At 43.5% G+C, this 288,358-nt stretch overlaps 3 protein-coding genes across 9 annotated transcripts; 2 read left to right on the forward strand and 1 right to left on the reverse strand.

The window, feature by feature from the left end:
- The first annotated feature begins 27,692 nt into the window (after positions 1 to 27,692).
- Positions 27,693 to 179,259, forward strand: DIPK1C (divergent protein kinase domain 1C). 4 transcript variants are annotated; one of them, XR_011616757.1, is made up of 7 exons: positions 27,742 to 27,948; positions 37,744 to 38,421; positions 42,574 to 42,738; positions 48,075 to 48,435; positions 51,736 to 51,903; positions 106,158 to 106,279; positions 173,629 to 179,259. XR_011616757.1 is itself a non-coding variant. In XM_011754080.2 (4 exons), the coding sequence occupies exons 1-4, from the start codon at positions 27,742 to 27,744 to the stop codon at positions 48,291 to 48,293; spliced, it is 1,269 nt and encodes a 422-aa protein (XP_011752382.2). In that variant the 5' UTR covers positions 27,693 to 27,741; the 3' UTR covers positions 48,294 to 50,186. The 4 variants fall into 4 exon arrangements, 1 of the variants encoding a protein (XP_011752382.2); XR_011616758.1 differs by lacking the exons at positions 51,736 to 51,903; positions 106,158 to 106,279 and having other exon boundaries at positions 173,629 to 179,258; XR_011616759.1 differs by lacking the exons at positions 51,736 to 51,903; positions 106,158 to 106,279 and having other exon boundaries at positions 176,762 to 179,254.
- Positions 131,736 to 198,417, reverse strand: C19H18orf63 (chromosome 19 C18orf63 homolog). The gene is made up of 15 exons (XM_071085178.1): positions 197,293 to 198,417; positions 195,640 to 196,039; positions 171,608 to 171,772; positions 168,997 to 169,075; positions 167,140 to 167,196; positions 161,831 to 161,942; positions 160,856 to 160,897; positions 158,951 to 159,027; positions 150,438 to 150,547; positions 146,965 to 147,061; positions 146,767 to 146,852; positions 145,398 to 145,581; positions 134,472 to 135,446; positions 134,191 to 134,280; positions 131,736 to 132,235 (listed from the first exon to the last, which is right to left on the reverse strand). The coding sequence occupies exons 3-14, from the start codon at positions 171,739 to 171,741 to the stop codon at positions 134,224 to 134,226; spliced, it is 2,010 nt and encodes a 669-aa protein (XP_070941279.1). The 5' UTR covers positions 171,742 to 171,772; positions 195,640 to 196,039; positions 197,293 to 198,417; the 3' UTR covers positions 131,736 to 132,235; positions 134,191 to 134,223.
- A 243-nt stretch (positions 198,418 to 198,660) lies between these two features.
- LOC105489334 (cytochrome b5 type A) lies at positions 198,661 to 240,472 on the forward strand. 4 transcript variants are annotated; one of them, XR_003019749.2, is made up of 6 exons: positions 198,666 to 198,889; positions 227,757 to 227,885; positions 230,327 to 230,356; positions 234,430 to 234,453; positions 235,510 to 235,544; positions 237,659 to 237,760. XR_003019749.2 is itself a non-coding variant. In XM_024795235.2 (5 exons), the coding sequence occupies exons 1-5, from the start codon at positions 198,761 to 198,763 to the stop codon at positions 237,738 to 237,740; spliced, it is 405 nt and encodes a 134-aa protein (XP_024651003.1). In that variant the 5' UTR covers positions 198,665 to 198,760; the 3' UTR covers positions 237,741 to 238,027. The 4 variants fall into 4 exon arrangements, 3 of the variants coding, with proteins under 3 accessions (XP_024651002.1, XP_070941278.1, XP_024651003.1); XM_024795235.2 differs by lacking the exon at positions 234,430 to 234,453 and having other exon boundaries at positions 198,665 to 198,889; positions 237,659 to 238,027; XM_024795234.2 differs by lacking the exons at positions 234,430 to 234,453; positions 235,510 to 235,544; positions 237,659 to 237,760 and adding an exon at positions 239,680 to 240,472 and having other exon boundaries at positions 198,661 to 198,889.
- The last annotated feature ends 47,886 nt before the right edge of the window (positions 240,473 to 288,358 follow it).

Genomic DNA, 288,358 nt, shown 5'->3' on the forward strand with positions numbered 1-288,358 from the left:
CCCTCTCCCCCAGGTTGATGTGAAGCTCATGGCTGATGGCAGCGCTGCTGTCTGTGGACAGCTGGTGTCTTTTCAGTTTGCGTGTCCCCAGCCACAGGGGGTACGAGTTCTGGCCTAAGTGACAGCAACAGGATAGAGGAAGGACTGCAGGGACCAAGTGAGCCCTGGATTCCTGCTTCACTTCATCCTGCCACAGTCCCCGCCCGGTAAGTCGTGTGTCCCTGCAGACAGCATTTATGAGCACAGAAAGTGGGAATGTGGTCTCTGCCCAGAATCTGTTTCTCTAGAATAATGGCTTGTATATGTGGGACAGTGTAACACCCTGCAGGTAGTAACTTTTGTACCTAACAAATAACCGTGTGTTTTCCAATTCCCAGCCCAGGAAGATGCTTTGAGAATGAGATTGAAGGCAGGTTGGGGAGGGTAAGGCAGCTTCTTCTTGCTCTCTGTTGACCCTTAGTTTTGTCCCCCACGCCACCCACCCACCCACCCAGCCTTTACTGCAGGAGAGTCTCCTTTAGGGTTGGGACCAGGCCTAACATATTTCCTGAACCTCCCTGGGTTAGACTTTCAAGCAACCAGGAACACAGTAGCACACAGGTTGCTAAGCCTACCGGGGCTTACTAGGGAAGAGCTTCTTATGGTGAACTGGGAGAGCACGCTGCACGGGACGGTCAGCCGCCCTCTGATGACCTGCAGCTGCCGAGGCGCCCACACCACCCAGGCCTTTGTTCCCAGGTGTCTGTCATTCTGCTTCCAGTTTCTACTTGGACCCTTCGTTTTCTACATCTCAGGTTGAAATTTCTCAAAAGAGAGTGTGTGATTCATTTAGCAAGTTATCATTAGAACTAAACTTCCCCAGCTGGGCAGGATGTTTGCTCCAGGCTTTCTCCAGGCCACCAGGACCACTGGCCCAATCCCACATACTGATGGCTGCCTTTGGGTCTGGTGCCCACCTAGCAGAACCACACAGCACACAGTGTGGCCATCTGTGCTTGGGGACCCCCTAGAGCAGTGTGGGCATGGAGGACCCTCTGGGACTTCTCCCAGGACAGGGGCTGCACAGCTGGCACACCCCACAGGGCCTGTGGGACAGCCCAGCTCACTGGACATATAGCAGGAAAGGCCTTTTGGCCATTTTCACTGGCTCACTAGGGAAAGGGCTGGAAAGAAGCAAGCAGCAGGAGGCAGAAGGTTCCCGTGCCCTCTTTCTCCACAGTTTTGGGATCAGGTTGGGACTCTCTCCCTGCATTGTAAAAACAGAACTATTTTTATCCTCAAGTTAAAAGCTGCCACTGGACTCAGTGCATGCTTCTCGATTCCATGGTCCCCAGGCAGCATTTTTATCCAAGAATCTAGAGGGGCCAACCTGGGCAGAGAAGTTCAAGTAGGCAGTTAAGAAGATGCAAACAAGCATACAGAATTAAGCCCTTAAAGTCTGTAAATCACTACTTTGAAGGAACTCCAATTATTCCCATGACTACCCTCCACCCAAAACAGCAGCAGCAGCAGCAGCAGAATCTAGTCTAAACATTTTTTATGGGTACTTCTTGCTCTCTGGTTCAGAACAATTATATAATACCTTAACTCTAAGTATGTTAAAGAAAGTTAATTTAATGAATTCAAAAAATTGGCTGCAATCTCCTCCAATTCAGTGAAACCTTCCTGGACTACGCCACAGATTTTCACATTCAAAAAGCTCAAAAGAGCTTCAAAACATAAGGCATCGCTTTTTTCCACTAATATTTACAGGCTTTTTGCAAAGGTCAACAAAAACATCACGGAATGAGAGTAAATCTCATTGCGGCTGTGGTTAGCGGTTAGATCTGTCATTCCGGCTTTTTGTCTTGTGTTGTCATGTCTGTGCCTTCCGGACAGTATGTTCTCTGTTTTACTGCGGTTATTTTTAGCCATACATATATTTTTTTTACTAGAGATAGGGTTTGGCTGCCATGTGTCTGAATAGGAGTCTTGTGATCAGCTTAATGCTGCATTTTTCTTTTTTAACGTTTGTCTTTTAGAGATGCATTACTGTTGATGTGTTAGAGTGGCACATAGATGTTCACAATATGACATTTTTGGAAAGACTGTTCTGAAACATCACTGTGTGTCATGCCAGCACAAAGCGCCAACTAACACTGAACTTTGACCTCAAATACTGAAACTAGCCATGTGCCCAGCTCCATATGAATTTGAAGAGTAAGTGAACAAATGAATGGGTGGATGAAGCTATTCTTTCTTTGCTTCTTTCATTCTCTGCTTCAGATCTTCCTCTCAAGCAGGTTTATAGCTGCAGGAAAGTTACAATGCTTTCTATTCCCCCAACTCTTCCCGCACTGGAAAGCAGAATTATATATATATATACAGTGAGATTACATATATAAAATATGTATTGGCCGGGTGTGGTGGCTCACACCTGTAATCCCAGCACTTTGGGAGGTCGAGGCGGGCAGATCACCTGAGGTCGGGAGTTCAAGACCAGCCTGACCAACAGGGAGAACCCCATCTGTGGTAAAAATACAAAACTAGCTGAGTGTGGTGGTACATGCCTGTAATCCCAGCTACTCGGGAGGCTGAGGCAGGAGAATCACTTGAATCCGGAAGGTGGAGGTTGCAGTGAGCTGAGATCATGCCGTTGCACTCAAGCCTGAGCGACAAGAGTGAAACTCCATCTCAAAAAAATGTATATAGGTATTGTATATGTATGTATGTACATATATGTGTATTTATATATATTTATATAGGCTGAAAAGGCTTGAGACTCAAGATTATAGTTACTTATAATCTGAGACTGCACATCTGAATAAATGCATAAAACTACTTTTGCAGGTTATAAGTGCCTATAGGCAATCTAATTCTATCCAAGGCAAAAAATAAGTATAATCCCTGACCCCAACAAAATTGCAACACAGTCCAAAATTTCTGCCGTATGTACAGTCCTTGGACATAAGGAAAGAAAGCCCCTTCCTTGATTCATGTACAGGTTTTGAGATGCTGGACCAATTGCCAGCTGAGTGTGATCGCTGTTTAAATAGCCTTCACATGGTTCTACGTTTTCAGGTATACTTGAATCTTTAGATTGTATCTGAAACTAAATTGTGGTAATTTCCCTGGAGGTCTCTTGCAGTCATTAAATCTAAGAAAAATGCAGAAATGCCCTTTAAAAAGTGCCGTTCAGTCCAGGCGCGGTGGCTCATGCCTGTAATCCCAGCACTTTGGGAGGTCTAGGTGGGTGGATCACCTGAAGTCAGGAGTTTGAGGCCAGACTGACCAATATGGTGAAACCCCGCCTCTACTAAAAATATAAAAATTAGCCAGGGTGGTGGCACACACCTGTAGTCCCAGCTACTCAGGAGGCTGTGACAGGAGAATTGCTTGAATGCGGGAGGTGGAGGTTTCAGTGAGCCAACATCCTGCCACTTGGGGAACAGAGCGAGACTCCGTCCCCCCCCCGCCAAAAAAAGTACTGTTCAAAAATTGTAATGCTTAACAGTTAACAAAGTACGTTTCATTATTTATTTCATTCTTCGATCCTCAGAGCAAACCTGGAGGCTGTATTTTTTCCTCTGTAATCTGCTACCTTTCTAGTTACCGTCTTTTAACCTGCATGTGTGGCAAGCTGAGAGTGGTGGCTGAGAAGAGGGGCTGGCTTGTCTACAGTTGTGAAAATGTCCATGTTAGGCTTTCCAAAACCCTAAAAGGCAACTGGACTCATGCATTTTTGTCTTTTATTGAAAAAGAGAAAAAGTAAGACTCTCAACATAAAAAAGTTAACTTTGACAGAATTTCCAAACTATAGTTTAATTCTCAAAATGTGGTTTAAACACAGCTTCACAAAGTCCCCCATTCTTTGTATTTCAAAGAGAAAACCATGAGCTTCTTGTTGGGAGAAATGGTAGCACTCCATTTGTAGTTAGCGGGGGTATCTGAATACATGAAGAGAAAACTTAAGTCATGCTGTGGCCCATTACACGAAAGGAGATTTCAGGAAACACAGAGATCGGAAGCAGGCAGCTGCCCCAGGAGCAGCACAGGGGAGCTTTGAGAATCCCGGGCTGTCACACGGATTTGCACAGTGGTGGGAAGGTCTAAGATGGCCGGTGAAGGGGACCAGTGGCTGAGTTTACTTATTGTGCTCTGTTTTCATGTATGCATTGTATTATAACAATAGCTTGAATAAAATGATTTATTTTTATCGTAGTCATTTGCATCTATTCTACTCTACTAATGTATTTTTCATTGCCATGCTGTTGTGAGCTTCAAGCTAATTTTGAAACTTTGCAACTAATCATGCTGATTGAGATCTGTCACCTTCTACAAGGTGACAGACTGTCAAGGTTCATCTGTGAGCCCGGGGTGAGCCTTCTGGATTTATGTCACCCCTAGATACTGCAAGAATGTCATTATTCATTTCCCATTGATATTGTTAAAAATCCAAATATTTGAAGATTATATTTACTAATTAATCAGGAAAAAACCCTTGTTTTATGTTGAATCTTGCTTGTCCTCACTCCTCGTCTTGCATGGATTATGTGGAAGAGAACTAAATGCTGAATTTAATTATAAACATACAACACTTGTTGCAACTTACTTCACATTTAAAATAAAGGGACTAAAACATAACAAAAATATGTGTGCTCACCCAAAGTTATACTCATTAATCAATAACTTGTAGTAGATTTCTGCTAAAACATCTCTGTTGTACTTACTGTTTCATGGTTTTTTATATCATTACTATTTCTAAGCCAAGGTGGTTTATTATTCTGCAAGTAAAGGCAGTTAGGAGATGATGGTTTCAATTTTCCTTTTTTTATTTTTAATTAATTTTTTTTTTTTTAAACAGGGTCTTACTCTATCACCCAGGCTGGAGTGCAGTGGTGTGATCTCAGTTCATTGCAGCCTCTATCCCCGGGTTCAAGTGATTCTCCTGCCTCTGCCTTCTGATTGGCTAGGAGTACAGGCATGCGCCACCATGGCTAGCTTATTTTTTTATTTTTAGTAGAGAAGAGGTTTTGCCATGTTGGCCAGACTGGTCTCAAACTCCTGACCTCAAGTGATCTGCCTGCCTCGGCCTCCCAGAGTGCTGGGATTAGAGAGGCGTGAGCCACTGTGCCTGGCCTAATTTTCCCTTGTTGATGGACTGACTCTCCAGTTACCTTTCATTTTCTTATTTGAGAAGAAAAGGGTATATTTGGGGATTTAAAAACATTCATCATTTCTACACCTTTTATTGGCAGTTTGAAGCTATTTTCCCAACTTGTTTTTTATGTGAGAGGAGAAAAAAGCACTATCCTGTTTCAGAATATAAACAGCTTTAAAACCTTTGATAAGTGCCAGGCACGGTGGCTCACGCCTGTAATCCCAGCACTTTGGGAGGCTGAGGCGGGTGAATCACAAGGTCAGGAGATCAAGACCATCCTGGCTAACACAGTGAAACCCCATCTCTACTAAAAACACAAAAAATTAGCTGGGTGTGGTGGCAGGCACCTGTAGTCCCAGCTACTCAGGAGGCTGAGGCAGGACAATGGCGTGAACCTGGGAGTCGGAGCTTGCAGTGAGCCGAGATCGCGCCATTGCACTCCAGCCTGGGCAACAGGGTGAGACTCCGTCTCAGAAAAAAACAAAACAAAACAAAAAAACGCCTTGATAAGAAAAGGGAAATTGAAACCATTAAAAGTTCCTGCAAATATCCAAAGTTCTGTGTGCCTTAGGCGATAACAGTCTACCCAGAGCCGGAGGAATGGAAGAAAGCAGGAGGTAGGCCAAGCGCCAGCCCACGCCCTGTGCCTCATGTGTTACCACACAGAGTCTGCAGATTTTCATTCCTTCTTCGGACATAGCAAAATAACCAAATGCACAAAGAAATGTCCACTTACGTGACTGCATTTCTGTTTGCATTCAAATACTTGGCACCGTCAGTGCCCAAGTAAGGTTTTCAAAACAATGTTTGGCTCAGAAACATCACTTATCATGAAGTCTGAGTCAAATCAATGTATTACCTTTCCTGATTTTGCTTTAAGGTCTTACCTTTCGTTAGGAAATGAAAGCCACGCTGAAAAATCCAGGCATAAACAGGCAAGTTGCGGTGTTCTCTCTCAGTACCTTACAGTCAGCCACACACTTGAGACTTGGTTTACCAAAGTAATTTATTTCTATGTATTTTAGGTGCCTGGGGCTGTGGTAACAAATTGTCACAAACTGGGTGGCCCACAAAGCCCAGAAATGCATTGTCTCACAGCTCCAGAGACCAGAAGTCTGAGGTCAAGTCACTGGCAGGGACACGCCGTCTCTGTAGCCATGAGGGAGAACACTTCCTCCCCAGCAAGCCTCAGGGTTCCTGGGTCATGTCACTCCAACCTTGGCTCTGTGTTCACATGGCCTTCGTCCCTGTGTGTCTCTCTGTGCACCTCCTCTTCTTATAAGGACACCAGTCATTGGGTTTAGGGCCTGCCCTAATTCAGTACGACCTAATTTTAATGAATTGCATCGGTAAAGCCCTATTTCCAAATAAAGTCCCGTTCTGAAATCCAGGTGGACGTGAATTTTGGGGCATGCTATCCTGAGTCGCGTATTATTTACACAGGGTTACAAAGCACATTCTGTGTTCCTGGCCTCCTGAAAGCCACTCAATCCTCCAATGGCTCCTATTATGGTTTGGCTGTGTCCCCACGCAAATCTCATCTTGAATTCCCACGTGCTGTGGGAGGGACCCTAGAGGAGGTAATTGGATCATGGGGGCAGGTCTTACCCGTGTTGTTCTCGTGATAGTGAATAAGTCTCAGGAGATCTGATGGTTTTAAAACGGAGAGTTGCCCTGCACAAACCCTCTTCTCTTGTCTGCTGCCACGTGAGACGTGCCTTTCACCTTCCGCCATGATCGTGAGGCCTCCCAGCCATGTGGAACTCTAAGTCCATTAAACTTCTTTCTTTTGTAAATTGCCCAGTCACAGGTATGTCTTTATCAGCAGTGTGGAAACAGACTAATACAGCTTCTATGCCCAACCATGTCTCATGCTGCAGAGTCAGCCAAACAAACCCGCCAATGAGCAATGTCTAGGGCAGCTGAGGTTTACTGGTAGTTCTAAAGGGAAGAAGAGAAATAAAAAGAGGAAGAAAAATTGATGGGAAATGGGAAGAAAAGAATGCTTAGCAGAGACCAGAAATTGTAGCCAGGAGATGACAGTGCGAGCCCCTAGCCGAGGGGCTGACTCTCAGGGCGCAGCAGCCTCCCCTGGGCCAGCGTGAGAAATGAATAGCCACCCACGGTATCGCGGGTGAGTTGCTTTAAGCCACACATTTGAAGCACAAAAGTGTGAGTGAAATGATGCCTGAGACTGGGTCTTCCAGTAATTTCACTGCATGGAACTGTAGTATAGGAATGGCTAGTTTCGTGGGGCATGCGGCAGATAACTGCCATTCATCCACAGAGTGCTGGGAGCAGGGCTGGGGAGTCCTGGCACAGATAACACAGAATGCATGGCTTCTCTCAGCCCACTGTCTAGAGCCCTGTGGCCCTTGAACATAGGAGTCCCTCCTCAGAAGACCTAAGAACACAACCAGTTATCCACACACGAGGAAGCAAGGACAGCTTGACAGTGACACTTGATTGATGGTTGATTAGCACCAAAGAGAGCCCAGCCTGTGCTAGGATATTGAAGCCAAGTCAGAGAAGTTATCTACCATGAAATTAATAAAATTTAAGGTGCAGGGCTCCTCCCCCACAGGCTCCTTCTAAATAAGCAATCACTTTTGTGCCTCACTTTTCTATGCATGGTTTTGTGTTCCTTTTCTTAGGGCAATCCCTAAATTGCAAAACCTTCATGTTGCACAAGCCTAGTTCCAGCCTTGGGCTAATTAAGGAGGGCAGAGCTGCTCACAACCGTCAGGCAAAGACAGCTAAGGCACCCCAGCCCTGGGTCCCAACTGCTGCCACAGATCACTGCCCAGGATGTCACATGGGCCCCATTCTGGAGGCTTCTGCCATCTCCTGATTCAACCATGCTGTCTATTTTCAAAAAACCATTTAGCTCTTCATTGTACTTAATTTGACAAAACAAAATATAAGAAACCATCTGTGCTAGCAGCTCCACCACCACTTTTAGCTTAGGATATTGATGATCTTTGAGAATTATCTCAGTCCATGGACAATCTCTTGGGAAGCTTTAAAGAGTACAGCCATATCCCCAGCGCCCCAGAAAGTCTAGGTAACTGGTCTGTGGTGCAGCAGGAGCGTAAGACATTCCTGCCCCTGGGGTGTCTCTGAGCCCAGTAGGTTGAGGACCACTGACTGAAATCCAGGCCTGTTTTCTGGAGCATAGTGGGCCATAAGGACGGGGTGTCTGGGAAGAAGCTAGAGAACTTTCTGCGCACTCAGGGTGATGGGTCACGGGGTTCTGGGCCCATGAAGGAGTCAGGGAGGCAGCTGGGGCATGGGCGGTGGGGTTTCTTCTTCCCATCAGTCCTCCTTCGGGGTGTGTTTATGAGATGTGTAGGGAAGGTTTTTCTTCTTTTGGAACTGCGGGTCCAGTGAGGCCTTGGAGTTGGGAGTTGGGTTGTGGGGGGCAGGAGCAGGTGGGGGCAGAAGTGGGTGGGGGCAGGAGCAGGTGGGAGCAGGAGCAGGAAGGGCTGAGGCTGCTGGCAGGGCCTGGGGCCTGTGGCCAGGGGCGTGAGGACCAGGCCCAGGCAGAATTCGCTTGACCACAAGGGCACTGCTCTGGGATGCAGCGTGACCCCAGGCTGGGGAGGCAGCCAGTCTCCTGCTTGCATCCCAGGCCAGCTGATGCTGCAGGGCTGTCAGCGTAGGGAGCACCCAGCTCAGCCTAGAGGGGATGGTGGTGCCCTCAGGTGCTGGAGCTGACAGGAGGGCCAGGAGACCTGGGGTCAGTGTGAGGCCCTGAGCCACCCCATTGGAGACACTGAGAACTATGGAGGCCATATGAGATGAGCAAATGTATAACGTCAAGCTGACAGGAGTGCTGTGTGGCTAGAACATGGGCATAGAGAGGAGCTGTGTCCTTACTTCTTAATCACGGTTGGCTAAGACTGGAAACATAGGGGTGACTGCTAGAGTCTGAACGTATGTATCCTCCCAAAATTCATATGGTGAAGCCTAAATCCCCAATGTGATGGTATTTGGAGGTGGAATCTATGGGAGCTACTTAGGCTGTGAAGGTGGAACTCTTATGAAGGAAATTAGTGCCCCTATAAGGGGATGGAGAGATCAGAGCACTCTCTCTTCACCAGGTTAAGATATAACAAGAAGGCGGCCATCCATAAAACAGGAAAAGAGTGCCCACCAGAGCCAGGCCACGCTGGCACCCTGATCTCAAACTTTCAGTCCCCAGAACTTTGAGAAATTAATGTTTGTTGTTTAAGCCACCCAGTTGGTGGCATTCTTTTAGAGCAGCCTGAACTAAGACAGAAATATTAACATAAACTTACCTTTCAGTTGGGTGGCTTAAAAATTCCCTCAATACAACTGAAGACAAGTTCCCAGTTAAAGATTTTATTGAACAGATGGACTCAGTTGTTAAATGCTGCTGGGAACCCTGAATAAAGTTTATTTCTCTTTAAAACACATGTTTCCTATTGGATGAACATGGGCCAGATAAATTAAGTCATGAATTCAGGCCGGTAACCTGGTCATGGATTATTATTCAGGGTTTCAAGCTGTGAACAGTTGTTGTCACTCGCAATTCAGGTGTCACTCTTCATTGTGCTTCTAAAAAGAAAAACAAATGAATCAGAGCTTGACTTTATGGACATGAGGAACTCATCCTTAAAATTAGCCCACAATGCGATTCAGCTGAATGTTGGATGTGTTCCAGTTTCCCCCTTAAGGGTGCTGAAAATCCATAGGAGACAGTGGAAAACCCATTTGCATTTAGCACCTGCGTTTGTCTCATAACTGTATATTATTATGCTCTCTAGATGTTGAAAGTACCTGGAGAACTTTCCTTCCTTTGGGCAAATAAAAGGCAAATAAAAGCTGTGTGTACAGTATTAGCTTCCTGTAGCTACTGTAACAAACTAACATAAACTTAGTGACTGAAAACAGGAGGAATTCATTCTCTTACAGATCTTGACGTCAGAAGTCTAAAATCAAGGTGTGGGCAGGGCTGGTTCTTTCCTGAGGCTTCAGGGGGAGGATCCACTTCCTTGCTTCTTCCGGCTTCTGAAGTCCACTGAAATTCCTGGGCCTGTGGCCCCTCCTTCCATCTTCAAAGTGCATCACCCAACCTCTGGCTCCAACCTCACACCCAGTTTTTCTGACTTTGACCCTTTGGCCTCCCTCTATTCTAAGGGATCTTGTGATTTCAGTATTGGGTCCACCCAGATGATCCAGGATAGTCTCCTATCTCAAGATCCTTCACTTAATCACTTCTGCAAAGATTTCTTTGTGATACGAGGTAACATATTCACAGGTTCCAGAGATTAGGACATAAGCATCTTCAAGGAGGAGGGGGTCACTATTCAGACCCCCACACTGTGAGATATTAGTGGAGAAGTCTGGGAAATGCACAGTCAGTTCTCAGACCCATCCTGCAGTATCCCGAAGGACCACTGGGGTCTCTTGCTCCCACACAGCGGGTTTTTGCTTGGACGGGGGATTCGTGTTGACTTGGCTCACATGAACAGAAAACCTTCCTTCTCTCTTTCCCATTCCTCCCTCCTTCCTCTCTCTTGTTAGTAACCACCTTGTTTTATGTGTGTGACAAGATGTTACATGAGACTTCCTGTAGCCTTGGAGTTTCGACAGAAAGTTCTAAGACCAGAATAGAATAGGTCCAAGTACTCTGATATCTCAGCATGAGGGGCTAGACCAGTCAGCAAGACTTGCAAAGGAGATGCCTAAATTGGGTCCTACCAGGGTTAGCCCTTCACCTCTCCCCAGGCCCCTGGTTATCAGCAAAGCTAAGACTATTTAGAGAGGTTGTCTTAGTCCATTTGGGTTGCTATAACAAAAATACCACATTGCCATTGAATATAGCAATGTAGAGGTAATCGGAGACTTGGAGAGGAGGAGCATTGGTGGATCATCAGAATAGTAAGGACAAAACCATGACTGGAATGGGTTCAAAAGATAACGTTGACAGAGAATAGATGATTTTCTCAAGGGTTTTTGTTGTACATAGAAGGAGAGAGATTAGGGAGAAGATGGAGGCAAAGTGTTTTTGTTGCTTTTCTCTCTCTCTCTTTTTTTTTTTTAACAGTGTGAACAGCATGCTTGCATGAATGATGAGCTTTGTGCCATTTGAACTTGACCCATTCTCATATTCCCTTTCCCCAGCTCTTCAGTAGCCTAAAAAGCAGCTCAGTCTGGCAGCCACTGGAGAGAGCAAAACAGGTTTGAAGCTATGCAAAAAGTCCCAGCCCCAGAGAATTGCCACTATTTGACCTGTCTGGAAGCTTTCTGGAAAAGCTTCATTTTGTCTCTGACGCTATTTGTCTTAGTTTGACCTGACTCCGAGTTCACGCTGTAAACAGCCGTATCTCCGGAGCATTCCTCGAAAACAGTCAGTAGCAATTGTTTAACATTGTATCCTCCCGAGGTGGTGATAACAGGACCTGCAAGAGGCTGACAACAAAAACCTTAAAGAAGAAACTAATGAGTCAGATGACTACAGGGGACTTCGAAAAACTCCAACATATTTCTGGGAATTGAGAAAGCTACACACAAATGCAAGGCTGTGTGCATGCCCAAAGAAGCCCTCAGAAAGCTCTAATGTCTCATCTCTGGCTGATCTTGAGGTTCTGAACAAGCAGCAAGTAAAGACTAAGACAGCGTCGTGAGTTGCCTGAGAAGAGATGTGCTCCAACAGTGGTTGCACACAGTGAAGAGTACAGATTTCATATAATTAGTCCAAGAAACTCATTAAACAAACAAATGTTACCAGGGGTCCTTGCTGGCAGAGCTCCCAAAATGGTGGCCGGCTGCTTCCAAGATGGTGGCAAGCCTCGTGTTCTCTGACCTGGGGTTCTTGGCCTCATGTATTCCAAGGAATGGAATCTTGGGCCATGCGATGAGTGTTATAGCTCTATTAGAAGATGTGGGTCACGGAAGAGAACCATGGAACCCAGTGACTAGTGTTCAGCTTTATTAGGATGAACCCAGGCACTCAGCCATGCAGGAACAATGGCGAGCCTATAGCGCCATCAGGAGCAGCAATGGGCGCCTCCTTGGATCAGGAGCACAGTGGACACCCTGCTGGATCTGGAGGGATGGAAGTCAGCGTGGGTCTGCGACAGCAACGAACAGCAATGATGGATGGTGAGCGAAAGCTCAGCTCGAGCGGAAACAAACACAGACCAGAAGATAGTGCAGTTGCAAGATTTAATAGAGTGAAAACAGAGCTCCCATACAAAGGGAGGGGACCCAAAGAGGGTTGCCGTTGCTGGCTCGAATGCCTGGGTTTATATCCCGATCATTGTCCCTCCTGCTGTGCTCTCAGGCAATAGATGATTGGTTATTTCTTTACCTCCTGTTTTTGCCTAATTAGCATTTTAGTGAACTCTCTTTACTACCTGATTGGTCGGGTGTGAGCTAAGTTGCAAGCCCCGGGTTTAAAGGTGGAAACGGTCACCTTCCCAGCTAGGCTTAGGGATTCTTAGTCAACCTAGGAAATCCAGCCTGTCCTGTCTCTCACAAATAGCAACAACAACAACAACAACAGACAGACAGAACAACAACACTTGGGGATAAAAGAAGAATCTTAATTCCAGATCCAACACACTATATTATTTTAAAGGTACAGCTTTAAAAAAAAAATGCAAAACATGTAAAGAAGCATGAAAGTATAGCCCATACACAGAGCTGGGGGCCGGGGTGGGGGGGTGGGGAAAGCAATCAATAGAAATATCTGAGGATACCCAAATGTTGAACTTACTAGACAAAGACTTTAAACCAACTGCTATAAATATACTCCAAGAACTAAAGAAACCATGTCTAAAGTATTAAAGGAGAGTATGAGAATGATAGCTCTGTAAGCAGATAATACAAACAAAGTGATCAAAATTGTAAAAACGAAGAAAAGGAAAATTCCGGAGTTGAAAAGTTCAATAACTGAAATTAAAATTTTACTACAGAGGCTCAGCAATAGATTTGAAATGGCAGAAGAAGGAATCACTGAACTTGAATACAGGACACTGGGATCATCCAGTCTGAGGAACAGAAGAAAATATGCATTAAGGAAAATGAAAAGCTCTTCTGGGACATGTAGAACACACTTGAGCACAACAATATATGCATGATGAGAGTGCCAAAAGGAGAGGAGAAAGAGCAAGAGGCAGGGAGAATATTTGAAGAAATAATGGCTGAACACTTCTCAAATTTGTTGAAGATACTAATCTACACATCCAAGAAGCTGAGCAAATCCCAAATTGGATAAACTCGAAGAGACAACTAGACACATCCTAGTCAAATTGTTGAAAGACAAAGACAGGATCTTGAAAGCAGCAAGACAGAAGCAATGTGTCGTATGTAAGTCATCCTCAAAAAGATTAATAGTTTCTTTTCAGAAACCATGAAGGCCAGAAGGCAATGGAATGACAGATTTACAATTCTGAAAGGAAAACACTGTAAATCAATAGTTCTACATCTGGCAAAACTATCCTTCAAAAGTGAAGGGGGAAAACAAGACATACCCAGATAAACAATAAGAAAGTTTATAACAAGTAGACTTGCTCTACAAGAAATGCTAAAGGAAGTCCTCCAGGCTGAAATGAAAGGACATGAGACAGTAACTCAAAAGCATATGAAGAAAGAAAGAAGAATGGTAAAAGTAAGTACCATTTATACGTTTATTAATACATACTTATATATAAATATAAAAGCCAGTAGCACTGTATTTTTGATTTGTGACTCCTCTTTTTTCCTATATGATTTAAAAAACAAGTGTATAAATCAATAATTATAAAACCATGTTGATAAGTTTATAGTGTATAAACATGTAATTTATGTGATAATAGCACAAAGAAGAAGAGAGAGTGGAGCTATATTAAGGATTTTATATGTGATTGAAATTAAGTTGGTATTAATTCAAACTTTATTGTCTTAAGATGTTATTGTAATCTCTATGGAATCCACTAGGATAATAACTTCAAAACATGCATGCACACATACATGTTGAGGGGAAGCGGAGAGAGAAAGAAAGAGCAGGGAAATTCAAATATTATACTACAAAAATATCTAACACAAAAGAAGGCAGGAATAAATAGGGGAACAAAAAACTAATACATATGGAAAACAAGTGGTGAAATGACAGATGTAAAGCCTACCTTATCAGTAATTATATTAAATGTAAATAAACTAACCACTCCATTAAAAGGCAGAAGTTGGCAGAATAGGTAAATAAATATGATCCAACTCTATACAGTCTGTGAGAGATACACTTTAGATTCAAAGACACAAAAAGGTAAAAAGTAAAAGGACAGAAAAAATTATACCATGCAAACAGTATCCAAAAGAAAGATGGAGTTGCTATACAGATATGAGACAAAACAAGTTGTATGACTTTTTACTAGACACAAAGAATGACATGTTATCAGGCTAAGAGAGTAAATCATCAGAAAGACGTAACAACTGTAAACATACACCTGCCTACCAACAGAGCCCCAAAATACATGAAGCAAAAATGGACGGAACTGAAGTGAGATACAGAGAGTTCAAGAGTAAGACTTCTAACACACTTTCAATAATGGATAGACCAACTAGACAGAAGATCAACAAGAAAATAGAAGACCTGAACATCATAAAAACCAATGAGACCTAAAGACATGAATGAACACTTTCTCCAACAACAACAGAGTACACATTTTTTCTCAAGTATATTCTCCAAGCTACATCACATGTTATGTCATAAAACAAACCTTAGCGAGTTTAAAATGACTGAAATTATACAAAGTATGTTCTCTGACCACAGTGGCATAAAATTCGAAATCAATGAATGAAGGAAATTTGGAACATTTACAAGTATTTGGCAATTAAATAACATACTTCTTGATGATCAATAAACAAATATAAAGAATCACAAGGACATTTAGAAAATACTTTGAAGCAAATTAAATCAAATGTACAACATGCCAAAAATTATGGGATGCAGCTTAAGCAAGAGTTAGGGGTGAGGGGAAGGGTGACTATAAAACAGTAGCATGAGGGAGTTTTTTCGGGTGTCAGAACTATTTTATATCCTGATTGTGGTGGCGGTTACACAAATCTATACATGTGTTGTAATTCATAGAACGGTACACATTTTCACACAAAGGCTGATTCTGTTATGCTAATTAAAAATAAAACTGTAGAAGCCAATATCAGAATTTGTACAGATGATTATGTATCTTAAATGATAGCTATCTGCAAGACCTTCTTTAAAGAAGAACCCCTTAAAGCTCCTAGTACCAGCTTTCTTCAGTTATGCAAATAAAATATTTGATTTAATTACAGGAGAAAAAGTAGGAACAAGATAGGGATGCCTACCACTACTACTACTGCTACGATTTCTTCTTCTTCTTCTTCTTCTTCTTCTTCTTCTTCTTCTTCTTCTTCTTCTTCTTCTTCTTCTTCTTCTTCTTCTTCTTCTTCTTCTTCTTCTTCCTCTTCCTCTTCCTCTTCCTCTTCCTCTTCCTCTTCTTTCTTCTTCTTTCTTCTTTCTTCTTTTTTTTGTTTTGATATGGAGTCTCACTCTGTCACCCAGGCTGGAGTGCAGTGGCGCAATCTCGGCTCACTGCAAGCTCCGCCTTGCGGATTCATGCCATTCTCCTGCCTCAGTCTCCCAAGTAACTGGGACCACAGGTGCCCGCCATCACACCCGGCTAATTTTTTTGTATTTTTAGTAGAGACGGGGTTTCACTATGTTAGCCAGGATGGTATCGATCTTGTGACCTCGTGATCCTCCCGCCTCGACCTCCCAAAGTGCTGGGATTACAGGCGTGAGCCACCGCGCCCGGCCTGCTACGACTACTACTTCTAAACAACATTGCACTGGAGGTCCAAAAATAATTGAAGACATAAGGATTGGAAGAAGGAAATAAAAACATCATTATATATAAGTAGGGGAGAAGGGAGACCAAGAAATAGAGAGGACGCGGATCATACCCCTCCTTCTTCAGTGCAGATGTTCTGGTCTGAGGCTGACCTGAGCCAAGAGAGGAGAGAATTTGTAATGAATTCTGGAGTTCTAATGTTAAACAGGACTAGACGCTTTACTACCTAAAAAAGAGGCTATTGTTTAGCAGTGAAAGTGACTAATCTATGAGAGCTGCCAAAAACGTCAAGAGCCAAGAGCATTAAAAACACTAGATGCTGTGAACAAAAAGGTCTGCTTTCTGATTGCACCATAATAAGACAAGCTAATTAAGTATGCTGATGAGATGTTCACCCCCTGATAACAATAAAAGCAAGAAAGAGCCATGGAAGGGAGGCCTGGACCTGCTCTGCAACTTCCCTGCCCAGGTTCCCTCCATCTCCTCCACGCGGAGGAGCAGGAAACACAGGCAACTTCCCAACTCAAAGTAAACAAAACCAATACCTACCCTGCCTTCTTGGAATTTACGATCTAAGACAGCATCGATGTGAAGGGGCATGTAAGGCTTATGGACAACTAAACAAGACCTTCCTATTAAAACTGGAACCCATTAAAGAAAAAGGGTAAGTGCATTTGGCAGAAGGCATGAGTGAACAAGGGGAAAATGACATGGTAGAAGGAACGAAACTTGGTGGTAAGGCTGGAAAGGGAGACACAGGGTGTGCTGGAGGAAGGCCTGTAGGGAATTAGATGATCAAGGTATTGAGATAATTGATCTGTGCAGATGAAATTCAACGTTTTTTTGTTTTTTTTTTTTTGGCTAGAGTTATCTGATTACTTGCATTGAGTGGCATTTGTTGTATGAGATTTTCTTCCTGAGTAATACTGTACCTTGGCAAGCCTGTAAAATATAGTTTTTAAACTTAAAAAAAACATGGTTATCATATCTTAGTTGCAAGCAGAAAAGTCATAATCCGTGCTTTATGGAGAATCAGTTTGTTTTAATTTCACAGAGGCAATCATGCTTTATCAGAAGACTTTCTTTACTGCTTGATATTTTCATTTATTAAAAAACAAGTTTTTTTAATAGCAGGGAATCAAACAAACGTTTGTATACCAATGTTTATAGCAGCACCATTCACAGTAGCCAAAAGGTGGGTGCAACTAAAATCTCCACTGACCAAGGAATGACTAAGCAAAACATATATACAGACAATGGAAGATGATTCAGCCTTAGGAAGACAATTATAAATAACATAAGCATCACCTAAAGGACAAATACTACATAATTCCACTTATATGAGGTCCCTAGAATTGCCAAATTCATAGAGACAGAAAGTGGAATGGTGGGTGCCAGAAGCTGTGGGGAGGAGAGAAAGGGGAGTTAGTGTTTAACAGGTACAGATTTTCAGTCTGAGAAAATGAGAATGTTCTGGAGATGGATGGTGGTGATGCTCATACGATAATGTGAATGCACTTAATTAATGTCTGTACACTCAAAAACAATAAAATGGCAAATTTTATGTTATATATATTTTACCATAATAAATAATCATATTTTATAATGGGGAATTATGTATCTTGCAGTCACTTGTTTTATCATTAAAAATTAATATCAACAAAGAAAAATATATAATATCATTAATCTATTTATGAGCTGCTTTCATGGTTTATCCTTTACCGACTTTTCTCTCCTTTACTCCTTTAGTGCCAAAATTATCTAGAAAATTAACAAAGTGCATACTGACTCAGGAAATCATGACCGTGTTTCCTCCTTTTATGAAGTACTATTGAGTGAGGTAAAAGTTGCAATTAGTGGTAGGATATGAGCAGTAGGCTTAAGAGAAATGAAAAAGTGTCTTGGGTCTGGGTTATGTCTGTAGCAGAGGTGTCCATGGAAACACTATGGAACCAATGGAATTGTAAATTCATTTACCAACTTCTCCTGAAGCGACTTTTATTTCCCATTATCATCTTTTGGGTCGTTGTCTTTCACAGATTTGCTATCTGCAGGGAAAGCATTCTTTGGAAGGCCTTCCTGTTGATTCTGAATCTCAAAGTTGGTGAATGAGAAGAGCAGGTGGGACCCTCTTCACTGTCATCTGAGGACCAACCCTGTGCAGCGGGCAGGATGCTGAGTCCAGGAGGAATGAGAAGTCTCCCATTAGTGGGAGGACCAGGTCTGTAACACACACACAGATGTGCACACACACAGACACAGTTAAACACATGAGGAAGTATTAGAAGGTGCTGGGGGAGGGAGGAGTCAGGTGAGCCCACAGGAGGTGGTATTGGAGGTGGTCTTGAAGGATGAGCGGGGGCCCAGGAACGAGGGAGGATCAAGACTTCTGGTGACAAATATTGAGGAGTGGACTGAGACCATGGGGACTGGAGGGCTCGTGCAGGAAAGGGCGGGAACGGCACTGGCTGGGAGCAGTTCACGGGGCAATCAAAGGACCCCGGTCGGCTTCCTTTTCCAAGAAAATAGCTCATAGCTTGACAGAGGCAGGATTAGAAGAGGCCAGCCTAGAGTCCGCAGTCCAGGTCTACAGAGATGACACGGGAGTCGAGCAAATGGCAGCCTTTGCGGAGAGGAAGAGATGCTGTCATGTGGTCTAGACAGGACTTGCACACTGGGTACGAGGCCTGAGAGGCCAGTGAAGATCTTTCTTTTGTGTCCTAAAGTGCTGAATGATGGCAGTGATCCCGCAAAACTAAATCAACATAAAAATAATTCTCCACCACAAGTCAGCTGCAAGGGAGTATATCCAATTTAGCTTCCCATGATGATTATTTCATTGGCTTTCATGAATTATCCAAAATCAAATTATTTTTTAATTATTTAACATATGTATTTAATAATTAATAGTTAATATAATTATTCTATTTTAAAAAATTATTTTGATTTTTTTGTGCCATCCTTGTGCCTTCAACATTGTAAGTGTGTCTTACAATGCCCATTTAAAATTCATTTAACATCATGTGTCATCAGGGAACTGTAAATTGAAACAATGAGATACCACTACGCATCTATGAGAATGACCAAAATCTAGAACGCTGACACCATCAAATGCCGGTGAGGATATGGAGCAACAGGAACTTTCATTCATTGCTGGTGGGAATGCAAAATGGTCCAGCTACTTTGACAGACAGTTTGTCAGTTTCTTAGAAAACTAAACATACTCTTACCACATGATCTAGCAATCATGCTCCTGGGTATTTACCTAAACGAGCTGCAAACTTAAATCCACACAAAAAACCTGCTTCACATATATTTATAGCATTAATAACTGCTAAAATCTAAAAGCAATCAAGAAGTCCTTTAGTAGGTGAATGGATAAATAAGCTGTAGTAGAAGCAGAAAACCAAGTATTATTCGGTGATTAAATAAATGAGTTATCAAGCCATGAAAGACATAAATGAAGCTTAAATGATTATTGCTAAACGAAAGAAGCCAATCTGAAGAGGATACATGCTATATGATTCCCTATGAAAAAGATCAGTGGTTGCCAGGAGTTAGTGAGGAGGGTAAGATGAGTAAGGTGACATGTAGAGTAATTGTAGGGCCATGAAACTGCTTTGTATCTATATCTGTATCTGTATCAACTGTAACTGTCACTGTGTCTGTATCTGTAACTGTCACTGTATCTGTATGTGTATCTGCAACTGTAATGGTAACTGTATCTGTATTTAAAACTGTATCTGTATCTGAAACTGTATCTGTGACTATTACTGTATCTGTATCAGTAACTGTATCTGTAACTGTATGTGTACCTGTATTTGTATCTGTATCTGAAACTGTATCTGTATTTAAAACTGTATCTAGGTCAGGTGCAGTGGCTCACAGGTATAATCCCAGCACTTTGGGAGGCCAAGGCGGGTGGATCACCTGAGGTCAGGAGTTCTGGACCAGCCTGACCAACACAGAAACCCAGTCTCTACTAAAAATACAAAAATTCGCTGGGTGTGGTGGTGCACGCCTGTAAGCCCAGCTACTTGGGAGGCTGAGGCAGGAGAATTGCTTGAACCTGGCAGGAGGAAGTTGCAGTGAGGAGAGATCGTGCCATTGCACTCCAGCCTGGGCAACAAGAGTGAAAAAACAAAAAACAGAAAACTAACAAACAAACAAACCCGCCCCACACACACACAAGAAAAACTGTATCTGTAACTGTAACTGGATCTATGTTTGTATCTGCATCTGTGTCTGTAACTGTAACTGTGTCGATTTGTGTCTGTACTGGCAACTGTATCTGTATCAACTGTAACTATATCTGTAACTGTTTGTATAATTGTAACTGTATCTGTATCTGTAACTGTATGTGTATGTGTATCTGTAACTCTAATTATATCTGTGTCTGTATCAACTGTAACTGTATCTCTGAATGTATCTGTATCTGTAACTAATCTGTATCTGTAACTGTCACTGTATCTGTATCTGTAATTTCCTCTGTAACTGTTTCTATATGTTTACGTTTGCCTTGTATTTACAATGGTGGATCCATGTCATATGTTTATGCAAACCCATAGCATGCAGAGCACCAAGAGTGAACCCTAATGTAAACTATGAACTTCAGGTGATAATGACGTGACAGTGGAAGTTTATTGATGGTAGCAAATGTACCACTCTGGTGAGAGATGTCGATGATGGGGGAGGCTGTGCATGCCAGGGGGCAGGAGTATATAGAAAATCTCTGTAGCTTCTTCTTAATTTTGTTGTGAGTCTAAAACTGCTTTTAAAATACTCTATTTTTAAAAATCTGGTGTTGGGTGTGAGAGAGGGGTGGAACCAAGGATTTTCCTGGCTTTCTGTATGAGGAGGTTGCTAGGTAGATTGCGATGTCATTGGTGGATGTAAGGGCTCCCAGGAGTACTGGGTTTGAGCAAAAGCTGTCTCAGAGTAGAAAGGCTGTGAGGCCCTTTTTGGAGAGTGGGGTCAGCTGCCACCAACTCTCCTATGTAATAATGGAGTCTCCACTGATGAAGCCAGTGCCATCGTACACCAGCATCTGGAGAGCTGAGATTAAAGTGGGCGAGGGAGATGGTGCTGATGTGACACTGTGGCTTCTCATATGCTGACCTTTAGCAGCCACCTGATCCTTTGGTAAGGGGAATCTAATTTCAGAGCCATCCGAATCTTTAGGAGATTTATTCGGCAAAGCAGCCACGGCTTTTCTGATGTGAACATCCTGGACCCACCAAAGAGTAAAAAGCCTTCTCCTTCCATCTGCTGCTGAGAAGAACCCACCCAATCGGTCCTGATTTCGTGTCAGGTGCCAGGTCAGGCTACAGGCTCTTTCAGACGTGCTTAACATTGGAGTACTGGTCTCTGCAAGAGTTGCATGTTATTTGTTGAAAGGGAAATGACAAATCCTAGGATGTCACTTTTTCCTAAGGACCCTGGTGTGAGAGTTCCAAAGTCAAACAGCACGATATGTTTTCCCCTGTGTTGTGCTTTTGCATGAATAGAATGGGCTTGACAGGAATCTTCATGCGCTTGCGTGAAGACAGTGCCGTGTGTGTGGGGGTGAAGGCGGGAAGGAGTAGCATCAAGCATCAGTAGGACTCCTGTCTCTCCCTTTGCACTGGAGGGAAATCTCAACAAGCAGCTGTGTCTCCGTTGGAATGAAAATACAAGAAGCGCGGCCAAAAAATGGTGAGGAATTTCCTAAAGCTTAGTCCCAATGAATGCAGTGCAACTGTGGGTGGTTAGGAAATCCCAGAGGGTTGCAAACCAAGCTGAGTCCTATAAGGAACAAAGTGCTTCATTTTGTGCAAAGGTTTCTGGCCAACCTCAACAAACAACAAAAGCATCACAAAACAGAACAGCAAAGACTCCAGTGAGTGGTTCTAGAGGGATGACATTCAAAACAGCCTAGCAAATAATGTTCAGCATCTTCAGTTTTCCACTTCCCGGGCCTTCATCAACGTGGTAGTCATTCTAAGATCAAAGGAAAACACTGTGTTCATGTGTACTCCAGGAGCTGGAATCCCCATGGCACCCACAATGAAGATGGGGTGCCCCACGTTCTTGGGCTGCAGCTCCCCTGATAACTCCATGACAAACAGTTTTGCCTCACCTCTTGTGCAGGCTCTTGCCACCACATCAACCCAGGCGGTGCCACAAAGTGGAGAGAAAGTGGACTAAAATTCCTAAAATGTGATTCTATTCTAAAAGGACCCAGCTGCAGCACAATGAAAGAATGATTACTTAAATTGCAGGGTGCCTTCTAGCTATTGAAAATAAAAGCTATGACTCTTCATAGGGAAATGCAATGTAAATGCAGACGGAAATACCACCTTGCCCTCTCTAGGATGGCTATAAGGAATATAACGAGTGTTGGTGAGGATATGGAGAAACTGGAATCCTCAGGCGTGGCTGATAGGAATGTTAAATGGTGCAACCACTTTGGAAAACAGGTTGGCAGTTTTTTTTTTTGTTTGTTTGTTTGTTTGTTTTTAAGTGAAACATATATGTACTATGAGACTCAGTAATTCTACCCCTAGGAATTGAAGAGACATAAAAGCATACGTCCACATAAGACACATGCATATGTGTCACTGTGTACACAGTGTACAATAGCCAAATAGCAGCACTATGTACAATAGCCAAAAAGTGGAAACAATTCAAATGTCCCTCAACTGAAGAGTGGATAAACACTATCTGATGTATTCACACAATGCAATGGAATGCTATTTTTAACACAAAAGGAACAAAGTAGTGATACATGGTGCAAGACAGATGACCCTGAAAAGCATTAAGTGAAAGAAGCCAGGTGCAAAAGATGCCTGCTCTAGGATTCTGCTTATATGAGATGTCCAAAAAATCCCAGCTGTAGAGACTGATTAGCAGTTGTCTGGGGCTGGAAGTGGGAGCATGGAGGGAATGCAAGTGAGCAGGAGGGAGCTTCCTGGATGATAGAGACGCTCCACAGTCACACGGTGGTGGTGATGGCTGCAGAACTCTGCACATGTATTGAAAATCACTCAATTGAATGCCTAAAACACAGGAAATTTCACAGTATACAAATTATACCTCAATAAATCTGCTTAGAAATGATGATAGTAGTCAGGCACGGTGGTTCATGCCTATAATCCTAGCACTTTGGGAGGCCAGGGCAGGAGGATCCCTTGAGCCCAGCAGTTTGAGACCAGACTGGGCAAAATAGCAAGACCCCATCTCTAAAAAAGAAAAAATTTTTTTTCAATTAGCTGGGAGTGATGATGCACAACTGTGGTCCCAGCTACTCAGGAGGATGGGATGGGAAGATGGCTGGGCCTAGTAGGTGGAGGCTGCAGTAAGCTGTGGTGATGTCACTGCACTCCAGGCTGGGCAACAGAGTGAAACTCTGTCTCAAGATTAAATAAATAAATAAATAAGATGACGACTATAACCCGGTAGTCTGAAAACCTAACGTATGGAAGAGCTATGATCCCCCTCCCCTTATAAAGGAGGCATGGACCAGGCACAGTGGCTCACATCTGCAACCCCAGAACTGTGGGAGGCAGAGGCAAGAGGACTGCTTGAGCCCAGGAGTTTGAGACCAGCCTGGACAACACATTGAGCCCTATCTCTACAAAAAATAAAGTTTTAAAAAATTATCCTAACCAGGCAGGAGGATTGCTTAAACCCAGGAGTCAGAGGCTACAGTGAGCTATAATCACAACACTGTACTCCAGCGTGGGCAACAGAGTGAGACCCTGTCTCAAAAAAAAAAAAAAAAAAAAGAGAGGAGGCATGAGGCTCAAGAATGTGTATCCTCTCATCATACAGGCAGGAGTTGGAGGGGCAAGAGCTGTTGTCCTGAGTTCCTGGGCAGACGGTTGAGAGACTTACTCAGGCCTGCAAGATGATGAGATGAAAAGTCATCAGGAGAAAAAGAAAAATGATAGGATCCTGTGCCTTGGCCCACTACTGTTCCTCTGCTGTGGCTCTCACCCAAGTCCTTTTGGGGATCCTTATGGACATTTGGAGTGCAAGACCTCACCCGTGGCCCTGGGACTGGCCTTCGTGAGGGCAGCAGCAGCAGCAGCCCTGGCTCTGGCAGAGCCCTGTGGGGCAGGGGTAGTGGAAGGGACAGACAGTGATGGACACGCAGCATCTCCCTTTGCACAGAACCCGCTGGAGAGAGCTGCTTGATGGTCTCCCTCACCAAAGAGGGCTGAGCCCAGTTTCTCCCATCTTTATATCTTTGACGTCAAAATAGAGGTGCTCAGTAGTGCTTTGAATGAATGAATGAATGAACTCCTACCAGGTTCAGCTTTATTACAGAAAAATGAACATGACTGGGAGATCACAGCGGACGAAGCGATAAAGCCTTCGAAGTGGTTCAGTATGGCTGAGGCTGTATCTCTCCTACGTCCCGCTCACTGGAGCAACTGCACGGACCAGAGCCGCAGAGGCCAGGACTCCCATATCTGAGTCTCTTTGGGTAATTCTCCTCTTTAAATAACATGGTTTTACTATTACACAAAGAATGTGTGCTTATCTGAAATAAAATTAGAAAACTGACATAAGCAAGCAAAAAGAATAAAATAAAAATCACCTGCAATCCTTCTGCCTGGAGATAACACTATCAACATTTTCATGCCACTTTTCAGATTTTGTGTGAGTGTACATTGCATTAAGTATATGGTATGCCTTAAACAAACAAACAAACAAAAAACAAGTACGATGGAATCACACGGAACATAATGCTTTGGAACTTGCTTTTTCACTCATTGATATCATGAACATCTGTACTGGTCAAGGCTCTTTCCACTGTAAATGACAGAAACCCAACCCGAACTCGCTTAAGCCACAAAGAGAATGTATCATTTGGGTAATTGGAAAGTCGGGAACTCGAAGGACATCCTCAGAAGTCCCTCTCCATTCCTCCCCCTTCCTCTGGGCTGGCCTCCCCTTCGGCAGATTCTCCCCTTGTGGTGACTCTTGGCCACCACATCCTCAGAGCCTGGCCACCTCAGCCCAAACAAAGCTTCTCTTTCCCAACTGTTCAGAAAAAGCCTGAGAAGCCCGCGTGCTTGGCTGGGATTGGCGTGTTGGGGCCTGGGCTGCCTGACCCGCCCGTGTGACTGGGGAATGAGAAGCTGATCTCAGCCCAGGGATCAGGAGCCCACCCTGGGCTGGCGCTGCAGCTGGGGTCAGAGCTTGAGAGGGTGTGATTCCCCAAGGAAACTCTGTGCAAGGAGAAGGGGAAGAGGCGCAGGACAAGGAGAAACGACAAATTTCTCCTGTAATATCTTTCCTGTCCACATACACCTCACATCACAGTTTTTATGCCAGCATCGTTTTCCCACCAGCGGAGGACTAAGGCTTATTTCACCAGTCCTCATGGTGCACAGTAGGTTACTTCCAATGTTGCTATTACAAACTGTGTTCTAAAGAACATCTTGATGCTAAATCCCTGCCTATATCCTACAAAAATTCCTAATTACCTTAAATCAGTGCAAAACAGTTCATAAGCTTTACAAGCTACACAGTTTCAAAAGGCAAAACTGCAAAATAAAACTTTTGTTGGTATCAACCCAGGCTGTATTCTCCACCTTGTGCTAGAGAGCACTGTCACTCCTGTATTAAAACAGTGCTGACTATGAAAAGGATTTCTTTACTGCGGGATTATAATTTTATTTTCTTCCGAATACTTTATAAAATGCCAAAAGAATTGTGCTTAATACTGGATTTTTAAAACCCACAAAAGTAAAACACCATGTAGATCTGAATGTGGTTAATTTTGATTTCAAGTTCTGCTTCTCCCCCTGTAATTTCTGTTCCTGTGTTTTAAAGGATAAGTAGTCACACTTCTTCATCTCATTCTTCCCATTCCTATGCTCCCCTCCCCACACCCCATACAATTCTTGGGAAAGGAAAACAACTTCACATCAGGTTGAGATTTCTTTTCTTCCTTTTAGGTACAGGGTCTCGTTCTCTTGTCCAGACTGGAGTGCAGTGGTGGGATAACAGTCATTGCAGCTTCAAATTCCTGGGCTCAAGCAGGCCTCCTGCCTCTACCCCCAGAGCAGCTAGGACTACTAGCCCACACCACCATGCCCTCTATTTTATTTTATTTTTTGCCCAGGCTGGTTTCGAACTCCTGGCTTCAAGCAATCCCTCTGCCTTGGCCTCCCAAAACACTGGGATTGCAGGCATGAGCCAGCAGACTTGGCCTCAAATTGAGATTTTAATGCAGCATCCTAGGACGCTTTCTATGCTCCACACCTATTTTGAAATGAAACAACAGTTTCCATACAGCCAGCCCATTAAAATAAGGTACTTGTGGTTGGGCTCTGCTGGGATGGATGGAGGTGGGGGAACCTTCACACAGAGGGTGCCTCACCCGACCTTACTGCTATTCATTGAGTGATACCCAAACCCCAAGGGTCTGTTGCATTCGGGGCATATTTGTGGTGTCCCAAAGTGCTTCTTGGGGCTCAGGGTTTGTTAACCCGATGTTTGCTAATTCCTGGGGACTCCTACCGCCGAGCCAGCCATAAAACAAAGTTAAACCAGCGAGTTGCAGAAGAGACAAGGGCAAGAAGCCAGCTCCTGTGGGACAATCACGGCACGCCGTGATCAGGGCATGTTTCCATTATCTCTAAACTCGGGAATGGGTCATGTGAAATTCAGGCGCAGGGCAGGCGGGAGAGCGATCCGGGATGGGCTGGCACGCACTGGGCACTGAATAAGCTTTTGTTCAGTGAACGCAGGAGCCACCGGGCGTGCCGGCTTTCACGGTCCCTCAGCTGTGACAATTCCCCTGGGGCGGTGCCACCTCCCTGTGTCCTGGAGAAAGGCGTTCAGGGAGTGAGAAGCATCCCTGGGTGGGGTGGGGGATGCTGGTGAGAACCAGGGACGCCCTGTGGGCCCAGGGCCCGTCTGCTTTACAGAACGATTGGGATGCGAACACGATGCCTGCTCTCCCAGATGATACTGCGAATCTATAAATACAGATTTAGACACACGTGGTGGACGTGTTCTCCTCCCCGGGGAGACGTTTCCAGAGCAGCTCTTTGTAGCCCTGAAGAGGACGCCAGCGAGTTTTCCAGCCTAGGAGACGGCGGGGGTTTGATTCAGGGGTGCCCGTGGGAAGGAGAGCGCTGGGTAGTCCCAGAACCTCCTGACTGTCCTCGACCCCCGACTCTCCGCACGCTCCGGATCTCACTCCCGGGAGGGCCCGGAGGAAACCCAAGTTGGGGTGAGACTCAGAGGAGGGCGGTTCTAGAGGAGAGGTAAACGGGTGGGAACAGCGCTGCAGCCCCCCGGGGCGAGGGTGTGCTGTGAAAAGCGCGGGGGTCAGGGGAACCTGGCAGTCGGTCAGAGAAGAAGGGGGTGGGCGGGCAATGTGACAATTGAAGATATGTAGTCGGAGGAATCAGTACCCAAAGAGAGAGGGGATTGAATCTACCCGGATTTTGTTTAAGTGGGGAGCTGGTCTTCTCGGGGAAAAAAGTGCAAAAAAAAAAAAAAGAAGAAGAAAAAAGGGGAGGGTGGAGCAGGGGATGCGGCGAGTGGACCCCCCAGCCCGTGCTCGGGCTCGCGGGGTGTTGCTGCTGGACGCCCTCCCCGCACCTCCGCCCCAGGCGCGGGGCCTGCCCCAACCCTCACTCGGCCCCTCCCCTGTGCCCCCTCCCCGCCGCGCGGGCCTGAGCCGCGGAGCCGCGACGCGAGTGCAGAACTAGGGGCGCGGGTGGCAGCGGGGCCGGGGCGCGGGCCGGGCTGGCCATGGCGCGGGCGGCGGGCGCGCGGGGACGGGCTGGTTGGTGCGGGCGGCGCGGGCGCTGCGGGCGCTGCGGGCGGGGCGCGCTCCTCGCCTTCGCCGCGTGGACCGCGGGCTGGGTGCTGGCGGCCGCACTGCTGCTCCGCGCGCACCCGGGTGTCCTCTCCGAGCGCTGCACCAACGAGAAGAGCCGGCGCATCCTGGCCGCGCTGGTAAGTCCCGCCGCCGCTCTGCCCCGCGCCGCGCGTCCCGGGAGGGGGGATCGCACCCGTCCCCGACCCCCAGCCTTCCCCGGGGACTTGGGTGGCACCCGCCGGGGGCGTGGGGTCCCGACACCTGCGTGGAATGCCAGAGGCGCACGCCCTGGTCCCCCGAATGGGGAAGCAGCCGGGAATGCTCTGTGGGCTAGCTGGGGTGTCTCTCCCCTTTTCGCCAGCATTTGCCCTTTGTCCCCAGACAGCCTTTCCGTCCTACTCTCGCCACCCCTGAGCCCGAGCTCCGGAAGAAAGTTTGCGGGTCTCATACGAGTGTCTAGGTCTGGTCGAGCCTCCGGACAGCCCCTCGGTGCCGGCGTCCGGTGTCAGGCCGCCGGGCTCTGGGCACGAGCCAGTGCGGGGTTCGGGATCCGGGGTGCCACGCCTCTGTCTCTCGGGTCCGCAGCGCTCCAGCCCAGCCCGCGTTCTGTGATTCCGCCCTGAGCTGCCAGGTCTCCCCCTACCTCGCCAAGCCCATGCGGAGGGCTGGTCGGACCCCGGCCCTCCTGCGCTCCAGAGCCCGGGCTCTCCACGATCACGGTCTGTGGGAACCGATGCAGCGTGCGCTCTGGCGAGCAGAGCGCGCTGCGAAGGCGGCTCGGACCGGGCGGATCCCGGATCCTGGGTCCTCGGCAGGAGCCTCCTAACCCGGGAGGGCCCGAAAGCTCGCACCCAGCAGCTCCTCAACTGAACCGGAAAATTAGGGTGAGGAAGAAACATTTGGCATTTTGCAGACTGCTGCGTGCGCTGGGCTCACATCACGTGAATGAAATACCCACCTTTAGTTGACTGGAAACGTGGCTAGCCGTTCTTTCAGGCGCAAAGGAGACTTGAATAAACGTGGGAGTCCCCTAAATCCCAGAAAGGGGAAGATAGTAGCAACAACTCTTACATGACTTCTCAAGCGATTATTCACTTCCTAAAATAGTGACCGTCTAAGCATTTGGTTTGAAAAGTGATCTATTTTCTAAAAACTCTTCAAGAAACACATGGGAAGTTTTCAGTCCAGTTGCTTACATATGGGTGGGCCTTTTGAGATTGTAGATTTTCAAAATGTGGGACCACAAAGGTTTTTAAAGTAAATGATTTTTTAAGTGAGATTGAAATTGGTTTTTTAAAAAGTGAGCCAGGTATACCAGCTAAAACAAGTTATGCTCCCTAATTAACTCTGACGCGGGTCATAGTGTCATCGTGAATTGAACGTATGTAGGTGAGACACCCATAGATTCTATTGACCCCTTCTAGTGTTACACTTAAGTTTCATCAAGTTTCTTTTTTTCTTCTTTTTTTTTTTTTAATGGAGTTTTGCTCTTGTTGCCCAGGCTAAAGTGTAATGGCCTGATCTCGGCTCACCGCAACCTCTGCCACCACACCCGGCTAATTTTGTATTATTAGTAGAGACAGTGGTTTCTCCATGTTGGTCAGGCTGGTCTCGAACTCCCGACCTCAGGCGATCTTCCCACCTCGGTCTTCCAAAGTGCTAGGATTACAGGCGTGAACCACCACACTGGGCCAGTTTTATCAAGTGTTAAGTTGTAAGAGCTCATTGATTTTTCTTAGGAACCCATAAAAATCCTTTTCATTTATAAATTTTTTCCCCCCTGGTTTTCTTGTGAAGGGAGTGCTGATAGACTAATTATAATAAACAAACATTGATGGTTTGGCTAGAGTGGAACACCTATTTACAAATTTAATATAGTAATCCTTTAGATTAAGATAAAAAAGGAATGCCATTTTTCATTTCTTTACCTTTGGTTAAGTGAGGAAAGGCTTAATAATGGAAATTAAATCGTCCAGCATAATTTAAGTAATTGCTAATCATAACTTTCCCAGCATTCCAGGTCGTAAATTAAAACCAATTCTGTTTAGAGGCTTTACCAATATATCTTCAATGGCAGCCATATGGAATCATTTCTGGTCAGACATAAAGCTGGAGAGATTGGTTCTGCCCCTGAAGGCCCTCAATCTTTCCTACTGCCAAAAGAACGATGGCGGAGGCCACATCCATCTCCCTAGGTGTTGATGTGACGCTGTCTCCGTGAACTGGTTTGTTGGGGAGCAGCCTTTGCCGCAGGCCCTGTTTGAGTTCCTTACTCCTTACACATTCTCAGAACTCTTTCTCCCCCTGTCTGCCTGCCACTTCCTTTTCTACTGTTTTCATCCTGCATATGTTGATGTGAGACCCACACAGTTCCCTGGCTCAAGTTTTACCCAGGACACTCTCAGTTAGGACAGGGTTTAAATATGACCCCAGTCTTCACAATCCCAACTCTGCCGGGCTGAGTTGCCAAGTGGAGGTTGTCATTGTGTCTTCTGAGGACTTGAACTGAATTGAGCCTCTGTCTCCACTCCCCTGGCACTTTCCGATTCATTCTGCCTGGCTTTTATCTGTAATAATAAAACTGGTTGTTATTTTCCTGATGGGCCTCCAGACTCTCATTAGCTTTCACTCTGAATACCAAAGCACAGAAGAAACCACTTTGCCAGCTGAGCCGAAGGGAGACTTTCTGGCAGAGCCCAGGGAGTTGTGGTGGATTTCCCACCCCCGGTAGCAGGGGCTGCCAGTGTTCCCAGGCTCCCGCCTGGCAGGGGGCATTGCTGGCCTGCCAGGGGTGAACCCACCTGTAGGATAAAGGAATCAGAGGAAGAAGCTTAGGGGTGAGTCAGGGGATAGGGGTCAGAGGTCTCCATGTTCTCCCCAAGCCCACACTCCACCTCCCCAGGCAGGTTCCACTCTAGCCAACCACATCCCACTGACAAGTTTCTAGAAGAGCCAACCTGAATTGTTCCAAGGGAATTGAGCCCCGGGTCTTCCAGCTCAGATTTTCCTGGTCAGACTCTAGGGCTCTTCTTACCGGCAGCTTGAAGAGGAACAACACACTGTAATCAAGAAATAGGTGCACTCAGGTCTCTGGAGCCCCGCTTTTCCAGTGGGCTGTGTCAGCAGGCCTCGCCAGCTGGGGGGCTAGCTTGGTGCTGGATCATTGATACGCCTGGCTTCTCATTCATTCTGCAGGCTGAGCCCTTCACACAGAGGCAGAAGATGTGGGCTGCTGTCTGTTGACTCTTCCTCTGGGAAGGCACTGTGTGAATCATTTCATGGGGCTTATTTCACTGAATTCCCTCAACAACCTCTATGAAGTATTTGCTTTTAGTATCCCCATTTCACAGATGGCAAAACTGAGCCCCTGGGAGGTGAAGTGACTTGCCCTGCTTCACACAGTTAACATGGTGAGGAACCAGGACATGACTCTGTGTAGTCTGATGGTAGCAATGACGTGACGGTAAGCGGCTTCTCTAACAATGGAAACCCTACGTAACACCTCGTATACTTAACCCTTCCATAGCAAATCATTTTCAAAGCATGTCAAAGATATCCCCATAGACTGTTATCCTGAAGGCTTAACTGCCTTTTGGCTAGTTAGGTCTTGATGGAATTTCATGTAGTTGTCTACATTAGAGCTTCGTTTTTAATAGGGCAGGCTTATCTTTCTTTGCCTCTGTGATAGAAACTGTTGAGGTCCCAACGGGACTACAGCATCCAGGGCACATACCCAGAGAGATTTCTCAGCAGTGAATGACTCTGCCTGAATGCTCGGCCACATTCCTAAAGTAGAGAGGGGTTACACAGTGGACGAGCTAACCGCGCTGAGATTCTGCAAAGCACAGCATAGCTGCTTCGGAAAGAATACCACTGTCAAGTATGAGTGTTGCTAAACTGCATAGGAGCTTAATGCTCCTTAAAAACAAACACACAAAAGAAAACCCAGCCCTCAGACATGACCTCTGGGACCTTATCAACAGTTTTTCTACACTAGAGTGGACCGGTTTTGTTTTTGCCTGAGAACCATGACATAGAAAGATACTAAGCAATGATTGCAAAGAGTGCTTCTTACAAAAGCTAGGACTGATTTGATGGGAATGTGCATCTGTGTGGATATTTTCACATCCATGAGAAGCACAAATCCACTGCAAATGTAATTAATTTTAACAGCACGCCAGAGTTAGCTGCAATGAGACTAACTTGTTTTTTCAGTTTATTTCCAACTCCAATACCTGTGGATTATATATACACACACATTTGGGTACAAAAAATGTACCTGTCTTTAAGCTGGCCTTAGGAACTCCTCCTACGCAAAGAGGAGTCTGAGAAAGACTACCTTTTAAAATAGACCTGTATAAACTACTTCTATTGAGTTTAAAAACCAAAAAACCCAGCTACTTCAATAGGACATGCTGCTAATAAAATAATTCTACTATTATCTTTAAGATGATGAAAGTTTTTGGGGTTTTCCTTTGTTTTCTTGAGACAGGGTGGCTCACTGCAGCCTCTACCTTCCAGGCTCAAGTAATCCTCCTGTCTCAGTCTCCCAAGTCGCTGGGACTATAAGTGTGGCCCAGCTAATTTTTTTTTTTTTTTTTTTTTTTTTGCAGAGACAGGGCTCTTGCCATATTGCCCACCCAGGCTGGTCTTGAATTCCAGGGTCAAGTGATCCTTCTGCCTCAGCTTCCCAAACTGCTGGGATTACAGGCATGATCCACTGTGCCTGGCCTGATAAAAATTTTAAATTCAAACTTGCAATTTGTACATTAAGTTGACTGTTTTTTTTAAAAGGCTGGATGAAATCTTTTTCTGTGCTTAGCAGGCCCAGACATGCAGACCAATGCTGCAGACTTAGACGTTAACACTGGTAAGCCATGGGAGACGAATTTTGCATTCTACATAAGAAGAGTAGGAACTGAAACGCCGAAAATACTTCATTGTAAAGGATATCAAGGAACATCTGTGCCATAACCACACTTGTATACAGACGGTCCCTGACTTATGATGATTTCACTTACGATTTTTCAACTTTATGATGTGGTGAAAGTGAGATGCATTCAGTAGGAACTCACTTTGAGGATCCATACAACCATTCAGTTTTTCACTTTCAGGGCAGTATTCAATACATTACATGAGAAAGTCAACACTGTATTTTACATTGGCTTTGTTTGAGATGATTTTGACCTGCCATCGGCTGCTGTAAGTGTTCTGAGCATGTTGAAGGTAGGCTGGGCTAAGCGGTGATGCTCAGTGGGTTAGGGGTATGAAACCCATTTTCAACTTACTCTGGGGTTGTTGGGACATTACCCGTTGTAAGTTGAGGAAGAGCTGTGTGTGTTTTTGGGTATGTGTCGCTGTAATGTAAATGCTTTCTTAGGACAAGCGCGGTGACCGGGATACTGAAAAGTTAGGTTATAAACCCAAGACCTTACCTGTAGAAGCTGGCAGGTCTGGTTAAGGCTTTCGTCACCTCCTGCACTTTCTGCCCTTTCTGATACCCAGTGTCGCAGCAAGAAGCAGGCGTCAGGGAGGCAGGCTTGGAAGTCAATGTTCTGATCTTCAGAAAAACAGCCAAAATGAATGTTTCCTTCCAAAACCCATAGGCTGGATGCCAAATTCAACAGTTACACCATTGTTCTAAATGTCTCACAACTCCTGTTTGGAATTGCCCTCCAAATTCACAGGGGCAAATCTCGTATAGATTTGTATTTCATTGATGAAGCACAGTTTGTATTAAACACGGTGCTGTGGGGACCTGACCCAGTGACGCTCTCACATGGCCATGATTTACTGAGCGCTGGGGTAGGGGAGGAAGACAAGAATTCCACTTAGGGGTGGGGCTGGCTTCTGGGCAAATTTTGATTTGGCCAGGCTGGGTAGGAAGCATGTGAGTCCAATGGAGACACCCGAACGGTGTTTCACATACAGCAGCCCAGCCTGTCAGTAGGCGCTTGCTTCAACTGTGCCCTCTCCTCCCAGGGGCCGTTTCTGGGTCTCTGAACACACAGGGTTACTTTGAAACTTGGGGCCTTTGCACAAGTTCTTCTCCGTGACTCAGCTGGCCTCTCCCTTGCCTGCTAAGGCAGATTTCTAACTCCTCTTTCAAAATTGAGCTCAGAGGCATCTCCCCCAGGAAGAAGACGCCCTGACCCCCCACCCTTTCCTAACCAGGGCTGGAGAGGGGACTAGCCTTGAGCGAGCCACCTTAGGCCGGGCACTGTGGTAGGACTGTCTCCCTGTGACCTTGTTTGACTCCATGACACGGCACCATTGTCCTCATTTTCCAGACTCGGAAGCGAGTCACACAGCAAGCCAGGGGCAGAACCCAGAGGCAGACCCAATCTGTGCCAAGCTTAGCCTCACTGTGGCCCTGCCCTGTCACTCTAATGTTATTTAGGAATTTCAAAGGCTGTCCCCTCTGCTCCACGAACTCCGGAGTCTGGCGGCTGTGGCCAGATGGTGGCCCGTCCAGGCTCAGGCGCAGCTGGGAAAGCTGGCGCTGGTGATCTGGGGGTGGCCCAGTCCCAATCCCAGTGGAGCCAAGAGGAGGTGGCTTCTTGGCTGGCAGTTGTCTCTCAGGCCCTGGCAGTCACAGTGGGCACCCTCCTCACTCTGCTTATCACAGGCTAATAGAAAACAGGGCCCTGTGTCTCTCTGACACTTCTCTCCTGAGCCTCCTCTCTCAGTTGCAACCAGGACCACGTCTCCCCGCCCTCCCCTCCTCAGCACTGCAGGACTCTGAAGCTCCCAGCTCAGGGTCACGCCTCTGGCTACACTGGAGTCCTATTCTGTGCTTTTCTTTCTTTTTCAATGGTTCTCTACTTTATGGAAAAGTACTTTTCATTAAATATGTGAGAACATTGTAAAATTTTATGGGAGTGAACCAAACTATTTTGGGTATCATACTTACAGAAGCTTTTTTTTTTTTTTTAATTTAAAAGGAGAACAGGAAACAATGTTTTGTTTGTTTGTTTGTTTGTTTTTTGTTTTTGCTTTGCACTTTCTTATCAGATTTATAGAGACGTGAAACTCTGTAAATACCAGATCTAGTAGGGGACAAACCCCAACAAGTAAAATGAACAGCCCTTGCTGCTTATGCCATCTATATCTTCCTGCTCATGGTGGCCTCAGTTCCTTATCATTCGTCCTCACCTCACCTCTCAGGGCTCTCCTGAAAGGTCTCAGAGGAGCTTGACCAGCTGCCGCGTTCTTCCGAAGGGCGATGTGGAGGCGATGGCAAGCAAAGCATGCTGGGCACGAAGGGTCTGGATCCTCCCATGTGCCTTTCATGATCCGGTGCCTGGGAAAGAGTGACCAGGGTTAAAGCCAAAGAATGACATTTAACCAAGATTCTGTTCAGTTCAGTTCCAAGATGAACACAGGAGGCGCACAACTCCAAAGGTGTTTAAAGCAGCTGGTGAGTGTATGTTCATACAACTTCCTTACGGATGTGGGTTTCCAAAGACACAAAGTCAGCCCCAGGCAAATAGGGTGGTGTCCCTAGCTCCAGGGCCAGGTTCATGAGTTTCTGTCTATAGGTCTCTCTCGCTTGCATCATTGTGTTAGCCAAGCAAGACCCCCGTCGCCCCCACCCAATGCATTTTACAGAGATCTAAATTGCAGTGGCTGGCAGGATCCCCCCCATCTCAGCAGGAAGCCAGGGGGGCAGTCAGACAGCTTGGCTTTGGCCTTTCAGGCTGTTGTACTACCTGAAATAGTCCTGAAAAATATCTAGATACTTCTTTTAAGCACTGGGAGTCTGGGAGTGTTTCTTTTCAATAAGCACTTTGAACGATTAGCCTGCAGTGTTTATAAAGCCCCCAGTCCCTCTCTTATCTAATGGTTTGGGGCCAGGCGTGTCTCAAAATTCAAATCTTGTTGAATGTTAGAAAGATCATATACTACCTTATATTTTGCATGTGGGGCAGTGCCAGTAATGAAGTTAATAATTCTGCGGCAAAATGGATGTGAATTCACACCAAGTCAAACACATATAGATACAAATAGGCTCGTAACTTTTCAGCCGGGTTTTGACACCACATAAGGTCAAATGAGTCATGAAAAACTTGTAAGTTTTCAGGGGTTTTTTGATTTTGGATTTCTTTTTTTTTTTGAGACAGAGTCTTGCTCTATTGCCCAGGCTGGAGTGCAGTGGCACAATTTCAGCTCACTCCAACCTGTGCCTCATGGGTTCAAGTGATTCTCCTGCCTCAGCCTCCCTAGTAGCTGGGACTACAGGCATGTACCACCACGCCTGGCTAATTTTTGTATTTTTAGTAGAGAAGGGGTTTCGCCATGTTGGCCAGGCTGGTCTCGAACTCCTGGCCTCAAGTGATCTGCCTGCCTTGGCTTCCCAAAGTGCGGGGGTTACAGGGGTAAGCCACCATGCTCCTGATTTTGGAATTATTTATACGTCTAGACACTAGAGGTCCAGCTTTTGACCTCAAGGAGCTGCTTGTAACCTGCTTGGGATGGGTCAAGTTGATCTACCTGGCCACCTGCAAGGCTGGGCAGTATCCAATTATGAACCCAAGGCTGTTCTCAGGCCTCTCCTGATGCCTGGTCCTCGTGCATATGCTGTGGCATGCACGCATGCCACCCTCTTGGCCGGTACAGTCACCATGCAGGGAGGCAGGGGGTGCGACGCAGGAAAGGAGTTTGAGGCCCAGAGCAGGTGAGGATGTGGCAGCAAGGTTGGGCCATGGAATCCAAGCTCAGTGGCCCTTGGCCCCATCCTTTGTCCTGGCACCAAAGCTGCCCTTCCACCACTGAGACTTCAAGGTCCTTTCTCATACATGAAATGGGGTGAGAACAACAGCTTTGGGATTTGGCATTTCTCATGGCCTTAGAGGAACGAGGTGACTCTGTTGTTTCATGTGCTGTAGAAGTTTCCGGAAGGAAGACAGGCCTTCATTTGCTGACGTGGAGGAAGACTCATTTGTTGGGGAAATGGGTGGGATTAGGAAATATACTCAACCCCTAATTAAAGTGGTCCCGTGGTTTAGATTTTCTGAAAAAGAAAAGAGAGAAGAGGATGACAGTCCTCTCCTTCCTTCAATACTTCACTTCTTCCTTCCCTGCCTCTGGCAGGATTATCAGGCTGGACGGGCTTCTCAGGGAATTTGTGGTGTGGTGGGGAAGGTCGCCAGGTCCGCTAGTGGCTCCATCCTAAGGTCTCCTGAAGTTTAGGAGAAACACCCCATCCGGGGACTCGTGGACAGTCTTGCTTGCCGCCCAGATGAAAACACGCCCTACTCTTCCAGAATGTATCCTGCATGGGTCCTCCTTGGTCCCCCTTCTTCTCCAGGTCACCAGCCATGAGCCCTGTGCTCACTCATGTATCCTCCAGAGGCTTCTCCTGTAAACATCTGCAAACCTCCAGCCTGAAAGCTTTACAGGCCACTCCATTTCATGTGGAAAACAGCAAGCCCAAGGAATGTACCGCAGGAAGGGTCATTACTGTGGACCAGCCTGCGGGCAGCTAGGGCTCCTGGGTCCCCTCTGCTGAGACCTGACCTAGCTGCTTAGATGTGAGACTTAGAAGCTCCCCCAGTGACCCTGCAGTGTAGCCAGAGTCGAGAGCTACTGGCCTGGTCCAGCCCTTCACCTGTTGGTTTCCTGGCCTCTGGCTTCCCAGAGCCACCCAGCTGAATGATAGGAAGTCGCGCTTCCCGGTCGCAGGTGTCCTGATTCTGCAGACCTGTGCTAGGCCTAACTGAGTCGTGTAATGACTGTGAGCGGCTCCTTTAACCTTCCCCTGAATTACTGACTGAGTGGCCTCTGTGATCCACAGGACTGAGGTTTCTCTGCACAGTTGGCTTATCAGCATCCTGAGGGCAGAGGCCAGGCTGTCCCTTTCCCTAACCCCAGCCGAGAGACGGACGGCACCTGGCCCTCCCCATGGTGACTGACTGTTCCCTTCCTTGCAGTGCCAGGACTACCGGGGCGGCGCGCTGGCTGGGGACCTCTGCGAGGACCTGTGTGTGGCGGGAAAGCTGCTGTTCCAACGCTGCCTGCACTACGACAGGGGCAAGAAGGTGCTACAGGCCGACTGGCGCGGCCGGCCCGTGGTCCTCAAGTCCAAGGAGGAGGCCTTCTCCAGCTTCCCGCCCCTCAGCCTGTTGGAAGAGGAGGCAGGGGAGGGTGGCCAGGACATCCCCGAGGCAGAACTCCTCCTGATGGTGGCTGGGGAGGTCAAGAGCGCTCTGGGCCTGGAGTTGTCCAATAGCAGCCTGGGGCCATGGTGGCCGGGCAGGCGGGGCCCGCGCTGGCGGGGACAGCTGGCCAGCTTGTGGGCCCTGCTGCAGCAGGAGGAGTACGTGTACTTCAGCCTGTTGCAGGACCTGAGCCCACACGTGCTGCCTGTGCTGGGCTCCTGTGGCCACTTCTACGCGGTGGAGTTCCTCGCCGCGGGCAGCCCCCACCACAGGGCACTCTTCCCCCTGGACCGGGTCCCAGGTGCCCCTGGGGGTGGCCAGGCCAGGGCCATCAGTGACATCGCGCTCAGCTTCTTGGACATGGTGAACCATTTTGACAGTGACTTTTCCCACCGCCTCCACCTCTGCGACATCAAGCCGGAAAACTTTGCCATCCGGAGCGACTTCACAGTAAGTGGCGCAGGGCGGTGTGTTTCTGTGCAGAGAATGGAGCTCTCGGGTCTGGTGGGAAGGAAATGAGAAGGTTTCTGAGCTTGTGTCCTGAGTTAGCAAACTACTATCGCTTCTGTAGCCTCAGAGAACTCCCACCTACCAGAACACGTCCTTTCGGGTGTCAGCAAGGAACAGATGCATCTCGAGTGAGAATCTGAATGAACGGAGCCCCCAGTGGGAGGCAGAGAGCTGGGCCAGCTTTGTCCTTCCAGAAGGCTGTTCTGCTTCCTTCACCTGAGCTCTGTGGCTGCTTCGAGCTCACGTAACAGCAACCTCTCTTGCGGGTCTGTTTAACTTGTGCAGAAAACAGTCCACAGGAGGCGAGGAGCTGCCAAGGACGATGCGGGAGGATGGCCTCCGGTGTGGGGACGCTGTTCTCAAGCTGCCCATGCTCTGTGACATCAAGTAACTTTCCCCAGTGCTTTTTGTCTGGAGAGGTTCCAGTCAGTTTCTATTCCATATGTAAGACTTCTAGAGGAACAAATGGGGTTTTAGTGCCTTCCACAAGGGAAAGCCCTGCCCAGGTAGAAATACTTGCCACTGCACCACAGGGGACATGCATGCTCATCTCCACTCTGGGGCCAGGCGGCTGTGTGAGAACAGTGAGGTGTGGAAGAACAGCAGCAGGAGCCTCAGTGTCTCCGTGTAACACAAACCCCTCTCCCTTCACCCAGCTAGGCAAACACTGATGTGTCAGATTAATGCGGCTGCGATCATCCCGGTGCCCTCATGCTGTGCCAGGCACTGGGACCATCCAACAGGAAGTAGTAATAAGACTGGCAGGGATGTCGTGGCTGCAGGATGGGTTTGGGGAAGGTGGCATGCTCTGCTCCCCCGCCTGCTGTAACAAGTTCATTCTTACGCGGCCAGTACCGGCAGCAGAACGGCCAGACCAGCTTAGCTCCAGTCACCTGGGCGTGCTGGTCACTGTGGGGCCTGGTTCATGGTGGGACCACGCTCTTCAGCATGGTTGCAACATAAAGGGACAAAAAGCAGGCACTGTGACTGCCAGTCATGGCCTCCAAGTCAGGTAGCCTAGGAGTGGCATGGTCTTCTGAAGGCAGCTGGAAAACTAAATTTGCTGCCAGTGTAATGCCCTCATTCCTGTGAAGGGCATCACATATCTTGCCCTGAGTGCTTTGTCCTAATGCCTCACCTCCTGCTGCCCTGGAGGGGCTGACCAGTCAGCGATGTCAGGGAAATAGCTAGGAGGTTCTGGGAGGTTCCAGGAGGTCTGTGTGCTGGGCTGGGAGCTCGGGGGGAACTCAGCCCCGCCTACAATACCCTGAGCATCTCCCAGACACTGTCCCGATATGTGTGTCAGGGGGAATGACCCACAGCCACACCGAGGCCTTGAGGAGGAAGTCAGGGAGTATCCACGCACAACCCACCTCCCCCAGCTCCGGGCAGCTGCGGGCCAGTTCTCGCCACTCAGTCACTCCCTTATTCCTCCAGCAGGTATCAGTGGGCATCAATGAGTGGGACCCAGCAGGTGCTGTAATTGTTGCGGGAACTTCAAGGATATCCGCTTCTTGAAGGAGCAGAGGCTGATGGGGTCTGTGATGCCGAGTGGGCGACATCAGATGCTTTTACACACTTGTTGATTATCCAGTTACTGGTTTGTGGGAACCACCTAAGTTGTGCCTCCAGTATCTTGCACACCATCAGCAGAAAATATTTGTTCAAAGAAATCGTGACTGTGCATCCTCAACCTAGCACCAGACTGTATTTCGTTGGCTGGTGCTGCACCGCTCAGGGCTCTTACCTCCACTGCAGCCTTGGCCTGGGCAAGAATAGGGAGGGGAGGGCAGGAGGAGACCCCTTTACCAGTCCTGTTCTCCACCCTTCTTGCAGACCCTGAAGTTCAAGGAATTATTTTACCCAAGATTTTGCAACTTTTAAGTGAAAACCAGCAGTAGCTGCATGACCAGAGAGCTCATTTAGAAATGCAAATTCTCAGACACCACGTCAGACCTATTGAATCTGAAATGGTGGGGGTGGGAGCCAGCAATCCCGGTCTTCAAAACAAGGCTCCTAGTTGATTCTCATGTGTGCTCAAGTTTGAGGGCTAGTGATCTCAGAGTCCCGGCAGGTGGGCCCTGCCTTTGAGCCCAGGTTGCTGGGCTGCCCTGGCAGAAGGAAGGGGCGCCTCCCAGTGGAGGTGTAAGAATTGGTCATTCACAGTCGTTCTCTCGTCTGCACACTTGCAGATCTTGAGAATGTGTCCAGTGGCTGTAAATGAATAACTAGGAACCTTCATGATCCGAACTATTGCCAGTCAGTGATCTTTTCCAACAGATGGTATGGCTTCCTACTCCAGGGCCACAGTTTTTGGTGAAGAATGAAATAATTCTCATTCATCTTCCTGTTCTGATGCCAGGAGGAAGTTTGAAGAAGAAGAGGCAAGTTAGGTAATTTTATGCAGGAAGGACTTTATGATTCTCTTGATATTAAGAAACATGATGTAGGTTTTTTTTTTTTTTAAATACTGTTCTTATTTTAGGTGCATAGGGTTATGTTTATAAGAGTTGTAATCCATTCTAGACCCCATACACTAAAAATTAAAAAAATAAATCTGGCTCTCCCTGGGAGATGAGAAGGAAACTATCAGAAATGGGAAGGAGAAGTTGCAAGAAGCTAAAATTCTAAGTAGGGGCCCGGGGGAGGCTGGGGAGATCGCGAGAAACCATAGAAAGAATAGAAAAGTCGTGTAGCCCCAATAATGAATTATAAAGATGAGAGATTCATTAGCATAGTCCTTATTCACTTTTAGTGTATTAACCGGGGTAAATAATGAAATCGGCTATTTGTTTTGGCTAAATAATGGGATAGGAAAGATTAAAATGAGAAGTTGCTTACAGCGCCTGAATTAGTAATTAGGCAAAACCCCTTAAATAGAGAAAAGGTCTGTCTGTATTGTTTATCTTCATTATTCTCCACATATTTTGAACTAAATTATTCTCCCCTGCTCTGTTTTACTAAATAATCCCCAAGAAACTTCATTGCCTTCTAGCATCAATCCTGAATGAAAAACTAAAACCAAAACCAAAAGGTGCCTCCCAAAGTGCGTAGGATTGAAGAGGCAATGACCAGCAAATGAAACCCTTTTCGAAACTCCCAGAGGGAAAAAGAAAGGCTGATATTTCAATGCTGACCTGTGAAGGCTTGTGAAATGCCACTGACTCCATCAAGTTCATCAACTTTCCTAGTGGCTGTTTAATACCTCGAAGCTATAAACGGCTTGATTTGGGCAGATTCCAGGTTTTCTCAGGTTTGAGCTCATCTGTTTTTGTTGTTGGATCCAGGTGGCGGTGGAAGAGCTACATAATTTAGAAGTTATTCTCTCTCTGTTTTTGAAGTCTGTTTGGTTCGATGCCAGGAAGATAAATCTGAAGTTCCAGCGGTCATCAGGTTCTCACGATGACAGTGGAACTCAGGCGTCGCTCCTGTTCAGGGCCTCTGTGTATCAGTCCTAATTTGAGAACTTTGATATTTCCCCCACTTTGTCGTCTGACTGGTCAGTCTGAAACCAGCTGACTCAGGTAACAGACATGCCATGAAGAGAATGTAGGCACTGCCCACCTCAGTTTCTCCATCACACCTGGAGACCCGCCACTCAAACGAGGATTCCCTGGATTGCCTGTATTTACGGGAATAGATTCGCTGTATCTTACAGCTTTTAGAATCCTGACCCTTGAAGGTCAGAGACCCACGTGGTAAGGCAGCGGAGGGGAAATTCATGTATAAGGCCTCTCAGAGTTGCTACTTGCAAAGCTGAGAAAATGACTAAAGACGAGAAATGATACTTGTGGTGATAGTTCCAAATCCTGGGCTTTCACTGGTGGCTGCAGAGGTCCTTTTTGCAGTTAAAGCCTTCCACTGTAACTATGACAGTCGCCTGTGTAAAAGAAAATGCATGCAGACACTTTAGGGGATCAATCCACTCCCCAGGGCATGGCCAGGGCTTTCCTCTTGGCTCATGGGAGTTGTGGGATCACCTGTGACCTGGACAGTGGCACCCGCACGAGGTGAACCGAAGTTGTGAACAGGCTCTCTCTCCGCGGAGCCCACCAGTAGTCCTTTGATAGCCCCATGCTGTTTTGATTACAGGTGGTGGCTATTGATGTGGACATGGCCTTTTTTGAACCTAAAATGAGGGAAATCCTCGAGCAAAATTGCACAGACGATGAAGACTGCAATTTCTTTGACTGTTTTTCAAGATGTGATTTACGAGTCAACAAGTGCGGAGCGCAGCGCGTCAACAACAACCTGCAGGTAAGCAGAGGCTGCCGGAGCTGCGGGGAGAGAGGGCGCTGTCTGGCTGTTTCTGCCTGCTGGCACTTCAGATACCCTCAGTGGAGCTCAAGGTCAACCTTTTCAGGCCATCCATCCGGCTCGATGTGGTCAATAAAGGCAGGAGGGTGGGGATGGGACAATCATGTGCTCTTGGTTGCCTACCCCCAGGGTTGTTGGCCAGGCGACCAGGGGCATCTGATGAGGGAGCTCCTGCAGAGCTGGCTGCTGGGCTTCCTCTTGCCCAGGCTCCACCCCACGTATCTACCACCTCTCATAAGCATGGGCACATACACGATGAGAACCCTGAGACTAATCCATCAAAGATAATACTGAGAAGGGTGTGAAGCAGTCCCAAGACACTGGCCTAACTAGAGGTTGAACAGAAACTACCATCCAGACAGGCCAGAGGTCAGTACCAGGAGGTGGTTTAGAGAGAAAGAAAGGAGCCGAGTCCAGGAGATCAGTCACAAATGGAATACATACAGGGTTCAGGCAGTCAGAGCTGGCGGGTCTCAGGTCCCCCATCTGGGGTTGGAGCATCTCCCCTCTTTTGGCAGAAGCTGTCTCTTTCTGCCCTCACTTGAGGCTTTCAGGTGATGGCGGAGACATCTGGGCCCACAGGTGCTGATCATACCCGGAGGAGGCTCCCGCAGTGTCTAGGCAGACCTCCCCTATGGCCTGGTTGCATGCAATGGCCTGCGGAGGCTCTGGACCCACACTATCCAACCCACTCTCCTAGAGGGCCCTCCACTGTAGCTTGTCCTCCTCATTCCTTAAACCTGAAAGGCCAATGTGAGCCCACTGCAGACCCAAAATGCAGTTGAGGTGGGAGCAGGAGAGAGGAGCCCCATGTGGTGCTGCATCAGCTGTGATGGGGGATGATTTGGGAAGGTGGGGACAGGTCTGCTGTTAACCTAGTGGTCCCAACCAAGCCAAACGAACACCCCGACTCCACCACCCCAGAGTCTACACAGACCTTTTAGGCCAAAGAATCACTGAGCATTTCCCTTTCAGGAAGCCTAGGAATGTAGCGGCCTGCAGAGGCGTCTCCATCCCAGCCTCTTTAATGTGGACTCACACCCTTGGTGAGTCCGTCATGAAATCATTCTTCTTGAGCTGTGGGAAGAAGATAATTTTCACCTGAGCGTCCACCACCTCGTGATCCCAGCCCACAAAATAGGAACACAAATGCCTGCTCTTTGCGATGTAATAAGAGGCTGAGTTTACACCCTTTCTATAGAAAGGGCTCTTACCAATTCATCAAGGGGCAAGATGAACACAAAGAAAATTGGCAGAACAGGCACCAAACACACCAACGATGAAATCCAAATGGCCAAACAACTTGGACAAACTTTTTTTTTTTAAAAAGACAAAGTTTTGCTCTTGTTGCCCAGGCTAGAGTGCAGTGGTGCAATCTTGGCTCACTGCAACCTCTGCTTTCTGGTTGCAAGAGATTCTCCTGCCTCAGCCTCCCGAGTAGCTGGGATTACAGGCACCCACCACCACACCCAGCTAATTTTTTTGTATTTTTAGTAGAGACGGGGTTTCACCATGTTGGTCAGGCTGGTCTTGAACTGCTGACCTCGTGATCTGCCCGCCTCAGCCTCCCAAAAGTGCTGGGATTCCAGGCGTGAGCCACCGCGCCCGACGGAAGAACATTTTATCTTACCATTCAAAGACATTCAGATTAAAATCCAATGATTGTAAATTTCACTTACCAGTTGGGAGTAGTTATTTAAATGCTATTAATTAACAGTTGAGGCTTCAAGGAAATAGAAAAGTGTCTATATTGTTAACGTGATTGTGAATTACTTCTCTCTTGAGGGGTCGTGGCTGTTAGACATAGCCATGCTCTTTAGCTGAGCAATTTTATTTGTGCACATATCTGATTATTGACTTTGAATAAAGTCCTGAAAATGAAATTACATTTTCTTTAAGGATATGAGAAAATATGAAGCATTATTAGGTGAAAAAAATGCAGGTTACAAATTAATATTTACAATACCATTCCATTTCTGTTAAATAGTATATAATCCCTTATATACCAAAATGTCAAAAGCAAGTATTTCTGGAAGGTAGGATTACAATTTTCTTTATTTTATATTTTCTTGGTTTTTTACTTTTTATTTCTATTTTATTTTATTTTAGAGACAGGGTCTCGCTTCATCACCCAGGCTAGAGTGCAGTGGCGCAACCATAGCTCACTGCAGCCTCGAACTCCTGGGCTCAAGGGATCCTCTCACCTCAGCCTCCCAAATAAACAGGACTACAGGTGCATGCCACCACACCTAGCTAATTTTTAAATTTACTTTTTGCAGAGACATGGTTTCACTATGTTGCCCAGGCTGGTCTCAAACTTTTGGCCTCAAGTGATCCTCCCATCTTGGCCTCCCAAAATTCTAATTCCCAAAATTACAGGTTTGAGCTACCAAAATTCTGGGATTACAGGCTTGAGCTACCACACCCAGCCTTAATATTCTGCATTTTCAACCCAAATTACCCCCAAAATTCTTGCTCTATATAAATTTACAAATCAATGAAATGGAATAAAAACTATTTCAGAAATAGACTAATGAAATACAAATATTTAGCCTCTGATAAAGGGGGCCTTGTAGACCAGGGCAGGGTCAGCTGGGTCGCACAGTGAACGGTGCTGGTGAACTGGCTGCCGGGCACGACAAACACCAAGGTAGCTCCCTCCTCCTGACCTCAGACTAGATTCCAGATGGCTCAGATACTTACACATAAAAAGAAGAAATCCTTAAGGTACCAGAAAAAGCTGGGAGAGTTTCAAATACTAGTATAGAGAAGGCCTTTGTAAGTATGAAACAAAGCCAAAGAGGAACAGTTCACAAATTTAATTATCTTTCAGGAAAAAAAAAAAAAAACACACACACAACAAACAAACCCATGTTGGCATAAACAAAATTACAAAAAAAAAAAAAAAAAAAAGAGCAAATTTAAAAGTTAAATGAGAATATTTGTAAAACATTTGGAGTTCTTCTTATAGACCAGGAATGTAGAGGGTGGAAGGGGGCTTAGCCCCGGCTGCTGGAGCTCATTCCCCCCAGGACTAGCTTTGCCAAGGGGAGACCCACTTTCCAAGGGCAGCATCTAGTGATTGGTTAAAGAGGGTGGGCCTGACACCAAGGCCCCTGTGCCTCACTAAGGGACAACTCCACAGGGACCCCCCCAGCCCCACACATTTACTTCTTCCTCAGTTTCATGGAGTGTGCTTCCCAAGGACAGACCTCAAAGAATCCCTGTGTGCAAACCTCCGTCTTAGAGTCTACTTCCTGGGGAACCAACCTAAAGCAAGGGCGATGTCCTTAAGATATAAAGAGCATCTACAAATGAACACAACAAAGGCCAAAAATATAAACTTGACCATTCATTGAAAAGGAAGTACAAATAACGCTCAAACTAAGAAAGATGCAAATTGAACCATTTTCACCCATCTGTTGGCAAAATGAATCTGTGACATTTGTGTTGGAGTGGCTAAGGGAGGATGAGCAGTCTTGGATACATTGCTGGGGAGTGTAAATGAGAAGAAATCTTACGGAGTCAATTTAATGTGTCTATCAAAACAAAAAATGCACATGCCCTTTGACCCAGAAATCCTATTTCTAGAAACATAGTCACATGCACAAAATGCAATAGCATATATCTGCAAGACATTTATTGCAGCATTGTTCATAATAGCAAAAGTTATTATGCAACCTCAATTCCATCTATAGGGAACTGGTCAAATAACTTATGACACATGCACACATTTCAGAAGTAGCCATTAAGTCACATGGAATATCCTCATAAGAACTGATTTGGAGGGAATGGCTGGGCGTTGTGGCTCACACCTGCAGTCCCAGCACTTTGGGAGGCCAGGGTGGGTGAATCGCTTGAGCCCTGGAGTTCAAGAACAGCCTGGGCAACATGGCAAAACCCTGTCTCTACAAAAAATACGAAAACTAGCCAGGCATGGGGGTATGCCCTTGTAGTCCCAGCTACTCAGGAGGCTGAGGTAGGAGGATCGCTTGAACAACGGAAGTCAAAGTTGTAGTGAGCCAAGATGGCGCCACTGCACTCCAGCCTGGGTGACAGAGTGAGAGCCTGTCTCAAAAAGAAAAATCAATTTGGAGGGATCTCCCTCATATAAACGGGGGTGGAAGATTGAGAACAGTGTGTATAATATATTACCTATGTGTGAAATAAAAGAAAAAGGAAATGTGTATGTCAAAGAATGTCTCATTCTCTGAGTGGGAGCTGAGCGTCGGGGTGAGGTGGAGCCTGAGATCGTAGTCTAGCCTTAAGAACATTTTAAATTTCGCACATGAAAATGTATTCTCTATTTAAAAAAAAAAAAAAGCCATAATTAGGTTTTGAAAGGAATCCTTGCCTTTGCAGGGATTGTGAAATAGAAGTTGAAGGTTTTTGTCCTCTGTGAAGCAGCAGCTCTTTACAATGGAGGCATTTGTTAATTGAGTCTGATATAAAGTGTGATATAGAGTAAGAAAGCATGATGCACCATGCAGAGGCAGGTCATTTCTCCCAACGTGGGGGAAGCTGTCAGAGCTACAAAACAAACAAGATGTTTACAGGGAGAAATTTCCGGGATCCTCAGCATCACTGAATTTCATACCTGATAAGAATTAAAGAGAGTGTCTAATTTTTACCTCTGCTCCTAGAATAACACATTTCACAGAGCCTTCAAAGATCCTTATGCCTGCAGCCTTTTCTGTCAAATATACCTTTGTTTCATGAGCCTTAAAGTGCTACACAGGCAGTCACTCAAGTTCACACACTTCTCCCTCATGCACTGTTTGGCCCCCTGGACGACCCGGTCAGGTGGTCAATGTGGTCACTAGGACTGGCTTGTGGATAAGAAATCTCGTCTCCAGGTGGTGACAGCAAAGCTGACCTCCCTCAGGCCTGCAAAGGACCAACTCCTTCTGCAGCAGTGACTGTGACTTTTGCTTCCCTTCCTCCCTAGAAATGTGTCCAGTCCTTTTACAGTGTCACCCAGAGCTTTGTCCATCTGCTAGGGGGCTGGAAAGGGAAGTTTCTGCCTCACACAGACATTGGCCTCTCTCGGAGGCATCGCTTGCTCATGGTGCTGAAGGGTTTAAGGGGCAGAAGTGAATGCATGTTTCCAAATCGGATGGTCTCTGGAGTGTGCTCCCTGAAGGACGGGGGTGGGGGTGGGGGTGGGGTTGGGGGTGGGAGAGAAGCCGAGATCTGTTTCAGAACCAATCCTGGGCTTGGGAAGCTTTCAGGAGGATTTGCTGCCCTAAATTAACTGCCCACCTTCTTTCCCTCAGGTCATCTGTGACAAAATATTTCGCCATTGGTTTTCCGCACCTCTCAAGAGTTCTGCGCTCTCTTTCCAGCTTCAGCTGCAGTTACAGGAGGCGGTGCAGGAATGTGCAGACCCTGGGGTCCCCAGCGGGAACACCCGGAGAGACGCCCCCAGCGTGTTCTGGAAGCTTCGCCGACTCCTCCGAGCCACACTGAGGGAGTTGCAGGAGGCAGAGAAGTAGCCACTCTCTGGCCTTCAACATGCTCACACAGGAAAAGTGACCTTTGCTGGATTTCTTCTGCCATTGTTTGAAAGATGAGCCATTTCCCCTGTGCAAATGAGTGTTCTCTGGGGTGCTGTTCTGGCCTCCACAGTGTGGAGTGGTAAGTGCTGCTGCCAGAGACGATGCCTCCCTCGCTCTGGTCCCACCCTGGCCTCTGACCTGTCGCCTTGTGTAAAAGGAGGGAGGAGGTACAGACCTCCCTTCAGGAGGGCCCTCAGTCAGAAGACACAAACCTATGTGCCATTATTCTCTGCAGAGAGCACTCGTACCTGGTTATCCCAGCGAGTTCCAGCTGTTCTTTCCTGTAAATCGTTACATTAAAAAGTGTGTGCGTGCATGCAAATGAATGTGTATGCCTGTGTCTGGGTGCAAATGAGCATGTGAGCATGTATGAGTGTGCCCGTGTCTGCATGTGTATGAGTGTGCACAGGTAAGTGTGCTCATGAGGCGTATGAGTATGCCTGAGTGTGAATGTGTAGAAGAGTGTGAATGAGTGTGTGCACATGAGTGCACAGGTGTCAGCATGTGTATGTAAGTGTGGGTGTGTGTATGTGATTGTGTGAGTGTGGACAGGTGAGTGTGTTGGGAATGTGGTTTGGGGTGGGGAGTGGTGCTTTCTCTAGTGTGTCCTTTGGAACAGCTTGCCTACCTAGCAAAGAAGTGTGACCTTTCTTTTGGAATTAAATACAATGAAAAGAAAATAAATCGCATCCTTAGGGAATGTAATTTGCATTGGAGAGCGTGTGTAATGGCAGCTTATAGTACTTTTCATTTTGTGGAATCCACCAAGGTTATGGATGGGGTTTTAGGGAGCCTCGTATTGCAATACACCTTCCCCTGGACAGCGACTTGTAGGTTGGCTTGATGCAGCATTGTCTTCACCTCCCTCGAAAATTTACAGTAGAGCAAATGCTGAGGTCAGCATTGACTCCAGGCAGGACCAGAGACCAGCACCTTTCTTTTGATGGACTGAAGACCAAGTGATAGGCATCAAGTCATACTGTGGCATGATATGCTCATCAGTGGTGATCCCAAGGAGGCTTTTCCGGCAAAAGACAGACAGGGGGATGGACCACGTGGAGCCAGTGAGCTTTCACTTAAAGGGACCTGCCTTCTACCCATACCTGTGACCCATGAGTGCTCAACAAACCAACGGGTCACCCCTTTACAGAAATCCCATGAAAAGGGAAATCGAGAAAGATGAGAGAATCAGGAAGTCATGTTGGCAATTTACACATTAAAGAAGACAAATTAATCTGACATTGTGAAAGTCACAAATGGACACATTCCAAATGATCTCTTATCCTGGCCTGCAGCCCCTTTCTAAACCAGAGAAATGGGAGTGCCTGCTTCCAGACTTTGGGGTCACATTTACTGACTCTGCCCCTCAGGGCACGCTGAGAAATGTTGTGTGAAGGACTAGGATGATCAGAGGCCCCCAGCTCTAAATTCTGTCTTCCCCAAAGACCTATGGGAAGGCCCACTGTCAGCTGCCATTCTTACCCATCACCACTGGGGATCTTCCAAATGACACTGAGTTCCACAGAGGGCCTCCGCATCATGGACATGAAGACTCACTTTGCAATTGTATTCTAGCAAGAAGAAAAAAACCCATGTCAGTCACCCTGCGGCACAAGTAAATTAAAACCAAAGTTCGATGGCCAGGCCTAGGACTAGTGGATTCCAAAGGAGAGGGCAGGGTTTGGGCTATTGGGTGGAGGCTTCTATTTTCCCCAGAGCTGCGCTGGGAACGATGCCTTTCTGTGGTGGTCAGGGGCATATTTTGGGCCATGCTCACCTTCTAGGCAGGTTCTCTACAAGCAAAAAGGTTTACAGGAAGATGGGTGTGAGACAGAGGGAGGGAGGGAGGGAGGGAAGGAGGGAAGCCACCAGGGCTTTGCCCTCTGTGCCCTTTAAACAGTGGGGTTTTGCTCTGGGAGGTCAGAATGGGTCTTTCGTGGGTAGACCCTGGGATGCCACCCATTCATTAGTGGCCTGAGCTCACTGACCAGGCAGCAAAGCCAGCCTGGAAAAGAGAAATAGTTAGCTTTCATTTCAACCAAAATGGAAACAAATGTTTTTGTTTACGATGGGGACTATGCAATATATAATTATCCAAGACGATTGTGGTTTTATTGATGAAAGGGAGCTGTTTTATCTCTTCCCTTTATGTCTGGCTACCCAGTTACACACATACACACACACACACTCACACCCTTTTCCATCCCTGCCTGGGAATTCCCATTAGGGCAGTGGCTCTTAAACTGTAGTGAAGCTCAGTTTTGTTTTCAATTTTGAAACCTTGCAAAATAATGCTTTTATATAATGTAATAAATTAACACTATGTATATCAATATTTAGTATTTTGAATATGACCAATGACTTTTTTTCTGGCTGATCTAACTGAGCAACAACCCCACTCATAGAGGAAAATGTCTCCCTAAATGATTTCTATGTTTTGTTGTAATAACACATGATAGACAGAACACTCTCAGAGACACGTTGATGGGAGCTGAAAGAGAGTATGAAGTAAACTCATCAAGCTCAGGCTATTCCTCTTTAAGTTTTATCCAAATTAAAGCAAATGGTGCTTTATTCATCTCCAGTCCTTCATCCTTCCATTGCCACAGTTTACCTTGACAAATTGTAGTTAAAACTTCATTTGATGAAAAGAAAGAATTCCATAATTGCATACTCTATTGGCTTACAGCTGACAAAACCATGACACATTGTGGGTTGTGTAGAAATCGTAGGTGGCTCAGGCCACAAGTTTGTAGATACCTGGACTGTTCAACAAGTCAGTTGGCCGACGTCAACTGGCAAGGTCACATAACGTCACAAATGTTTACAAACGCTGCCAATACTGCTAAACCCTCCTCTCAATTCGCATCTCACTTGAGACAAATTAAAGCCAACAGTTCGGAGACATGCTGCCTCCTACAAGTGCACCCTGCTTAGCCTCCCATGCATCCTGCCCCGTACTAAGGCCCAGCCTACTCAGCCCTTCTAGAGTACCCAAGATGAACACCCAGGACATTACCTTAAATTATTGGAAGAATAACTGTTTTTAAATGTTGATTTGGAAGCTATTCTTTGAACAGCAGTAAGTGGAGGAGTTTGGCTGGAAATTTCTAAAAACAATGACCACATAAAGATACTCTTTCATTCACCACACTAGCCCCTGTAGTTGGTAAACAAATGCCACTCTGGCTCTAATATCTGTTCGTTCAGGGGAAAACATAGCTATGGAAAGAAATGCCCCCACCCGGCTCACATTCACGGGCTGCTCCTCCTTAAAACCATCCTTTTACTTCTGTACCTTTAAAAGAAAAGCAATCTGTATTACAGCTGAAGCTGATGGAGCTGATTATTGATTTTCATTTAAAACCTTGCCTCTCAGAGTCCGTTCCTTACCTTCTGAAATGGGGATAATCACCTCGCTCACAGCCTATTGTGAGGACTTAAGGAGATGATGAGCACCACGCCCATGGCACAGTGTCTGGTACAGAAACGAGCACAGGAATGTTCCTCGGTAGCAGTGGACAAATGCCAATGAGAAGGACTCCAGGTAGGGGACCAGCTTCTGAATCGCACTGCACCTGCACTCTATCTCAGGAAGACCCAGTGTCAGGCTTTAGCTTTGTATGACATTGCACCTGGAGCCGCTGTCTGTGGATGCTGGTCTTGGCTAAAAGTTTGGTCTGGGTTTTCCTTACTGACTTAAAGCAATGGTTCCCAACCTTTTTGGCATCAGGGACTGGTTTCATGGAAGACAATTTTTCCACAGATGGGGTAAGGGGGATGGTTTCAGGATGATTCAAGCGCATTACATTTATTGTGCACTTTATTTCTATTATTACTACATTGTAATATATAATGAAATAATAACACAACTCACCATCATGTAGAATTAGTGGGAGCCCTGAGTTTGTGTTCCTGCAACTAGATGGTCTCATCTGGGGGTGATGGGAGGCAGTGACTGATCATCAGGCATTAGATTCTCATAAGGAGCTTGCAGCCTAGATCCCTCCCATGAGCAGTTCACAATAGGGCTTGCACTCCTATGAGAATCTAATGCTGCTGCTGATCTGACAGGAGGCTGAGCTCAGGTGGTGACGTGAGCCATGGGGAGCGGCGGTAAATACAGATGAAGCTTGGCTCACTCATCCACTGCTCACCTCCTGTTGTGCAACCCAGATCCTGACAGGGCACAGATCAGTACCGGTCCATGGCCGGGTGCTGGGGACCCCTGAACGAAAGGTGACCAGAGAGTGCATCCAGGTGGATGCTGCTATCAGCAACATTAACATCCTCAGCCAGCTTCTGTTGCCGGGCCCCAGCACACACTTTGATAGGTGCTGACAAATTTTCCCTGAGGAAGACTACACCAATTTACCCCCCTACCCACACGCTTTTCTTTTATCCTCACAAAAACTAGATATTGGTTGATTCTGTTTCTGCCTAATAGGAGGGGGAAACACAGATCTTATCAATTTGCATTTCCACATCACTAATGAGGCTGTGCTCATGTATTAGCTACACGTGTACTTTTTTGGTGAATTGTGCAGACTTTGCTAATTTTTCACTAGGCCATCTTTAAGAAATGATTAATCCAGTATATATGCTGCAGATATTTTCTTGCAATGCATGGTCTAATTATTGACTGCCACCGTCAGTGAGGAAGCAGATGACTGAAGCTGGCTACTCTTTGCTAAGAAACATACTTCTTTTTCTTTCACTGTTGAGTACACTTTAGGGTAAAAGGCTGCCTGTCTGTTTTTCACCAAGTCGAAGGGCTTTCATGCTTGTTTTTTAAAATGCACCCGAGGGAGCTGTCTGCTCCTGGGCCATGCCTTCTGCTGGACTAGCCACTTTTGCTTTGTGAAATGAGAATGCCCAAGAACGATTTGGCCCCCCTCTTGTATCCTGAAACCTGCCCTGAGGGCTTCTCATTCCCAAGGTTGGCCTTCCTTCTGCTCCTCGTATTTTTCCAGTAGGGTGTAGTTCACTATTGCATGTTGCTGAGGCTCAGCCTTTCAAGAAATCCTACAGGACACTCTGAAGAGCGGAGAAAGGCATTTGCTGGGCTCCACTTTGAGTGTCTTGTTTGAGCAGTTGACGAGGCCTGTCGTGCTGGACCCATATTAACTGCAGTAGGGATGGCAGTGAAGCAGCTATGTTGTCTGGGGTCTATATTCCTGGGTTTCCTTGTTGTGCGCCAGGAAAACTTAGAACATGGACACATACGAGGAGTTTAGGAGCAGAGGTTTGATAGGCAGAAGAGAAAGAGGTCTCCAAGTGGAAGGGACCAGCTGGTGGCCAATGCGCCGGATTTTATAGTCTGGTTTAAGAAGGTGGTGTCTGATTTACACAGGCCTCACAGATTGGTTGGATCAGGTATGGCATTTACATAGTGCATGGGGGAAGGCTGGTCGCCCCACCCTAATCTTATTATGCAAATGGACTTTCCAGTGGATCGGGGCCATCTTGTCTGCTCTTCACTGTACACGTGCTGGCAGAGAAGGGAAGGTAGAACCGCTATCCTGAACATGTCTAGTCCCTTGCTCCCATCAGCATTCCCTCATGCAGACTCCCAGCTTGCTTGTCCCTGTTTGCAGCTCGACTTTACAGGCTGCTCGTTGTTAGAAAATGATTTGGGGTTGCTTTGTCATTAAAAAGAAAAGCCTTACCGAGGACTCCCATGCCTTCACTATCTGCCTAAGTAATTTCTTCTTCAGTCCTGTATCAGCAGGTTGGGAGGCTGAAGAAAAGACCCAGAGTCAGCACACAAGACGTAGAGTTCACTGAGGGGAACTTTTACACAAAACGATCCGGCTGTGCTGGGCTGGACGGGAGAACTGCAATCGCTTGCAAAAGGCATGCAGTTTATACACCACTTCGCTGCATCAACTACCTCCACCCAGCAACCTTCATTTAACCCAAAACAAACGGCCTTTATCCCTGGTATTGCTGCGTTCTGTGGTGTGGGCTGGGGGCTCAGATGTTCCTCATAGATAAGGAGTGAATCTCCAGGATGGCCACTCCCAGATTCCTTGGCTTGGAACGGAGCTAAGGAATCATGCATACATGGCCATTCTCAGGGTGTTCTTAAGTTATCGCTGTCAAGTGCACCTGCCATAGGTGGCCAGGAGTCCAGGAGCTCACAAGCAGGGCACTTTCTTCCTGTCTTTGGACGTCTCCGTGCTACAGAAACTCACTCACCCTTCTCTGCTTCTCCTGCCTCTTACTTGGGTTGCTCTGGGCTCAGACTTTACCTTTTCCTCCTCTAAAGTCACTGGCAGACCGGGCATGGTGGCTCATGGCTATAATCCCAGCACTTTGGGAGGTGGAGGCAGGTGGATCGCCTGAGGTCAGGAGTTCGAGACCAGCCTGGCCAACATGTCAAAACCCTGTCTCAACTAAAGATATAAAAATTAGCTGGGTGTGGTGGCAGACACCTGTAATCCCAGCTACTCAGGAGGCTGAGGCACAAGAATTACTTGAACCTGGGAGGTAGAGGTTGCAGTGAGCTGAAATTGTGCCACTGCACTCCAGCCTAGGTGACACAGTGAGGTTCTGTCTCAAAAAAAATTTAAAAAATAAATTAAATTAAAAATTAAAGTCACTGGCATCCATTGTATTTCCCATGTCTAGTGGCTGAAACATGACCTCTGAGATGAAAATCCGAAATTCTTTTCTCAGCAGCATCATCTGTCAGTTTATTGACACTGGCCAAGTTACTTAACCTCCCCGTGCCTTAGTTTCCCCATCTGTAAGCACATTAATAATTGTAATTGCCTTATCTCATGGGGCTATTGCGAGGGTTTAATGGGACAGTGGACATATTGAGGGGGTCAGTAACTGGTGAGTACTGGCTATCTTAAGCCACAAGGTTGGCTCTGGTGTAGGAAGTAATCTCTCCTGCTTCTCTTCCTAACTGCTTCTCACTGCGCCCTTCAACTCCTTTCTCGGCACAGACTCTGTTCAGTGATCTAACGCTGCAGCGACAGCCCCATCCCCAGCCCTCTGGAAGCCACATCACACAGGGGAATCCAAACAAGGGCTCCAGCTGACACAGGAGCCTCCTCAGCCAGCAGAGTTTGGGCCTCACCTCCTGTCTCAGGGAAGAGAGCCTCGGGGGCAGGGAGCCTGGTCCTTGTCTTTCTATCACATTCCACAGGTGATTCTGATGCATATCACCTGTCTGAGACCTGACCGAGCTTCCCTGCCTGAGAGTGGTGGGCTCTGCTGTGGCGCTGTGGACTGCAGAGAACCTTCTGGCTGTGCAGCTGAGAACTGAGTCAGTGCAAGAGCGCCTGGCTCCTGCTTGACTTTGAGCAGCTGAGGTTAGCAGATGGGCAAAGGCTGCGGTTCCTCTGGAGTGGAGGCAGCAGCTTGCTTGTTGTAGACGTCATTTGCCCTGTGGGCGAGAGCCAGTAGTCCCCAGGCAACCTGGGCAGCAGGGTGGAGGGCTTCCCTGCAGGAGGGGCCCTGCCAGCCTGCACTCTCTAAGTTCATTTCTCTCTCCCTCACCTCCTTGTTCGGCCACCTTGGCCGCTCATCCTTCTCCACAGGAGATGGGCAGGAGGTCAGTTTGTCCCACTGTGATAACAAAGCCTCATCACTCCAAGCAGCTTTAGAAAGATGTTCCCAGATAGGCTCAGGGAGGGAGGACTGTGGGCTGAGGCCTTAACACATGAGGTGGACCAGGGTACAGTTGTGGGAGGGGCCTTGGGGTACCTGATAGAGACCCTGCCCCTGATTTGAGGGGGCCACAGCTCCCAGGTTCTGTGTGGAGAGTCTGAAGCAGATGGGAGCAATGCCGCGTGCCGGAGAAGCCCTGTATAATTAGGGAAGATGCTGTCTTTGAAAGAAAAATCAATACCCTTGAACTCATTAGCCAGAAACGTCACAAACATTTAGAACAAAAGGTTTCAGCTAACACAGCTAGTGTAAAAAGGGCAAAAAGGCAAACCTATTTATGAAAACTTAAAATAGTTTACCAGAGTTGTAAGAGCTGTGAACTTTAATTCACTGTGGAGGCTCAGAAATCCCACAAAAGAAAAGCAACATCTCTACTAAAAACAATTTATAGCCTGGAAAAAAATCCTAATGTTCTGGTTTTCATAATAATGTAATGTATGCAGTTTCTTGGAAGGAAAATGGCCAAATTCTTAAATGCTTCTTTAATTGCATAACTTCAGAAGTGCTATAATCTGGATCATCTAGGGGTATTTATAATCCAGTTTGCTAAGGGAAAGAGTGTGCACACTGGCTTGGCTGGGTCCGTGGGCATCCAGGAGCAGGCTGACTCTCCCGGTCTCTGATCAAGGAGGTTTTCTTTTTCGTTCATGATCAGCAGTGGGACCACAAGGCCTGGGCTGGACTGGGGCATCATCATTTCCAAGAGCATCTCTGTTAAGGTGCACCAGCCTGCCAGCTTCTGTAGCAATTGCCTCTGGTTCCCCACTGTTTGCTCCCACTGGGGTTAGAGCCCCATGTGCTCACTCCAGCCTGCGGGGCATCATCTTCCTCTCTGCTGACACCAGGGGAAGCAGGCGGAGAATCTGTGGCCTGTGCTTGACTGCTTCTGGTTAAGAAGCCACCGCCAACCCCAAAACACACACACACTTACATGCACATTTGTACATACACACACGCACATACACTCGTGCAAGCCCACACATACACACACCGTCACACTCATGCACACATCCTCCTTCTCACATGCATGCTCATACATGCACACACACCGTCATACTCATGCATTCATCCTTGCTCTCACATGCATGCTCACACATGCACACACACCATCACACTATGCACACATCCTCCTTCTCACATGCATGCTCACACACACACACCATCACACTATGTACACATCCTCCTCACATGCGTGCTTACACACGCACACACACCATCACACTCATGCACGCATCCTCCTGACATGCATGCTCATACACACACATCATCATACTCATGCACACATCCTCCTCACATGCGTGCTCACACATGCACACACAGCGTCATACTCATGCATGCATCTTTACTCTCACACACATGCTCATACACGCACACGCACCATCACACTCATACACGCATCCTCCCTCCGTGTGTGCGCTCACACACACACCATCACACTCGTGCACACATCCTCCCTCCGTGTGTGCGCTCACACACACACACCACCACACTCATGCATGCATCCTCCCTCCGTGTGTGCGCTCACACACACACCATCACACTCATGCATGCATCCTCCCTCCGTGTGTGCGCTCACACACACACACACCACCATACTCATGCATGCATCCTCCCTCCGTGTGTGCGCTCACACACACACACCACCATACTCATGCATGCATCCTCCCTCCATGTGTGCGCTCACACACACACACCATCACACTCATGCATGCATCCTCCTTCCGTGTGTGCACTCTCTCACACACACACCATCACACTCATGCACACATCCTCCCTCCATGTGTGCGCTCACACACACACCATCACACTCATGCATGCATCCTCCCTCCATGTGTGCGCTCACACACACACACACCATCACACTCATGCACACATCCTCCCTCCATGTGTGCGCTCATGCACGCACACACCATCACACTCATGCACGCATCCTCCCTCCATGTGTGCGCTCGCACACGCACACACCATCACACTCATGCATGCATCCTCCCTCCATGTGTGCGCTCACACACACACCATCACACTCATGCACGCATCCTCCCTCCATGTGTGCGCTCACACACACACCATCACACTCATGCACGCATCCTCCCTCCATGTGTGCGCTCACACACACACACACCATCATACTCATGCACGCATCCTCCCTCCATGTGTGCGCTCACACACACACACACCATCACACTCATGCACGCATCCTCCCTCCATGTGTGCGCTCACACACACACACACCATCACACTCATGCACGCATCCTTCCTCCATGTGTGTGCTCACACACACACCATCACACTCATGCATGCATCCTCCCTCCATGTGTGCGCTCACACACACACCCCACCATACTCATGCACGCATCCTCCCTCCATGTGTGTGCTCACACACACACCACCACACTCATGTACGCATCCTCCCTCCATGTGTACGCTCACACGTGCACCACACACCAGGAATCTAGTCCCAGAACTGCCACTTGCCTCTATGACTCTAGCGCCATCAGGGATTCCATGAATCAATGGCCCCCACCTCATTCTGCCTCTCTCCTTCCCACATCATGAACGATGCAGATCTGTTTACCCCTCACAACAGGACTGGCACCCATTTCACTTAAGCGACACTCTGCCCAAGTCACTAAAGGTTTTCTGTCTGTGGGAAAACAAAGGAAACCTACTTTTGAAAATTGCAGCTGGTGGAGAGTCACCAAAAATAGGAAACTATGAGTTTTCCACAGCACCAAAGCAACAGCACAGTCACACGTTCCAGAATAATCAGCCCTTTACAGAATTTGGGTGGGAGACTGATAACATTAGCATCCAAGATCATTGTGTAGTTCAGGACGCTTGTTCTCGTCTGTTTCCCTTTGTCTGTGTGCACTCGTCAAGCTGACGGTGCGCAGACACTGCCCATCCCAGTGTTACCTACGGACCCCCCGGGTTCTCTCACCATCACTGCCCCCGAAGTCCTATTCCATGTTCAAGGTGAAGCCAAACACAATTTTATTTCCCAGTCCCCACCCCCAGTTCCACGAGAATCAATCTTCCTTCTTGTTTGGTTCTTAACAGACTTCATACACTCAATTCTCCAAAATGGAATGTGTCAGCTTCCCAGACCAGGGGCTCCTCAGGGCTTTCAGACCACTGTGCCCCATCCTGAAATGGGGGGCCATCAACACCATCCCTTCCCCCCGTCCCCAATTCCCCCACAAGCCCATCAGTGCTGTCCAGTTCACTCCATCCATTCATCTCCACTTGCCCTGGCCCAGCACCCCTCTCTCCTCTGGTACCCGGATCAATGTGGCAGCCTTGTCAGCAGCCTCCACAAACCCGCTCTTAGGTGGAGAAGTCCAAGCCTCTGTTCACAGCCTTCCCTCCTTCAAACCTCATTCATTCCTTCTACACATTTTTATTGAACACCTACAATGTGCCCGGCACTCTGGGAACAGATCAATGAACAAAACGGGCCAAAAAATCCATGTCCTCAAAGAGCTAATATTCCGAGGCAGGGGGATGGGTGTGCTGAAGGCAGATAATAAATAACAAATACAGCAAACAGCAAGTTACGTTTACCTTAAGCTAAAACGTGGTGAGCACTCTGGGTGGAAGCAGAGCAGGGTGGCTGTCTAGGGATATTGTCCAGGGAGGAGAGCCTCCGGGCAGGGGCACAGCTTGGTAAGGGCTGTGAGGCTGGACTGTGGAGGTGTGAGCAGTGTGGCAGAGGAGCTCTCTGGAGGCTGGAGGCCAGAGACGAGCAGAGGATGATGAAGAGGTCGCGGGAGATCATCCCACAGGCTGGACTCTGATTCTGAGGGTGGGAAGTGGAGGGGTTTTGGAGGCTGTGTCGAGAACAGGCCTGGGGGAGGCAAAACAGGAAGATGAGGGTGAAGGCTTTGGCGGGGGCTCAGAGCCTGGCTGGACACAGCAAGGCCCCGTGGGGGAGTGGGAGTCTCTGCATAGAATTGGCCGACAGACCAGGCATGGGCCAAGAGATCACCCCGGCAGCACCCCATGTTTTGTGGCCACTGGACCGAGAAGATGCAGTTGTTCATTGAGACTTGGTGTTGCTGGGGAGACAGGAGCCCACCGAGTCTTCAGCAAGCCTAGTGTGGGTGTCTGTCCCCCACTGAAGCAGAGATATTGAGTAAACCGAAGGGTATTCCTGGAGAGGAGGGCTGGAGGCATCAAAAGTGGTCCGCGGAGGACGGTGTGAGTCCTAGCAGTGACTTTCCCATTGCCCCAGGACTGGACCGAGACAAGCCCTCTCCATGTTATACTTTCTGCCCTACACCCCGCCCACCTTCTTCATCCCCTCCCTGGGCTCTTCCCCAGGGAAGTTATCCCATGCTGCAGGCTTAGCCCCTCTCTCCAGGGTGGCCTCGGCTCCTGACGCTGCCTCCATAGCACCGCACAGTTGGTCACTACTCGTGTAAGAAACCACGCCAGGGCTGGAGCCGTGTCTGCTTGCTTCTCTTTATATCCTCTCACCAGGCACAAGGCCTGGCCTGGAGGAGCTGTGCAATAAACACGGTGGCTATTGACTGAGATGAGGAACCTGCTGCAAATGTCTCCTCCTAAGATCCGTGAAACTCAGGAAGGCCCCTTGCTAGGCTCAAAACAGTCATCAAAATTTCCCTCCCTGACGGGAGACTGACTTGCAGACGGGTGATTTCTAGGCCTGCACACGGTGGAACGGGGCAGAGGGACACAATATGAGGGGTATCGTGACGATTTTTGTAAGTTCAAAATAGCTGCAGTTTTCACACTGCTCCTCTGCACACTGCTGCTTGCACCCCGTCCCGTCTGTGCTCTGCAGGCTTCTTTCCCATATGAAGCCCGAGTTTGTCCCATAGAAGGAGCTCCCCATGTGCCCGCGGGGCCCAGGAGGATGTGATTTGGGGTTTGCCCTGACCTTGCTCTACCCCCGATCACACAGGTCGGTGTCTCCTGCTGGTTCTCACTCTGATGTTTTAAACTTTGTTTCTTGGAGCCCAAGGAGTTTGAGCAGGCAAGGGCAGAAAAGAGGAAACTAAGGCCTGTCTCTGAGCCCCCTCATCCTATTTCAGACAGAACGTTTTTCCTGATGTTCTTAGACAGAGGTGGCCCAAGTCAGCTTTTATTTGAAAAGGGATCTGTCTGTTTTAAAATAAAAAGTTGGAAACCATTTTTTTCTGGAGCTTCGAGGCCCACTCCCAGTGACTGTGAATCTGAGGCTGGAAGCTGTCTCCTGAGGCCAGTCAGGCTCTCCTTGTCCGCAGTCATGCCACGCTCATCCTGTCTCTTACTGAGGGACCCAACACCATTCCAGAGGCACATTTGCCCAAGTCAGGAAAGCCACAAGCATGGCAGACTCCATGCTGGGAAGCTGCACGCACGGCAGACTCAGTGCTGGATCTCACAATTACTAAAAATTGACGGCAATCAACAGCCTACCCACCCCCTGTTAACTGTCCGTCAACAGGGAGTGGTAAGCAAGGGGTCACCGTCCCAGCCACACCATGGGTGGGAAACTGGGGCCTCCCAAGAGAAAGGGGACACGGGAATTGAAAGATGTCCAGGACAGATCATTACATGGAAAAAGCAAGACGCAGAACAGCTGGTAAATTCCAGTTCCATTTTCGTTAAAGAAAAAACAGCACATCTGTCGGTGTGTGTGTGTACCTATACAAATATCTATCCCTATAAATGTTAAACCCTGAAAGGGTACATACACAAAACTACTGATTCTGATTGTTTCTGAGAGGGAATAAAGGGTGAATATTTACTTCTTAAGTTGCAATCTTCCATATTGGAAATTTCTGACTTTTTTGGTAATTGGACATCGATAATAAACATTTTAAAAGTCGGTGTTTTCAAAGATATGAGTCAGTTTTTGAAGTTTCCCAGGGAAACTTATTTTGAACTGTTAAATTTAATAAGATTATGGGCCAAGGCCTTGGAAAAAAACACAAGTCTATAAAAATCAAGTTTATTTTTTGCTCATATCCTTCGTACAGAACTGTTCTATGAGTTGGGAAGTAAAGCAACTCCGCTCTCACATCCAAAATATGCTCTACCTATCTGTGAATAACATCGGAGGCACGTTCACATTTGTGTACATGCAAGAGGCTTGGTTTCATGTTGTCAGGAGCATAGAACTTGTATGTGTGACTATAACCCTGAATAAACCCAGTTTCTATGATATGCTATGCTCATAGTTGAAAAGAACATTCCATTATTTGAATCTCCTGCTCATTCTCAAAATGTTTTAAAATTCAAGGGACTGTTTACTCACATGTTGTCTGGATAGAATTTGACTTTACTTCTGATGTTGCTTTTTCTTTACGTTTTGCACTTTTATGGATGTAATTAATTTTCTATTTTATTTCATTTTTTTGAGAGGAAGAAAAGCAGGTAACAAGGATAAGTAGGCTGTGTACCCAAATATAAGTAGAGACAAATGATGTGTCTTTAAAATCTCTCTCTCTCTCTCTACAAAAATGGGGTAAGTCTGTGATTGCTGTTGCAGCATATGTTGCAGCATAATTGATGAAGGATATTAGATCCCTGCAGCCTTTTTTTGAGACTCTAAAGATACGGATAGGAAAAAAACTGAGATGCGTCAGGCAAAGAAAGTAGGTTTGTAAAATTTGTGACAGTAATTTGCTAAAATCTCTTTTGAGTCTTTGATATTTTATTTTGCTTTGGTTTGATTTTTTTATTTTTCTTCTTGAGGATAATTGAGAAAATATATTTACTCCTAAATCGTGAACAACGGCTGTAACATAGCGATCTGTCTTCAATCCTTTCTGGACCGAGAAGAGGGATGATTAAACACATCCTTTTAGGTCCAGCATGAGCCGTGTGGAGGAGGCTGTTGGAAATGTGCGTACACACATCTGCAGCTTGGCCATACCTTGTGTTCTTGGATCCATCCTTGTGACTCTGTTCTCCAAATCTTCCTGGGACTGTAACCTCCCCACGGGGGAACCGTATGGGAGGGGCTCACCGGAGAGCAGGAAGCACCATATGGCAACTTGGAAAGTTCATGGCAGGGTGGGCGAGGACATTTCTACTTGAGGTCAATGGTGCAATTGACTTTTGGGCCCATTGGCAAGGACCTCAGAAGACAGCTGTTCCTGCTGCTTCTTTCAAGGGTCCATATGGGCTCATAATAAATTCAAATGTGAACTTTCCTTGGAACATATATGCCTGAGATTCCTGATGAAGTTGTCAGTGCAGTCATCTCCTCCCCAGCTTGATTCAACAGCTGAGTCTGAAGAATAAAACAGGGGGCCCATTTTCAACTAATGAGTAGTCAGAAGGTTTAGGTACTTGCTCTAAGGAAATAGCTGGAATGTGTTAACTTTAGAGAGAGAAGCTATTATCTTAGCTCTCCACCTATCAGTCTATCCATCCATCCATCCATCATCCATCCGTATCTATCTGTCTATCGTCCAGCTATCTTATGGTAATATTTACTTAAAAAGAGATTCCGTAGACGCTCTCTTATTTTGAAAAGAAAAATTGAGTGAGATGGTACCATTTTTTAGAAGTAATATCTACAATGATGCTGAAAGTATAAATGACATAAATTAGTACAAAAATTGGAAAGCTTTCACAGTTGGGGTGCCAAGTCTTTGTAAGTGCACTGGTGGAGCCACTCTGCTGCAAAGCTTGCAGAACACTCAGTGTTCCTGGCAGGCGACAGGATGAGGGACTGGGGAACGCCACTGTGACCCCTCTCCCCTTCATGAAAGTTTCCTTTTAAAATGCACCCCCACTCCCCGCCACATATAAGTGAAAGGAAAAGCACGTTTCACCCTTAATTTCTCCCCTCCTTTCCCTTTTCTCCCAGGTGAAGAGGATGGCTTGTGTTTTCCAGGTTTTTGTAAGCAGTCTTTTTAAAGTTGTACCTGGGTCTTTGTGAGGCTAGAAAAGCAGGCAGATATCTCAGAAACAATCCCATTTTTTTTTAACCTCTAACAAACCTAAGGAAACATAATCTGAAAGGGTTTGGGGGCTATCTTAGTCACTTTCATGCTGCTATAACAGAATACCACCAGCTGGGTCATTTATGCTGAAAAGAAATGTATTTCTTATAGTTCTAGGAGCTGAGAAGTCCACTATCTAGATGCTGGTATCTGGCGAGGGCCTTCTTGCTGAGACATTCCATGATAGAAATGCAAAGAGTGTGTTTGAGAGAGAAGAGAAGGGGGCTGAACACGTCCCTTCACCAGGAACCCACTCCCGTGATAACAGCAGTAATGAGCTTTTCCTTCATGACGTAAGCACTGCTTAAAGGCCCTGCCTCTTCACACTGTTGCATTGGGTTTAAGTTTCTGACACATGAACTTTGGGAGACCCATTCAAATCATAGCAGAGAGAGTTGTGGTGACAAAAAATAAAGTCTGCCCAAGATGAGCAATGTACCAGCTCCTATGTCAGCATTCAAGATCTTGCAAATTGTGTTCTTAGGAGGATGTTTGTATTCTTCCTGTTGCTTCTCATGACATTGAATTTGGGAGTGTGTGTGTTTCACCAGTTGGCACCAGAGTGATGTTTGGAAGAAAGAGACACATGGGTGAGGAGATGTGGGTCCCTGCTGGTGAGAGCCCACACCAGCCCAGACTGTTCTTCTGGTACCAAGGGGCACATCCTAAATGGGAAATCCCACCAGGGGAAGGTACTGCTGGTGAGAACCGCATTGTCTCTGGGGCAACTTTTTGGGCAAGGGAAGGGGTTAAGCCTGCTCAGGTCTTGGCCTGTTTTAGTGTTGTTCTCTGTATTAGTCAGGGTCCTCCAGAGGGACAGAACTAATAGGATAGATGTATATATAAAAGAGAGTTTATTCAAGAGAATTGACTCACGTGATTACAAGGTGAAATTCCACAATAGGCCATCTGCAAGCTGAGTAGCAGGGAAGCCAGTCCAAGTCCTAAAACCTCAAAAGTAGGCAAGCTGACAGTGCAGCCTTCAGTCTATGGCTGAAGGCTCTAGAGCCCCTGGTGAATCACTGGTGTAAGTTTAAGAGTCCAAAAGCTGAAGAACTTGGAGTCTGATGTGCAAGGGCAGGAAGCATCCAGCACGGGAGAAAGAAGCCCAGAGGACTCAGCAGGTCTGCCTATTCCACCTTCTTCCACCTGCTTTATTCTAGCCATGCTGGCAGCTGATTAAATGGCATCCACCCAGACTGAGGGTGGGTCTGTCTCTCCTAGTCCACTGACTCAAATGTTCATCTCCTTTGGCAACACCCTCACAGACACAACCAGAAACAATACTTTGCATCCTTCAATCCAATCAAGTTGACATTTAATATTAACCGTCACATTCCCCTTGGACTATGGAGGCCATCCTACACTACACAGTTGAAAATCTTCCTGTTCAACCACTTGTTTCCCTTTAGTTGTTCTAAACCCTTCGAGAAAATCTTATTCAACTTCACGTGGTATAGAGAACGAAGGGCTAGGGCTGAGAAGGCGGGGCGCTCGGGCCACTGTCACCCTCTGCTCTGCTGGGGTACCCAAGCGAGGATGTGGATTCTGGAGAAGAGGAGGAGGAAGGGGCAGCCACAGGGGTGTGGGGGCAGCCCCTGGAGGGTGACTGGATTTCACGTTTGGAGTGGAACCCACCTAAGATGTCTCCAGTCGACTCATAAGGGACCCCAACAAGTCAATTAGTGGCTGTAAATAACTTACAATGCTGAGCAAGCTGTTGAAATGGGCAGAGGAGTCCCCAATCTGGAATCTTGGAGAGGGAGACGTGCTGATCGATGGTTGGCAGAACAAGTCACTGAAGCGCGTCTTAACAAATGGACCTCACTTCTGGCGATGTGGTAATGAGCTTAGTGGATAACAGGAGTGGAGTGAACTAGGGTACGTTTCTATCTCTTTTAAGCACTTAAGCCTTTCCATAAAAATCTGTCTCAGGGAAAACCAGCTCGCTTTATATCCACGTGTTGTGGTTCCATTGGTTCTGTTTTTCCTGGTGAAAGCATATACCAAGCAATTATTAATAGCTCAATGTCAAGTTAGGAGGAGGTATTGATCTGAAGAAAGCACTTTTCTCAATTGCTACCAGCTTTGGAGATTGAAATTGACATTAAGCCTTCTAATCCCTTGGAAGAAACAAATGGAAATCTATAAAAGAAGGTTTATTGGGGACTAAAAAAGGAAATTGGTTGGGAAAGAAAAACTAAAACTGTAAATGAAAAGTGTTGGAGACAGACATTTATGTGGGCAAGAGTATGCCATGGCGGAGGATGAGGAGCAACCACAGAGCCTTTGTGGACGCCTGATGCCACAGGATTGGCGTTTACCACTCATTCACAAGGGGACAGTGGAGTATTTCACAGCCACAAACGGGTGCTGTTATCATGGACTTCAGCTCTAACCTGAAGTCTTCCTGAAGGAGTTTTACCAGCTAACAGGTGGGGCTTGTCCATGTTAATAACACAGCACAGGTGGGCTGCATCCTCTGCTAGCCAAAAGGGGATACTTAGAGTCAGCATGGCAAAGTTGACTGATCAGGGAAGGTAGACTGGGGTTTTCCTGAGGTCTGGAAGGGAATTCTGCTAGTCCAGGAATGATTTGGGAGCAGTGAGGCAGGAGGGGACTGTCAGAGGCAGGAATAGGCCTCCTGAAACCAGGGGGTCTTTGAGTGAGGATTTTACAGGCGCTTAGGTCATTCCTGTGGCCGTTTGAATAATGAGGACTGAGATCACAAGGACATTCACGCTCCTCTGTTTCCTCCGTGCCTCTCCACATGTTGGAATATTCTCCCCACCTCCTCCACCAGACAGGTGCCCCTCCGTCCTTCAGGGTGTCTCCCATTTCTCCTTTTCCCCTTCTCTTCTGAGACGACCTCTGGTCCCCTTCTCTGCACTCCCCTTAGTCTTGGCACATAGCTCTGTCATTGTGGATACAATCAGTGCATGTCCTTCCCTGAGGCCATGAGGGGACCTCCATGTCCCCACCACCCAGCTTAGTGCCCAGTGGGTGTCAGTGAGTGACCTGTGATCAGCATGGGATTCTCACAGATCCCTGACCATCTAGGAATAAAGAGAACTTAGGGGTGAATGCAAAGAAGAGCCAGAGCCATGAGGCTAGTAAGTGGATTGGGTCAGGAATGGACTGGAGGATGACTCAGGAAGCCAAGCACGGGTGCCAGAAGGGGGTGATCAAGTTTAGATTGGAAGGGCAGGTATTTTTACCCATTTAGTTCACTTGTATATGCCCAGTGCCTGGCACATTACAGGTGCCCAAAGAATGTTTTGCATGGATGTGCCCAACTTACCCTGCAGTATAAGGAGTTTGAGTTGAGTGTGATGAAGGATTTCCTTGCCACAATTATACTGGGCTCTTGGAATTGATCATGAAATTCTGTCTCCGGAGGAAGTCAAGTCCCTGGAGCCAGGCTCTGCTTAATAAACATTTCCTGAGGGTTAGAAAGTAAATAGTTTCTTAAACTACTGGGGCACTGGGTTTCTTTACTGGGGAAACTCTGCTTCCCCAAGCTGGCAAACCATGAGAACTCCCATAGAAACGTTTTAAAATGCAAATATGCATGCTCCATCTCAAACCTCCTTAATCAGTATCTCTAGGGATGACTCCAGAGTCAGCATTCTTTTTTAAATCTTCCTCTGCCATATTCTGAGGATCAGTCAGGTTGGTTTGCCAAATTTTGGCAGGGAAAAATAATCAACTAGGACATTCTGCAAACTCGCTAGTGCTAATCCAACCAGCTAATACTAATATACTTTTGGTATAGTTCTTCATGGCCAGGGGGCCAGTGTTACACTAGTAACCTGTGGCAGGACCAGCTGGAAGTGAGTGAAAAATGCCCCTTTCGCAAATCTGCCCTTCACTCTGCCGAATACTCCACAAAGTGCATATTAATTTCCAATACCAAGGACTCCCCTCTACAAAAGCAAACGTTGCATTTCAGGGAGAGTCAATTGTTATATAATACACCTGGATTCATTCTCTATGGCTGTAACAAATGACCACAAATTTACCAGCTTAAAGAAACAACAATTTATTCCCTTGCAGTTCTGCAGGCCAGAGCCCAAACTCAGGTTCACGAGGTCGAGGTGTCAGAGGGCTGGTTCGTTCTGCAGGCTCCAGGGGGAATTTCTTTCCTGCCTCTTCCAGTGCCTGGTGGCTGCCCCTGTTCCTGGGCTTGTGGGCACCTCACTCCAAGCTCTGCCTTCATGGTCACACCTCCTCCCTCCTGCAAAGACACTTGTGATGACTTTTAGGGCCCACCTGGATCATCTCAGAATCCTTAATTGCGTCTGCGAAGTTCCTTTTGCTACAGAAGGCGCTGTTCACAGGTTCCAGGATGGAGATGTGGGCATCTCTGGGGGTTCATGATCAGCCGACCACTCACCTTTGTCTGGATGAATGGACCATGCAGACACTTGACAAGTTACTTGACCTCCTAAATGTAACAAAAATCAGCTTTGGGAGAGTGAAGGGTCATTTTTGTTTGAAGAGAGAGAACTGCAGAGCGAGGAGAGCGAAGGATGCGGTCCCTGTGTCTGCCAGAGGTGAGTGAACCCTGGGGTCCGAGAAGCAGAGCGAGGCTGCCTGTGTGTTGCAGGGAAAGGGCAGGAAGGGCCAGGCAAGCACCACCTGCTCCTGCGGGAGGCTTTTAGGGGAAAGGGTAAGGATTCCACACCTGCCCTGCCGCGTCCGTGTCTGAAGGTGAATGCTTTGGGAAAGAGACTTTTAGACACATGTTAGTGATTAACACCGTTGCTGTAACCTGTACACAAAGATTGTGCCCATACCAAGGCATCAAGTTCCCAAAAGGAAACCCTTAATTTCCCCTTTGTTTATTTTATCCTTTTAACCTAAAGCCACACTGTTCTGAGAAACTTTCTTCTCCTGCAAAGCAAGATTTCACTAACGTGAACCTGAGAGCATTTCTGAGCTTCACAGCTGCAAATATTAACATGGAGACCTAGCAGATTACAAATCACCCAGAGCTTTTGACAAGGTCTTTAAGGAAGGTCAAAAGGAAGGGGGTATTTTTTTAAACGTACCTCAAGATTCCAAATAGAAAGTTCCTGAACTTAAATAACAGTATTTTTTAAAAAGAGACATTATTTTCCTTAAAGTATGAGTAAATTACGATGCTTTTGTATTTGCCACCAAATGAAGTCATTTAAAATGAAACACTATTTTGAGCTGCTCATACTGGGAAAGGGCTTGGGAAGGAGTGGGTGTCCCCTCCTCTGGGTATGTGGGAACACGTTCTTTCTTTGCGAGCCTTCCAATGGGAGAATAAGCCCTGTGACCTGTGGCAGGTGGCCAAGAGGAGAGCCCTAGGGAGGGTGTCCCCGTGCAGGCCTTGGAGACCATAGCAGGATCTCAAGCCACCCTCTTCCATTGGGGTCGGAGAGGAAAACACCAGGACAATGACACATGCAGCCCATGTCCTGGGAGCCAGGCTCTCCTCCCTCAGCACATGCCTGGCCCTGCCAGCCTCTGCCCTTGAATGTAGGAGACTCACTGCTGGCGTGGGGTCTGTGCCATGGCACTTCAAATGGAGAGACCTGGGGAAGAGCCAGCCTCAGAGGCTGACAGCATACAAGACACATGGACTGCTGGTGGTCAGTGGTTCGCCTTGGCAGAAAGGCAGACTCCTGTGTTTCTGAGCTCTGTAGTTTGCAGAAACACAGACTCCTGCATTTCAGAGCTCCTTCTGAGCTCTGTATTTTGTTGGGTTTTACTTTATTAAGTAGGATCAAATGCCCTCAAACTTCAGAAGGGTCGGAGGCAACAATGCATAGTGCTGAAGGGCACAGGTGGTTCATGCCACATCGTCACCACCTAGTGCCTGCGTGCCTTGGTTTCCCTGGTTGTGGGTCAGATGTGATCAACTCTCAGAAGCACTGGGCACAGTGCACTCAGTGCCTGAGACTGGGCCTTATTTGTTCCTGAATCCTTAGCACCACACACAGTGCCTGGCATATAGTTGGTGCTTAAACAGGTGTTTATGGAGTGATTGTGTGATGGTGTTTGTCTAACTAGAGCGCCCTGTGATTGATAGAGGTTGATGCTTTGATGATTGCAGCTCAGAAAAATGCTGTGAACATTCGCAGGGCTCGACTTTCCTATTTAGGGATGACCGCTATAAACTTATTTCCATGGCTACGTGGACAGTTATTCTCTTTACATGACACGATTACATTAGAATTATTAATTCAACCCAAACTAAGTACTGCAGCCATTGTGGGAGAGCGAGGCAGGGAGGAAATGCACCCAGCCGAGATCTGGCTCTGACACGGGGGTGCTGGACGCCGGGGACCCGCCCGTGGCTGCCCCCTCTGCCTATCGCTCTGGCTCGGGTCTGCCCTGGGGAATCACTTGAAGGGAGCCCTCACATGAGAAGGGGTGCCATGGCTCCAAGGCTGAGATATTCTGGGAGATTCTTGCAGTGTGAACAGGACTTGGTGGGAAACCGTCTACCCTCTGGCTCAGCACAGGGGCTGTAGCATCTAGAAAGCAGCCCTGTGGCCAGACACCAAAGACAACAGCAGAGAGGGCCCTGGTGTGAGGCGTGACTCCCGCCCAAGACAAATGACTAGAATCAGGGGAAGAGAGCAGGCGAGGCTGTGAGGGTGACAGAAGAAAAATGGCAAGGGTCTCTAGGACCCTACAGAGAAGAATGATATTTGAGGACTTAAGTGTAACAATTTGCATCATTGGAAAGGAATTTTCACCCATAGCAGGGGTGTAGCCCAGTCTGCAGAGCTTCAGCGAGGCCCCGAGTATTACAAATGAGTGTGTCCCACGAAGACACAGGACTTTGCCTACGAGTGCTTTGTGGGGGTTTCTGAATGTTGTCTATACTTAAAAGAAAGAAAATTGTACCTTGGAGGGGAAAAGTCTGTGATGCATGGATGCTCTGCCCGACCAGGTCCCAGAATGATGGGCTTCCACCGCCCACCATGCTCTGGATGGCACAAGCAATACTTAAAACCAGCATTTACAGAGGCTGCTTCCCCCAAACACTCCTCAACAGCCTGCCAGGAGCTTCCATAAATTTAACTTCCATGAATTTCCATCTCCATCCTGCTCTGGCATCCATGAGGCTCTGTCTTTGAAACACTTTCAAAGGCTCCATCTCTGCACCCTCCCTCCCCGTTTCTCCTGTCTTCTCTTTCTGGCGTTTCTAAGGTGGACTTGCATCAAACAACACACAGAGTCCAAGAGGCTTGTGCTGCGGCCTCTCTGCCTCTCAGTGTCTGCGGTGCACTGAGGCCCCCACCGCACTGTGCTGAGGCCACCGCCTCTGTGAATACCCACTGAGTCCAGGTGCCTCCTAGCTCTGAGTGACAAAGGCAAGGAGACACTGTTCCTGAGCTCCTGCTATAACTGGGGTGACCTGGGCCATTCTTTAGGAAAATCTGTGACCCAGAAATAATTTCTTTCAAGACTATGACCTGCCCCAGATCAGGTGCACCCCCTTGGTTATAAAACAGAAGATGAAGATGCTTTGGCTCTTGTTTTCGCTTCCCCCCAAGCCAAACAGTGCTAACATCAGTTATGCTGTGCTGCTCCTGTCTTTCAAACCATGTGTGTTCACTTTGTTCTCGTTCCTTCTAGTCTGTGCCAGCACTTTGATCAGTGTGACACAGGAGAGCTGATTGGAATGCTGAGAGCTTAGGCTAAATGAGCTGAAGGAGGATGGCGCGGTGGCTCACACCTGTAATCCTAGCACTTTGGGAGGCCAAGGCGGGTGAATCACCTGAGGTCAGGAGTTTGAGACCAGCCTGGCCAATATGGTGAAACCCCATCTCCACAAAAAAATTCAAAAATTACCCAGGCGTGGTGGCGTGCACCAGCAATCCCAGCTACTCAGAAGGCTGAGGCAGGAGAATCTCTTGAAACTGGGAGGTGGAGGTGGCAGTGAGCAGAGATTGAGCCACTGCACTCCAGCCTGGGCAATATGGCAAGACTCTGTCTCAAAAAATATATTATTATAATAATAATAAATGGGCAGAAGGAGAGGGTTCAGGATGTAAATAGCTGTAGACAGCCTCAAGAGCATTCTCCAAAGCTGAAGATGTTCTCTGTCTGGGATGAAGCCACCCTATTGGGGCTTCATATCCTCTTCCCACTGTTAATCCTTGAATCCTTGTGCTCACTTCAGTGGGGGGGACCTTCCTAAGACAAAAGCCACAGGATGGCAGATCGCCTTCCCTTTGCATGCACGGCACCAGGGTTGTGTTTGAAAACCCATGCCTGTGCAGAGAGAGGATGGCCTGGAGCCACACTGCTTCCAGCTATCCCAGCTGGGAGCCGTGGACCAGGGCTGTCAGGGCAGGCATCCCCCAGGGCTACAGAGGAAAAACAGGTCCTTTCCAACTGTCCTCAGGGGCGATGGGACTAGAGTGAAAGCAGCCACCACAGCAGAGATTTGTTCATAATTCTAGTTCTGTTTTCTTTCAAGGCCTTTTGTAGATATCTGCAAAAGAGGACCTGAGGGAGTCAGCAGAGGCCTTTCTGGTGCTGGTAGCAGGGAGTTGTTGCTCTTTGTTCTTCATCCACTGCCCTCCTAGGCATCCAGGGTGAAGGTGAACAGCTTAGAGCCACTGAGATGAGGGTCCTGGGAAGGCCAGCAGGCATCTCAGTGTGAAGGCCCCTCAGGTGGAGCGGCCTGCCTTAGGGTGAGGACGAGACCTGGGCCCTGGAAAGGCCAGGAAGCCAAGGTGAGAGCAAGCCAGGACACATGGGGCGAGGAGGGGCACAGACCACCCGCTCCAACTGACCCACTGAGACCTGTCCCACAGGCTCAGGGATGGGCTCCCGTCTCACACAGAACCCGGTAACTCAGCTCTGAACGCGACTGAGAGAAACTGCCACTGCACCTGGCAACACAACTCCTCAGTAAGCAGGTGACACTTGGACACAGGGCCTGGCCCCATGCACCCTGAGTGCCAGCAGGTCTCACCTCATGGAACCCACTTCACTCTCCTTGGACAGGGATGAATTCTTCATCAGTACTGCAGCCACACAGGCACAGCGAGCTCCCTGCCACAGGGGCAGGGGAAGCCAATCCAAGTCCATTGTTGGAAAACATTTTCAATGGCTCTGTCTCTGCTCCCCCTCCCCCTCTCTGCTTTCTTTCTTCCTCTCCTGGGTTCTACTGCCCACTTCAGTGGCCTGACAGGCTTCTCCCTTCTCCCCCGGGTGAGCTTGTGAGACTGTCACGTGGCAACAGGCGGGGGCCCTGCAACCGAAGCTCTCATTAATCCTGACGAGGGGGTCCCACCGTACAGTGCCCACTGTGGAAGAGAAAAGGCATCCAGTGTGCTCAGCTCCTGTAACTGGACACCCTCCACAGCGGCTGGCCACCCGCAGAGAGCTACTTGAAGCTATTTGGGTCATCAATTAGATGAAATGGGGCATTATAGTCTAATGGATGGCAGACTCTGAATAGACAGAAAAACAGTTTCACTAGAGTCCCAGAATGGACAGCACCCAGAGCGAGCATCTAGGCCATCGCTCAGCTGTGGCAGGGTCCCCTCTGCCTTGTCCCTGCTGGCTCATCCTTTCAGGACCTCTATTCTTCGAATGTCTGGGAACTTGCCACCCTTCCCAGAGGCTCACCCATTCCTTACATTCCTTACGTTTAGTTTCCACCCGTTCATCTCATCTCACCACTGAGGTTGTGCAGTGTAATCCCCTTTCCTCCTCTGCACTCAATTGAAAGAACTCACAGTGTAGTAGCCACCAAAGCGGGGGCTGTGGACACAGACCTCAGGTGGGATGCCTGGCTTTGCCATCTTCTATCGAGTGACCACAAGCAAGTGACTTCATCTCACTGCGTCCCAGGCTCTGCACTTTAAAATGTGGACAAAGTACACACCTACTTCCAGTGAAGATCATAGACAGAAAGTGGAGTGTGGATGCCAGGGGCAGGGAGGGGGATGGGCACCCGGGGCCGAGTTTCAGTTTTGCAGGATGGAGAGAGTTCTGGAGATGGGCGGTGGTGAAGGTTGCACAATGGCACAAATGTATTCCATCCTGAAATGTACACTTAAAAATGGTTACGATGGTACATTTTATTTCAAATGTATTTTAGCACAAAATAGTAAATTTTTAAAAGGAACAAAAAACATATCTACTTCAAAAAGTTATGAGAATTAGAGACGACATCTGCAAAGCATGAGTGAGGGGCAGCTGTCTGCTTCATGGGCACCCAGGCGGGGCCAGGCACAAGGTTCGGTCCTAAAAATGGAAGGAGAGGCAGAGATGACTCCTTCCACAGTGCAGGGAAATGCAACAGTTCTCAGACTCGAAGCGCCCACTGTTAGCACCAGGACGTAACGTCCTTGGGTTTTTCTTTCGAGCTCAACTTGGTTATATTATGAACTGAGAATTCCAATTCTGCCCCCATAACCCCCGTGGTGGTGGAGCTGATAGGGAGATCAACCCGTCACAGAGTGGCCCTGCTGCAAACACATAAATATGCTCCATAAAATAACAAAACATTTGGAAATTCAGATCCTCGCTTGAAATTCCCTAGTGCCAGAATGAGGGCAACTCCAAGCCACAGCTGAGAACCAAGATGGGAACTCAGTGGACTGTAAAGTGCTCAGAGCTCTGCCTCCACCTGCCTGGAGGAAGAGGTTGAGCCCACAGCTGTCCCCTGTCCCCTGCCTCATGCCCCACACTCCACACAGAGCTGGGATTTGTCATTCATGAGGGAGCCAGGAGGATTGCCCCAACTGTGATCTGGGAGTTAGAAAAATCTGTCCATCTGACTGTGGACACAGCTCAGAGGCATCCCCTCTACTCTAGGCCAGGCGTGGAAAAAGCATTGGCAGAATTCTGGGCCAGTTGAAGGTGTGGGCTCTGAATTCACACTGCCTATGAGCTGGGAAAAAGAACATGGGAAACTGGCCCAGAGATGAGGAAACCTGGGAGCCCTGCCGATGTCCCACGCCCCAGGGCAGGTGCACGTCTACATATGGAACTAGCTCACACTGAAGCCAAGTATTACACATCACGTGGGGGAACAAACTGCCCCGTGCCAGTGGCTGGATGTAGCGATGAGAATAAAGCACACCCTGGAAGAATCTGGAAGAGATGTCAACAAAACTGTGCTTGAAGTCTTAGGAGAGGGGATGAAAAAAGCACAGGCAAAATTTAAAAAGGAACAAGTAGGAATTCTATTAAGAAGAAATGTAGTTGTGATAATGAAAACTCAACCAATGTACCACACAGTAAACCAGCCACGACTGAGAGCATGTGCAAGGGGGAAGGCAAGTCTGCAGAAGCCACCAGGACCATGGGACGGGACGCGGCAGAGGGAACCGCAGGAGGGACACAACAGCGTGGGACACGAAAGGAGAACTTCCAACACATGCCCAGAGGAAATGTAAACTGGCTTAGACATAATTGAACCCACAGAGCTTCCTTCAGAGGGAAGGCATGCAGAGAATGGAGAAGACAGTATTTGAAAAAATAAAAGCTAATATTTTTTAGATTTTTTTCTTTCATTTTTTGAGACAGAGTCTTGCTCCGTCGCCCAGGCTGGAGTGCAGTGTGGTGCAATCTCAGCTCACTGCAACCTCCGCCTCCCTAGTTCAAGCAATTCTCCTGCCTCAGCCTCACAAGTAGTTGGAATTTCAGGCCCTCACCACCACGCCCAGCTAATATTTTTTTTTTTTTTTTTTTTTAGCAGAGACGGGGTTTCGCCATGTTGGCCAGGCTGGTCTGGAACTCCTGGCCTTAGGTGATCCACCTGCCTCGGCCTCTCAAAGCGCTGGGATTATAGGCCTGAGACACCATGCCCGGCCATGTTTTAGAATTTAAGAAAGACTTAAGTCTTCATATTGAAAAGCATGCGATGTCTGAATCAGGAAAAACAGAAGCAGCCTCACACTTAGACTCATCATATCTATGAAATATCAAAGATAAACCTCAGAGAAAATTAGCACATCTCTTACCACGGAATGACAATTAGAGTAATACTAGATTTCTTATTGGCAATACAGGCTGAGCATCCCTTATCCACAATGCTTGGCACCAGAACAGTTTCAGATCTTGACTTTTTTTTTGGATTTGGAATATTTGCATTATGCTTATGCACTGAGCACCCCTGGTGGCGGCGCCTGTAGTCCCAGCTACTTGGGAGGCTGAGGCAGGAGAATGGTGTGAACCCGGAAGGCGGAGCTTGCAGTGAGCCGAGATCGCACCACTGCATTCCAGCCTGGGCGACAGAGTGAGACTCCGTCTCAAAAAAAAAAAAAAAAAAAAAAAAAGAAAAGAAAAGAAAAAAAAAAGAAAATCCGAAATCCTCCAGTGAGGGTGTCTTTGAGTGTCATGTCAGCACTCGTATGTTTCAGGTTTTGGAGCATTTCAGATCATTGGCTTAAAGATGCTCAACCTATATTAAACACCAGCAAATAACATTTTTTTTTTTAAATAAGAGAAAATAGCTCTCATCCTCGAATTGTATACTCAGCTAGCTTATCCTTCAAGAATGAGGGTGAAATCAAGACAGTTGCAGTCTAAGATGTTTGCCAGGTCACGCCCTCTGTGAAACAATGACCAACAGGTGTATCCAAGATGAGGATTGGTTTCTGGGAGCACGGTGAGTAAGACAGGCACACAAGAAAAAAAGAAATGCGTAGCATATGGTAGGAAACCTAGAGAAGTTTTAGCTCTTAAAGATGGCTAATTTAGGGAAACAAGAATGGAACTAAGATAATCAAAAAATGGTGTGGAAAGTAGGAGGGAATTCTGAGTGAAGACATTCTGAGGGGGTAGGTTTTTTTTTTTTTCCAGAAAATAATAGAAATTTTCACTAGCTTTAATTTTGAGTGAGAGGAAATGAATTCCAGAGTATTCAAGGGAGACCTATTCTCCAAAGGGAGGGACAAACTTTTAGCTTAGCTAGGAAAATCTAAAGGAGCTAAGTTAGGAAATCCAAGTAAACTAGACCACGTTGGGAGAGAAGCCAAACTGTCACTCATTATCAAAATTAAAATTCCATTCTTTTCATGGCTTGTATGTCTTCTGTTTCACCAAGAAATATCCAAATGGTTCTGACCACTTGGATGCCATTTTAGGGAAATGTGAGTTGTGTTTATTTAGTTTAGCTAAGGAGACTGGCAATAAGAGTGCTCATACTCCCCAGTATTGTAGTGGAAAATTGGGAGACGGGTTGTGGGCTGCTTGCCAGATGCCATTTGAAGCTGGGAATCTGGCGGCGACTCACCAGGGGCCAATACCTGCCACCCAGCTGTAGGTAGGTGTTGTGACCATTGAGTAGGAAAGAGAGAAACAGCTGTGACATACACCTTATCAATAATCCTGAGTGGAATCAGTGTTGAATAACAAATCACACACAAGAATTAATATATGCCAAATTGTCTTAAGCCTTTTTTTTTTTTAGCACGACAGCTTGGGAAGAAACCCCAGAAACCAGAACCCCTAAAGTGGAAAAGGCTGCTATTCCTGATATCTTTTCATTCAGAGCAGTTTGATCCAGAGCGATCTGGACAGAATATTCTGGAATGTTGAGCCTTCCCATAGGGGCAAGGAAGTAGGGGGTTCACATTTAGAGGTTTTAAAAGTAGGAACGTGTGTTAAAATAGAAAACAAAACTGTAACTTTCTAACAAGGAAAGAAAGAGGAAAACTAAAGAAACCTTGATAAATTCAATTTTTAAAACAGGAAATGATGGCGAAAGGAGCCAAATACAAAGCAAAGCAAATAGAAAACAAGATGTCACAGTGGGAAGAAATCCTCACCACCCTACGTGAAAGTCCTAGCCCATGCAGCAACGTAAGAAAAAGAAATCAAGGTTTAAGTACCAGAAGAAAGAAAGAAAACTGTCATTATTTTTTGGGTCATACGATTGTCTAAGTAGAAAACGAAAAGAATTTGTTTTTCAGAAAACTCACTGGATGAACCTGGAGGACGTTACACTAAGTGAAATAAACCAGACACAGAAAGACAAACCCTGCATGACCTCGCTTACATGTGGGATCTAAAGAAGCCACACTCTTGAGAAGCAGAGAATGAAGTGGTAGTTAGGAGGACTGGGGCATGGGGAGATATTGGTCAAAGGGTAAAGTTTCAATTAGGATGGATACATTTAAAACAAAACCCCAAATTAAAAAGAACCAAGTAATTGTATTAAATGTAGCAGTTTTGCTGGAAGCAACAAGTGGTTAGAAAATGTAATTGAAAGAGTTGCCATTTATAACAGTAACAACAAGAACAAAATAAAGTAGCAATAAATTTGACATAAAATGTGGATATCCTTTATGCAGAAAATTAAATAATTTTTAAAAAGGATAGAAAGGAGCTGGGTAGCTCACACCTGTAATCCCAGCATTTTGGGAGGCCGAGGCGGGCGGAGACCAGCCTGGCCAACATGGTGAAACCCCGTCTGTAATAAACATACAAAAAATTAGCCAGGCGTGGTGGCAGGCACTTGTAATCCAGCTGCTTAGGAGGCTGAGGTAGGAGAATCGCTTGAACCCAAGAGGCGGAGATTGCAGTGAGCCGAGATTGTGCCATTGCACCACAGCCTGGGCAACAAGACTGAAACTGTCTCAAAAGAAAAATTAAAAATAAAAAAAGGATAGAAAGGAGACTTAGGTCAGTGCAAAGACCTGCAACATCTGTGTATTTGAAGACATAATATTATACATGTGTCAGTTTGTCATAGTTGCTACTGCTTTGTAAAAAAATCACCCAAACTTAGTGACATAAAAGCAACCGACTTTTATTATGCTCACAGATTCTGGAGGTCAGAGTTTGGAAAGCCTGCAGTGGGGAAGCCTTCCTTCTATGTCTGAGTCTAGAACAGATGAGGCAGGAGGATCCACTTCCAAGATGGCTTCTTCCCTCCCAGGGCCGCTCCCTGGCCTGAGATGACTTAAAGTTTAGTTCACCTGGGAGCGTCACCTGAGCACCTGCATGTCGTCTCATCATCTGGTTTGGGCTTCACGTGGAAGGCACTGGGTTCTAAGAGAGAGTTGCCAGATGATATTTGATTCCAAATGAGAAAGTTCTTGGTCTGCATGGTGCAAGAACTGTCTCATTATTGATATTTCATCTCTGTGGTTCAAAGAAAAATCAAGCAGTCCTAGACAGCAAAAGAGAATGCCCTATTTATACCACTCCCAAGTAGGTGGTGATGAGGGAGGGATTGTTAAATTCGATTTAGGCACATGCCTGCAATCTTCGTGTTGTTGTTTTTCATTTTTTTGCCTCCTCTTCCAGCATGAATAGATGTCTTTGAGTTGTAAACCTAGGCAGTATATTCATTTTCTTGATTTGTTCAATTACATTTAAGCCATAATTGTGTATTTATTACCTGCCTTGAGAAATGGAGAATGTGCCTGGTGTGAGGCAGCAGGACAGAAAACAACACTGGCGTTTTTAGAATGAGAAGTGACCCACACCATGAATGCTGATTTTAGCTATGCAGGTCTTCTGATGGCTTATTCTTGGGGACTAAGGGTACCACACAGAAATAGGCTGCCAGACATGCAGGGGGAAGAAAACCTTGCCATTCCTTTCCTGGAAAAAGAGACAAAATGTTTAGTCAAGTAAAAAAAGTTCAGGGTTGTTGCAAACTTGTTTCTCAATGGAAGTCATTTTCTTACCTTTCCTCCATGGTGATGACAGATATGGATTTGATTTGATATGAGAAAAAGTTCTCAGAATGAGAGGAAAACTTCATATTTTTTAGAAAAAAGCAGAAAAAGAATGCAAGTAGTATAGATTAAATTCATATTCCTCTAGTTGACCTCTGAAAATGAAATAACAACTTTTTAAAATTGCTGATTACATAAGCCACCGAGGACCTACACCCAATCCTCATTGGCGCAGCCAGTGTTGGGCATATGAATGCCTAACAGCACACCAAAAGATGCTCGACATCATTAGTCATCAGGGAAATGCACATCAAAACCACGAGAGCCGGGTGCGGTGGCTCATGCCTGTCATCCCAGCACATTAGGAGGCTGAGGTGGGTGGATCATCTGAGTTCAGGAGTTCGAGACCAACCTGGGCAACATGGTGAGATTCCATATCTACTAAAAATACAAAAAAAAAAAAAAAAAAAAAAAAAAAAAGCTGGGTGTGGTGGCAAACACCTGTAATCCGAGCTACTTGGGAGACTGAGGCACGAGAATTGCTTGAACCTGGGAGGTGGAGGTTGCAGTGAGCTGAGATGGCACTACTGCACTCCAGCCTGGGTGACAGAGCAAGACTGTCTAAAATCAATCAATCAATCAATCATAATGAGATATCACATCACACCCACTAGGATAACCGTAATAATAATAAACAACCAGAAAATAACAAGTATTGGTGAGGATGTAGAGAAATTAGAATCCTCATATGCTGCTAGTAGAAATGTAAAATGGTGCCGCTGCTGTGGAAAATGGTTTGGCATTTCCTCAAAGTTAAAAGCAGAATTACCATACTGCCCAGCAATTCTACTTTTAGGTATATGCTGAAAAGAATTGAAAATAGATGTTCAAACAAACATTTGTAAGCCAATGTTCATAGTATCATCATTCACAATAGCCATGAGGTGGAAATAACACAAAGGCCCATCAGCAGCTGAATAAACAATGCCATCTCTCCACACAATGGCGTGTCATCGAGCCATAAAAATGAGTGCGGCACTGACACAGGCCACAATGCGGATGAACCTCGACCACATAATGCACAGTGGAAGAAGCTCAGGCATAAATGGACATGTGTCCTATGATCCCATTTATATGTAATAGCCACAGTTGGCAAATCCAGAGCAAGGGAAAGTGGATCCATGGTTGCCAGTGGGTGGAAGGAGACGGAAGTGGAGAGGGACTGGTTCATAGGTTCCTTTTGGGGTGATGAGAAAGTTCTGGAACTAGGTAGTGGTAATGATTGTACAACACTGCAAATGTACTTAATACCATGGAATTGTACACTTTAAAATGATTTAAAGGTAAATTTTATGTTACATGTATTTTACTACAATAAAAAAATGTGCTGATCACAGAAGAGAGATGCCAGTACTTCTCCATCACTCAGCTAAGGACAGACAAATGTTATTGCACAGGTTTCCTCTGAAGATGACTGGGTTTTGTTTTTGTAGGCAGATACCTGTATTGAGTACTAAAAGATATATTAAATAGGACATTAAGTATACTAATCATAAAGGAAATGTTTGATAAATTGAGCTATATTAAAATCAACCACTTATATGTTCAAAAATGACCAGTAAGAGTGATTTGGAAAGCCACAGAGTAGAAGAAAGTGTTTGCAATACATGAATATGATAATAGATTTGTTTTGTTTTGTTTTGGTTTTTTTGAGACAGAGTCTTGCTCTGTTGCCAGGCTGGAGTGCAATGGCACGACCTCGGCTCACTGCAATCTCCACCTCCTGAATTCAAGCGATTCTCCTGCCACAGCCTATGGAGCAGCTGGGACTACAGGTGCATGCCACCATGCCCAGCTAATTTTTGTATTTTTAGTAGAGACGGGGTTTCACCATGTTGGCCAGGATAGTCTCGATCTCTTGACTTCGTGATCCACCTGCCTCAGCCTCCCAAAGTGCTGGGATTACAGGCATGAGCCACCACACCTGGCTATGATAATAGATTCTATGCAGAATACATAAAAAATTGAAATCAGTTAACAGGAGAAAGAGCATGGAAGGAAAAATGGTGCAAAGTCTTGGCCAGACGCCTTAAGTAATATGTGCAAAGAGCTAAGAAATAGGAGGAGGTTTTTACTGATAGGCCTGTGTTCTTTCTTCTAGTTTCAGGAATGCAGTTCCTCATCATCTCTCTGAATTTATTTATTATTTTTAATTAATTTTTAAAATTTCTGGCCGGGTTCAGTGGCCCACACCTGTAATGCCAGCACTTTGGGAGACTGAGGTAGGCAGATTGCTTGAGCCCAGGAATTTGACACCAGCCTGAGCAACATATTAAAACCCTGTTTCTACAAAAAGAAAATACAAAACATTAGCCAGGCATGGTGATGCAGGCCTGTAGTCCCGGCTACTCCGGAGGTTGAGGTGGGAGGATCACTTGGGCCTGGAGGGTTGAGGCTGCAGTGAGCCATGATCGTGCCACTACACCACTATAGCCTGGGTGACACAGACCCTATCTCAAAATATATATATTTAAATTTCTGATTGACAAATCATAATTGTATACATTACATTATATTCATGTTTTGATACATGTATACAATGTAATGTTTTGATACATAGTTTTGATACACGTGTACAATATGATGTTTTGAAATATGTCTACAATGTGGCATGATTAAATCAAGCTAACCAGCATATCCATGGCCTCATTTACACACACACTTAGATTTTCTTGAACTAGAGTATTTCTTGAAAAGAACTTGGTCCTATGAAGTTCATGCACACATAGAGACTCATCTTTGGAAGTGAGAAGACTTTGGCAGTCCAGGTCTGCGGGTTCACAGAGCAGGCTGATTCAAATCCTCCATTCTGGCCATTTGGGGACAGGTTTCCAGATGTGGCTGGGGGGGGGCTGTTGTCAACACTGTGAGTTATTCCCTCTTTGGAAGGAGAGAGCAGCAACGGAGATGGGAGGAGAGCCAGAGGGTGGCGTGCAGGCTCAGTCCTGCAGAGGCTCTGCAGTGCGGGCGAGGCCTGGGGCTTGGTCTTGGGCTTTGGGGATAAGCAGGCTGTTAGTCACTTCCGAGAGCCACGTGCAGAGCCACTTGGGCTGCAGGCTTCCACTGCAGGACACCCAGTCAGGACAGAAATGGAATAAGAAGAGCCCAGGGTGTGAGAGTTTGGAAAGTGCCATTTAGTTTCGTTCTTTGGTTGTTTCTCCACTGGAATGCCATTCCCCTTTTACCTGGTGGACTCTCATACATGTCTCAAGGCTTAGTTTGAACACTGCGTACTTTCCTCTAGGAAGCCTCTCAGAGCCCATGCAATCCGAGTCAGCTCCAACTGCCTTTATGGTTTCATAGACATTTTGTATCTCGTCACAGCAGCTTTGTCACATTTGTAACTCACATGGGGATTTTTGGGCTGCCCCTCTTGCTTTTACTCCACTCCCATTTATAGGTTGGGCTAAGTGAAGCAGAGACTGTTCAGTTGCCTTCAGTGGTCATTCTCTTCTTCCTTAATATCAGAAGCCCAAGTTTATTGAGAGAGTTGGTATATCCTTTTTGCCCTTCCCCCTCTTCTTTCTTTTCTTTTCCTTTCTTTCCTTTCTTTCCTTTCTTTCCTTTCTTTCCTTTCTTTCCTTTCTTTCCTTTCTTTCCTTTCTTTCCTTTCTTTCCTTTCTTTCCTTTCTTTCCTTTCTTCTTTCCTTTCCTTCCTTCCTTCTTCTTTCTTTCTTTCTTTCTTTCTTTCTTTCTTTCTTTCTTTCTTTCTTTCTTTCTTTCTTTCTTTCTTTCTTTCTTTCTTTCTTTCTTTCTTTCTTTCTTTCTTTCTTTCTTTCTTTCTGTTTGTTTTGTTTTTGAGACAGAGTTTCACTCTTAATGCTTAGGCTGGAGTGCAATGGTGCGATCTCGGCTCACCGCTACCTCCGCCTGCCGGTTTCAAGTGATTCTCCTCACCCAGCCTCCCGAGTAGCTGGGATTACAGGCATGCACCACCACACCTGGCTAATTTTGTATTTTTAGTAGAGGCGGGGTTTCTCCATGTTGGTCAGGCTGGTCTCAAACTCCTGACCTCAGGTGATCTGCCCACCTCGGCCTCCCAAAGTGCTGGGATTACAGGTATGACCCACCACGCCCAGCCACCCTTCCCCCTTCTTTCTAGCTGCTTGGAAGGCAGATGTGATGACTGGAGCTCCAGCAGCTATGATAGATGAAGAGGTTTCCTTAAGTATGGAAGCCACTGCTTAGATGGTGAAGCAGAAAGCTTGAAGGAGCCTGGATCTTATCATGGACCTGCCATATCAGCTCTGGACTGCCTTTACGTGAGAGAGGAATACACATGTCATTTAAGCTACTATTATTTTGGATAGTTCTGTTCTACATAGCCTAAGCAGAATCTTAACTGATAGACCTAGCATGTCCTTGCAACTCAAAACTCCCTCCACAAACTCCAGAAGCATGGAAAACTAATGTCAATTTTATGAATATGTCTGAAAAGATGGAGAAGGATATTATATTGCAAACCACATGGATTTCTAAAATCCCTTTAAAATGTTTCTATTCTTTCTCCAAGATACTTTTCCCTAGGGCAGCTGTTTAATTCCTATGATTTCCCTCTCTGACCCTCCAAATCTCCTCTTAAGCAAAAGCAACCACTTTCTCCCCAGGATATCCTCAAAGCTTTGTTAACTTGCACACTCGAGCCAAGCAGTCTGCCGAGCAAGACAAGACCACCAGTTGCTCACCAAGTATGTCCCACAGGGTCTCGAGTTATTCTGCCACACTTTCTGTTATAGGTAATTACTTACACCTTTCTGGGCGCTTCGCTTCCTTCCCCTCTACTCCATATGGTGGGGTCCTGGAGGGCCCAGAACTGCTTCTTGGACCTTTGTATCTCATTAGCACCTGGTGCACTGGTGCTCAGAGCTTGTTGGATAAATGATGTGTAGAGTTCAACTCAACAATCCCCGGTCCTCTTTCCTGTGGCCACAGTCCCCATCACAAACCCCAAAGTAAATCAAGTCTTGTATCTCTTTGCCGAGTAAAGAATCTGGCTGAACGACGGTTATGCTCTGAGCCACTGGGAGTCTCTACTCCTCTGACCTTGGGGGACTAGATTTTACCTCCTTTTTGGTTTATTTCCAAGTGTCGGGTGCAGGACAGGGAGGGCCAACTTCAATTGGTCTGTTAGCTACAAAGTTGAAAGCAAATGTGCATCTGGTCTTCTCGTGTTTCCGTGGGCTTTGCTCCGTGCTTTCACTGGCTTTATCCCAAGCCTATTAGACAATTATTTTTGGCTCATTCAGTGAATAGCTTTCAGTCACTTTCTTCTGTTTTGAATGCTTAATGTAGGGCTCATCCTCATGTACTACAGTATTCAGAATATTATTGGAAAGTATCTCGTTAATGAATCTTTTTGTCCTTAGCCCAGTTTCCTGTTCATGGGTGCTGTGTGTGGCCTATCTGCTCACCTCGGTGAAGAAGTCTAAGTGGGTTCCCTACTGAGGAGCTGCTTCTCAGATCCCACATCTGAAAAATACTGTCCTAGAATTTACACAATATTTAATGTGTCCAGAGTCTTTAAAGATTGGTGGTAAGCAGCTGGGGTGAGGAGAACCCTGGCCGAGGCTGCCTGCGCTGCACTTGGAAACCAACGTCACAGGCCCCTGCTGGTAGCTGGGGACAGGTGGCCGCGGATAGGTTGCTGCACCTGGGCCTGGGGCAAGTGCACTCAGGCTCGTTCCACATCCTCTCTACATCCCTCTTCCTCTATATGGTTTCTTATGGCTGCTGTTGCAAACTACCACAAATGTAATGACTTAAAACAATGCAGGTTATGCCCTTATGGTTCTGGAGGAGTCTAAAGTGGGTCTTCTGGGCTGAAACCAAGGTGATGGCAGAATTGCATTCCTTCAACAGGCTGCAAGGGGGCATTTGTGTCCTTGCATTCTCCAGCTCCCGGGGGTTGCCTGCCCTCCGTCACCCACGGCCCCCTCCCCCACCGTCAGTGCCGGAAGCACACCGCCTCCACACCTCCCTGCCTCGGACCTCTGCTTCTGTTGTCTTGCCTCCTTCTCTGGCTTTCCCATCTCCCTCTTTCCTTAAAAGGACCCTTTGGAGGACATTGGACCCACCCAAATATTTCAAAATACTGTCCCCACATCAGGACTCTTTACTTACCTGTACCCGATGCTGTGTAAGGCAACATAGTCATGGTTTCCGGGAATCAGGATGTGCAGCCTCCCTGCGGGGATCATGACTCTGTCTATTACACCTCCTGGTGCTGCGAGACCCCCAAAGCAAGGCCTGTGCGGACCCCTCTAGAATGCCCCAGCCCCCATCCCACATCACACTCCATCTAATGGCTGGTCAATTTTTAATCGACTGAGTCTGATCAGAATAATAATTCTGATCAGAATAGTAATTCCAACAATATTCTGAATACTATAGTATGTGAGTATGAGCCCTACATTAAGCATTCAAAACAGAAGAAAGTGACCAAAAGCCATTCACTGAATGAGCCAAAAATAATTGTCCAATAGGCTTGAGATAAAGCCAGTGAAAGCACAGAACAAAGCCCACGGAAACACGGGAAGGCTGGATACACATTTGCTTTCAACTTTGTAGCTAATAGACCAATTGAAGATCTTTGACCTGACCATTGATTTCCCCACACAGAATGACAGTCGCGCTGTTTTGGAGAACCCATGCACCCCCTTCGCATTTTTTTTGTTTGTTTTTATTTTGACTTGTCTATTTTCCTCTTGCAAGTCATTTTTCATGCTCTTTGATTGCATAAGAATCCTTCCAGAACTTACCAGAGGAAAAGGAAGAGGAGAACCACTAAGCATGGGAAAATGTTTCTTCTGGCTCCATTCCCCAAATGCAGCTGTGGGTGGAGGGAAAGGAGGTCGTTAAGTGGCAAATGGCGCAGTTTGGAACCCGTTCATCTTAAGCACGGAAATGTGCTAGAACTTTAATCTCTGCGTCTGTTGGCTTTTTCTGCTTTTGGACTGGCTCTTTAATATTCCTCTGCTCTTTCCTTAAAACATAGCAACCTTTACGTATACTCTGTGGCTGGTAAAACAAGATAAGCTCAGAGGTTGTAGAAAATCTGAGTCTTAAGATTAGGAAGCAGAATGAAGTACACATTCTGGGTAGCTCAATATTCTCAACAGGAACGCATCAGCGCTATTCTGTTTCAAAGGTGAGACTTTCAAAGCTTAGGCATTTCCCTTTAAAAACAACACCAAAACGGTTGATTTTTTTTTTCCACATTAAAAATTGTTGTTTTTCCCATAAGTGATTTAGCTCAGTCACTTTAAACATGGTTATTATGGACTGAATGTTTGTGTCCACCCCAAAATTCACGTCAAAATCTCATCCCCATTGTGATAGTGTTAGGAAATGGGGCCTACGGGAGGTGGTTGAGAGGATGGAGCTCTCACGAATGGGATTAGCGGCCTCATACAGGAGGCCCCCAGGCCAGGTGCTGTGTAATCCCAGCACTTTGAGACGCTGAGACGGGCAATTGCTTGAGCCCAGGACTTTGAGACCAGCCTGAGCAACATTACAAAATCCCATCTCTACAAAAAATACCAAAAAAAAAAAAAAAAAAAATTGGCAAATGTGGTAGTGTGTGCCTGCAGTCCCAACTACTCAGGAGTCTGGGGCAGGAAGAGTGCTTGAGTCTAGGAGGCTGAGCTACAGTGAGCCATGGCCATACCACTGCCTCCAGCATGGATGACAGAGTGAGACTCTGTCTCAAAACAAACACTCAAAAGAGGCCGCCAGAGAGCCCTCTAAGCCTCCTCCAGCCATGTGAGGATGTGGCTGGAAGGCAGCAGTCTGTGCCCTGGAGAGGCATCCTCCCTAGAGCCTGGCCACATGGGCACCCCGATCTCAGACCTCCAGCCTCTAGACTGTGAAAAATAAATGCCTGTTGTCTAAGCCCCCCAGTCTATGGTATTCTTCTTTTTTTTTTTAATAAACGAAGCCTTCCTCTGTCACCAAGCCTGGAGTGAGTGCCATGATCTCGGCTCACTGCATCCTCCGCCTCCCAGGTTCAGGCGATTCTCCTGCCTCAGGCTCCTGCATAGCTGGGATTACAGGCACCTCCACCACACCCAGGTAATTTTTGTATTTTTAGTAGAGACGGGGTTTCGCCATGTTGGCCAGGCTGGTCTCAAACTCCTGACCTCAGGATCTGCCTGCCTCGGCCTCCCAAAGTGCTGGTGTGATCCACTGCGCCTGGATGTCAGTCTATGGTATTCTGTTACGGCAGACAGTAAACAGGTAATATGGGTGGTGCTGGGGGGAATCACAGCACACATCTTAGTTCAAATCCAGTGTCTGGCAGCACAGTGAGTCAGAGAAGCGTGGCCTGGATGATCCTTGTTAGGTACAGCCCAGCAGCTCTCAGAGTGCCCTGGTCCCTAGACCAGCCTCAGGAGCCACTCCCAGGAACTTGTAAGAAACGCGGGCCCCACCCCAACTTACAGGTGATTCTGGTGCACACTAGGCTTTGAGAACCATGGTCCCAGAGTACACCGAGGAGGCCATAGGTGCCTTGCCATCTCCCAGGCAGCTTCCACTGTCTGAGCTGAGAGACTGAGGATTCCTCTTCCCGCCCCTCCTTACTCCTGAAGATACCTGAGATTCCACAATGAGTAAAGTAATGCATTCTCTTCCTTCCTTCCTTCCTTCCTTCCTTCCTTCCTTCCTTCCTTCCTTCCTTCTTTCCCTCCCTCCCTCCCTCCCTCCTTCCCTTCTTTCTTTCCTTCCTTCCTTCCTTCTTTCCTTCCTTCTTTCTCTCTCTCTCTCTCTCTCTCTCTTTCTTTCTTTCTTTTTTCTTAGGAGTCAGAGTCTCACTCTGTTGCCCAGGCTGGAGTGCAGTGGTGTTGTCTCAGCTTGCAGAAACCTCTGCCTCCCAGGTTCAAGCAATCCTCCTGCCTCAGCCCCCTGAGTAGCTGGGGCTACAGGTGCATGCATGCTACCACGCCCAGCTAATTTTTGTATTCTTAGTAGAGATGGGGTTTCACCACATTGTCCAGGCTGGTCTTGAACTTCTGACCTTAGATGATCCACCAGCCTTGGCCTCCCAAAGTGCTGAGATTACAGGTGTGAGCCACTGCAACCCTGGCCAAGTAATGCATTATTTTATGTTAGGTGCCACCTCTTCTTTAAAAAACAGGGGAAACTGAGGAGCTATTTCACTGAAGTTGTGCCCTTTCTGGGGCCTGGCCCTGCACCCCTCAGACCATTAGCTTTTTAGATTGCACAACTAAAGACCAAAACTCATAGTTCCTGCACTTTACATTTTATTGCTTAAAAAAGATGGTCTCCTAAAGAGTATTGTGCTGATGCAATGGAATGACATGAAAAAGCTTGAGGAAGCTGGGATTTACCATGTCAGAGAAAAATCATCCAAGTGATTTGTGCATTCTATGTACTGAAGTTCGCTAGGGTGAACGTTTCCCCCTTTTTTGGGTGCTAATGGGGTGGAAGTTTGCAGAGGGCAACCACTTGATTCCAGGATTATAACCCAGCTCTGTGCTGAGGAAGCGCCCCCATAAGCTTTACAGGAGCAGACAAACTTGGGCTTGAGAACTGCGAGGATTCTGTCTCCCGCACATATGTGCTATAACTTTTTGGAACGGCCTAACCAGCTTTCTGGAATAGAGCCACCTTCTCACAGGAAAGGGATTGGGAAATGAATGGCTTAAAAGCATTTAAAAGTTCCTTTTGCAATTACAGGGTGCTATCAGCTATAAATGCTTGCTAATCACTATTTTCCCCAGGCTCCTAATTTCTACAGGTGCCAGAGAAATGCAAGATTAAGTGAAACATTAGCAAATACTTCGAGTGCTGTATTTTAAACATAGATACATTAACTGTGGTATTTCCAGTTGGGAAACATGAGACCGTAATAAAGAAATTGGAATCCTAAGTGCCCAAGAGTGCTCTCCCAGGGGGCTTTTAATCACTGGAAGTAGCAGGATTTCTTGAGAACATGCCCAGAGATCTGAAAATGGGCAAAGGTGTTCCAAGTTTGAGAAATAAGAAAATATTAGGTTAGCGATAGTCTGGAAGCATTTTTCTTTCCTACATTTTCTCATGGTGTTGGGATTTGTCCCTTTTTCTCTCACAGCATGAGTCTGACATGCTCCAGGTTCGTCCTGGAAGCCAGTGCCTGGGTGTATGCTGTGTGCCTGAAGTCAGTTCACGGAGTGAGACCCCAGGCACATGGGGAGACCTGCTTTCTGGCCCCTGCTCTACCAGTGTGTCCCTTATGAGTCTCAGGCAAGTCCCAGTTTGTGAGGTTGACCTCCAGGCCCCGGCCTGCCACTCTGCATGTGAGTAGCAGACTTGATGTTGAGAAGGCCCTGGGGCAAATCCATCTCCAGGGGAGGGAGGCTTTTGGTGGCTGGCTGCCATCTGAGTGGACAGCAGGCAGTCAGCACTAATCGCTCACCTAGTTTCCCTTTGTTCTAATCTTGCACTTTATATTCTGTCAAGAGGAGTGTGTGTGTGTGTGTGTGTGTGTGTGTGTGTGTGTTGTAATTATCAGACCTGTAAGTTTATTTGGTTAAGTTTTATTTGTCATACAAAAACCAAGTTTCAACAAACTGTGTTGATTTTTGTGCAATTTCCTTCCTTCTGTTTAAGCAAATTCGATTTTTTTAAAGCAAAACCATGAAAAACCCAGTGCTTAATCACCTTCCTCAAAAATCTATATATGCTAAGTGCAGTGTGGCATCGTGGATTGGATCCCAGAAAAAGAAAAAAAAAAAAAAACCTAAGTGGAAAACTAATCAAATTCAAATAAAGTCTAGAGTTTAATTAGTTCCAAAAAAAAAAAAAAAAAAAGCATAGCAAGGAAAAACAATCAATGTATAGCCAGATATATGGGCACCCTATGGGTCAGTCAAGTTGGCACATAAAATTATCACCAGGCCTCTAAAATTTTTCAAGAATAGTTGAAAGACCATGAGCATGAGAGTCAGACAGATCTGACTTTGAGTACCAAGTACCGGCTCTGCTACTGGCCAGCAATTCTCTTCAGCCTGTCCACCTGGAAAAGGAAGTGGTAAAAATGTCTCGTTTTCAGAGATGCTGTTCCTTGTTCCCAAAGACCCAGCCCATGGGCCATGAGCGATCCCAAAGGATATACACACATACACACAAAAACAGTCTACTCAATACGATTGTCTCATAGTTCCATCTGCCTTCCGACATATGACCACCCACGTCACATGACCGGGTGATATGGTTTGGCTGTGTCCCCACCCAAGTCTTACTTGGAATTGTAATAATTCCCACACGTCAAGGGTGGGGCCAGGTGGAGATAATTGAATCACGCAGTTTCCCCCACACTGTTGTCATGGTAGTGAATAAGTGTTATGAGATCTGATGGTTCATAAACGGGAGTTCCCCTGAACACGCTGTTTTTCCTGCTGCCATGTAAGACGTCCCTTTGCTCTTCCTTCACCTTTTGCCATGATATGAGACTTCTCCAGCCGTGTGGAGCTGTAAGTTCATTAAATCTCTTTTCTTCATAAATTTACCCGGGCTTACGCATGTCTTTATTAGCAGCATGACAACAGACTGATACACCGGGTGTGGAGGAAGAGTATTGAGAACACCAGGATAAATTTATTTTCCTAATCAAAATTTGCCTTTTTCCCTCAGAGTTCTCTGCCACCTTGAGCTTGTAAGGTCTGTCATCTCATCGGGGTTAACACCTGCCCACAGTGTTGATAAACCTGTGACTACAGACCTTGGTGCTTGAGCCCCACCCATGGTCAGCACTGATAAGTCATCAGGCTCAGAGGAGCATAGCTCTTACCAAGCAACTAGAGGAAAGGTGAAGAGCATTCTAGAATAGGGGACAGAAGAGTATCCACTTAGGTAATATCATGGGTAGTCTCACTGTACAGGAAATAGAAACATTGCCTTATCCTAGAGCAGGACACACCCCCAACTGGGACGCTCCTCAAGTTCTACAATTTCATCTGTGCCTCCAAAGTGGTAAGATTTTAATGAAACGGTGACATGCTGGAACTACTCAATGGTGCGGTGGTTTTATGACAGCAAGAAGTCACGAATATTTATTTAGACTTTTTTGAGATCATTTGGACATAGGCTGGGCTAAATCTTAAGATTTTCATTTTTTGTTTTGTGTTCTAGTTTTTATTGTCACCAAAGTTACGTATGCACATAGTTTAAACATTCAAAAAGCTCTGCAAAGATTGTTAGAAAAAAACCCAGTAGCTCCCAGCCCTCCTGTCCCTCGTTTTCCCCGCAAGGAAGTAGCCACTTCACTGGGAGCTGAGATTTGAGTATTTACCTCTGTCTTTAAAACCCATGCTCAATTGCCACTGCCACCCTTCACCTTGCAACATCAGGCATTATTTACTCACTTGTGATGGAGACGAGGGTTTGCTGAACTCTCCTCCTGCCCCTCCTCCACTTCCATCCCCACGACCTTCACACACCTCCCCAATGTTGTTCCACCATCATTTTGCTTATGTCAGTGTTCAAAGTTTATATCATTATGACTAAAGATTATTCACAGCTGAGCCATGCATTTGCTCTGCAAAGTTTTGTTTTCCCTGCACTTCCTAAGTGTCTTTTTTGTTTGCTTGGTTTTCATGTTTTTGTTATGAATTCAACCTCAAACTCCTTTCCATTTGTCTGAATCTCCTGTCAAGACATTCAGCCACCAGACCTGCTATCCTGAAGACGTCTTTCAGGTCCTCCTACCCTGCTCCATCTGAGGGTCACCCTCTAGGCCAAGTGAGCAGCTAGATTCCGAGATGGCCCTTCACTACTGTGACACACATTCTCCTCCTCTCACTTCCTTTCTGTATTCCATAGCTTCGCCTTCTTCGTTTGGTGGAGCACATTTCAGTGGCTGTCTGAGAAAGGGAGCCTGGGGGTTCATTTATTTTAGACCTTGACTCTCTGAAATGCCTTGAATCTGCTCTAATGCAATCTATTTGGCTGGACATAGATGTCTAAGCTGAAAATTTATTTTTCCTTTACAATAATGAAGAAATTAGGCACCATTGCCTCTGAATTCCTGCTATCACCTAGTGAAGCGATTTTGATTTCTGCTTGTTAGATGTTACTTATGCTTTTCTTTCTGGACATTTGTAGTGTTTTTTTGGGTACAATGTTCTGAACCTTCACCATGCTATAAAATTCCATTCATTATATTGGGTCCTTAGTGAGTCTTTCTATCAGGAAACTCATGCCTTTTACTTCTTGAGAAGTTTTCTTGAATTACTTTTTTGATTATTTCTTCTGTTTTAGATATTATTTTTATGTTTTTAAAATGGATATTAGGCTTTCTGGAAATATCTACTTTTGTCTTATCTTTTCTCTCCTCTTTTCTGTTCTCTTTTTGCTCTATGTTCTGGAGATTTCCAAATCTTTACCTTCTAATTCTTCTATTGAGTTTTCCATTTTGCCATTATCTTTTCATAGCCAGGAGCCCTTTTACTGTTATTCCCTGAGTGTTCCTGGATTTCCTTCTTCTTCACAGTTGGTAACTGGGACAAAGAAGCTGATTAAAGATGTGAGGATTTATATGGGTTTGGTGGGTGTAGGGTTCTCGTGGGGTGATCTGCTGAGCTGTGTAATGGGAGAACCACTAGCACCGCTAGCTATATTTAGGAAATTTCCTCTTGAGCTGGTCAGGTTCCCCAAAAAAGCATTTTTCAGTCTGTTGCCTGGAGGACTTGGGCTTGGTGTTAGAGTTCCGGGAGCAACGTGGAGGAAAGCTGAGGCCCTCTGAATGAGCCAGGGTTCTCCAGAGGAGCAGAGCCAGCAGGAGACTGGCTCAGACCACCACAGGAGCTGTTAGATATGAATTCAGCAGGGCAGGCCAGCACCTGGAGACTCAGACCGGAGGGAATGTTGCAGTCTTGAAGCAGAATATCCTCTTTTCTGGGAAATTTCAGTTTTTGCTATTAAGACTTTCAGTTGATTCAACCCATATTATCAAGGGTAATCTGTCTTATTGATTGTAGGTGTTCACCACATCTACAAAAGACCCCATGGCAACACTTAGGTCAGCATTTAATTCAGTAACTGCGTACCACGGCCTGGCCAAGTAGGCAAAGAGGAAAACTATCACAGCCTCCCTATCCAATTAAATACTTACTAATTCATCAATAATTAATTCAATACATGTTTATGGAGCACCTGCTCTGTGCTGGGCACTGCTGTCGGCCTTTCTCCCCTCTCCTCCGAGCGTTCTCCAGCTCTCAGCCGTGCAGTTCTCCCAGCCCAAGAGCCTGGATCATGTCTGTGGAGAAGAAACCCCAGCCTGTCTGTGGCAACAAAGTCACCTACATAGCAGAAGCAGGAAAATATGAGCTTGCTCCTTAGACAAACCTCCGGCAATGCCTTGCTTCGTCTCACTCCTTCCTAGCCATGCAAAGTCACCTGTCAGCTGGCCAAGATGTTGTCCAGATTTTAAAATCACCTTGCCACTGGATTATATTAACCACATTGTAAGTGCATTATCAGTGCCCATTGTGGTCAACTTAACATTGTCAGTGTTTCTCACAAATTAAATAGTATTTGCAAATCTTGAAGGAGTTTCACTTGGAAAAAGTCAAAAACAAACTTGCATTTCTGTGTAATTAGAAGTAATAAAATAAAATTTGCTTAATTAGATCCACTAACTGAACCTTACCTTCCCCCAGTTAATCTGATTTAATGAAGTTTTGCTATATTATAGGATTAAACACATGAAGGCTTTTATTGGATTGACTATCATTTGAAATGTCTTTTTCTCTCCTCAGTGCTAAGCCTAAGTGCTTAGTATCATGAAGATAAGAATCATGAAACTCAGATTTTCTTTAGCGGCATCAAATTGTTAATATTATTAACCAAGCTATATGGAGTAAGATGTTCATCACAGCATTATGTAAAAATGGCAAAAATTATAAGCAACACAAATGCCCAATGTTAAGGAAATATAAGTTCATGATGAAACATTGTCACCATGAAATCTGAAACATATTCAGTCATTAACACAATAATTATGTAGATTATATGGGCAACATGGGAAGCTGGTCGTGGTGTAAATTTAAGTTGAAGAAAATCAAACTGCAAGATCACCAGAACACAACGAGGAGAACTATTTACTTTTGTATGTAAAAAGTAAAAGAGAAACCATAAAACCATAACAGTTGGGTCATAATGGTGAGGTTATGAGGAGTTTTCTCCCTTTATTTTCTGAGCTTTCTATGGTATGTGATATATAATGTGTTATATGATTTATTTAGTATTTTACCCAAAACATATTCATTCAACCGATATTTATGAGAACTGTGCTGGATGCCTCACTTGTTCTAAAGCAGGAATTTTTTCTGTAGATAATTCTCTGGTGGTTTCATTTAGCAAATCAGAATACTCCAACCCCAAAGGCTAATGTAATTATGTAATCACATTATGTAATTTCTACATTATGTAATTTTTATGCCTAATTAAAATAAGAGTTGTGACATACAGGGATTGAGAAGGACAGGGAGCACTTTAGGGGAGGTGTGTTGGGGGACCGTCTCCCCAGCATGAATGAGCCAGTCCCATGGAACCTGGGTTTTGGCTGCAGCTCTCTGCTCTCTGTTGTGGTGCTCTTGAGGTGGGAGTTGGGACTCAACATGTAGGGCAGGGCTTATACACTGGACCAAGTTGAGGACTAGCTAAAACAGGGATGGGGTTGAAGCAGCTTTCCATAAGACATACCCACCAGTGTGCCATGCCAGTTTAACATTGCCATGGCAATACCCAGGAGTGACTGCCTTTTACCATGGCAATGACCTGACAACCCCAAAGTTACTGCCTTTTACCTAGAAATGTCTGCATAAACTGGCTCTTAGTCCACATGTAATTAAAAGTAGGTATAAATATGACTGCAGAACTGCCTTGAACGGCTACTCTCTGCCTCTGCAGGAACAGTCACGAAGCTGTCACACTGCTGCTTCCGTTAAGCTATTTCCTCTGGCTTGTCCTTGAATTCTTTCCTGGGCAAAGCCAAGAACCCTCACAGACTAAGCCCCACTTTGGGGCTCACCTACTCTGCATCCCCCTCACACCAGGCTGGCTGGAAGCTCATGGCCTGGGTTTGGAATCCAGGTGATTCTAGGCAGCAGGTCCTAGCACCTGACCCCCAATGCTCCTCCCCTGGTCTCGTGGCCGTGTTATCTCTGACTTTCTCAGAATGCAGGCAGGCCACACTAGGATTCATTCCATCTCCCACTGTCTAGGAAAACATTTGAAAGACAAAGATTAATGACCAGGGTTAGGGGTCCGGGAAGGAAAGTGAAAAACAAGAGCAAAGAATTTGTTCGTGGTTGTCAGATGATACACGGAGCCTGCAGGAACTGCGTCCTCTACAAGGAGCTGAGCAAACACTTCCTGAAGAGCCAGTTTCACCGTGAGGCAGGCTTTGATCCGATTACTCTGGAGAAGTTGTGAAGATCGCAGGTTCGTCATTTCCTCCCCAGGTTCAGACTCTGTCACAATGAAGAGAAGGAATGGAATGGTGAGTGTCATCTCTCTGGACAGTCACGGAATGCCCCAAGACCAGGGTTAAAGAGCCTGGGCCCTGCTGGCAGGGAGGCGAAGGCAGCTCTCTCTTTGTGATTTGAATAAAACCAAGGCTCTCCTCACCGAGCCTCGCTGTGTCACTTCCACTTCTTTCCTGGCAGAGAAATGGGCTGTGTTCCCCAAACTCCATGCAGAGAGCTCCAACCCCAACCTTGGCTTCCTCAGACTGAAACCAGATTCAGGAACTATATTCTGCTGGGGGTGCCCAAACTAAATCTGACAAAGGAAGGGCCAAGACTCCATGGATTTAGGAACCATGGTCATTGAAGATGCACCATGGTTTGGGGACCATCATCCGGGCTGGCACCATCTACCAGGAGCACCTCAAAGGCATTTTCAGGCCTATTCTGCCTGTGGACCCCCAGTAGGTCCTGCATAGATTGACTTTGGGGACCCATTGCAGGTGCTACTCAGCCCTCTCTGCCCTCAGGGAGTCAACACATGAGATGGAGCTGTGCAGTGTTGGGTACCTTCATGCCATAGACATGTCTCTGGGAAGTTGCGTGTACATCCAACCATTTGCCTACCTGCTGTTGAATTTTCCAGTTTCTGAATCTGCTGTTGCATCCACATTTCCAGGTTCCAAAACCCTACCCATTCTCTGAGGCACAACTGCAGCCTCACCCGTTGCTAACACTTTCCTGGCAGCCTCAGGCAGCACATCCCATCAGCTTTGCACTGGTCCCAGCAGGCCCAAGGGGCCGATGAAATTTCGTTGCACTCCAAGCCAGGAATTTTAAAGCCTTCCCCAACCTCTTTGTATCTGGCCATTGATTAACATTTTACTGGCAATGCCTTGTGTGTGCCTACATATTTATTTCTAACATCTTATTTATAATCTCAATTAATGAGAAAGATACTAATACAGGACCCAGACAATACAGAGAGGTGTGTGCAGGAAACAGGTGACTTTGGACCTGCAGATCCTTTTCATATTTGTTCCTTCTGTAAACAACTATTGTTCTGGCCACAAAACTAACAAAAGAAAAGTATCTAGTTAATTTCATGTAAGAAGCAACACTGCACTTCTTTTGGCTGAACTAGCACAAAAATAAATAACATATAAAAACATTTCAGGATCTCAGAAGCTCTTCTAGTATTTTCTCAGGTGCTGGGGCTGAAAAAAAAAAATGAAATAAGACCAGTATGGCCCTGAAGGAGTTGATGGTCTGGGAGGCAGGTGGTACACCCAAGTAAATGTGAGATGACAGCTGCGTGTAAGCTCCATGGACATGAGAAAAGGAGGAGCAGTGGAGGTGGGCTTTAGAGCTATGCCACCTTGAAATGCATTTCTAGCCAAGAGGAAAGATCACAAGGCCTGGGAGAAGGGTAAGCCATTCGCTGTAGGGGGAATGAAAGGGTCCTGGCAATCATGAAGTTAGAGAGGAGTGAGGCTTGCAGGTTGAGCCAAAACAAGTGAATCATCCTCTGAAAGTTTTGGAGGAGTCGTCGTGGTTATAAATCTGGGAGATGGAAATATTACATCTTGAAAGAGCACTCAGGCTGCATTCTAAGAATGGATCAGGTTTGCGGGAGCCTGTCCAGAGATGTGTAAACTAGCTAGGAAGTTTATTGCAGTAATTGAGGGAGAATATGGTAAGAGTCAGAACTCATGACTGATGAATGTTGGTGCTAACTAGGCACTGATGTAGAGACGACCAGCTTGAGCGAGCTCAGGCAAAGAGGTTTGCATTGGAAATATAGACTTTGAAATTGTTTGCATGTAAGTGATAATCAGAGCCACGGAGTGAACCAGGTCCCTGGAGAGTGTAGGAGTGAGGACAGAATCCTGGGAACACAAGATGTAAGGAGAGGGGGATGAATGGGAATATGTGGAGGAACAACTAAAGACAGAAGAAAGCCAAGGCAGCTGGTGTCCCATAGGCTGGGGACACACCTTAGGAGGAAGGGTGGGGGCCACCCACTTGATGTTACAGGAGGGTCAGTCCACATGGCTGTGGCTGGGAGGTGGGCATGTGATCTGGCCTTGGTGGCCTCTTTTGGGATATTTTCAGTGGAGAGATGGGGGTGGTGGTGTGGGTAGCAACTATCTGGGGCCAGTGGTGTGGGTGGTAAAAAGAATTTACCAAGACAGTTGTAGGTAAAGAAAGGCAGGCTTATTAGAAAAAGTAGGAAAATATGTTACAAGAAAGCAACATGAAGATTAGCAAGAGAGGAGCTGGCTGCTAGGAGATGCAGGCTTGCAGGGCGTTTTATAGGATGGTGCTTGTGCTGGAGAGGGCTACGTAGGTTGCAGTGAGCTAACTTGCATTTTTCTATCAGTCAAGGTGTTTTGAGGATGAGCCAGTTGCAGGAAGATTGTGAGTTATTTGTGCAGGAGGGCTATGTGTCCTGGACCACAAAGAAAGGCAGACTTAGAGCTTGTCTGCTTTTTCTTTCTGCTTTCCCCTGTTCCTACCAGCCTGACTCCCTTTCCCTTATTAGGACTCCACAGGTGGGAGAGTCAGAATGCCGTAGCTAAGAGGAAAAGGGTGCTGAGAACTTGCAGTGGGTGCAGATGCTGAGGCTGTCTCGGTTTCATACATGGACAGACACTTCCAGGCGTGTCTTACCTTTACTCTCCATACGCACTGAGGTGGAGTCAGACCGCCGCCTCCTGTCGGGCCTCCCTGCTCACATTTCCAGAATGGCTTTGAGGTTCTCAACCTTGGCTGCCCTCTGCAATCACCCAGGGTTTTAAAGGCAGCATTAAGACCTGGGTCCCATCCTCAGAGCTCTGGTGTAACTGCTGTAGGGCATGGCCTGAATATGGTACAGTTGGTTAGACAGGCATGAGCGGGGCAGAAGAGGGCTCTCCTCCCATCCACTAGGAATGCCAGGTGATGGTTCGATAACTATCACACTGCCTCTCTAAAAACGACAATGTAGCAGCTGGTGCCAGCGCACCAAGGAGAGCCGGTCTCCTGATGACCCACCGCTGTTGACATTAAAGTGTTCATTGAATGCAGAGCCAGCGAGAAAAGACGTCCTGGGCGTGCACGTTAACAGACAAAATGGCGAAGTCTGACCTTCCAGGGGCACTCCACGGGAAAGGGAAGAAAGCCTCAGATAGGCATGCATATGACTTCCTCAATGCACTGGGCGTGCTCACTTCCTCAGGGTAAAGAGGGCACTGCACATGTGAGAAGCCCATCCTGAGGGGATAATCATGGGAAAGAGGCGGGCCTATGAAGTCCTAGGATCACAGTTGAACGGGGCACTTGCTCTTTGACCCTCAGGTGCCCACTTGGGTCCCTTCCAAGTGAATCTTATTTCTTTCCTGTTCTGAAGGAGGTTGCAGTGAGCTGAGATCACGCCACTGCACTCCAGCCTGGGCCACAGCGGGAGACTCCATCTCAAAATCATAATAATAACAAAAACAATAATAATCTTCCACTCCTGCTCTGAAACTTTTCTCGGTCTCTTTTTCTGTTTTATGCCCCTCAGTCGAATTCTTTCTTCTGAGGCGGCAAGGGCTGAAGTTGCTGCAGACCTGTCCGAATATGCCACCAGTAACTCGTGGTAACTCAGATACCTGCCACTGGTAACAAATATGGGGATGTTTAAAGTCCCCCACCCATGGGTTCCAATATGTGACCAGGAGGGAGGGAAATCCTCTGGCTGGCAGGGTGTTGTGAGGTTTGAATAGAAGGTAGGTGTGTGTGTGCTTGGTCTGGTGTAAGATGCCGCACACATCTAAGGGTTACCATTAGCCAGAGTGTTAGTAACAATGATCCTTCATCAAAGTCAGGGAATTCCTGTCGAGCTGATACTCTCCTAGCGGAATCACATGCATTAAAAAGACCGGAAGCAAACTCTGCAGGCAGCATGTGCTGTGGACGAGGAAAGGGTGCCTGTAACAGCACACACAGTTTGAACCAACCATGTCTTCACTAGTACAGAGCTTGTGGTGGGTGAATGGCATTTTATGCACCTGAAGGACTAGGATGTAGCTGTTATCTGTAGGCTTTTATGACAAGCTCTCCAACATGTAGTTATAGGAAAGGTGAGATGCAGAGCTCTGGGCATGCAGGGTCCCTCTTGGGCCATTAAATAATAAATGGATAGATTAACGTGTGCTTAGAGAAGCACAGTGTGGAAGGGGTTTAAGGAATCATAAGGAACTTAACACTGGCTGCCTTTAGGGGTAAGATTGGGGCACCAAGAATTCCCCACTCTGTTTAGAAAACCACAGCCACTGAGATTGTCATCCCGTGGGGCTTGCTGAAAGACACCATTGCAGCAATTGATGGAGCCCTACCTAGCATCAGGGGAGGACTTGTAACCACCCAATGGGTTCTCCTTGCTTGGTGCCCAGACAGAGCCCATCTATCAAGGCAGGGGAACTGCACGAGAGAAAGAGCTTTACACATGTAGAGCCAGCTAAATGGAAGACTGGAGTTTTATTACTCAAATTAGCCTCTCCAAAAATTCGGAGGCTAGTGTTTTTCAAGGAGAGTTTGGGGGAAGAATGGTGGGGGTGGCTAGACAATGGGTGCCTGCTGCTGACTGGTTGGGGGTACAGTCACAGGGCTGTGGGAAATGGTCTTCATGCACCATGAGTCACTTCTGGGCGGGGCCACAGGAGCAGTTGGTGGGTCCAGGTGGAGCCTTCAGTCATCAAACATGCAAAAAAAAGCCTGAAAAGGTATCTCACAAGGCCGCTCTTGGGTTCTACAATAGTGATGGTATCCGCAGCAGTAACTGGGGAAGTTGCATATCCTGTGGCCTCTGGAATAGTGGTTTGTAATGTTTATATCCACACCTTCGTGGAATTCAGGCTCCTCTCATCCTCCTAGCCTGGTAGCTTTGCCTTAGCTTTACAAAGGTGACTGAGTTTAGGGAAAGGCTATTATCATCTAAACTATAAACTCCGTGTCTCCCAAAGTTAGTTTGACCCAAGTCCAGGAATAATCAAGGGTGATTTGAAGGCCAAAGGCAAGATGGGGGTTGGCTAGATCAGATCTCCGTCACTGCCGTATGAGGACTAAACTCTGATGTTTTTATCTTGCCCAAATTCCTATCTAAGGGGTCTGAGGAGTCATGCTCTACAAATCACAAATTCTCATCAGATGGGTTTTATTTAACCCTATATATTGTGATTTACTTTCCAAAATGACTCTGGCATAACATTATGAGACAAAGAAGAAAATAAAAGTATTTTACCCCAAAACATGTTTCTTTGCCATATTTTGAAAAGGCCCTGCAAAGCTGTTCTTTGTGGGGGAAAATTTGCATCTGTAAAGAATCTCTACACAGCTAGATCTGTTTCTTCTAGACCCTCCCAATCCTAAAGAGATTAAGATCTGAATAGGAAACATTCGTCACTTATTATCTCTAAGGGCTGCCACTATAAGACTTCAAAAGAACTTTGGTCTCCACAATCTTTATCTTAAACTGAACATTCCCTTTCTATCTATCCCAGGTCTTTAGACAAAGTCAACCAATCGCCAACCAGAAAATGTTAAAATTCACCTATAGCCTGGAAGTCCCCCACCCCCGCTTTGAGTCTTTGAGTTGTTCCGCCTTTCTGGACCAAACCAATGTCTGTCTGTCTTTCTTTCTTTCTTCCTTCCTTCCTTTCTTTCTTCCTTCCTTCCTTCCTTCCTTCCTTCCTTCCTTCCTTCCTTCCTTCCTTCCTTCCTTCCTTTCTTTCTTTCTTTCTTTCTTTCTTTCTTTCTTTCTTTCTTTCTTTCTTTCTTTCTTTCTTTCTTTCTTCCTTTCTTCCTTCCTTCCTTTCTTTCTTTCTTTCTTTCTTTCTTCCTTTCTTCCTTTCTTCCTTCCTTTCCTTTCTTTCCTTCCTTCCTTCCTTCCTTCCTTCCTTCCTTTCTTTTTCTCTTTCTTTTTTCCTTCTCTCTCTCCCTTCCTTCCTTCCTTCCTTCCTTCCTTCCTTCCTTCCTTCCTTCCTTCCTTCCTTCCTTCCTTCCTTCCTTCTTGACGGAGTCTGGCTCTGTCCCCAGGCTAGAGTGCAGTGGCGCAATCTCGGCTCACTGCAACCTCCATCTGCCGGGTTCAAGTGATTCTCCTGCCTCAGCCTCCTGAGTAGCTGGGACTACAGGCGCCCGCCACCACCACGCCCAGCTAAATTTTTGTGTTTTTAGTAGAGATGGGATTTCACCATGTTGGCCAGGATGGTCTTGATCTCTTGACCTCGTGATCCACCCACCTCGGTCTCCCAAAGTGCTGGGGTTAGCGGCGTGAACCACCGCACCCGGCCAAACCAATGTGTTTCTTAAATGTATTTAATTGATGGCTCCTGACTCTCTAAAATGTACAAAATCAAGCTGCGCCCCGACCACCTTGGGCTCATATTCTCGGGACTTCCTGAGGGCTGTGTCACGGGCCATGTTCATTCATTTTTGGTTTAGAGTAAATCTCTTCAAATATTTTACAGAGTTCAACTCTTGGTCGACACATAATTTTCTCATTGTTATGATTTTTGCCAAGGCCGGTTCAGGCAACGGGGAGGACAGCCGCCCTTCTGGAGTACGTGTGTTCTTGGAGAGGCTGCCCCACCCTGCACCTCCCCAGGGGATGGGAAAAGAGGAGCAGCGAGTCCCAAGGGAACCCCTCATTACGTCCCAGGCGTCTTCCAGGAAAGGGCACCTCATGTCCTTCCCAGCAAGGCGTCTGCTCAGTCATGGGGAAGCTGACCGGCCCACAGCGCCTGGAGCAGGCACGGTGTGCTGGGACAGCCAGGAGGAGGGGGCAGGGGCCGTCACCCAAGTTTGCAATCCCAAAGGCAGGGCCCGTGGAGCCAGAGAAAGCTCCCAGCCTCCCTGGGACCAGGGCGCAGGGCTCTGCTGGGTGGACGGGGCTGCTGGCCCGTAGCCTGCACAGTCGCCCTCAGACCCACGGCTGGAAGTGAAGCCAGGATCAGCCCAGAGGGAGAGGCTTTGCCAGGGCTGTTGGGTTGGAGATGAGCTGTCTGTCTCTCTTGGTCCTCCCTGGCCGCTATTACAGATTGAGCCAGGAGAGAGAAGGGGAAAGAGTAGCGCCTGCCCCCTGCCTTCCTCCCGCCCCTCCCCATAACGCACACAATTCACAATCTCCCGGGGCTGGTCTGGGTCTGCTCTGCCGGGAGAGAACGGCCATGGGTGCGATGTGAGATTTACATCTCAACATGAATATGGCTGAGTCTTACAGAACTCAAACACAGCCTGTTAAAAACTTGAAGTTATGGCGCGGGGCTCAGATGTTCATAAGGAGGACTGCTCACCCGTGGGGAAGAGGGAGTTGGACGGGGCATTGTTAGCAGTTTTGACACAAAAAACTGTTGGCAAGCTGCCCTTCCCCATACCGATGGGGGCCCTGGTTCACCGGCCACTAACAGCTGGCACCTGGTAAACAAGGAGGGTTTAGAAATGGTTTCCTGTTACTTTGTCCCCCGGAGCCAAAGCGATTGACTAGAAGGACACAGGGGAGCAGCATTTCTCTCTATTCTTCCCTGGTGCGGCTCCCACAGTAGGACGAGGGCACCGCTCAGCCGATGTTGAGCCTCTCAGAAGCTTTGTCTGACAAGGACGGCCTTTGTGACCTCAGGCAAGCAGCGGTCTTTGTCTAAAAGCAGTTTTGAGGGAGAAGAGTCACTCTTGCCATTTACAGCCAGGTGAGCTTGATTCTCCCGCAGAGGTGACCATGGGGAGGTGACCATGGGGTCTGTTTTATTTTTCACGTGTTGATGGGCCTCACAGTCCAACCATGATCCTTACCCCGCAATGGGGATGCAGGGCTGCTGCGGCAGGGTTAGTTTTTGGAATTCCTGGTATCCAGTGTCTTAACAAACACCAACGGTGCCACACGGTGCTGTTTCTACAGTTTGAAAAAGTGCAGTAAGACAATACCACCGCCACTGCCGGCCACAGTTTGAAAGCCATGCCCCTCCCCGCACTGGCCCAGGGCTTCTGGCTACAGGCCTGCCTGGTACAGGTAGGAAACAGACTCTCTTCTCTTCTTGTGGCCTTGGAGGCTCACTCACATCAGGGGTTTATTTGTACTTAAGTTCATTGAAGGCTCTTGGTTAAGGCCCCGGATTACATCTTAGGCTCCTTCTTACCCGAGATTTATGATTCCGTAATGAATCAATGTTCAAAGCATCTGTACACAGTTGGTAATAAATGTGTGTTGCTTGGATGAAAGCAGGATAGTGGGGATATAAGGCTCCCTGCTGTTGGCTCCCATGGTTGAAAAAACCTACATTCCTTTCTTCCCCCTCTGCTGCCATCTCTTACTGGCAGCATGAGGACGTCTGCTTGTCTCGGGTCTAGGGAGAAGGCAGCAGAGGCATGAAATAGAATTGTTAGCAGCTACATGACTGCGGGAGGAGAACTCAAAATGCATGTCTCCCTTCTCACCTTTATCATTTATTTTAGAAACTCACTGGATGCTTTCTAGTGATTATAATAAAATCACTGTCGGCTGGGAGCAGTGACTCACGCCTGTAATTCCAGCACTTTGTGAGACCAAGATGGGTGGATCACTTGAGGTCAGAAGTTCAAGACCAGCCTGGCCAACATGGTGAAACCCCAGCTCTACTACAAATATACAAATTAGCCAGGCGTGGTGGCAGGCACCTGTAATCCCAGCTACTCGGGAGGCTGAGGCAGGAGAATCACTTGAACCCGAGAGATGGAGGTTACAGTGAGCCAAGATTGCGCCACGGCACTGCAGTCTGGGTGACAGAGTGAGACTCCGTCTCAAAAAAAATCATTTTGAGTAAAATCCCAAGCCACCTGAAGGCCCCCAACACACCATTACAACCTAAATTCCTACCGCTTCTCTTCACAATCCCGCATTCTAGACAAGCTGGTCTACTCCCTGCCTTCCAACACATGTGTAAATTTCCAGCACCAGACATTTGCAAATGTCCCTCTTTTGCCTCTCCTATCCATCTCTCAGGGTTCTTCTCAAGTCTGCAATTCACAGAGGCATCTTCTCTACCTGTGCCAGATGGAAGCAGGTCCCAGGAGGACCCTCTTTTTCCACTGAACTCGGGGCACTTATTGTCTGGGCCATTTGTTAGTCTTTATTAGGTATGCTGTGTGTTCAAGTTATTTTTCTCCAACGTAAACATATCCTGTAGATCAGGAGTCCCCAACCCCTTGGCCATGGATCAGTAGCTGTCCATGGCCTGTTAGGAACTGGGCCACACAGCAGGAGGTGAAGTGGCAGGCAAGTGAGCCAAGCTTCACCTGTGTTTACAGTCACTCGCCATCGCTCACATCACTGCCTGAGCTCAGCCTCCTGTCAGATCAGGGGCAGCATTAGAATCTCATAGGAGTGCAAACCCTGCTGTGAACAGCACATGGGAGGGATCTAGGCTGCAGGCTCCTTATGAGAATCTAAGGCCTGATGATCGGTCACTGTCTCCCATCACCCCCAGATGAGACCATCTAATTGTAGGAACACAAGCTCAGGGCTCCCACTAATTCTACAGGATGGTGAGTTATGTAATTATTTCACTATATATTACAGTGCAATAGTAATAGAAATAAAGTGCACAATAAATGTAATGGGCTTGAAGCATCCTCAAACCATCCCCCAACCTTGGTCTGTGGAAAAATTGTCTTCTGTGAAACCAGTCCCTGGTCCCAAAAAGGTTGGGGACCGCTGGTGTTAGACTAGGTCCTATTTTTCTGGAACTTTGGGTTACAGAAAATGTAGTTTTTATAGCTCTGTAGTTCTGAGGAGAGGCGGGTCAGCAGGTGTACCTTCATGTTCTCTAGCTCAGGGTCTCTGAACCTCAGTGCTCTTCCCATTTTGGGTAGAGAAGTCTTTGTTGTTGGGGGGCGGGCTGAGGCAACAGACACAATAGCACGTCCTGTTGGATCCTAATCTCCTCTCCAATAATTTCCACATATTGTCTTCTGGATTTTCTTCCACAGAATCGTCTTAGAGGAAACCCTCCAGCTCCTGCCTCTTACCTTGTGCAGATAGAAAGGTCCTCAGTGGTCCATCGGGGGACAGATGAAGACTGCCTGGCAGGAAGCTGGTAGAAGCCTCTAAGGTAGAAATGCTGGCAGAAATTAAGAAGTTGAAACCTTGAACATGGTTGACAGTGGCATTTATAAGCAATCTTATTTTAGAAAACTTGGGTAGAAGTCTTGTGTGATTTTTGGCCGGGCCCTCTGGTAGCTGCTGGGTGACTGCAGGAGCTGGGCCAGCAGTCAGGGAGGACAGGTCTGCATGTGGAGAGAAGCTGGGCTGTGGGTGCCCAGGCTGGGCAGCTGCATGGCGTGTGGAGGTTTCCAGTGGTCATGAGCATGACTAGACAGTGTACAGCATCTCCCATGAGGCTGTGGTCAAATCAGGACTTGATTCCAAACTGGAGCCTGATGGAGGAATGAACTAAATTGCAAGGGTGGCTGCTGGCACAGAGCTACTCAAGATGTTGACAGAGGCACAAATGTGGTGTTCTCAGATGAGGGACAGATGTGGCTAAAACTCTCTAGTTAGGGAGTGTGGGTAGAGATCATGGTTTTAAGGACCCGGAGAATAAAACATTTCCTCAAGCTGTTTTGAGTTGAAGCTGTAGCAGGCTACCACTGGACACCATAGCTCACTTTATAGCCCTTTCTTCATCCCACTTGCTCTTTCAGAGTACACAATTCTGACTGGCAGAAAAAAAAAGCTCTGTTTTCTTCTCTAAATACCACCAGGTTCCCTAAAATTTGTAATTTTAAGGACTTACAGGAATTCAAACTACCAGCTCCAGAATTTCTTCACTGTATTTTTGTCAACTACTCCTTTGATTGTTAGCTTACAAGGCAGGAACTTTACCCGCATTTCCTGAGGACAGCTGTCACCCAATTAAATCGTATTCTAACTCTTCTGCAACAGGAGAAACGACCACAGTGTCTCCAAAGTTATTAGAATTCCAGTGTTGTAACAATGAAGTTGAACAACACTTTCTAGGGACCATTATAATTAGAAAAAGGAGCTGGCATTAGATATCAGTAGATGCCCATTGGGATTCAGAGGTTATTTTTATGCTGTAGCCACTTATAGAAAACAAAGCAAAATCCGCATTTTCTAGCCAGTGCACACAGCCTAATACAGGATTCTCTTCCTTATGAAACAATAGTAATAAAACACAGGTCGAGGCCAGATCCCAAGGTTTTATTTTATTTATTTATTTTTTCTGAGACAGAGCCTCACTCTGTCACCCAGGCTGGAGTGCAGTGGCACGATCTCGGCTCACTGCAAGCTCTGCCTCCCAGGTTCAAGCGATTCTTGTGACTCATCCTACCAAGTAGCTGGGACTACAGGCACACACCACCACACCCAGCTAATTTTTTAATTTTTTAAATGTATTTTTATTTATTTTATTTTATTTTTTATTTTTAGTAGAGACAGGGTTTCACCATGGTGGCCAGGCTGGTCTCGAACTCCTGACCTCAGGTGATCCGCTCCCCCTCAGCCTCCCAAAGTGCCACCACTCCTGTCCGGCTTTATTTATATATAAATGGTACATACATACATACATACACACACACACACACACACACACACACATCCTTAATGAAGAGAGAATATTTAAAAGCTGTAAATTTAAAGTTCCGCGATTTCCTGCCTCCTAAGGGACAGAAACTTGAATTTGTTTTTGAGGCCTTCTTTATTCTTGGAAATCACCCCAGTGGGGTATGAACCTCCTCCAGGAAGAAGCCAGAATGCGGCCCTCCCTCCAAGGAGCTAACCCATTTGGATAATAATGTAAAGGTTGTAATTATCGTGGGCCGAGTTACATTGCTGCAGATTGTGATTCTTTGGAAAAATTTTTAAGAATAATTTTCTTTCCCAAATACGGATATAGACCACAATGTGCAAATATTTTATTGCTTATTTTTGTGGAGTTGATGCAGGCTGTAGGAAACCCTGATAGCTTGGCCTTCTCTTCACTTCTCTGCGCTGGAGGAGAGATCATTGTAAAGGAAAAACAGACAAAGAGAGGAGGGAAAGTAAGTTAAGGTCAGATCAGGGGGGAAACAAAGGGAAGGAATGAACTGGGCTTGGGGCTGTGCAACTTGCAAAAAGGAAGGAGTGAACTGGGCTTGGGGTCTTGCTATGCAAAAAGGAAGGAATGAACTGAGCTTGCAGCTGTGCAACTTGCTCTAGGTTACTGGTGTTTCATCTGTTGTGTTGTTTAGGAAGGACAATCCAGCCTTTGGGAAGTGTACCAATGCTGGGCCATGCACCCTAATATTTTGGAAGACTGGGGGGCAGGATTATCCCAACTAAATTTCACAAATACACTTTTCTTCTAAAATAAGTGGGTATAATCACTGCTGATTACCCTGGGAAGGGGTCACTAGCGCATGGCAACTGCAGCCCAGGGTGGAATGAAGAGACAGGTGAAAGCGCCTGAGGGAGTTGTCCTGTAAGCTCCGCTGCTTTCTCGCTTCTTTAATGACTTGGAATTAACTCAGATCCAACACGTGCAACAGTAAACCCAAGGGGTTCTTTCGTGCCCTCCCCTACCCATGTTTATCACCCTGGATTTTGTCATCTCCATGAATGGGACCATCATCCACCTGCTTGCTCATAGCAGGAGCCTCTAAACTGTCCCTGACTCATTGCTTTCTCCATAGTCTCTGGATCTCATTAATGAGGGTACACATGCTTCTGGCCATGAGGGAGTAAGACGGCCTGTGATCTCCCTCCCTCTGTAAGCAACTATAAAAAAAGGATAGAATATAGAAAGCAACTATTTGGATATAGGGCAAAACAAGACTGTGATTCCTGAGAAAAAGGAAGAAAACAAGGTAAGCCCTACCATCAGCTGGCCTTTCTGCCGAGAGGTAACTCCTGGGCTACAGTCCAGGGAGGGAGAACTCCAAAATAGTGAGGCAGCTTCACAGAGCTGAAGAGACAGAGGTCAGAGACCGGGAAGGTCAAGCGGCTCCGTGAAGAACCTGTGGGGCAGAGTTCTCAAGGGAAGGGGCTACACAGATAAAAGCACTCCAGAAATCTGCACAGGAGTTCATGGAATCTTTTAAAAACACAAGTCTATAGAATTATAAGGCCAGATAAGAAAAGCTTCTGGTGAAAGAGTAATTATGAGGAGTTCTTTTTTTTTTTGTTTGTTTGAGATGGAGTCTCACTCGCTCTGTCGCCCAGGCTGGAGTGCAGTGCAGTGGCATGATCTCGGCTCATTGCAACCTCCACCTCCCATGTTCAAGGGATTCTTGTGCCTTATCCTTTTGAGTAGCTGGAATTACAGGCACCCACCACAACACCCCGCTAATTTTTGTATTTTCAGTAGAGATGAAGGCTCACCATGCTGGCCAGGCTGGTCTCAAACTCCTGGCCTCAAGTGATCTGCCAGCCTCGGTCTCCCAAAGCACTGGGATTAACAGGCATGAGCCACTGCACCCAGCAAGGAGTTCTAAAATGAACAATTCCCTAAAATTGCAAAGCCAAAAATCACTCAAGTTCCCTCTAGCCAGAGAGAGAGACCTCACTGAATATATGGGGCATTTAGAACAAGCCCCAGAAAGACCATGACTTGGAAGAGGAGTCAAATCAGTCCTGGAATAAAGGCTACTCTAGGCCCAAAAAAGCTTATAAGTAAACCTCAAGGGAATCAAACTAATTTCTGAATAATTTATAGAACAAGTAAATAAAAAATCAGTAAGAATATAAAGACTCAAACACAGTATTAATCAAATTGACCTCATTGACATTTATAGATGACTTTACTCAACAACAGCAGAATACGTATTTTCATAAGTGCTCATAAAACATTTGCTACACCAGATCATACATTGGGCTATAAAATAAGCTTACATAAATTTAAAATAGATAACCACAGTGGAATAAAACTAAACAGGAATAAGAGAAAGATATAATATATGGAAAAGCCACAAATATTTGGAAATTAATAAGCTTCTAAACAGAAATTGGAAAGTATTTTAAACTGAATAAAAATGAAAATATAATGTGTCAAAACCATGAGATATAGCTAAAGCAGTGATTTGAGAAATATTTATAGCATTTCATGCTTTTATTGGCAAAGAAAAGTCTAACGTCAGTCATCTAAGCTTTTACCATATTCAGTTAATAGTAAGTCCTGTCAATTGTACTTCCTAAACAACTCTTAATCAGTTTCCTTCCCTCTGTTCTGCTGTCACAGCCTCCAGATCCTCCTATCTTAAGTCATATCCAATCCCAAATCCCCAGTTCTTTCTGGTCAGCTGTGCCTCTCACCACTACTTTCTCCTTGCACTTCAGCCTTACTGATGTCTCTAGCTCCTTAAAGCTCTCATGGTCTTCTCTGGGCCATCTCACAGACATTGCCTTGCCTGACCACTCTTATTTCCAATTCACCCTGCTAATTCCCACCCATGGAATTTCTCTTCTTTCTGGAAGCCTGGGTCCTGCTATATGCTTCCGTTCTAGCTCATTGTACTTCCTTTGTGGTGGCATTTAACCTATGCTGGTGATTTCTTTAATTGTCTGTCTTCCCTAGCAGATGGGTTTCGTCTTGTGTATCAGATTGTTTATCTGTCCCCCTGCACAGTTTCTGGCACTTATTGAGTGCTTAATATCTATTTGACAAATGAGTGAAAGCCTATTTTACTGGAAACATGACCACTGAGTTTGTGGTTACAGGTTGAGAAGATCAGCTTTCCTGGATCACAGTTCGCAGTCAACATTGGGCATCTCCCAGCATCCATTTGTCTTTCTTTTTTAATAGCAGCCCTGAATTCTGTTGGGGGCTCATGAGGTTCCTGAGAAGCCACTTGTCCTGGCTCCAGTAGCTACTGAAGTATTCATCACTGAGAAAATGGATCTGCTTGGGGGCTTCAGTTCCTTAAAACTGTCATTTCTCAGTTAAACATGTTACTGGGATTCCCTGGAAGTGTACAGGGTCCTCCAATGTAGTCACCCCCTTTAATGAGCGCCACTGGGGTGAAGTTATCTGGCAGGTTCCTGTTAGGCTTTTCTGACTGGACTCTTTACTTTTTAGCTTCGCATGTTCAAAAGGATCTGGGAGGTTTCCTAGTGCACTAGAAACGGCACAAGCCATAATGTGACATCTCTGAGTGAAACAGGCCTAAAGCCACAAAGGAGATAAAACAGATAAGGTAAGAATAAGACAAGAAAATCGAAGTAGAATTAACCTAAATTTAACACTATCAGTCCTGTGGTATTTTTGCATATATCAAACAAAACGAAATAGGTATCCGGCCTGAAGACAAAATGCAGTGCCTCGTACCACCTTTTTAAAAAAAACAATAATATGAATGATCTTTTCCTTGATAATACAAATAATTCACATTCATTATGGATGGTTTGGACACTTTTTAAAAGTATTTAAAAATGGGTCACCCAAAATAATACATAAAATAATCACTGGTACTGTCTTTTTTTTTTTTGAGACAGAGTCTTGCTTTGTTGCCCAGGCTTCAGTGGAATGACATGATCTCGACTCCCTGCAACCTCCACCTTCCAGGTTCAAGCAATTCTCCTGCGTCAGTCTCCCAAGTAGCTGGGATTATAGGTGCTCGCCACCACACCTGGCTAATTTTTGTACTTTTAGGAGAGGTGGGGTTTCACCATGTTGGTCAAGCTGGCCTCAACTCCTGACCTCAAATGATCTGCCCGCCTTGGCCTCCCAAAGTGCTGGGATTACAGGCGTGAACCACCGCTCCCAGCCCATTGGTAATGTCTTGATGCATTTCTTTTCATACTTTTTGTACATGTACAGACAGATGTGTATTTTTCTTCTCAAAATTAGAATTTTTTGTAGATTACTTTTTTCACATACATCATAACCCAAAAAAGTGATTTTTGGTGAGGCGTAGTGGCTCATGCCTGTAATCCCAGCACTTTGGGAGGCCAAGGCAGGCGGATCATGAGGTCAGGAGTTCGAGACCAGCCTGGCTACCATGGTGAAACCCTGTCTCTACTAAAAATACAAAAATTATCTGGGCGTGGTGGCGGGCACCTATAATCCCAGCTACTTGGGAGGCTGAGGCCAGAGAATGGTTTGAACCCTGGAGGCAGAGGTTGCAGTGAGCCAAGATCATGCCATTGCAATCCAGCCTGGGCAATAGATCAAGACTCTGTCTCAAAAAAAAAGTAATTTTTGTAACTTTCTATTTTGTGGATATGCTATAACTTTTTAAACAACTATTTTTCTATTGTTGCACATTTAGGTTGCTCCTACTTTTTTTACTAATATAAATTACTCTGTGTGAGCATCTCAGCTTGAATCACAGGTCCCCTTCTCCTCTTGTGTTCTGGGCCATCTTTTGCTTTCTCAGGACCTCATCCTTGCAGTTAGCCATGTTCTCTCCTGCTCCAGCAACGTCTCCCTCTCCCATGAATTCTTCCCATCTGCACACACATTCTCTAATAGTCTCCATCACAAACGAACAAAAGCCCTCTTCTCACTCTGCATTCCCCTCCAGCTTTACCCTGATATCCCTGGCTCCCTTGAAAGCTACACTTATTATGGGAAGATCTGATCTTGGTTACAGTCCCCATTTCCTTACCCAGTGTTCACTCTCATGCATGCTGACCAGGTACGTCCCCTACCCCTGAATTAAAACTGCTTTCTCCAAGGTGACCACCCATTGCTGATCAGATCCACGCCTCTGTCCTCATCTTCTCTAGCCCATTGGCAGCATTCAGTAGCACAAACCCTCCTTCCAGACACTCTCAGCTCCTGGCTTCCCAGACACACTCTCAGCTCCTGGCTTCCCAGACACACTCTCAGCTCCTGGCTTCTGCCACCCCAACCCTTTTGCCTCTCCTCTCACCCCTGCATCCTCTGCTGGCTTTTCTCCCTCATCTGGTCTAAAAACTGTTGAGAGTACTTAAGGGTTTCCTTTTGGACCTCTTCTTTTCTAGACATTCCTGGGGTAATCTTATTTTCTCCCATGGCTTTGACTACCAGGGATCTGCTGATGATACCACGCTGACTTCTCCAACCCAGACCTTTCTCAGAGGCAGCGCTGTAACTGCCCGCCAGCTACTCTCTGGGTGTCTATTATGCATCTGAAACCTAATATCGCTAACACAAAAGTTTTATTTTCCTCATATCTCTAAAATACCTCTGCCTTTCCCCTAGCCTTCCGCATCTCCAGTACCCACCATTACAGTCACCTGGTTTCTCAAGGCAGGAATTCAGGACTCAAGCTCAATTGCTCTCTTTTTTTTTTCACCCTTCATGTCCAACCCAGCAACAAAGGCATCTCTCTCTTTCCAAAAGTTTTCAGTTCGTTCTCATCTCTCCACCTCTGGCTCCTCTTATCTAAGCCACCATTGCATGTTGCCTGGATTATTTCAACAGCCTCCTAATGGCCCTCCTGCCTTCTGTTTTGTACAAGTATAATCCATTCCCTACATGTTACCCAGAATAGCCCCTGTACTCCACTCACCGCATCCAGCCTTGACTGGTCTGTGTGATCTTGCGTTGGTCTGCCTTTTAGATCTCATCTCTACGGCTTTCCCCTGGGATCCCAATGCACTGGCTGCTAGGGCCTTCTTGTTCTTCCTCTAGCACCCCAAGCTTCTCACCGCAGCCTTGGCACGCTTCGCTCCTGTTTGGAGCACTCTGCTCTGTTCATGTGGCTGCCTCTTTCTTACCGCTGGGGACTCGGCTCAAATGCCACTTCAATTTAAAGGTAGCCCTCCCTTCATTTTCACCTCTAGTGTCCAGAGAAACTTACGCATGTGCAAATCACACACAAACAAAAACAAACAAATGACAATGACAACTGGGGATGATCCAAATTGCTTCAACGGTGGAGTAGATAAATTATGGTAGATTCATATGATGAGATTGTATATCTAAAGGAAAATGGATAAACTACAACTAAGGCATTGTCATGGTTGAACTTCAAAACATAATGTTGAAAAAAAGAAAAAAGTCACAGAAAAACACATACAGTATTGAGTCCATTTAGATGACATTCAGATGTACTGTATAGAGATGGATACATCAGTGGTGAAACCCTAAAGAAAAGCAAGGGCGACCCCTGGAAGAGCCCTTAGGAAGCTTCTGCAGTGCCTGCGGGGGTCTGTCTCAGCCTGGGAGAGAGTGCAAGGTCTCTGTTTCATTATTATTCACTATTATCCTTTCAATTGTACATATGACTGCATGAACTCTCTTGAATCCATGATATTATTCACAATAAAAACTTTTTAAAAGAAACAAGAGGAAGATGGAAATACACAAAGTGACATCGTGGTATTTGCTCATACTCATCGTGTGAGTGGGAACTGCATGGCGTCCTCATATTCCACCTCCCTCCCTGCCACGTGGAGGCTCTGGGCTCACAAGGAGGAAGATCCCTTTCTGTTCTGTGTCCTGTGACTCAGTCAACCGCAGGCAGGCTTGAGGAATCTTGAGGGGACACCTGGGGCATCTCCATACTTTCCTTGCAGAATTACTAGTTAAAACCAGTTCAGGCAAGACAGCGCCAATCTGATTTGGAAACCCCAGTCCTCCCTTTCCCCAGGAAGAAATTCCATAGCCTGGTTATATCATCAGCTTTAAGGGTCTGAAAATTCTTTCTCTTGACCTACGCAGATTTTCCACAATTTGGAGCGTCTCTCCAAACAACGTGACAACACATTCAAGGTTCGCAAAATTTTGGAGGACTAAATCTAAATGGAGCTGCCTGTCAAAATGTCACAGTTCCCATCAGACGATGGAAATCTATATTCTTTCCTAGACACGACAGGGCCGAGATGTTGCAGATGGGTGTGTGTGTGTGTACACACGTGTGTGAAGAGGTGATCAATGAGGAGTGCAGGTTAATGTTCTCCTTGGCTAAATGAAGTTGTGAAATTGATGGCACATGCCATGTTCGGTGATCTCTGAAAGTAGAACCTGCCTTCTGTGTGTTAGTATTCCTATACAGCAGGGAAACTCAAAACTACGTGTTTCAATATAAATATTTTCTGATAATTTAGAACAAGTATTCTGTTTTTCATAGCCCCAGAATTGAACCGCACTTGAAATCAGGTTAACTAGAGCTAAATTTAATCACTGTGTGACCCGATTGAGTATATGCAACATGGGGTATTGAATATCCTCCTTTATGTTGTTTTTATTCTCAATTTCATCTACTTATTTCCTTAGGGACCACAGAGCAATAGTAGGCAGCAGAGTAATGAAATGTGGTAAATCTCCTTAAAGAGAAACATAACTAAAAATACTTTCCTTTGTTTCATCTCAGCAGCCCTGTACATAGTGTGGTTTACTTTGGTTAACAAAATTCCAAAGTTCTTGGGAGGAAAACGGCTGAATTTATTGCTCTGGGAAATACCACACTTGCTCAATTTTACAAGATATAAAAGTTCTTTGTTTTATAGATATGCCATGAAAATCTCAGTTGTAACCATTAGCTGTCATTTACAACGGGAGCCGTAGCAAGTTTACCAAATTTCCTGGGGACCTTCTGAGGCAGTGGATCACATGGCCACGTGTGTTGGGGGCTCTGTCAGTCCCCCGGCTCCCCTGCCTGCAAAACAACTCTGGCTGGGGACTGGGGATTGGCAGGGAAATGTGTTACCATTCGATGGACTTTGGATGCTTGATCACAATCTCTGAGGGCCAAGCCTCTCTGCTGATAACTAAGGAGCATTTATGCTTGTTTCTCAAAAAGTTCTCAGTGCTGTAAACTAGGAAGATTTCAGAGCACTGGTGCAAACCAATTAAGAGTGATTGTCAAGGACAACAGAGGAGAAGCAGGGAAGGCGCTCCCTGACTTCAGGAGGCGTTTTTCAAATAGATTAGCTCCGGGCGCTGCCCTCAAAGCCTTGGCCACCCCTGAGTGAACCGAGCAGTGAGGTTACATGGGAACAGGGAAGGACAGAAAAGACGCAGAGTTACCAATCTGAAGAAAGGTTTTCAAAGGAGTTGTATGTACATGCAGCGGAGACTGCTGACACCCATGAAAATGACCATGTGAACATGCCTTCTAGATCGTTCCTTTAGATCACACGTTTATTTGTTTTGTTTTGTTTTTTGAGACAGAGTTTCCCCCTTGTCGCCCAGGCTGGAGTACAGCAGCACAATCTCGGCTCGCTGAAACCGCCACCTCCCAGCTTCAAGCAATTTTCTTGCATCAGCCTCCCACGTAGCAGGGATTACAGGCACACACCACCATGCCCAGCTAATTTTTGCATTAAAAAAAAAATTTTTTTAATGTTTTCAGTTTTTGAGATGGAGTCCCACTCTCTCACCCAGGCTGGAGTGCAGTGGTGCGATCTCTGCTCACCACAACCTCTGCCTCTTGTGTTCAAGCAATTCTCCTGCCTCAGCCTCCCAGGTAGCTGGGATTACAGGCGCCCGCCAGCATGCCTGGCTAATTTTTGTATTTTTAGTAGAGATGGGGTTTCACCATGGTGGCCAGGCTGGTCTCGAACTCCTGACCTCAGGTTATCTGCCCACCTTGGCCTCCCAAAGTGCTGGGATTACAGAGGTGAGCCACTGTGCCCGGCCTAGATCTCGTGTTTTTAAACACTGCTTGAAAGTAGCGACGAACTGTGTGGCTTAGCAGGGAGAATGCTGCGCTAAGCATTGAAAGATCCAATTCTTGCTCTGTGTGTCACCGACCTGCTGGACTAATGTCACGCAGAGGTCACCTTGCCTCTCACAGCCTTGGCTTTCTTTCCAGGCTGCCAGGCATGTCAATGCCACATGGCCCCTTCCTCCCAGGACTGGCTCAGGAGCCCAGCACAGCCCAGAGAGAAGTAAAAGAGCAATTACAAAACCAAGAAAGTCCCATGCAAGGGAAAAGACAGGGTGCTGGGAAGGGGGCACCTAACCCGACTCAGGTTGACCAGGCTCTCTGACAGAACTGGTATGTCAGCAACACCGGGGGGAGTTAACCAGGGAAAGAAACCCTGGCATTGCATCATGTCCCAATCTTGAGGTAACAGTTAGATCATGTTTCCCATGGAGTGGGTAGACTTGGTGAGAACACAGGTTTCCCCAGACTTTCTGAGGAATCTGTTTTGGGTAGTAAGGCTTCAGAGCTTTGTTCTCCTCCTACGCAAAGCGAGGTGAGAGTGACCCCCGTCTAATTTGCACAGACGTTTTCTCAGATTTTTCATATGACTGTTCTCAAGGGCTTACCTAGCCATTTGGCTTGCAACCCCTCATTCTTGACCTTATTCCCACACTGCACCACTGTGTTAGTTATCTATTGCCGTGTAACAAATTAACCCCAGCATCCAGTGGCTGAAAACAGCCGTGAATATTTACCCCTTGCAGTTTCTGTGGGTCAGGGATTTGATTGAGGCTTGGCTATGGGAAGAGATGACACAGGGCACATGCAGAGGAAGGTGGGACTCTGTGGGAGCCATCCTGGAGGCCCGCAGTAATCCTGCTGGGATTGATAAGATGCTGGGTGGACTCTGCCTCCCATCTGTCCACACTTCCCGTTTGCAATACTGACTATAGCTGTGAATCCTGTTCCCCTATCCATTCTTAAACAAGCAAACTTTTAGGTGACTATCTCCTGCTTTTCTGAGTCACTTAGTTTTTGGAGGGGGCGTTTCCCCCTCCTCCCCTTAAAATTTAAGATATGCTAGGTCCTGGCTATTTCTTCATAGTGCTTCCTATTGCACAGTATAACAACTTGCATTTGCTTTTCAAGTGAGGAGAAGAATCGTTTTCTGGTGTACTCTTGTTCTCTAGTTGATCCTGAAGAAGACACATCAAATAGTAATACCTTAGATTCGCATGGGTCACAAGTAGCTCCATCTTGGAGCTTCCTTCTCCCTCTTTGTCCTCAGGTCTATCTCTCAGCATCTTCATTATGTGGATATCTATTAAATTAAACTAAATTGGAAACAGAGAGTATGAGATATTGTTATTTTCTGGAACTCACATGAGTTGATTTTTTTAAAAAAGAGGCCCCGAAAGTAAAAGCCATGCAAGCCAACTGCAAACCTAAGACCACGGTTCAATTCACGTTCTTATCACTAACCATTTATAGTATAAACTTCTCCAGCAGCCTCATATGATTTACATTTCATGCCATAGCAGGTCATATGTGAGACTTCCGATCTAGTTCTACGAAGCTGTGGGCGTATTGGTTGGCAACCACATTTTCTGAAAATTCTGCTTATTTCTAGGACTTTTCAATTCACTCAGAAGTTAAAAATTGCAATACTATCTCCAGAAAGCATTTTATAGTCTTACCAGTTAAACGAAGTGATTTCCTTCTTCTAAAGAATTTCCTTCTTCTTAATAGACACATTTTCCTACATAAATAATGGATGTGGAAGACAAATCATTTTTTGTTCCACTTTCTAAACTTCCAAAAAACGAAATACATTTCCTTGCAATTGTGCTGGATCTCTCCCCTGCAAGCGGCTGTCCAAAAGACAACCAGAACTTATCAATAACAAAAACAGGATCCCCCCACTCCAGGGCGAAAAGAGCTCAGCTGGTTGGACAGCAGATTGGACACTGGAGGCCCCCCACCTGCCAGGCCACCTTTCCATTTTCACCCTTTATCTTTCTTACTTTAAATAGACCACTTGTTGGCTGGCCAGAACTTGTGCTTCTCAAGAGGAACGTGGTGGAGGTTAATGACACTCTGGATTAGGAGAACTCTTCTCTCTCACCCATTCTTACCAGAGGAGGAGAAAGAGCAGGAAGGAAGTTACAGGGTCCACGGGGTGACTGAAAGCTTCATCTTCAGAACTGCTCTCAGCTCCCCACATTCAAGGATGGATTCTTATTCTTTACTTGGCTCAGGAAAGGCTAACTTACTTTTTTGTGAATGTCGCTCTTTTAGAAGGTCAGGAGCCATAGCCACCTAAAAGTAAAAATCTAAGAGTCTGAACACCTGGGTTCCAACCTTAGCATTGCCATGTAGTTAGTTGTATGACTTTGAGCATATTTTATAAATTCTCTCCACATCAATTTTTTAATCTCAATGAAAATAATAACCTCAAGATATTATAAGGAACAACAATGGAAAATTGTAGTGAAAGTGCCTTTAATTATAAAATATAGTACAATCTAACATATTATTATATATATTTTTTCAGAATTTGGTATAAATAATAATACTGATCAAAAAGCTATTCTTTTGTGACCTTGAAAAGCAACTGTACAAATTTTAAATTTTTTCATAGAATAAAAATAGAAATAAAAACATTCAGGGTCAAGGTGAATACCTGCAAATTTATATAAACTCTGTTTCCTAACTACAAATCATCATTAAAAAAATTTCTAAAGGTGGCACATTTTACTTAGTTTGTATTTCTTTTTTTGTTAGTTTTTCAAAGTAGAAAGAATTCCAGTAAATTCTAGTTGCTGTAAACTCATTAATTTGCCAGTATGATGAAATGCTATTGGCTAAAGTAGTATCACTGTTTTTGTTTTGTTTTGTTTTAAATAAAGGATTCACCTAGTAAGGTTGTATAATTATTCCCAGTTTTTTCCCTAGCAATAGCAGAGATAAAAGAAGGGTCACGTAGACAGTCGACGCAGACCCTGTGCTTCTCCCTACACGGATGGTGTAGGTTTCATTCGAGTCAGAATGGCTGGTCCCTAACCCACGAGGTGCACTTTGACTATCGGGATTTTTATTTCTGTATCCTCGATGCTCATAATAGGAGAGAGTCCCAGGAGTCAAAAATGGTTTACTAAATTTCTGCTAATGGAGTAGTTTTCAAACTCAACAGCTACTTAAAAAGAGTAGGATGTCTTTTTTTTTATTTTTTTAATTTTTTTTTTATTATACTTTAAGTTCTAGGGTACATGTAGATAACGTGCAGGTTTGTTAAGGTTTGTAAAAAAAGAAAAAAGGGACAAGAGACAAAGCCTGGGCACTAATAGGGCAAGAGGTTTGGATCAGAAACTATATAAATCTAGCACTCTCTGAAAAGTGATACCTTCAATTAATAAACTTGGGAAAAACCAAAAAAAAAAAAAGAGAGTAGGATGTCATGTCTGTAATCCCAGCACTTCGGGAGGCCAACGTGGGCGGACTGCCTGAGCTCAGGAGTTTGAGACCAGCCTGGGCAACATAGTGAAACACCGTCTCTATTAAAATACAAAGAAATTAGCCAGGCATGGTGGTGTGCGCCTGCAGTCCCGGCTACTCGGGAGGCTGTGGGAGGAGAATTGCTTGAACTTGTGAGGTAGAGGTTGCAGTGAGCCAAGATCATGCCACTGCACTCCAGCCTGGGCGACAGAGTGAGACTCTGTCTCTACAAAAAAAAAAAAAAAAAAGTAGGATAATAATAAAACAATTATTATGTTTTGGCATATTCACATAATGAAAATTTATACATTTCTTAAAATAATTTTTGAAGCCTATTCAACAAATGAGGGTTATATAAAACAATGTTAAACAATGTTAACTGAAACAAATCAGGGTACAAAACAGGCAGTATGCCAGGAATTTTGTAAGAATAAATAATAGGTTTCTACACATACACATGAAAATCTAGAGGGAAGAATGCCAATGTGTTGACAATGACTATGTTGGGGCAGTGGGTTTGGGGTGATTTTTAATTTCCTTCTTCACATTTTTCTGTATAAACTCTTTATAATTAGGGTGTGCACTGGTGATGACTCCTTGAGTCACAAGAGTCAATAATACCCAACATAAACCAGCTCAAAAGCAAAGGGAAATTTTTTGTCCCCAAGACTGCAGAGCTGGCTTCAAGCACTGTTTCACTGGCACTCAGACATCACTGGGACCAGTTACCATCGTTTTTGTGTGGATCCCAGTCTCACACTGCCAAGACAGCAGCTGACGGTTTAGGTTCAGCAGGAAAAAGTGCCACCTGTTTGCTCATAAAGATCTCCTTGCTCACTCTCATCTCTGGAATGAGTTACATCCACATCTCCAAGACCAATCTATGAACGTACCAGAGTTCTCCATTTACTTTGATTTCCTTTAATGCCACTCAGTAAAGTTTCATTTTTCTCCCTAACGTTTTTGAGATTTCTCATGTTATTTTAAACTAAATTCTTGGTTTGAGGTTTCCTGGATCACGTTGGTGATATGAATATAGGCTGAAATCCACCAGGGATGGTGAGGGGGTTTTTTCAGGGATGCTTTTCCCCTACTTTATTCAGTACCAAGGCAATAGACCCCCACGGTGCCCTGTGGGTGGAGGGAGTGGAGCTGGTAACTCATGTAGGTTTACTCCGAGGGTGTATCCCTGCAGGGACCCAGCAAAATGTGTGTGCGGCTGGGATTGGTGGGCAGCTCTGGGGAGACTCCCAGCTTTGGTGGGACCTGGACTTCTTTGTTTCTGTTGCCCTCCTTCCTCTGCGTTGTCGAAACTGCAGCTTACCTTCAAATCTGGGTTATCAAATCTTTTCGGAGCAAAGTTCACTTTGGCTTCTGCTTACCTTTCTGGTTTTAGACAGGTAATTCCTTATATTATTTTGGTTCTTTGATGTTTCTATAAACTTTAAAAAATTAATCCAGCATAATGAGCTGTTGTCCATGAGAAGCAAATTTGAATAACCCAGGCTGCCATTGGCCCCAGCAGAAAGCGATTAGTTTTCAAATTCTGATTCAGATCAAAACAAGACTTTAGAACTAAAGAGGAAAAGAAGGTAGTGAGGCTCTCTTTGCTTAATATATTTATATATTGCTTAATATGCTGCTTTGTTTCAGTATGGCAATATTGGTAAACAGCAGAACTAGAAATGAATTTGAAAATTTATATAAAATTTTTATTCTCAGAAATAAAAACTTTATTGTTCTGTGAGTTAGCAGAATAAAATAATAAGACTTCGTAATGGTTTAAACAGTTTGTTTATAAAATTCCATTATGTTATTCATTTTAGCTAAATGATTATACTGATGTATGTTCCCTCTAAGCACTGACCCAGGACTTTATTTTAAGGCAGCTTAACTCATGTTCTTCACAGATGTGAAGATTTTATTTCAAAATTATTTTAGTGGTGAAGTAGATATAGAATAAACCATACAACAATAATGTTTTGCCAATTTTCTCCTTGAGGACAATTGCAGATTTGTACTTCTTATACAGGAATACAGGCTGTCAAGGAGAAATAATTCCTTTCGATGCTTTGGAAAGAAGCTAGTGGAACAAAATTTAAAATATTGTGTGTATACTCTATATAATTTCATAGTATCAAAGTGTATAATATATAATCTTTGAATGCAAATAGCAAAACATTTCTTGAATATTTTTAAATACAGGGATTTCATAGTACAATGAATATATATTAGTATATAGGATGATCTTTGTGGAATACAATAAAACATGAATGCATTTTATTTTTTATGGAAATTAGGAAAATTTTTACTGCAGAACACAGGAGTAAAAATACATGTAATATTTAAAAATTCAGTCATATTACTCTTCAATAAACTAAGATGACCATTTATGAGTTTTCTTCTGTTAATATTAAGTGGTAGCAGATTCTCCAGATTTAAAAAATCAGAGGGGAAAAGGTTAAAATGGAAAAATCCTACCTATTTTTATATTCTCACTAGGTATTTTTGAATTTCCTGGCTAAATTATACAAATTATAATTATAAATTATGTAATAAATATATATAATATGTAAATATATATAATGATAAATTAGGTAATAAATATAATATATAAATATATATAATGATAAATTAGGTAATAAATATAATATATAAATATATATAATGATAAATTAGGTAATAAATATAATATGCAACTGTATATCATGATAAATTAGGTAATAAATATAACATGTAACTATATATCATGATACACTGGGTAATAAATATAACATGCAACTATATATCATGATACATTAGGTAATAAATATAACATGCAACTATATATCATGATACATTAGGTAATAAATATAACATACAACTATATATCATGATACATTAGGTAATAAATATAATATGCAACTATATATCATGATATATTAGGTAATAAATATAACATGCAACTATATATAATTTTAATAAATATAATGTACAACTATATATAATTATACATTATGTAATACATGTAATGTACAACTATATATAATTATCCATTGTGTAATAAATATACAACTATATATAATTATACATTATGTAATAAATATAATACACAACTATATATAATTATACATTATGTAATAAATATATACAACTATATATAATTATACATTATGTAATAAATATAATATACAACTATATATAATTATAATAAATATAATATGCAACTATATATAATTATACATTATGTAATAAATATAATATACAACTATATATAATTATACATTATGTAATAAATATATACAACTATATATAATTATACATTAGGTAATAAATATAATATACAACTATATATAATGATACATTATGTAATAAATATATACAACTATATATAATGATACATTATGTAATAAATATATACAACTATATATAATTATACATTATGTAATAAATATATACAAGTATGTATAATTATACATTATGTAATAAATATATACAACTATGTATAATTATACATTATGTAATAAATATAATATGCAACTATATATAATTATACATTATGCAATAAATATGCAACTATATATAATTATACATTATGTAATGAATATAATATACAATTATATATATTTATACACTATGTAATAAATATAATATACAACTATATATAATTTTAATAAATATAATATACAACTATATATAATTATATATTATGTAATGAATATAATATACAAGTATATATAATTATACATTATGTAATAAATATAATATACAACTATATATAATTTTAATAAATATAATATACAACTATGTATAATTATACATTATGTAATAAATATAATATACAACTATGTATAAATATACATTATGTAATAAATATAATATACAAGTGTATATAATTATACATTATGTAATAAATATAATATACAAGTATATATAATTATACATTTTGTAACAAATATAATATACAAGTATATATAATTATACATTATGTAATAAATATAATATACAACTATATATAATTATACATTATGTAATAAATATAATATACAACTATATATAATTTTAATAAATATAATATACAACTATGTATAATTATACATTATGTAATAAATATAATATACAACTATGTATAAATATACATTATGTAATAAATATATACAAGTATATATAATTATACATTGTGTAATAAATATAATATACAAGTATATATAATTATACATTATGTAATAAATATAACATGCAGCTAGATATAATCATACATTATGCAGTAAATATAACATGCAGCTAGATATAATCATACATTATGCAGTAAATATAACATGCAGCTAGATATAATCATACATTATGCAGTAAATATAACATGCAGCTAGATATAATCATACATTATGCAGTAAATATAACATACAGCTAGATATAATCATACATTTTGCAGTAAATATAACATACAGCTAGATCTAATCATACATTATGCAGTAAATATAACATACAGCTAGATCTAATCATACATTATGCAGTAAATATAACATACAGCTAGATCTAATCATACATTATGCAGTAAATATAACACACAACTAGATCTAATCATACGTTATGCAGTAAATATAACACACAACTAGATCTAATCATACGTTATGCAGTAAATATAACACACAACTAGATCTAATCATACGTTATGCAGTAAATATAACACACAACTAGATATAATCATACGTTATGCAGTAAATATAACACACAACTAGATATAATCATACGTTATGCAGTAAATATAACACACAACTAGATATAACCATACGTTATGCAGTAAATATAACACACAACTCGATATAACCATACGTTATGCAGTAAATATAACACACAACTCGATATAACCATACGTTATGCAGTAAATATAACACACAACTCGATATAACCATACGTTATGCAGTAAATATAACACACAACTCGATATAACCATACGTTATGCAGTAAATATAACACACAACTCGATATAACCATACGTTATGCAGTAAATATAACACACAACTCGATATAACCATACGTTATGCAGTAAATATAACACACAACTCGATATAACCATACGTTATGCAGTAAATATAACACACATCTCGATATAACCATACGTTATGCAGTAAATATAACACACAACTCGATATAACCATACGTTATGCAGTAAATATAACACACAACTCGATATAACCATACGTTATGCAGTAAATATAACACAACTCGATATAACCATACGTTATGCAGTAAATATAACACACAACTCGATATAACCATACGTTATGCAGTAAATATAACACACAACTCGATATAACCATACGTTATGCAATAAATATAACACACAACTCGATATAACCATACGTTATGCAATAAATATAACACACAACTCGATATAACCATACGTTATGCAATAAATATAACATACAACTAGATATAATCATACGTTATGCAATAAATATAACATACAACTAGATATAATCATACATTATGCAATAAATATAATACACAACTATATATAATTTAATAAATATAATATACAACTATATATAATTTTACATTTTGTAATAAATATAAGATACGACTATATATAATTATACAATATGTAATAAATATAATATACAACTATATATAATTATACATTGTGTAATAAATATACAACTATATATTATTTTAATAAATAAAATATACAACTATATATAATTATACATTATGTAGTAAATATAATATACAACTATATATAATTATACATTATGTAATAAAAATAATATGCAACTATATATAATTATACATTATAAAATAAATATAATATACAACTATATATAATTATGATAAACATAATATGCAGCTATATATAATTATAATAAATATAATATACAACTATATATAATTTTACATTATGTAATAAATATAATATAAAACTATATATAATTTTACATTATGTAATAAATAGAATATACACCTATATATAATTTTACATTATGTGATAAATAGAATATACAGCTATATATAATTATACATTATGTGATAAATAGAATATACAACTATATATAATTATACATTATGTGATAAATAGAATATACAACTATATATAATTATATATAATTATACATTATGTAATAAATATCATATACAACTATATATGATTATACATTATGTAATAAATACAATATACAACTATATATAATTATACATTATGCAATAAATATAATATACAACTATATATAATTTTAATAAATATAATATACAGCTATACATAATTATACATTATGTAATAAATACAATATACAGCTATATATAATTGTATATTATGTAATAAATATAATATACAGCTATATATAATTATACATTATGTAATACATATAATATACAGCTATATATAATTATACATTATGTAATACATATAATATACAGCTATATATAATTATACATTATGTAATAAATATAATATACAACTATATATAATTATACATTATGTGTTAAATATAATATACAACTATATATAATTATACATTATGTAATAAATATAATATACAATTATATATAATTTTAATAAATATAATATACAACTATATATAATTTTAATAAATATAATATACAACTATATATAATTATACATTATGTAATAAATATAATATACAACTATATATAATTTTACATTATGTAATAAATATAATATACAACTATATATAATTATACATTATGTAATAAATATAATATACAACTATATATAATTATACATTATGTAATAAATATAATATACAACTATATATAATTATACATTGTGTAATAAATATATATAATATATAAATATATATAATTATAAATTATATAATAAAGTGTCTATCCATTTCTTCACACCACAAAGTTTCCTTTGCTCTTTCTTTGTGCTGCCTCACAGCCACACTTCTCGTAGAGGCCTCAGACACTCGTCTCCTCCATGCCCGGCCACCCCTCATGTCTTCAGGAACTGAGTTTGGACTGTGGCAGCCACCCAGACCCCCTCAGACACCAAGTCCCCTCGTCTCTTCCCAAGTCCTTTGCCTGGACTTTTCACTGCACTTGACACTGTGAGCTCCTGGCGCTTCCTTCTCCCCGGCCTCCCTGACCTAACCTCTGCTTTCTGTCTCCTCCCTCCCCGCTCTGCCAGCATCAGCAGCGCTTCTCTCCCTGCACTTGCACACACACCTCCAGCTGCCATGTCTACATGGATGACTCCCCAAATGCTGTCCCTTCCTGAGATTCAATCTCATTGTTGGGTTACCTTTACCGGGGTCTTCCGCTGATGCCACCAACCCAGTTTGTAACACATAAACCAGGCATCTATCTGCTAACATTGTTTCCTACCACGCCTTCATTTTCTGTTTTTAAGAAGCGACACTCTCCTTGCAGTGACTCAAGCTTGAAAATGCAGCTTCATCTCTGCCTCCACCCCTATAGCACACGGTGATCTCAGCTTTCCAGGAGCTGCCATTTCTGGGTCTATCTCTGGGGTCTGATTTTCTATCTCCGCCCTCTGGATTCCTTTTCTGAAAGTCTCGGGATGAATGTCCCTGGCCTGGGACAACCTTCTAGTTTCATCTGCAGTCATTCTAGTCCCAACATGAAGCTCATGCTGAACACACCAGAATCAGCATCCACTGCTCCCTAAACACACATGCGTCTTCATGCCTCTGCTCATTGTAGTCTTTCTCTTTGGAATGGCCTTCTTCCCATTTCTCCTGTGACCCAATGTGTTCTTCCTTCAAGGTCCCTGGGGTACTTAATGCCAGTCAGTAAAGGAGACTGAAAAAATGCATCCAGAGATGTGAGACCGTAACGGCCATGGGAGAACAGCATTTAAAGAAGGAAATAATCAAAAGCAATGATAGTTAGGGGAAAATGAAAATAAGGATTTAGAAGAGTCCCCTGATGACTCTTCCCTAAGGAGCTGTCTGTTCTTGCGATTTCCAATCCTGGTCTCCCTTCTCTCTTAGATCCACTCCAGTAGGGCTTCTACATCACTCCATGGAAACTGCTTCTCAGGGTAACAATGGTCCCCATGTGTAAAACCCCATGGTCAATTCCCAGTCCTCTTCTTACTCCAAAGCCCACTCCTTCTCATCGCGGTTGACGATAACCCCATGCTTCCAAGTGAGCCAATAATCTTGCTGCCATCTTATATACTTTTCTCTCAAATCCCCAAGGCAGTGGGCTCTACCCTTCAGAATCCCCACTTCTCATACCGTCTGCTGCTACTACAGTAGTGCAAGCCATCATTGCCATCTGTTTCTTGGATTTTTTTTTTTTTTTTTTTTTTTTTTTTGAGATGGAGTCTCGCTCTGTCACCAGGCTGGAGTGCAGTGGTGATCTTGGTTCACTGCAACCTCCAGTTCCCGGGTTCAAGCGATTCTCCTGCCCCAGCCTCTTGAGTAGCTGGGATTACAGGCATGTGCCACCACACCCCGGTAATTTTTATATTTTTAGTAGAGACAGGGTTTCATCATGTTGCCCAGGATGGTCTCAATCTCCTGACCTTGGGATCCGCCCGCCTCGGCCACCCAAAGTGCTGGGATTACAGGCATGACCCAACACGCCCAGCCACTTCTTGGATTCCTAACTGGTGTGCCTGTTTCTTCTCACACCCCCGCCACCCCAAGTCTATTCATAACACAGTAGCCAGAAGGGTCCTGTTGAAACCTAAGTCAGACCACTTTACTTCTTTGGCCTCAATCCCATTTCAGTCAGAGTAATGCGAATCCTCCTCTCTGCTCCTTTTACTCTAGCCTGGGCTCCCCCTGAAACATTCTGCAAGCACACAGGTCGTTCCTTATGCCTGGGAAGCACGTCCTTCAGAGGACGACTCCATGTGGCCAACCTGCTCTCCTCCTTCAAGTCTCTGCTCAAGGAGGCCTACCCTTACTATTTCTCTTACCTTGCTCTGTTTTATTTTTCCACTGTACTTGCCATTTTCTAATGCATTATATAATTTAATTACTTATGCTTATCATCTGTGTCTGCCTGCTAGAATGTAATTTCAGTGTTCACAGATATATTTTAAGTATCTACAATAATGGTTGCACATAGCAAATACTAAAATATCTGTCGAATGAAAGCATGAAGGCCTTTGGAGAAAAAAAGTTCTATGAAGCGCTAAGAACGTCAGGTAGTTTACATGGGTCCAGCAGCAAATGCATGTGAAGAAATGGAACCACAGAGGGAAAGAAACTTGTAATTTATCTAAGCCTTTCCATTCCTATACAGAGTCACTCTGACATGAAAACTACATCTATTAGAAATACCTTTATTATTTTCAATTTTGGATAAGACACTGTAGTGTACAACAATGTGAACATTTTAAACATCAAAACATAAAGACCATGACATTCTTAAATATTTATAAATACTGACTATTCTTAAGTATCAATAAATACTCAATATATTAGCAGTTTCAGCATAATACCCCATCATATACAATTTGAAAACAGAGCAAAAATTGGTCAACTGGTTAGTCAAATAAAAGCTGATCATTAACAAATCCATAATTTTTTTTACCTTTTTACTACAGTAAGCAACAAATGTAAATAAAAATATGTAATTATGATATATAATAAAAATAAAAACAAATATAATAAGCAACCAATACTGTAAAACATAATATATGAGTATGTGAGAAGCACTTTTGCATTCCTAGAAATATGATTCTTGGCATTAATTTTGACATTGCCATAGATTTTTTAAAGTAATCGCTGATTTCTTCAGCTCCTGGAAATAGGCAAACATAAAATTATTTGCTTATGGTTTTAAAATTAAAATGGTTCTAAAACTAATGTACAATTGGAATATAAGAATAATTTCTGGGGGGAGGGTGGTCCATATTGCATATAAATCACCAATAACTTACACAAAGAAGTAAAATGTAGCTTCCCCTAATTAGATTTGGAATTATCTTGGCTTTCAAAACTTGCAATGTTTAAAATAAACTAAAATCTTATTGATTTCTCTGGTGATGCTGAACACAGAAATTTGATCTAGAACCTCTTTTTGGAACATGAAATATGAAATCAGCTATCTATATACCTATTTATATTAAATCTTACATATATACATATATGCATATATTTTTATAACTTTCATTAGGATAAATATTTTAAGATAAAGATAAAACCTACTTTATACAAAAAAATACACTAATATTAACATGGCAGGTTTTGCCATGTAGGTTAACACTGATCTAACTCAAGTACTATACTATATATTCTAAATTTTAGACACGAATGGAGTATAGGAGGGGCTATCAAGATTATTTATATAAAGAACTGGAAGATGTTAATACCACTTCAGTAGTGGATGTATGGTTTTCATTATTTTGCTCAGTGTAATAATAAAGTAAGTCTCCACTACCTGAGGCATAGTGACTGGGCAGTAACAGGAAGGTGGCCTGGGAATCTGTGGAACAGTGGGGAAGGCTGGTTTTAGGAATGATTATATGCTGTGGATGACTGTGCTCATCAAATATGCATACTTACTAACGTTATTTTCACCACAGCCTCACAAACAAAATGACATACCACTCTTTATAAGAGTCTACTAGATATCTATAATACAAACTTTGGAATGAGAAAAGCACACTCAAAATGGGCTTCAGACAAAATGCTTATCCTTATGAAAATGGTAACATCATTGGGAAAGAGAGATAATTCTGGAAAACAGAAATGCTTACAGTAAAGGTATATAGCAAATTAACACAATTTCAGGAGCAGAAGTTACATTTAATGTTTGAAGGAGAGTTTGTGTTTACTTTTGCTTTTAATTGCAATGGTTTAGTGAGGTGGCGGAGACAATAAATCACATTTACAAAATCAGAGTTCAACTTATACTTGGATCTCTACTGGCTATTTTTATATAATTATTGTTTCAGTGGAATAGCCAATGAAGATTTTAGTTTCTTTTGAATATATTATAACAATTAAATAATATTTTGTACATCAAACATATAAAATGTTTGAAAGCCAGAATAATATTCATTGTCTGAGAAGCTCCACTTCTGTTTCTCTTTTTTTCAAATGTTAGATAATTTATTTGTAATATGGACCAGAAGGTCATTCTAGACATGTGCTTCAATACATATATATCCCTAAGTCTGTGCCGGGAATGCAGAATGAATGTGCTTGAGACTAGACCACCAGCCCTCAGGGGCTCAGGCCATGGCTGTCTCATCCATTTCTGCAGTGGACACAGTGTTTTCCCCACTGCCTGGAACACAGAAGATGCTAAAGAGTATTGATGAACACAGAAATCTCCACCCCAATAAAGGCTCCAGTTTTGTTGAGAAATAGATTTTACATTTATTCAGGGCTTCCTGTTAGTTTGCATATAAAAGCAAAAGTGAAATTTAGTGAGCCTGCAGAGATATAGTAGAGACCCCCAAAATGTAATATATATGCACATTCTTTTTTTCTTAAAAAGTATACTGTATCTTATATTAGAAATATATACACTTTAGTGTTTATGGGTAAAATTATATGATGTCTTGAATTTGCTTTAAAAGATTATAGCAAAAAAAAGCATGTCTGTGAGGAACAGATGAAACAGTGACAAAATATTAATAACTGATACATCTGGGCGATAGGTACTTAGAGGTTCTTCATACTCTTATCTGTGCTTTATGTGGTTTGAAAATTTCAATAGCAAAAATGATAAATTCAAATTTCAATAATAAAATAGTAAGGGCAAAATAAAGATATTTTCAACCATCACAACTACTGTATAAGATCATTGGATATTTTGCAAAGATCTGTAGGAGACTATTTACATGACGTTGTAACAGTAAAAAGTTGGGAAGAACTGAAGCATCTGTCAATAGGGGACTAGTTAAATACAGAAACCCACATACAACAAAATGCTATGCAAACATTCAAAAGAAACTGTCGAGTGAAAAAGGAGGTTCCACAGCAGTGTGTAGAGCTGATTTCATGGCCACAGGAGTGTGAGAGACATCCGGAGGAGTGTTCATTCTATATTCAGAATGGTCATCTCTGCAAAGAGAAATTGCAGATGGTTTTTTACTTTTTTCTTGAAACTGCTCTGTACTACTCAAGCTTTTCACAGGAGTATGTATTAATTTTATATTTAGGGGAAATTATTTTCTATAATGATTCCTTTAATTGGGGGCTAAATAATATATACACATGGACACAGAGTGCAGAATGATAGACAATGGAGACTCAGAAGATTAGGGGGTGGGAGGTGGGTGAATAAGAAATTACTTAATTGGGTACAATGTACATTATTCCAATGATGAATACACTAAAAGCCCTCACTTTACCACTACAATACATCCATGTAGCAAAGTTGCACTTGTACCCCACAAATTTATACAAATAAAATATTTTTAAAATTCTCATTATGTTCTTTCTACCTGATGAAATGATTTTTAAAATTTACTATTTATTGACTTTGAGACAGGCTCACTTTGTCATTCAGGCTGGAGTGCGGTGGCAAACACAGTTCGCCACAACCTCCACCTCCCAGGCTCAAGCAATCCTCCCACCTCAGCCCCCGGAGTAGCTGGGACTACAGGCATGCACAACGACGCCCAGCTAATATTTTTGGCAGGGGACAGAGTCTCACTCTGTCACCCAGGCTGGAGAGCAATGGCATGATCTTGGCTCACTGCAACCCCTGCTTCCCGGGTTCGAGTGATTCTTCTGCCTTAGCCTCCCAAGTAGCTGGGATTACAGGCACCTACCACCACGTCTGGCTAATTTTTTTTTTTTTCAGTAGAGAAGGGGCTTTGCCATGTTGCCCAGTATCGAACTCCTGATCTCAGGTGATCCACCTGCCTTGGCCTCCCAAATGCTGGAATTACAGGTGTGAGCCACCATCCGTGCCCAGCCCTAGTTTTTCATTTTTTTTTGTGGAGACGGGGTCTCACCCTTGTTGCCCAGGCTGGGCTGGAACTCCCGAGCTCAAGCAATCCACCTGCCTCAGCCTCCCAAAGTGTTGGAATTACAGGCGTAAGCCCCCACTCCTGGATGACTTTTTAATTTTAAAAATTGTATCAGGACTTTAGTAGTTGAAAGTGGAAAAGTGCTATATTTCTAAAACAATATGAAACCTGGAAGAGATTTCATTTATTTCTAAAAATGCAAGTAACATCTTAAAGGCACATGCATTTTTCCCTCAATCACCTACTGAGTACATTAAAATGTTAAGATGTCAAAAAGTACATAAAATACAACACATAGCATATATAGGAATAGACTTAAATACCTTTTGGTTAATTAAAATCAGGATGAAAATTCTGTTAGTTATAGGAAGAAATAGCAGTTGGAAAAGATAATGTTTTCTAGTTGGTTCTTAAAGAATCTGAACTGAAAGTATTCCAATAGTTCTATGTAAAAAATAACTTGTGGGTATTTTAGTAATATGTGTGTTCTTAGAATAGAACAGATGGCAGAACAAAATAAAACGTAATTTCCAGATGTATCATGTTGTAAATTCAGTGCCATGAACTCAGCATTATCAACTGAATATCACGTTTAAACATAGCCAGCACTGTAGCACTTTTCGAGTAAATTTTAACTAAATGATTAACCTTTGAAATATCATTTAAGGTTTATTATCTGGGGTAGGTATCCCAAAAAGTAGATATTGTAGTAGCTGTTCAAATCTTCTGTTTTTAGATAATCTGCTGCTGCTGTGCGAGCTCTTCCTAGTCTGCAAGGATCCTCAGAACAGAGTTGGGGGGAGCCCACAGAGGACCATTTGCACTCATCCCTCTTTGGAGTCATTACAAAACAGCTGCTGTGCACGGCCCTTATCCAAAGAGTGTACTGTTCCCACCATGTCCTATTTCTTTGCTGATTTTAGGATTTCAAAGAATTAATTTAAAAGTAGCTGCTTTTTACCAAGAGGTTGGGGACCCCTAAACTTGGCAATCCCAATTAAGATAATGTAAAAGCAAATCAAAAGCTATCACCTCAGTTACCTGGTAGACATTTCCTTCTTTCAGGTCCATGTTCTAAGCATTAGGAATGATGAGAGATTTCTTAGGTTTTGATTTATCTGAATCAAGTATCTGTATTAGATTGAAGAATCACATTTTGTTACAAATTAACTGCATATACTTACAGTTGCTCTAAGGTAGATATTCTGTTTATTAATTAGTATGGTTCTAAATGATCTCGGGGAAATCATTTAAATACTTATTTAGGGATTTTAAAGGTCTAGCATATGACAAGTAGTGCCAGGTTATTATTATTATTTTACCTGCTTCCTAGAAGAACTGGATTGGCCATAGTGCGCAGTATTGGAATGATGCTTCTTTGAAGTTTTGGAAGACTCTGGACATAATTTTCTTTTAGACTTGTGGGCTATTTTGCTTACTATCAACCTGTGGTCACTTGTACCAACTTCTTTAGCTTGATTTTCTGATTGCTGCTGTAGCAGTCGGGGATCTTCTGTTTCTCCATCTGATTCAAAAATGTGTGGCTGTCTTTTCAGTTTTAGTGACCCATGGCTTTTCCCTAAAATTTGTGTTATACATTTGCCTGTTAAATTTTCTTTTCCTTTCATTTGGACGTCAACAGCACTTTTTACTACCCCTAAATTGTTATTTGACCTCAGCAATACTGCACTGTTAGATAGTTGCTTATTTTTGTTTAAACTCACAGTCGATTTTCCATTAGAAGAGGGAAATTTTGTCATATTTTCAGAAGACTCTGTATTTTTTTCTTGCAGAGGTCTGGAATTCTCCTGATTTAAATTGTTAGCAGCCTGCATCTGAATGTTACTATTATATCTGTTTTTTATAGCTGGACCTAAATTCAGTTTGTCATGCTGGATCATACTAGTTTTGAGTGAAAACAATTTAGATTGTGTCACAACATGCTGTTTTCTTTTCGGGCTGCCAAGTACTAAGGTATTTTTGAAAACTGGTACAAACTTAGGGGTGATGTTGCTTTGGGAGCTAAGATTTGTGTGTTGAACTTGAGCATTTCCTCTGTTGGGCATTAATACTTCCGAACGTACTTGTGGAGCCCTGATAGACAGGGATTTCTTTCTACTCTGAGCTGAGAAAATGCCTGCTGTTGGCTGGCTGACTGAAAGCTCCACCTTGTGGTCCACTGCTACTGAACATGGTAGAAGACTTCGAGCACAGGCAGGTTTTATGGAAGTGGCTTGAGTCAGAGATGCCCTGAACATTTTTTTAGTGGTCAAATTGGGTGGCTTGACTTTGTGTTCCTGAAAGGATAGAGATTTAAAAAAAATTAAAAATGTTAATAATGTCCTTAATGAAAAAGAAATAAAATATAAAATACCATCCAATTAAGAATATAAAGCAACACTATGATTTACAGAACAGGTAAAGAAAAAACAAAATAAAAATAAGCCTTCTGGTGGAAATGTGTACATTTCTTAAGGTTTGTATCCTCCTTTAGATACTATCCAAGATACCATCTTAAGATAAAGGTATATACCACATTTCATATAAATCTACTATAAAAACCATTCGCACAGCTACTCATTGTCCTCCAAACATGCTCATGCTGCTGTCTTGCTCACTGAACAAGGTATGGCCTCCTTTAGATACTCAAAGTCCCACCTTCTCCCACCCATCAATCTACCATAGAGTGACTGTTTTTCTGTCAACTCTCCAAGCATCTGCTATAAATTAAATATTATTTGTCACACACAAAAAAAATAGTACAAGGTAAGCTATCTTATCTTTCAGTGCACATGTTCCATCTTCCTAAGTAGGTACTAGATTCTTGGAGGGTAAGAACCAGGACTTATTTACTCTTAAATCCTTCACAGTTACTAAAAATCCTTGTTGAAAGAAATTAATAAAGAGGTGGCTGCACCTACACTAGGCCTTTAGGAATAAGTGGGATTTTGACTACAGGGAAGATGCCATCTGTGTCTTAATCATGTTTGTTTTTTCACTGCCTACCACAGTGCCTGGTACCTGGTAGCAATTCAGCAAGTATTTGTCAAAGAAATTTGTCAGATGCATGAAAATGATTAAAGTGTTTACAGTCTTTTAAAGATGAACTGTGGATACACACACACATACACATAAATAATATAAAATTTACCATTTTAACCATTTTTAAGTGAACAATTCAGTGGCTTTAAGTACATTTACCACTGTACTGTGTTATATAACCATCAACACTATTTCCAAAAATTTTTTTTCATTCCAAACAGAAACTTTGTACTCTGTAAATAGTAATTTCCTGTTTCCTCTTCCTTCTAGCCCCTGGTAACCTCTATTTTACTTTCTCTTCTATGAATTTGCCCATTCTAGGTACCACGTGTAAGTGGAATCATAAAATATTTGTCTTTTTGTGTCTGGCTTATTTCACATAATGTTTTCAAGGTTCACCTATATTGCAACATGAGTCAGAACTTATTCCTTTTAATGACTGACTATTCCCCTGTACATATATAGCATATTTTATCCACTCATCTGTTGGTGGAAAGTATTCTTTTAAAGTACATGTCTATTGAGTCCTGTTGTCTGTAAAAGACTGATACGTGGCAATAATCTGAAACACTGAACACCAAGTTATTTTCTTACTTTCCCCATCAAAACACAGGTTCACAGCTTGAAATAAACATTTTAAAACTGCTAGGAATAATATGCAAACTTGAATGACTGGTTTTTCTCTCCACTACTGGAGGCTCCACTGTTGAATGAGGTTGAGAAGAGAATAGGAAAGATTTTGGAAATCAGAGTTGGAAATCACAAGTAAGAGACTGTGATTAGTAAGAGACTAATCCAATTATCTATTAGGCATAAACAAATCACACCAAAATGTAGTTGCTTATAACCAATAATAATTATGTTATCATCTCTCACTATTCTGGGGGTTGGCTTGGCTTAGTTTGGCATCTCTCATGCTGTGTGGTTAGATACTCTGCCGCTGGAGATCACTTCCTCTTTCACATGTGTTAGGTGATGCTGGCTATTGACTGGAATGCTGACAGGCAGTCTCTTCCTGTGCTGGGGATCTCTCACAGATTGGACTCCAAGAACAGAAGTCCCCAGAAAGACCAGGTGGAAGCTGTTTCTCTCCTAAAGACCTAACCTCAGAGTATGTTGCATCACTCTGTCATAGGGACATCCAGACTCAAGAGAACAAGACCCATACCTCAATGACAGGAGTATTGTTCCATGACCAAAATGATGTGGAGAAGGAAATTCCAGGAAACTTAGTTCCATAATACTTAACTTGACATAATAGAAAGTCATTACAGAGAACAATACTCCTCCTTCCATGTTGACTATTCTTGGGAAAAATGGAAAGTCTCCAAGAAAATGTTGAGTGAGATTTGGGGGTGATGCTGAAAATAGGTGACTGGGATTCATTGCTGGAGATTACTTCAGTTGGAGGCTTACCCATACCACCAGGGCAAGAAGACATCCTGTCTTAGTTTGTTTTGGCTGCTATAACAGAGCAGGTAGTTTATAAACAACAGTTTTGGAGGCTAGGACGTCCAAGATCAAGGCAGATCCCTCTTGGGCCTTTTAAATAAGAGCCCTAATCCTGTTTAGCACAGTTCTACCCCCATGACCTAATTACCTCCCAAAGATCCTACCTCCTAATATCATCACCTTGGGAGTTAGGGTTTCAACATTTAAATTTTGGAGAAATACATTCAGACCATAGCACATCCTTCTTAATTTGCCCATTATTTTCAAAGGATACAAAGAAAACCCAGCAAAGTTTCATGACCCTGAATGACGAAATACAGAAGTTAACCAAGGAAGAATTACTGGCTTACTGCCCCTTGACATTGCTCAGCTGAGTGAAAAAGCATGCATCAAGAAGGGGTTTGTATTAGTATGCTAGGGCAATGTGGCACAAAGTGCTACACACTGGATGGTCTACACAACAGAAACATTATCTCAGTTTTAGAGCCTTGAAGTCTGAAACCAAGGTGTTGGCAGGGCTGGTTCCTTCAGAGGGCCAGGAGGAAAGGATCTGTTCTGGGCCTGTTTTCTCGGCTTGTAGATGCCCATCTTCACATTCACACAGTGTTCTTCCTCTATGTGTGTCTGTATCCAAATTGCCCCTTTTCATAAGAACACTAGTCATATTGGATTAGGGGCCCACCCTACTATAGTATAACCTCATTTTAACTAACTATATCTGCAGTGACCCTATATCAAATAAGGTCACATCCTAAGGAGCTGGGGGTTAGGATTTCCATGTATGTATCTGGGGGTACACAATTCAACCCACAACAGGATTGGGTATATACTTCTGGAGAGAGTAGAGAGAGGAGGCAGATGTTTTTCTGAAGACTCCCTGTACAAGGGAGCTAGGGTAAAGCTAAAAAGTAACTGATAAAACCTCATATACTATCTCTGTCGAGATACCATATAAGAGACCACCACCATCAAATCAACCCAGGTCAAGAAGTGAAGGTGTGAAGGCCTCCTACCCCCACACTCCCCACAGCCAATCTCTCTGCTGTGACTGCCATGGATAGGACGGGCTGGTATTCAACCTCCATTCCACCCTCCTCCTAGTGCTCCTACATAGACTAAAGCCTGGAAATCTAAAATTTACATTTCATCTTTTGCAGCTAGGGTTTGGATGTGATTTAGAAACAGCCAATCAGATGCACTCATAAAATATTTGGAAGTAGAAGTAAGGTCAAGCCACACTTCTGCTGTTTTTGCAGAAATGCTTAATTATGAATGCCTTTGATTTTCAGTTGCAGAGTTAGCAGCTTAAGTGTAGGGGAGGAGAATGTAGGGTACCATTCTCTTGCTATAGAGTAGTAGTCCTCAACTTGACTTTTTGGCATCAGGGACTGGTTTTGTGGAAGACAATTTTTCCACGGACCAGGGTGGCAGGGGGGATGGATTTGAAATGAAACTGTTCCATCTCAGATCATCAGGCATTCAAATCTCATAAGGAGCATGCAACCTAGATCTCTCGCATACGCAGTTCACAATAGGGTTCGTGCTCCTATAAGAATCTAATGCCGCTGACAGGAGGCAGAGCTCAGGTGGTAATGCTCGCTCGTTCTCCTGCCACTCACCTCCTGCTGTGTGGCCTGGTTCCTAACAAGCCATGGACTGGTAGGTCCATGGCCTGGGGGTTGGGGACCCCCGCTATAGAGCATACTAAGCAAACATACCAATGTACTTCACCACATACCACTGCCCTTGTCCTATGCAAGGTCTCCCCGCACAGATGCTATTGTGAGAAGAAGGGTTCTTAAATTGGATTGAAGAACATTTCTACCTTAAAGAGATGTTTTGTCATAAGGGACTGAGTCACCTTGAAGTGTCCAGATTGAATTTTTTTCCATTTGATGAAAAAAGGGTTAAAGAATTAAGTTAAAAATGAATATAGAAAAGCAAAGAACACGCACTGTTTGGACCCTTGGGTTCTATAAACTGTAGTAATGTTTAAACAATATATCTACTACTTGAGATAAAAGAAAACTCATAGGCAGATTCATATAAGTTACTTGTTTTTGGACAGAAAACTGTACTAGAATATGTGTGTGGCGTATGAAATATGTTTATATTCACACACTGTTTCTTCTTCAGCTGTCTTTTGGAAATATACATATGGTGAACATAACTTCTAGAAGTTTCTTTTGCTCCCTAGCCTAGCCTGTCAATATATTATTTACTCATTCTTTCAATTTTTAAGATAAAGTAAATAGCTCAAAGGGGGAAACCTCTAGATTTATATCCAAAATTTATAAAAAGACTACAAAAGAGCCTATGTAAACAGCAGATGAGATCATAAATAATTCACAGAACTTAAATATACTTAATAGTCAACAAACTACAGCTTTGTGAAGTCATAAGCCAACAAAAAAAACATATGCTTTATTATATCATTATCATTATTCTGCCAAGTGTCATTGGCAAATGCAACCTGGTTGAATTTTAATTTCTAGAATTTATATATAACTTATGTAACTTTATACATTAACATAACATTATAGAAGAAGGCTAAAAGCTTGAACTTACATATGAATGAATATCTCACGGAAGCTTAATATTAAAGTAATAATTAAATGAAACTTGAGAAATGACGAAGATGACTAATCAAAAGTTTTATCGCTCAAAATTTGGTTCCGTGCATTGCATCACCTCAGTGTATTTCTTGCTTCAAGTTGAAGCAGAATTCAGTCAAGCTTAGATATAACCACAGGTTTATAGGACATATGGGTTTTTGAAGAATATTTTCTTTAAGTGACATGACACAACAAGAAAGCAGTCAAATTCAGAATATGGGACATTCTCTAGGGAAAATAATCTAGTTTTCCCACAAATAACTGGCCTAAATAAAAGGGGAGAGAGTTTGAGATGTTATAGAATAAAGAGATTTAAGAGACATACATAAAATTATGTGGAACATTTTTTGGATTCTGATTTAAACAAAACTCCTAAAAATAAATCTGTGTGAGATAAGTGGGGAACTGCAGTGTGAACTAGTACTTAACAGATATTAAGAAACTACTGTTAATTCTGTTAGGTGTAATAATAACATAGGGGTTATATAAAAATATTTTGAAATGAGATAGAATGTACACCATAGTCTTTACAGGTAAAACACTATATCTGGGATTGGTTCTAAAATCCCCCAGTTTACTCCCTACCCAAAAATATGTCAAGGGGAAACTAGATGAGAAGCACATGAGAGGTGATTATACTAATTTCCTTCATGTATCTTTGACATTTTCTGTATGTTAAAAAAAAAAAACAAGTTTGACTAAGCATTCCTAATTTTTTTAAGCTGACTGAGTTTTATCAAGTAGTCTGATCAATTTGTTTTCCATTTTTAAAATTTATGCTTTTTCCACTACATGAATCTTAAGAGTTAACATGTATGTGGTCTAGCAATAATAACTTACTGAGAGCTCACCAAGAAACTTTTCTATGTGTTATCTCATGTAGTCCTAAAAACCCCTATGAAGTAAGTACTGCAAAAGACATGACCCTCTTCAAAGGAAGGACTTACTGCCTCTGGTGGAGTGCTGTCAGCAGAAACCCCTTTAGGGATTGCTTTGGTTACAGAGGGCCAATGCCCAAGGATATGCCTGTCTCAGGGTGGCCCAAATCCAATGACAGATGCAGAAGGGGTTATAAAGGCCTGGCTATTTGGACCAGTGCAGAACAACTCTGATGGGCCATTTTAGTCTCAGAGCTCCTCAGAAGGGTGGCCAGGGCCATCTGGTGTCTGCTTTGTTTTTGACTTCTCCCTTTCTCCAATCTTGCTTCCTCCCTGCCTTCCACAGGTATTGTTTCCAAGGGCAGTCCCTAGCAAACATCATGTGCACTAGGCCACCTCAGAATCAGCTCCTAGAGAACCCAATCTGTGACAAGTTTTATCATTACCACTGCTAGCCTCTGCCTCATTTTACCCATGGAGCATTTTAAAATGGGGCACAAAGGTCGGGCGTGGTGGCTCACGCCTGTAATCCCAGCACTTTGGGAGGCCGAGGTGGGCGGATCACAAGGTCAGGAGATCGAGACCATGGTGAAACCCCGTCTCTACTAAAAATAGAAAAAATTAGCCGGGCGCAGGGGCGGGCGCCTGTAGTCCCAGCTACTCGGGAGGCTGAGGCAGGAGAATGGTGTGAACCCGGGAGGCGGAGCTTGCAGTGAGCCGAGATTGCGCCACTGCACTCCAGCCTGGGCGACAGAGCGAGACTCCGTCTCAAATAAATAAATAAATAAATAAATAAATAAATAAATAAATAAATAAAATGGGGCACATGGAGATCAAATAACTTGGCCCAAATTATACAATTAGTAAGAGGTTCAAATTCAGGCAGCCTGTTTCTAGAGCTTGAGCTCTTAGCTACAAATATAAACTTTTTCCAATTATAGGACTAAGAATCTTGGATTTCAATTCTAATTCTGCAATGCATTTAACTGTGTGGCTTTGGTTAAATAATTTTGGTGAAATTATTGGGATGTTCTGTCTCCTCTTCTGCAAAATTGAGTAAATCCTTTATCCAAAGATCAATTTTTTATTATTAAATGAAATAATACACACAAAAGCAGCTGGCATGCAGAAGGCACTCAGTAGAATTGAGTAGGATAAATTCTTATTGTAAAGAACAATATAAAACCATAATTTCCAATTAAGTGTTATTTTACATTCATGAAGCAAATTTTAACAAGCACATTGTTCTGATTAACTATTTCTAAAACAAACATGGGCTGGAAATCTTAAGTATTCCAGAAATATATTCAAAAAATATGTGTGATATAACAACATATCTTCTTCCAGATTCTTTAGGTTCAGACCTGGCCAGCGACTTTAAAAGATGTTATGTCTGAACAAAACTTTAATACTATTTTAAAGATGTCAATGGGCATTTGTCCACTCACTCTCCCTTCTGAGGAGATGACCTTGTCTGCAGGCCTTTGTGTCTAGGTTGTCAGGTTTTTGTACCATTTTTCTCTAACAGTAGGAGGAGTTGGCCTCTGACCAGGAAGATAAACAACTCTCAATTATAAATTTACATGTATCTAATATTGTGGTCTCAGAATACATAAAGCAAAATATGAAAGTAGGAAAAGTAGATAAATCCACATGATGTTGGGAGATTAGAACACACTTCTCAGCAACTGACTGACAGGTCATAATGTATTTAAGCCAGAAACATATAAGGAAAAGATAGCTAGAAAATTCCCATATCTTAGAAAGTTAATAAATGCATTTTAAAATAATTCATGTAATTAGTACATTTTGAAGTAATTTATTTATAGGAAGTACAAAAGACTGCCCTATACCTAAAGTTATAAACTATTATTGAGAGAAATTAAATAATATATGTTTAATATGTGGAGAAATATACAACATTCTTAAATTGTAAGACTCAATGAAATTCCCATCAAAATCCCAACATGCTCTCTATGTCTCTATGTGTGTGTGTGTGCTCGTGTGTGTCTGTGTCTATGTGTAAGTTGACAAGTTGAAACTAAATGTGTATGGAAATGCACAGTTCAATAGATAAGATGCTTTATCAGATTTCAAAAATCTTATATAATTTAAGATTAAAACACTATAATAAATATAAATTTTAAGATTACATAATCAAGATGATTTGAAAAGCATGGTATTGGGGCTAGGATCAACAAACTGACCAGAGAAAGAGATTAAAGAGGCCTGAAACAATACTATACACACAAAGACACTGGATTTATGACAAATGTAGTGCTGCAAAGTTTCGGGGGGAGAAAAAGTATTGAGAAAAAAGTACTGGGGTAAGAATGGTCTTTTTTATCTTTAGCTTGGACATATGGATATCCATATTAAAGAAATCTGACTCCCTACATCACATCACATTACAAAAATAAATTCCAACTGCATTGCAGATCTAAATGTGAATGCAAAACAACCTTTTATTGGATGATATTAGAGGAGAAGACCTTCATGACTTTGGGGTACAGAAATATTTTTTAAACAGGATACAAAAAGTAGCAACCATAAAGAAAAAGACTGATCACTCTGATTATAAATTAGGACCTGCTGCCAAAAGATACTATTAAGACACCAAGACAACTTTAAGAGAGAAAGCATGTTATAGAATGAAAGAAGATAATTGTATATAACTGATAAAAAACTCATATCTCACTTATGTTAAAAATACATATAAATCAATAAAAACACAAACACATAACACAGTAGAAAAATGAAAGAATGGCATTTCCAAAAAAAAAAATCCAAATGGCCAAAATACATATGAAAAGATGTTCAATCTCATTAATAATCAGGAAAATGCAAATTAAAAACACACAATAATAAATACACCTATCACAAGGGCTGAAATTAAAGACCAACAATACCAAAAATGGGCAAGGATATGAAGCAACATAAATTCTCCTATACTGCTTTGGGGCAGAGGGGAGTACAGATTGGTTAGGGAAATAGTTTGGTGTTGCCAGCAAAGTTGGAAATACCCATACTAATTCTACTCCTGGAAGTTTCACGTACATGAAACATATACGAGACATATACAAGAATGTTCATCATAGCATTACTAGTAGTAGCCCCTAAAAAGAAACAATTCAAATATTCATCAATAATATTCTGGATAAACTGCAGCATAATAACATAGTCAAATGCTACATATAAAGGAAAATAAACCAACTATAGCTAAGTGGAGCAACATGGATGAATGTCACAAACATGATGCTGAGCCTAAAAAGCCAGGCACAAAGGAATACGTACTCTGTGATTTATTTTACATGAAGTTCAAAAGCAGGCAAAATGAAATATGATGTTTAAGGACACATACTTAGTTGATAAAATAAGGAATCATTTCCATAGTAGTAGTCATCTTTTGGGAAAGGAAAGGAGTTACTACTAGGAAGGTATAAGTAGGAGGCTCCTAAGTCCTGGCAAGGTTCTATCTATGTTTTATCTGTGTGATAGTTACATGGACATTTGATATTCATTAAGCTGTACAATATTACTTTTCTATATGTGTGCCATATGTCACCATAAGAATAGATTTTAAAATGCAGAGGAGACAAACTCAGTAGAAAACACCCTCACTCCCCAATAGTTTCCAGCCTCAGTAAAAATAAAAACTATGAATCTGATTTCAAGTTAAGTCCTCAACCGCTTTGTTCTGACAAACTCTGAGATGTAGGCCAATCCCCATATGGCCATTTCATCTTTAATTTGTCCATTAGCAGATAGCTAATTATATTAATTTCTTAATGAAATCAGACAGAAGACAGACACTAGCCCTCTGCTTCCTTATACAGCAGGGATCATACTTTAATCTCTAAGTGGTTCCATAGAAGCTCCAACTTACTTGACTTGGTGAGGGGCAGACATCTTACCTTCCATTTAACTGAACTTGTACTGACAGCACAGTATCTCCAAATAAATACTCTTCATAAAACTCTGTCTCTTCAATCTCCAATAACCCAACTTATTTATATCCTTGATGTGGGTGAAACATTTCAGTAAACAATCACTACTATAGTACCATGTTAAATATAATAATAATAACAAATGACTAAGTATAGTAGCAGTAATAACAAACAGTTTTAGGGAAACATTGAACTGAGAGAAAAGAATTATTGCTGCACATTGGGTTGGGTATTCCACCCAGAAGGCAAGAGATTCAAGTAAAATAGATGGATAGAATGTCTTGGAGAACTAGATAGGACAAGAGATCTCTTACCTGTATGTTAGGGTTAGTTAGTTCTTGTGTGTGGTAGCACGGTTTACTTGTTATCTTTATGGGAAATCCACATATATGAGGCAGTTTAGATTTTAAATCTGAAAGAAAACTTTTCAACACAACTTCTGAATCTACCCTTGGAAAGAACTGTATGGGCTGACTTCTGATGCAACTGAGAGGATATCTGAACAATGTTAAAGAACAATGTCTAATTTTATTACATAAGAGGTGGCAATTTATATGGGATTTTAAAAAGTATTAAAGTAGCAATGTTACAAAGGCACACATAAATATATCCTAACTCTTTCATATACTGCTTATCTGATACCATCCACAGCTGAAAGCGTGTTTTCTCACAGGGATCTTCATTCCTTACATTCTAACACTCCAAATTGAGACAATTCATAGTACCTTACTACATGGCTTTCTAAATGGAAGGGCAACTACGATACTCCAAAAACAATGTATAAGAAAGATACTATAAGCCTTACGAATTACAAAATAAGTATTATAATAAACAATGAACAGGTTGCACCTCCAAAAACAGTAAAAAATTCAGGACAGAGAAACAACACATACAGATTGTATTTAAGCTGCGGAAGCAGTTCTTTGAGAAAGCAGTTACTTTTTCTGATGAAACATATTCTGAAGATTTTGAATAATATGTTGGCATCTAATGAAAGAAAATAACTGATATATGTTAACCTCAGTTTTACTATTAAAATAAGTTTGGCTTAGGAAACATAGAATGCGAAAAGACAACACTAAGACAACCATTTTTAAACTCCAGCAGGTCAGAATAGAGATAGAACTCGTGAAATCAGTACTAAGATTTAAGAGTTTTGCCTGAGCACTTATGCTCTTCTCATGTGTATATTTCAATTTTAAAAAATATTGTTGAAAAATATATTTTCTTAAGTCAATGGGGTGCAATTAAATATAAGTCAAATCATTTAAAATTTGCCTGTGAAATCAGATAATCTCTTCAAAAGAAAAATCTTGTTTTTGTTTCCAACCTAACCTTTTAATTCAACCCTTTCAATTGTATCTGAAATGCCACTGGAGGGAGCACTTGGCTAAGGAGAAGCATGATTGCTTTTTTAACTTTCTAAGAAAGTTCTAACTTTGGTTTTCTAAATTGTTGAAATGGTGTTTAAGGAAAATATCCTTATTAAGTTCATCCTCATATAAAAATAGGAAGATATTCTAAGCAAACCAAAAACACTTGTACAGATAAGAAGTAGGGGGAAATGTACCATAGTTTCAGTTAGACACAGAGAAGGTTGAGAAGTATGACATGAGAGTGGGAGCAAAACTAGATTATAATGTGGGCAGACAGTATTTGCTTCAGTTGCTGTGTAAAGGATATGTGAAGGTCCTTTCTCCGAGCATTTTGAAATAGATGTTGCAGTATATTTTAATTTTTCCACAATCTTCTGGAAGTTTATAGCCATACTAAAAATTAAGCACAAAATTTAAAATATCTTGGAGAAAGCTAAACTTAGGCTAAGTTACAATAAACAAAAATCAAATAACTTCTAATGTAACATATATTTCCATTCCTTACCAGGGCATCCCAGTGTCTCTGGAAATCTCCATATGAGCGAAAAGGACAGTCAGGGGGGATGGCATGAAGAATATTTATAATTTGTCCCATTTTCATACTATGAAAAATGAGAGGAAGTTATTATGAGCCAATGCTTAAATATAGTTTAATAAGTCAACTACATGATTTAGAAAGTGTTCAAAAAAGATTTAACAACCATCTCACTAGCTATATATAGTAAACTAAACATCTCAAATTTCAAACACATTGTACTAAATCTTTTTATTTTGCTTTAATTGACAAATAAAAATAGTATATATTTATCATGTATGACATATTTCAAAATATGTATACATTGTGGATTGCTAAGTCAAGCTAATTAACATGCATTTACTCATATACTTTGTGTGTGTGTGTGTGTGGTAGACCACTTAAAATGTACTCTTTGCTCTATTATTTATTTTTTGAGACAGTGTCTCACTCTGTCACCCAGGCTGGAGGGCAGTGGTGCAATCTCAGCTCACTGCAACCTCTGCTTCCCGGGTTCAAGCCATTGTTCAAGCGATTCTCCTGCCTTAGCCACTAGCTGGGATTACAGGCGTGCACCACTACGCTCAGCTAATTTTTGTATTTTTAGTAGAGACAGGGTTTTGCCATATTGACCAGGCTGGTCTCAATTCTGGCCTCAGATGATCTGCCTGCCTTGGCCTCCCAAAGTGCTGCAATTACAGGTGTGAGCCACCTCACCCCTTCTTAGTGATTTTTAATATGTATGTAAAAAAAGTAATTGCGATTTTTGCCATTACTTTCAATAGCAAAAACTGCAATTACTTTTGCACCAACCTAATACTTTTTTATTAACTATAGTCACCATGCTGTACAATAGATCTTTTGAAGTTATCCTTCCTATATAACTGAAATTTTGTATCCTTTCACCAACATCTCCCCAATCCATGCCTTCACTCCCACCTACCCAGCCCCTGGTAAGCACTATTCTACTCTCTGCTTCTGAGAGTTCAATTGTTTTAGAGTCCACAAGGAAGTGAGATCGTAAGGTATTTGTCTTTCTGTGCCTGGCTTATTTCATTTAACGTAATATCCCTTAGATTCATCCAAGTTGCAAATGACAGTATTTCCTTCTCTTTTAAGGGTGACTATTATTCTATTTGTGTATATACCACATATTTCTTTATCCATTCATCTGTTGCTGGGCACTTAGGTTGATTCCATATCTCGGCTGTTATGAATAATACTGAAATGAATGTGGCGGTGCAGATATCTCTTCAATATACTGATTTAACTTCCTTTGTGTCACCAGTAGTGGGATTGCTAGATCATAAGATATTTCTATTTCTAATATTTTGAGGAACCTCCATACTGTTTTCCATGATGGCTGAACTAATTTACATTCTCATCAACAGTGTGCAAGTGTTCCCTTTTCCCCACATCCTTGCCAGTATTTGTTGTATTTTGTCATTTTGATAATAACCATTCATCAGGTATGAGGTGATCTCTCATTGTGACTTTAATTTGCATTTCCCCTGATGATTAATGGTGTTGAGTATTTTTTTTTTTTTTTTTTTTTTTGAGACAGAGTCTTGCTCTGTCACCCAGTCTGGAGCACAGTGGAGTGATCTCAGCTCACTGCAAGCTCCGCCTCCCAGGTTCACGCCATTCTCCTACCTCAGCCTCCCAAGTAGCTGGGACTACAAGCACCTGCCACCACGCCAGGCTAAATTTTTTTTTTTTTTTTTTTTTTTTGAGACAGAGTCTTGCTCTGTCGCCCAGGCTGGAGTGCAGTGGCGCGATCTCCACTCACTGCAAGCTCCGCTTCCCAGGTTCACACCATTCTCCTGCCTCAGCCTCCCATGTAGCTGGGACTACAGGCGCCCGCCACCGTGCCTGGCTAATTTTTTTTTTTTATGTATTTTTAGTAGAGACGGGGTTTCACTGTGTTAGCCAGGATGGTCTCAATCTCCTGACCTCGTGATCCGCCTGCATCGGCCTCCCAAAGTGCTGGGATTACAGGTATGAGCCACCCCGCCCAGCCGGTGTTGAGCATTTTTTCATACACCTGTTGGTCATTTAAATATCTTCTTTTGAGAAATGTTATTTGAGGGCTTTGCCCATTTTAAAATCAGGTTATTTGCTTTCTTGCTATTGAGTTATTTGAGTTCCTTATGTAGTTTGGATAGTAGCTCTTTATCAGATGTACGGTTTACAGATATTTTCTCTCATTTTGTAAGTTGTCTCTTCACTCTGTTGACGTTTTCCTTTGCCAGATAGAAGCTTTTCAGTGATGTAAACACATTTGTCTATTTTTGCTTTTGTCATCTGTGCTTTTCAACAGATATGTAGTTTTCAGTGTACAGGTCTTTCACCTCCTTGGTTAAATTTATTGCTAGGTATGTTGTTGGTAGCTATTATGGACAAAATTATTTTCATTGATTTCTTTTACAGATAGTTTGTTGTTAGTATGTAGAAATGCTACTTTTTTGTGTGATTTTGTATCCTACAACTTTACTGAATTTGTTTATTAGTTCTAACAGTTTTTTGGTGGAGTCTTTAGGATTTTCTATATATAAGATCATGTCACCTGCAAACAGCAACAATTTAACTTCTCCCTGTAAAAGTTGGATGCCTTTTATTTCTTTCTCTTGTCTAACTGCTCTAGCTAGGACTTCTAGTACTATGTTGAACAGAAGTGGAGAGAGTGGGCATCCTTGTCTTGTTCCTGATTCTAGAGAAAAAAGCTTTTAATTTTCCACTGTTGAGTATGATGTTAGCTATGGGTTTGTCATATATGGCCTTTATTTGTATTGTATTTTAACAACTAGAATTACTAGAAAAAACTAAATTAGATTGTTGTAAACAATGTGCCAACTGTAAACACAAAATAATGACTAATAAATTTTTCAACCCAAAGATATTACTGGTAATTGTTAGACTTTAGGAAAAAGTCTGTTAGGTGGTAAATGAATTAGAGTTAAACCTATGTTTTCTACCTACCTCCTCCCAGCTTCAATGATTGAATTATTATGTGTATGCCACTAAAGTTCTTTTTCCTAAGCGATTTAAAATTTTATCCCAATAGTCCTGCTTATACTAGTAACAAAATATTTTTTCCTGAAAATAGTACAAACTTAAAACTCAGTTCATATCAAATTATAATGAATCGTTAATGATTAGATACAAGTTTATGAGGTTTTCTTAATATTATTTTGATAGTTTTCATTTTATAATGAGAAATTCAGAAATATTACCTTTTTTGAAACTAGATCTAATAAAATTTGAATATATAATAAAATTAGTAATTTGATAAAGAAAATTCATGGCTTTTGTAAATATGACAATACCTTTGTGAAGTCATAATTCAGTATTTTAAAATTCACCAAAATGGTTTATACTTTTGTACATGTCAATGTTAAGAAAGCAAAATAAGGGCAACCACCATATTTTGAACCCACTCTAGATACTACAAATTGAAATCTCACCTTGGCAAAACGTAGCACCAGTTGCTTAAAACGGAATGTCTCTCAATGACAGCATGCTTGTTAGTATGAAAATCCTTTATAAGACTCGGGGAAATCTCAAACTCTTTTAGCTTTGAATGGAAATAAGATTTGTAAGTCCTCGATTTGGCAAAAAAGGAAACATTTTAAAAGAAACGTATTTGTTACATGCACATAGTAGGTTATAAAGTGGTTTTAAAGACTTAAGTTACATTGAATCATGCATAATCACTTTACATAAGTAATCAAAGTTGCAGCTCACCCTGCTTCTCCTTTATACAATATAAAAAGCATTTCATGCTTTCCCTCTTACCATCCAAGCCCAAACTCTTATTTTGCAGTTATTTTAGCTGGTTTTCAGATTTTAAAAAAAATATGTTAATTTGCAGGGAGTTGAATCTCTTCCAAAGGAAGGTGTTCATATTTTAAAATAATAGCCTTTAACCTCAATTGTTTTTTTAAATGGAGGATGAGTAAGGGAATTATACTTCTATCCGGTCTTTTGGAGGAGAAAAGACAGAGCCAATGCTCCAATCTCCTTTTATACCCCTAACAGCCTCCTAGAACACTTTCTTCCCTGTTCCTCCAGTGTCCTCCCTATAGGGCATTTTGGCTTGTGTTTAACCTACAAGAGTTTGCCAATTACAGCTCTCTTACCCTGGAAAATCTCCCTGAGAGGCACTGTTCCAGTTAGCCAAAGATATAAAGAGACCTCAAGGAGGGTGAAAAAACAAAGTATTAATGGGTAAAAGGACACTGTATTAAGATTAGAGAGAATGATTCATAAACCCTTACCCCATTCCCCATTTTTTTCTTCTTTTTTTTTTTTTTTTTTTTTGAGACGGAGTCTCGCTTTGTCACCCAGGCTGGAGTGCAGTGGTGCCATCTCGGCTCACTGCAAGCTCCACCTCCCGGGTTCACGCCATTCTACTGCCTCAGCCTCCCCAGTAGCTGGGACTACAGGCGCCCACCACCACGCCCAGCTAATTTTTCTTTGTATTTTTAGTAGAGACGGGGTTTCACTGTGTTAGCCAGGATGGTCTCCATCTCCTGACCTTGTGATCCGCCCACCTTGGCCTCCCAAAGTGCTGGGATTACAGGCATGAGCCACCGCACCCAGCCAACCCTTACCCCATTTTTAACCAACCACCTAACATCTTTTGAGAAACAATGTTCTAACCTCCCCGCCTACTACTTTTCAAGGAAGTCCAACTAAACTAGACAACTTTTTATTGCCTGGACAACTCATTAGCATCTTAACAATACAGTTGCTTAAAGTATTGTCCCCACTCTGATTTCTCTGACTCCTACCAATAAGGTCCTGATGCCTGGATCTAGACCCATCTTCCCTATATCCAGTGACTGATCCTTCTCTGAGTTCCTGTGGCATTCAGTAAAACTAATGGAAATGGAGGAGCAGGGAAGAGCAGGAAAACATGAATGCAGGAAGAGGAAGATAGAATATGTTAATTACATTGTGAGGTAAAAGAGCAAGGCCACACAGAATGAATAAGGACACATATTTTCCTGTGCACAAGAGATAAATCTTGCACTGTGATGTACTATGCTTAAGAGATCAGTTGCCTGAAATGTGTGATAAAAACATGTTAGAACAGGCATAGTTATGAATGTTAGAAAAGACTGGTTATAGAGGGAGGAATAAACTGAGAGAAAACAGAACTTAAAATTGAATTCAAAGAAGGTAGGTATCAGGTTCAAATGTTTAAAGTTTATGGGTTCTCACACACACGTACTTATATAGCTTGAGTATATATCCTCTGGGTACTTTCTACAATATTCAGAGACTCAAGTCAATTGCCACAGGGACCTCAATAAGTACCAGTACTTATTGTTTACACTAGTCTTTCTCAACACAGATTAAAGACTGGCAAACCACCCAACTGTTCACCATATACTCCAAGAGACTGCGAATGCTAACCCTTTGTATTTCCTTATTTAGCAAATATTTATAAAGTGCTCTTACATGATCAAAACCATATTGAAAAGCAGGTATTCAATAAATATTATTTTCTCCTTATAATGCCAATCTAAAAAATTTAGACTTAAGTTTCTCTAGGTAAAGTTGAAATACTAAAGATATTTAGGCTGGGGACCTTTGTTTTAGAAAGTGAACTCTGTTCACATTTTAAGGAAAAATTAGATGATAAACTTGGAGGAGAAAGGCTGGAGACAAGGACTATATGGAGACTGGTTTAACAATTCAAGTAAAAAAGGGGAGTCTGAATTAGAGCAACAGAAATGGAGGCAGAGAAGAGTCCATTTCAGAGACCAGGGTAGGCTATTAAAGACTCACTGGCAAGAGAAAGTGAGAAAGAGGAAAAGCCAAGCATGACTCTGAACTCTTTAGGTAGGTAAATTATTGACTGCTGATGCCACTAATGAAAAGAATAATTACACAGGAGAAACAGATTTGGGATTGGGGAAGGTGACAAATAAATAAAATCAGTTTTAGAAATAATTGAGTCTGACTGCGATTTGTACATTCATTTGAAAGTATCCAAGAGAGGACAGAAAAGTTACAACTATACAAGAATATTTGAGAGGTATGGTGTATAGGCTGAAGCCACTGAAATGGGTGAGCCTGCTAAGGAAAAGAGGGCTGAAAATGGAACCCTAAGAAACAGCAACATTTAAAATGATAAATGAAGATAAATGAATTCCAGGAGATTCTAGAAAAATCAGTTTCAGAGAAATCAAGAGAGGAGATTATTTCAAGAAGGGTGAAAAATAGTACAAGTGTTTCAAAGATTTCATATATGATTCCCTCAGACATTTTCTTTTTCTCTTAATTCCTGAAGTAACACAGCTCCTATAACACTAATTTTGATACTCCATTACCAAACATTGTTTCTTAATTGTATTTTTATTTAACATATATTAGGTGTCTATTTCTGTAAGGCTCTATGGGACATACAAATTTGAACCAAAAAACCTAAGGATAGGTGAAGGAAGCATGGTATTATAGAAAGAACAGAGTTGAAGGACAAACTCCAATCCTTACTACCTTTATGACCCAGAGCAACTTATTTAACTGCTTTGTGTCTTAATTTACTTACTTATAAAATAATAACAATAGCTATCATTTTTAAACCTTTACTGCCAGGTACTATGCTAGGCCCTTAATGTACTTTACCCCATAACCTCTTACAACCCTAGAAGGGATATCATTATCTCCAATTTATAAGAAAAATGGAATTCTGCGAGATTAACTAACGTACCAAAGAGGCACTGCTAATAAGTGCAGATCTGAGAATTTTAATGTGATTCTAGGCCTACACTGAATTTTCTGGGTATGTGAATATTAACCAGTACTCAGTAAATGTTCCCTTCGTCTGGTAAGTTTTATGTGTGTGTGCTCTTCTTTCTTCTGACCTAGATAAAACATTCTAGGAGGAAAAGGTGTTTTCCATCAGCACTTGGCATATACACATAATAGTACCCAGTAAATATCCATCTATGAAATAAATAGAAATTTGTTTCGAGGCACTCATTTCCCAAATATTCCATATAATTAAATTTCAAGGCAAACAGTTTAATATTACATAATGCTTTTCTGAAATAGATCCCTCATGTAACTATGGATTCAATTATAATCTCAACACACCAAACAGTAAAATTCCAACTTCTGCATATAAATTCCTTTAGAAACATTCAATTACTTCCAGGAAGGTATTATTTTAAAGTTTAGCACAGTCCAAAATTTGAGAAATGAGTAAATTACTGTTTCAATTACCTCTTAAATTTTTTGATCTCTATTTAAATTGTAAAGATAAGGGCTGAAATCCCATTTTTCATAATGAATTATAATAAACTGCTTTAAAATTGGTCTAAATAGGGTCAAAGGTCAGGATTTAGAAAATGACTCCAATCTCTAGCCCAGAGGAATTAAAAAAGAATTTAGAAACAAAAGTCACCTAGTTCAATAAATAAATTAGTCTTTCACTCCAGTCAACGCTCAACGCTCCATTCATTCCGTAAATCTTTCTTCTTTTTTTTTTTTTTTTTGAGAAGGAGTCTCGCTCTGTCATCCAGGCTAGAGTGCAGTGGCCGGATCTCAGCTCACTGCAAGCTCCACCTCCCAGGTTTACGCCATTCTCCTGCCTCAACCTCCCGAGTAGCTGGGACTACAGGCACCTGCCACCTTGCCCGGCTAATTTATTTTTTTTTTGTATTTTTTTGGTAGAGACAGGGTTTCACCATGTTCGCCAGGTTGGTCTCAATCTCCTGACCTTGTGATTCACCCGTCTCAGCCTCCCAAAGTGCTCCATAAATCTTTCTAAAGTGAGTGACAGGCACTAGAGTAGGCTCCTATGATAGAAAGATTAATAAGACACAGACCCTTCCCTCTAGGACTTCTCAGTTTAATGAGACATTTGCATAGATAATACGTGATAAACAAGACAGGGAGCACCAAGAGAGATGACTTAGGAGATGGGGAATTCTTCAAAGTGCTGATGTCTGAGATAAGCCTTGAAAGATGAGCAGAAGGAAGGGAATTATAGGCTTAGACAACTGTGTGATCAAAGACATGGAAGGATGAAAGACCATACTATCTTTGAGAAACAATTCATAGTTTGGCTACTTGGAGAGCAGTAATGGGAGATGAGGCTATAAGTAGGGTTGGTTTGGATCAGTTTGCTGAAGACCTTGCATATCATAGTAAACGGCTGAGATTTCATCTTATAGTCAATGGAGGCCATGGCAGATTTTTGATGAGGGGAATGAAAGCAAACAAAATAAACTGGAGGGAAGAGAAACAAGAAATATCCTCCTTCTCACCTCTTCACCCTTATTTCTCCCCTCCCCCCAACCTGACCAAATAACTATGAAAGAAAAAACCAGAATCCCAGAACCCCAAACTCGCTATACCAAAGGGAACATTAAGCTTGGTAACTGAATCACACAAAAACAAAAAACAAACAAAAAACCCCTGCCTTCCCTTTGTTCCCAGACAGCTTAGTTTCAGATTATGACTGTAAATGTAGATTTACTGAGTGAGAGAAATGCACAATTGACTTTTCCTCTACCCCTTTTCATATGTTTAATGTAGATTCACTCAGCTGTAATCAAAGCCTCACAAGAATGTAACCATTTGCCTCATTGTCTGCCCTCCTCCTCTTTTTTCCCCTTCCTCTTTCCCCTTCTGCTTGTTCTTTTCCCTTTAAACACTGAAGTCCTCAAAACCCTCTTTGGAAAAAGCATGGGGCACGGATCCTATTGTAACTTGTATTTCTTTTCCCTGGGCATGTCATCAACCTTGGCAAAACAAACCTGAGTCAGTTGAGATCTGCCTCAGTCACGTTTTCGTTAACATAACCAATGCCAGATTTTAATAAAAGGAAAATTAAATGCAATTATCTTTTAGGCTCCATGAGGAATAAAAATGAGTAACACAGGACCTAGAAACTCAAAAACATTACAATTTAGTGGGAACATAGGTATATATGAAACTAATTTTTGTAGCAGTCAGAATGTGTAAGATGCCATATCAAAAACTTAAGTAAAAGTGAGATTCAGAGAAGCTGATGAATAATCATAATTTAGAGAATCGATTTAATTTAACAAGTACGTGTTGAGTGTATAATGTTGAATAGAGGAGAGGCATGTGTTTGCCCCATTTTTGGTGTTTCCTTCCCTGCCCAGAAAGCTCTACTAACACATATTCCTGGAATCATTCTGCTCTGTCATTCATTCCTCCCTAGGGCATATGGATGGTGATATCTTAAACCATAGTTTCCATAATCCCCACATGTTGTGGGAGGGACCCAATGGGAGGTAATTTACTCATGGGGGCAGTTACCCTCATGCAGTTCTAGTGATAGTGAGTTCTCGCGAGATCTGATAGTTTTATAGAGGGCTTTTCCCCCTTTGCTCTGCACTTTTCTCTCCTGCCACCTTGTGAAGGAGGACATGCTTGCTTCCCCTTCCAACATGACTGTAAGTTTCCTGAGGCCTTCCCAGCCATGAGGAACTGTGAGTCAATTAAACCTCTTTCCTTTATAAATTATCTAGTCTCAGGTATTTCTTCAGAACAGCGTGAGAATGGACTAATACAGATGGTAAAATTGGGAAGAATAACCAGGCATGCTGGCTCGCCTCTTCCCCTTCCTCTTGGGAGCTGGCCTGCTGGCAGAGAGTCGTGTTCTGCATTCTCTTTGTCATATCAGAACCAGTGCCTGGTCTCCCAAGGGAGGCCTGTCGTTTTTCCACTACTGCAATTAGTGGATGGATATTACGTCTGCCTAATTCTAAGGTTCAGATAAGCCATGTCCTCCAAGAGCTGTTTTCCCTTTCCAGTAATGAACAGCATGACTATATATCCCAGTTCGTGCATGTTGGGCTAGTATCTCATCAGGTTAGTGCCCCTTTCACTCTCAGAAGCATCCTATTTTGAGGATAAATTATAATCTCACCCTAGTAATAAAAGTGACATTCTGATCTCTATTTATGTCTTACTCCTCTGTCAATCTCTAAATTGGTTCAAACTGAGGTGGAGAATACAAAAGTATCATCTGTAGAAAATTCAAAGGTGAGTAAGCCACAATATTAGTCTTCATGATGCTTCTTATAAGAAAATCAGAGGTATAAAAATAGAAATAAGTATGTGAGTATAAACTACAATTTGGCTCTGTGTCCCTTCCAAAACTCATTTTGGAATTTAATCCCCAATGTGGCAGTATTGAGACATGGAGCCTTTTTTTTTTTTTTCCTCTGAGATGGAGTCTTGCTCTTCTCTAGCCCAGGCTGGAGTGCAATGGTGCAAGCTCAGCTCACTGCTACCTCTGCCTCCTGGGTCCCGGTTCAAGCAACTCTCCTGCCCCAGCCTCCCGAGTAGCTGGGATTACAGGAATGCACCACCATGCCCAGCTAATTTTTGTATTTTTAGTAGAGACAGGGTTACACCATGTTGGCCAGGCTAGTCTTATACTCCTAACCTCATGATCCGCTCACCTCGGCCTCCAAAAGTGCTGGGATTACAGGCATGAGCCACTGTGCCCCGCCAATGTGGAGTCTTTAACAGGTGATTGGGTGATGAGGGCTTTGCCCTCATTAATGGATTAATCCATTCATGGATTAGTGGATTAGAAGGTTAATGAACTAATGGTTTATCACGGGAGTAGGACTCACGACTTTATAAAAGGAAGAGAGACCTCAGCTTTCATACCCAGCCCTCTTGCTATGTGATGCCTTGCGACACCTCAGGACTCAGCAGAGAGTCCCCAACAGCAAGAAGGTCCTCACCGGACATGGCCTCTATAACTTTAATAAATAAATTCATTCTCTTTACAAATTACACAATTTCAGGTATTCTAAGTGACAGAAAACAAAGTATGGTACAGGAAAGTATGAGGGTTTAAATGAGGGTGGGAGATCACACAGGGTTTGGAACCTTGGGAAGGTTCCTCATCAGTCCAAGATACACATGCCATGTTACCCATTCCAGTTATTTATAGCAGGTCATCTTCCCTACTAGCTTACATGATTCTCCAGGGCAGAAAAGTGGATCCTATTCATCTTGGACTTATCCATTGTCCTTTGTTACTTATCCACATAAGAGGTAATCAAATAATTAAATGGAAATAAATGAATGGAGGAGTAGCATTTGAGTTGGCCCTTAAATGATGAGAAGGACATGTATAGCCAATCAGAGGGCCATTCTAAGCAAAGGAAGCATCATTTGTCCTATGCCTGGGGTTTCTCAACCTCCACACTATTGACACTTTGGGCTGGATAATTCTGTGTGTGGGGATAAGATGACTGTCCTGTGCAGGGGAGGATATTCATTAGCATCCCTTCTCTGGCCTCTACCCACTAGACATCAGTAGCAACACCATCCTGCCTCCATTGTGATAACCAAAATTGTCTCTAGACATTGCCAAATGTCTCATAAGAAGCCAGTCATTCATTTCCCTGCCCTCAACCACTTCCATTAAGAACTACTGGCCTAGAGAAAACACAACATTGAGTGACAGTAGTGTATAAGATGATTCTATACTAGGTGCTGTGGGAATCCACAAAATAAAAGACATATCCTTCTACTAAGAAGACAGAATGTGTTATGTGTAAAAAATAGATGCAAAAAAATGCTACCAGAATATCAAGGGCAGGGGAATTAATATTAATACGAGCTAAAATTGTGCTTTTTACATTTGGAAGCGAAGGAAGAGGCAAGAAGTGGGTGCTAAGACAGGATAGCTTGTGGAGAGTCTCGGATAGCATCTTAACAAAGTTTCTGAACAAAGGAATAATGTGAAGACCTGTGTTAAATGGACAGAATAATATTTTCTTTGGGGAAGCAGATTTAGAACAATATAAATATATCAAGCATTTAATAATACAAATTTTGATGATAATAAACCTTTCTACCACCCTTAATGTTAAAAATTAAAACCTAACTACATGTTAGTAACAATAATAAACATAAAAAGTACATAGTAAATATAATAAAGTATAGAAATCACAATATGTGGTACCTCAGGTGGTGGCAGTCTGATTGTGCAAGCTTCTATACTTAGACAAACTTGAGTTTCTGTTACATTGATGTTTAATACTGAAAATAAAATATTTAACTGTGAACTATTTGGAATTATTACTCTACTATTAAATGAAGTATTTTAGTAACAAAGGAAACTAACTTATTCAAGTCAAAAACAAGAACAGATTTTTTCCCGCACATGGTAACATTCAAATAATAACCACTTAATATTTGACAGTTTACAGATGAGACATCTAAAAGAGGACAAAGGTATGAAACAGCATGAATATGTGTGTGGGGTGCAGGTCACAGGCAAGGTTACAATAAGAAAAATGAAACACCCCACAGTTAAGAGAAAAATCCAACAAATACCTTACACAAATCTGATCTATATTATATATACATGGAGATTGTCCTGTTCTGTAATCTAAAGAGGTATCACACCATGTTTCTGACTTGAGTAGTCTTTTACTAACAAATATCCTCAAATATACTGGCAGATATATTCCAGATCTCCTAGAGCCTTGAAGTCCTAGAGTCTTGAAGTCTTTACCTTTCTTTTTCATAAAGAAAACTACTTCTGAAATGTAAGGATAGTGGGGACTTTGGGAAGGGTTAGTACATGAAAAAAGCATGAGGGGGATTCTGAGGTGCTCTTAATGTTGTTTCTTCATCTGAGAACTGGTTACAAGAATGTTTAGTTTGTTAAAATTCAATGAGATAGACACTTAAAATTTGTCATAGTGTATTACATTTCAATAAAAGAAAAAAAATCCTAACACAGGAGTGAGGAATTTTCCTCTCCTAAACTGTTATTTTTAATCCCTACAGCTGTAGTGTCATGACAGTGTTTGGAGATGAAACTAGATGTAGGTAATGAACCTATTAACCCAGAGGTCAGGCACACTGACTGACACTACACAAATTAAACATAAAACTAGTTCAAGGAGAGCAAACAGGCTTTAGCTGGAAAGTCAAACCAGATCTAATAGCTGTAGATTACAGGTCAGGATTTTAAGGCTATGCCCAAATGATGTGAAAAGCTACCATGATTGATTAACAATGTCTACAGTGGTGACTCAAGATTCTCATCTATCTGCTATCTCTGGACTACTGTTTAGGAAAGTGTCTATTTGAAACACAACCATGCAAATCAATGAAAGAACTGGATTAGGCCATCTAGTAAACTGTATACTTTAGATCATCTGTGTCTCTTTTTACAATTTTATAAGGAGAAAAAGAATCCTATTCTTATAAGAAATAAAGCATTGACTTACATCAGTACTAAAGAATTTTTGATGATATGATTCTGGAAACTACACATTATAAATGCGTACAGAATTAAACTCCTTCACAGTCATGATTTTCTTTAAGTAGAGAAATTAAAAATATAGCTTTTTCCAATTAGGATGAATTTTTCTCATACAGTCTAGAATGTACATTTCGAACAAGAAGTGATTTCACAGGTGAAATTCTGATTACAATAATATCTAATTAAGGTCTTATACAACCTTATTAATCAATAATTATACAACCCAATGATCTATGTTATTTTTTTTTTTTTTTTTTTGGAAATAGGGTCTTGCTCTGTCACCCAGGCTGCAGTGCAGTGGTACAATCATGGCTCACTGCAGACTCAACCTCCTGTGCTCAACTGGCCCTCCACTTCAGCCTCCCAAGTAGCTGGGGCTACAGGCATGGTGCCTGGCTAATAATTTTGTAGAGTTAGGGTCTCACCATGTTGCCCAGGCTGGTCTTGAACTTGTGGGCTCAAACAATCTACCTACCTTGGCCTCCCAAAGTGTTGGAATTACAGGCATGATCCACCATGCCCAGCATATGATACTGTTTTCTTTAGCAACTATGAATTATATTATCTATTGACTTATGCATTTATACTTACCAACAGCACTTTGTTTTCCCATCTGAGAAAGAAAATCTCTTCCTTAAAAAATTCACAGAATATGCCATATTATTACAACTCATAATCATGCTTGATATTTATAATTATGCTTGATGTGAAATTAACAAAGCTAAAGAAAACACTTTAAAATTCAGTTGTTATATAAAGTAATATCTGATGACAGTTGAAAAAATATAATCATTCAAAAGGTATCTCTTCAATTAAAAGGATGGAAATACCAATTCTTCCCCCAAATATCTATTTCCTACTATGAAATATTTAGAAAACAGTCAGACTTCAAGAAAAATTTGGGATAGCATCCCAGTTTTAACAGTATTGTGTTCATTTTATCATACTGCTTTGTAACTTACATTTATTCCTAAGTATCAAGTATTATATAGTAATTTTTTTAAAGAAACATCAGGCCTCTGTATATAATCCCAAAGTAAAGAAATGACATTTATGTTGTTGTGGGCTTGCTTGAGATTGCCTAGTTGGGTCAGTTTTAAGAATTATTTGCTAAAAATTATATATCTTAAAATTAAGAACAGATACACATTGATATGGTTTGGCTGCATCCCCACCTGAATCTCGAATTGTAGTTTCCATAATTCCCACATGTTGTGGGAAGGATATGGTGGGAGATGATTGAATCATGGGGGTGGGGCTTTCCTGTGCTGTTTTCGTGATAGCGAATAAGTCTTATGAGAGCTGATGGTTTTATAAAGGGGATTTCCCATGAGCACGCTCTCTTGCTTGCTGCCAAGTAATACATCCCTTTGCTTTTCCTTTGTCTTCCACCATGATTGTGTGAGGCCTCTCCAGCCATGTGGAACTGTGAATCCACTAAACCTTTCCCTTATAAATTATCCAGTCACCAGTATGGCTTTATTAGCAGCATGAGAACAGACTAATACACACATAACAGAAATAATCTAGTTCAGAAAGCCCTAAAGACTAAAAAGATAAAGTTACCTTGTATCAAGAGATGGCCAGTTCTATTCCAGGCTGGAGCAAGTCTAGCCGTGAATGAATATGAAAGGCAGTTCTGAAGAATTACAGGAATTACTCTTTGTGGAGCCTCCATCTAAATATATTAAATGGCAAAATATGGACAAATTTAGAGCAATTGCTGTGTATGTATATACTAATAGGAAACGACTGCCCATTTAGATCACCACCCAACAAACTGGGGTATTCTAGGTAAAAATTATAGCCATTGCTAGAGCTAATCTTGTCTGGTTCTAAAGTTAAAGAAGTATTCAAATATATTCACTTCAAAACCGCTACTATTGTCATGCTATCATGGCCAAATACTACCTGCTTACCCTGGCCAATTAGTCTAAATCTTGAGAATTCTATGCTAAAAACCTTGATCTTTACTTTGTATTCTGCTCCACAAAGAGAAATCCAAATGAGGACAAACTTGTAATAGTTCTCATTATTGTTCACTCTGTTCCTGGACCAAACTGAGGGTCGAGCTGCTATTTCCTGTGGCCCAATAACGAGATGCAAATGAACTGGGGAGGAAGAGAGTTTTTATTTTCTGCAACTGGTTACAGGGAGAAGGCCTGGAAATTATTGCCAGACCACCTCAAAATTACAAAGTTTTCCAGAGCTTATATACCTTCTAAGCTGTATGTCTATGTATAAGTGTGCATTTATCTAAAGACATAAGTGATTAACTTCTTTTAATCTATAACTAAGGTCTGAGTCCTGAAGACCTTCCTCTGGAACCTCAGTAAGTTTACTTAATCTAAATGGGTCTAGGTACTGGGGTGATTACCCTTACCTTGTCTCCTGCTAAATAAAGGTTTGGGGAGTTCCTTTAGACCCCAATAAACTTGTTTGTGGAGGCCTAAGGAGTTTCTTTGGCCTCACAATAAAACTTGTTTAATCCTAACAGGGTCCTGTTAAGAATTCCTTCATTATCTTGTCATGCTTCAAGGCCCAGGAAAAGCCTAGGCAAAACTCTTGGTGGGTGCTTTGTTACATTTCAGCCTTTGTATAAGGGCATAGGCTCAATTAGCTTTTAATGTTTAACCTTGCTACTCAGTCAGTGCTGGAACAGTTGTAATGGAGGCCTGAGTTAGTGAGACCTTGCCTGCCACAACTGTAGAAAACAATACATACTTGCATGGGCACACATGCAACCAAGAGAATATCTCTACTTGTATAATACAACATTAATTTTAAAAATTAAGATTTTTCACTTATGATTAAGACCAATAGGTAATAGGAACCAGATTTATCCTCCCACTTGAAGTGGCTAAAACACCAGGCAAGCTATATGAAATAACAGTTCACAAGATATCAGACATCAGGCAACAAAGAACAGTGATCTCCAAAAGATGGGAAATGAACAAGACAAGCCCTAGGATTTCCCCAGCTTCTTGATGATAGAGGGTTTCTAGGCTGCAGTACAGAGCAGGGGAACCTAGGAAGAGGCCAGTAGTCTCGCTGAATTAAGGAGACAGAGCTGAAAGTCTAGGAAGCTAGAGGTTTCAGTGCAAAGTATGGGAGAGGAAAGAGCTGCACAGAAATCAAACTCTGGAGGTCAACAGAGAGTCAGCTGAGTATGGATTAGCACAGACATGTGAGGAAGCTACCCAAGGCTGGAGAAAGAGCCAAGGCTGTTTGATATATAAACATCCTTGAAAATACAGTCCAGAAAAAATTGCTGGCTTTGCCCCTGTGAAAAAGGACATGCAGAAGCATGAGAAAGTCGAGGAAAATTGTCTCCCGATATTATCCATCTCTAAGTTTTGTACCATTTTGACTTCTGATGAATGTTTCCAGGACATAACTGAATAATCTGTTGGCAGAGGATGGAACCAAATTTCTTCAGTCTGTCTCATACAGAATTTAATTAAGGCTACTATAATTAGGACTCCATAATGCTGACCTCAAACATGGCCCCAGGGGCCCAGACCCAAACAGTTGAATAAACCCCATAAACCACCAGGGTCTTCCTTAGAGAGCTAGGTGGATTTCTCTCTTAATTTCTGTATTGACTTTCTCTATGGCCCAAGGAATTAATCCAGATACAGCAAAATCTATCAGCACAGACTCAGCCTTGGCACGCAAGGAGGAAGTATGGGGCAATTCTGTCATTCATAACCATCCTGGTTGGTGACCTGGATGCCTTGCAGTGCAAAGATGGTGTGAGTCATCACTTCAGCTAAAGTCAGGGACAAATTCTCTACCACCTTTTCTATGTGAGTGACTCCCATCGCAAGGAAAACTTCTTTCAGGATGTGCATGAACAATGGATTGTTCTCTCTCTAAGAAACTCCTCCAAAATAACCAAGGGCAGCCTCATTTTGGAGAGTTTGCAGCAATTGTCTAAGGGCTACAAACAGAACTTCAAGGAGAAACAGATGAATTCATAATTACAGGTAAAGACTTCAATACTACTCTCTTAATAACTGATACAAGTGAACAGAACATAAGTGAGAATATAGCAGACTTAAAAACACTATCAACCAATGTGACCCAATAAACATTTATAGAATACTTGATAACACATTTATAGGATACTCATTCTTCTCAAATGGACAAGGAACATTTACTAAGATAGACTATATTCTGGGGCATAAAATAACCTCAATTAATTTAAAAAGATTCAAGTTATAAAGAACGTATTCTCTAACAACAACTACACTGGAAATCAATAGCAAAAAGATCCCTGGAAAATCCTCAAATATTTGGAAACTATATAACACACTTCAAAATAACCCATAGATCAAAAAAGAAATCAAACAGGAATTATAACGTATTTTTTAACTGAAGAAAATCAAAATAAAACGTGTTTAGGAAGAAATGTATAGCACGAACGTGTTTAGAAGAAATGTCTCTATATTACAAAACAAAGAAATTCTCAAATCAATGACCTTAGCTTCCACATTAAGAAATTAGAAAAATAAGACCTATAAGATTACCAAGGGCAGAGACTTTATCTGGTTCACAGCTTTATCCCCAGTATCAAGTACAGTGCTTGACATGTTACAGATGTTCAATAAATATCTGCTGATTATGATTATGTGAAAAGTATTCATATAAAGAAAAACTGAGCATAACCATAACAGCTCAATGAGGGTAGAAAAACAAGTGATACTGGAAGAAAGCTTGTGAATAATAAAGAATTCAGGGTTGGAAAGTCTAGTGAAGGTAACAAAAATTTAGTTTATAGGAATGAAAACTGAGATAAATGGAAAAAGGACAAGAGTGTAAACAGAAAAATGTTAAACATTTTGGAGATGTGACACCTTGTACTGATAAAGTCATAGGTGTGAATTAACAAGGTGGAAGAAAAATAAAGTACAAAGCATTTTTATTATTGTATAAGGACTATGGGTGATATTTTCTTAATTTTTCATTCTTTCTTATAAAGTACACAAAAAATGATGATGCTTAGTATAAATAATGCTTTATTAAATCAATACAGTAAGTCCTCATTTAATGTCATTGATAAGTTCTTACAAACCATGACTTTAAGCTAAACGACATATAACAAAACCAATTTTGTTATATTGGTTTTGGCTATTGCTAAAACTATAGGCTAACTGATACAATTAAAAGTTCCTATGGCATAGTTCTGGTCACAAAAAATCACTAAGCTTTTAAATAAAGACCAAAAACACTTATAATATTAACATTGAAATAAATGTAAGCTATACATACATTTAAGAAAGATTAATAAAAACAAGTAAGAATTATTCACCCAATTTTTGGTGAATCAGTGAATGACAGTGGTAGTAGTGGTGGTGGGTAAAATCAAAGAATAAATGTTTGCAAAGTGAAAATTTTAAGGAGCACCTCCTACTACCACACAGTTCAAAACAATCACAAATATGACAGGCTCCCTGAGTGCTTTCGTACCGCATCATTTACGTGCATCTGTATGATTATTGTATACTTTATGAACATTTATTTTATAATAATTTGTATTCATGTATCAATTTATTCATTCATTTTCCAACTAGCTTATTCTGGTTCAGGGTGGTGGGTGGCCAGAGCCTATCCTGGTAGCTCCAGGTGCAAGGTGGGCACCAGCCCTGGACAGGACTCCATTCCATTGCAGGGCAAACACACACATACCCACCCTTACTCAGCCTGGGACACTTTATACATGCCAATTCCCTTAATGTGTGCATATCTGGGATGTGGGAGGAACCCGGAGTATAAAGAGAAAACCCACTCAGACAAGGGAAGAAGGTGCAAACCACACAGACAGTGGCCTTGACTGGGAACTGAATTATTTTCCTTTCTTATTAATGTTATATTGAAACAATGTTGAACAAAATTATTTTATTCAAGGATCTGCTATACGAAAATGTTACCTATTCTTAGGCCTTAATAAATAATAGAATTTGGTAGAGATTGCTTAAAGACCCAAGTCCTAGTTCTAGGTGAATGACATACTGTAAATTTGGTTCTCATAGCTAGTTTGTAAATGGCCTTTCAAGATAACCAGAATCCTTAGATGACCAAAGACTTGTCTCAGGAAAGAGATGTAAACATATTCTTTCCTCATTGCTTTTGAATAATACTGTTTTCCCACAGATTGTAACTGATGGCCAGAACCAACTTTCAGGTCATTCAAAGATTTCTCAGGGAACTGGAAAGTGTTACTGAAATTTTACTTGCCTAGGACCTAAAGGCAACATCTCATTTTAAAGATGACTAGAAACCTCATTATCCCAAACTCTACTAGACTTAGGAACAGAGGCCAGCAGTAACAGCTGGATGGGCTTCTGGGATAACCAATGACAGTGTCTCAGAGTTACATGCAGAGGCATGAAGAGAGCTCTAGTCAAGGCTCCATGACTCAATTTACTGAGACACAGAGGGGTCTCAGTAAATGAATACTAACCACTGTATCATCTTTCTCTTTGTGAAGATCCAGAAGCTCATCACCATGTAGAATACAATCTATAATGTTTTATTTCTCTACATATTAGCTATATAATATGGGCAATAATCTCATCTCTCTGGGTTTATCTGTGAAAATGACGAGATTCACTTATTTGAAGATGTATATGGCAAAAAAGATTATGCCACATTAAATGCCTGAAATAAAGCATCCAACAAAAAAGCCTCTTCTCCTCTTTCTACACTAAATGTGCACATAATAACTGTCAGGAAAAATGTATTGGGTTCTTTCATATGTATAACAATAATCTGTGAGAAAGATACTCCAGTTTTTGTTTGTTGACAAAAGGAGTGAAACATATAATCACTATAAACAACATATGGTATTAATATCATTTTTTAACACTTACCTTAGCTCCATATTTTTCAACATAGGCATTAAGTTTTCTTGCTTTATAAAATGGTATCTGTAACAAAAATCCACATTTATAAAAAGGACTTAACATAAATATATAATTAAATAATGCAATAAAGATTTTAAGCATTATTCTGTAGAGGGCAAAGAATCAGGCCATCATCCAATTAGCATTTGTGCCTTGGAGAAGAAGTGATGATCATTCTCTCCCTGAATTGGAATCTGTGGGCACATTTTCAAAGTGAGGAAAGCCTTTCTAGGAGTGACATGACCCCAGTATCCATATAAAGGAAAAGGCCAATAAATTTTGTATAATAAATATTTAACACGTTTCTTAATATATAATTCTCAGGCATGAATAAGGAAAATAGTCATAAATGGAAGATCATGTTCAAAGGCCTAAGTGCTCCAACTCATTAATAAAAGGAATATAAATTAAAGGAAAATATTATTTGTAACCCAACAGACTGACAACTATTTAAAGGCGTGAATATCTACAGTGTTCGTGAGGGTATGGAAAAACAGGTTTTCTTCCAGACTATTTGTTAACATACAATCCAGCAAAAAGCTTTTCAGACAGCAATTTAGCAGTATCTATATTATAGTTTAAAGTGCATTACAATCTATCTCTAAAAATGTAACCGACAAACTATCAGACAAAAGTGATACAATTTCAATGATGCTTTCTGAAACACTGTAACAGCACAGACTCAGATGTGCACTGGAAAGTATTAAGTAAATTACTATACATCCATACAATGAAGTATTTCACAGCCTTAAAAATGAGGAAGATATGCGTACTGACATGGAAAGATATCCAGGAAAGGCTGTTAAAGGGGAAATGAATGGCAAGTTTCAAAATAGTATGTATGCAATCCCATTTTCTACTTTTAAACATCAACTTTTTTTTTTTTTTTTTTTTTTTTGTTCACGGAATACCTTTGTAAGAAAGCAATACGTTTTTTAAAAAACAGATAGCTACTTTCCTCTTATCACCCTTGCTTAAATTCACATACTTGAATTTACTAGTACTGTAAAATAATGTCCTTGTTCCATAAAGATGTTTAGGTAGAAAAAGATACGAATAAGATATTAATTTACTTGTTCACCAACAGCTTGCCTTTTAAAAAAACTTTATTAAGAATAAAAAAATATGGCTGGGCACGGTGGCTCAAGCCTGTAATCTAAGCACTTTGAGAGGTCGAGGTAGGAGGATTGCTTAAGCTCAGGAGTTCGAGACCAGCCTGGGAAACACGGGGAAACCCTCTCTCTACACAAAAGACAAAAAATTAGCTGTGCATGTTGGCGTGCACCTGTAGTCCCAGCTACTCAAAAGGCTGATGGAGGAGGATTGCTTGAGTCTGGGAGGTGGAAGTAGCAGTGAGTTGAGATGGAGCCACTGCACTCCAGCCTGGTCAAGAGAGCCATACCCTGTCTCAAAAAACGGAAGGAAAGAAGGGAGGGAGGAAGGGAGGAAGGGAGGGAAAATACGAGATGGACATATAACCAAGACCTAGGAGAAAAATAAAAGTACTAAACTTTGAATAAAATATGATAAATTGTATCAAGCCCGTGCTATCTTAAAAATTATACTGTAGCATGTTTTATTCATTAATAGTCTTTATCTTAGCATTTATAATGAGAAAAATAAATGTTAAATTAGAACCACAAAAATGGATTTTACACATCAGGCATTTCAATATTAGTTTGTTAATCCAATTAACCTATAACACATTGTGATTAATCAATTAATCCTCATAAACATCTTAACTTTAGCTAGAATACATAAATTATTATTTATCAATATTGTTCTCAACTAGTAATAACATTTCAAAAATATTAAAATACTAACCGCCATCACCACCCAAATTTGGTTTAATATTCCAGACACAGGCGATGCAAGAATATCTTGATGCAAAAACAGCAATTGCCTGTGGAGATGAAATATATTACAAAGTGGACTTGCTCACTGATATGATTTGGTTCTGTGTCCCCACCCAAATCTCACGTTGAATTATAATCCCCAGTGTTGGCAGAGGGACCTAGTGGGAAGTGATTGGATCGTGGGGGTGGATTTCCCCACTGCTGTTCTTGTGATAGTTCTCATTAGATCTTGTTTAAAAGTGTGTAGCACTTCCTCCCCGCACCACTCTCTCTTGCTGCCATTAGAAGAAGGTGCTTGCTTCCCCTTCACCATTCTGACATGATTGTAAGTTTCCTGAGGCCTACAATCATGCTTCCTGTTAAGCTTGCGGAACTGTGAGTCAATTAAACCTCTTTTCTTCATAAATTATCCAGTCTTAGGTAATTCTTTACAGCAGTGTGAAAACAGAGTAATACACTCACTGTCTGTTCTTACTTTATTGGAACATTTTAAACATTTGCTTAGCTAAAATGTTAAGTTTCTCCTAGCCAACAATTGTGTTAGAGACTTTCTCTCCTCACACTTAGCATAGCACCTTGAACAGTGTAGGTGTAGGTACTCAGGCAATATTTGAATTAAGAGAATTAGGAAGTTTTAGATACTAATACTAACATGAGAACTTGTCCCTGCATCTGAATTTCCTAACCTCTTTCATCTGTGAACCTAAATTCATCTTTTAGAACTCAAGTTTTGTCCTAAATACTTGAAGAAATCTACACACAGTGAAGAATCTGTCTCTTTTAACTCCTATTTCTTCCATTTTTCCTTTAAAAAAAAAAAGGTGGTGGGCAGGGGGCACCAGAGGCAAGAGTCTAAGGATTCACCTGTCAGTGAAGTTACCAACCACTTAAACATTTAGAGCTACTGACTAAATCCTTTTCCTTCAGAAAGGAAATTCTTCCCAAGCCAGAAAGAACTAGGTAGTGGTTTCAACAGCCAAATGAACTTAAAACAAACATCATCAGAATCAAATTACTATTAATAATTTCATTTCAAGGTTCAAGATAGGAAAAATACAAAAAGAATACAACTGGAAATCTGAAAACCTTCAACATTAGTAATCATCAAAGAAACAAATTAAAATAACCATTAGGATATATATAGGGTTACCTTGAAAACCAACATAGGCAACATAGAAAACCAACAATCTGTTTCTGGTGGCTTCATATTTGTTGGAACCCAGGTGTAGCAGGTACTTGCCTTGGCAAGGTCTGCCATTATCTGACACAGCCAAATGCTAATAGAGAGAGCTCTGCAATCTCTATTCAAGACTCTCTGTTAAACCAGGGTGAGTTAAGATAACCCCACTCTGTGGGCATGGCTACCTTCAATTTGAGGGCAAACAGAAGAAAAACCTCACTTTAGGTTTTCTACCTATTTTAGTATTTCCAAAAGGAGTCGCAGATTAAGTCCTTAACAGGTATCAAATTATACTTTAGCAGGAAGGGTACAGGCTCCCTAATGCCTTTGGGTGGGAAAATATGCAAAAGAGAGAAGAAAAACTTTGTAAATAAGAGGAAAATGAAGGACACCCCAAAAGTGGCTTCCTTATTTCTTGCCTCTGGGTATCTTCTAGTTGTTTGTTCTTCTCTAAGCAATTCATTTAAATATAGAATCTTCTCATGTATTCTATGACTCTTCCTTTGAGTGCCTCAAACAATTTAAAGGAGAGTCCTCAGTAATCATGGAATTATACTTTAGGTTTCCTCTAAGCTGTTTTTCTTTTCTTTTCTTCTACTTTTTTTTTTTTTTTTTTGAGATGGTGTCTCGCTCTGTTGCTCAGGCTAAAGTGCAGCGGCACGGTCTTGGCTCACGGCAACCTCTGCTTCCTGGGTTCAAGCGATTCAACTGCCTCAGCCTCCTAAGTAGCTGGGATTACAGGTGCCTGCCACCACGCCCAGCTAATTTTTTTTTATTTTTAGTAGAGATGTGGTTTCACCATGTTGGCCAGGCTAGTCTCGAACTCCTGACCTCGTGATCTGCCCACCTCAGCCTCCCAAAATGCTGGGATTATAGGCGTGAGCCACTATGCCTGGCCCTCTTAAGCTGTTTTTCAATGACTATGTGGGATCAGATATTTTGAGACAGATCCTAGAGAAATATTTCTCAGTGTCTCATACTGACTTGAGAATTGAGAAACTACTAATCTAAGATGTTTATAGGATCTCTAAGGGCCCTGCCTACTAGAAATACCTACTGGAAAACAGTAGGTATTCCATAAATATTGATTAATTAGGACCTCTACATTTCTGGGAGCCTGAATTTAATTCATGAATGTCTGTGGAGATTTTAAACTTTTAAAAAGCACATAAGACGTCGCAAATATAAAAACTCAACAGTGACATAATTATATTGCAAGTATTTTAAGTCCCTGCTTAAATGTAATCCAATATACCTGGTCAGAACAAAAGACTTCCTTTATTTTAAAATTATAAACACAAATTGAGTGAATGAGTATTTTGCTTTATAGAAAATTCCTCTAAAACAGCTTTTATAGGTCTTAAAGTTTAAAAGTCTTAGTTTTAAGATGTATTTTTACCTGCACATCTTCATTTGTATAGTCCTTATCTCAGTATCTGCCACCTTATTACTCAGTATTATTCTGACAGCACAGAGTTTGTTTAAATCTGGAAGTGTGATGAAGAACAGAGACTGCTGCCTAGAATCATTCATACTTTCTGACTGAGCGTCTCAGCAATCAGGCCTTTAAAAATAAATAGCAAAAAAAGGTAGTAAATTATCTTACCAATAGAGTTCGAATACCAAGTCAGCACACAATATTTTATATTGTTTTAGAATAGGATCATACAAACAAGTTAGTTTGCAAACTTTCAGCAGTTAAGTATCACTGCCATTTACCTTTAAGGTCTTCTAATGATTTTCTATGATTTTTGGTACAAGTTTTACTAAGATATAGTTCACATAACATAAAATTCACCCATTTAATGCGTACAATTCAGTTTTTTACTGTATTCAGAGTTGTACAATCATCAGTGCAATAAATTTTAGAATATTTTAATCACTCCCTTTTCTATAACGATAATTATTTTTTAAAAGTCAAAATGTATAGCAAAGTATTTTGTTGTTTCAGATTTTTCTGTAAAGCACTTCAAGGTTGAGGAATATGTTATTTGTCATTGTACACGAAAGAAAATGTTTACTGAAGTCTCTAAATTATTACCTAGTTTTTGTTTCCACTAATTATCCAGCTTTCAAATTCTATTGGAGGCACAGTTTACAGTTGATAATTCACAAGGTATACCTTTGAAGTCTACATTACGTTTTACTACAGAAACAAAAACTAGAATATAAAAGTAAAGCAACCTAGTGAAGCATCAGTACTCTAACATGCACAAATACACTGGGGAAAAGTAAGCTGGACTCTAGTACTTTCAGCTATTCAACATCAACATGTTTTTTCTTTTTAAGAAAGAATAACATACTGGCTCGGGAATGTGCAGTGTGACCAGCCTTCTGATCACAATACTGAAATGAGTTTGTGGTGTCATCTGAGGAATGCTGGCAATGCCCTTTGGCTCCAACACATCTGCCTCACTCTAGCATCACAGTGTTTGAAATTCTCATCACTAGAGAACCACTTGGTTCTTTTAAAAATAGAAGTAGTCTTACAAAGGTTAACACAAATTCACAGGAGGTGTTGATAAATTAAGATGATTCCTGGTATCATTAACAATAAAAATATTCCCTTTCTGATTTGACCCTTTGAAAAGTTAAAAAGAAAAAAAGTACAAAGTTCCAAGGTAAACACTGCTGACTTCACAATTTTAATTCTCTTCACCCGAGGTTTTTAAGTAGAGTGCATCAATAATGATCAGGTAAAATATATGGCAAAAGGCTGATTACAGCTTAGGCCCAGGACAAATACATGTTTTTAAAAAAATAGGTCAAAGACATGGGGGAAAGTTTGTGATCTGTTACTTTCATTTCTAATGCACATTTCCCACTAAAATTACTTTCTTTTTTTTTTTTCTTTTTGAGACCGAGTTTCGCTTGGTCGCCTAGGCTGGAGTGCAGTGGCACGATCTAGGCTCATTGCAACCTCCGCCTCCCAGGTTCAAGCGATTCTTGTGCTTCAGCCTCCCAAGTAGCTGGGATTACAGATGTGTGCCACCATGCCCAGCTAATTTTTGTATTTTAGTAGAAATGGGATTTCGCCATGTTGGCCAGGCTGGTCTCAAACTCCTGGGCTCAAGTGATCCACCCACCTCCGCCTCCCAAAGGGCTGGGATTACAGGCATGAGCCACTGCGCCCGGCCTAAAATTACTTTCTCTCTCATTTTTCCTCTAAATTACAGTAGGGTGTAAATCCCAGGTCACCAAAAATTTCCTGGGTGCAAGTCCTCCCGTTCTGCCAATCTTCAAATACTCATGGATTGCAACACTGTATGTAAACAAGAGTGATCTGTTCAAGGATAAGCATGAATTTATTAGATAAGAATTTATTAGATAAGCATGAATTTATTTACTATTTTTTAATTTTGGGAGTTTCTAGTTGGCAAAACTTGCAGATTCAAAAGGAATGTTGTTTTCTTTGACTAGGCTGTAGAAGAACTATATCGTGAAGCTCAAAACGTACGCCAAGCCTTATGATGATCTACAGATGTGCTATTAACATCCCGTCCAGGGAGTCGCTCCACTACGTTTCTGTCCCAGGATTTCATCTTTGTCCCCAATCCCCAGCAGGGCAAGGAACCAGCGCCAGGAGCACGCGACAGGAACCTGCACAACTCTACACACGTGAGGACTCGGAGAACCCCAAAGGACCAAAACTCTGGGGCCGCCCAGCTCGTGCAGTGCCGTGCGCGAAGCCTGGGGACCGCGGTCCCATCGGGAGCTCCACTGGCCTCTGGCTACGAGGGGCCCTTCCTAAAAATCAGTCTGGGGCGCGGGGTTCAGGGCGGCCCCAGACCCGGCTTCCCGCTGCCCCAGGCGAGCGCCCACCCCTCATCCGGCCTGGCTTCTGTGTCCGCAGTAATGGCCGTGAGTGGAAACCAATCTAAGGTCTTTGTTCGGCTGAATCCATTTCAAAAGGTTTTTCTATAAATTTCCAATATAATAAAATGCCCGAAAAACTGGGACTCATGGGTCTTTGCAGATGAACACAATTTTTTTTTTTCTGATCCAAACCAGCGTCCTCAGGGCGCCGGCACCCGGATCCTGCCCTCAGAGCGGCCCCGACCCGCTCCTCGGCAACCGTGGGGAAGAGAATCGGGAAAAGGGTCTTACAAACTGGAAAAGCAACGCTTCCAACGCCCGCGGCCTCCTGCACTGCAGATATGCCGGCTTTCTCCTCAGCGGGAGGAAAGGGCGGGCGGGCGGCAGGGCCTCCAGCGGCCTCCCTCGCTTCCGCTCTGCCTCCTTCAAGCAGCTGCCCCCCAGGCCAGGCCTCCTGGTTTCTGCGAGGCGTCGACTGAGAGCCCGCGCGCCTCAGCTCCCTCCTCGCCACCCTCAGGAGACGCTCCTGGCTCCTGGCTTTCCTTGCGGCCCTCAGGAGCCAATCCCAGCATCCCCCGCGCTTTCCCAGCGTGCCCTGCGCTCTCCCAGCATGCCCTGCAAGCCTTGCTCTCCTGGCAGACAATGCAGGTCAACTTTTCCCGCCAACGCAGGAACCGACCACAGCCGGTCATGGATGACTCAGTGAATCCCTGGGAGCGTCTCTCAGCCCAAGCAGGTGTGGGTGAGGCCGGGACATAAGGTTCTGGCCACCCTCCAAGACGGGGAAGCTGGATCAGTGCAACACGTCCAACGGGGAGCTCCAGCACTGAAGCCCCGGCTAACTGCGTGCTGCACAGGGCTGCCCAGCCTCTCGCCTCCGCACGTTTCCCCTCAGATTCTCATGCTCGACTTTACAGCTTCTGCAGTTCCTTTAGTGGTGGCAATCTCCATGACTGGAACATCTTCATGCCTGGTGTGGAGGGGAAGCGTGGTGGTGCAAGCTCGTGGGAGCAAATGCCCGAAGCGCCTACCATAGTGCAGATGCATTTCTAGGGGGCTGCTGCTAGAGCGCTAGGCAAACAGCATTCCCAGTCTTCCTGGGACGCACATTTTACGTGGGGGTTGGGGGAAAACAGATAAGCAAGATAAATGTGCAAAATCTTAGTATGGCAGATGGCGATAGGTGCATTAGAAAAAAATTAAGTAGGGTAGGGAGGCGGGGAGTGCCAAGGAGAAGTCGTTAGGTTTAATAGCATGGTCAGGAAGGCCTCGTGGAGAAGGGGATGTTTGAGAAAGACATGAAGGCGAGAGTGGGCAGCCTCGTGCATGTCTCAGGGGAGAATGTTTGTTATGAGAGAGGGAATCCTACAAAAGACCAGGGCAGGAGGGGCACCATCTGGCTGCAGTAGAGCAGGAAAGAAGTGGCTCCCTGAGACCGGAGGAGATACAGAGAGCCAGACAGGGTTAGGCCCGATAAGCCACGAAAGTATTAAAGGTGCATCCAGCCTACTGTGCTGGAATGGACTGAAGGGGACAGGGAAAGTATGAAAAGCAGTTAGGAGGCAATGACAGTAAGGAGAGAGGTGGCTTGGATCAGAACAGTGAGAGTAGAGAGGATGGGATGGGATGGGATTGGATTCTGGATATACTTTGAAATTAGATTTAATAGGATTTGGATATGGATTGATGTGGGGTCTGAGAGAGAGGGAGAGGAATCAAGCATCACTCCAGGGTTTTTATACTAAGAATTCAGAAGGATTGGGTTGCCATTAATTACAAAGGGGAAGACTAAGAGGAGCAAGTTTGGAGTTGTTGACGTTGAGAAATGAAGAGGAACAATAAGAGTTCTGGGGAAAGATCTGCATCTAATAGATGTTATTTAAAACCCTAGACCAGATTGGATCTCCAAGAGAGTGCATGTAGGAAGAAAAGGAACCCTCACACTGGATCCCGGACACCCCAGTATGAGGTCGGGGAGATGACAAGGAACCTCATGAGTGGAATTTCAGGAAATTTTCATTAAGTCAGAGATTTGCTACTTTTCAATCCCACATCTTCCCAGCTCCCAGATGTGGTATTGTGAAAGAATGAGATTTTATATGTGTTTAATGTCTAATCAGTTAGAGTCATTTACCTATTTTATTTGCAAAATAATTTTTGGCAAAGAAGAATGTTTTTAGATATCCTCCTATCAATAAGAATGTGTTTGATATTTATAATTGTTTGGTTACTTATGTGAGATCATAGTAAATGATTATCACAAGGTTGTTTAGACAAATCAGCCTCCTAAGACAAATACACTTTACATTAATTGAACAAAACACAATCTTCTGAATAGTCTAACAAATGTAATATCTCAAATTTAACACTTACAGTCTGAAGGTTTTATGTCACAGTCCTTGGAATTATTAAAACAAACCTTTTAATCAAACAAGCCAGAAAATCTCTTTGTCTTACTTGGTATATACACATGGGGAAAGAAACCCCTCTGTTCTATGAAGACAGGTAAAAAGTATAGATTCAATTTAAATTTTGTGATAACTGTGGATATTCACTAGCCTTTCCTATGTATCTAAACAAAGGGAAGCCGAGTGTTCTTTATTCCCAAAAGCACATGTATCAACACTTTCTGTTCTTAATATCTGTGCTATTGAACTTATGGCCCCTGGTTTTAACAATAATTTTAACCAAGGCAGAATTAAAGACATTTGAAGTTTGTTTGTTTGTTTGTTTTGAGATGGAGTCTCGCCCTGTCTCCCAGGCTGGAGTGCCATGGCACGATCTCGGCTCACTGCAACCTCCACCTCCCAGGTTCCTGCATTTCTCCTGCCTCCGCCTCCCGAGTAGCTGGGACTACAGGTGCGCGCCACCATGCCTGGCTAATTTTTGTACTTTTTAGTAGAGACGGGGTTTCACCATATTGACCAGGCTGGTCTTGAACTCCTGACCTCGTGATCTGCCCGCCTCGGCCTCCCAAAGTGCTGGGATTACAGACGTGAGTCACAGTGCCTGGTCTGAAGTTTTAAATTATGTTCACATTACCAAATACTAAATAGGCCATTTCTAATCACATAAAAGGTGCTTAACAAATATTTATTGAATGGATTCACAGGCAGATGTCTCCCAAGCTTTTATATTATGCCTGTGAGAAACTGGTACGATTTTATGTCATGAATTCTGAATCTTGCTACCATCTTCGATTTAGCTGATAAGCTCAAAACCAAATTTGAGATCCACTTTGAGCAATTGTGCAGGACTTGAGGAAATGCATCTTTATATTTGCAGGAGAGGAGCTGTTGTTTAGTGGTTAAGAGCATGGTCTTTGGGGCCAGGCTGCCTGGATTTGAATCCTGGTTCTGCCAATTACTAGCTATGTGATGTTAAGGTAGGAAACTTAGCCTCTCTGTACTGCAGTTTCATTACCTTAAAAACAGAGATTATAATAGTATTTTTTAGGGTGATAATATACCCCTTAACATAATAAAGGAGTTAATGCACATTAAATACATAGCATACTTACATCAGTGCTTGATATAAGGACAATTTAAGTGTCAGTTATAGTTGATACTAAAACCATGGGAAGAAGTATAAAACAGGCTATGGAGGCTCTGGTTTTAATACTAGTCACGTTTACTATGTGTCCTTCGGCCTGATAGTTTGCTTCTTTAAGATGCTATTTGACCATATGGCACATGGAAATGATAGTCACTAGCTCAGAGTCTTCTTGTTAGGATTAAATGAGATAATGTGTATCTGTATATAAAATGTTTGGAAATACTTCCACATAATTAACACTTACTGAATGTTAGTTCATCTTCTTACTAACTTTACTCTTGTTTTATCTTACTTTACCACCTTGGTTTTCCTTTGCTTTGGTTTTTATCTGCTATAGATTGAGCCATGTGTCTCCCCCAGTTCATATGTTGAAGCCTAACCCCCCTACATGTGACTATATTTGGAGGCAGGGCCTAGAAGGAGGTAATTAAGATTAATGAGATCATAAGGATGGGGCTGAGCATATGTCAGGAGGACAAGCTAGAGGAGCTACCCACTCCAGGGCCTCCTTTCTGTGGAGAGCTGCAGAGACATCAGGAGGACCTGTCTGCAGAGAGGAGCTACACACTCCAAGGCCTCCTCTGAGCTATTGTGTCACTCAATAAACCTTTTCTTTGCCTTGCTCACCCTTCTCGTATCCACATACCTCATTCTTCCTGGATGCAGGAGAAGAACTCAGGACCTACTGAATGGCAGGGCTGAAAAAGCTGTAAGACAAACAGGGCTGAAACACACCCCTTGCTCACCATGTTGCAGGTGAAAAGGAAAGAACTGTAGCCCTTCAAGGACCCCAGACCTGGGAGCTCCCTAAGCCCAGGTTGTGACTCCCTCTTTGGGGCCCTGCGGTTCCTGGAGTCTCCAGGCTTCTGGGCAACACCACATTCCCTGGTGGCAGCTGTGGAAGCTGCTTGCAGGGTGCCTGGTCCAGCTGTAGCCTTGCAGAGAGGCGGCACCTGTGCCAGTACCTGGAGCTGCCCACCCTGCTGCAGCAGCCTGACTGTGTGCAATGGCTGAACCCCATGCTTGCTCGCTCACACACCCCTTGTCCTTCCACACCTGGCTCACCATTGGCAGGCATGGGATCCAGGCTAGTAGTGTGAGCCAAGTGCCGCCTGCCAGGCCGAGTGGGTGGAATAAGCCTAGGGGACCTGAGCAAATCTCAGGCAAAGGTGTTACAAGCCACAGAGGTTTCCTGCCAGAAAAGTGACACCACAAATATCCTGTAACAGAATCATTGTACTTTATGCATAATTCCTTTTTTGCTATCCTTTAGCAAAGTTCGCTTGAATATTCTGACAGTGCTATAAGAAAGCAAAGTAAAGGCTATGCATCCCCACTTGTGCCACAGTAATGAAAAGAGAAGAGTAGTGGTGGGTGGCAAGGAGTGATATTGGTAATCACTGAGGGAATTGAGGGAAAGAAGGATCCAAGGGATGCAGTTGCATACTTGGACACTAATGTCCAGGGTTTAGTTTCTTCTAGAATCAACCTTAGAGTTCCTAGACTATTTTTATCAAGGTAGATAGCTGTGTATCTGACATGTGACTCCCAGCAGCATAGGGTATGAAAATGCCATTGCCGTCTCCATTGTTCTAGTTGTGTTACTTATCAAGCATCTCAGACTTGGACTTAATCAAGTCCAAGTTGATGACAGCACACATTTTCGTTGTAAACTATTTTCACACTGCTGCTGATGTTAGCCTCCCTTTCCCTGTTTTCTCTACTGGAAAAGAAATAAAACAGTATTTCAGCTTTAGTAGAGGTCATGGAAAAAAAATTTTAAACTTTGCTGGTACTCTTGCTGGTGATATATAAGTAAGTAAATCCACATTTCTCAGTGTGGTTACAATGTAATTATGATTTTCCATGTACTTAAAATCTATCTTCTGGATCACATTTACGCCCTTATTCATTCAAAAACATTTATTGAACATCTGCTGAGTGCTAGGCACTGTGCTAGGTGCTGGAGATAGCAATGTGATTAACCATCATTGTCCCAAAGAACTCATGGCTCAATGAGAGAGACAGCCATGTAGATGGACGATGTAGTTGGTGTGTGTGATATGACCAAAGAATCAAGGAAGCACTGAGAGGGCACCTAATGGGAGGGAAGGGTGTGGTCAGCACATGCCTCCTCCAGGAAGTGACTCCTAAGCTGAGTCATAAAGAGTCCTCAGCCCTTGGCCAATACAGAGAAAGTGGGAAAAAGGAGGTAAAGAGAGTACTCTGGCAAGGGAGAGGACTTGAGCAATGGTATAGAAGTGAGGAAAGTGTGCTGTGTGGAGAACTAAAAATAGTGAATTCTTGCTGGGTTCTAAGGTGTGAGGCAGAAATGACAAAGGATAAAGCTAGAGAGATAGGCAGGTACCAGATTTTGAGTGATCTTGTATGTTGTGGTAAGCAATTTGGATTTTGGTTATCAAGAGACATGGGAAAGTCTTAGGCAAGTTGTGATATGATCAGATTTTAATTTTGAGTCCAGTCCTGTATGGAGGATGGATCTGAAGAGGTCAGGACTACAGGTGAGAATAATCGAAGTTATTGAATGCAGGGTATGCAGGTAATCCTGGAAGGAAGATCTGGAGCAAAGATTGTAAGAATAAAGAGAAGAGCACTGATTGGAGAGATGTTTAACAGATAAAATCTATAGGACTTGGTGATGAATTCAATTTTGATGATGATGTGGATTATTCCCAAGCTTCTGACTTGGATCACTGATAAGGTTAGCCTTTGTGTCCCCACCCAAATCTCATCTTGAATTGTAATCCCCAGGTGTTGAGGGAGAGACCTGGTGGTGATTGGATCATGGGGGCAGTTCCCTCATGCTGTTCTCATGATAGCGAGTGAGTTCTCACAACATCTGATGTATTTACAAGTGTTTGATAGTTCCTCTCTTGCTTGCTTGCTTCTCTCTCCTGCCACCCTGTGAAGAGGTGCCTTCTGTCATGATTGTAAGTTTCCCATGGCTTCCCCAGCCATGCAGAACTGAGTAATTAAACCTTTTTTTTCTTTATAAATTATCCAGTCTCAGGTAGTATCTTCAGAGCAGTGTGAGAACGAATTAATACAGTGACCTTATGACAATGGCAGCATCAACTATTTCATGGAACTGTGTAGAACCCTGGACACCTTATTTTTTTTTTTTTTTTTTGAGACGGAGTCTCGCTCTGTCGCCCAGGCTGGAGTGCAGTGCCGCGATCTCGGCTCACTGCAAGCTCCGCCTCCTGGGTTCACGCCATTCTCCTGCCTCAGCCTCCCAAGTAGCTGGGACTACAGGCGCCCGCCACCGCGCCCGGCTAATTTTTTGTATTTTTAGTAGAGACGGGGTTTCACCATGTTAGCCAGGATGGTCTCGATCTCCTGACCTTGTGATCCGCCCGCCTCGGCCTCCCAAAGTGCTGGGATTACAGGCGTGAGCCACCGCACCTGGCCCACTTTACAAAGTTAAATATGATATGTGGAATTTCCTTTTTACCATTTTACCCTTGTTCAATTTATGCTGGAGACAAAAAGATTTAAAAAATAAATTTTATATTTCAACCATGTCCTACAATTAAACATTTACTGTCCTTATTGGCCTTCTCCTACTTAAAGATGGACCTACAAGAAAAATGTGTCTAAGGACATATTTACGGTAAGATGCCCTACATAATTAACTTGTCATTGAAGTTACTGAGGAAAATTCCACTATGTCAGCAATGAACTTCAGACATTTGTTTTGGGTTTATGGTGAGATATTATCCGTTGCTTTCTGCTCCTTGTTCTGCCTTAGCAATCCAAGTGATCAGAGGCTCTCAGCAGACATGCTGGTGGGTTATTAATGTACATGAGGGAAAAACAACTTCGAGTCATAAATGCTTCATTTTAAAATGAATAAAAACTTTAAAAATTTAGTAAAGTTTGGGAATTACTGCTAATAGATAGGGAATTGTTTAGAAATCAACTAAATATGGTGTATCTACTAGAAATAGAAATATTTTTGGAAGGAAAAAATTAACCTGTGCTAACATGATATTTAAAAGACATGGATATACTATAGATGATCTGTGTAGATATTTAAAGATTTCATTTGCATAGAAGTGCTCATTTGCTGAAGGAACCAGCTCTCTATTGTTGATATAACTATTTGCCTATGGGCAGGAAAGATCTGCTCAAGTAGGTCTTGTGGATGAGTGACAGAAGGAATTAGAAAAAATAATTTAAAAAGTAACAATGCTACTTTTTGCTATTATAGTAGAGGAGAATAATGAGTGCTTTTTACTTTATATTTTTACCTGAGGAACTTTAGGAGTAGTATTGATTTTCTAAATATGTATAAAACTGTCTTTACTGCAGGAAAAGTCAGGAGGAGTTTATAAATATTTATGTTCCTTTCTCTGTTATGTTTGTCTCTAAATTTGCCCCTAGATTAACTTCACATCGGACTAACTGCCAAATAGGATGCTTCTTCATCTTTGTTTGAGAATAAGGAAATCTTTTGAGTAATAATAATAATAGCACAAGCTAAAATTTATTTTTTTAATGTTTCATTTTTAATTTTGGGGGGTACATAGAAGATGTATATATGTATGGGTTCCATGAGATATTTTGATACAGGCTTGCAATGTGTAATAATCACGTCAGGGTGAATGGGTGTCTGTCCCCTCAAGTATTTACATTTCGTGTTACAAACAATTCAATTACACTCTTTTAGTTATTTTAAAATGTACAATTAAATTATTTTTTACTATAGTCACCCTGTTATGCTAACACATACTAGGTCTTATTCATTCTTTCTATTGTTTTTGTACCCATTAACCATCCCCACTTTCCCCTACTCCCTGTTATTACCCTTTCCAGCCTCTGGTAACCATCATTATCCTATCTGTCTCCATGAATTCAGTTGTTCTAAATTTTTAGCTCCCACAATTAACTAAGAACATGTGAAGTTTGTCTTTCTGTGACTGGCTTATTTCACTTAAGGACCTCCATTTTCATCCATGTTGTTGCAAATGACAGGATCTCATTCTTTTTGTGGCTGAATAGTACTCCATTGTGTATATGCACCACATTTTCTTTATTCATCTGTTGATGGACACTTAGGTTTTGTTAGACCCTTATTAGTGGTTCTGCTTTTTGCCCTTTGAAGCATGTGATCTTTGTACCTACTCGCTGTTCTTACACCCCTTCCCCTTTTGAAATCCTTAATAAAAACTTGCTGGTCTGAGACTCAGGTGGGCAGCATGGTCCTACTGATATGTGATGTCACTACTGGCGGCCCAGCTGTAAAATTCCTCTCTTTGTACTGTCTCTCTTTATTTCTCAGCCGGCCGACACTTATGGAAAATAGAAAGAACATATGTTGAAATACTGGGGGCGGGTTCCCCCAATATCTGGCACGCCAACGTAGTTTTCTTTTTCCTAAGTGCTTGTAGGAGCCCGATTCCTTTTGGTAGGTGCGTAGAAACGTTCATCGGTTGGGTCCACAGAAATGCTTGTTCAGCTCCCTAACAATTGGTGAGTTGTCTGTGTATTGTCTGGGGTAACTATGGGTCACATGAAATCTAAACATTATGCCATCTCCGCTATATTAAACTCCTGTTAAAACAGGGAGGAGCTCGGGTGCCCATGGAAAATATGGTCACCCTATTCAGGGCAGTGGAAGAACACTGTCCTTGGTTTCCTGAAAAGGGAACGTTAGATGTGGAACTATGGGATCATGTTGAAGAATCTCAAATCAATAATCTAAACTCCTACTTCAAGAAACTAGAGAAAAAGAGAAAAGTAAACCCAAAGCAAGCAGAAGGAAGGAAGTAATAAAGAAAAAAGCAGAAAGTTAATGAAATTGAAGAAAGAAAAACAATAGAAAAAATCAGTGAAACGAAAAACTGTCCCTTTTAAAAGATCAGTAAATCTCCGGAAATGTTGACAAAGAAATAAAAAGACAAAAGTCACAAATTACAAATATCAGGAATTAAACTGAAGATACCATTACAGACCCTGCAGACATGAAGAGGATAATAAAGGACTACTACAAACAACTCCACACACATAGACTTGAGAACTTCAATGAAGCAGACCAATTCTCTGAAAGAGTATCAACTGTTACAACACACCCCATATGAAATGGGTAATTTGAATAGTCCTGTAACTATTAAAGAAACTTAATTGATAGCTTAAAATCTCAAAAAGGAATCTCTAGACCCATATGGTCTCACTGGAGAATTCTACCAAACCTTTAAAGAAGTCTAACATTAATTTCACAAATTCTTTTTCAGAAAAACAGAAAAAATAGAAAAGAAGGTCCCAATTTATTCTCTGAAGTCACTATTAATCTAACATCAAAACCAGACCATTACAGTACATAAAAAGAAAACTATACACCAATATCTCTCATAAGTATAGACACAAAAATTCTTAACAAAACATTAAAAATGGAATTCGGCAATATATGAGAAGAATTATACACCATAAACAAGTGGGCTTTATTCCAGAGAGACAAGGCCATTTGAATATTTGAAAATCAATAAATGTATTCCATCATATGAAAGTCTAGAAGAAACAACATTGAGTGATACAGAAAAATAATTAGATAAAATTCACACCCATTTATGACAAAAACTCTCAGAAAACTGAGTACAGTGGAGAGCTTCCTCAGTTTCATAAACAGCACCTAGAAAGACATACAACATTATACTTACTGGTGAGAGACTGAATACTTTCTGTTTAAGAACAAGAATAAGACAAGGGTGTACATTCACCAGTGCTCTTTAACTTAGTATTGGATGGTCTAGCCTGTGTGAAAAGACAAGAAAAGTAAACTAAAGGCACACATCATTTATAGGTGACGTAACGATCTATGTAGAAAATGCCAAGAAATTTACAAAAAAACTGAGTTCAGCAAGGTTGCAGGGTATAAGACAAACATAAAAATCAATTATATTTTTATATATTATCAGTGAACTCATAGAAACAAAAACTACAATACCATTTACAGTTACTCAAAAAAAGAAATGTTTAGCTGTAAGCCTAACAAAACATGTACCGGATTTATATGCTGAAATTACAGAATGCTAATAAAAATATTAAGAGAGATTTCTAAATAAGTAGAGAGAGATTCTGTATGCATGGATTGGAAAAGTCAATGTAGTAATGACAGCAGTTCTTCCCAAACTGGCATACAAGTTTAAAGCAATTCCTATCAAAATCTCCAATGCATCATTAGATACAGACAAGATTATTCTAAAATGTATATGGAAAGACAAACTAGAATAGCTAAAACAATTCTGGACAAAAAGTGGAAAGAATCATTCTACCTTATTTCAGGACTTATTGCCTAGCTACGCTAATGAAGACTAGATGATATTGGTGGAAGGATAGATATATAGATCAATGGAGCAGAATAGAGAACTCAGAAATAGCTTCATACAAGTACAATGAACTAATTTTTGACAGAGGTGCAAAAGCAATTCAATGAAGGAAAGATAGTCTTTTTAAACAAATGGTGCTTGAGCAACTAGATACAAGAAAAATGAACCCCAATGTAAGTGACTCAAAATAAATTATAGAATTAATGTAATACTATAACATTTTTAGAAGATAGCATAGGAGAAAATATAGGGCTTGGTAAAGTTCTTAGACACGACGCCAAAAACACGATGCATACAAGAAAAAAAGTGATAAATTGGACCTCTTTAAAATTAAAAACTTTTGCTTTGAGGAAGAATAAGAGGATGAAAATACAAGCTACAAACTGGGATAAAATGTTCCCAAACCACATATCTAACAATGGATCCATGTCTAGTATAAAAAAGAGCTCTCAAAACTCAACATTTTAAAAATTTTAAGTGGGCAAATTTTAAAATGGGCAAAAGACATGGAAAGACCTTTCACCAAAGAGGATATCCAGGTAACAAGTAAGTACAGGTATATGAAAAGATGTCCCAAGTTAAAACCACAATAAGATCACTGCATACCTATTAGAAAATCGAAAATAAAAAATAGTGACAATACCGATGTTGGTGAGGATATGGAAAAATTGCATCTCTCATACACTGCTGGTAGGAATATAAAATGATATAACCACTCTGGAAGACTGTTTAGCAGTTTCCAAAAAAACTAAACATACGCTTACCATATGTCCCAACAGTCACACTTCTGGGCATTTATCCTAGAGAAAATAAAAACTTATGTTCACACAAAAACCTATACACTAATTGTTCATAGCAGCTTTGCTGTAATAGCCAAACACTGGAAACAACCAAAATGTCCCTCAATAGGGGAATGGCCAAATAAACTGTGATACTCTTGTGCATCCATACCATGCAATAATACTCAGTAATGAAAAGGCACTGACTATCGATACATTTAAAAACTTGGATGGATGTCAGAGGCATTATGTTAAGTGAAAAAAGCCAATCTAAAAGGTCATATTTTATATGGTTCCATTCATATAACATTTTTAAAATGACAAAATTACATAGATGGGAAACATTGCTGGTTATGAGGGGCTAGGGGTGGTATGGGAAAGGCGGTGGGTATAATTATAAGGGGGTAGCAACAGGGAGATCTTTGTGGTGATAGAACAGTCTGTATCTTGTTTGTGGTGGTTGCCACAAATCTACAGAAGTCCTAAGACAGGATGGAACTAACATAGTCCTCCTTATCCACAGTTTCATTTTCCGTGATTTCATTTACCAACTGTCAATCACAGTCCAAAAATATTAAGTAAAAATTTCTAGAAATAAATAATTCTTAGGTTTAAAATTGTGCAACATTCTGAGTAACATGATTAAATCTAGCACGTTCCTGCTTTGTCCTCACATCCCAGCATATGAATCATCCCCTCATCCAGAATGCCCACACTGTAGGCATTCCACGCCCATTACTTAGCCCCTTGGTGGCCTTCTTGGCTATCAGATTGACTGTTGCGGTGTTACACTGTGTGTTCCAGTGAACTTTGTTTTACTTAATAATGGCCCCAAAGTGCAAGAGTAGTGATGCTGGCAATTCAGATATGCCAATGAGAAGCTGTGAAGTGCTTCCTTTAAGTGAAAAAAATGAAAGTTCTCAACTTAATAAGGAAAGAAAAAAATAGGTTGAGACTTCTAAGATCTAAAGTAAGAAAGATCTTCAACCTGTGCAATTGTGAAGAAAGAAAAATTCATGTTGGTTTTGCCGTTGCACCTAAAACTGCAAAAGTTATGGCCACAGTGTGTGATAAGTGCTTAGTTAAGATGCAAAAGGCATTATGTTTCTCAGTGGAAAACATGAACAGAAATGTGTTTTTATTGATAATGTTGAAGTCAAAATATAGAGATGAATCTCTAAATTTAAAACACTTTATTTGGGAAGCAAGAATTGCAATTCTGGCCACACACAAAACATTTTATTTTAGTCTTCAGTCTTTAGGATGTCTGAAGAACAAAGAAGGTTGGAGGTTTTATAAAAAGGAGAACTGTTACGTGTTATTCTGAAAGTTCATTGGCAATAGAAAGTTTGGTAAGTGACAGTGGGGTAAAACTCGTCTTAGAGTTGCAGCAGTTTGTTTCAGTAGTTAGTAGATAAAACTGATTTCAGATTACAACAGGCAATGTCTGAAGCCAGCCTGGCAGATAATTACATTCTTAGTGCAATGTCATTATATTATGTGCTCTGAGTGCTTTTTCCCCCGGACTCTCAACTTTGTTTTTGTTGAATATAAGAAATGACCCAATTTGTATGATCACCTTTCACAGTTCCCTTTTCTGATCAAGATTTTTCTTTGAGAACATCAGGGACCAGCCATTATGCAGTAAGGCTTAACTGCTCCTCAGTGACAGGATGAACCTATCTAATATGTCTAACTTATTAGATTTCTGTGAATTTATGTAATTTTTGAAACGTGATTATCAACGACATACCCATAAATGTAACTAAAAGATCTCGTATCACTTATTTGACAATGTTTCCTATACAGTTTACTAAATAAGCCTAACTAATATCTCTACAAGATGACATATAGATTTTGAGGCTTTCCATGGGCTCAACTGAAAAATTCTAAAGTTAATTCTAGGTCAAAAAGACTCAATTTAGGATTTGATTTTAGGGAAGTTTTTCAAAGATGTTAAAAAGCTCAAAACACTAGATCAAAACAGAATAACAGGTCACTGTAAAATAATAGTTATTAATTTAAAAAGAATGATAGTCAAAAGACTCTACAAGCAGTCCAGAAAGTTACATAGATATAAAATCCTTAACCCTTTTACAGTTTAGTTTTCCTAAGTCATAAAAAATCTAATAAAGGCAACATAGAAAGTTATCTTGACAAAATGTGAAATCTTTCTTTCTTGGACCCACTACCAAAAAGGTAGAGAAAAACCTTCTGCAGGGTGAGTGTTTCTCCTTATGGAAGCTCATTTAGATAACCTGGAAGTCAAACCTGATGCAGACATATGAAGACTATGTCCAAAGTTATGAATATAACAATTCATATACATCAAGAAAAGCTAAGAGTACAGAATCAAGTTATACTGAAGGAAAATATTGCTTTTCTAGGCCTTTAAGATAAATATTTTGGTGTCAGGCCAAAAAAGCAGAGTTAGAACCGGACAAAAAAAAGTTATAGAAGCTAATAACAAAGTTGGAGAAGAGCATTGTTAACCCAGGCCTTCACAAGGGGAGGAAAAAGGTGAAGGCACGGATGTCAGACCTACAAGTCATGTGTAGCGAGATATAGCAAAAGCTGAATCTCTGAGATGTGAATCTGAGAAATGTAAAAAGGAAAACTACCTCAGGAAATGAAATTACCATTTTCAATGAAAAGGACAGCATTTTAAACCTGAAACTAGAGAAATTAAATAGATCTTAGGAAGAAATGGCAGAAACAAAAATTGTGCAGTTCAGAACATGGCTGTTAAACAGATTTTAGAATTAAAAATCAAAACCTCTTGCAGTTTTATTAAGGACAGATCAGTACTTCAGGAAGTATTTGTTATTTTAAATACAGAGGACTACACTCTGGTCTGGTATCAGCAACTCCTGACACCAGTGTTTAATTTTTAGAAAAACACATAAACAATTTCTTTCTAATCGCAGCCAATCCGATCGCAAATAAAACTTCCTTCACAAAGCCCACCTTCTATAAATCCTCTTCAACTTGTTTAGAACTTACATTATTTTCCCAAGCCCCCATTCTTAGTCTTGTAGTTTTTCTTTTTTGTAAATTTTGGAATGACTAATTATTGTATCTCAGGACAAAAATGTATCACTTGAGATTTTTTCTCATACAAAATTATTTTTCCCTAAATTCATATTGTGATTAATAGACCTAAATATATTTAGTATTTTTTATAAAATTTAAGAAGCCAAGAAAGAACTTTCATGTATTTGCCAGTTTGGCTCAGTTTTGGATATAACTTGGTCATTTAATATTTATTACTTAATACAACTTTAAAATTTTAAATTGCATGGAAGCTTCATTTATAAATGTTAATTTCATTTCCGATTACCTAATTTATTTTTAAGTAATTATACCTAGATTACTTATGAAAATTAAAATATTAGAGCTAGTCATTATTTTATTTTTTATATACCAATTTCATAGCCTGTTAATATCAAGTGTTTACTTAAGGTAGAACCTTAAAGTTTAATACATGGGTATCCCGTTGATAACTCAGAAAATACAGCTGTTTTTATTAAATCAACAATATTAAACCTTATCAATCAAAGAACTGCATACACAAACATTATTTTGTTTTAGGCTGGGTTTATAGCTTTATAACCTTAAGAACTCTAGCAGAGGCAGATATATGACCAGTAAACCCAGCCAAAAATGTTGACAATTTTGAAGACTTTTCTAATTTTTTTTATCAACAATTTAAAAACCAATTAATTTATCAAGGATTTGTTTAAGTAAGGCAAGGTAAAAATATTTGGAGTTGTTACATATTTCATATGAGTACATATTTTATCTAAATAGAATTCCTTAAGGGATTTCTGGCCAACTACACCAGGTTTTATCATGTAGATGCAACACATCACACAATACATGTATATATGCATAAACACATCTAAACACATACACATACATGTAAATAAAGATCTTGCAGATTTTATTTTAGAATTTTAGTCATAAGATAGTGAAACATACATACTGGTTTCTTAAAAAGCAGTTGAATTGAAATTATTTTCTGACAAAATGAGAGAAGGCTAAGCTTTTAACTTTTTGTTTGTAGTCCTATAAAGGCTGTGAAACCAATTTTTAGTAAAGCAGTTTGAGGCAGTTACCAATATAGTGGACTGGACAAAGAATAACTGTGGAAATGTGTCTGAATTACGTGAGGGGGGTAGGAGATAAGAGTTACTCTAATGAGGTCTGTACAGTGTTTTCTTGTTCTCAAATATTTGTCCTTGAAGATAAGAATGCTGCCACTCCTTATAGTATAGTGTTTTACATGAGAATTTAATCTTTAGCTTTTAAGAAACAGCACGAAGGTCAAAACAATTTGATTTTATATCTGCTGGTTTCAAGTGTTTTTACTTAAATAATTAGTATGCCAGAATAACTTAAGTATTTTAGAAAAAGAGAGTTTAAGTTACAAAAGGGTGAAGAGGAGGAATTGTAAGAAGGGGAGGGGAAGCTCCAGAGAGGAAAACCTCCCAGCTAGCTTTGAGACAGTATTTTGTAGTTAGACAATCTTTGAGTGCTGATTTTTTTTTTTTTTTTTTTTTGCCTCAAGGTATCAATTGAAATCTAAGTCTTATTTGTGGTGTATGATTTTATAGCTGTGGTCTTTTAGTTTAGACTGTTTGAATGATCTCTGTGATGTTTAAACATGTTACCAGGTGGAATTAAAAAAAAAAAATCTTGCCATGACGTTGAACTTTGAGAGCCCATTTGTAACTAAATTTATCTAGGTGATTTAGCACTCGCTAACTAGATGCAAGTGCTAATAAACAAAGGCCAAGTAAATGCAAGAACTGATAGAAAACAAAGTACATATTTACCAAGAAAGATGACTGCCTTCTCTCAATGAAGAGCAAAATTCCCTCATCCAAACCTTGAAGCTAAGATGAGTTAGCTTTGGAATCCCACTTCTGATACCAAGTATGTCCAAGTCAAATACAATCCAGAGGTGAATCTAAAACATTTTATTTGGGAAGCAAGAATTGCAAGTCCAAGCATACACGAGTGGTCTTTGCTATGTCCAAGGAACAAAGAGAAAGTTTGAGGTTTTATAAAAAGGAGTCACATGTATTTTTCTGAAAGTTCACTAGCACTAGTAAAGTTTTGGGTAGCTGGCAAGTTCTGATTGGTGAGTGTTGATGGTGGGTAGAAAGTCTTATAGTAGAAGCAGGTTGTTTCAATAGCTATTAGATAAAACTGGTTTTAAGTTAACAGTAGCCAGTTTCTGTGGGTAGGGTTGCAGAGAACGACATTCTTAGGATAATATATGATGTTTCCTGAGTGCTTTTCCCCCCGGCCTCTTGACTTTATTTTAATTGGGCATGATAAGAATGACCCAATTTATATGATCAAATTTCACAGTGGCAATCGGGTTTGGTACTATTGGTGGGTTCCAACATCAACTGGAGTCTTAGAACTATTCCCTGAGGATAAGAGGGGCCTACTGTGGGCTCATACATTGTACCAATGCCAATTTCCTGGTTTTGATATTGTACTGAAGTTACAAAAAGATGTAACCATTGGGGGAAACTGGGTGAAGGGTACACAGCACCTCTACTATATTTGCAACTTCCTGTGAACCTACAATTATTTCACAATTAAAGACTGGAAATCATTTCAACATATTTTTGTTGGTTAACGTGAAATAAAATATTTCTATATTGTATATGAACCATGACTGATTAGTATAATACAAATAATTTACCTTCTTAACACTACTTAGTCCTTAAAACTATCTCTGAATAACAAAACGTTACACTTGGAAATGTTTGCTTGATATAAAAAAAAAATGTGATCATTTTGGAATACTTAAAAAATGTGTGTGTATGTTGTCACATGCGTCTGTGTGAAGAGACCACCAACAGGCTTTGTGTGAGCAATAAAGCTTTTTAATCATATGGGTGCAGGTGGGCTGAGTCCAAAAAGAGAGTCAGCAAAGGGAGTTAGGGCAGGGGCAGTTTTATAGGATTTGGGTAGGTAGTGGAAAATTACAGTCAAAGGGGGTTGTTCTCTTGCGGGCAGGGGCGGGGGTCACAAGGTGCTCAGTCGGGGAGCTTCTGAGCCAGGAGGAGGAATTTCACAAAGTAATGTCATCAGTTAAGGCAGGAATCAGCCATTTTCATTTCTTTAGTGATTCTTCAGTTGCTGCAGGCCATCTGGATGTATATGTGCAGGCTTGGGCTCAGAGGCCTGACATTCCTGTCTTCTTATATTAATAAGAAAAACAAAACAAGATAGTGTGAAGTGTTGGCGAGGGGAAAATTTTGGGGGGGTGGTATGGAGAGATAATGGGCGATGTTTCTCAGGGCTGCTTCGAGCAGGATTAGGGATGGCATGGGAACCTAGAGTGGGAGAGATTAAGGAGAAGGAAGATTTTATGGTAAGGGGTGATATTCTGGGGTTGTCAGAAGGAGCATTTGTCATATAGGATGATTGGTAATGGCCTGGATATGGTTTTGTATGAACTGAGAAACTAAATGGAAGACACAAGGTCTGAATAAGAGGAGAAAAACAAGTATTAAAGGACTAAGAATTGGGAGAACCCAGGACTTCAAATTGGAGAGTGCCTAACAGGGTTCAGCATGATTATTTGCTTGGTTGGCCAGTTTTGGGGCTCTATCCTTGAGTTTTTTTGTTGTCATATACCAGGCCAGATTGATTTAGGTAAAAACAACAATCTTCATTTAAAAATATACAGAGTCTTCCTTTTTCAGCAGTAAGTCAAGGCCTAATCCTGTCTTCTTATATTAATAATAAGAAAAACAAAATAAAATACTAGTGAAGTGTTGGTGTCATGAGGGGAACAGGAAGCTGTTCAGTCTTATTTGCAAATTGATTTTTGGGGGTAAGGAAAACTAGTGTACATGTGCCTGTCTAATTAACAGGCAGACACATGTAGGTGGAGGAGCCACAAAGGAAGACGAGACCCTGTGTAAGGCAAAACTGGAAATGTAAAGTGGGTGAAAGAATTGGAGTGTGCTTTTCCAGCAGAGGTAATGTATCCATTCCAAGAGGGAGTTAAGAGTGGTGGTTAGGGGATAAGACCAGGACCAGCTATGATGGTTTGGAGAAAAAGTATAAGCCGGCAGTGTAGACAAGGGCAGGGTATTTATGGATAGGTGAAAACGAAGAATAGGAGTATGACTAGACAGAAGATAGCAGGGATGAAAAGTTTTTGGGATGTAGTCTAAGTAGTGGGGGTGACTGCGTAAAGCCCTGTTGCAGTAAGGAAGAATAGACCTAACAAAATGAAAGGATTTATTAGGCTCATAAGGGTTACTATGTTCTTCAGAAATGTGGGTGAGTTTAAGGGAAGTAGGGGTGAGTACTTGTGACTTCTAAGAGGAAGAGGAGAGATCAGGCTGGCTGTCCAATGGACACGGCTTTATTCTGGAACGGTGAACCCAACGGGGTGGGTCCTGCAGGAGGACGGCAGTTGGGGTATTACAGATGACTAAGTAGAGTCCAGTCCATCGAGGTTGTAGAGTTTGACGGATTAGATTCTTAACAAGAACTGATCATCCAGCTAGAGTGTCTTTATAAGGCTGGGAATCTGGAGGAGGCAAGAGATGATTAGCAGCCTGGTGAATTTCCTGTCTGGCCTGCTGGAGGACTGGAAGATAGTCACCTAGAGGGCTGGTGTCTGGGATGAGGTTGGGGCCAAGCAAGAAAGTGCATCCATATAAAAGTTCAAATGGACTGTACCCTGTACCATCTCGAGGACAGGCTTTAATTCTGAGAAGGGCAAGAGGTAAAAGTACTGTCCAGTCCTTTTTAAGTTGGAGGCTGAGCTTAGTGAGGTGTGTCTTTAAAAGACCATTAGTCCGTTCTACCTTTCCTGAAGATTGAGGATGATAAAGGGTATGAAGGTTCCACTGAATACCAAGAGCCTGAGAAACTGCTGGGGTGATTTGACCAATAAAGGCTGGTCCGCTATCAGACTGTATAGGGGTGGGAAGGCCAAACTGAGGAATTACATCTGACAGAAGAGAAGAAATGACCATGGTGGCCTTCTCAGACCCCGTGGGAAAGGCCTCTACCTATCCAGTGAAAGTGTCTTCCCAGACCAAGAGGTATTTTAGTTTCCTGACTCGGGGCATGTGAGTAAAGTCAATTTGCCAGTCCTGGGCAGAGGCAAATCCCCGAGCTTGATGTGTAGGGAAGGGAGGGGGTGTGAACAATCCCTGAGGAGTAGAATAGCAGATGGAGCACTGAGATGCGATTTCCTTGAGGATAGATTTCCACGATGGAAAGGAAATGAGAGGTTCTAAGAGACAGGCTAGCAGCTTGTAACCTACATGGAAGAGGTTATGAAGTGATGACAGAATAGAATGGGCCTGTAGAGCTGGAAGGAGATATTTTCCTTGGTCCAAAAACCATTTACCTTGAGTGGGGATGGATTGATAGGTGGAAACTTCAGTGGGAGAGTAAGTAGCAGTGACTGATGAGGAGAAAAACTGGTCATAAGGGACAGAAGTAGGAATGCTAGCTGCTTCTTTAGCTACTTATCAGCATAAGCATTGCCCTGAGCAATGGGATCGGATGCCTTTTGATAGCCCTTGCAGTGAATGACTCCAGCTTCCTTTGGAAGTAAAGCGGCCTTGAGAAGAGTTTTTATTAAAGAGGCATTAATGATGGAGGACCCTTGCGTAGTGAGGAAACCTCTTTCAGCCCATATAACAGCATGGTGGGTGGGATATGGAAGGTATATTTAGAGTCAGTGTAAATATTGACATGTAGTCCCTTTGTAAGAGTGAGGGCCCGGGTTAAGGCAATGAGTTTGGCTTGCTGAGAGGTAGTGGAGTGGGGCAGAGCGGTAGCTTCAGTGATAGATGTGGAAGACACTATAGCATAGCCTGCCTTTGCCAGTGATTGGTGATTGGGCCTGGAAGAACTATCATCAATAAACCAAGTGTGGTCTGGGTGGGGAATAGGAAAGAGGTAAATATGGGGAAATGGGGAGAATGAATGGTTTAGTTAGGATGGCAAAACTAGGTATCTAAAGGTGAAAGTGCCTAACCATGCCTAGGAGGGAAAGGAGTTGTTGTTTTGTAGAAGGGGTTGGGGTTTGGGAGATTAGCCGGACACGATAGGCAGGGAGAGCACATGTGTTTTTATGAAGAATTATGCTGAGATAGGTAACAGATAAGGAAGAAATTTGGGCTTGACTGAAGTAATGGGGGCTGTCCCTGAAGCCTTGTAGCAGTACAGCCCAGGTAAGTTGCTGAGGCTGATGGGTGTCAGGGTCAGTCTAAGTGAAAGCGAAGAGAGGCTGGGATGAAGGGTGCAAAGGAATAGTAAAGAAAGCATCTTTGAGATCCAGAACAGATTAATGGGTTGTGGAGGGGCAAAATGGGGGAATTGTAAGGAGAGTTTATAGGCTTTATAAGGCCATGCTGTAACAGCTGAGTGAAAACAGGCTTTAATTCTTTTAAAGCATGCTGTGGGATGGGATATTGGCATTGAGTGGGGTAAGGGTGATTAGGTTTTAATGGGATGGTAAGGGGTGCGTGATCACTTGCCAAGGAGGGAGTAGAGGTGTCTCATACTTCTGGATTAAGGTGGGGAGATACAAGGGGAGGATGTGAAGGAGGCTTTGAACTGGGGAAAAGGGTGACAATGAGGTATGGCTGTTGCCTAGGAATAGTCGGGGAAGCAGATAATTTAGTTAAAATGCCTCGACCTAATAAGGGAACTAGGCAGGCAGGGATAACTATAAAGGAGTGCATAAAAGAATATTGTCCCAGTTGGTACCAGAATTGGGAAGTTTTAAGAGGTTTAGAAGCCCGGCCGTCAATAACCACAATTGTTACGGAGGCAAGGGAAAGAGGCCCTTGAAAAGAAGGTAATGTGGAGTGGGTAGCCTCTGTATTGATTAAGAAGGGGACAGACTTACCCTCCACTGTGAGAGTTACCTAAAGCATCTGTGATGGTCCAGGAGGCTTCCAAGGCGATCAGGCAGTGTCAGTCTTCAGCCACTAAGCCAAAAAGATCTGGGAAGGAGTCAGTCAGCGAGCCTTGGGCCAGAGTTCCAGGGACTCTGGGAATGGCTGCCAGGCGAGTTGGACAGTCCAGTTTCCAGTGGGGTCCCGCACAGATGGGGCATTACTTAGGAGGAATCCCAGGCTGCAGGCATTCCTTGGCCCAGTGGCCAGATTTTCAGCATTTGAAGCAAGATCCTGAGGGAGGAGGTCTTGGAGGAACGCCTGGCCACTGCAGTTTAGGAGTTTTGAAGTTCTTGTGTGCTGGAGATGTGGCTGAGGTTTCTTTCACAGTGGAGGCAAGTAATTGCCACTCTTCTCTATTATTATACACCTTGAAGGCAAGGTTAATTAATCCTGTTGTGGGGTTTGAGGGCTGGAATCTATTTTTTGGAGCTTTTTCTAATGTCGGGAGCGGGTTAGGTAATAAAATGCATATTGAGAATAAGACGGCCTTCTGGACCCTCTGGGTCTAGGGTGGTAAAGCCTTTAAGTGTTGTTGCCAAATGGGCCATGAACTGGGCAGGGGTTTCATATTTGATGAAAAAGAGCCTAACCGTTTTGGGAGAGGTCAGATAAAGAAAAAAGGAGCATTAACCTTGACTATGCCTTTAGCTCCAGCCACCTCTTTTTGAGGAAATTGTTGGGCAGGTGGGGAAGGGCTCATCACGGAATGAAACTGTAAGCCAGACTGGGTGTGAGGAGGAGAGGTGATAGAAGGATTATAGGGTGGGGGAGCAGAGGCTGAGGAAGAATTGGGACCTGGCTCAGCCTGGGGAGGAGGGGAGAAGTCGGATGGGTCCATAGAAAAGGAACATTCAAAGTACTCAGAGTTTGGGGTGGAGACCGAAGGAACAGACAGGAGAGAAAGAAGAAAGATTTGGGATGAGTCGCATTGGGAGCAGAGACTAGGGAGGGACTGATGTGTAAAAGAAGGCCTGGATATCAGGCACCTCAGATCATTTGCCCATTTTACGACAAGAATTATCTAGATCTTGTAGGGTGGAGAAATTGAAAGTGCCATTTTCTGGCAATTTGGAACCTCTGTAAAGTTTGTATTGGGGTCAGGTGGTATTGCAGAAAAAAATAAGGTGTTTACGTTTTAGGTCAGGTGAGAGTTGAAGAGGTTTTAACTTCTTGAGAACACAGGCTAAGGGAGAAGAAGGAGGACTGGAGGGTGGAAGATTGCCCATAGTGAAGGAGGCAAGCCCAGAGAAAAGAGAGAGTAGAGACACGGAGGGTTGGGGAGGCACTTGCCACCCAAGGGAGGTGGTGCTTGCCACCAAGGTGAAGGATCAAGGCAGGTGTCCCTGTGGTGATCAGACACCTCTGAAATATGGGTGAATAATCAGGCAGGCATCCCTGCAGTGATTAAACACCAAGGGAACACTATCTTCTCGAGTCTGTGACCAGTGCCGGAGTTTTGGGTTCATGGATAAAACGCATCTCCTCTGTCTCTAGCAGAAAAGGAAAGGAACTGAAATTAAGGGAAGGAATAGATTGAAGGGTGGTGCCAAAATTGAAAGGAGAAAGAGGTTGAGGGACAGTGAGAGACGTTGGAGAAGAGAGTAAAAAGAAGCTACTTACCCAATTTAAAATTGGTGAGATGTTCCTTGGGCTGGTTGGTCTGAGGACCAAGGTCGTAGGCGGATCTTTTTCATGGAGCAATGAGCAGGAGGACAGGGGATTGTCTTATCAGTTAAGGCAGGAACCGGTCATTTTCACTTCTTTTGTGATTCTTCAGTTGCTTCAGCATTTTCACTTCTTTTGTGATTCTTCAGTTGCTTCAGGCCATCTGGATGTATATGTGCAGGCTTGGGCTCACAGGCCTGACATGTGTGTGTTTTGTGTTTTTCTGGATAGGCATTCTTTCCTATGGAAGAGGTAAGCAGGGGGAAGGGAGCTTACATTCATCAGACACCTACTATGTGTAGGAACCTGGTGTGTCCCTGGAAGGGTGGATGACCTCACATGTGAAACCTCTAGTGTGGTTCTTTTTGGAATTAACTACCATTGCTCAAAAGGGCCTGAATAAAATACCAAATTTTAACATGCTGGAATTTTTCTTTTTTTTTCCTCCTTCAAACGTTTGTAGCTCTTTATATGTGGTATTTTCCCTGCGTCAGAAGGGAAAGAGGGTGCCCTTCGGGGAGGTTCTCTTCCAGACTCCTAGAAGATAATCTGATTTAGCTTAAATGCACAAACAAGGCCTTGCCACGTCACTGGCCAACCGCAGCCAAACTACTTCAGTCACAGAAATAATTTGGACACTTCTGCTTTTTAAGGGAAAGATGATTTCCCTGGATTTTTTTTTCCTGTGAGAACGAGGGATTCCAAAACCCCAGCGAGGTCAAGCACAGTTCGCCAACTTTATTTTTTGGGGCGCAGCGCATTTGCTTCCCGAAGCCAGTTGCGAAACCGTTTTCTAGCGCGCACGGGGCTTTCATCTCTTGCGGGCATGCGAAGGGCTACCCGAGACGCCCCCTTTATGGACTTGGCCATGGCTACTTTTGTTACAAATTAACGTCTGGCACTCGGGCTCCTGCGAATAGGAAACTCCCGTGATTCGCTGCCCAGGTCGCCGCCCTCCCAAGAATGGACTCTGCACCTGCCATCCATGCCCGCTGGTACACCTCGCTCACTCCTCACTCGCACGCTTAACCCGCTGGGACGCCCCCGACCTCCCACCTCCACCCTAGCCACAGTTCGTCCCGCCCTTCCGCGCAGACTCCGTGGAGCCCTGTCCCGCCGCCTGCGCGCTGCGGCGGCCGGGAGATTGTGAAGGGCACCTCCGGCAGCCAATTAACACCCGCACACTGGGCGGGACCACGCTTGGGCAGGCGGAGGGGGTCGACCTAAGGCGGGGACTTTTGAATGACAAGGATGACGGCCAACCGTCGGGGGTCCTTCTACTGCGCCCCGCCCCTGAGCCGGCCGCCCAGCCCCCGGAGCTGTGCCCGGCGCGGGGAATGTCCCGGGTGGAGCTGGCGGAGTCGCGCGCTCTGCTCCACCCGACGCGGCTGTGTGTGTTGGGCCTGGCTCGCGGCGAACCGAGATGGCAGAGCAGTCGGACGAGGCCGTGAAGTACTACACCCTAGAGGAGATTCAGAAGCACAACCACAGCAAGAGCACCTGGCTGATCCTGCACCACAAGGTGTACGATTTGACCAAATTTCTGGAAGAGGTGAGTTGGGGATGAGCAGCTTGGGGCGCAGGGAGCGTGGGCCGGGTTTGGGGGTTCACTGGCATGACCTGTCTTTCGCGGGCCCGAGTCCGCATACGTACGCCTGGGCGCGCCCCCCGCCCCCTGAGTTCGCTCACCTGCGCGTGTACGCCTGGGCGCGCTTCCGAGTCCGCACACCTGCACGTGCACACCTGGGTGCCCCCCACCACCCCGAGTCCGCACACCTGGGAGCGCTCCCCGAGTCCGCACATCTGCTCGTGTACACGTGGGAAGTCTCCTCGAGTCCATACACCTGCGCGTGTACACCTGGGAGCGCTCCCCGAATCCGCACACCTGCGCGTGTACACCTGGGAGCGCTCCCCGAATCCGCACACCTGCGCGTGCACACCTGGGAGCGCCCGGGCACGGTGGCATCATCGCTACGTGGTCCGGGGGCGCACTAGGCAGGAGCTGGTGCACTAGGCAGGAGCTGGCGCTCGGGCCCTGTGGCGGTGCTGGAGCAGCCTTCCGGGGAGAGCGCGCAGCTATGCGGGGGATTTAAATGATCCCTTTCTTCCTTGAGTTTGAATAGAAGGGTGTCCTTCCACGACCGGCGGCATCCCCGGAGTGGCCGGCTGGAGACCACCCACCCCGAGAGCCACGGATCCCGCCGGAGGGGACCCCGAGTGCGGAGGTCGGGTGTGGTCCGTGCCCGCCCTTCCCTTGGCAGCCACTGGCCGACCTTGGGGCCCACATCCACTCGCATTCGCGTTCACCTGGAAGAGGCCCGGTGTTAATTAACCTTTTCCTGGCTTTGGCAGCCAGGTGCCGTGCTTGACTCCTGAGACCGCGATGTGTGGCTGGAGCAAGAACACAGGAAGAGGCCAGGCAGAGCAGCGTGCGTTCTGCTGTCGGACTGGCCCCTAACAGTTTTGGAAGGTGTAATAGGGAACGTTTGTTAACTTAAAGGAAGACATTCCTTTGATAAGATAATTTGCAGTCGATTATAATTTTTGCCGCACACGCTAAGGGGCGTTTTTGGTGGTTGTCTTAGATCCTCTGGAAGTGTTTTACCACTTTTGGGGAGTCTGAATCATGAATCTTAACGCATGCTCACGCCCCTCTTCCAATAATGAGAAGGTTTAGTGATGGGAATTTTTTACATAGTCCGGGAGCAGGGAGACAAAAACAGATGCCTGGTCTGAGCTGGATCACAGTTTACATCAGAGGACTTTGGTTTTGCAGAAAATGTTAAAATCAAAAGGCCTGTTTTAAAAAATGAGGCTGGGCCCAGCACGGTGGCTCACACCTGTAATCCCAGCACTTTGGGAGGCTGAGGCGGGTGGATCACTTGAATCTAGGCGTTCCAGACCAGTTTAACCAACATGGCGAAACGCCATCTCTAACCCCCAAAATACCAAAATTAGCCAGACCTAGCGGCGCACGCCTGTAGTCCCAGCTACTTGGGAGACTGAGACAGGAGAATCCCTTGAACCTGGGAGAGGTTGCAGTTAGCAGAAATCGCACAACTTTACTCCAGCCTGGGGGACAGAGTGAGACCCTGTCTCTAAATAAATAAATAGAATTAAATAAAAAATAAGGCTGGAGTTGATGTTTATTGGTAAGGTATTTCACTCTGGAGCAGTGCCCAAAGATAAAGTCGTGTTACCATTTAGTAAGGAGGGGTTTATGTTAGGGAATCAGAGCTGACCTGCCCTCTCCCTCCTGCCCGGCTGCAGATCCTGACATATAACAAACATCAGTTCTCATTAACTCTAAATGTGGAATTTTAAGACACAGTGTGTGCTTTGTCTGTTTGTGTTTATAAAAAAAGTAACATAAGAGAATATTAGGATATTTTATATTATGAAGCATTTTCTTCGTTTCTTTTGTTTTCTTTTTTCCTAAAACGAGTTTTTTCAACCCTGGCACTGTTGACATTTTGGGCCAGCTGATGTTTGTTGTGGCGTCTGTCCTGGGCATTGTAGGATGTTGAGCCACCTCCCTGAGTTCTACCCACTAGATGACCGGTACCACCATCTCCCGTATTTTTTTTTGTTTTGAGACGGAGTTTTGCTCCAGGCTGCACTCCAGGCTGGAGTGCAATGGCTTGATGTCGACTCACTGCAACCTCTGTTTCCTGTGTTCAACCAATTCTCCTGCCTCAGCCTCTCAAGTAGCTGGGAGTACAGGCGTGCACCACCACGCCCAGCTATTTTTTGTATTTTTAGTAAAGACGGTTTCACCATGTTGGCCAAGCTGGTCTCGAACTCCTGACCTCAGGTGATCCACCCACCTTGGCCTCCCAAAGTGCTGGGATTACAGACATGAGCCCCCGCTCCCGGCGCTACCTCCCCTATTTACAGCAACGAAAAATGTCTCCAGATATTGCCAGAGGTCCCCTAGGGCACATAATCTCTCCAATTTAAAAATTACTAAGGTTACTGTGCATGACTTTAGGGGTAGATTTTCAGAGAAGATAACAAGGAAGTGAAGATTATTGTTAAAATGTACTCAAAACCATTTACTTTCACATTTCATTCCTGTGAGTCGGGAAAGGAAGGATTGTGCAAAAATTTTCCGAGAAAAACTGAGAGATGAGAGCAAGCTCTTGAGTGCGTAAATTAGCTGAAAACAAATTCCTTTATTTTTTCTTACTCAAAGTTTTTGTGGAGAATGCATCTCAAATAAAATGAACAGGAGGGTGGCTGAGCCCGGGAACGGCTAGGAGGATGGTGTGAGTGAGGAGGCTGGGGTGTGGGAGAAACACGAGGAGTTTGGTTTTCGTCCTGTCAGCTTTAAGGGGTTGGAGAGATCTTCAGGCGTTGGGAGAACTGCAGGCGCTTCTGCCTCTGCTGTCTGCCAGCATGTGGTTCTGGGAAACAGCAAGGCCACTTAACCTTTCGCTGGATTGTGGCTGCCCTCTCAGCACCTCCCGATTCGACCTTTTATGGACGTATTTTTCCATTTGCCATCTTTATATTATTTGCTTTGACTTTCTGTGACCATCTCTTGCTTATTGCATATCCTGGTCATTGGCTTCCCAGCCTCTGGCAGGGCCTCAGGTTCTACCTGAGATTCTAACCAGGATTCCTTGCAGGTGACTGCCTGTGCCCCTGGGATTACATCTCAAATAAGCGCGCATCTTCTCGCTCAGAGCTCTTCAGCACACTGCCCTGCCAGGTAGTTCTTTTAGGAGGCCAGTCTGTTTGTCTCAAACCTACTTTTAAAACAAATGAGTGCAGAATGTCTCTGTCTTTCTTCCCCGCTTGCCCGGTCCTCCTTCCTGTCTTCTGTTGTTGAAAGGCTCCAGAATTTCTTGCAGCCTTTGTGTGTTAACTAAAAAATATTTTATCTCACCTAATTTACCTAAATAGGAAAGATTTTTCTTCCCCTCCTAACTCTCAAATGAGCTTTCAGTCATTATGGGCTAGACCTTTGTCTACTGTGAGATCCCCCATCCGTATGGACAAGATTTCTCATGACTGAGTATTTCACATTCTTTCAGAATGTCCTAGATTTATGTGCATGTCCGCGTTCATGTTGAGAAGGTGTGTGGTGAGATGGTGGAGGGATCCTGCTCTGCTGGCAGGTACAAGCCAAAACACAGGTTGAAGCTCAGCTGTGCAGTGTGCGCTCTGACCTCCTGAAATAATGACCTCTAAAGCTGTTTTTGCTGTTCAGGAAGAGGGGTAGAAACCTAAGAGGGAAGACTGGTTTATTACTAATGGCAGTCTACATAGCAGCAGGTGCTTAGTTACTGTCTGATAGTTAAAAGATTTTGAGCTTTATTACCTACATATTTTGAACTAGATTTTTTTTCAATCCTGAGTTATAGTTTTTGAGTTTATATTTGTGAAACTGAGTCTGCTTGATCATAGAACTTCAAGGGATAGTTCTTTGAAATGAAAACTTAGGCATTGAGGGCCGGGGGAGAAATGTTTGCATTTCCCTTTCTGCGATTTGGGCAGCAGCATCTATTCAGGTTTTAAAAGAGCTGTGGAAGGGAGAGAGAAAGGTATCCTGTAACTAACAACAGTTACATGGAAGGGATAGAGAACAGTATCCTGTAATTAACAACAGTTGCGTTAGATGTTGCTTTTGGTTCAAGTCAGTGGGTGTTTGATTTGTGAAATAGATGTTGTCCTGGAAAACTTTATAAAGCAGAATGTAATGTCTTTTTGTCAAGTTGTCTCCTCTCCCTTTACATCATAAAAATGGAAACTTGTTTCTGTAGAACATTTTCTAGGGATCCTGGGATTCTGGTAGTCTTGGACCTGAGCCTTAAATGTTCTTTACAGCATTCTGCCTCGTAGAAGCTATTGGCTCCTGACTCACTTTGATTTTTGGAGTCTGAAGAGTGTTCTTTCTAGCAGGTGTTGTTGTAGGGACTTGCTGTTTGATATTTTCCATTGAATATGGCTGCCTACGTTGCATAGACCGGTACTTCTAAAGCTTGGGGATCGCGGAAGAGAGTATGGGTGTTGAAATTCGTTGCCCTTAATTCTGAAAAACATAGAACACATATCTTTACCTTTGTTAAAGCTACCATATTTAGGGCTAAAATGCTAAATGCCTTTGCTTTTTGCAAGAAAATTTGATAGTATTCTGAATCTCATGTTACTAAAAGGCTACATTTGGCAAATATGCCTTTGATGCATGTAAAATGGGAACATTGTTATTATTTAGTATATACCGTTAGGTAAATAAAACTTAGAAATTATGGAGTCTGTAGGAGGGAAATATAAAGGTATTGTTGGTAGTGTTGGTGGCTTAGGCATCTTGGGTAAAGTGATAGCAAAACAACATCTTAGAAGGCCACCTGGGGAACGTGAACCCGTAAGTCTTTTATATATTTCTACGTATATCTCTATATTTTTTGGTAACCTGCTGCTACTTTTGAAAAGAGGTTCCAGGAGGCAACTTTGTTTTGAAACAGTAAAAAAAAAACAATAAAGAAACACCAAATTAACTTTTGCTTTTTGATGATCTTAAAGGTAGTTGAAAATTGTAAATAAGGAAGGGAAAACACATGCAAGCCAGCTTTGGTAAATCAAGGAATAAGTAATACGCACAATTCTACTGAACGTGAATCTCTGGTATTCTGACAAGTCCTCCCGGTGAAGATGGCTGATAAGTGCCTTTGCAGTTGAGTGGAGTCTGAACAACCCTGTCCCACTGGGCATTCACGGGAAAGCATTGGGCTGGGGTTAGGAAAACTAGACCTGGTCCTAGACCAATCATGGAGGTGACCTTGGGCAAGTCAGGTAGTTCTTTCAGTCACTTTCCTTGTTCTGAAGTGGGGACTCTTCTGTCACTGGCATCTGCATTGGGAGAAATGATATGTGTGAAAACACTGGAAAAAGTATGTAAAGAGAAGGCATTTAAGTGACTATATTTTGATTGAATAAAAATTTTAAAATAAATTGTTTCTATGTAGAAGGTCCATTATTTAGTAGGAACATATCTCAGAAATTACGGTGTTTACTAGTAAACAAAATGACTCAAAATACAAATATTCACTTGAAACAATTTTTCAGGAATGTGTGCTTTGCATGATTGGAAATCATCCCATTTCGGGAGCTTTTAAACATACAACTTTGTTGTGTAAGGCAAAATAATACATGATCATGTTAAGGAAGTGGACAGTGTGGAAAACTGCAAAGCAGGAAATCAAAGCTGCCTGCAGCTCTGCTCCCCGAAGGTGGCCAGCACGAGCAGTTTGCACACTCGCTGCTACAATGTCCTGCTCATGGATGTGCTTTGCGTCCGTGGAAATGTGCTCTGCATGCTCTGTAATCTCCCTTTTTCTCCACTAGACTAGGTGTTGAGGGACCAGTCCTGAATTTAAGTAACTCCTGTTCCCAGGCTGCCTCCTTATTGTATAGAGGGATCCTAACGTACAGAATCCTCTCTCCTTCCACGTTTTTAGTTTCCCACCTGCAATTACCTCCTTATGGTAGATCTTTGTACGTGGGATTCTTGGATGAAAGGATGTACACTTCTACCTTTTTTTTTTTTTTTTTTTTTGAGATGGAGTCTTGCTCTGTTACCCAGGCTGGAGGGCAGTGGTGCGATCTCAGCTCACTGCAGCCTCGACCTCCTGGGCTCAGGTGATCCTCCCTCTGGAATAGCTAGGACCACAGGCATGAGCCACCATGCCCAGCTAATTTTTGTATTTTTTGTAGAGATGGAGTCTGTTGTTGCCCAGGCTGGTCTCGAACTCCTAGGCTCAAGTACTCTGCCCCCTTTGGCCTCCCAAAGTGCTGGGATTACAGGCATGAGCCACTCTAAATTTGGATGGATGTTACCAGAGTGCCCTGGGGTGGCACACCAGTGTGTACGTTTCTCGGTTCTTAGGAGTGGAGGAACTTGGTTGCGCCTCATTCAGCCCCCTTCCTGAATTATTTGGCTGTGTACTTCTGTTGAAAAGGGAAATGTATGGAATACTTTTTTAGCCCCTTTAGCTTATAAATGCTCTTAAAAGTGCAGCTGTGCAAGTAATACCTTGTCTATTCTATGAAAGAATTTCATTGTCTGAAGGCTCAAAGCATCAGAAAAGTGACCGGAGGCAGCAGCTGACTACGTGGGAAGCTGAGTAGCAGGCTCAGAGCCATTTTTGGAGTCTCAAGAGAGTCCTTTCTAGCAGGTGTTGTTGTAGGGACTTGCTCTTTGTTATTTTCCATTGAACATGGCTGTCTACATTGCATAGACCAGTGCTTCCAAGGCTCAGGGATCGGGGAAGAGAGTATGGGTGTTGAAATTCATTGCCCTTAATTCTGAAAAACAGAACATTTTAATCAAGTGTGCTTTCTTCCCTATTACCCTTGGACCTAGTTTTCTTGGGAACATGGTCTTGAGTGTATATGGTAACTGGGCATCTGTGCCTTTTATTGAGTTCCAACATGGGGACCGGGAGGGTAAGCTGAAGATCGGGTGGGGACAACTCAGTTCTTGCTGTTGATAGAATCTGGCCTGTGCTGCCTGTTGGCTTAGAGCTGACATCTCTGTGGATGATGGCAAGAAGTTACTTTCTTAGATCCATAGAATTCTGTCTCTAGCAGGCCCATGCCAAAATGATGGCATCTGAGTCAGCACTGATGCTGGGGAGGTTGTGGAGGGGTGGAGGGATAAGGGATGTGGACTTAGGGGAAGGGGTGGGGTGATTCATAACCTCTAGGCTCAGTTAAGGGCCCCCTCTGCCTGGCTGGTGGGCACGGGAGCCTGTTTGAAATGGAATCACTTGAACTCTTTTGTAGTTGAGGGCCTCGGGAGTGTCAGTTTCTAGCTTGTTTCTTTCACTGCCTGCTATTGTTTATTCTTGGCAGACCTAGTCATCAAGCTTTGTGCAGCTGTGTCCAGAATTAGCCAGGCCACAGAATATATCCAGCCTTCTTTCCCTGGTCTTCCTCAGAAAGTGTTAAGTAAATGCCATTCATTAACTCTCCCCAAGTAAATGCTATTCTTGAATCCTCCCCTCCCCAACAATCCCTAGTGAGCTAATAAGAAAAGTTATAGCAGTGGACATTGGCTGAATGTTTATGGACATTCAGTATGTGCTAGGGAGTATGCCAAGTGCTTTTTGCACATAAAACCTTCTTTGCGTTTGTGCTTTTAATCTTTCTTTCTTTCTTTTTTTTTTTTTTTTTTTGAGATGGAGTTTTGCTCTTGTTGCCCAGGCTGGAATTCTATCTTGGCTCACTGCAACCTTCCACCTCGCAGGTTCCAGCGATTCTCTTGCCTCAGCTTCCCAAGTAGCTGGGATTTACAGGCATGCGCCACCGTGCTGACTCATTTTGTATTTTCAGTAGAGATAGGGTTTCACCATGTTGGTCAGGTTGGTCTCGAACTCCTGACCTCAGGTGAGCCACTCGCCTTGGCCTCCCAGAGTGCTAAGATTACTTTGGGAGGTAATCTCCCAAAGTGGTGTGAGCCACTGTGCCCAGGCTATGCTTTTAATCTTCAAAGCAACCCTATGGGGTCCGTGGTGATGGTGTCCTCCCTTTTAAAGGTAAGATGCTATGTCTTAGGGAGATTTTGCAACTTTCTCAGCAAGTCCCACAGACAATAAGGAGCAAAGCCAGGGCTGCAGTCCAGGCTGCAGGCACTGCGGCCCAGTGTCTTCAGTGCTGAGTCTGCTGCTGAGGCTTGAGACCCAAGGAGTATTGAAGAGAACCTAGGGTAGCTTTAAAAGCAGAAGTCCATCCCACTGAAACAGAGTTGCTATCATTTGCTGGAGACCTCCATCACTGGAGAGTTCTCTGTAGGAACCAGGCAGAAAGCAAAGGGGATTTGTGATGCAAAGATCTGAACAAAGCCAAAACCCTTGGAAGGTCAATGGGCAAAAATATGCCTTTCTTTCCATCTGTTGTCAGTTTACTCTGTTGCCTTCTAGGAGGTGAAGGAAACAGCCATTCTTGTTTCTTGTAGAGGAGTTTTCAAATAGAGGGAGTGGGGTGGAGTCTTTACGACCGCAGTTTGTTCGTGACCCAGATGCTGCTCTCACCTGGCAGGGGCTGAATCATCGGTGTGGTTTTGGTTCAGAGAGAGATGGTTTACACATGTGGTGGGTATGTGTGAGGAGGCATGTGTTGTTTGGGAAAAGGCCTCTTAAATAACTGCCCCGGGAAGGATTGTTTAAATGGAAATCCGAGGAGGTTCCTGCTCTGATAAATCCCTCAGTGGGTCCAATTCATCTCTCGCCCGCCCCTTCCGGGTCCGTATTCCCTCTGCATCTGCCACGCGGCTGGTTGCAGGGTGGTTAGAACATCTTCCTCTTCTAAGCTGAGAGCAGATGCCCCGGCGTGGCGTCTCTTGTATCTTGGCCACCTCTCATGGTGGCCACTGGGAAGTCAATTCTCAGGATTTCATTGGTTCCCTCAAATGAGTGGTGAGTTTATTAGTTTCCAGCTTGAGTAATAAATGCGATTTACTTCTTTAAAAAGTATGATTTTCTAGAAGAAGCACATACAAACTTCATCTTTTGGAAACAGATTGTCGTTTCTCTGTTTGTTTCCTTTCAACGGCTTCCTGTTGCATTTAGAATAAAATCGTATCTCTTTGCCCTGGTTTGGAAAGCTCTGAGTGATCAGCCCTTATCTACCTCCCCCACCTCAGCAGATAACACCGTGTCCTCCCTGCTAATGCCCACACCTGATCACATTGACCCTTTCTCTCTGTTTCTCAAACAAGGCAACCTTGTTTTTGCCTTAAAACCTTTGCTCTGTTTTCCCCTGTGTCAGACTCGAGCCTGTTCAGGTCTCAGCGTGGTGTCCCATACGTTTTGTGCCTCTGCTAGCAGTTAGACCCCCCCGGCCGTGATGTGCTGCCTGTCTGCTGCTTTCTGCACACGATAAGGGCTCCTGCCTGTCTGGCTGCTGTGCACCTGGCCCATGTCCAGTGCCAGGAAGTCACTCTTCCCGAGATGGAAGAGGAGAGGAACAGACACGAGCCCCCTGCCCTGTGGCTATCTCTTTTTTCCTCCTTTTTCATACATAACACATACTAGTGTGATCCCTTCTTACTCTGCGGCCCATGTCCAGTGCCAGGAAGTCACTCTTCCGGAGATGGAAGAGGAGAGGAACAGACACGAGCCCCCTGCCCTGTGGCTGTCTTTTTTTTCCCTCCTTTTTCATACATAACACATACTAGTGTGATCCCTTCTTAACTCTGCGGCCCATGTCCAGTGCCAGGAAGTCACTCTTCCGGAGATGGAAGAGGAGAGGAACAGACACGAGCCCCCTGCCCTGTGGCTATCTTTTTTTCCCCTCCTTTTTCATACATAACACATACTAGTGTGATCCCTTCTTACTCTGCGGCCCTTGTCCGGTGCCAGGAAGTAACTTCCCAGGACGGAAGAGGAGAGCCTGGTGGAAGAGCAGACACAAGCCCCTGCTCTGTGACTGTCTTATTTTTTCCCCCTTTTTCCACGCAGGGCACGTACTAGTGTGATCTCTTCTTACTCTGTAGGCCTTGGCCTGGGATTTTGTCCCTGAGGATTGCGCACTTAGAAACTAGTGGGACTCTATTGTGAAAGTCTGGATTGTGACATAGTCATGGGGCATGGAACACAAGAATGACATCGAGGGAGGCTCCCACGCAGTCAGTAGAAAGGATGAGGAGAATTAAAGGTGAGGGGAGCACTTTGGTCTGCATTTTCCAGTCTCTTCCTGCCCAGAACCCGGGCCTCCACCTGTGCCTGAAATCCTAGTCCCTTTTGCACTCACAGACGCTCCCTAAACCACCCGACGTTCCCCGGTGTAAACCAGGCCCCTCTGGGCCGCACCCCACTGGGTTATTCTCCTCAGTGTTCCTGCTGTTTTTTCTCCTTTCCTGCAAAACACACGCACCCTCCTCTCCTGCAGAAACACACACACTCCCTTCTCCCCTGGAACACACACACACACAGACACACACACAAACACACACACAAACACACAGACACACAAACACACACACACAAACACACACACAGACACACACACACAAACACACACACACAAACACAAACACACACACACAAACACACACACAGACACACACACACAAACACACACACACAAAAACACACAAACACACAGAGCCTCCTTTGACTCTCCTGCCCCCTCCAGGATTTACTCATTTTTCTGCTCCCCTGAATAGTAGAACGCTCTGAAAGGGTTGTTAAGCCTGGTCTCCAATCCACCTCCTCCATTCCCTTTTAAACCACACCTGTTCACCACAACTTCTCTTGCCAAGATCTCCCAGGGTGCCTCGTGTCAGCTCTCAGTTCTCCAACACAGTGGCTCAGCAGACTCTGACACAGATGCTCACCCCCCTGGGTTGCCATCTTCTCCTGGGTCCCTCCTCCCTCCACCTCCGGTCTCCTTTTCCCACTTCTCTTCTGTCTGACCTCCTTACTGGAGGACCCCCTGGGGCCTGGGCTTTTCCGCTTTGGCAGGCTCACACAGTAGCATGGCTTTAATGTGCTAATGAATCCTGGATTGTCACATCCTGGCCAGAAAGACCTCTGTCCTGAACTGGCTCTTGTATCCCTGAGGCTACATCACAGTTAGGTGTCCAGTAGGCTTCTCACCCTAACGTGGGGAACACTGAAGTGGTTTCCTGTCCCACACCTGCTCCCTCCGCGTGTCCCCATCTTAGCAGATGGCACTTCCATTCTCCCAGCTGCTCAGGCCAAAAGCCTGGGGGTCGTACTCCTCTCTTCCCTTCTCTCATACCCACATCCTGTCCACCAGGACGTTCTGTGGGCTTAACTTTCATAATGTCAGAATCTCACCCATTTTTTACCATCTCTACTGCTGTTCCCCTGGTTGGAGCCTCCATCTTCTCTTGCCTGGTCTCCTCTTGCCCCCAACGGTGTATTCTCACCATAACAGAGTGACATTTTAAAGTCAAATCGGGTCAGTGTACTCTGTTTAAACCCTTCAAGGACTAATTACACTGCCCGTTTTTAAGACTTAGGATATGGCTGCAGTCATCAGGAAAGTGTAGTTCTGGCAAAGGGACACATACATGTCCACGTAGCAGAATAGAGAGGCCAGAGATAGACTCACACAGAGATTTCCACCTCGTTGACAGAGATGGAGAAGCAATTCCATAGAGGAAGGATAGCCTTTGCAGCACGTAATTCTGGAACAATCGGACATCAATAATAAAAAATATAAACCTTGACTTAAACCTCACATCTTATGCCAAAATTAACTCAGAATGGAGCATAGATCTAAATATAAAATGTAAAACGTTTTTTTTTTTTTTTTTTTTTTTTTTTGAGATAGGGTCTTACTCTGTCACTCAGGCTGGAGTCCAATGGCATGATCACGGTTCACTGCAGCCTCCACCACCTGGACTCAACTCAGGTGATTCTCCAGCCTCCCAAGTAGCGAGGACTGCAGGCATGCACCACCACGCCTGGCTAATTTTCCTTTTTTTTTTTTTTTTTTTTGTAGACAGGTTTTGCCATGTTGCCCAGCTGCCAGCTGGTCTCAAACTCCTGAGGCTCAAGTGGTCTACCTGCCTTGACCTCCCAAAGTGCTGGGATTACAGGCATGAGCCACTGCACCTGGCCAACATGTAAAACTTTTTAAAGTGACTTAGGATTAGGCAAAGAATTCTTAGACATAGTAGAAGTGTGATCCATTTTCAGTTCTTTGCACTGGAAGGTTATTACCCCCAAATAACATATGGCTCCCTGCCTCACCTCCTTTGAGTCCTCACTCACAGTCACCTCAACGAGGCGTATCCTGACCACCGTATTTAAGCCTGGATATGACCGCAGCCCCCTGCACTCCTGAGCCCAGCTATGCTGCTGAGTTTTCCCGCTGTAGCATGTATTACCTTGTAACATACAGTATAATTTACTCATTTATTAGTTTTTGCTTCTCTGTGCCCTTCCACTAGAAATGTATGCTCTGTGAATGCAGGACTTTTTCTCTTTTATTCATTGATAAATCCAGTTCTTAGAACAATGCTGGCACATAGAAAGGGCTAAATATTTATTGATTGAATGAAGAATTAAAAGTTTATAAGTATAAAATACTAGAAAGCTGATGTGGAATGACTGTTGGGTGACACTGAATAATTTTCTGATACCTTATTTTATTTCTCCTTTGTCTCACCTGCATATTTCAGCCCAGTTTATTATGATTAAACATGAAAGAGAGGCCGAGTTATTTGGTATTGACAGGAAAAACAACAAAAGAGAGGGATGGGCACATGCCACTGTCAGTCCTGCTTTCTTCCACCTCTGGGCTCAGCGTAGGCTATTCTGTTATCTCTTCTTTTGTTTTTATTTATTTTTATTTTATTATTTATTTAAGTCTTACTCTGTCGCCCAGGCTGGAGTGCAGTGGCACAATCTCGACTCACTGCAACCTCCGCCTCCCGGGTCCAAGCAGTTCTCCCTGCCTCAGCCTCCTGAGTAGCTGGGATTACAGGTGACTGACACCATGCCCGGCTAATTTTTGTATTTTTTAGTAGAGACGGGGTTTTGTGTTGTTGGCCAGGCTGATCTCAAACTCCTGACCTCAGGTGATCCGCCTGCCTTGGCTTCCCAAAGTGCTGGGGTTATAGGTGTGAGCCACCGCCCCCGGCCTTGTCTCATCTGTTGGCCATTCCAGCTTAAGATAGATTGTGGTTAGAGTAACAGCCTCTCTTAGGTCATCACTCATCAACCGGGCCCCCAGTTTTGGTGGCTTGTGTATTCTTCTGAGGACATCGGGTTGCATTGGGTTACAAAGCAGGAGGTAAGCTGTGGCAGCTCTGGGCCTGGCTCTGGGCCTGGCAGGACTGGCGCCACCGTGCCCTCCTGCTCTTGTCCCTCAGAAGCAGGCCTGTCCCTGGTCCTTCCCTGTACCCCAAGGTCATCATGTCAGAATTGGTGGCTTATGTACCCTTCAGAGATTAGAGGAAGAGTTAGCACACCTGCTTTATTTTATCCAATGAGACAAGTGTAGTAATGGTAGCAGTTGAAATATTGGTCAGGGCATAGTGACCAAAATTTGGTTCCCAGTACGTTTTAGACCAAACATTTACTAATTCAGTTCTAAAAGTAATTAAGAAGAATTTTGCTTATCTTTTTCAAGAAGAGGAAATTCTAACAGCGTTCTGCAGGATGGTTGCCAGCTCACAGTCTGTCTATGAGACCTGTCCGCCTTTGGCCTAACTAACCTTTAAGAACCATCTCATGTAGAAATGTCTATTGTTCTTACCATGTTTCTATGAATGTGTGCCGTTTGGTTCTGTGGTTCAGTAGAATCCAGCCAGTTGATTAAATCCAGAGAAAACTTTTGAGGTTGAAGGAGAGGTGGTGAGAAGGGGGTCCCTTGGGTTTGGTGCTGGAATTGGCCTTCAGCAACTTACAAAGGCCAGGAACTGTGCCACGGACTATACACAGTCTCTGTGGCAATATAAAATGGGGATGGGGAAGAAAGGAAAGTGAATTGATCTTTCTCAAACATCACTACTTGGCCAAAGAGTCTACTAATTAATTCACTTAATCCTGCAGATGGGTAGCTGCTAGATAGACTGTGCCCGAGGGACTCAGGAATCATCTGGACTTAGACCTCTGTTAGCAGATCTCAGGGAAGTGGCTCTCCTCTCAGTACACACAGTGGTTAGGAGACCTGGTGTGGAGTCATGCAGCCTACGTTCATTTCCCAGGGCCTCCCCTAACTGACTCCGTCACCTCTGTCTGTAAAGTGGGGATAATAGTAATGGTAATGCCTGCCTCTTGGGCTTGTGAACTTTGGAAGGGTCCACACAAGTGCTCAGAACACTTCCCTATACACAGTGAGCATTTGTTAAATGTTACCCACTGATATTTGCCATTATTTGTCCTTAGACTTTTTCCCTGGCTGCTAGAGTGGAAAGGACAGAAGTTGAAGGCATTTTTTCAGGCTGTGAAATGCAGAGCTCTTCGGCAGAAACTCCAGGTGCTCTTTTCCAGTCTGGGCTAATTTCTCACTGGAGACCCAAGCCCTCACCTGAGCCATATAAAGTTACCCCTGTATCCTCCATGACACCATTGCGTTCTGCCTCAGGGCCTCCCTGTGTCTGTGTCCCAGCCTTGGGATGCCTCCCCTTGCTCACCTGGTAAACTCCTGCTGAAATGTTCACACAGAGTCCAAGCGTTGCCTCCTGAGTGACCCCTCCTGGGCCCTTTATCTGCCTCACACTCCTGGGAGAGTTAATCCCTCCATCTTTTGTGCCATGACTCCCACACCTGATGCTCACCACATTTAGCTGTTTGTCTACATAGCTGTTTCCTTACTAGACTCTAACTTCTTGAGGGTGGGGCCATGACTTTGCCATTTTGGTAGCAACAGAGCATGGCTTGGCATTCGTCAGATGTTTGAATGTGGGTCCCGTAGGCAAGCTGGGTGACGGCCAGAGCAGCCTCTTTAGTTTCATGCCGTGACCTTCAAGGTGAAATGGAAAGTAATTCCAACAATGCTTGTGGGGATTCAGTGAGAGGCGGATATGAAGCCCCAAGTTGGTGCCCCATGCAGACACTGGCCCCTCCACAGAGTCCAGAATAGAGCAGGACAGAAGTCTGATGAGCTCAAACCAACTTGGAGGCCATCACCTTTTCCCGTCTTAGAAAAACAGCATCCGGAAGTGATAGGAAATGTTTGATCAGGGCATCTTGTTATCTTACTCTAAATCTTGCATCAATTGTTCATTCTCCAAACTCTTTCGAGTTGTTTTCATTTTTGGCTTAACTATTGCAGATAAGCTCTTTAAATAAGTTTATTTTTGCCTAGTCATTGTTTATGGACAGTCTCTTTACCCCACCTTTTTTGGTAGTGTCAAGCATTTGGAATGAAAGATCCTGTTTAAAACTCCAGAGTGGATGGACTTTAGTCACTTAGCATTGCATTTAGGTGAAAAGGGTTTTTTGTTATGGTTGTCCTTTTCGAATATCTCTTACTTGCCAAGGAGTCTACTAATTAATTATACGACTTAATCCTGCAGATGGGTAGCTGCCAGAGAGACTGTGCCTGAGGGATGCAGGAATCATCTGGACTTAGACCCCTGTTAGCAGATCTCAGGAAAGTGGCTCTCCTCTCAGTACACACAGTGGTTAGGAGACCTGGTGTGGAGTCAGGCGGCCTGCGTTCATTCCCCAGGGTTTGTTTTTCTTGGTTATGCAAACCTTCCGAAGGCATGACTTTGACCTGCTGCAGACTGTCATATTGTAGTGTCGTTTTGCATACGCTTTTGACTGTTTAATAGGGACAACCTTGTAGTCAAGTGGAACCCTGACAGTAGGGTGTGTGTGTGGGTGTCTGTGGGTGTGTGTGCACGCACCTGTGTGTGTGTGTGTTTTGAATCTTCTGTACCATCTTCTGGGCCATTCTGTAAGGCCCAGAAAGGCAGGGCAGATGACAACATTTCTTGAGGTTTAGAAGTATGTGAAATTTTCTCCCAAATTCTCAAAAGGGAAATTTATGAAGAAACTTTATTTTTAAGACATCTTTTTATATGTAAAGACACTTTGTTCAGAAATGTAAAAATGGTCATTTTATTTGCATGTTCAAAAAAAAAAAGGTGGGAGGAACTGAACTCTCAAAGTCAGAAAGCAGGGTTCCCGTTCCACCTCCCTCGTGAATTTTCAGGGTGGCACTGGGCTTCATTCCTCTGCGTCCCATTTTCTCTGTCTGAAAATTTAGGATGTTGAGCCTCTGAAGGTCCTTTGCACCTCTAAGCCTCTGGGATTTTTCACCGTCAGCCCACTGTTTTGAGTCCAGATCTCCAGCTCAGTTACCTGGTTTTGATGCCGGGCTCACAGAGGAGGCGGAGGATAGTGAGCTGTGCAGGAAGCTGAGAGCAGTTAAGTATTAAGGCTGGAGCTTGTGATGGGTCGAGGGGGAGAGATGGGGTTGGAGAAGCCTCCGAGCTGGGTCAGATCCCGGTGCTGCGCTGGTGTTGGGGTGTGTGATCTACGCACCGCCAGGTCCTCCCCGGCCACCCTACTCTGTGGCGATGGCTCCTCCAGCATGTTCTTCAAGCCTCTCCTTTTCAGCTTCTTCCTCTTTATTTATCTGCTCTGTTGATCCACATCCTAACTATTGTAAAGGGGCTGAGGTATTTTTTAATAGCTCCCACTTTTCCAGACTCTACTGTGTTCAGGCAACAATTCAGATGTCCCTTCATGTTCCTCTTGCTGCTTGGTGCATGTCAGTCCCTGATTGGTAGGAAGCTTCTCGAGGCTCCGGACTGTGTATTCATGAGTTTAGATGCTTCTGCATGTTCACACAGGTCGCGTTTCTTGACTAAATGATTGATGTTGTAATAAGGATTAGGCTCAGGAGAACCCCTGATACTGGCTTAAGCAGGACAGGAGTTTATTTGCCCTAAAGAAGTGAGCTTTGCCACCAGAGCTGTGTGATAGCTGCGTCCCACTCCCTTCTGGCCAGTCCTGGGGACAGCCTCATCCTGGTGCTCAGAGGCGGTATCTTCACCCCAGGCAGCAGGATGAAGGAAGACAGGGCACAGGGGATCCACCACTCCAGAAGGAAGACTTCTGGAAGGTTCTTCCATTTCATGAGCCAGAGTTTAACCACATGAGATACGCAGCTGCAAGGAGGCTGGGAAGTATTTCTAACATCTTTCTTTGTTGGCCATTCCCAGCTCAGAGTTTTAAATATTAGGGAGGAAAGGAGAAACAGACATTGGAGCAATGAACAATTCCGCCCCCCTCCCCCTCACCTGATTTGTTCAACTAAGGGCAGCTCCTGTGCTGCGTAGGCGTTGATGCTCTCTTTGAGAAGTTCCAGAGGCGTTTGATTTAGCTGCAGAAATTCACCACCGTAGGTTTTTGAGGAGGGTACAAGAAATGGTGAAAACAATATTTGAGGTTGAGATCCCAGCAGCAATATACGCAAGGGACAAAAGTGGGATAAGGACTGGACTGAGGAAGAGCAGCTGGCAGCTGCAGCCGGAGGCCCTCCCTAGTTTCCCTTATCTGCTGTCAAGTGAGCCAGACTGTTAACCTTTGAGTTTGAGATTTTATAACTTGTTTCTCCAAGGCCACTAAAATGTAGCAATTTTAGGAGTTAAGGGCAACATTAAACAAAAATATTATTCTGTATCAAGCTTAAGACAATCTCATTTGACCTAGTTACTTGAGGAATATAGCTGGCAAAGATAATTCCAAAAATATAGTTTATACCCATTTTTACTTTCTGGGTAGAGTAAGGAACTATAAAATGGCCCTAGAAACAACAGGAATGAAGAATAGGCATGGTAATCGTTTTCACCCAGTGACCAGTTTCTGAATAAGTAACAGTTACAGACTGCACATTCAAACCTAGAGTGACTGATTTTTACCCACAGCATTTTCTTTCTCCTTAAGGTTATTGCCTTCACACTAAGAATTTATTATTTATTGAAATCATCTGTATCAAGTCGCATCAAATTTATTTTATCTTGCCAGTTTTTATAGATCCACTTTTAGTGTACACTCTTAAGTAGAAAATATAATTTTCTTGCAGTTTTAAAAATCCTTTATACTGTGGAATCTCTAATAAGACATTTATTTAGCATTTCTCTTTGGACTCATTCTAAAAAGAAGTGGAAACATCACTCGTGTATATTTTCTCATTCTTGGCCTCTTAACATACGAAGTTATCTCAAGATCATGTCTTTATTGATTGTGCTTACTTTACAGCTGACTTGTGACACATTTGCACTATTGTGCTATTATAAATCACCTTCTGCTATTTTACTCTGATACTCATTTTTTCTTGTATGGGAAATTGGACTCCTTATTTTCATTTGGAAGCAGCCATGTGTGCGCTCTCTCACTGTTACTTATTACTGAAGTAGGGAGCATTTGAGAACTGGAGAATGGCATGCCAATGAAGAAGGCCTTCTAGGGACTGGCTGTGCCATGTGAACAGTCCTGGGTGTGCCATCCATGGGGCCTGCCAATATTGCCCGGAAGGTTTGGGTCAGCTTCTTTTTTGTGTGATCTTGGTGGAAACCACTGAGCAACATGGCATTAAGCAGGCCACGTGTCTTCCCAGCGAGGTTCTTACAACGTAGGTATGAAGGAAGGAAGCCCTGTGATCCCCGGGGGAACTGTGAGTGTAGAGCTGGTCCTGATAGCCTTGGCATCTCTCCTGCAGGAAGAATCCCAGGAGCAGGTGAATCCCACCTGCACTGAGCATCTTTCAGTTTAGAGCAAATCCTTACTGCTTAGAGTATATTTAGAAAGAGGCAGGGCAAGGGCCATGGCTAGGCTGGCTTCGTAGCTGATGAGCTGTATGTTGCCCAGCAGCCTTAAGTGTGTTGCTTTTTCACAGCAGGTCACTCAGCAGTGTCTATGTGAAAATACTGGCTTGGTGCTATGAATTAAGGATGAAATGAAAAGCTTGTTTCTGTGTGTTAGCATTGTCCAAAGGACTGTAAATAGTGCTTAATTCATTATGGATATTTGGTGCCCAGTGAAGAATAATTTACCAAGTTTGTAAAAACAGGATTTTCTTCCTTTTTAAACTCTTTTATTTCTTAGGAAACCAAGGCTGTACCTCTTAGATCCTTGAATAGCGCAGAGGTGCAGGAAGTGCCGTTCGTTGGGATGACTGGTGTTGGGCAGAGGGGTGACCGTACCCTCCAGTCGGTCACTCAGCACACAAGAGCTTCTTCCCTTGACTGTCCTCGTAGCTGAGATGACCTAGTCTTTCCTTGAAGTTATTGATGCCATTCAGCTAGCACTTCATTTTCTGCCACATTTGCATTCCTTTCATTTTTGTGCATACGTATTTGGTGGACCCTTGACCTTGATAAATCCTCAGCTTTACAAGTACAATTACAACTGTGTTTCTCACATTACATGAAGTATAACTGAAAAGGTTAAGACAACAGATTTTTAGTGATAGTAAAAACAAGGACTAAAGCCATAAAACTTTTTTTTTGTTTGTTTGTTTGTTGTTTTTGAGATGGAGTCTCGCTTTTGTCGCTCAGGCTGGAGTGCAGTGGCATGATCTCAGCTCACTGCAACCTCTGCCTCCTGGGTTCAAGCAACTCTCTTGCCTCAGCCTCCCAGGTAGCTGAGATTACAAGCACCCACCACTTCACCTGTCTAATGTTTTTGTATTTTTAGTAGAGACAGGGTTTCACCATGTTGGCCAGGCTGGTCTTGAACTCCTGACCTCAGGTGATCCACCCACCTCAGCCTCCCAAAGTACTGGGATTACAGGCATGAGGCACTGTGCCTGGCCACCATAAAACTCTTAATTTATATTAAATTAATGTAAATAAAAGAAACGCTGCTGTGAAAGCCTTCTTTGCCTTGTCATTATCCAGACAGAACTTCTTCACTTCACCTCTTGTTAGAAATACCAAAATTGTTAGAAATAGATAATTGGTATTGCAAGGAAATGTCAGCATGGAGACCAAAGATCTCTCAGCAAAGCAGTCTTTACTTTCTGCAGAAACGGTGCTCAGTGGCGGATGGAACAATGGCGAGAGCACACCTGGACAAAGGAAAAGCAGACATATTTATCCCTTACACATTTGGTTCGTCCTTACTGCTATGTCCTGCATCCATTGGCTGGAGCAGGACCTCACACTCTTAAACTGATACCCAGTTTGCTAATAGCCTAAAACTTTCCTAAATAGATAAGTGCAAAGAAGAACAAAGAAGTTACTTAGGAAAGGTTTAAGAAAGCAATAACAATTCCAAATGAGAAAGGAACATAGGCTGTGAGCTGGAATGTGTCTGTGAGCGTGTCCAACAATTACATAGGATAGGGCTTAACAAAGAGTTATTAGCACAAAGCAAGGAGGCTTGAAGAAAGTTAGTCTTTAAAAGAATCTATGATTTCTAACACTTAGGATTTATTCTTTAACAAGAAGGGGAGCTTTGAAGAGGAAACTTTTTACTTTCTATACCTCTTTATGCCTTCGGGTTGGCAAGATGGTGAAACAGGTCCGGCTTGATCCTGAAACCTGCCACCGAGTCATAGGAGACTCATTTGGTCCTTGGCCATCTTCAACTTTTATATTGGCCTCTCCTTGCATGAGTCAGTTGATAGCAGCGTATTCTGCCAGAGTAGTTTGGTTTGTGGCAAACTCTTGTTCTAGAGATAGTTTGCACACAAGGTAACTACAGTTAATGTATTGGTGTAGTTGAACATTGCTGGGAAAATACATCTTAAGTGATCTCACCACACATGTGTGCACGCACACACACACACACACACACGGTAAGTACATGAGGTGGTGGATATGGTGATTAGCTTGATTGAATCATTTCACAATGTATATGTGTATCAAAGCCTTACACTGTATACTTTACATATATACAATTTTAATTTTTATTTCTTAAATATGCCTTGATAAATCTGGGGAACATTTTTAAACATTAAAAAAGAAGGTGAGAATCATCCAACTGCACTGTGGGATGAGGGCTGGAGAGTCAGAGAGGTACCTGTGGTAGCTATGGGGCTCGTTCATTCCTGCCTTCAGGGAAAGTCACCCAAATCCACACTTCAGTGATATTTCAGCTACTGCGAGTTTAGGACCCATTGGGTCATCTGTAGACAGTCAGAACTATGAGGCTGTCTCAGGGAAGGCCAGAATTCTCTTCTGTGCTATTTGTTTATCCCCAGATGAACTGCGTGCTTCTTCAAGCTCGGATCACGTTGATGTTTCATGCACTTGTTTCTGTCCCACACAATGCCTTGCACATAGTAGACAGTAAAATGTTTTGATGAACTGAATCAGACAGCAGTTAAGTATGAAATCATATGATTTGAATGGGAAGAACTGTTAGAGCTCAGAAAAAGTAGAGTGCTATGAAAGGAGGAGTTGGAATGAGAGGGAAAGTTCCCATCAGCCACTGAACTGGTTATATATAATAATTACAAAACCAGTGTGTAGGAATGATCCGTGCTTATCTCATTTATTTATCCAATGAATACTTATGGGTATTGAACTAAGAGTTAGAGAAACAGTGATGAACAAGACAGATCCATGAATCTTAGAAACAAATTGATATGAAATGTCGCAGTCACTAGGTATGCTCCAGGGAGGAGCTCTGGGACCTCCCTCGATACCAAATCCCGAGGGTGCTCAAGTTCCTGATATAGAATGATGTCGTATTTGCATATAACCTATAGGCATCCTCCTGAATATTTTAAATCTAGATTACTTATAATACCTAATGTAATGGAAATGTTAGCTAAACAGTTATTAGACTGTATGGTTTAGAAAGCATTGACAAGAAAAGAAGCCTGTTCATGTTCAGTACAGAAGCAGTTTTTTTTCCTGGATATTTTCCATCCATGGTTGGTTGAATCTACGGGTAAGGAACCCATGGATATGAGGGCTGACAATAATTGTAGGTAGTGATAAATACTGAGAGGGAAATACAGCAGTAAAGGATAAAGGCAATAGTGTGGGGACACAGGCAGGCTGCTTTAATTAATTATTTAACTTAGTGAATGATGGGGTCTTGCTCTGTTGCCTAGGCTGGGGTGCAATGATGCAGTCATAGCTCATTGCGACGTTGAACTTCTTGCCTCAAGCAATCCTCCCACATTGGTCTCCCAAAGTGTTGAGATTACCAGCGTGAGCCACCGCACCCAGGCAGGCTGCTTTAGATGGGGAAATCAGGGGAGGGCTCTGAGGTGTTGACATTTGAGCAGAGCATAAGTGAGGTGATGGATGAAATCTTGTAAAGGTCTGGGAGACCAGCATCCCAAGCAGAAGGCAGATGTTGGGTTCTGAGATGGGGACCGAGTGTGGCCAGCTGGAGGGCCTGCCAGAGGCTGTGTGGCCATGCTCATGAGCAAGGGCCTTGTAGGACATGGCAAATACTGGATGTTTGTTAACAGCAGTGGGAACCTGTTACCGTTAGAATATCACTGAAGGCATCTGTTTCATCTCTGAAACTCCCCTACTTTACCTTCTCTCTCTGCACCACCATTACTGCCACCCCTCTAGACTACGGCAGCATGATCCTTTCCCAAGCTACCATAATCAGCTTCTAAGTCTTCATGGCATGGCAATCTCAGGGGAACTGATGCTAGGGAGGATGGGAGACCAGCTCGGTGACAATTGCTGTTGTTCTGGGTGGTGGCAGGGGAAGTGGTGAGAGGTGGTTAGATTCTCAGTCTGTTTGGAAGATTGCCAACTGGATTGGCTGATGGAGTAGATGAAGAAAGAATGAGGAATAAAGCTTGACTCCTAGGCTTTTGGCTGCAGCATCTGGGTGTGTGGTAGCAGCATTTCCTGTGAATGAAAGACTAGAAGGAGTGTGTTTTGGGGGAGAAAGTGAGACATGCCGTTTGGTCCTGTTATGCTGGGGTGTGCGTTAGCTGTGGAGTGGAAGTGCTGAGTAGCTTCTGCGCGTGGGAGGGACCTGGGGCTCTTCCACTGCTTTCCTTGGCTGACAGATGATACTCTAAGTGGGGAGACTTGATAAGATCATCAGGAAAGCCAACGCAGATGGAGGAGGGGTGAGGGCCAGGGACTGAGCCCAGGGTGCTCTTGTGTTTAGACACGTAGACATCAGGAGACTGCGGTGGCTGAGAAGGTTGGAAGAACACAAGCAGAGCCTGTTCCCCTGGAAGGCAAATAAAGAAGGCAACTCAAGGACAAGAGAACCGCTGTGCAAAATTCTGCTGCGAACTTTTATATGTGAGCTGTCTAAAGCCACGGAGCAACAGGAGCTGGGAGCCGACATTGCTGCTTACAATGCAGGGGTGTACTGTGTCTTCCTGAGAGTCCTTTAGTATTGCATTGGGTAGGGGTGTGGCAGTTAATGTCTTCTGAATTTAGGCTGTGTCAACCTTCAATCTTTGAAAGCATATTTCCTGTTTATTTTCCCATAGCTAACCTTTAAATTGTAGATGCAAAAAGCAAAAGCCATTTCCAGTTATTGGTGTTCCCTGGGTTGTATCTGGGGATTCTCGTATGCTGTCGAGAACAAGGTATATTTGGGTAACTTACAAAGTGGAGATTTCACAAAAGCATGTGGGAGACATTCGGAGCCACAAGATATGTGGGCGTGATGAGTGAGTTCCGGTAACTGGTTTAGCCCTAAACGTGGTCTCTCTCCCTGACACCTGTTCTCAGCATTTGGCCCCATCTTCCATTCAGTTGTGCAAACCAAACATTGGCTCCAGTGGTGCTTCCTGTCTCCCCCGCCATCCTTACTGTCTGGAAGCCCTCTCGTCCACTCTGCCTCACACCGTGCACACCCTGGCACCTGCAGCTGCCCCACCCTACCCTCAGGAATGGCTGCAGAGAACAGCCTTCCCTCACCCTCTCTTGCCCTTTTGTCTGCTGTCCACTCTGAAGCCTGGGTTATATTTTAAAATTAAATCTGATTGTGTTACCTCCTCAACTTAGATCCTTACCATGGCATCTCATTGCTCACAGGACAAAGATCAGAATCCTTTGAGAGGCCCAAAAGCAGCACACAGCCTGGCCCTTTCTCCTACCCTGGGACCCTATGAGTCCTTCCCTTCCAGACCCTGAACTCGCCGTTCCCCGCCCCTGCAACACCTTCCCTGGACACCCCTTGGCCCTTGTCAACTGTCACTCCTGCCTTGTGGTGCAGCTCAGCAGGGCCCGTCCTGACCCCTTCGTGTGGGTGACATTCCTCTATCATATTCTAACTCGTTCATCTCGGGACATTTCCTCTCACTTGCAGTGGCATCGTGGTAGTTACTCCTGTAGTTACTTCTGTTTCATCCCTCCGGCTGTGAACTCCCTGAGGCGGGAGCCATTGCTATCTTGGCTCCCACTGTGGCTGCCACATGGAGACCTTCATGCGTGTTTGTTGGGTGAATTAACTCAAGTGCATAATAACAAAAACAAATGGAAATCTTCCTCTAGAAAGACGGAAGACTGTTGAGGGCAGCTCACGTGGAAACGGCTTGGCATCTCCATGCCCATCCCCACTTCTGGGTCCTCCTCACTGTCCCGTGACATCCTCTCCCCAGGTTCTGCAGCTGGTCACTTCCCACGCATGGTCGCATGAGTAGATGCTTAGCAAGGAGTGCGTTATGGAGGACAGATTTCTGCCACCCACTTCACCGAAGTGGAAGCACAGCTTCCATTAGGCTCAGGTTCTTTGGGAGAATTTCACCTCTTTTGTTACCTCTAATCTTACCTATGTGTAACCACACATTTTGGTCTTCTTAAATCTTTTAGATAATCATCAGATAATTTTACTTACCTGTTATTCTACCACTTTCTACCTTGCCTTTTCTTCAGGCCACCTCCAAGGGCTATAACCCGCCTAAAGGTTAGGACATATACCGCTGCCACACATTGATCTCTGGGCGTAACCAAGATGGCATAACCACCAGCATTCCCAATTTCTCTTTGTCTCTTCAGAATGCTGACAGACAAAGAAGAGCATTTTCTTTAGTCTCCAAATGTGTGGCTCACACCTGAAATGCCAACACTTTGTGAGGCTAAGGCAGGTGGATCACCTGAGGTCAGGAGTTCAAGACCAGCCTGACCAATGTGGTGAAATCCCGTCTCTACTAAAGATACAAAAATTAGCCGGGCGTGGTGGTGGGCGCCTGTAGTCCCAGCTACTCCAGAGACTGAGACAGAAAAATCGCTTGAACCTGGGAGGCGGAGGTTGCAGTGAGCTGAAATCGCACCACTGCACTCCAGCCTGGGTGACAGAGAGAGATTCCGCCCCCCCCCCCAAAAGTGATGTGTGCATATTAAAATTGCTGCATATATTTTCTAACAAGAGTGAGAAGATTGACACGATTGACAAGTTTCAAAACATGATTTAGATTCAGTTTACTTGGCAAAGTGTCTCTCCATAATACATATATTTCAAGGAAAATATTAGATATTACAAAAAGCCACCCTCATCTTTTACTGTCTTATCAGGATGAGTTATTTTTTCCAAAATATCAATTTTTAGGATTTGATTTTCCTACTAATTATTAAGATAGACCTTTAGGATAGAGTGAAAATATTTTAGTATCAGTTCGTTTATTCTAAGCTATGCTTTTCTCTTAGTTTTTTAAATCTTTAAAATTTTACATGTGTTATCAGAGAAACGAATATAATCCAAGATGTTTCTCTTTCTCTTTTTTTTTTTTTGTTGTTGTTGTTAGAAAATTGCCCCACAAATGGTTTACGGAAGGTGAAAACCAGAGGTTGATAGGTAGATTCCTACATACTTATCCCTTGTTCCTGTTCTTGGTCAAAAATTAAGGTGAGGAGTTGCCCTGTTGTACTTCTGTTTCAGATTAAGACTGTCGAATTACCCCATGAAATCGAATGTTTATTTTCTCTATTTTAGCACTTTAAAGATCAGAATTCTGTATCTAAAAACTTGTCTAAGTCTGCGATTCTTTACAAACAGACAAGTCCATGCTTTTAACCTCACTTGAAGTCGTCCTTTGAACATCGGCTGTCCCTGGCAAACAATGATTGACTCTGGGAGATTTGTCTCCACTGATGTATCCTTAACAGGAATCAAAAGTTACGCAGTTCCTGGGTTAAGCAGTCCCCATGCGAGTAACGGCAGTCTGTGAGTTTACATAGTTGTGGGTGCCGGCTGAGTCGTTTTGTATCTCACCATGTGGCTTCTCTCTACTCAGTAGGTGAGTGGAAGTGCCCAACCTTAGGCAGACTTTTCCGGAATTAACAAAACCATGTTTTTATTGCTGCAGGCTGGGAGAGGAATCCGGAAGCTTGAGGTTGGCTTTGAGGTAGCCTTTCTGTTGTCTGCACGTCTGGCGTGCATTCCCATGCCGGTTTAAGGTGGACTTTTAATCATCTAAATGGCCCCAGCAGAAGACATTTTAATAAATTGGGGGAATGCCTATACAATGTAACAGCATGTAGCCATGTCAAAGTCCCATTGAGGAAGAATACTTAGTGACTGACATGGTTTGCACATGTTCCCTCCAAACCTCTGTTGAAATGTGGCCTCCAGGATTGGAGGTGGCTGAGCAGGAATGTTTGGGTCATGGGGACAGATCCCTTATGAATGGCTTTGTGCTGTCCTCGCAGTAGTGAGTGACTTCTCACTTTGTTAGTTCAGGCAGAGTTGGTTGTTTGAAAGAGCCTGGGACCACCTCCTCTCTTGCCATGGAATGCGTGAGCTCCCCCGTGCCTTCCACTGTGCGTAAAAGCTTCCCGAGGCCTCACCAGAGGCTGAGCAGATGATGGTGCCATGCTTACACAGGCTGCAGAACTGAGGGCCAAAGTAACCTCTTTTTTCTTTGTCAATGATCCAGTCTCCGGTACTACGTTAGTACAAAACAGACTAACATAGTGACACTGGAAAGTGTTTAATAAAAATGCTGGGTAATAGTTATTAAGCATAAATGATGTGCCAGATACATACATTAATACATTTCATCCTCAAAAACTATATACGGATTTTCCCAAGTTCACAGAGTGAGTGGTAACCAGGAGGCACCCCTGCCTCTGTATCACGTATTACCTCCTTTTTATTTTCTAAAACAATGCACGGGATAATGATCACAGTTTCTATCAAACATTATATACACATACGTGTGAGTGTATGTCCAGCTCTCTGGAGGCAAGATGATGGGTGATTTTAATGTTTTTCTTTGTACTTCCCAATTTTTCGGCAGCATAGATGGATAAACATTATAAAAAGAAAAAAGAGTGGATTTCCTTAGCACTAGGTATGTTTAGACAAAGTAGGAAGAGAAACAGTTTCAAAACAGAACAATGATCCACCTTCCTACAATGTTATGTGCCCTGATGTCTTCATTACTGGGAGAAATTAAGGACTGACCACAGTCAACTCTGCAAGGGAGACTGGTTTTTGTCCAGTTGTTGGACACTTGCAGGTGACTTGCCCAAGGTCAGGATGAATCTAAGATAACATTCAAGCTCAGTTAAAGAAGGTGTTTCTTTTTCTTTCTACAAAAGCACATATTTAGGATGCCTTGCCCAAGCTCCACTTCCTTTTTTATTACTCTGAGAGCTGCTTCCCTTGCCCGAGAATCTTTAGACCTCCTTACCTCTGTCCTGTGACTAAGCCCCACTTGTCAATCATCTTGGAGAAAAAATTTCCCTCCCTGCATCATGACCATCTTGGTTCACTAATTAAAGCAGCTGAAAGCACTAAAACTCCTTTTTTCCACAAGACGCTCTTCCCGCCTCTCCCCAGTGCGGAGTTGAGCCCCTGCCTCCGTGCCTCCATTGTGTCCTGGCAGCACTGTGGCCTGGTGGCAGCGTCTTCAGCAAGTTACTTGTTTTTTTTTTTTTTTCTTTTTTCCTACCAGAAAGTGAGTTCTGCAAAAGCAGGGACTTATCTGTCTGACAGGCTGTGCTGTCTGTGCATTGCCGGCACGGGCACGCAGGGTGCTTTCCAGAGGGAAGTGACACACACGTGCCTCTTGTGAATCGCCATCTCAGGAGGCATGCCAGCTCTTGAGGCCACACTTAGACTAAGAAGTCAGAGTAGTCAGTCTCAGGTGCAGGAGTCAAGAAAAAATAGATTGGGTGGAGAATAAGAGCAATTTTGAGAGCCTTATGGAAAAACAAAACAGACATTACCAAAGGATGAAGGACATGAGCCTCATGCTTTTTCTAAGCTGTATGAATGACATGGGGAAGCAACATATGGTATTAGTGAAAGGTTCTTTCTTTCCTTCTTTCTCTCTTTTTTTTTTTTTTTTTTTTGAGACAGTCTCGCTTTGTCGCCTAGGCTGGAATGCAGTGGCGCAATCTCGGCTCACTGCAACCTCCGCCTCCTGGATTCAAGGGATTCTTAAGATTCAGCCTCCTGAATAGCTGGGACTACAGGTGCCTGCCACCACGGCTGGCTAATTTTTGTATTTTTTGGTAGACAGGGTTTTGCCATGTTGGCCAAGTTGGTCTCAAACTCCTGAACTCAAGTGATCTGCCTGGGATTACAGGCGTGAGCTTCTGTGCCCGGCCGGAAAAGGTTGTTTTTAAATTTTTTTTTTTTTACTTCTTTTTGAGAGTCTCCCTTTGTTACCCAGGCTGGAGTACAGAGGTGCAGTCACTGTTCACTGAAGCCTCAGCCCCTTGAGCTTATGCCATCTTCCCACCTCAGCCTCTCATGCAGCTGGGACTGCAGGGGTGTGCCACCATGCCCGGCTAATTATTTTAAATTATATTTTATAGTTATAGGGTTTCACAGTGTTGCCCAGGTTGGCCTTGAACTTGGGCCCAAGCAATTCTGCTGCCTAGGCCTATTGTACTTGCATGATGGAAATTGAATATAAAGGCCTGTGTTGTTTTAATCCATGTTTATGTATAAGTTACAGTCTCCTGTTGTCATCTGTGTCTTCTGAAGGAGTCACCTGTTTGGTTAAATAAATTCTGGCCATTTTCTCTTAATTCATTTACCTGAAAAAAAGATGTGTTCTCCCTCTCCTTTGAACAGCATCCTGGTGGGGAAGAAGTCTTAAGGGAACAAGCTGGAGGTGACGCGACTGAGAACTTTGAGGATGTCGGGCACTCTACAGATGCCAGGGAAATGTCCAAAACATACATCATTGGGGAGCTCCATCCAGTAAGTACATTTTGAGGGCCTTTTCTTATTTGTATTTAAGGCTATCAGATGACCTTACCCAAGTCTGTAAGCTTGCATGGATACACATTTAAAAAGGAGTAAAGCAAAAACAACTCCTGATTTTAGGACACCATTTTTGTCATAAATAAATTGACCAAAAATGTCTTTGCATTTCACTGTTGCTTTTTTTTTTTTTTTTTTTTTTTGAGACAGGTCTTACTCTGTCAGCCAGGCTGGAGTGCAGTGGCATGATCGTGGCTCAGTGCAGCCTCAACCTCCTGGGCTCAAGCCGTCCTCCTGCCTCAGCCTCTTGGTAGCTGGGACTACAGGCACACACCACCACACCTGATAAATTTCATATTTTTTGTAGAGATGGACTTTTACCGTGTTGCCCAGGCTGTTCTCAAACTCCTGGGCTCAAGCCATCTACCCACCTCAGCCTCTCAAAGTGCTGAGATTACAGGCATGAGCCCCTGTGCCCAGCCTGGTTGCATTTTTTACTGGCACTTCGTTTTAGTCAGCATGCCCCACCCCACAGCCACGCACGGGGAGTGGAGTGCTGCTCAGTCCTAGAAGTTCCGTGGGGCAGCACCTTTTACAGGGTGGGACAATCAACCCAGCATTGCTTTCTTTCCTTTTCCGACCGAAATATTTTTATTAAGAATCCCACTTCTACTTTCATCAGACCAAGGATATTTTAGTTCTAAAAAATGATTTAAAAAGTATAAAAATGCAGCTCTGTGAAATGAATAACTCTGCCTTCTGTAGAACTAGCGCATTGTCTGTATTCCGCTCACTGTACCCCAGACCTTCGAGGATGTCAGCTCTGGACCAGTCCGTTGACCAACTTTTGGAAAACACTGGCCTAATTTGGCTTTCTTTCTTTCTTTACTTTTTTTTTTTTTTTTTTTTTTTTTGAGACTGAGTCTTGCTCTGTCGCCCAAGCTGGAGTGCAGTGGCGCGATCCTGGCTCACTGCAAGCTCCGCCTCCTGGGTTCACGCCATTCTCCTGCCCCAGCCTCCCGAGTAGCTGGGATTACAGGCTCCCACTACTGCGCCTGGCCAATTTTTTTGTATTTTTAGTAGAGATGGGGTTTTGCCATATTGGCCAAGTTGGTCTTGAACTCCTGACCTCAGGTAATCCACCCACCTCGGCCTCCCAAAGTGCTGGGATTACAGGTGTGAGTCACCGCGCCTGGCCCTGATTTGGCTTTTCTATGAACAAGGATGGGATCAGGCATGTTGGGCTGTGTTATGATTTTAGACCCTTCTGTGGCAGTTGTAAATGACCATGTTAAATGTCACTAGTCTGTCAACCTAAGTTGTCAGGAAAATCGCTGAAAACTTGGAAAGAAGTCTCCAAGCGCCCTGAGCATCTGGAGTGGATCCCAGGGCCGCACACGCAGCTGCCCTGTCTACCTCTGGGAGTGCCTGGCTCCCTCCTGCCTTCCCACTTGTGCATGGTGAGCAGCTCACCAGAAGGGGACGGAGGCCTGCTAGGAGCGAGCTCTGCTCTCTTAAGAAAAAAATGGAAAGGCAAATAGCCTCATTCCAAGTGAGCGAACTGAGAAACTCTTAAAATTATAGGAAAAGCCTTATCATATACCACGATGCTTCCTGTAATGACTGTGAATGAAGGAAAGGTTACATTAGGTTCTTTGTAGAAGGCTCGAAAGTAGGAAATCCATTTGAGAACAGCTTCATTGACTGGGGAGGTTCGTTTGATTTTGTTTTTGGTGGTGGGAGATACGTACTTTGAGGGAGGAAGGTCATTTATCTGACAAGTTTATCTGCCCCTATATTTTCATCCCATACTTCACAAAGGCTAAGTTGTTTTGGGGTCATCAGGGAGGCCTGCCCTTACACATGCCTGATCGCATCCTTGTTTCTAGCTGTGGGTTAGGTTTCAGGCTCTGACTATGGCATTTCTGCTTCATCTGCCCCCTGGGCTTCCCCCTGGCCAGCCTTTAAACACACTGTCTTTTTGACAGCTGCAGCCTGAAGTTGAAATAGTTTATGACTCTAAACCTGGGAGATTGCAGGGCTTAACTGAAGAGGTCACACACGTAAGAGACACGTGCACAATCTCAAATGGAATTTGAGAGGACAGAAGGGAAGCATTAGTCTTCAGCTGCTCCCTGAATTACATATCACAATCTGAGTCTAATAAAGGTGTGTGCACATCAACATGTCCAGAGGACTGTCGTGGGCGCCGTTCTAAACTTTGGAACTCTAGATAGAAAATACCTCTTGGCACTTAATCTGCTACTGATTTTTGCTGTTAAATCAGATGGATCAAACTTTGCGTTTAATAGCTAAATATTGAATCTGAAACGGTAATTACTGAATTGTAATTTAAAAAAATCTCAAAGTCAACATTTTGGAAGTGGTACCTTTGTAGATTTTTTAATTCCATAATATGCCTTATTTTTTCCTTGCAGGACGACAGACCAAAGTTAAGCAAGCCTCCGGTGAGTGTGACCATCTCAAATGTCTCTGGATGTTTTCATTGTCTCTAATACTTGTCAAACTGAAGGCAGAGGTGTTTTATTTACCTGACTGAGGCCAGCACCGGTCTTTCTAGATAAATGAATATGTAACCTACTGGCTCAGCAAACATTTTTTGTGTATGGAAAACTGTCAGTGTGATTTGTTAGGATGGCTTGTGTGTAATTTTTTTAAGGCTGTCAATACTTAAACTACATTTTTCGTCATAATTATCGATATATACCCTTTGAAGAGCTACGTTTTGTAGTAGCACTGTGCTTGTGATCTAAAAGGTTTGACACAAGCCTTATTTTCAGAGAACTTAAAATCTGAATGGACAGTGGTTTTATTACTTAAATCTTTAAGGGTACGTCTCATGTCTTCTTCATCTTTAAGTCTCTTGGGCCTAGTAGGTGTTCATAAATATTTGTCAGGTGAATTTAATGAAATTAAATGATACCCTTTTGACGTACTTTTCCTTGGGAAAGGAAAATAACTCTGGCAATACTAGTTTTATATTATGATTCACTAGCCTTTCTCTCTGAACTGCCCATCTCACTGATATTTGAAGATAAATGTAGGGTGACAATGGAAGAGCACAGCCTAAGTTCCTGAAAAGTACAAGTAGGCAAAGTAGTTTCTAATGTCTAATTAAAGGGCTATGGGGGAAAGTTTTGCTTAAAACACACAACAAAAAAGAAAGTATAATTTTTTGTTTTGATGTAAATTCTTGGTTTTATTAGAGTAAGTGCAACAAGACCCCACTGAGCTTGTGTTGAGAACTGGTGAGCTGATTTTTTGAGTTGTTGCTGCCAAGACATCGTCTTTAGTCTACAAAAGGATCAAAGCAGTTAATCCAATGATATAAGCTTAAAGGCCACATTTACCTCAACATCCCTGATAGTACAATACAAGTCTTGTGTAATACTGTTTAGTACAAAGCAATTTTATTTGTATGTTCTCTCCTTATTCAAGAAAGACTTAAGTTCAATGTTAATGATATGAGTACTTCCAGAAGATAAAAAATTGGCTTCAGAATTTGAATGGCCTCTGTGACAATTGCTCAGAACCCTTGCTGTGAGTTCATTTGACGTTAGCACCTTTTTTGAGGCTACTTTTTGAACAGCTGAAATTCTGTGATGCATGAAGTTTTTCCTTTTTCTGTGAAGTCTTTTAAGGGAAGAATATATATTTATTTTTTTATCATGTGTTCGGCATGGTCATCATTTTGGTATAAGTCATTTAGCTATAGCAAAACAAAAGTTTAAGATTCATTAGATGAACTTAGATGACCGCAGGGCCAGCCGCTTCCCTAACCATAAAGATGACAAGCAGAAAACACTTGTAGGTCTAAGATTGTACCCATGTCTCCTGCCATAGCTGCTTTCAGTGTGAAGGACAAAGCCTTTCCTTCTTTGTTTGCTTTTAGAACATATGTATTACAACCTATACTGTTGGATTAATTGCCCGTTACTGTTTATTGTTCTTATTTTCTATTTTAAAGTGGCAATTACTTTGATACTGAGGATATTTTGGGAGCAGAGCAAGTTTATGGGGTAAATTCCGGGACTTTAGCTTTTAGCATCAAAGAAGGCTCTCCTGACAACACTGAGTGACAGCCCTTTGTGTGTTAAGACATGGTTTACTTCATTCCAGCATTAGCAGTTGATATTTGATCAGCTTGTTAGGTGTGGAAGGTCTCACTGAAGTTTGAGAATCACACTAACTTTTTAAAGTAGATTTTTGTTTGTTTGTTTGCTTGCTTGTTTTTGAGACGGAGTTTTGCTCTTGTCACCCAGGCTGGAGTGCAATGGCGTGATCTCAGCTCACTGCAACCTCCACCTGCTGGGTTCAAGCGATTCTCCTGCCTCAGCCTCCCAAGTAGCTGGAATTACAGACGCCTGCCACCGTGTCTAGCTAATTTTTTGTATTTTTATTAGAGATGGGGTTTCACCATGTTGGCCAGGCTGGTCTTGAACTCCTGACCTCAGGCATTCACCTGCTTCAGCCTCCCAAAGTGCTGGGATTACAGGCGTGAGCCATGACACCCAGCCTAAAGTAGATGTTTTAATCTCTTCAGAGATTTTTACAGATTAACTAACTTCTGAGTATTTTTTTTTAAACAACTCTTCTTTATTGTGACTTTGCTTCAGTGAGAGCAGAACCGGAAGAATGTGGGACGAGAGCTTGCTGGCCTTTTTGAGAGGCCATAAGCAGATGAAACGAAAGGAAATACATGAGCACTTTTCTGGATTTATCTTTCTTGTGCTTTTGGTTTAGCAGAAGTAAAGAGTGTCCTTAGGTACTTCTTTTGTCATGTGTCTGTATAACCCATCCACCTATCTCCGAGAGGTTGAAGAATGTACACTGTGATCTGAATTTTTGAAATGTTGTCTGCTTAAAATATCTAGTTGAATAGTGAAATAAAATGCAGTAAAGATTATTAGCTTGAACTTGCCCTAAGGAAAGCATTGTGTTGAGTTACCAAATTAAGATGTTTGTAGACTTAGACATCATGCATTTTAATCGAACATAAATGTTTCTATCACATTTGCTTACGTAGAGAATATTAGTCGTAGCAATACCCCTTCTTGGTTACAGTTTTTAAAGCATTCTTATAGAAATTATTTGGTCCTCACAGTATCTCCATGTTAGACCTGCCAAGGGAGGTGAGTACATTGCTGCTGAGAAGTGTTAAGCACCTGAATCACAGACATGCTCCAGAACCGTCCAGCAGCCATCTCAGGCTGGTCAGTTGCAGTCCCTCAAGCTTCTTCTCTAGGTTCTGGGCTTGCCGTGTTAGACATCACTCTGTCAGTATTTGAAGAGAGATAGGCTTCCAACTAAAGAGTGGGTTATGTTAGATGAACTTCTAAATGAGATGACTCTGATGCACAAAAGCTTGTTGGGCTTTGCATGCTTTTCATAATTTATGGAGCTTATAATTTACATGGATTCACATGACTTTCATAAGTCATTATCCATGACATACTTGTTTTATTTTTTTGAGACGGGATCTCACTCTGTTGCCCAGGCTGGAGTGCAGTGGCATGGATCTCGACTCACTGCAACATCCACCTCCCGGGGTCAAGCAATCCTCCCACCTCAGCCTCCCGAGTAGCTGGACCATAGACACACAGCACTGTGCCCAGCTAATTTTTGTATTTGGGTTTCGCCATGTTGCCCAGACTGGTGTTGAACTGCTGGACTCAAGCAACCCGCCAGTCTTGGCCTCCCAAAGTGCTGGGATTACAGGCATGAGCCACCATGCTCAGACTTTGACACACTGATTTGATTGTTAACCTCTTTTTACTGAAGTTGAACCCTCAAAGTCATGGAGTGAACAGGTGGCAGAGCCAATCATAAAAACCATCGTCTTTCTCCTTGTTCATTGCTGACATACTTTGATAGTCACGTCCCTAAACCCAAGTGAGGCCCTCAGAACATTGACCACTAAAGACCAATTACTTTTTCATCAAAGTGCAAAGTGGTAATTCAAACTTCCTCTAACTGTCAAGCATCCTGGGCTACAGAGCCAAGAAGATAATCAACAATCAAAAGATGATAGGATTATTTCAGGTTCCCCTCTTTAGAATTCATGGCTGTTGCTGGTATTGCTGGTGCGAGAGTAGTGTTTTAACCTTAGCACTCACCTATGGTAACCACGAAGGCAGCAGGACGGCAGGTGGGAGGTTCCAGAGTTGTCAGCAGTTGGTGAAATGCCTGTGCTCATTTTAACGATGCCATGGATGTTTGTGTTTGCCTTCTGTTGGTTGTTTCAAGCTTAACTTTCTAGTTTGACAATCATATTTTACCTTCAGTGATTCTTTTGTTTCAGAACTGATTGTGTCCTGTAATAGCTAACTAATATTTTTGTATATTTTGATTATTTCTAGTAATCTTTGTTAATTTTATTCATATATACAAAATTTGGAAAATCCTCTTGCCGTAGTTATGAATATTTTTATAGATGCTAAGATTTTAAAATTGCTGGAATAGATAATACATTTGCAATTTTTTTTTAAATGACTTACCTTTTTTTCCCCTACTGTGTCAGGAACCTTAAAGGCAATGTTTCAAGGTTGGTGGGTCTCATAACTGCTTTGCTTGCTTTTCCCTGAAAGGTGTCTGTCTTTTCATGGGAGTTTCTCTAACGTGCTTTGCAGAGTGATGCTTTGTCTTACTGCAGGCCGCTGATTGTTTTGCTAATGCTTTTTTATCTGTGCTTTGGGAAACTGCAGATCTGAAGCTGCTTATTTATGGCAACTTCTGTTTGAGGCACTAATGCTTATATTGGTGTGGAACATCAAAAGAATGCTTCTTAACCCATTTTCAAGCCCCAAAAGTTTATAGTTCACTAGACCTTAGCTTTTCAGCTGTTTGGAGAAGTATGCGTTTTTCCAGAATCATTGTCCATTCACTTTAGTGCTACTCAAAAGAGCTGCTCCCAGAAAGCCCTGGAGGATAAAAACAAGGCTTTCTTATTTGGGGATTTGCTGTTAGGCTGACAGTGACCAGCTGGTGACAAGTGTGACACCAGCAGAGCAGTCCCGTGAGGCTGGTCTGGTGTCTTGCTGGTACCGTCTGGTGAGAATTAAAGCAGCCCCCCGAAAAAGTTGGCCTAGAGTGTAGAATTTAAAATGGCCGTTCTTTTTGGTTCACGTGTATTTAATGTAATATAGGTACACTTTTTTACATCTGTCAGATTTGAATAAAATAACTGATTTTTTTATTGAACATTGTGTTGTTCATGCTTTTGAAGAATGAAACTGCTTTTTCTAAAGGTGACATGGGATTATGTGTATGTGAACATGAATGTCTCTTTTCAGTTTCTGCATTAAAGTATTCAGATGTCTAGCGTGTGCAAGATATTTTATGTAGCATACTAATTTTGAATGTTTTTAAATTATTGAGGTTATGTCCTTAAGTAAATATAGATGATGACTAAAATGTTTTATTCTGGAAAAAAACAAAGTTAGGCATTTTAGTGAAAAGAAGTTTATAATTTTCCTTTTTGACATCTTCTGAAGAATGCATTGCGTAAAATACTGTGTTCTTATTTTCAGAAGGATTTGAGTCAATGGAATAAGTTCACCATTCCCTTGAACTTACTTTACTTTTTCCTCTCGTGTTTCAGGAAACTCTTATCACTACTGTTGATTCTAGTTCCAGGTATGTGGGAGCTTTCTTTTAAAGCAGTGGTGGGGCCGGGCGCGGTGGCTCAAGCCTGTAATCCCAGCACTTTGGGAGGCCGAGACGGGCGGATCACGAGGTCAGGAGATCGAGACCATCCTGGCTAACACAATGAAACCCCGTCTCCACTAAAAATACAAAAAAATTAGCCGGGCGTGGTGGCGGCGCCTGTAGTCCCATCTACTCGGGAGGCTGAGGCAGGAGAATGGCGGGAACCCGGGAGGCGGAGCTTGCAGTGAGCCGAGATCGCGCCCCTGCACTCCAGCCTGGGCGACAGAGCGAGACTCCGCCTCAAAAAAAAAAAAAAAAAAAAGCAGTGGTGGATGGGAAGGCTCATGGGTCCAGGCTGGACAAGGTGCGTCCCCCACCTGCTGAGTTCCTGGACCTGACACTGTGCTGTCTCAGCAACTTTCCACTGAAGACTAGACTGTTCAGAGCGCTCAGCCCCAAGCTTTCAGGCAGGGGACAGTGAACACCGTCCACAGCCACGTGATCTCGCCGCGTGATCTCACCGGCTGGCTGCATCCACCCCAAGGAACAAACAGAACAACTGCATTTCCTTTTCCCCCAGGGCAGCATCTTAGGCGGCCAGTCCCACAGCGCCTCCCTGGCTCATCCAGGCAGACTTTCCATTTGCTTCCTTTCAGTCCATGTCTGTTTCTTGAACTCTAGTGATTACATTTCCCTAAGCACGGGTCAGTTTCCCTTTGTCATTTTTGTTAGCTTTAAAGTTGAAGCTGGTAATCTGCGTGTAGCATGACTCAATTGTTCTAGGCACCAGATTTGTTTATGATAGTCCAAGTGCACATTCACATTTTTGGCAGCTCTACCATATTGACTTCCATAATAGCCACTTTTTTGGACCCAAGCTTAAAACCACACATTTGTATTTCATCCTGTCAAATTTAACTGCCTCAGTCTGTTGGTGTTTTGGAATATTCCCTGCCCACAGGCAGTATTTCACCCTACTCTTCATTAACAAGCCAGTTTCTTTCTAAAGTGAAGTTGAAAAACCCCACCAAACCCCACTAAGACAAAAGTTATGCTTGTAATTCTTATGAAACTTACACTTGTAATCCTTATGAAACGATTGCACTTACAATCCCTATGAAACACATATGTAGACCTAGTCTATTTCTGAAGTCTTACACATTAATTTTCATTTTCTAAGAAATTAAGTCAAAGATCGAAATCTAAAGATTCAAAACTAATTTAAAGATTCAAATAGAAATTATAGCTCATCCCTCCTTTGTCTCTGATTTGATTCATAATCTGTAAAATTTACAGATCGAACTTCTATGCATCAGGACTGTAAATTAGGCATTTTTTTGGTGGGGGTGTGAATTTAGACCTGTGGACCACACACGAAGTAGTTTGGCCATTCTGTTTCTTAACCTTTTAAATCCACTTCAGCACAGGTTGTAAAGATTAGATTTTCCAAACCTAAGCTTAAAGCTGTGGTGTTAATGGCAGCCTTAATAATCACAGGGCCCATACTCTTCAACTTTACAGCTGGTGGGGCGTTTGTTTTTTGGTTTGTTTATTTTTGTTGGTTTATTTTTGTTTGTTTTTGAGACAGAGTCTCGCTCTATAGCCCAGGCTGGAATGCAGTGGGGCCATCTCAGCTCACTGCAACCTCTGCCTCCCAGGTTCAAGCGATTCTCCTGCCTCAGCCTCCTCCCCAGTAGCTGAGATTACAATTAGCTACTGCCACCACGCCCAGCTAATTTTTGTATTTTTTGGTAGAGGTTTTACCATGTTGGCCAGGCTGGTCTCGAACTCCTGACCTCAAGTGATCCGTCCTCCTTGGCCTCCCAAAGTGCTGGGATTACAGGCATGAGCCACCGCTCCTGGCCAAGTGGGGCGTGAGTTTTCTCATAAAGCCAGTAGGGCAGAGTGATTCCTGCCCTACATATAGCGGGGCATGCATTACACTCATGTCACTTTTAGCAAATCCAGGTCGCCTTTTCAGCAAAATTGGTTACAGAGTTAAGAAAAACATGCCCTGGTAATTTTCTGTTAGAAAGGGCAAAGACTTTGAGTTCACCACAGTGCACATGATGTCAGCATGATTGCTTTTTGTGTCTTTCTAGTTGGTGGACCAACTGGGTGATCCCTGCCATCTCTGCAGTGGCCGTCGCCTTCATGTATCGCCTATACATGGCAGAAGACTGATTACCTCCTCAGAAGCCAGCACAGGGAAACCTGCTTTGGTCACAGGAGAAAAGAAGCCATTGCTAACTACTTCAACTGACAGAAACCTTCCCTTGAAGACAATGATTTTAATATATCTCTTTCTCTTTCTTCTGACATTAGAAACAAAACAAAAAGAACCGTCCTTTCTGCGCTCACATTTTTCGAGTGTGCCTTTTTATTCATCTACTTTATTTTGATGTTTCCTTAATATGTAATTTACTTATTGTAAGCATGATCTTTTAAAAATATATCTGGCTTTTAAAGTATGCACCGTGTTTGCCTGTTTGGTATATAATTGTCTTTAATGTTTAGAATCTGATTATTTAGAGGAATCCTTCAATGTGTTACTCATTCAGATCCAGGGAGGCCATAGGACTGGAGAGGGGGAATTAAGTTTGAGCGTCTCCTTTCACATCGTCACATCTCATTTAGTAACCATGTATTGTATGCTTCTGATGTAGTTTCTGTTTTCAAGGAAATTAAGAAAGGCCAGAAATTATAATTTAAGGATTTCTAATAATTGTTCTACTTGAAATAGATCTTAAAAAGAAAGTAGTGGCCGGGCATCGTGGCTCACACCTGTTATCCCAGCACTTTGGGAGGCCAAGATGGGTAGATCACTTGAGGTCAGGAGTTCAAGACCAGCCTGACCAACATGGTGAAACCCTGTCTCTACTAAAAATACAAAATTAGCAGGGCACGGTGGTGCATGCCTGTAATCCCAGCTACTTGGGAGGCTGAGGCAGGAGAATTGCTTGAACCCAGGAGGCTGAGGTTATAGTGAGCCGACATCACACCAGTGCACTCCAGCTGGGCAACAAGAGCAAAACTCCGTCTCAAAAGAAAAAAAAGAAAAGAGAAAGTAGCCTACAGGGCCTATGAAAGAGACTTCTTATCCTCACTGATTGAAAACCATCAGCAACTTAAAAATGCATGAACCAGGAGCGGGCATCGCAAGTGTCCGTTCTCTGAGCTTCCAGGTATCATTGCAAAGACATTCTCAGCGTCGTAGGTTCTGAAGTCTTAAGAATTCTTCATTCAGAGGGGAGAGTTGTTTATAAACTCTTCTAAGGAAAGGCTGGTTTTCTAATTTGTAAGGAGATTATGGGACATTGGAATCTGATCTTTGAAGAAATTTAGTGGCTAGTATTGAGCTCTGAAGAGTTCTAATGTGGCTCTGTCTCCTCCTTGGGGCTCTAAGGGGCTGATTCAGTCATCTTACTTCCCATTTATTATTCTCTTCCTTATGTGTTATTCTTTTAAATGTGGAAACTTGAAAGCTGAACTTGTTAGACCCCAGTACTTGTGTCGTTGGCTGTGACTGCGTTTGCACTGGCGTGAGCTGACAAACCGCAAGCTTCTTCAGAAGTGACTACACGCAGTGGAGAAGAATTGTGGTGTTCTTAGAGAGTACAACCTTTATAATCAAATAGCATGCACCGCCTTTGCCTTCTTCAGTCACTCAAGGTTGACAAGCAGTTTCCATTTCAAAATAAATTACAACACTTGCTAAGGGACCCGTGTAAATATTTCAATATTTTTGGTTGTGATTTTTAGCTATAAAGCTTCACATCTTAGTACTTTTTAAAACATTGCTCTTAAATCAACTAGGAGGTGAGTCAAAGTGGGTCTGTCATACCTTAGATGGCATTAAAGAGTTAACTTGTAAATCATTTTTAAGATGTTGACTAATAGTATCTGTTTATCGTTAAGAAGCATAACAGTTGAATTTGACATTTTTATCAGTGACTCAGCAATTTGCTGACGTGGCTGGCAATTTTTCTTCATGTGTTTTGGGAACAACATGTAGAGTAAAGGAGAGGAGTTTACTTCCTATTTTTAACATTTACAGTTTGTGCAGCCCAGAATCTCAAGGAAAGATATTTGACATTTTTTTTCTCTGTTGCTTTCCCTTCAGAGAGGTGAGGACTTCAGAGGCTGCCCTTCTCTTCATCTGCTGGTTGTGAAAGGAAAACATCTTGGGCCTCCAAAATCACTAAGGAAAACTCAAGCTGGAAACTGCTTAGTTTCCATTCTGCCTCCCGTTCTACTCAGTCACCCCTCTGCTCACTGAGATAGAGGCATATCTGATTGCTTCCTTTGGAAAGGCTAATCAGAAACTCAGAAGAATGCCACCCTTTGTGTCTCACCTGTCTGTCACCTGGAAGCGCCCTCCCACTTTGAGTCTTCCTGCCTTTGCTTCAAGATGTCCCGCCTTTCCAAACAGAGCCAGTGTACTTCTTACATACATCGATTGATGTCTCATGGCTCCGTAAAATGCGTAAAACCAAGCTGTGCCCTGACCACCTTGGACATGTGTCGTTAGGACCTCCTGATGCTTTGTCACGGGCACGTCCTCAACCTTGGCAAAGTAAACTTTTATTTATCTATTTATTTTTTGAGACAGACTCTTGCTCTGTTGCCAGGCTGGAGTGCAGTGGCGCGATCTTGGCTCACTGCAACCTCCGACTCCCGGGTTCAAGTGATTCTCCTGCCCCAGCCTCCCGAGTAGCTGAGGCTACAGGCGTGTGCCACCACGCCTGGCTAATATTTTTGTATTTTTAGTAGAGATGGGGTTTCACCATGTTAGCCAGGCTGGTTTCGAGCTCCTGACCTCAGGCAATCCACTCACCTCGGCTGGAATTATAGGCATGAGCCACTGCGTCCGGCCTATTCCTTGACTTTCTTAATAAAGTTGTTTTTACTTTGCACTGCGGACTCGCCCTGAATTCTTTCATGTGCGAGATCCAAGAACCGTCTCCTGGGGTCTGGATTGGAACCGCCTTCCCGGAACACGTGACTGTGTTGGGTGCACATGTGTCGGTTGCTCACCTCCTGGGTTTGAGTCGATTAGGGCTCTGGTTGGAACAGGCATCTCCCTTTCTAGGGTGTCTAGACGAAGGCAAGTGGAAGTTCTGGAAGCAGATTTTCCTTTGCAGTGTAGCCTTTCTAGGGGGTGTGCAGACACAGATGGCCTCAGGGAACCAGTTTCCAGATCCTCAGCTTCTACCTAGATTGTGTGAGTTTCCTTAGTCTGCTGTAACCAAGTATACCACAGCTGCGTGGCTTAGAACAACAGAAATTTGTTCCCATAATTTAGAGGCCAGACATTGTAAATGAAGGTTTCAGCCGGGCCACTCGCCTTCCGACACTCTGGGTGGAGGCCTTCCTCACCTCTTCCAGCTGCCACTGGTGGCCGGCAGTCCTCACCTGGCGGTCCCCACCTCACAGTCCTCACCTGGCGGTCCCCACCTCACAGTCCTCACCTGGTGGTCCTCAATGTGGTCCTCACCTGGCGGTCCTCACCTCACAGTCCTTGGCTTGCAGCTGCATTGCCCAGGGCTCTGCCTCTATCCCTGACGTTTTTTTCCCCTTGTGTCTCTGTCATAAGGACACATTGGATTACCTACCCCAGCATGACCTCATCTTAACTAATTACATTTTCATGATCCTGTTTCCAAATAGTCACGCTCTGAGGTGCTGGGGTTAGGACTTCAACATAGGTTTTTGGGGGACACAGGTCAACCCATAGCACATTCTTTTCTAAAAGTGACCTGATGTTCATGCCGGCGCTCCTTCCTTTACTCTCTTTCAACTCAGTTCCTCTTCTCCCACTTTTCAGGAAAGAAGCAATCTTAGCTCAGGCCACTCCAACAAAATACCTTGGACTGGGTGGCTTAAAAAGCAAACATTTGTTTCTCACAGTTCTAGAGGCTGGACGTCCAAGACCAAGGTGCCAGCAGGTTCAGCGTACTCACATGGTAGGGAGAGGAAGCAAGCTGTCTCGGGACTCTTATGATGACACGATACTACCCCACCTCCTCACACCCACACATTAGGGGACAGGGATTCCATATGGGAATCTGGGGGTAGACATTTCGTCTGTGACAGAGACCTATTTCTCACCCATCCTGAATTTTAATATTAGATGCTAAAACTACTGTCAAATGTGGTACATAGTGGGGTCTGTGAGTCTCTGTAATCAAGACACTTCTTTAATCAAGGTACCCCACCCCAAGTCAGGCTTTGTGCTTTCCTTGTCTGGCATGTGCTCTGCTGACGGTGAATCGTAGAATAGGAACAGGGCGATTCAGCCTTCTGGAGGGGGGTTGCCGTTCAGATGGACAGTCAGCAGCAGGGGTGATGACACTGTATTGAGCAGTATCTGTTTTACCACGCCTTCACTGTCTTCGATGAAGGCCTCCCTCCTTCAGGAGTACCCTGGGAGACTGGTCAGACAAAATATGAAATCATCTTGTGATATGGGTCCACAGAAAATCAAAATCAAGTTTTTAATTTCACTGGTATGTGTACATTTCTATTATAGACAATGTGATTGGGAGGCAAAAGACTGTCATAACAATATTTTTCATTAGGATAAAACTAGGAAGAAGAAATAGATCTATGAGGTCAAGGACAAAAAGGAACAATGTACAATTTCTGCTAAGAAAGAGTGTTTCGGCATCTTTTACAAAAGGGTAATGATGGCAAATTGCATTGATATTTAAATTCCACTTAGCAAATTTTAAAGAGTGATATTTCATCTTTATTTTAAAATGTCAATCTTTCAAATGTTGCATAATGATGCCCTTTGTAAATATTTAAACTCATGATGAAACATTTTAAAGGGCAACTGAAGGTGTTTTTCAACATTCTTATAAGGGTAATTTAAGTAGAACATGTGAAGAGCACTGCCCTGTGGCAGGAGCTCGTTCTCACTCACTGTCTCTCCCCAACACCACCTCACGCACCTGTCCCCACATCCTTTCTCCATGACTTGGCCACACTGTGAAATCAAAACATAAGTTTCAAACATTGATAGTGTATGTTGAGTGAGGTTATGCACTACATGCTGAATTTTGACATCAGGCTGCCTGAATGTTTTTCTTGCAAAATATTTTAAAAATTGCTTTTTATTTGTAGTTAGCTCAACAGTCCAAGGCCTCAGCACATAGCCTGGCTCACAGAAACATTCGAGGTTTTGAGTTGAAACTAAATTGCGAATTGTTTTAATATTTTCCATGGCTTAGAAGTCTTTGATTTTTTAAGACCCTCTACTCCTAACTGTAAGTTGGAATCACTAAATCTGAGTCTTGTTTTAAAACAAAGGTAAGGCATCTTTGATACTGTAAAGCAGGGACAAAATGCAAAACACCTTCTGTTTCAGGAAGACACCTGTTGTACTGAAATCTGAAGTCAGAAAGGAAGGCTTGGGAGGCTTGGAGACCGCGGTTGGAAACCTGGCCCTCCCGCTTGCTAGCTGCATCGCTTCAAGTAAGTTACTTATCCTTGTGGAATCTTACTTTCCCATGGATATAATTCATGAGCAATGCTTCCCTTAGACCTCAACTAGAGGTCCTGCCCACTTGAAGGACCCCATCTGGTCCACTGGCTGTGGGCTTCCTCATGGGTCAAGGATGTGCCCACCTGGAGCCTGTTCCCCTCCAAACACTAGTACCCTACACACACGGCTCAATCCTGCCTGTAGGTCTGGGTCTCCCCAGCTCATCCTCCCGAGGGTCACCAGGCTGTGGGGGGTGCACATCAGACCCGAGAGTAGCCGAGGGCTGGTGGTCTGCGGAGAGGATGGACACCCTGGATGAGCAGGTGGGGTCTGCAGGTAGGATCTTCATGAGTGCACTTGGACTCTGCATGTCGGTGGACGGGCGCTGGGAAGGGAAGCGGGGAGCTGGGAGCTGACTCTTCCAATGCCACCACCATCTGGTACAGAACTTTGATGAATCTGAAAATCCTACCTTCAAACCTGACCTTTCTGGCCATTTGTCAAGGCAGGCGGATGGGGTGTATTTTCAGACTTGTCGGTGGCTGCACATTAAAACACTCGGACACACAATGTGTGCTCCTCCTGCCCCACAGATGCGAGGGGACGGTGGCTCTTCAGCGGGTGAAGGCTGAAACGACCACTGAACAGCCCATGCAGCTAATGCAGGCTTGCACTTCCCCATCCGGACCTCTTAAAGATTGCTTTATGTTAAGATGAGGTGTTTGGTATATAAAATTTGAGCAAAACAAAGCTGATTGCAGTAATTGCAGCTAATAATCACATCAATGTACAGAAATCCCTAGAAGGCTAGGCTGGCCCAGTGTACCAAGCTCCCCTTTCTCTCTCCTGTGATCACTGTTGTCCACTCTGTCACCTTATCTGAAGGCACCATTTGGTTTGGCTCCACATCAGGGTGGGGAGCACTGGCATTTGGGGTCCTGCTGTCACCCTGGAAGGTGAGTGTCACTCCTTGGTCATCAGCATTACCAAGGGCAAGGGAAGAGGAATGGCAGGGCCCCTGCTGAGAGCTGTGCCATCTCCTGGGAGGAGTGGACACAGAAGCCAGGAGACAATGGGGGGACAGTGGGAGGATGGGGAGATGGGGGGATGGGGAGATAGTGGGGGGATGGGGAGATAACGAGGGGATGGGAAGATAGTAGGGGGATGGGGAGATAATGGGGGATGGGGAGATAGTGGGAGGATGGGGAGATAGCGGGGGGATGGGGAGATAGTGGGGAGATGGGGAGATAGTGGGAGGATGGGGAGATAGTGGTGGGATAGGGAGATAGTGGGGGATGGGGAGATAGTGGGAGGATGGGGAGATGGGGTGTGGGGAATTGGGGGATGGGGAGATAGTGGGGGCTGGGGAGATAACAAGGGGACGGGGAGATAGCAGGAGGATGGCGAACTAGTGGGGAGATGGGGAGGTAGTGGGGGGATGGGGAGACTATGGGGGGACATGGAGATAGTCAGGGAATGGGGAGACCATGGGGAGGTGGGAAGACAATAGGGGCACAGATTGACGTCAAGTCTGATGCTCAGCTGCTTAGCCAGAGGCATGGCTGGCAGAGGCCAGCAGGAAGAAGTGTGCTGGGCACTCAGCACCTGCCAGAGAAGCTCAGAAGCAATAGAAAAGGGCACGAGGTTGTCTAATAGGGATGGAGGTGTTGAAGGGGTTCTGTGAGGAGTCATATTTTGTAATCAATCAATAATGTCTGAATATTAAGAGATCGCTAAATCATTATGTAAATCCTGAAACATAAATCACAGTCTTCCTTGTTTTTGGCTGAAATGCAAATATTTTCATCAAGATGGAAAAAACAATCCAAGTTGTGGGTGGGAAGGAGACATCTGTCACAAAAAGTCCTTAAAAATGAAGAAATAGTGAAGCTTCTTTCTCTGTTCTTCTCTCTAGCCCGGGTATCTTTCTGGTCACTCCTCCTTCCTACTGAAGGCACAGAGTCCAATAGCCGTGAAGTTGGACATGGACCACAGCCTCCATGAAGACCCGCAGTATAATTTCTAGCTTGAGGGTGGCTGGGTGGTGCCAGGCGTGGTCTCCGCTGGCATGCAGCCAGCTCTGCATCTGGTTGTATCTGGAATCTGTAGGACCAGGCTGAATTTGACCAAGGGCTTCAGGACTGGCCTAGAAACAAACATACAACCAGAAGTGGGATGCCGTGGGCTCCACCATCTCCACTTCTTTTAAAGAAGAAAGAAGCAAGTGAAACAAATTTGCTTTTTGAAAACCTTAGGTCTCCCGAAAAAAACAATGCAAAACATGCAATTGCAAGAATGTTCCCTCTAGTCCAGATAATTTAAGAAACCATTAAAATGCCATGTTGTCATTTTAGATTAGAAAGTTTGACTTGTTTTTAATATTCTTGTAGCCATGAGGGAATACTGGAAATAAAAGAACACGTTGAAGTTGTAGTAGAAAGAATTTGAAATTCACATGATAATTTTAAGTGACATCATATGGAGAATCTTCACCAACTTTGAGAATTATTGTTTCATTTTCTTAATATGCTATTGCTCAGCTGAATTTATTTTACCATTATGATTATGCTTGTCATTTTTATAAGTCAATAGCTGTTTAAGGAGAGATCATTTGAGAATTTTCACATGGAAACATTTAACATCAGCAGGGACAGTGGCTCATGCCTGTAATCCCAGCACTTTGGGAGGCCAAGGCAGGTGGATCATCTGAGGTCAAGAGTTCAAGACCAGCCTGACCAATATGGTGAAACCCCGTCTTTACTAAAAATACAAAAATTAGCCGGGTGTGGTGGTGCATGCCGGTAATCCCAGCTACTCAGGAGAAGAATCTTGGACCTGGGAGGTGGAAGTTGCAGTGAGCCAAGATCGGGTAACTGCACTCCGGTCTGGGCAACAGGTGAGATTCATCTCAAAAAGAAAAAGAAAAATTTAACCTTGTTATAAGTAATGGTAGCATTACTTCACATTTCTTTTCTTAGTTCGCCAGTTCTTAAACATGCACACAAAAATCCATATTTGTCTTGGAAGAAAACATAGGCATAAATCTTAATGACTTCCGATTAGGAAATGGTTTCTTAGATAACAAAAGCACACACAGCAAAAGAAGAAATAGATGAACTGAACTTCATCACAACTAAAAACTTTTGTTTCAAAGGACACCATCAAGTAACTGAAAAGATGACACAGGATGTGAGAAAATACTTACAAATCATGTATCTGAGGGACCTGTATCTAGAATATATAAGGAACCCTGACAACTCAACAAAAGACAATTCAAGTTAAAAATGGGCAAAAGATCTGAATGGATAGTTCTCCAGATGAAAATGCATGAATGGCCGATAAGCATGATTACATGCTCAGCATCATTAGTTATTAGGGAAATACAAATCAAAACCACAAGATGCCACTTCACACGCATGGGGAAGGTTATAATCAAAAAGTCAGACACTAACAAGGTTTGACAAAGAGGGAGAAATTGTAACCCTTCTGCATTGCTGGTGAGAATGTAAAATGGTTCAACCTCTGTGGAAAACAGCATGGCAGTTCCTCAAAAAGTTAAACAGAATTCCTACATGACTTACCAATTCCACTGCTAGGTATATATCGAAAAGAAGGAAAAACGTGTTTAGACAAAAACTTGTTACGTGAATGCTCATAGCATTATTTATAATGGCCCCAAGCTGGAAACAACCCAAAGGTTCATCAGTGGATGAGTGGATAAACAAGTTGCATTATGCCTGTACAGTGGAATATTATTCAGCAGTAAAACGTACTATCCATGCTAGAACATGGCTGAACCTTTGAAGACATTTGCTAAATGAAAGAAGCCATTCATAACAGGCTACATATGGTATGATTCAATTGATACTAAATGTTCAGAATAAGCAAACCCATAGAGACAGAAAGTGGTTACCTCGGGCTGGGAAGAAGGCTGAAGAAAACTGGCCAGTGGCTGATAACGGGTGCAGAATTTCTTTGGGGATTGATAAACATATTCTGCAATGGATTATAGTGATGGTTGCATAACTCTAAATGTACTAAAAACCATTGAACTGTACACTTTCCATGGGTGAACTGTGTGGTATGGGAATTATATTTCAACAAAGCTATTGATAAAAAAATTCAACATAGTCAAGGTGAACTCATTCTCCACGCCCAAGAAATTGTCCTGTCCAGTGTTTCTTTCTTTCTTTCTTTCTTTCTTTCTTTTCTTTTTTTCTTTCTTTTCTTTCTCTTTCTTTCTTTCTCTTTCTTTCTCTCTTTTTCTTTCTTTTCTTTCTTTCTCTTTCTCTTTCTTTTTCTTTCTTTTCTTTTTCTCTCTTTCTTTCTCTCTCTTTCTCCCTTTCTTTCTTTTTCTTTTTTTTCTCTCTTTCTTTCTCTCTCTCTCTCTCTCTTTCTTTCCTTTCTTTCTTCTTTTTTGAGATGGAATTTCGCACTTGTTGCCCAGGCTGGAGTGCAATGGTGCAATCTCGGCTCACTGCAACCTCTGCCTCCCAGGTTGAAGTGATTCTCCTGCCTCAGCCTCCCAAGTAACTGGGATTACAGGCACATGCCACCTGATCTGCCCACCTCAGCCTCCCTAAGTACTGGGATTACAGGTGTGAGCCATCGTGCCTGGCCTCAGTGTTTCTTATCTCAGGAGCATCCACCCAGGTCATGCCAGAAACAGGGTTTCTCCTTCACACCTGTCACGTTTGGCGTCGCTCCCTACGATCACCACTTGGTTAAGAGTGGCCTCTTTTAAAGGGTGAGATGTGAGGCCAGAGGAGGGGCTTTTACTGTTTCACTCTATACTTTGTTCACTTACATATTGTTGGAATTAAATATATGGTGTTTGCAGCTGAAGATAAACTGATTGCTGATGTGTAGTGTTTGTTTCTAGATAGCCTCAGTGGCCACTCTGTCTGCTCCCTTGCTAGCGTCCATCCCTCCTCTCCACCTCCAGTGCCACGGCCCTCGTCTGGGCTGCAGCTGGGCTGCTCTCAGTTACTGCCACAAAAGCTCACTTCCTACTCTCATCTGGATCTGCCCAGGCCATTATTTCTCTTCTGCACTGTATTCTCTGAGTCTCACCCAGTTTCCGAGGCAAAGGAGGCGTTTGTTAACTGCATAACTAAATAAATAGATGTCTGAAGTCCCCTAACTGGTCTCCCTCTTCCAGTCTCTATTTTCAATCTCTTGTGCCCATCATGATGAGATTATTCTTACTAAAATACCACTTTGATATCACTCTTGCCCCCCAGTGCCAGGCAGCTCTGAAGCACCCTACAAACTGCTCCTCGGCCTTTAGAGGCAGTGGGTTTTGAGAACTGCAGGATGTCTGGGCTGTGCATATTGGAGCACAGGAACATTCAGACTCCAGCAGTTTGTCAGCGTGGCAAGAGGCAGAGAGACAGATGTTATCTGACAAAGTTCGTCATATTCTTGGTACACCAGATCCTGGAAGCTTGTGAAATACTCTGGAAGGTCAAGCTAGTGCCTAGATCTTGGTGTCAGCCCAAAAGACTGAGGGCGAGGGAGGGCGGAAGATTATCAACAGCAAACATGTAGGAGGGCAGGGACGGCTCATTCTCGGAGGTCAGGGGAGTTCTGTGCTTTTGGACCCGAGTTTGATAACCTCAGTTCCTCCTTATCTCTGCTGAGCTGCAGTATCTCGTAACTTCGGCACGCTCGCCCCCACCCTGAGTCTGTCGACTTCGGTGCTGATGAAGTTCACATGCTTGGCACTATGGCCAGTGCCTCACAGCCTTTCCTTTTAACTAAGACTCTATTGGCGTTACGCACCCCCAAGTGACACCCTCCTCCTGGGAAAATATGGATTATTTCAGCATCCAAGACTTACTCCTGAGACCTAGTGATAACTAAAGAAGGCACTTTTCTCTCTCCTCTTTTTTTTTTTTTTTTTTTTTTTTTTTTGAGACGGAGTCTCGCTCTGTCGCCCAGGCTGGAGTGCAGTGGCCGGATCTCAGCTCACTGCAGGCTCCGCCTCCCGGGTTCCCGCCATTCTCCTGCCTCAGCCTCCCCAGTAGCTGGAACTACAGGCGTCCGCCACCTCGCCCGGCTAGTTTTTTGTATTTTTTAGTAGAGACGGGGTTTCACCGTGTTAGCCAGGATGGTCTCGATCTCCTGACCTCGTGATCCGCCCGCCTCGGCCTCCCAAAGTGCTGGGATTACAGGCTTGAGCCACCGCGCCCGGCCTCTCTCTCCTCTTTGTGCCGGCTTGGTTACTGATTTACTCCTACTCTCGCAGTAGCTTGCAGAATTCACAGATGCGATCTAGAGCGGCTAAATGTTTCTGGTTGAAGTTTTCATGTGTTAGAGAAAACAAAATCCTTTTAGGGAAACCATGGAGTCGATTTTTGCCCTTTTCCTCCAATGGTTCTTCATGTTTCCTTTAATATTTTTTTCAGAGCTATCTCTCCTGAGAATCATACCTTTTGTGGCTGGTTCCCTCCCTGTATGTTTCGAGTTCAAACTGGATTCCGTAACTTTCATTTCTGTCCTCATGAAACCCTTCTCACCCAAGCAAACCTGTAGCACATGCCTCTCTCCCTGTGGTCCTCTACAGCTTTAAAGCTCTCTGCTCTTTGGGATTACAGAGGATCTAGTATTTGGCAGTTTCCTGAGCCATGACTTTGCAAAGAAAAAACAATACAGGTCTGATGGCATTACAACTTCATAAAAAATTAATTCAGTGGTGCTCATAGATTGCCTTAATTTCCTTCATGATTTCAGGTTGGCTGTCTCCTCTCCCTAGTTTTAGAATGTAGTAGATAGAATGCCCTTAACTATATGGGTGGATGGTTGATTACTCAAAGTCAGGTAAAGTGGAAAATTATAATGGTTATATTCTAACTCATTTTAAGTTCATTTGCCAAGAGCTTTTTTTATTTATCTTTTGGGTCTGGATCCTCTGAGAGGAGTTCTGTAACTGTGATGCATCTAAAATGTCCCTTTCTCTTACTTTAATGTGGAATGAGAACATAAAGAGGCTTCCAAAGCTATCTCCATACCGTAGAATTCCTAGAGTCTTAGAATTTTTCTCCCTGGTCTTTTACAGCTGCCTTGCACATGCCTAATTAGTCATTTTAACAATCCCTTTATCAAAGCTTTTAACGGCATCCAACATAGTCTTTATGGGGACATCTCTCCGTTTGAACTTGTATTTTTCCTCAGGTTACATCATATTCAATTAGTGTAATTACATTTAAAGCTAATATAATGCCAGGCACGGTGGCTCACGCCTGTAATCCCAGCACTTTGGGAGGCCGAGGCAGGCAGATCACGAGGTCAGGAGTTCGAGATCAGCCTGGTCAACATCCCTGTCTCTACTAAAAATACAAAAATTAGCTGAACATGGTGGCGGGTGCCTGTAATCCCAGCTACTTGAGAGGCTAAGGCAGGAGAATTGCTTGAACTCAGGGGTTGGAGGTTGCAGTGAGCTGAGATCGTGCCACTGCACTCCAGCCTGGGTGACAGAGTGAGACTCCGTCTCTAAAAAAATAAAATAAGAAATAAAGCTCATATAAGCAGAGTGGGAACAAGTACACTAACAAGGGAGTTGGAGCAGGAGTGTGCAGGTCAGTACGCTGTGGGCATTGATTATTTGCATTTCAGAGGATGTGGAGAGAGACAGGTAATCTGGTGAATAGGCTGAGCTGAATCGATGGAGCTTCTTCTAAAGTTTATGCTGCTGAATCTAGACTATTGCTTTGTTCTCCCCCGTCTCGAGCTCACATTATAAATTTCCATTTATAATTCTTGGTTCTCTGTGTATTCTCTCAGAAACAACTGCCATTGTATGAGTAGGAGTTACCTGTCTGTCAATGAGAGAAACCCAAAGCAAGGTCTTTCTAGTAGCTTCTGGCCCAGCCGAATAACAATTAGGCTTAAATGAGTGGCACCTGAAATTCAGAGTAGCTGCTCTCTACTTCAAAACGCAGCTCCAGGAGTCCTTAGACCTCCAGAAATTACATGAAGCATTCCGTTCCTATGTGCATCTTTCTGAGAAGAAATAACTTTTCCAAAATCCTTAAGGGGTCTGTGATCCCCTAAAGATCAAGAATCAGTACTTACATGTGGCTTTGTTCCACCAAGAAAAGTACTTGGTGATCTCAGCGAATGATATCTTTAACTGCTAAGCCGCTTTTTCCAACTGGCAGAAGCCCTTGAGAAGAGTTTATTAAGAATGAAGGAAAAAAAGATCCCTGGGTACTTTACACAACTGTTCCTAAAATTCACCCCCCACCCATGCACTGAGCAGGACCACGTGTCTCAGCCTGGGGGTACAGCCCTGAACAAGTGCCCACCATCCCGGCCCTTGGGAAGCTGCGTTCCATGGGGACATCTGCAAACCACGGGTAAGTAAAAGACATGTGTGGAACCCCAGTCATTGGAAAGGTGTTGTGGAAAGAGTAAAGTGGAGGGGCTTGGAAAGCCATGTGATTTTAATTAGAGTGGTTAGAAGCTCATCTGTGAATTGGGAACATCTGGGTGGCCACCTGCATGAAGTGTAGGAATGAGCTTGAAAATATTTGATGAAAGCATTCCCGAGAGAGGGAAATAAGTGTGCAAACGCTCTGAGGCAGCCGTGTGCCTGGCATATTTGAAGAACAAGGAGGCCAGCATGGCTGCAACAGACAGGATCTGATTTACATTTGGAGAGGTGCATCAGAGACTATAGACTGCAGGTGGCCAAGGGCAGGCGCAGGGAGGCCTCTGGGCCTCTTTATAAATACATGAATTTATGGATAGGTTTAGGAAGGCCACTTCCTAAGCCTGTCAAAATGCATGTGTTTATAAAGAAATTTGTTTTTCAGGCATTTAAATTATTTAAATGGATTTGCATTTAAATTATTAATTAAGAATTAAGAATTATTACTTATATATCCATTTATAAAAAACAAAAGAGGACATACAAATCAGAAATGTGTAAAAATAAATTTAAATCGGCCGGGCGTGGTGGCTCAAGCCTGTAATCCCAGCACTTTGGGAGGCCGAGACGGGCGGATCACGAGGTCAGGAGATCGAGACCATCCTGGCTAACACAGTGAAACCCCGTCTCTACTAAAAAAATACAAAAAACTAGCCGGGCGAGGTGGCGGGCGCCTGTAGTCCCAGCTACTCAGGAGGCTGAGGCAGGAGAATGGCGCAAACCCGGGAGGCGGAGCTTGCAGTGAGCTGAGATCCGGCCACTGCACTCCAGCCGGGGCGACAGAGCGAGACTCTGTCTCAAAATAAATAAATAAATAAATAAATAAATAAATAAATAAATAAATAAATAAATTTAAATCATAACAGTAGCTTGGTGGCAACCTAAAAATAATGAAAATAGCATTTTATTTTATATTTTTAATGTTTTATTTCAATAGTTTTTGGGATACAGGTGGTTTTTGGTTACATGCATAAGTTCTTCAGTGGTAATTTCTGAGATTTTGGTGCACTTGTCATCCAAACAGTGTACACTATACCCAATGTGTAGTCTTTTATCCCTCACCCCCCTCCCACCCTTCCCCTGGAGTCTCCAAAGTCCATTATTTCATTCTTATGCTTTTGCATCCTCATAGCTTAGCTCCTACTTATAAGTGAGAATATGCAGTGTTTGCTTTTCCATTCCAGAGTTACTTCACTTAGAATAAGGGCCTCCAGCTCCATCCAAGTAGCTGCAAAGGTCATTGTTTTGTTCCATTTTGTGGCTGAGTAGTATTTTATGGTGTATATATACCACATTTTCTTTATCTACTCATTGGCTGATGGGCACTTAGGTTGGTTCCATATCTTTGCAATTGTGAATTGTGCTGCTGTAAACATGCGTGTGACAGTGTCTTTTTCATGTAATGTCTTCTTTTCCCCTGGGTAGATACCCAGCAGTGGGATTGCTGGATCAAATGGTAGTTCTACTTGTAGTTCTTTAAGGAATCTCCACACTGTTTCCCACAGTTGTTGTACTAGTTTACATTCCCACCAGCGGCGTAAAAGTGTTCCCTTTTCACCACATCCATGCCGGCAGCTATTATTTTTCGACTTTTTAATTATGCCATTCTAACAGGAGTAAGGTGGTATTTCATTGTGGTCTTAATTTGCAATTTTCTCATGATTAGTGATGTTGAACATTTTTCCATATGTTTGTTGGATGTCTGTATGTCTTATTTTGAGAACTGTCTATTCATGTCCTTTGCTCACTTTTTGATGGGGTTGTTCTTTTCTTGTTGATTTGTTTGTAAATTCTGGATATTAGTCCTTTGTCAGATGCATAGTTTGCAAATATTTTCTCCCGCTCTGCGGGTTGTCTGTTTACTCTGCTGACTCTTTCTTTGGCTGTGCAGAAGCTTTTTAGTTTAAATAGGTTCCATTTATTTGATTTTGTTTTGGGGCAACTGGCATTTTAATGTATATCCTTTCAGAATTATTTTTCATATTCCCTTATAAAAATGGAATCCTATTGGAAAGACTGTTTTTCACCTAACAGTTTATTGCAGAAATCCATCCATATCAACAAGCAAAGGGCTACATTATTATTAAATGTAATCCATATGTACCATTTTTTTTTTATTGTGATAAAGTATACATGCATTTTTTTTTTTTTGAGGGGAATTAGTGGCCTCTAAACTCCGGCTCCTCAGTGTGTCCTGGGAGACCCACAGCAGTGAGATCTCCAGCAGCTTTTGAGGGACAGAGGATCGTGGGCCCTGCCCTGAAGGAGGAGGAACCCTGGCCCAACCAGAGTTTGCAGGAGGTCTGCAAGGCGGGAGGGCTGTTCCTCCCACCCCTCTGCTCGGGCTGCTCCTCAAGCCTCTGTATTCTCTTGTGCCATCTGCTTTTCTCCATTCACATTCCTTGGCCAAAATCGATTCCTGTTACAACTTCAAGCACGATCGTGTGACATTCTGCTTTCATTCCGAATCTCTTATCCATCCATCCCTCGGGACTGGGAGACACTTTCCTATGTCAGTTTTTGTAGAAAGCACTGGGGATACATAATGATCAAGGCGCTATGTCTTCCTCAGAGAATGTTCTGGAAGTGGATGAGGATGTCTGGGTGGGAGATATGGCTGGTGGGTCATCAGCTCACGGAAGTCACTGAGGCCACCTGAGTACTGCGGTCCTTGGGAAGAGTATGTGGGATGAGATCAGAGAGCCGGGGATGGGAGCCCATGGGAGACGCAGCCACAGATGGCAGCGCGTGCTGGGCAGTGCCCTGGGCTGCAGGGCCAGGGAGAGCGAGACCACCATGATAGCATGTGTGCAGGGCTCACCAGGACCCAGGCACCCTCAGAGGGTGTGACGTGGGTGACCTCATCTCATCCTCGTGGCACACACAGGAGTAGAAAGTGATCAGTATCTCCATTTTAAAAATGCGGCAGCAAAGATCCTAGAAAAGTGGGTGCTGGAGCAAGATTCAGCTACTGTTGTTGGTCTCTAAGGTCCCTGTGCTTACCCAGTGATGCTGAGATTAGGACAGAATGTGTCCTCTGGGGGAGTAACACCAGCCTCCACCCACGGGCAGATCCAGGGCAGCCTCCAGGGCGGAGGAAGGCCAGGAGGGTCGCAGTGGATGAGAAGAGTGGGGACTGCCATTCAGGAACCCTGGCTGTGATCTGGGGAAAAGAGGTGGGCAGGCGGTGGTGGCTCTTCATTTCATTTTCATTTGAAAGGTGGAAGATACTAATGGGTGTTTCAATGCTGCAAGAGCTGTGTGTGGGCGGAGGCTGTGGGGGACGGGGCTAACAGGCAGCCAAGGTCCTGGGAGTCTCGGCAGGAGAGGAGCCCTCCTTCCTAGAAGGACCAAGCAGGCAAGAATGTCCCTGACATTGGGTGTAGGGGAAGGGGAGGAAAAAGGGAAATTTAAATTTCATGCCTATTGCCACCTATTCCTGAAGCCACCCACTGAGAGGGAGAGGGAGGTGATGGAGGGAAAGGAGAGGTTTGCAACAAGTGCCATAAGAACAAAATAGGGAGTGACCAGGCCAATGGAAGGACGTGGAATAGCACTGGGAGGCCGGCTGGCTCCGAGACCACTGTGTGGGCATGTGCTTGGCCTCTGCAGCTTGGGCATAAATGCCCTTATCCAGTGTCCATTCAAAGACCAGCTCCAGGCCTTGCATGCCCCATGAGCAGGAGGTTAGGTCCTTTTGTCCCTGAAAGATTCCTCCTTGAGGAAGTCTAGCCCCGGGGGCTCACTAAGTTTAAATGCCTGTTCAGTTGATACCCATCTCTGTACTTGAAGTGGGCAGTAGGCATTTTTTTTTTTTTTTTTTGCCACTGAATATCCACTCCCCTTCTGGTAACAGCACCCAGATTTAACTCCGGGGAGATCTGCTTCCCTCGCTCTCAGCTATGGGACATAGGTGGGATCGACCCCTCACCTAACTCCAGGCTGAGTTAGGATTCACTTGAGCTTAAAGAACATCCCATCTCCTGACCTAGTGGGAAATGATTCCACTCTATGAGAACCAAGGAGGCAGAGGGAGTTTCGCCAGTGTTCCTCGGAACGCGGACCTGCTTCCCTGCTGTGTGTGTGTTCAGAAGAGGCTGCTTTCCTCCCCTGGCGGTGGGAGGTAAAGGCACGTGTCTGGAGCTGCCATGGCCACGTTGACATCGTGAGGTATCTTGGGTCCTTCTGGGGTGGGGACTCACAGAAATTGAGGCTGAGCCTGTCAACGTGGAAGGTGGATTCGAAAGACTGGGAAACTCTCTGAGTCCTTGGAGATGCTGGCTGAGCTGCTGGATCATCCCTCTCTAGAGGCCACACCTATTGCGGACTTCTAATAAGAAGGTTGGAAGCGTATGATATTGCTGATAATTTGGCAAGTGCTGACCTACAAGAATGGAAATCTCTTGTGGTTCAACTTGAATGTTGAAACTCATAAATTCCTTTGATTTTCTAAGACAGTTTTAGGTGGGTAGGGTTTTCATCAACTCAAAGACTTCTAGCAAATATAACACGGGACTTAGAATCCTGTTCCTGAGGAAGGAGTGGTGCCCTCCGAGGTCCCGGGAACTGATTGCTCCAGAACCTGTCCTCACTGCTCTTGCTGCAAAGCTCGGGTGATGCACAGAGAGGCGAAAGTTTGCTGCTGCTGGACCACTGCGGGCTCCTATGGCCCTGCCCGAGGGGTCAGATCAACCAGCCTCAGGTTTCCAGCAGAACTGAGAGTCTCTGGGGATTCTGCCCCAGCCTGAATAAATTATAATTCTGTGCAAAATCCAGCTGAGTTCAGCAAATGGAAGTGGGTTAGCCCTCAGAGCCCCACTCCACGTGGGGTATGACAGCAGCCTTAGCTATCAGCTGCACCCAAGGTGGACATTCCCTCACGTTAAACATCGGCATGGCCTAAACTTGATGCCTTCCCAACATTTGTTAGAGAAGAGATTGAAGGGACCTCAAGTTGCAAAAAGATATTTGAATTTTTTAAAAATCTCAAGCTAGTATTTGGAAATGGCCAGCAAGGACTTGGATATGGTGAGGTAAGTCAGACCAGTGCCAATTTTATAGGCTGAACGGAGGTTTTCTAGGTGAGAATGCACAAGACGTAAACAGTTAACTTTTCTGCTCATGTTGCTCAACTGGTTTCTTTTTCTCTAAAGTAACTATGGCCTGAACTTGAAGCCATAAAAAAAAAAAAAAAAATATATATATATATATATATATATATATATATATATATATATATATATATATTTGAGATGGAGTCTCACTCTGCCTGGACTGGAGTTCTTTGACACCATCTCAGCTCACTCAACCTCTGCCTCCCCAGTCTAAGAGATTCTCCTACCTCAGCCTCCTGAGTAGCTGGGATTACAAGTGTGTGCCATGACACCCAGCTCATTTTTGCATTTTCAGTCGAGACAGGGTTTCACCATGTTGGCCACACTGGTCTAGAACTCCTGACCCCAAGTGATCCACCTGCCTTGGCCTCCCTTGGCTTACAGGCGTGAACCACTGCGCCCAGCCTTGAAGTCATAATTAAGTAGTATTAACACATCATATCTCATCAGGTAATAGACTTTTGCTTTTTTTGGAGGAGTCATACCAGAGTTTGCATACAAACTCTTCCTGTGTGTAATGTATGCTTATTCATTCATATTGACTGAGAGTCTCCGACATGTCACTGCATAGCCAGCGTGACTTCCCCAGTCAGATGACTTCCCCCTATGCTTAAGTCTTTACCTCCCTGTACCCCTCGCCAGCTCCTGCTGGAACAGGCACTAACCCCCAGGCTGAACAAGGACTTGCTTCATAAGCCGTCAAAGAAGAAACTCTTCTTTGGCCTTTTTCAGTCTGACAAAAGTCAGTGGTGGCCTCCAAACATTTCTCATTTTCCCAATCATTGAATAACTTCAGCACAATGATATGGCGCAACCCGTTGCTGACAAAGGCTCAGAGCCCAAGCCTTTCAAAGCGAAGGACCTTGTCCGGTTCCACTGTCAAGGCAGGAGATTGAATTCAGCTCAGTTTATTGGTTAAACATTGTCACCCTCTGTTCCTCCCACGGGTTTGTCTGTTCCAAATGCTGACCCCAGAAAAAAGTTCACGTGCGCTTTCCTGAGCCAAAACATATAAAGAACAGCCTCACTTGCACCGTGTTATGCAATCACTTTCATTGCAAGGGCCGAAGTTCAAGGAGCTGTTAAAGTTGATGCGCCTTTTTTTCCTCAAGGGTGAAACATAAAGAATTGCATGGGATTTTACTGTGAGAGTCAGATGGTGAGAATTCCTTAACATATGCCTTTCTGAGGTGGAAATTGGGTTCCCCAGAATTGTGACTGTTTGATACTCAGGTGAAGAAATTATTCTCATTGTAACCTCTTCCCCTTGGAGATTAAAGGCTGGATGAACACTTTGTTTGGCACTGCTTTTGATTCTCATGTAGGCGTGAAAGAAAAATGATCTGTTTAATGCCATGTGCCCCCCAATGTGCCTGCCTTAAGAGCTGTCCTTAAGTATAGCCAAAGGATTATATAATAAGCAAGATTTATATAATAATTTTGTACATGTTGCCACCAAAATATTACTGTGATTTCCTATGACATAAAGCTTTCATCTGTTGCAATCAGGAAAGAATCGAGTCAGCTTTTTCTGGGGGGGGAAATGTGCTAGAAAGCCCTTCTGGAAACCATTTCTCAAAATCATGCAAGCTGGAATGGTAACCTAGAACCTAATGCTTTAACAACCACCAGTCATCAGTAAAATAAAACATATAATACTAAAATAGCTAATAAACAACAAGGGCTACATGCCAAATGGATTCAGTAAGAGATTATTTGGGGAACTGATGTGAGACAGACCCATGTCGTCATCAACCTTCTCTGGAAGGTCCAGGAACAGAGGACAAGAGAAGAAATCTTCCGATATCATATTCATTGATTTGGACACCATGTAGTTAAATGGCAGTTGCTCTAGCCCACTGTTTATATTGAGTCAAAGGCAGGGGGTTATTTCTTACAGCGGAAGTGCAGCTGGGTGGCCTCTCCATTGTGTCTGTTTACAACCCACTGAATGGGCATATTCGGGGTGCCAGGGAAATGACTAGAAAAGAATCAGGTTGTGATGAGCAGGCATATGGTGGCATTTCTGGTAGACAATACTTTCCTCTTCCTCTTAAATACAAACTATAAGCATTATGACGAGAAAGGACCCTCATTATGAATTTTATGTATTAAATACTAATAGTTTGTTACAGTTTATTACATGATCAATGTTTAAATTAAAAGCTCTATTCAAAGGAATGTATTAGTTTGCTAGGACTGCCGTAATAAAGTAGCACAAACTGGGTGGCTTAAGCAACAGAGATTGACTTTCTCACAATTCTGGAGAGAGCTGGCTGGGATCAAGGTGCAGTCACGGGTTGTTCCCTCCTGAGGGCAGAGAGGGAGCAGCGTCCCAGACCTCGCTGCCAGCGTCTGGGGGTTGCTGGTGATCTGTGGTGTTCGGAGCTTGTAGCAGCACCCTGATCTCTGCCTTTATCTACACAGGGTGTGCCTGCGTCCAAATGCCCCTTTTTAATTTTTATTTTATTATTATTATTTTTTTGAGACAGAGTTTCACTCTTGCTGCCCAGGCCGGAGTGCTGTGGCGCAATCTCAGCTCACTGTGACCTCTGCCTCCTGGGCTCAAGCAATTTTTCTGCCTCAGCCTCCCAAGTAGGTGGGATTACAGGCACGCGCCACCACGCCCAGCTAATTTTTGTATTTTTAGTAGATACGGGTTTTCACCATGTTGGCCAGGCTGGTCTGGAACTCCTGACCTCAAATGATCTGCCCGCCTCGGCCTCCCAAAAGGTTGGGATTACAGACATGAGCCACCTTGCCTGGCCACCCCCCTTTTTTTTTTAATAGGGGCACCAGCCATATTGAATTAGGGCCTGTCCTACTCCAGTATGACCTCATCTTAACTAATAATGTCTTCAAGGACCCTTTTCTTTTCTTTTCTTTTTCCTTCCTTCCTTCCTTCCTTCCTTCCTTCCTTCCTTCCTTCCTTCCTTCCTTCCTTCCTTTCTTCTTTCTTTCTTTCTTTTTCTGAGACAGGGTCTCTGTCTGTTACCTAGGCTGGACTGCAGTGGCATAATAACAGCTCACTGCAGCCTTGACCTCCCAACCTCAAGTGATCCTCCTGCTTCGGCCTCCCAAGTACTTGGGATTACAATCATGCACCATCACACCTAGCTAACACCTGGCTAATTTTTGTATTTTTTGTAGAAATTGGGTCTCATAATGTTGCCCAGGCTGGTCTTGAACTCCAGGGCTTATGTGATCCTCCCCCCCTCGGCCTCCCAAAGTGCTGGGATTACAGGCATAAGCACCTGTGCCTGGCTGAGGACCCTATTTCTAAAGCAGGTCATCTTCTGAGACACTAAGGGTTAAAACTTCAACATATGAATTGGTTGGGGCACAGTTCAAGCCATAACAAGTAAACCTAATTTTGGACCAGATATTCAGGGACAATGTGTCCTGGGCCCATTTTTAAATTAATTAATTGTTTAAAGCAGAAAGGTGCTGTACCAGAAATAGGTTCTACCACTCATAGTGGGGGAAGCAAAACAGTGAGAAGGAAACATGTCCAAATCCAGACTGTGGCTTCTGTTCTGGCAAAGTGGCATCTTGACGACAGTCTGGATCTGCTCACTGCAGAGGGTCAGAGGGTGCGGCCCGAGTGGCACCCACATCCTGGTTGCCTTGGAGGATGCAGGATGGAGCTGCTCAAGGGCAGGGCACTCTGGAGCCCCCCCAGCTCCTTGGGCTTTGTCTGGCCCTACAATGTTGTCCTCACAAAAAACAAAAACAAACAAAAAACAGGAAAACAGAGAGGGAGCAGGTATAAAGGTGAAGCGAGCAGAAGGCAACCTCAGCAGTACTGTAAGAGTGGGTGCCCTGTTCCACAGACTGAAGAGCACTAGAACTTGGCAGAATGACGCCCAGACAGGACCCCATTCCTCCACATTGTTAAACCTCGCACCATGGTTCCGGCCAGAGGTAGCTTCACCCGGCTCTGCCATTTCTAAGTTGAAAACCCTGTACCTACTTGGCAGTCCCATGCAGGTGACTCAGCAGTTAGCTGGGAGCAGAGCCTTGCCAGAAACGTACCATGTGGCTAACAGGCAAAAGCAAGCCAGGACAAAAGTGCCTCCTGTGGGAGGCACTTTCTCTGTGCAGGTGGGCATGTAGGTTGGGGTTAAGCAGCTCCTATCCCTGGGGTCACCTGAATTCAGACTTTCAGTCTTTAATTGGGGGAAGGGATATTTGCAATGGATAGAATGTTACATACATTTGCCTGTATTGAGTTTGTGACAGGCAAAGAATTAAAAATGACAGCTGTGGTATGGTTGTGGTGGCTCATACCTGTAATCCCAGCGTTTTGGGAGGCCAAGGTGGGAGGATTACTTGAGCCCAGGAGTTCGAGACTAGCCTGGGCAACACAGCAAGACCCCATCTCTACAAAATATTTAAAAATTAGTCCTATGTGGTGGTGCATGACTGTAGTCCCAGATAGGAAGCTGAGGCGGGAGGATTGCTCGAGTCCAGGAGTTCAAGGCTGCAGCGAACCATGATTGCACCACTGTACTGCAGCCTGGGCAATAGAGCAAGACCCTGTCTCTAAAAAAAGAATTACAACTCTCCACAACTAGTGCTCACTTTCCCCAAGACAGTGATGGGGTTAGCTTTCTAACAGTTTAAAGAGAAACTCTTCAAAAATTCCTTTTCACTCTAATATTTTTATTTTTATGGGTTTTCTTTTCTTTTCTTTCTTTTTTTTTTTTTTTTGAGATGGAGTCTCACTTTGTTGCCCAGGCTGGAGTGCAGTGGCGCAATCTCGGCTCACTGCAACCTGTGCCTCCCAGGTTCAAGTGATTCTCCTGCCTCAGCCTCCTAAATAGCTGGAATTATAGGCACACGCCACCATGACTGGCTAATTTTTGTATTTTTAGTAGAGACAGGGTTTCACCATGTTGGTCAGGCTGGTCTCGAACTCCTGACCTCGTGATCCACCCTCCTTGGCCTCCCAAAGTGCTAGGATTACAGGCGTGAGCCACTGCGCCCGGCCTATTTTTATGTTTTTAAAGAGCCGGGATCTCACTATATTGCCCAGGCTGGTCTTGAACTCGCTCAAGGAATCCTCCTGATTTGGCCTTCCAAATTGCTGGGACTATAAATGTGAGTCATTGCGCCCAACCTCACTCCAAAATTTTGACCATGTTGATTTTAAGGCACAGAACTGGACTCAGTACATCTTAAAGAAAAGGCAGAGAAGTGGACAGTGCATGGGGTTGGAGCTGGAAGCCGGCAGGGGCAGAGCCGTCTCCAGGCACTGGGTCTCCGTATTTCTCTACTGTGCTCTGCCTGCCGTACTTCCTCAGTGAGGTGGCCTTTCCCCTCCTTCCTTCTGACTGGCCAGTAGCCTTGGCATTGTCCGGCACAGATGCCGGCAGAGCTGGTCTTTTTGGCTCGGCGAATTAGCCACTGGAGACTTCGTGCCTCCGAGATGCGCTGTCCTGGTCAGGTGATCTCTGAGGTGCAGTCAGTGGGCCTGTCACAGAGCCAGCCCAGTGAGGGTGACACTGTCTTCCAAAAACAGGGCTGATTTGGAAATGTGTGGCAACCTTTTACCTTTTGTCTTCTGGCATAATTCTACCCAAACATTTACTGATTGAAACAAATAGTGTGACTTAATTATAAGTTGCTTTCATTTTATTTTCTCCTTATATTAGGTTTAGTCATTATGATGATTCTTTTGATAATCTATATCATCTATGAACCTTATTTCTGATTAAGATGGTATTATATTAGTCTTTTTCTGAGACAGGGTTTCATTCTGTTGCCTGGCTGGAATGCAGTTGCCCCTAGCTTTTTCTTTTTTTTCTTTTTGAGATGGAGTTTTGCTCTTGTTGCCCAGGCTGGAGTGTGACGGCACGATCTTGGCTCACTGCAACCTCCAACTTCCGGGTTCAAGTGAGTCTCCCGCCTCAGTCTCCCAAATAGCTGGGGTTACAGGCACGCGCCGCCATGCTCAGCTAATTTTTTGTATTTTTAGTAGAGATGGGATTTCACCATGTTGGTTAAGCTGGTCTTTAACTCCTGACCTCAGGTGATCCACCCGCCTCGGCCTCCCAAAGTGCTGGGATTATAGGCATGAGCCACTGTGCCCAGCTGGCCCCTAACTTTTTAAAAATGTACAACATTTGGAGGAGACTCTTCCACCAGAATCTATGAGAAGCTTGTAAGTCACAGGTGCTGAATGCAAGGTGAAGCCCATTCAGCCGCTGAGCAAAACCTAGCTGGGGAAGTCGCATGTGTCTAAGCGTGTATTGGAGTGAGTCAGGCATGGCTGGTGGAAGGCATCTGGCCATGACTGTTTTCTTGTTATTTCTTATCTGTGTCCTGGTTATTTATTTGCTTTTGATTGCTGCACTGTAATTTAGAACTTTGATACAACGGTTGGTCACACTTTGTCACAAACTCTAGTTCAGAGTGAGTCCAATATTTTGGGTGGGGAAATAGACCGTGAAACATCTGCATACATGCTCTTTTTCTTTGTTTTTTGTTTTGAGACGCAGTCTCACTCTTGTCTCCCAGGCTGGAGTGCAGTGGCAGGATCTCAGCTCATTGCAACCTCTGCCTCCCGGGTTCAAGTGATTCTCCTGCCTCAGCCTCCCGAGTAGCTGGGATTACAGGCACCCGCAACCACACCCAGTTAATTTTGGTATTTTTAGTAGAGGCAGGGTTTCACCGTGTTGGCCAGGCTGGTCTCGAACTCCTGGCCTCAGGTGATCCGCCCGCCTCAGCCTCCCAAAGTGCTGGGATTACAGGCGTGAGCCACCGCACCCGGCTGCTTGCTCATTTTTGCATGCATTTAGGGCAATTGCTGTAAGGGTTAACATGCTTTTGTGCCCCAATATATTCAGAAAGGTCTCCCCTTTCTAACATCCTTTATGTTGTACTCATGGCCAACCACTTTGTCTCTATGTCCTCATACACAGGAAGTATTAGTAGAGTCTTCTACACTTTCTTATTTCAGGTGATGAGGCACTTCACCTTTCACAGACATCTTACACACGCACTGGCTGATGATCTCACAGTGGCTGTCAATGCCACAGGTGTGTCCTTTTGTTGTTGCTCCCATAGCCATCCAGCGGAGCAGAGTTTAGATCCACAGTTGGCTCCATGGGCACCTGACGGACGCAGAGTTTAAATCCACAGAATGGAGGTGATGAGTTCCACCAAGGTTCTCATGTGCTGGTCTTCAGTTCACACAAACCACATGATGATTGCTTCTCTGTGCTACCCGTGACTCGCCTGCAGCTGGGCTGAATGAGGCTGCTCTCCTCTTCATCGCTGTGTCCATGAGCAGGAACAGCGTCCCTGCTAAGCTTGTCTCTGGTGTGCACTCACCACCTCAGTGCACCCCAAAAAGCCTGGCAGGAAGTGGGGGAGCAGACATTCCCCCAGGGAACACATCCTCTGTGGATCGGGTTCCAACCATCCCTTTGTGACTGTCTGGGGTGGACCCAACATGGGTAACAAGCCCTGCCATTTCCGGAGCACTACGTGCTAAGTAAGCATCATTCATTCATCATGTCACTTAATCCTGACAGCAGCCCTGCCAGGCTCCTGTGGTTGCCTCATTGTTACAGATAAGGAAATGGAACCTCTGAAGAGTTAAGTAACTTGGTGAAGGTGACTCAGCAGGACATGCTAGCGTGTTGGCCCAGTTGTCTCTAATTCTTACCTCTTCACTCTTGTCACCTTGCTGCTGCTGTTACTTTTTCTTTTTTCTTTTGGGGACAAGATCTCATTATCTTGCCCAGGCTAGAGTGCATTGGCTATTCACAGACACAATCCTACTATTGATCAGCATGGGAGTTTTGACCTGCTCTGTTTCTGACCTGGGCCGATTCACCCCTCTGTAGGCAACCTGGTGGTCCCCTACTCCTTGGAGGTCACCATGTTGATGCTGAACATAGTGCAGAGGCCCCAGCCGTGTAGCGCCCTACAGCCCAGGCCTCCTGGGCTCAATTGGTCCTCCCACCGCAGCCTCCTAGTAGCTGAGACTACTGGGACGGGCCCACATGCCTGGCCTCCTTGCTTCTCAAAGGTGCAGGTTTCAGGGAGCCTGGCTTTGCTTTCTGAATTCATTTTTTTCCTTCCAGCGCCAAGCAGCTTTATACTCTCCTTGACCACCTCTCCTAGAGCCTTTTAAACCTGGCATATAGGAAGGGAGCTCAGATGTTCACACTGTGCAGGTGGATGACTTAACATTGACATGCTGCTTTCCACGACGGTGGCATTGTACACCTCAAAACATTGGTAGCCTGCAGAATTGCATATATGAGTCTGGACAAGGCAGATACATTACTGTGAGGGGAGAGGGAGGTTGATGGTCTACATTTTATTTGGAGCTACAGCTGCGTGCTTAAGTCATATGGAGCTCACTTTTAAAAGGGGGATGATATGGGTGGAATTATGTCTGCGTTGAAGTCCTAACCCCTAGTACCTGTCAATGTGACCTTACTTGGAACTAGGGTCACTGCAGGTGAAATTAGTTAAGGTGAGGTCATACTGGGGTAGGGTGGGCCGCTCATCCAATATGACTGGTGCCCTTATAAGAAGACAGAGACATACAGAGAATTCCAAATGACAAGGAAGGCAGAAATTGGAGTGACTGCAAGCTGAGGAATACCAAGGATTGACTGCAAATGCCAGAAGCCGAGAGGCAAGAAGGATCCTCCCCTACAGGCGTCAGAGGGAGCGCGGCCCCATGACACCAGGATTTCAGACTTCGGGCCTCTGAACTATGGAGAACCCATGTCTATGGTTTCAAGCCACCCCGTTTGTGGTATTTTTTAATGGCAGCTCTAGGACATGAATCCAGGAAAGAGATGGGTGTGTCCTCTTTGGGACAGCTGGTCTGGGAGGGTCAGAATTGTCCTTATCGTCCTGCACGGTCACTGGGTCTTCAGCCACACTGTGCCCGTTCTTGTGGATCTTGGCCTCATACCATATCCAGACACTGAAAACAAGAAAAGGTAAAGGTGTAAATTAAATAAAAATGAACACAAAAAGACAAGTGGTTTTAAGATGTGTTCTATTTGTTTGAAAGGCTCTGAAGGTAAGCTGAGGAGTTTTCTTTCCATGGTAAGAATGATTCCAACACAGATACTTCCTGGTAACATGAGCCACGTCGGAGAGAACGATGACCAGACTGAATGCTTCCACCGTGGAAGCCTGTAGAAAGCCTGACCTCCTTCCACAACCTTCACAGGAAGGACTTCGATTTTCTTGTAATCAGTGTGCACCAGCCCCTTGGTGCCCGGCCATCAGCTACCAGCTTTTTTTCAGCAGACCCTTGTGTCATAGTTCCTAGAGGCTTTTCCTTGGTCAGAAATGTAGTCTGCCTCTCCCCTTCCTTCCTTCCCATTCCCATGGATTTTTGTCACCATGCTTCTTGTCACCACATCACCCACCAGGTTCACCATTCATTTATTTATCTATCCAGGTTTGCCACTGGCCAATTTTTCCTGACCTAAACCTCCCTTATATATGAAGAGCTACTTGACAACCAGCCATGTCAAGACTGTGGGAAATTTGATAAGGCCCCTCCAGTCTCTTCAACAAATAAATGGCTCTACATGAAAGGGAAACTATTATGGGTTGAAATACTCAAGCTGTGTGTCCATCCAGTATTATGTATATGTCTTGTCTGTTTAGATCCCAATTTAAACAAAGTGTAAAAAGACATTTTTTGAGATAATTGAAGAACGTTAAGCATGGGCTGGACACTATAAACTAAAAATAAAATCCTAACTCACCTAACTGAATGGACCCCGTCTTGGCCAAGGGGACCCCAGAAAAATCGTTAAAACATGTCCAGCCATGACTACAGGACAAGGCAGACGTGCCGTCTTATAACCACTTTCTTTTGCAGTTTAGACACAACAGCCAATCAGCATTAATGCTAAAATGGAGATCAGAAAGACTGACAGGACACCAGGCAGTAAGATACCAGATTAGAAACAGGACCTAGGGCCCTGCCAGGCAAGGGTTAAGTCACACTCCTTATGCTGAAAGTATAAACGATGTTCTCACTGCCACAGGTTTTTCTCTTTCTCTAGCAGCCAGACAAGCACTGGCCTTGAGATAAGCAGTGTTAAATCAGTTGCAACAGAGGCTGACTCATTTACCCCTGTTCCACCAGTCACCGCTACAGCTCTGATTGGACAAGAGACTGATTTCAGTAACTTTCTCCTGATAAGTTTACAGAGGCTGCACACCCGAGAACCTTTGGTCCTGAACAGCTCTTTTCACACATACGGCCTAATTGTAATAAATGTGAATGTTACATCTCCAGCCCAAAGTGAACATGGGTCATATGTCGCATGCATGTTTGTTACATATGCATGTGTCAGGACCGCCTTCATGACTATTCATAGCTCCTCCTATATCCTGCTGAATATGTATGTCTAGTTAACCCTAAACACGAAGCTCCTACCCCAAACGCTCCTGGAAGTGCCTGTCTCTGGTCTTAGCTGGAGGCATCTTCCCAGACAGAAGAATGGCCACCTTGCAGCCTGAAACCCTTTATAAAAAATAAAATAAAATTTCTCCTCTGCTAAATGTATATATTATAGGTTTTCTTTTAAGGGTAACAGTACTATAATTAATTATATTACATAATTAGACTATTACTTTAAATTTTGTGGGCCATAATAACAGTATTGTACTTAATGTTAGATGCAAATAGATGCGTGTTTACAATTATCATTAATGTTTTCTTGCCGAAAGCATGGGTGGGGCTAGGGGTGGTAATGAAATAAGAACGGCAGGTGAGGCCACATGTTCTTCCATGATGTAAATTGTTCACATAACATGTTTTTTAAAAAAGGACAAACAGACTTTGTGCTCTTTGGTGCCAGTGCAGATCCAGATTCGTGCCTGGGAATACACGTGGGGCACGGGGCATCCTGGAGTGTCGCTGAATTCTTGTAATTGTCACAACAGCAAATGGAGAATTCATGTAGATCCACTGATTCCACTAGTGTCCCAGAAAGTGCACTGCTGTGTTTTCTAGTTAAAGCAACCTGGTGGCTTGCCGTCCAAAACCATGACAAAGATGAAAACCAGGTGGGCAGAGCTAGGGAACAGTCGTTGAAGCCTGTGTCCTGAGTGGTGCCCGTCTCACTGGCTTCCTCCATGGAGGCCATGCGCATCAGCGCCTGTGCAGGGAACCCCCAGCCTGTATCGCAGATTCTGGTCAACTTTCTTCTGTTATCCCAACCTCCAGGACTCTGTTCCCAAGAGAGGACATACTCTTGTTTCATACTGCTAGTTCAGACAAAATGAGCTCTTGGTAAGGACATCTCACTAAAATGCACGCCTTTGCTCATGCATTCTAGCAATTGTTGAGCACAACTTCCCCTGAAAGGGCCCAGAAGCTAACGCCCCTCAGCAACTACGAGCACACCCAGTGCCTGCACCTCGGTCTCTAGCGCTGTCCCCACTAACAGGAGCCGGGGGTCCTCAGAGAATGGCTGGTTTTATGGCTAGGACAAGGTAGAGACAGTGTGAATATGGAATCCCTTATGCCACAACACAAGGAATGATTAAAAAAAAAAAAAAAAAAAAGCTGGGGCCTAATCAGAAGGATACGCTGGTGGGCAGGGGGACAACTTAAAGGTCTCCCATTGACAGAGTTGGGCACAATTTGAGCACTCGACCAATGAAGTCCAGGAATGCCTGAGAAGCCACTGGAAAAATAGGAATCCTCCAGTCCACAACGATAATAAAAGGAGAAATCAAGCGGGGAGAGAGGAGGGCTCTTGCGCCTAGTAATGGCACGAGCTGATGGTAAACATGGAGTGGTGTGGGAGATGGAAAATCATTTCCATCATCATTTTCATCATCACCATGAAGGCTGGTTCAGGCAGGAATCGTGGGTGGATGCTAAGTCTAGGGGGAATTTTTATGCGGATCAGGATATGTGTGTGGTCTCCTAGTGTCTCTCCATAGACCGGTTTCTCATTGCAAGGGAACCCATAGCAAGTGTGCAGAGGAGAAATGCCTTGAGTTGGGCTATGAATAAGCATCACCCCGGAGGGCTGATGGATGGCGAACCTCTCCAGGTAGGATGCCCCGGAAAGATGCTGCCCCACTTACGCCATTCACTGGCCAGAAACGCATCAGACAAACTCCACATGAAAGCAATTCTATTTAAAACGGGAGGAGGGGGCTGTTCTTCCGAAACACAACGTCATAAAAAATAAAGGCTGTGCAAATGTCTCAGATTAAAGATGACTAAGGAGACATGACAATGGATGCAGGACCAGATCCAGGATAGTATCCTGCCCTGGAGGCCAAAATTCTATAAAGAACATCAGTGGAACAATTACAAAATTGGAAGAATTTACCAAACAAGATTGTTTTATCGTCACGCAAGACTGTCTCTGCTCTGAGGAAATGCACTTTTGGGGAAAGGGCCGTGATGTGTGCAACGTATTCTCAAATGGTTCAGAAAAATTACATACACAGTAATAGCAAGTGAGAAAGCAAATGGGATACAATGTGAATCATAAGAAATCTGGGTAATGGGTGTGGGGGTGTTTTTTTGAGCAATTGTTTTTCTTGAGACTCTTCTGTAAGTTCGAAATTATTTGCAAAGAAAAAGTTTAAAAAGTTGAACACCTGCTATGTGCTATCCTATTGTTTTTGGTATTGGACCAAGATGACCCATTGAGGTCATTTTAGACAATAGCCTAAATTTCCTTTTTTTTTATTTTTGTACGCACTTACAACTTATATAAATGGATTGGCTTGATTTCCCTGCCTCTGTTTTATATTCCTGGATTTCGATGAATGGCCAAATGTTTCAGTAGATTAGAAAAAGTACAGGACCTCCTTTACAGAGGAGCCCCTAGGTGGTTAAGAAAACATAACACATAACAATTAAATGGGTGTATTCGGAGCCCCACAAGGGTGGCATCCTCTGACTTGTTCAGGTTTCCATCAGCAGGATCCAGCAAGTGCCTATCATATGGTATGCATTCAAATATTTGTTGAATGACTAAATTAATTATTCTAAAGTGAGATTTGAAACGTCTGAAACAACCTTTCACCAAGGTTCCAAGTTCTTCATAAAAACAAGTGAAAATGAATCTTTGATATTTGAGATATGCGTTCTTTTTTTTTTTTTTTTTTTTTTTGAGACGGAGTCTCGCTGTCGCCCAGGCTGGAGTGCAGTGGCACTGTCTTGGCTCACTGCAAGCTCCGCCTCCCAGGTTCCCACCACTCTCCTGCCTCAGCCTCCCGAGTAGCTGGGACTACAGGCGCCCGCCACCACGCCCGGCTAGTTTTTTGTAGTTTTTAGTAGAGACGGGGTTTCACCGGGTTAGCCAGGATGGTCTCGATCTCCTGACCTCGTGATCCGCCTGTCTCGGCCTCCCAAAGTGCTGGGATTACAGGCTTGAGCCACCGCGCCCGGCCGAGATATGCTTTCTAATGAGAAAACTGGTACCCTAAAGAAGAGATTTTCATGAGCTTTCCTTCCTGGGCTTATCAGAACCTCCCTGTCTGGAGCCAATAAAGGCCTATAATAAAAAAAAGAAAAAAAGAAAAAGAAAAAACTTGGAAGAAAGCTCAGATCTGGACCTTTCTTTTTCTTTTCTAAATATTTCCGTAAATCATTTAACTCCCTGAGTCCTTTGCCCTCTGAGTGAAGTAGAGTCCTGCTTACAATCTTACCACAGAAAAGACGAGAATAACCACACAGCGTGTTGGAATACATTTTCAGAAGAAGGAGATTTATTGCTGTTTTGATTCTCTAGAAATTGAGAGGTCACTTCTTTAAACTGTTAGGAGTGAGTGTGTTATGCGAGAGAGAACACACAAAACAAAGTGCTAGCGTGAGAGGCACGGTGGTGACACAGATCTAAGCATGAACCAAGAGCGCCTGAGGAGGGTGCGGGGTTCCCACCTGGGGCCTAGTGAGTCCCCTGCGTCACGCGCTGAATTCCCGTCCTCACAGTCAGTCTTAGGTGCAAGTCCTAAATGAAAAGGCTGCAAGTGGGGAGAACAGGATCTAAAGCCATCTGATCCTGATGGGGGCCTAGAAAGGGTATTTTTGGTCTGATTTCCAGAAGGGCACCAAGTGGGGAAGAGGGGAGAGCCCGGGGAGGAGTTGGGGGTCTCGGGCCCAGCGTGGGGGAGGAAGGGGAGCATGCTGACTGCAGGATGCTGACAGGAAGGGGGGCCTCATGGGGATGTTCACCACAGCACAGACCAAGTTGAAAGCTGGCCATAAAACAGGAAACCCACATGTTCAGGTAAGCACAATATTCCCGTAGGCCATTTGTGAAAATATCTGTGAATGCACGAAACGAAAATACCTCTGAGCACCTCAAAATAGCTGCTGTATACAGGTCCCCTTCTCAGCAAAACTTGCCTTACTTCCCAACTCAGGCAGCAGCCCCCGCCCACAGCCTGTATGAAGATGGAAAGGGACTGGCATGGTTCTCACGTGCGCCCAGGCAGTACTATTGGACTACTTCCCCTCTCTGCCCTGCTTGGGCCCCTCCTTCTCCCCTTCTCACCTGAGCAGGGAAGGCCAGGTGTATTAGTCCATGTTCACGCTGATAAGGACATACCCGAGACTGGGAATTAAAAAATGGTTGAATGGACTTACAGTTCCACGTGGCTGGAGACAGCTCACAATCATGGCAGGAGGTGAAAGGCATGTCCCACGTGGCGGCAGACAGGAGATGAGAGATTGTGCAGGGAGACTCCCGTTTTCTAAAACCATCAGATCTCGTGAGAATTATTCACTATCATGAGAACAGCATGGGAAAGACCTGCCCCCATGAATCAATTAGCTTCCACCGGGTCCCTCCCACAACATGTAAAAATTCAAGATGAGATTTGGGTGGGGACACAGCCAAACCATATCACCAGCATTTCTTTCTCCTTTTCAATTTCCCTGAAGTACCAAAAGGGGCAAACCAGTAATTCTTAGTAGGTAGGCAGCCAGTGGTTGAGCTAAAGGATATTTTTTCTTTGTTTGTTTTTTTTTTGTTTGTTTTTGTTTTTTGAGACAGAGTCTTGCTCTCTTGCCCAGGCTGGAGTGCAGTGGCACAATATCAGCTCACTGCAACCTCTGCCTCCCAAGTTCAAGCAATTCTCCTGCCTCAGCCTCCTGAGTAGCTGAGATTACAGGTGTGCGCCACCACACCTGGCTAATTTTTGTATTTTTAGTAGAGATGGAGTTTCACCATGTTGGTCAGGCTGGCCTCAAACTCCTGACCTCATGATCTGCCTGCCTCAGCCTCCCAAAGTGCTGGGATTACAGGTGTGAGCCACCACAGCTGGCCTAAAGGATATTTTTTCTAGCACAATTGACATTATTTGAATAGCTAATTATATTAAGTATATTAGATAATAAACAGCTTTTCTTGTTTTGGTTTTGAAGTGTGAGCCTGTTCTTTTGGTCTCTCAGATTTTCCATATCTGTTTCCAAAATGGCATTCTAATAAAGAAGTAGGCTGGGCATGGTGGCTCATGCCTGTAATCCCAGCATTTTTGGAGGCCGAGGCGGGTGGATCACGAGGTCAGGAGATCGAGACCATCCTGGCTAACACGGTGAAACCCCGTCTCTACTAAAAATAGAAAAAATTAGCCGGGTATGGTGGCGGGCGCCTGTGGTCCCAGCTAGTCGAGAGGCTGAAGCGAGAGAATGGCGTGAACCTGGGAGGCAGAGCTTGCAGTGAGCCAAGATGGCACCACTGCACTCCAGCCTGGGTGACAGAGCGAGACTCCGTCTCAAAAAAAAAAAAAAAAAAAAAAGTATAGATTACTGGAATGCATGGTTTTCGTTAATTATAATATAGCAAAAAAACATTGTCATCATGAGATCATGCACCTCACTTCACCTTGGGTGGCCAGAGCCATTCAGGGAAGCTGGGGCCCTTTTAAGTTCTAGGGTAGAATAACTCTGTGGTACTGGGGTTCTAGAAAATAACTAGAAGGGATGATGACACATAAGTATGTGTAGCTGCTCCAGTGTTCCCAAGCCTGGGTCGGTACCATAACCAGGTCCTCTCCCTACCAGGAAGTCACTTTGGGGCATTCCTTTTGGGGCTGCTGGCTTCCTGCATCTCTCCCTGAGGGAGGGCACTCTCTGGTCCACCATGAAATGATCACTGGCAGGCGCAGAGGGCCAGGGAGGTGACGCCCCCAGGAGTGATCTCAGTCAACAAGGGCAGGATCTCTTCTCACGTGGCTTCCTCCCTTCTTCTGGACAAGGCCCGGGCTCCATGTCCTCTCTGGAGCCCCTGCTAGGGTGAGCCCCAGCTGCCTGTGGTACTGTCCCAGGCTTCACTGCCTCTCTTCCCTCCCCTGTTTCACATCCCCACTCTGGGGTCACCTCCCAAACAAACAATTTGCACTTGCAGACTTGTCCCAGGGTCTACTTTCAGGGGGTGGAGTTTGAAAGGCTCATATTTGTCTGGCAACAATGCAACCTCATTAATGTAGACTCCATCAAACTGGGATTCGTGCTAATGCTCTCGTTGGAGTTCATCTTTCATTGTTCTATTTAAAAATAATTTTCTAAATGAATCACTCCATAAAGCCTTAATAAATTAAAAACAAAATATCAAAGGCAACATTAAAACACTTAAGACAAATTTCTGAATTAAAATTAGTCATTTTCATATTATCACTTTATATGGAGTGAATACAGTAGCCCCCCTATCACCAGGGTATATGTTCCAAGACCCACAGCAGATGCTTGAAACCTTGACTGAACCCTATCTATACCATGTTTTCTTCAGTCTCATAACCAAGGCAGCTACGAAATGACAAATGGGGGCAGGTAGTGCATACAGCACAGATGTGCTGGACCAAGGGTGATTCACATCCCGGGCAGGACAGAGCGGGATGGCGAGAGATTTCATCACACTACTCAGAATGGTGCACAATTTAACACCTGTGAATTATTTCTGGAAATTTTCATTTAATATTTTTAGACCATGATGGACTGTGGTTAACTAAAACCACAGAAAGAAAAACCACAGATAAAGGGGATATAATATGGTAATCAACTATCTACAAATACTCTTCAAGCAGATATTTTTGAAATTATGAATTTGTTTCTTGGCTCTTAGTTTGCTAGATATCTTTAATAAGGACTGTTAATCTAATTTGTTACTGCTTTACATGTATCACCTGGTTGAAGGAATACATCAGCAAAAAATGTACACATGACACATGATATTGACAAATATAGGAGCTGTCAATCTCTAGAAGGTGTGATGATTGATCATTTACTCATTTATCTACTCATTTGTCGAGTAAATATCGATGAGGTGCTACTATGTGTAGAAATCTGTGCTAATCACTAGAGGTACAGAGCTGCAAGCACCAAGGCCAGACGGAAGGCAGTTGCATGAAGAAAAGGCAATCAAGTGGACCGTGTGCTATGGCAGTGGTTTGCACTACATTCTAGGATAGCCCAGAATGAGAGGCTGATCCAAAAAAGAAGTAAATGCACTTGAAATATTTGAATCACAACGTACTTTCTTTCTGAATGAGACCTAGAGTTATCCAAACTCAGATCTTTTCTCACGTGAATTTTTCATTTGCAGTCCAGAGTGTTACAATCTTAATTGATATTTGAAGTCATCTTGCAACACAGGTTTGACTGGTACCACCCTCAGCAGGGCTGGCCTCAAGGGACATTTTGGAAAGCAACAGGCTGTTGCCTCATCTCTAAGGGTTGTGGGTGGCAGCACAGCTCTGCTTCTCCACACCCACCATTTGCTGAAACAGAAGGGTTGCTGCTGGATTAGAAGTGGGGGGGTGGGTTTTAAATTTCGATTTTGCCTTTAACTTACTGTGTGACCTTGGACAACAAGTCACGTAACTTCTTTAGGCCCCAGTGTATTCAACAGTAAAATATTGAACCGGTGACAAGCAACATTCTGTTGCACAACAGCCAGTTTTAAGAAAAACAAGGTTGACAGATATCCCTTTAATAAAGGAAAGAAATAGTAACTTGAAATCAGGGACATTTGTGACCTCCGCCTCCTGAAATTAGATAGTGGTTTGGAGTCAGATGGCTCACTAATAGGCAAGTTTATCTCTAAGACCCCTTACAGCTTTATAATTTTGGTTTGCACTATTTTAACCTCATGCAGTAGTGAGGGTTGAATTTGACATCTCTTGGGATACTGCATGTGTCTTGAAAATGATACGTACAAGGTTGCAGAGTTGTGTTAAATCTTGATCTGTGCTTACTTTTGTGTGGTTCTCAGTACACCTGCTGGCACTCAGCATTCTCAGGGATGGTGGGTGTGAGGGTGGTGGTGAGACTCCCAGTCCCCATTTCAAGTTGAAACCCAGCCAGTCCACGTCCCTCTATTTTGCATAGGAAGGGGACCCAGTGTGTCCAGAACATCACATTGGGAGTGATGAACTTCTTATCTGACATAAATATTTGCTTGTTTGATTTTTCCGACAGCACAGTTTTCTTTCTGCCTGTTGTTGACTCACATTCAGCACTTCTATTTACAAGTCACAAGAGTTTATTCCAACCATCACTCCAAGTCAAAAGAATCCACACAGGCCACAGCTAATTTTTTTGAGTGAAACGTACTTTCTGCACATTGACTCTGGTTATCCTAACCCCACCATGCAGGCTTCCGGTCCTTGGAATTTTCTGCTATCAGATCTATTCCTCACCTGTCCCCGGCTCAGCTCTGTATCACCCGGGCTTCTTTGCAGCCTTCAATGCAGGCTTAACTTCCTAGACTCTCAGAACAGTTGGTTTGGCCATTGAGACAATGGCAGGAGATTGGAGAGAGGGGGAAGGGAGGAGCCAGGGGCTTCCCTCTGTTTTGTGTGGGGTCTCAGGCAGGGGCTGCATCTTCTCTGTGGTACTAGCTTCTATCTGCCAGGCCTGCTCTGGTTCCCACCTTGACCAGGTGATCCTGCATCCTGGACCAGGAACCCCTTTTTCCCTGTAGCCCAGGATGGCAGTGCCTCCTTGTGTTGCTTATCCCTGGTGGTGTCCTTGATTTGGTTTCTCTGAACTTCTGCCACCGGTATAACCAATTCCTTACACGAGATTTCCTCTGCTTTAAATACTGGAATGATCTTTTCAAGTTGGACCCCGAATAATAGAGTTCTTGGTACCAGAATTAGTGCCAAAATCAGATCTTTAAGATAAGATCGTGGAACTGGATTGCTCATCTGTTTGAGCGCGCAGTGATGACGTTCTGGCAGAGGGAAGATGGGACACTAGTCACCTGTGGCATGAAGTTGCATTATCATTGCCTAAATCATCACCTGTTGCTGCTGGAGGTGAGGTGTTGGCTGGGTTCAAGGCTTAGGGAGATTACATAGAGGCTGAATTTGAATGATGTGCCAGTGATGATGATCACAAGGATTGGGGGGTATCTGTTGCTGCTGGAGGCGAGGTGTTGGCTGGGTTCAAGGCTTAGGGAGACTACATAGAGGCTGAATTTGAATGATGTGCCAGTGATGATGATCACAAGGATTGGGGGGTATCTGATGGTACTGGAGACTTTTCAGAAAAACAGTAGCTAGTTCAGAGCTGGAAATCTTGGTTCAAGGCACAAATACATGCAGAGATCAGCCTTAAAACAATCACTTATCTGTTGTAGGGACAAGGCAGGCATGGCTGGGGGTCAGGTCCAATGTCTGGCTGTGTCGAGCTGTGTGGGTTACAGAAATGACAACGCTTCTAAATCCATACATTAAATCCATGGCATTAGTGGGGAAGAGGTGGGGCCCAGGGACTTGGGAAAGAGGCATCTGAGTAGACTCAAGTAATCCAACAACCTTGGCTCTCCCACCCCTAATTCCTGGGAGCCTGTTTTGCTAGATTTATTAGGTTGAGGAAAGCAGGCATTCCTTGTGTGAAGACTGCTGGTTGCCCTCAAGACCCTTTCTCACCATCTGTGGGACCTGCAACCTTTGCCTCCAGACCTATTACCAGAGTCAAGTGTCATTATTCTCTGAGCAGGATGGGGCAGGGTGAGGAACTTCAAGTTTTGCTTCCTGAGCAGGTAGTTTCTACAACAAACTAGTTTGCTAATTTCTAACCCTGGGGAATATGTGAGGAAATAGATTCTACAGCTCTTACACATAATAGGGTAAAATATAACTTTGGATTGGACCAAAAAGTATATTGGTTTGGGTGCACTTATTCAAGACTCAAGATTTAATGGGCTAGCTGTAGCAGCTGGAGGTGGCTCTAACTCCTTTCTTGGTTGGATGACAAAACCTTGGGTGTCATGGTGGTTGACATTTTTTTTTTTTCGCTCAGCTGGCACTTGTGTGCCATTATAGCCCCATACAGAAAAGTCCTTGAAAGTAAAAGGTAAAAGAAAATCCTCTGTGGGCAGAACTCCCTGGTTGTTCACTTTGCATGGGAGAAATCCTCAGAGGTGTGGATTTTCCCTGATTCATGGGCAGTGGCTCAAGGCTCTGCAGTTTTTATGGAGTTTAAAAGAAAAAAACAGAAGATGGGTGACTTGGTGATCAGAAGAGGAGATATATGGATTCTGCTCCTGGAATGGGCACAGGAGAGTGCTTCACATGAGTAAGCTCCAAAGAAAATCTACCATAGATGATATAACCAGTAGACAAGATGCCCTACTCTATGGAGAACCGTGTCTTCTGCCAGCTACTGCAGTGTCTGTTCAGTGGGCTCATGGTGGCAGGGATGGAACTGTCTACAGACTCAGCAGCATGGACATCCTCCTTCTCAAGCCAGTGTTGGTACCACCACTGCTGAGGACCCAATCTGCCTACAGCAAGGCTAAGACTGAGCCCAGGATAGGATGCTGTGGCCCAGTGGCCTGAGGCTGGGCAGAGCTGCCAGAAGTCAGTGGTAACTTGATTACATCACACTCATCTCATGAGGGCTTATGTGTCCTGAGCTGAAAGACTTTGCTCTGGGTATGGATTTGCCTTCCCTGACTGAAATGCATGGTCACGGGACCCTACGTGAGGGAGCTGTTCTCTGCAAATAAAGAAGTACGGTGTCGGGCTCATCATATCCCACCACACCCCACGAGGTTGCCTGAAAGAACAGGAGCAGCTTGTGTTGGCTGGGAGGCAGCATGCTGAGAAGCTGAGATGCTGGCCTGCAGGATCTATGTCTTAGACCATGGACAATTGGTGGTGTCCCTTCTCTCACAGCCGACATGCATGGGTCTGGAAACCATGGGGTGGGACCTAAGGACCCGTCTGAAGAGATTTTGCTTTCTATTTTCATAGCCTTGAAGGCTGCTGGTGTAGATGTCTCAGTTCTTGTTTCAAGAGAGGAAAGTGTCCATTCCAATGATGGTTCCGTGGATTGGAGGTTAAGATCGCCACCAGACTGCCTTGAATTCCTCATGCCACTGAACTCACAGGCTAAGGTGGGGAGGCTCTGATGTGGTTGGGTTGATTAATCTCATTTTCAAGAAGACATTAGGCTGTTTCTCCCCAGTGGGGACAGAGAGGAGTAAGACCAGGACCTGGGAATTACAGGGATGCATTGTAGTACTTCTGTGTCTAGCAACCCAATAAGTACAGGATTGCAAAGAGCTCAGAGCTCAGGCCAGAAGGTGTAGTTCACCCCACCAGGTAAAGAACCCTGACTGCCACCGATGCTGGCTAAGGCAAGAAGGAAAGGAAAAAGGGGGAAAAAAGAGAAAGTGATAAGTACAATTGACCTTTGTTACTCACAGCAATTATGTTGTATAAAGTCACTGGGAACACTGAGTTAGCAGATAATGAACATTGCTCAGAGGGAAAACATAGGGTACGTTCCTGTGAACTTTTGTGATGACATTTTTGCCAATCATCTATTGCTCAGCTTGTTTTATGTGTGTTTCTGCTTGAAGGCACTTTATTCTATATATTATCAATTTATTCATGTGACACTCATGGCTAACAGCACTATAACTTCGGCTGGAATAAAGCTTTTCTCTAACACATGTGTATTCTCCGTAAGGCACATCACAGCCCTTCTGGTGCTTAGGAACACAGGACAGCCTCAGCACTGTGCATAGGGGCCATTTTAAGGAGCAAAATCACCAAGAAAAAGCACAAAAATGTTTAAAACATGGCTAAATAGACTGAAGAAGAACACTTGTTTACAATATGAGAACTGGAATAAAAAGGTGGAGATGGAACGGGGGAGTTGGACAACTCAACATTTTCACCATTCTGGCATGTCCACGAATGACTATGAAAGCACAGTGAGCACCAGTTTGGAAAGGTAAATTTTAGGCGGGACGTGGTAGCTCACACCTGTAATCCCAGCACTTTGGGAGGCTGAGGCAGGTGGATCACCTGAGGTCAGGAGTTCGAGACTAGCCTAGCTAACATGGTGAAACCCCATCTTTACTAAAAATACAAAAAATTAGCCGGGCATAGTGGTGGGCGTCTGTAATCCCAGCTACTCGGGAGGCTGAGGCAGGAGAATTGTTTGAACCCGGGAGGCGAGGTTGCCGTGAGCCAATGTTGTGCCATTGCACTCCAGCCTGGGCAGTAAGAGCAAAACTCCATCTCAAAAAATAAACAAACACACAAACAATAAATTTTAGGGAGTAGGTAAATTTGCAAGTAGGAATCCTCAAAGAGTGAGGACTGACTGCATTAACTTTGGCAGTTACAAGTCAAACTACTAGCAGCTACACACACTTTCCTTCTGATTTCTTTTCATTTTCCCTTGCCCTGCCCTTTCCTCTGATGGTTTGCTCCTCTGATGATTTGAGTGGTGCTGGCCTGTGTAATGTAACCGTTTGGTCACTTGACCAGGAGGAGCCGCCTGTGCACCCGATGAAAGCAGTGTGCATGTCCCGTTCCCCATCAGGAGATCGGGGGGCGCCTTCCTTTGCACGGGGCAGCCCGCCATGTTGTGGCTACAGGAGCTACGTGTGGGTGGAAGAGTGAATTGGATCCAAGGAGTTGAATGGGTCACCAGGCTGACCCTGGGCCTGTCTGCTGTCATACCTGCCTCCTGCCCTCCCAGCTCTGCTGTGTCACGGGGCGCCTGTGCAGGGCTCATTTCCCAGGCTGGGGAAGCTCCAAATGTGTTAGTTTAGACACATTGTACAATTTTTTTTTTTTGAGATGGAGTTTGGTCTTGTTGCCTGGGCTGGAGTGCAATGGCACAATCTCAACTCACTGCAACCTTCACCTCCTGGGTTCAAGTGATTCTCCTACCTCAGCCTCCCAAGTAGTAGCTGGGATTACAGGCGCCCACCACCACACCCAGCTAATTTTGTGTTTTTAGTTGAGACGGCGTTTCACCATGTTGTCCAGGCTGGTCTCCGACTCTGACCTCAAGTGATCTGCCTGCCTCAGCCTCCCAAAGTGCTGGGATTTCAGGCATGAGCCACCGTGCCTGGACTGCATGGTTTTTAAAACAATCACATAGAGAGGAATGTAGAAAGCAAATTGTAGACACATCCTTCTTTATCAGTAAAGGCTAGCTTTGAATATTTATGGAAAAAGTCACAAAGGACAAGGAACTGAATCTGACTATGAGATAGAATCACTTCCTGGAGTTGAAATTTAACTTCTGAACATGTTATCTCATCTAATTCTTCATTCTCGTGGCAAGGCTATTTTTGCCACCTCAGCTCCCAGGTGACCACCTGCCCAGGTCTGTCCCCCCATCTGGTGGTTGGTGTGAGACACAGGACATTTCTGCTGCCTACCCTCTAGACCTAGCTCAGCTAATTTCACTTCCTGGGGTCTTCCCCTTGCTTGAACACACAGGTCCTGTTTCCAGCCCCTCTCCCCTGGCTCCTTGTAGGCAAATGCTGCTCCTCCTGCTTCTTTTGACAGTAACGTTATTATGGCTGTGAGCAATGCTACTCTGCCTTCACTAGGGAATGATATACGCCTTGAACCAAACCAGTCAGAAGAAAAGGGAGGTCGTTGACTTTGAGTTGAGTTCTTCTCCAACCTCAAGCCTTCAGCATTACTTCTCCTATCTCATAAGGGAAACCTGGCTCTCCTTAAAAACAGCATTCAAAATTTAAAATAAATTTTAAAAAGAAAAGACAATTATTTAGTCATTAATTTTGTAGCCATTTTAAACTATCTCCTCAATTCCAGTTAGGTGGTAATTCACCTACATATTGAGATGGGAAACATTTGTTGGATTAGCTCTCCACTCTAACTTGCCTGAATAGTCTTACTTGCTGGTAAAAGTACATTTTGAGCTCAGAATAAGGTATTTGTGCTTTCTGACTATGATATAGGCCAGTTTTGTTTCCCAGGCTCTCAAACATAAATTTTTTTTTACCTGTCAAGAACAGTGACAAAACTTAACAACAATCTGCAGTTACCAGAATTAGCAAATTAAAATACAGCACTTCCCATTAAAGATGAATTGCAGCTAAACAATATTTTTTGGGATAATTATGTCATATATAGTATTTGTTTAATATGCAATATGTGGGAAATACTTAAAGTAATATATCATTTATTGTTTATCTGACATTCAAGTTAAATTGAGCATCGTGTCTTTTATTCCTAGTTCAATCAAACAAAAATCATCCCAAATTATTTTTCTCTTGTTTTAAGTTTTTATATACCCCCCTGCCAAATTTATCCTAAATTATTTATGTTTTTTAAAATTGGTATTTCTTCACTGAACAGGGCTATAAGCAATATAGCTGATGAGAATCTGGGTACTGTTTTGAAATGAATCTCTTTTTATTTCTTTTTTCTCATTGTTTGGTTAAGATCCCGGAAGCCAATTTAATGGCCAAAAAGTCTCTTTAAGTCCAGTATTTGCACCTGCATCATCTTTTACACATGAAAAAAGAGGCTTGTTAAATTAATAGTTTACGAGTAAGAGATCAGGAGTAAGTCAAGAAGCAAAAAGGGGGTTTCTTTTCTTTTTTTTCTTACATATATCTATGTATAAATTTTAAATATGGTCTGTAGAAGTTGCCAGAAGAAGGCACACTCTTTGCTAAGTTCTACTATCCAGAGAGTTGGTTTTGTGCTCTGGCCTTGTAATACAGCTTTCTGAATTGCCAGTGAAATGATTTCTGTGGGGAGGAACAAAATTACAGAAGCATTTCATGTGTCCCAAAACTCAGCTTTGGGAAGTCCAATCCCCTTGCTCCCTTGAAGCCTGATGTGGTTTGGATTTGTGTCCCTACCTAAATCCCATGTTCAGTGGTCATCCCCAGTGTTGGAGGAGGGGTCTGGTGGGAGGTGACTGGATCATGGGGTGGATTTCCCATTGGCTGTTCTTGTGAGAGTGAGTTCTCAGGAGATCTGGTTCTTTAGAAGTGTGTGGTACCTCCCCCTTTGCTCTCTCTTCCTCCTGCTCTGGCCATGTCAGACATGCCTGCTTCCTCTTTGCCTTCTGCCATGATTGTAAGTTTCCTCAGGCCTTGACAGCCATGCTTCTTATAAAGCCTGCAGAACTGTGAGCCAATTAAAACTCTTTTCTTTACCAGTCTCTTACCCAGTCTCAGGTAATTCTTTATACAGTGCGAGAATGGACTGAGAACGGACTAATATAAAACTCTTGTTTTATAACGTAGTATTTAAAACTTTGTTTATCTTTATGGCAACTGAGCGGCTTTAGAGGGGGTCACACCACATTTTGATCACCAAAGGTTGACATTATGTAAATTCTTTTTTTTTTTTTTTGAAATGGAGTCTCGCTCTGTCACCTAGGCTGGAGTGCAATGGCACAATCTCAGCTTACTGCAGCCTCCACCTCCTGGGTTCAAGCGATTCTCCTGCCTCGGCCTTCGGAGCAGCTAAGAATACAGGCATATGCCACCAGACCTGGCTACTTTTTGTATTTTTAGTAGAGTTGGGGTTTCACCATGTTGGCCAGGCTGGTCTCAAATTCCTGACCTCAAGTGATCTGCCTGCCTCAGCCTCCCAAAATGTTGGGATTATAGGAGTGAGCCATCACACCTGGCCAAAATCAGGTAAATTCTTAATACCTCTGAGCATGAAGGTATTTGAACAGAAAGGAGAAAGCAATAATTGGGCATAGCAGCAGGACATGTAGAGCAGAAGGAGGGAAGGAGGCGGCATTTCTGTTGATTCACACTGTTTTCCATGAGAGTTTTGAGGAAGGCTCAGTGCTGGTTAGAGATCTCTCTACCCATTGAACATTGGTGTGTCCTTTGGGTTCAGTAGAGCAACCTCTTTAGCCTCTTATAACTAACAGGGGGAATGGTGATCCCAGAGTACTCAGTTTATAACCTCTCAGAGTCACATAGCAGGACTACAAGCAGTGCTGCAATCTTGAGAGGAAACCACCAGTGAAGAAGAATGCAGAAGGGGAGGTTTGGATTCACTCTCTAGGGTCCAGGAAAGGGCAGGGAAGGCCCTGCATGTATCCTGAGGCTCCTGGCCTTCCAGCCCCGGGGAAACAATGGCATCGACCACACCGTGGAGCCCATCTGGCAAGTGGTGACTTGAGAAACAGGCAGTGCTTGATGTTGGCTCTGATGTCCCTGGTCCAAATTTAGCCCCCAGAGGTGACTGAGACCTGCGTCAACCCTGGAATGAAGTCAGTCCCCTAGAATTCTCAAGATGTTAGTGCTAGGACTCATCTTAAACTGTCCTGAGGGCCAACCCCAATATTGTGAAGCTACTTTACCATCAGAGCCCTTCTTCTGGCTTCTTGTTGAGTACCTTTCCACGTGCTGAGTGCTTTCCACTTGTTGAGTGCCTTTCCACAATGTCTCTATGCTGAGCTTTGAAAGGGTGCACAGAGTTAGAGGGATGTGGCCAACAGTCCACCAGGAGGCCTTTGGGAGGGCTCAGATTTGGGTGCCAAAGAAAGCACAGGCGCTTGGCACCCCGTCCGCAGGGCTGTCCTGCTGTAGACCCTCACCTCAGAGAGCTCCACTGATTTCAGTGACCACACTTGGAGCCACACTGCCTGAGTGCAGATCCTGGCTTTGCTCCTCACCAACTGCGTGACTTCTGACAATTTATAAAAATCCTGTGTCCTGGCTTCTTTTTTTTGGAAGGGAGAAAGTGGTGGTATCTACTTCCTAGGTCACTGTGAGAACTACACGGTTAGTTCATGTGAAGTGTTTGGAGCTTTTCATGGCACTTAGTATGTGTTCAGTAAGTGTTAGCTATTAGCAGGGTTTTGGTAGTAAGGTAAAGTTTATCTGGGTGCATATTCTGTGCCAGGATGTTAACATGTTAGATTGGCAAAACCTAAATAATGATCCATAGTCTAGGGTCCACTCCCCGAAGGCATATATGTTTTATCTGGGATTGTACATGATCTATTCTTTTAACAGCTTTATTGAGATATAGTTCACATAGCAATACATGCCCCATTTGGAGAGTGGAAAATATTCTAAATCTGAAATACTGGCTAAGACCAAAATAATAAGGCCATTACTGGATATGCAAATCTAAAAATAGTGTAAAAATAGCCAGCCTAAAATAATATAAAAATACATTATTTCCCACAGTTAGAGCTATGTCTGGTTATTTCGATATATAACTCCATTTTCAAAAGTAATAGGAATTATACAGCAGGCACTAGCTCAAATTAAACATTTTGCAATTATTCTGTTATTTTGGCTCATGCTTCTCCTATGAAGATACTTAATTAATTCTCCTTTTTTTTTTTTTTTTTTTTTTTTTTTGAGATGGAGTTTCGTTTTGTTGCCCAGGCTGGAGTGCTGGAGTGCAGTGGCATGATCTCCTTTCACTGCAACCTCCGCCTCCCAGGTTTAAGCAATTCTCGTGCCTCGGCCTCCTGAGTAGCTGGGATTACAGGCTCCTGCCACCATGCTTGGATAATTTTTGTATTTTTTTAGCAGAGATGGGGTTTCACTATGTTGGCCAGGCTGGTCTCGAACACCTGACCTCAGGTGATACGCCTGCCTTAGCCTCCCAAAGTGCTGGGATTACAGGTATGAACCACTGCGCCTGGCCTAATTAATTCTTAATGCATGCAGCAGAATGAAATTATATCACTTTACTGATTACTGTTTACAAGAGACTCAGTAAAATATAAAACAACATTTTTATTATTGAGTGTGAGTATTCGCATTCTTCAGCGGCTTTTGCTTCCAGCACTGAGTTTGTTTCAGGCAAGCATAAGTTTCACTGTTCACTCATGGTTTATTGCAGCAAACACTGTTGGCCTTGTCTTTTCTGGGCGTTCTAATTTCTACCAGTAGAATGTCGCAGCCATCCTCCTTTCGTTGTTTATTGTTTGTACCTCCTGGGCTTAGACATAATTCTCCCAGATCACACACATAGTATAGTTTTTCTGGCAAAACGATGTTTCTCATTCTTCCATACTAATTCATTTCAAAGTTGACAACACTCATGAAGATCTAAAAACATTTGTTCTTTGTGGGGAGAAAACCCTGAACTTAATGTCTCACGACTCCATTCCTGTCGATCTTGTCCTTATGTAAACTTTGCATGAAACTTCACTTCCCAGTGCCTCTTACTCCGGCTCCTCCTGCCACTGCTGCTGTCTCTCTGGATGGTGGAATTTTCTGTAAGATTTCCTGGGTGCTCAGTCAGCCAGTGAAGGATGAAGTTCCCACCGGTCTCATTGCTCTGATAGCAAGTGATTTGCTCACTCCAAGGCCAGTTAAGAGTGGAAGCTTTGAGTCTCCAGGAAGCTCAAAAGTGCTCTTAAAACCTGAAGTATGGGCTGGGTACGGTGTTTCACACCTGTAATCCCAGCACTTTGGGAGGCTGAGGTGGGTGGATCACGAGGTCAGGAAATTGAGACCCTCCTAGGCAACATGGTGAAACCCCATCTCTACTGAAAATATAAAAATTATCTGGGCATGGTGGCACACGCCTGTAGTCCCAGCTACTCAGGAGATTGAGGCAGGAGAATCGCTTGAACCCAGGAGGTGGAGGTTGCAGTGAGCCGAGAGTTCGTGCCACTGCACTCCAGTCTGGCAACAGAGCAAGACTCCGTCTTAAAACAAAACAAAATACCTGAAGTATATGACTGATTACTTCTTATGAAGTTTTGACTAAAAAGTAAAAATATATCAATAAGATCAAAGTCGACCCATTGCACTTCACATAGATTTCCTTGTTGGTGAATGACATTATTTACCTACAAACTTGAAAATATTTTCAATATTACTTTAAAACTTCCCTCTCTCTAATGTCATTTCCAAGGACTTAATTTTCTTGTCATGCTATTACTATAATAAGCCTCTAGTTATCAGAATAGCTGAGGCATGACATTTTTGGTGAACTACTGACTAGTTTTATTAGGAAGCTTAAACCATCCTAGACTATCAAGCACAATTCAAATGTTGAGTAGTATTATTGTTGTTGCTTAAAATTAAATATTGTGAGAAACTGAAAGTAAATGATATTTGCTTTAGTTGGGTTTCCAAAATGAAAATAAATTAGGGTAATGCATGTTTAACATTAAAAAGATATAAGACATGTGAACCCCCGAAATCTGAGACAGGTCTCAGTGAATTTAGAAAGTGTACTTGGCCAAGGTTGAGGATGTGCGCTTGTGACTTAGCCTCAGGAGGCCCTGAGGACATGTGCCCAAGGTGGTCAGAGCACAGTTTGGGTTTATACGTTCTAGGGAGACATGAGATATCAATCAGCATATGCAAGATGAACAGTGGTTCAGTCTGGAAAGGCGGGACAACTGGAGGCAAAGGTGGAAGATTCGGAGCAGGCAGGGGGCTTCCAGGTCAGAGGTAGATAAGAGACCAACGGTTGCGCTCTTTTGAGTTTCTGATGAGCCTCTCCAAAGGAAGCAATCAGGTATGCATTTATCCCAGTGGGCAGAGGGGTGACTTTGAACAGAATGGGAGGCAGGTCGGCCCTAAGCAGCTCCCAGCTTGACTTTTCCCTTTAGCTTAGTGATGTGGGGGCCTCAAGATACATTTTCCTTTCACAGACAAAACCAGTCTTGGTTGTTTTATAGAATGGCAGGTACTAACTAGGCTGCGTCTCCTGAGTGCATCTGGGAAAGCAGGTGTTCGTGATCTCAGTTATTCTGATGAAGAAACTGAGGTTCTGAAAGACTCAGCAACTTGCCCACTGACAGCTTACAAAGGCTCCCTGAGAAGGATGAAGGCTTCCTGATCCCTGAACCCTCCACGCTCTTCCTAACCCCTGAAACACCTAGGCAGGCCTTTACTACCTGTGGAAGGAAAGATGTGCCTGAGTAGTTGGTCTCAAAATTGAATATTCTTGCTGAAAAAGGTACAGAAAACAAAGTTATGCATGTTCTGACCCCAGGAAACACTCTTAAGAAATAAGTTACTTAAATCAGTTCACTTACTTGTCATTTTACTGAGGAAATAGGACTTCTCATAGTTTTGGTGCTGAAATTGGGAGATCATGATCATATTTTGCTAATAACATGACAGGCAAGGCTCAAAGGTGTTTCAAGACAGATTTGGTGGAGTGGGATTGTTCCTGGCAGTTTTATCATTATCCAGAGACTACATTTTAGCACTTAAGACCCATCATGTGACTCACTGGCTTCTTGGGTGCTGGCCAGGCTTTGGGGAAATAACTCAAGCTACCCAGACTTCAATGCGATGGATGTCTACTTGCATTGTAACTTCCCCTCTTCTTCTCCCACCCTCACCCAAACAACTTGCCACTGTGAACCCCCAACATTTGAGATAGGCCTCAGTTAATTTAGAAAGTTGATTTTGCCAAATCATCAGGAGGTCCTGATGTCATCTGTGACAAAGCATCAGGAGGTCCTGATGACATATGCCCAAGGTGGTCGGGCACAGCTTGGTTTTATACATTTTAGGGAGACATGAGATATCAACCAATATATGTAAGCAGTACATTGGTTCTGGCCAGAAAGGCGGGGACAACTCAAAGTAGGGAGAGGGCTTCCAGGTCACAAACAGTTGCATTCTTTTGAACTTCTGATAGGCCTTTCCAAGGAGGCAGTCAGAATATGCATCTATCTCAGTGAGCAGAGGGATGACTGAATAGAATGAGAGACAGATTTGCACTGAGCAGCTACCAGCTTGAATTTTCCCTTTAGCTCAGTGATTTCGGGGGCCCACGATATGTTCCTTTCACACCGGTTGTTTTGGGACAGTCCTCACTCCCTGCCTCTCCTGGGCACGTGGCCTGGGTGAGACTGCTGAGCTTCCCCTGTATCCCACCTCCCAGCCGGCCGGTCCAGGGTGGCCTCTCCTGGGACTTTCTAAAGCAAAGCTAAAGAGGAGACCATCCCTGACATGCAGGCTGTGAGGCCACCGTGCAGAACTTGCTCCCAGCCCACCAAGGAAGCCAGCTGCACTGCGTGGAGGGAGCTGACGTGCAGAGAGGAGATCCTGGTGGGGTCAAGGCCTGGCCCAGCTATCCTTGAGGGCAGCTGCATCTCTGGCCTTCTTACATTTGGCTACGCAATCCCCATCCACTTTTTTTTGTTTTTGATTCCAGAGGTTGTTACATTTCCTTTATGCCTAAGCTTGCTTGAGCTGTGTTTCTGACAGTAGATGCTGGAAAAGTCTGACAGCTGCATAGCCTTGAGTTCTGGAAGGCAAGCCACAGAAACCTGTCCAAGTGGCTACTGTATGTTATAGCCTTTAAGGCCTTCCCCCAGCTCCCCTGAACCTGGAGTCCCAGGGCAAGGGCACCCGATTATGGGTTGAAATGTGTCCCTTAAAATTTCATATGTTGAAGTCCTAACCCCCAGTACCTCAGAATGTGACCTTATTTGGAGATAGGGTCTTTATAGAGGCAATCAAATTCCAGTGTGTTCATTAGGGTGGGCCCTAAGCCAGTATGACTGTGTCCTTATCAAAAGGGG

The sequence above is a fragment of the Macaca nemestrina genome, chromosome 19, assembly GCF_043159975.1.
Source record: "Macaca nemestrina isolate mMacNem1 chromosome 19, mMacNem.hap1, whole genome shotgun sequence".
In the NCBI taxonomy this organism is placed as follows: Eukaryota; Metazoa; Chordata; class Mammalia; order Primates; family Cercopithecidae; genus Macaca; species Macaca nemestrina.

Coding starts and splice junctions, on each gene's coding strand:
- DIPK1C (XM_011754080.2), top strand. CDS start 27,742: ATGGCGCGGGCGGCGGGCGCGCGGGGACGGGCTGGTTGGTGCGGGCGG. Junction 38,422..42,573: donor CCATCCGGAGCGACTTCACA/GTAAGTGGCGCA, acceptor TTTTGATTACAG/GTGGTGGCTATTGATGTGGA. Junction 42,739..48,074: donor GCGTCAACAACAACCTGCAG/GTAAGCAGAGGC, acceptor TCTTTCCCTCAG/GTCATCTGTGACAAAATATT.
- C19H18orf63 (XM_071085178.1), bottom strand. CDS start 171,741: ATGAATGATTCTAGGCAGCAGTCTCTGTTCTTCATCACACTTCCAGAT. Junction 167,197..168,996: donor AAATTTGGGTGGTGATGGCG/GTTAGTATTTTA, acceptor TTTTTGTTACAG/ATACCATTTTATAAAGCAAG. Junction 150,548..158,950: donor TCAGACTGCCACCACCTGAG/GTACCACATATT, acceptor TTCCATTCAAAG/CTAAAAGAGTTTGAGATTTC.
- LOC105489334 (XM_071085177.1), top strand. CDS start 198,761: ATGGCAGAGCAGTCGGACGAGGCCGTGAAGTACTACACCCTAGAGGAG. Junction 198,890..227,756: donor TGACCAAATTTCTGGAAGAG/GTGAGTTGGGGA, acceptor TCCTTTGAACAG/CATCCTGGTGGGGAAGAAGT. Junction 230,357..237,658: donor CAAAGTTAAGCAAGCCTCCG/GTGAGTGTGACC, acceptor GTGTCTTTCTAG/TTGGTGGACCAACTGGGTGA.